Below are 244,696 nucleotides of genomic sequence, written 5' to 3'. Positions count from 1 at the left end.
TGTTTAGTTGATCCACGAAATTAAATGTTCATTGAAGTGCAATTTTTATTAACATTTTGTATTGATAGGGTCATTGGCCACGAATTTACGTATCCTTGAAACTGTGATTTTCACTTCATCCACGGAAATTGATGCCCTTGAAAATTAATGAAACCACAGTATGATAAATGCTTTTAGTTGAATCTTGTTTGGCACCTCGTAGAGCAAAATTAGAATTAGCTGGCAGCAATATCACGCCTAATGGCCTTGATTCAGATTACATGAATCTATTTATTTGTCAGGCATGTAAAATTGTCAATGCTGAGGTTTCATTAAAAACTTGTTGATATCAATTTTCATACATTTAAATATTACAATTCTTAATTTCAAAGATCTGTAATATTTTGGACAATAGACTTGCCAAACAAATTGTTGTCAGGTTTTGATTTCAATGTACATTTAAAATTTTTGATCAAGTTATGAAATCCCAGAAAATTGATGCTGAAGAAATCATGATGAAATCACATATAATTAAAATTCCTCCCATTTTCTTTCCAACTGTTTATTTGAAATTGGTACACATACTCAAAACACATCACATTTATAAGCCATTCAGTGTCTCAGTTATGACAATGAATTGACAAATTGTTCACAAATGAAACTTTTATCTTTGTTTGTAAGACATAAATTATTCATTGTACATGTAACATCACAGATGATGCTCATTTTACGTGTATCTTTTATAAAGGATTCAAAACTTGTCAATGTCTATCATTCCAGTGTTCTGTGTCTTGATTTTCTTGCTTTCTTTTATTTTTTTTTCTCTGTTGTTTTTGGTTTTATTTTTGTTTTGTTTGGTAAAGAATTTTGAGAATTTCTGCCTATATTATCACAGTTTTGTTAGCAAATTTAAAACAGCCTTTGCCATATGATGCTTTACCATCTGATTAATATAGAAACATACAACATATTCTCCTATCTTGCAATACACTGATAAACTCATTTATGAAATGCTTAAGTTGAACTTCTTGGAAAATTTTACATTTCTGAGTTTGCAATATTCAGACAATGTTCTTATTTCTGTTAATTATCAGGTATTTTACAATATACCTTTGAAATTGTCAAAGAAATAGTAAACATGTTTTGTTGATTTTTTTCCTTATGTTTAAATTTTAACAATGCATAGAATTATGTTGATGAAGAATAAATATTACTGAAAAAATTAAGAATTGTTTCTTAGATGATTTTTTAAGTCAAAATTTACTGTATGTACATGCATGTATCTATATCCTGTGCAGTTATATGTTATTTTTACGGAATATAACATTAAATTGTCCCTTCTTTTGGGTAATTTTGATTAGATAGTGTGGAAATCTGTCGATTGTACGTGTACTTTTAATATTTAGCAATCTGAAAAAGCAAGGGACGATTTATATAAATGAATATCATCCTAATTTTATTCTTAGTATAAGTCAAAAAAAGTTATGTTCTTTAGATATAAAAAAATAAAACCGTTTCTGCCAACGCTTCCAGCTCATTAAATTTGAACAACTCAAAACTTTACTATCGAATCAAGAAGACAGTTACCGTAACATGTCCAAAAGAAAACGCGCAGTGATTTACAGTGTAATTAGTTATATAAGAAAATCAACAATCTACTCATTACTTCGGGGGAAAAGTAATAAAGGACATGCCGTTAATTCATATAAACAATAACATGCGTACTTACGTGGTTTTTGCGGTTATGAAGACAACGAGCATTGCACGCGTGAGTTGTGTGGATTTTTTCTGCAGAGATTGCCACCTTTTATTACCCTACATGTATGAACCACCAAAGAAAAACATTCGATTGTTTATATTTACATATCTCTATTTAGGGGGTGGTCCTAAGAGTAATTTATCTTTTTCAGGGAGGGTGGGGAGGGCAGGTCTTTTTCGATAATTTTACAATGTGGTTTAATAAATTGGAGAATTTTTCAAAGGGAGCGGGGGGATTAACCCCCCCCCCCCCTAGATCCGCGCATGAAGTAAGTACATGTAGAAGTATTATTATTATTTACCGTCTATTTAGTATTTGTTGTATAGAAGAACGATCGATCTCCTCGGTTAGATGATGACCGATCTCCTCGGTTAGATGATGCTAATCTGATTCAAAATCAATGTAGCCAAGTTTCAATCGATCACAAAATGATACATGCATAGTAAACCTGAACAGTATAAAATAAGACACTGCTAGAGAGGATGTAACACAGGCGCTTGATTCTGTATAAAAGTTCACCCTATTGTATACTTTTAGATTAGATCAAAAATTAGAAATTTGGAAATTAAAAAGTATCTATATTTTGCACTAGTTTGTACTCTGGTCAATTTTACAAGATACCGGTATAAACAGAGTAATTTCATTTTCTGCAGATGACGGGCCGTTTTAAACGTAAAGTAGAATCACATCTTTAGCGTGGCTGCACCATGTTCAAATAATTAAAGGGCCTTTGGGTCATATTGCTAACCTGGGTAACGGCTATCCAAAGCATTTTCACAGTATCCCAGTATTTCTCATGATATTTTTTTTCAAAGTCGCGTTGTTCTCAAATTACATGGCCAAAGTCGTAACTTTGCAAACGGAATGTTTGTTCTCTCTCTCTCTCTCTCTCTCTCTCTCTCTCTCTCTCTCTCTCTCTCTCTCTCTCTCTCTCTCTCTCTCTCTCTCTCTCTCTCTCTCTCTCTCTCTCCAGCCCAATGGATACTCAACGCATACTCACCCGACAGTGGGTATGGTGGTCTTTAACTCTGACTTTTACTCGAATTTTACGAGCACTCCTGCTTTCTCTCACATCAATGGCTCTGTCACACTAACATCCGTTCCAAAAAATTATTAATATAATTTGTAGAACATGTTTATCAGTCATGAAATAAACAAAGTTAAGTCCCAAGTAAGTCTCTCTCTCTCTCTCTCTCTCTCTCTCTCTCTCTCTCTCTCTCTCTCTCTCTCTCTCTCTCTCTCTTTTACAGATGTATGTTTTTAATAATCGGTTCATATTCTATTAAAACATAACTTTTATTCTTGAAATAACTAATAATATTGATTTGAATGGCCAAATGTACTTTATTGAATTGAAAAAAAGAAATGCCTTCAAAATGTCACCACAGCCATGGAACCGATGTTCAATTGTTTACTGATCTCCATGAATCTGGAATATTTTAAAGAAAATAATAATAAAGCACAAGACCTGAAACGTTAGATAAGATCAGAGACGTAAATAGTGTTGAACATGTATATATGTCTCTGATTAGACCAGATGCCAATTACATTGGACTCGTTATACACCCTTTCATATCAATTTCGTTTTGGTATTTATTAAACCCGATCGTAAAAAAAGTTCAATGTTTTCCCGAATTCTCTCCCTTTCTACTTTGATGACATCCACATACTTAGACGACTGATAAACCTGAAAGAACTTAAAAATTACATGCTAAAATGGATGAACCTATGGAGGCAGAAGCAGACTCTACTCAGCCTGACTTAGCAGCGGACGATGGGGACCAAAGAGTTAAACATCACCCACTCCTGCGCCCAGGAAGCATGGGTTTGTATTTGTAACAACCCAGGGTTGTTCCAGTATTTTAGGATATTGTTTAAGCAATGCACAGTATGCATCTAGTAATTACACTCTCTTTGATATTAGTTTAATAGACTAAGGTCTATTGTTACAGTAATAATGTACAAAATTCATTGTAAATAAGTTTATACTGAAGAAAATAAAATGTCCAGAATTTATAGAAAGAGAAAGTACAGATGCAGGTTCATCTGGGCTGCATTCAAGATCATAGCGGCTATACTCATATACCTATGTCGTATACGTGTTGAACAGATTTTAAGACTTGTGAATTTAATTAATACTTGTTATTCAAATATTTGATACCAGATAATGTACAGATGTCTTCAAATTACTTTCATTTGAAATTTATATAAATTACCCTCGTCAACCATGTAAAGTGAATTTGTGTGGTTTGTTTGCATATAAAAAATGTTAACTATTGATGTACACATAAATTAAACAACTTCATTTGTGGAGGTCGGGTGAGCATGACTGATAGAAAGTCTGAGGCAAGAAATTTTATGATATTACTATCAAAATTAATGTTTGAAGAATTTTTTTGGTATAAAGTATATGGAAGTTTTAATCAGTAGTCGAAACCAGCGTGAGTTTTTGTGCACCATTAATTGCAAGTGTTTATATATAAGAAACTAGCTCTATGTCATGTCAATCCATATGAGCTACATGAGATCAGCAGTTAATGCCATTTTAACCTCCCATCTCGCTAGTTCCAAAGCCGAGAGAAATGTATAAAAACTGGTCAAAACAATTTTTTTGCAAGTTATTTTATTGTTCTATTTTTGTTGACAGTGATGATGACAATAACCATTGAGGATTATGAGACACAGTACTGGCCGAAACTAGAGGGAGCCATAGACCAACTGTTGAGCATGACCCCTGGCCAATACATACCCATCTCCTATGAACAAATGTATAGGTTTGTATCAATCTCATTTCATCAGAAACCATTTAATGCCATGGACACGTAACATTGGTATATGCAGTTTTCATTAAATTAAATGTCTGAGCATCAATTTTGAAATTAGGTTTCCATGGAGAAAACACTCAGATTCTAATTATTTAATTTTAATGATTAGAACTTTTGCTCTATACTTATGATTTATGGTCTATTAATATAAAGCAAAATGATATAATGACAGTCTAATGATATTCACTGTTTTATGAATCCATTCAATATCTAGAATTACATGTGTGAAAGTTTATACCCAAGTTTTTATACATGTACTTCAGTCCATAGTGTTATTAAATTTAGTGTGCTGATAATAAACCTCATTATATATCTGAATTTGCTGTGAAACATTTTTTTAAATCCTCTTTAACAGCCAATGAATGTGATAGTCCTGATCGATTTGAATGTTATTTTACAGCTGCGTTTACAAATGTGTCTGCAAGCAGTTCTCAGAAAAACTCTACGCAGATCTGATGAAGCATATGGCTCGGCATCTGAAGATTTTGAATGAACAACTCAAGTCGCTGGTAAGGAAAAATTAGACTGTGTCTGAATTAAAATACAATAAAACAGGGTTACAGGGAACAATCAACACACTTACAAGAGTTTTTGATTACAAGAGTTTTATTTCCATAAGTTTTAAAACATTTCAGTTTTGATTTTATTGAGTATATTAACAAGTAATATTGATAAATAATTGAAGTTGTTCATCCCTGGCATTTCACTATAAGCATGTTGAAATGTCTTCAAATTGAAGTAATATGGGTGGTCGAATTGGCTGGACAGACTTTGATAACTAAGTGTGGTCTCTGAGTGGTCTCAGGGTTCAATTCTCTTACTAGCTACATGCACATTTTTTTCCTCTAGCTACACGCTCAGCTGTATGATTTTATTTTCACTGGTAATTACGATGAGATGAAACATTGCATGCTCTTTGAAACTGAAACTGAAAATTTGAAAACTTGTGCGAAATATTTATTCTCTTTGTTTAATCTCCTTTGCACATTTTTTTTTCTTTTTAGAGACAGAGTGAAGATCCAAAGTCTTTCATAGAAAAGTTCTCCTTTATTTTAAACCAGTATTTACAAGCCTTAGGTGGCATTGTCCCAATTTTTAACTATATGGTAAGTACAGGTACCCATGAGTAGAAGTATTGGATTGTCAGACCAGTATTATGTTTTTATTCAAGAAATTTCAAATGACAGGACTCTGTAAAGCAACACACGGTCACTTGTTAACAAAGGAACTTGGACATATGTTATAAATGTTTTTATATTGACAAATAGACAATTATTGAAATAATGGGTTAAAATTGATAGATTTATTACAGTACATGTACATGTATCTGATTAACATTTTCCACTAGCATTCATAGAAAGTGTTTTTCAAAGTTACATTTCAATCTGCCCTTACAAATTTCATTGCATAACATTTCTTTCTTAAATGGTAACATTATTTTTTACAGAATAGGTTTTATGTTGAAACAAAACTGAAAACAGATTTAAATGAAGAGCTGAAGAAATTGTTTCAACAACACGTATTAGATCAACATATAGAATTTATTTTATGTAAGTCACAGATTTTCTTTGAATAGTATTTTAAATTTTAATACATGTACTTAAAATTGATACCGTTAAAAGTTTGAAATTTTGATGTTGATGAAACCACTCTCGAGTAATATTACTGGTAGAAATTGCATACTGAATATAACCATAGTAGTATTCTTAAGAATAGGGATCATCTAAATAACGTTGTAAAATTTAAAAAATCATATTATATTAGAGGTAAGTCTGTAAAGTATGTCTATATTAAAAGATATTTAAACTACACTTTATGTGCCGTAATTGGTTTTTAGATGAAACTTGATCTTTCAGAATGCCCCATTTTCATAAGTACGGTATACTGTTCAGCTATAAAGATATTTCTGACTTCTTGATTTGCAGCATTACTGGAAGAGGCCAACTCCAAACCATTCACCATTTCCCCGCCCACTATGGCTAACACTGTCAAGAACATACACTCTGTAAATACAGGTAAGGACCGTTATAGTGAAGGGAAGAATTCTCTTTGAACTGAATGTAAGATAGCTGCGAAAGTAACCTTTACCCTGATTTTTTACAGAAGATAGAAAAATGGATCCCAAAATACACTATTGTTTTGAAAAAAATATAAACGATAGATGATTCATAGTATTCATAAAAATAATGATGTGTTGTATGTTTTATGATTAAAATTTAAGAATTAAAAAAACTTCATGATTTTAAAATACAAATCACAATTGATTAAATTTTTCCTCCTTTGTTTTCAGACTATGCAAAGATGAAACCCAGTCTTTTTTCCCGTTATCTTCCAACTGTTCTTCCTTCCACCTCCGTTCATGACTTGGAGCAATATATTGCGGAGACAAGGCAAATGCAGGAAGATATGAAAATGATACCAGAATTCAGGGGGTATGATATACATGACACGAAAAAACATACCGTCTATCAAAACAGGAATCTTTTGTACATGTATTTTTCTTTGATAGAAGAAAGTTATAAAACCTGGTAAACTTGGATCTTCCAAATTCCCTTTGAGAACCCTGTATTATTTAACCCATTTACAGTATATATATTATTTTTCTCGAGTTGGGTACATGTATTGCTGTTGGCCCAAAATATTTCCTCTCTGTTTCCTCTATATTTAAAGACAGATGAAAAATTTATCCATCATGACTTTGCCTCTTCTGAGGTATAAAGGTCCGGCTTTAGTTTGGCTTTATGCAAACTTAAATATGACTGATCAGGTTTTGCCATAAAAATGTTACTGGTAATTAAAATTTTTCTGAATTATCTAGACTGAACACTTTTACTGGTGAATTTTTGTTTCAAATGTAAGGTACAGCATATTCACTTCAGATGTTTATTTCACTGTTGAATCATAAGAATAAAAGCATGTCTCTTCGGTGAATCACCGCTAAATACGTAACAGATTTAAGTCAAAACCAGAAGTAATAGTAAAAAGTAAACTGGACTATAACATGTCATACTATGATCACGGTAGACAGTACTTGGATGGATTTTGATATATTCAAGCTACACAGCAGCTTTTTTAGCTCAAAATCAGAGAAAAACCCGCAGTGGTTGTTGAAATTTGCTTGTAATGATTCAGAAGTTTGGGGGAGGGGGGTATTGGGAAGACAAATACGATTGCGGGAGAAATTTGTCTCCCGCGCGGGAGATAGGTTGCATGCGGGAGACAGTGATGTATATATTTTGTGTTTGTGCTGTGTACATGCTTCATGTACCTGTACATGTACATTACAAGAATCATGACTACACATTTGTTATCCTTTTGAAATCATTTTGCCCAATCAAAATATAGAGCTGTTTTTATTATCAGTTGAATTCAATTGAATTTGTTTATTTTCAGTTTACTTTCTTAATTATGACCTTAATTCTTTTGCTTCTTGTAGGTGCGACTTCAAAAGGAAAAGAGTAGAGGATGATGTGCCCGTGAAATGAATGGAATAGCACTTGATGGTACTCAGAATTACTGTACTTCCTGCATTATACCTAAGATCAATGTGTGTTTGGGGGGGGGAAGGGGGGGAGGGGGTTATAGCTGTCTGAACTGTATGTAAATTGTATATTTGGGTTAATACCTATAACAATTTAGTTTTGAATTGGTTTAATTTATGATGAGATAGCAACATAAACTGTATTATGTTGAGTTAAGGATGTTTAATGATGGAGAGTAATTGATCTGGGATAACACAATTGAGAGATTGGAAAAGTGATAGCGAAGGCTGTTACGTAGTTTATTTTTAACAGGATTCCTGATCATTCATAGCAGCACGGGGATTTTTTTTTCCTCAGACTAACTTCCAGAGTAACATTTTTGTAACTTTCTTTTTATTCTTTTTTTCAGCTTTGAGCTTATAAGAAGACTGTGATACTTTACTGAAAGCCATTGCTGTTGGGTTGGAATCTTTTATTCTGTTGCTATGGTGATCATTAATTTGGTAACCATGGTGATCACTTCCTCTTACCCCCTGTGATCTGTGGTGTGTGTCATACACTAGATTTTCTCCTGGGTATGTTTCTGTATGACCAGTATTACCTGTTTGAGCTGGATTTTCTATACCAAACTGACTCGAAGTGCTTAATATGGCTTACCACTACAGCTTGTCGAAAAGTAAAATTCACCATGTGATTTTGTACACAAAACTCTGAGGACACAACACAGACTGATGAGGACCTGCTTGTGCATTCTTTGTCATGTTAATGAACTGGTCTTTTATTTGACATGTATTGGAACTGATATAACCTGGTATATACATGTACATGTATATATTAGAAATCTGGATAAAATTGATGTAATATAATCTTCAATTAGTGTGGTGTTTGAAAGTGTCTGTGATCCACTGGAACTAGATGCCTCGTTTCAAATTCATTACCTCCTTTATAGGCATCAGACATTTTTATGGATTTAATAGAAAACAACTGTTTCAAGAATTCATAAATTTGTGGGCAATAATGGTTCTTCTCATGAAAATTGGTCTCGCATTTCTTGCTTCCATGAACTTTTGATTTTATTCATCAACTCAACAAGGAAATTCATGAAAACTTATAATTTATAACCAAGGAATGATATTGAAACCAGATTATGTTAGAAATTAAGTTAATGACACAAGAACTCTTACTGATTCTGTTGTTTTAGAATGCTGTAATATTTTTACTGTTCTTTTCATGAAATGATGGTGAAATGATAATGATCATGAGTACTTGTATTTATGTCATAAGATAAGCAACATTGAACATTTTATAAGTACCGCCTACTGGTAACACATTCAATGATAGCATGACATTAAAATGGAGAAAACTGATGGTAAATGCTTGAATAATTATGGATATATCTTGTGTGCAATCTAAGATAAGACATTGTGATGTTTATTTTGAATGCATTTACAGTATAATTGAGCCTAGTGTGTTTGTTGAATATGGTGAAATTCAGTATTTTTCCGAATATCCAAAACATATAAAATATTAAAAACAAGTAGAATCTTTTTCCTACTAAAGATACCTGCACAAGAAATGACTGAATTTGTAATTGCCTTGTTCACTGTTGTTTTTGATTTTGAACAGCAACACAGCTGGCTGGGTGTCACTGATGATGTAAGATGACTTTATGCACAACTTGTACTGCTATCTATTGTTGTCTTCGGTAATACAGTGTATGCTTACAGCTCATGTTGAACACAAGTGTTTTACAGACCATGTTGAACACAAATGATTTTCTGCATTGGTATTTTAGCTTAGCTCTGACTTGTAATTACATGTATTTCACTGGCATTAATGCTATTGTGTATGAAATTTAAATTGGGGAAGGGGGGGGGGGTATTTTTCCATTGTTATGAATGCATACATGTTATTTGATGATAAAAAGTTCAGCGAAATTGTTTCTGTTTTATTCTACAACAGTAGATCTATCCACAAGACCGAATGATCTGAACATTTTAGTATGTATTGTCAGCAATTGAAGTACGTAGCATCGGATGGGGGGGGGGGGACTTTTTCTCACAGGAAACATTTTATTTTAAATTTACACGTAAAAAAAAGTAAATTAACATGGAGTTGCCCCCTAACCCCCCCCCCCCCCCCCCCCTATTTTTAACCGGGTTTTCCAACGGAAAAATCCGGTTATTAAAATGGTGAGAATGGCGGATGGGCGGGCGGGCGGGAGGCTGCCAAAAGGGTACCCTCATTGTACGGATAACTCCTCCTATAGTTCTCAAGATAAGAAGTTGTTCTTTTGCAGATCAATTGTACATATATCAGAGGTGTGCATATTGCTAGGATTTTGATTTCCGATAATTGATCGAAAATATACCAGCTTTTGAACTTAGTCATTTTTTGGAAAAATGTTGCATATAGGGTACCCTCATTGTACGGATAACTCCTCCTCCAGTTCTCAAGATAGGAAGTTGTTCTTTTGCAGATCAATTGTACATATATCAGAGGTGTGCATATTGCTAGGATTTTGATTTCTGATAATTTATCGAAAAAATTCCAGCTTTTGAACTTAGTCATTTTTTGGCAAAATATTGCATATAGGGTACCCTCATTGTACGGATAACTCCTTCTACAGTTCTCAAGATAGGAAGTTGTTCTAAAATGAAATTGAAAGGGAGGAAATTAACTGATATTGATGTTATGTGAAGTTATATATACACTATGCTCTGCCACCCCCCCCCCCCCCCCCCCACCCCACACACACACACACACACGTTCCCCGGTGGATTTATATTTTCATGATTTTGAAAATGAGAGGGTTGTTTTTTTTTTATTGTTTGTCAAGATTTTTTGGATGAGTTTGCCACCCCCCCCCCCTTTCCAAAAACAATGCTACGTGCTTGTATGTAATGTGTACGAGACTACTGTAGTCACGTAAGCGAAGGGAAAAGGATGTAAGACTTGCTGTGGTGGTAGTGCCAATCACAATTTCACTGAATTATAATTATCACCATGCTTTCAGCTTTACTTGAGGAACTTGTTTTTAATTAAAATTACCTGCAACGTACATGTATGAGGTACATTTTATCGCAGAAACAAACGTCTGTAACAAATATCTTGAAAAATAGAATGTATATGGGCATTGCTGTTCTTCTTACACCAAAAATGACTCAGCAGATGGAGGCCACCCCCCCCCCCGCCCCCATTTCCCTCCTCCACTCCCACCCACACATAGACAGGGGCGTCAGAAGATGATTTATATTGGGGCGGCGAAATTGAAATGAAGATATTCCACGATATGTCTAATTATTCTTACAATTAATAAATTTTAATATTAATATTAATGTCACTTCTTTGATTGCACTATAAGAAACAAAGCAAAATTATTTGTTTATATACGTTTGAGGATCGATAGAAAATGTGGATGTAGATAACGGAACTCGCATATAATTGGAGAAGTTTATAATTATGCATTTGTAAGCATTATTTCTGATTTGACTTATCATCTCTGTTGCTCTTCAAAAACGTTCAAAAATGTATATCAGTCATGAGTGATTCGTTTGCAAAAAGGCAGTATCTCAATAAATGTACAGGATCAGATAATTTTAATCCCTTTTTGTGCCATGGTAAAACGTGCATTTCCGAAAATTCGTTTTGATAATAAGATCGTACAGTAGCCGAAAATTATGGTTTTCATGTAATGATATATCATTGACAAGTAAAAATGTACCGTAGCTATAACCATGGGTAGAACAAATCAGTTAAACTACGAAGGATTGAATGAATATTTTCATGCCGAGAGAACGATTTGGAAACTTTAAATAAACATGCAGAATGATTAATGCATGTCAATCCCTCCAGTTTTGAATTTGGGAACGCAGGAATATGTTAACGTTAATGATAGTCTAGTCATGTATCGTGTGTATCCTTTTATACCCCTAGCGGTGATTTGTGGAATATTTCTTTCAACTCCAATCATTTTTTAATATCTTACTTTTCTACTTTTAATATAGTCAACAGACACTCGTTAGGTATCAGGAGAAAACGTACCCAAGAGAAAACGTACCCAGGAGAAAACGTACCCAATCTCTAGGGTACGTTTTCTCCAGGGTACGTTTTCTCCAAGAGAAAACGTACCCTATGAAAATCATAAGTATACTACTTAATAGTTTTTAATACTTTTAAATACTATTTTGCATAATAAATATGCAGAAATGTAAGAGTTATATAGATATATGACAAGCATACACAATATAGAACAATTTTACTAAACTTGCAGATACTACATATATAGAAGTACATTATGTACAAAAGAGCGCGGGAAGTTGCTGAGCTTTTACCTCTTCGTTGCATACTTAATTGCCTTGATACTATGGACCTAATGTATGTGCTAGCCACTGGTCAGACTTCATCCTTGAGCAAGTTAATGATGCAACACGAAGTCACGTGGTTGTTTCGGCGCAGTCCAAGATTGCACATGGTCAGCTCGGCCATTACGATGGACTTCCAGATTGCACACTGCTGTAAGGGGTGATGTGGTATATTTAGGCTTGAGCATTTATAACTTGCAAAAGCAAGTGTCAGACTACAACACGAGGTATCGAAGAAGTTCAGTTCAGTTGAATTGGACGGAAAACTTGAAGCGTTTTGCAGAAGGATCGGAGAAAATACATGGATGTGGAAAGAACTGGCCAGAAGGTTTTAAAATATTGTAAGTGAGAGAATAGCAATGTATGAAACGTTATACATTCATGGAAGGAAATGAATGCGTAATATACTACCGGGGGGTTGCTAACCGTAGCTAACGGTTGCATAAGTCGCGAAAAATCATTGTTTCGAGTTGTACATAACTATTATAAGGGAAAGAAGATTCACGAGAGTTTTACTGCAAGGTAAATACATTTACCACTGTTTGTAGGAGTGATCCTCCATTCGAAAAAAAGGCCAATAATTAATTGATTGCTTTCATAGCTTTAGTTCGTAATTACTAAGCTAGTAACTTGTTTGTATTGTTCAGTGATTTGTATGAAGAAGTGTAGGCTGTGTTACACTTTGTTATTTTGTAAATTTTTAGAGTTGCCGCCCTTTGATTGATTTTGTAAAGTCGCATCGCATTGTATTTTTTTTTTACAGAGCTAATAGCGCTCCAAGTTATAGTATAAGTTGACTTTTTTAAGTTAACTTTTTAATTATTTGTCGATTTGTAAATTTTTGATATTCAAGTAGAAGAAAATATCGTATACAAACATATTAGAGCCTATAATAGCAGTTGATCAGTCATTATTCACATTGTGCACAGGATTTCAAAAGTAATAACCATGGTCGATGCATGATTATGTGTTCTAATTTTTATACATCTTCTGGTATGATATATGTGAAAAATGATCATGTCTTAAATACATTAAACTTAAATCATGTATAAGAATATTGTCCCTATTGATAATTGTCGACCCGAGTTGTTTACAAAACAGTACGCCCTCTACATCGTGCTGTAGTTATAAGGAAAAGATTACTGTGCGTATACTTTTTGAACCATTTTTGCTGTGTAGTGTATACTTTTCATTATTCTTGCAATAATATTAATCAAATTATGAAAAAAAATATTATCAGTATTAAAAGCGTTCAAAATATTATAAAATTTGTTCTTTCCTTTTAAATTTTACTGTAGATTGGTTCCATAAATGTATATTGAGATCTTAAGCAGTGTATACGGTGGGTTTTACTGAACGTATATAAGCCTTGATAATCCAGTGATCGGTATCGCTTCTCGGCCTTTTGGCTAAGATCAAAGTGTAGTATCTGTTCTTATCAGCTTAATATCTGATACGTTCCCTACATGGGAACTACGATATTAAACTGATTTTTGGTCAGAGGTGAGATGTCAGGGGCTTGCTCCGCTCTCGCCACGGGTTGGCCTGGTATTGCAGTACCTCCAGGATCGGCCCACTCCCCTCGGGGAGAAAAATAAATTAATGTTAGAAAAAAAACCCACACACACTACTATGGAAGGGAATTACCGCCAAAATTATATGTATCTTGCTTTTATTCTTATTATGCTTACTTCTTTATTCTTCATTACATTTACACTTGCATGTCACTTTATTGTTTTCATATTCATGCTTATCCAATTTCACTTTGATTCTCTTTGATCCTTCATTGTTTGCTTAATTCTATGTTGCAACATTCTCTTCTTATTCGTGTAAATTCTTTCTTCTATCTCTGTTACAAACGTGAATTCAAACACGCAAACCATAAAGCACTTTCAATAAAGACGAATACAAGTTGCATGAATTTAATGCTGCATTATGACGCCAGGCGGCAGTGTGCGCGCTACAATCGCTGCTCCCCGAAAAAAAAACCAACGTAGCTAGCTAAATGTGGGATGTTTCGCACCATGACATTTCGCTCCAATGTTTATATGTTCAGATCAAGAAATGGAGGGGAGGTTAATGTACTAAGGGATAATTTATAATTTTGTTTGCCGGGGAGGGGGGTAGGTCGAGTTCTATTTTCAGTAGGTTTACTTCATATGTGAAATTAAAAAAGTTTGAATATTCAAGGGTGGTGGGGTGACTGGACCCCCCTCCTAAAATAAAATAAAATTCTAAGTCTGCCCATCAGTTATATTTATGAGACGATATAATCTTACAGTTCTCATAATTAGCACCCGTATCATAATTATCATCATCGCAAGCTTGATATGGAAGTCGGTCAATTCAACTATTCATTTAATCAAGACGACATGTATGAGGTTCATGTCTCTAAGTTACATGTATCATACTAGCCTAAACACCTTCAAATCTAAACATGGACATTCAGTTACATGTACATGATTTATATTAAAATAAACAAACCTACAATAAGCATGGTTGTGAGTGATACATACACATTTTTATCACTTCAAAAATCTGTGTAAATAAGAAGCATACATTATTAATGTTTTGTATTTTGGAAGAAAAAAAATATTTTATTTAGAACTTTATATAAGAATTTTTATTTAGATTTGATTTAGATTTTAAACCAAAACGCATAAACAGTCATATCACATACCGTATTTTAATCTCTCTGTCTGGTTTGTTTTCATATACTCATTGTGTAATTAATTCACTGATAATTTAGATTCGTTAATTTTACCGCGTTTACTTCTGCGACTCCACCGTTCTGTGCCGAATCGCAAGAATATAAAATCGCGTGCACCAAACTTAGTTTTCATATCACAAGTTCAAAACTTTTAGAAAATAAAATAAGTGAGATTTTAAAACCTGCAGTTTTATGTTTTTTAACCCGGAATTTCACGCGGATATTAATTCATCGCATTTTATCAGGGATACACAGTACATTAGCCTAACGAGAGGTACATAGTGATTCATGCAAGTGATAATTTTCACACGTACTGGAGTACAAGAAAAGCTACTTCTAAATATTTCGTACCCCAGTCCTTTTATTGTTTTTCAAAAACATCTTTAAATTTGGTTTAAATTTATTTCTATTTCATCTACATATTCCGCGGGTACCTGTGGACAGAACCGTGCATCACCCAACCTCTTTTCACCTCAAATGAAAATAAAGTCCTGTCGACAAGTACTTGTGACATGTTCCTCTTCTAAAAATTAAGCGTTCCTGCAAATAATTTGCAAATAATTTGTTACTGCATATATATACGGTACATCATTGCATTGCGGATCTAGAATGAGATCAGATCCACACCCAATGGAAAATTCACCCTTATTTAATCAACCAATAAAAATGTTACATTAAAAGTTTAAAAATTTATCAATTTAAACTTAACTGTTATATAAACTGTTATAGTTAAGTTTAAATTGATAAATTATAAACTTTTAATGTAACAAAAACATTAATACAAAATTATCTCTCAGATACCCCCCCCCCCCCCTCTGATTTTTTTTAGAACCGCGCGGAGGCATTTTACATGTACACATAAAAAACTCCGTATCTTTTTAAGTCTGCGTATATCGTGGCTTGTTAAAAGTTAATTATATTAACATGTATTTCATATTCCTATACTAAGCCCTTAATTTGAGATGTTTTCACGAATTTATTAAATTTATGCCATTTGTTAGTTTCGTTTTAATAAATCTTCGGGAGCAGCAATTGTAGCGCACACACTGCCGCCTGGCGTCATAATGCAGCATTAAATTCATGCAACTTGTATTCGTCTTTATTGAAAGTGCTTTATGGTTTGCGTGTTTGAATTCACGTTTGTAACAGAGATAGAAGAAAGAATTTACACGAATAAGAAGAGAATGTTGCAACATAGAATTAAGCAAACAATGAAGGATCAAAGAGAATCAAAGTGAAATTGGATAAGCATGAATATGAAAACAATAAAGCGACATGCAAGTGAAAATGTAATGAAGAATAAAGAAGTAAGCATAATAAGAATAAAAGCAAGATACATAGAATTTTGGCGGCAATTCCCTTCCATACACTACTACTCCTGGTTCTCCTTCTGCATTCTTTACCACCCCTTCATTTATTAATTCGTATAACATTATAAAAAAAAAACCAAAAAAAACCCCTAAGATTTCTCCTATGAAAAGTCCCCTCTATTTTGCAGTTAGAAGAAATCGGTTGAAATAAAGTTTACGGAGATTTTGCATTGCAAACGAAATTAAAGTTCCCGGATGATAACGTTTACAAATTGTGCCCGGAGGTTCTGAGAATAAAGTAAACTTATTAGGTATTCCCATTGTAATCTTTGTATAAAAAAGGTGCTTGTACTCATTAGTTTCTCCGGATAGGAAAGGAATGACGTGTCAATGAAGCAATCTGGCATTTTCCCCTTTTATCGATTTCAATGGTACCTTTCTGTCATGTATGTATATTTTCTATAAAAATTAAAGGTGACGGACATAGTATATCAGAAATGTAGACTGACAAGCCAACTTTTAACTGATACTTTTACTTACTATGTATGTGCCAACATTACATATATGCACGTAATATTTATTGTACCGGGTATTTTTATACCCCCCGCAAACAAAGTTTCGGGGGGTATATAGGAATCACCTTGTCCGTCCGTCCGTCTGTCTGTCTGTCTGTCTGTCCATCTGTCTGTGCAATCGTGTCCGGTCCATATCTTTCTTATGGAGAAACATTGAAAGTTCTTACTTCACACAAAGATTGCTTATGACCCAAGGTCATTTGGGCAAGGTCAAGGTCACTGGCATAAAAAGAGCAAAATTCGTGTCAGGTCCATATCTTTCTTATGGAGAAACATTGGAAGTTCTTACTTCACACAAAGATTGCTTATGACCTAAGGGTGTGTCATGACCTTGACCCAAGGTCATTCGGGCAAGGTCAAGGCCACTGGCAGAAAAAGTGCAAAATTCGTGTCAGGTCCATATCTTTTTTATGGAGAAACATTGGAAGTTCTTACTTCACACAAAGATTGCTTATGGCCTAAGGGTGTGTCATGACCTTGACCCAAGGTCATTCGGGCAAGGTCAAGGTCACTGGCAGAAAAAGTGCAAAATTCGTGTCCGGTCCATATCTTTCTTATGGGGAAACATTGGAAGTTCTTACTTTACACAAAGATTGCTTATGACCTAAGGGTGTGTCATGACCTTGACCCAAGGTCATTTGGGCAAGGTCAAGGTCACTGGCAGAAAAAATGCAAAATTCGTGTCCTGTCCATATCTTTCTTATGGGGAAACATTGGAAGTTCTTACTTTACACAAAGATTGCTTATGATTAAAGGGTGTGTCATGACCTTGACTTAAGGTCAGTTGAGAAAGTTCAAGGTCATTGTTTCAAAAAAGCTAAATTCTGTCTGTGTCATGTCTTGTATTAATGGAAATATTAGAAGCTAAAAATTAACAGTTTTCAAAAATAAAGCAGTTGTTATTTATAGAAAATGGACAGTGAAATAGATTCATCCAATATTTTCTATAATAGCAAAAATACACGCGTTATGATTTTTTTCTTAGCGGGGGGTATCAATTGTGAGCTTGCTCACAGTACCTCTAGTTTTTCTAATGATACTATATTTACGAAAAGTATTGATCATTTGATACAGTTTAACGGCAGTGTCAGTGAATATCTTAAATTTTTTTTAATTCAACAATATATTATTCAGTACAATATATTGAATAGGATTAGACAGCAGACACAGCCTATTTTAGCCATTTACCTAAATGTCCTGGCTTATCAGTACAGAATTATATTAGCAGTGAGGGAATGGGTGTACTTTTGAAACATCTAGATGTGGGGAAGTACAAAATATTAAAAATGTCATATTGTTTATACACTGAGATACGACACGAAAGAACCCGGATGATAATTGTGAAAAAAGGTTGGGTCATCCAAAATTTCTGGATAAAATATCAGATGAAATAGTTGATCCCTGGGCAAAATGAGGGATGTATATGTGGAAAAAGAAATCTTTGGCTTATTTTTTGCATAACGATTTTGAGCCTATTATTCTCTGATAGTTGTTTATTTATTAAGAAAATATACAAATATCGCATGTCACAGAAACGTGACGTAGTGTGGCCTGGTATGTTAACAAATAAATTATACGTTCACGTGAAGTCATTTTGAGTTATCAGCATGCCTTTGATTGTATTTAAACAATAAAATGCTTTCTTTGGTGATTCATTCGGGATATGAAGGTAGTGACATTGCAGAAAAAATACATAACCCGCGTTAGCGGGTTATGTTATTTTTTTCTGCAATGATCGCTACCTTCATAACCCGAATGAATCATCAAAGAAAGCATTTAATTGTTTATATTAACTTTCTTTTAGCTAATTGATAAATTGATTATGAAAAGTAAGTAAAATTTACTAAATAACTGTTAATATACGTAAGTACGTTAGCTAAAAGAAACAGTGAAATCGTCTCCTGTGAGACCTTGATTTCGACATCGTCATGAATTGCAGAAAAAATACATACTTTGATCTGACATTGTCATGATTATTTCGTGCAGTTCGTGATTTTTCCTAGGTCGTTGTAGGTTTGGACCAATCGATAAACAGGGCGTGGCAATATCTGTCCTGTTATTTTCTCGTCAGTTTCAGCCGCTGTAGATTTCGACCAATCGATAAACGGGGCGTGTAGATTTCAGTCTGGCTGTTTCTATAGAGCTATGAATTAACTATAATTTTCCGTAAGAAATATAAGGAATAATACTTGTTGGATGTAAATATATCAATATGCATGCGTATTCACTCAATATTTGTTGACACAAAAGTATAAAAGTAGAAAATATGATAGAGTGTGATTGCCGCCATCTATGAATACTCAAATTATATTTTTTTTTTACGACAGCCCCTTTTTATGGTATGTCACTCGCTGTAATATTTGATATTAACTATTTATAATGTATTATTCTTCAATTGTACACAATCATAAATTAGTTTATGATTTTTTATTTGTACTGTATAAAACTTGATTGAGTTTGTATAATTTTCCATTTGTATTATATAATTTTCTATTTATACTGTATACATTTAATTATCATTTGTATTACTGTAGAAGTTTTGAGCATTCTTGCATAAAGACACGGTGTCATAAAGTATTGGTACATGTATTATTTATTGTTTGTATCCTTCTGTTGGAAATGATAGCAACCATTCTGTATATTTTGTTTTAAAGGATAAATATGTTCAAGGATTTATCTTTCTTCTTATATGCTTTTCTTTTTTGGATAAGTTACTTTCTTCTGTAAATCAATGCTGACTTCTATAACATTTTCTTTTTTATTCCTTTGTGTGACCCACAAGAGGACATTCGTATTATCAATTTCAATATCTCGGTCTATTTGCTGAAACATCCAAGCTTTTAATTGTCGTTTTGCAGTCCTTCTGCATTGGGTCATCAAAAGTCTGATATGTTATTACTGCTATTGCTATTGCTATTATTATACATTTATTAATTAAACTAGGTAACATATTTGTATGGAATCCGAAACTATTTGAATTGGGTCATAACTTATATTTCGAATCCTGATGGTTGATTTTACCATTTGCCTTATTAAAAACTAAATGTTTGTGATTTTCTTCTCGTAAACTAAATAACAATTTTTAATTGACAATGAGTCCATTACTAAAAGTTGTTTAAAAATTATTATTTAGTTAAATTTTGTTATATGCAAAGCAAGGACATAATACTGGACCATGAACTATCTGATGTCCTTTCATCTGCTCTGATCCACAGTTTTTTTTTTTTGCGGTCTTTACCTTTCATCCCCAAAAATAATTACTTCACATTTAATCCAAAAAATAATAATAACACAGACCCATCATTTTTTATTGAATTATTTAATTCATCAATAACAACTTTCTACTGATTGTTTGGAAAAATCCTTACAGAACAACTATACATTATACACATATTATCTGCTAAACAGCCTAGGCTCTACAAAAATTCAACCAGAAGCGGCTGCTAACAGGCTCCATTCACTAATACACAGATCAAACCCATGCATCGGTTCAGGTAAAGGTAAGTCATTACAACAAAATCTATGTCATACATAAATGGCATATGCTTTATATAATGTCTTCAAACAATACGAGAACCATATCACAATACATAATATAAGCTAACTTGATAACTGCATTTGGTACACGTAACGTCATTACAAATTGGTGGTATTGTGAGAGGAGTATCTAATCAATATATAGTCACATGTATTGCAATTCAGAACGATGTCTGATGTTGAATATGCATTGCATAACGCCCGAAATTTAAATAATTTATGTTAATCACCTTTGTCACAGGGTTAACAACGTAAACATATTCATAAACATACCTTCATTTGAAATTTTGCAATTCATTTACGATAAAAGCAGAACCTTAAACAATAAGTAACCATGCTCTCATTTAGATTAAAAAGAATTGTCTTTCTTTTACAAATAACAGAATAGGGCATAAATACAAAGTACTAGATAAACAGTGTTGGTAATTAAGTTTTAATGCACACAAGTCTTAAAGAAATCCCCAAAATTTACGCCATCTTAAGAAAAAAATATGTTAACATCGAACATAATTTACAAAATAACAATTTCACAACAAAACAAACTATAACAAACATGTCAAAAACAAACAAAACCATTTATTATGCTGTTACAATAGAATAACAATAAAATGTCATGAAAAAAATGAAAACAAAGAAAAAGTTTAAAACGTTTCATGAAAAAAAGCTTGTCCTGAGATCTATGGTCACAACATAAATTGGAACTTCTCAAGTCTTAATAAACGGAACGATTTCTACTCCTGACAAAACACGAACGACGTGTACATCAAAGATGTAAGGATTTTATTCCAGCAAATATGCCGTTTTTAAAGATACATTAGGATTTCTGTTAACTAATTCAGAGCCGATTTATAAATAAAAGTAATCTGACTCTATTTGCAATGAAAATTGGTCAAGTATTTTAATATTATACGGAATTTGAATATAAATATAATATGTGGACCAAGAAAAAAGAAGAAAAAATATTGGAATGTAGTGCAAACAATATCACATGTATAATCATCATAAACAAATTAAAATAAAAAATAATTGATTAAAAAAATAATAACAATACTTATAGTTAATGCCATGTTCAAAAAATGTTTGCAAAATGACAAAATTGTGAAAAAATCTGCACAATTAGAAGGAACAAACTTACCGAAAACAAAAGTAAATAGATGAAAAATCTGTTTAACAACGAATGGACAGAAAGGACCATTGCTGGTATCTAAAACAAGTTAATAGTCAAACGCAGAAAGTGCACCGCGATATACGTACAATGGGCGTTAGCGTTATTGTAAAAAAATAGTTTAAACTTAACAAATACTGCTTCTAAAATTTCTTTTATATCAATGTATAGTTTTTGCCCTTTGAGTTGTGCGCTCCTACATCTACTGTTTAAGACAACATATTTACAATCTGTATTGCATACTAAAGTACATTATATACACCTGACACACTATTAATATGGATTGCTCTGCCAAAGCATAATGCATATGATATACTGTCACACACGTGCTGCCGCCATATTGCGGAATTTCCCAATATGGAGTACTATGTCACACACGATCTTGGAAGAATCTGTATTAGAAAAAGCACAGGTGGGTTAAACAAAATTGAAGAACCTCTTTGTTCTAATGAATCGCCATTTTTATTTTGCTAGATCATTCCACAAAGACGGGCACAGCCATGCAAGGAAACGCTCCAGATATAAAATGGACGAAGTGCAACAATCCATACCATGTCTGCACCATATCAACTTAAAATTAAACATACTTCGATGTTGATATTTGCTGTAGATGTTTAATATTATATGAGTTGATAGATATTTGCCTCATTTACCAGTTTACAAGCCCACAGAACAGTTAAGGAATCACGCTAAAAAGGGAAGGAATCTTGTTGCCATAGATGCATGTTGAACAAGACGGTGTTTATAGAAAAATCCAGGCATCAACGTCGTAGCCTTAGAATACATTGTTAGAGAAATTCTTTACAGTACAAATCCATCCGATATAACAGCTAGTAAAAGGAACTTATTGTTAACCTTATTTCAATTTATGTTTGAATGTATTAAACAATACGACCAAGACAAAGAACAAGAGAAAACGGAATGCTCCCGTCCAAAAGAAATGGAAAGATGGCAAACAAAACGTGAATAATGGTGCGTGGTTCGTAACTATAGAAACCAACCAATGCAGCTACTCTACTTCTATGAACACATACTCCATGCATTAGGATTATATACACACAACATCTTCAAAACAAGCAATGTCTACAGAAAATAAACAAGTGATCCTATAGAACCAAACAGAGTGGATTCAGAATTTCAGTGCTTTAAGTGACCGCAACAACAGACCAACCAAATCATCAATATAACGTCATGTGACTTACATGAACCAATCAACAGTATTATTTACTGCAGAGAACACTTTTCAGTCACTTCACCAACACTTTGCGCCAGTTTTTGTGGAATGTCCTGCACTTTGTTTTTCAGTTCATCCATATTTTTTGGCACTGAAAGCAGAAGGAGATAGCTGATTTGACTTTCTATGAAAACGCACTAAAAAGAGCATTCGCTTGTGTTTCATGAAAAGGGACGTATATACGCCCCTGGAAAAACGGAATAAATGTATTTTGATTTCAGTGAAGTGATATGATTGTTTTTGTATCAAAAAGAAATCTGTGAAAAAATGACGGTTTTTGGCAATCAATCATCAGAATTCATGTATCGAAAATAAAGTTATGTTCGAAAAAATAAATCACAGAAATGAAAGGAGCACATATATGATGTTTTGAACATTCTAATTGCAAGTGTAATATCAACTGTCGAACAGAAAAGTGAGTTGAAGGTCGTTAAGTTGATTTCAATGATTGATTGAAACCAGCAGTGCATTTTCCACGCTGAGTTAAGGAATACATGTATTTAAAAAATCATGAACAGTATAATTTACACCAGTGCACAATAACACTGATTTGATCATATATTATACATACATGTTATATGGAATGACATTTAACATTTGTTTAAATATTGTGACAGCAACGCTAAACCTTACATTCTAGAAATGACATTTCATCAAGACATACCAGCAAATTACATAACGAAAAAATAAAACCTCCTTTAAATTGACATTAACACACCTTATATTAAGACTCGTCTATCGATACTAATAATAAAGTGTGATATAACAGGTATATAATCTTCAATGTGTTTTCATTTTCAATAATGAGCAATAACCTGGACCAAATCGTGCTACTGTAATATGATAAGAGTATATAGTATATATCTGGATTTCTTAAGAATAACAGTTCAATGGAACGTTGGCAGTACGATCGCGACTTAATTTCTTGAAATTGATTGTCAAAGAGTAAATACATAATATCATCTAACATTGCGTTTAACCTATTTCAAAAAGACAAACTCATCTTAAAACAAAAACAAAACAAATTCCATAAAACCGCTTCATACATTTACACCAAACCTCATGGCCACGCCATCTACACACACCCAGCGCTTTTTGTGTACAAAAAGAGCACCTGTTGCGTACATGCTGTGTCTCTTTATATGCACTAGAAAAAGTTCAAACAACAACAGACGGAGGAAAATTTACTTGTAAACTCGTCGTCGTCCGAGTCTGCGTTGGCCTCGGCCGCCAGTTCGGCCGGCGTCTTCTTCTTCCTCCCCACCCTTCCTCCGTCGTCATTGTTCATCATCATGTTCTCCTCCTCGGGGACTTTCTTCTTCAATCCATACTGGAAAAAATGAAATGAAGTTTGAGGATGAGAAAAGAATGTGAAGAGTCTAGTAGATTGATGCAAATAAGATAATAATAACTAAAAGACAAAAATTCTGCTTTGGATATTTTTAGATGTGGTTTTTCTGATAGACATGGATGATTATTTTATTTACTGGCATGTATTTTTTTTTTATTTCTAAAAAAATTAAATAACGGAAAACATATTTAAATGAGTTCTGTCGATATAGTTGAAAGCTCATTAAGGTGATGAATAGTATACGTAAATTATTTAAGTTAAAGAATTACTTCATTGCAAGCGTGGATTTTTCGACAAGGTCCAAACAAAAATTGTTCCCAGTGACTGCACAGAGGAGTTAAATATTAAAAGCTTCCTCAGAAGGAAGTTTTTGGGACATGATGTTTTTTAAACGACAAGTAATTCGCACCAAATGTGTTTAGTTACATGTTGTTACGTATAAGTGAAGGGGAAGAGGTTATTAATTAAGATAAAACAACAAGAGGCCAATTGGCCTTAACGGTCACCTGAGTAGCATATATCCCATACACAAACTTGTCATGGAGTCTCATATATGCATCTAATTAATTAGGTTTCATACTGGAGTAAAAAAATTATAAATTTGTAATGACGACCACATTTCAAAAAGAACTGTGAAACCTATTATTTGGTGAAAAACTAAAAGATCTGGTCTACAAAATCATGAATTCAGTTTTCCTTTCAGGTGTGTGGGAGTAAATAAAATAATTTTTTAGCGTTATATGCATTAACATCTATACATCCATTTTGGCCCTGCCCTAGAGTCAAAACCCATCCTTGAGGGGGACATGAAAATTTAAATTTCAGTAGAGGACTTCCTGGTTAACATAATTATTAGTCAGTTTTTTTATACAGATGTGTGAGAATAGAGAAGACAATTTTTAAACATTATATGCATTAACACTATATTGCTATATTGCCCCCCCCCCCTTTCATGTCCTGAACCCCTGACCCAGGGGCCATGAATTTCACAATTTAGGTAAAGGAGATTGTGAATATCATAACCATGTATTCAGTTTTTTGCCCACATGTGTGGGAGTAGAGAAGATTTTTTAAGATTTAATACATTTTTACTATATGGCCATATTGGCCCCACCCTAGAGCCTGAACACCTAATAAAGGGGTCATGAATTTCACAATTTTAGTAGAGGCCCTCATGAACATCATAACCAATTTTACCATGTATTCAGTTTTTTGCTCACATGTGTGGGAGTAGAGAAGAAGATTTTTTAAGATTTAAAAAAGTTTTACTATATGGCCATATTGGCCCCACCCTAAAGCCTGACCACCTAACAAAGGGGTCATGAATTTCACAATTTTGATAGAGGGTCTCATGGACATCATAACAATGCATTTAGTTTTTGACAAATATATATGGGAGTAGAGAAGAAGATTTTCTAAGATTTAATACATTTTTACTATTTGGCCATATTGGCCCCACCCTAGAGCCTGAACTCCTGACCCAGGGGTCATGAATTTCACAATTTTGATAGAGGGCCTCATGGACATCATAATCATGCATTTAGTTTTTAACAAATATATATGGGAGTAGAGAAGAAGATTTTCTAAGATTTAATACATTTGTACTATATGGCCATATTGGCCCCACCCTAGAGCCTGAACCCCTGACCAAGGGGTCATGAATATCACAAATTAGGTTGAGGGCTTCATGGACATCATTATAATGCATTTAGTTTTTGACAAATATATATGATAGAAGAGAAGAAGATTTTCTAAGATTTAATACATTTTTACTATTTGGCCACATTGGCCCCACCCTAGATCCTGAACCCCTGACTCAGGGGTCATAAATTTCACAATTTTGATAGAGGGCCTCATGGACATCATAATCATGTATTTAGTTTTTAACAAATATATATGGGAGTAGAGAAGAAGATTTTCTAAGATTTAATACATTTGTACTATATGGCCATATTGGCCCCACCCTAGAGCCTGAACCCATGACCAAGGGGTCATGAATTTCACAAATTAGGTTGAGGGCTTCATGGACATCATTATAATGCATTTAGTTTTTGACAAATATATATGATAGAAGAGAAGAAGATTTTCTAAGATTTAATACATTTTTACTATTTGGCCACATTGGCCCCACCTTTGATCCTGAACCCCTTACTCAGGGGTCATAAATTTCACAATTTTGGTAGAGGGCTTTATGGACATCATAATCATGTATTTAGTTTTTAAAAAATATATATGGTAGTAGAGAAGAAGATTTTCTAAGGTTTAATACATTTTTACTATATGGCCATATTGGCCCCACCCTAGAGCCAGAACACCTGATCCAGGGGCCATAAATTTCACAATTTTGGTAGAGGGCTTCATGGACAACATAACCATGCAACCAGTTTTTTCCTCACATGCGTGGGAGTAGAGAAGAAGATTTTTGAAAATTTGGCTTTTTTTTGCATATTTGGCCCCGCCCGTGGCACCCCAGGGGTGGTAGAGCCATGAATTTCACAATTTAGATTCTTCTTACCATAGAGATGCTTTACACCAAAAATGGTAACGATTGGCCTGGTAGTTTTCAAGAAGAAGTTAAAAATGTAAAATTGTTAACGCACGACGCACAGACGCACGACGACGGACGAAGACCAATTGCAATAGGTCACCTGAGTGACTCAGGTGACCTAAAACAAAAATAATATCTTCATATGCAAGCTCCTTCCAAACACGTTTTACAGTGAAGTTGTTTGGATTTAAGAACGTAATACGGTATATCCACAATATTCGGCAAGATCATTACTAGCATAAACGAATTGTGGTATTGCAGAATAATTTACAGTGGTATCCTTTGATGATTACGCAAAGCCTACATAGTAGAATTCCCCTAGAAATTCTTTTATTCAGCACAACACATTACCAATTTCCATTGGGGCTTTAAACTGACGCTTTAGTATCTGGAAATTTTGGTCAATATGCCACGAGGAACCTTGATTCTAAGCAGTGGCGTCGGAAGCAAACTGAGGGGGTGGGGATCTAGACTTATCAGAAGTCTTGACAAGCAAAAAAAAAAAGATTTTTGGTCATGGTTATGCATAACTTTGCAAAAAATGGGGGGGGGGGGGGTTACGCCCCCTAGCCCCTTCCCCCGGTTCCGACGCCTATGCTAAGTATCTTTTAGACTCATTTCCCTATTTTACTTTCGAACTATTGCATGTATAAGGACAAGCACTTACTATATTGACTACTAGGCATTCGAGGATTCATAAAATATTTCCGGGGGATATTTTAGTTTGCTGGGGGTGTTCGATGCATATTTTAGATAATTTTCTACGTAAATTTAATAAATTTGAATTTTTAGGGGGGTTCCTGGACCTCCCCCCCCCCCCCTTCTCTAGATCTGTGCATGCTACATGTACATGTAGTATTCACAATAAGGCACATTGTTAAATGTCATCAGTCAAAAATTTGACATAAAGCAGCTATTAAATAACAACAAAAAATACATGTAATTAAATCCACCTATTAACGTTAAAAAATTTCGCAATGAGTAACTTTTCCTCGGTCTAATTTCTCTAAATTGATCATTTTGACGCAGTTTTCTCTCCTCTTTTTAGCGGTCCAATATACAGTCAAGTAATTGACCAGAAGTCTTATGGGAGTCAATGATAAATGATAGCGTTCATGATTGCCAACGAGTCCCTCAACGATTCAATTCATAAATATTCCATGCCATTGCATAAATATAGCTTTAGTTAGTGCAGTAAACTAATAAAACCCATATGAACAGCAAACACATTTGCCTAAAGCGAAGAAAGAAAAAAAATATTTGCCAGTTAAAAGGAATTTTAAATTGCCAACTGCTAATGCAGATGACAAAAGATGGATCAATTTGAGTGGTCAATATGAAATTCTCTTTGAACAAATATCTAGCTCTGTCGCAGTTTAGTCGGTAGACGGCTCCCTTTGTCTGGGCAGTTAAGTGATGTAGTGATATCATCATTACTTTTACTTTGATTTTTCCTCAAGAATTGTTTACTAAAAGGAGAATTCAACGTGTCCGCTAACACCTACATGTAAAATTGGCAGTAAAGGATCTTGATTGTGCCCTTCGTGGTATGTTCGATTCTCATCGAATAGACGCGCATTTTTATTTCTAACGCCGAGCATTTGGCGAAAGGTGTGTTACCGCTAACTGGCGCTTAGGTTTTTTTTGCGATCTGGTTCAACGGCCGTTCGCTCAACCGTATCATATCCAAACGCCACTGGAGAGGAAAACCTGGCGTTCAAATCCAGTCTACTACAAAACGTAGTCGATATTTAATATGAGAGTAAATGGTTCCATTGAACATATGCTGAGCAGAATTGCGGGCCTTTTGAGGGAAAAAATGCAATTTCTGAGAGATTTTCTGTGGCAAGAGACGGCGAGAATTATTATTAATTCTTGGTCGTCAATGGCCATAACATGTCTGATCTTCAGATTAAGGTAAAAAAAAAATGTAGTCATGGAGACGTCTCCAAGAAAAATCAACAGGACTTCCATGTGATAAAAATGCATAACTTTAGCAGAAAGGTAAAAAATGAACTCCAGGAGACCTCGCCAAGAAAAAATCATCTTAATGGGCCAAAACAAAATTCATAATTTAAACATGGTCTTGACATTTTTCAGATATGGAAAAACTATCTATTATATCATGTTGATTATAATGTTGTTTCCTGAAAAGAACATACATTTTGGTTTACCGGGTACTCTTAGCGTCTTCTTGCTGGTCGATATTATAGTAAATTGTTTTCTTTTGCATCTCTACATTCTCTCCGAATATAATCTGTACAATAAAACCGTCAACACAGACCGGAATCAATCAATGATCGTTTCCTCCTAAATTAGCCAATCTTCAGCCAGGCACTCAATTCCTCCAACACATTCTATCAGTAACAATTTGTCACGTCTGTCGGAGACTAAATATCTATCATGCTGATGGCAATCCAATGTCCAATATCAAAAATACGAACGACAGCCCGGGCCCAAAGACCACATAAAAGCAGGACTAGACTTAACTTAAATATCGAATAAATATCACTCTTGGTAAAGGATAAAAATTCAGTTGTACATATGTATGGTTGAACATTTGGAATTTCAATGATTGAATTGAACACAGGGGTGAGGTTTTATTATTTATGATTCAAACGAAAAAGGATAATCAAAAATATAATTGTTGACATCAGTATTAAATTCTTAATTTATGGTCTTGGTGCCAGTTTGGAATTCTAACCACATCTAGCTATAATAGATTTCTTAGGACATTACATTCGACAAGAGAAGAGCTTTAAGTGTCACTTCATGAATTATAATAGCTCATGAACATACTCCATTATGTCTATACAGAAAATTTTTAGACAATAAACCATTTTATAATGATGATAATTATTTCCAAATGATATTCAAATACCTCGATGATAAAAGAATATCCTGGATTTTGTACCCTTTTTTAAAGCAAATAGTATTACATTAACATATCATGAATACAGAAGCAAAAACATTTCTGCTGTTTGTTTTCTGGCATAGCTATACAATCAAAATACAAAATAAAATGCTAATGCTGCAATACCTATACTAAAGAAGCCAAATCGTTAGTTACAGTATGTCTCAGACAGTCTGAAACCGTCCACAGACGGACATATTGCAATCCATGCAGCAATGATAACACTAACGGAACAAAATCAATATGGAGACTGTCCAGTCATGGTGATGATGTAATCACTGTAATTAATGCTTCATGTTTATCAATATTACATTAGTTGGGATTCAATGATTGATTAAAAAGTAACAGGAGCCCTACAAGCACAGTGTCTCCCTCTAAAAACTTGTATATAATATACCATATAGTGTTCAAAAGCTTCTCATAAATTTGAGATTCTTAGTTCGCCTGTAGGCAAGATCATTCTTTCATAGTAAAAATGTTATCCAATGAATATGACCGATTTGCAAAATGTTAAATTCAGCACCTCAAAATCAAATTAAAATAAATACTTTTGTTACTTTTGTAATTATTTGATAATATAAATTTCAAAAACGTAAATTTGGTCTTCTTTACCGATTTAGCAGTTTAGACAAAGGTTAAATCCATCAATTTTGCTAATGCATGCAATTATACTGCACATCTTGACCTCTGGAGAATTCAAGAGGTGATAGATTGTGAGAATGGCATACTGACTTTTTGCCAAGAATTGCATCAACTCCCCTGAGAGGACTCTGGAGGTCCTGCAGCAGTGATCATGCAATGGGATAATGACACACACTGTAAATTTCTCTTTACAGGCAACAAAAGGATGAAGGAAGAATTTTTCGAACGTAAACATAAAAAAAAAATTGCAATTGTTGACTGATGGTACAGTTCAAAGGAACCAATTTGTTGTAAGCCCTGGAGCACAGCTTTATGTGTATAGTCAATTAGTACACAGAAACTATCCAGCTATCCCCACTTCCTTTTCCCCTTTTCATTCTTGATTTTGAGGACATATTAACGTTTTCCTGAAGCAGACATCAAACAGGGAATGAATAACTGCATAAACAGATACTACGGTAGTTGCAATAAAAATCAACTTCTAAATTATTTTTACATTCATCAACCTGGTGCCTTTTTAGACAAGAGTAATTAACCATCCATTTATGACATAATTACTTTTCTTGCATCATATGGTTAAAAATGATGTCTTATTACAGTAATTTGTTCAAAAAGTTGCAAATTGATTTGTTTTACATACTGAGTTTTGCTTTCTATACTTTTTATCCATACATACACTTGTGATCTGTTACAAAGTAAGATTATATAACTTTTCACCCAGCTCTTGATCACTTCCTGCTTAATGGTCTTTTATTTTGAACGAGACTTAAACCAAAGGCACCACTAACTCATCTGCCACGATATAGTTTCCAGGGACGATCTTTCTATCACCCCTGTTATCTAAACCTACGAGTTTTATGGCTTACCTTATCTCGGATAGACGTTATCTAAACCTATGAGTTTTATGAGTTACCTTATCTCGGATAGACTGCCGTAGTTCTTCGCGTTCGGCCTCTGCCTTTTCGTGCTTCTCCTTGCGCTTCCTCTCGGCCTCTCTCCGCATTTCCTCCACCTCTGGATCCTCCCCTCCTCCCCCAGCATCTTCCTTGTTCTCCCCCTCCCCCTCCTTGTCCCCTCCACCTATGGCACCTGTAAATATCACAACTCCCGACTCAGTAACTTGTACACAGTAAAAATACAGTAAAACGGGGTATAGCGAACACGTTAATAATCAATTGACGGTTACAGTGAAATGAATTTCATTCCCTGTGATTTTATTACATGTTGTAAACTTGAAGAATATAACGAATTATGCTCATAGCAAAGCAAAATTGCCCGTCCCTAGCAATTCGTTATGAGCGTGTTTTACTGTACAATGATAAATCCTCTTCTTGAATGACTTAATGTCATGAAATACAAAACACAAAACATGGGTAGGAGAATCAAAAATGATTGCTGAAATTTATAAATTTTTCTGTCTCTATTAAGGTCCTCAGTGGAATATTGCAATACAAAGAATCACTTTTAAACAATGTAAAAATGTTAAATGCAGAACAACTATTGTACAGGTATTTTTTAAAGTTAAACAACAATTTTAAATTATTTTTACAAAAATTTCTTGGTGTCAAAACCAATTATATTCAAAGACACTACACTAGTACTAAAGAAGATATTTATTTGTTAGTTTATTGCTAGCAGTTATGATAACTAGAGAAACTAGCAAAACTAGCTACCAATTAATGGTTCATCCTTAAATAAAGAAAATTGTGAAAAATATTTTGGAAAACACAAAAAATGCATTCAAAAATTTAATGTTATTCTAATGTAATTTTATAATTATATTTCTAGTTTGAGATTTTTTTCTTTGTTAATTCATTCCTGGCATAAAGCTTATAACCAAGTGAACAGCAAAAACGAGTGTTTTCGGCCATTGATTTATTGAACTACAGTGCTATAAAGAGGCTACAATGAGCAGGCTCGGAATCCCTACAGTTAGTCAACGCTCACCAAGATTTATTGCATTCTAGTGTTTATAAGGCAAAAAGGACACAAAATGGAAGCTATAAAAGATACCATTCTTGTTACCAAATCAGAAACAGGCTCTTATCAAAGTTCATGGGAGGAAGTGTTTCTTTTTATTCAAATTTTATGCATCGATCTCCCTTTCTTTGTGTATATCTGACCAAGAGCATTTCATATTCCATTAATGCCAATATGAAGCAGAATTGAGAGTGTTTTATTAGTATATGTAATTATTAACTATTATAGACACCATGAGAAAGGCTATAAAGGTACTGGAATAAACCAGCTTTACTAAAGCCAATGTGATTGCAAAAGCATGTTGCATATAACTATAAAACATTCAATACATTGTGATAAAAATGTACTGTATATGATTTTCATTGCATATCATGACTTAAATATAAAAATATTAGTATGTTCAAAGTATCTCAACCATTCACCAATGTATGGGATATATAGGTTTGGTACTCTTTGTTAAAGCTGGATAATATGTTAAGTTTATACAAAGCAACTCATTTGAACTTACCACTGAGTTTATCTACAATTCATTTCATTTGACAATCAAATGACAGTGATTTTATCAATGATAAACTATTAAAATCTAAATAAATGCATATTTTATGATTAAATATGTTATAATGCATGACTACTGTAAATTCCTTATTAAACATGAGGAATAAATATCCACGTAAAATTGCGAGAAGCACACCTTGCAGATTGTAAAATGTCACTTCAATTAACTATTAGGAAATATGATAAAAAGTTGGCATTTGCTATTTAATATTCATGCGATTTGGCACAAAACAATAGACTTGCCAAATTTAAAAGTACTTGCTTAAGATAAGGAATCTACAGTATTTTGTGCATGATGAAATGTCTTTATACTGATTCAAATACAAATGTCACACCATGCAAAATGGCTGCTAAATATTCAAAGTAAAAATTGCTTTTAGAACAACACTGAATACAAATGTTAAAAAAATAAAGGTTCATGTGACAGTAAAAAAAGTAGATATAAATTTCATAGATCTTGTGCCACTAAAAAATGTCATAAAATAAAGCACATCTGCAAAATGCCAATAAAACATATCTATGTTTTAAATTGAGCTTAACAAACCTATCAACAAAAGAAAGTCAAATGGATTAGACTTAATATAAGTCATACTCTTGATATAATCAAATGATATAGAAAAATAAAAGAGTGTTGAGTGAGCTAGGTGATATTTTAAAACTGTCACTCATAACTATACTGAACAAAGGTGGAAACATGCTAGAAAACTGTAAGTTTCAAATCATTGTGAGCACATGAGTAAAATTACCAGTTACTTGGGACCACATATCTTTTTCTTGTTATGGCTCAAGTTGTTCAGTATAATTATGTAGTTCACAGAATTCTATCTTCTGGTAAAGCTGTTTTTGATGTGGCTTTTGAAACAATTGACTGAATTTTCCACTATAATTTTGATGGTATTTATTTTTTTGGTTGGTTCTCAAGTGTACAATCTCAGGCAAAGAAATTCACTGAAATACAAAATTGTTCAGTTATACTCTGAAAACTTTACAATTCATTTAATATTTAGAAAAAAAACTCACTTATTGTATTTCTCTAGAGAAGTCACACTTTAAGATATAATTTTCTACAATATTCAACACTTGATTGCTTCAATATGGGAAGGATACCACCAATGCAATCAATTTTTGATATTACACTGCAATTACATCATTTTTAGAATTTTATGCACAACTATTGAAATGTCAGACTAGGAGTTTTTGCATAAAAAAGAAAAAATGAATTACAGTTATGGATACAAAATTGACTAAAACCTGTGATTACTTCAATTGTTTAATTAATATAAGAATCTTCTCAGAGCTGTTCTCAATTTGTAATTTTAAGTTTGCTTTATTCATGCTAAGAAAGTATTTGCAAGTTTCCCTTTCAGTAATTAATACAGTCAAACTTCATTTTCTTGAACTAGATGGAACTGTTTAAGAACTTCAAGATATCAGAGTATTCGTCATATTGAGGATAAAATACTTAATCTTTGATATATCTAATGAAATCAAGATATTAGTGTTGGAGAATGTATTATCACAAACCAGTCCTACAAATGCTTCCAGAATATCTTTTAACATAGCTGACATAAATTGGGACAATCATAAATTCACTAACTATTTAACATTGGCAAATAGAGAAATATAGTTAATGCGTTTTAGTTGATATAATATCACAACGAGCTGTGTAATGATAATAAGTAAATGTATTTACATTTACTCTGATAACCTTCAGTTCATATAAAAAAATTTGAGAATCAGAAGCTTCTTTAAAATAGTTACGGTAATTTTAAAGAACACACATAAAATGTTCAGTATGAGTAATAAGACATTAACGCAAAACGTTTACAAGACAATAGACAAAAAATCACGGAGGCGATGCAAGGAGCTATAAACTGTAAACAAATTACAGAGTTGTCCACTGAGCACTGACTTGATTGGCCATCAATGACAAAACACATTAGCAACACATCCATATAGGAAGCGCTGATGTGAAAGTTAACAACACTGCAGACAAACATCAAATACATGTACTGCCAACAGCCTTATTTATGCATATTTGTACAAATTTCAACATACAATAACAGGCTACTTCACAAAGGGCACAACATAGGATCAATATTCAAAATAAAAACACAATTATTTGACTAGAATCTTGTCATTAATTTTTCTATAGGAAAATCAAGTTTTTGATTGGAAACGTATTAGCCACATGCCATAGAGCAGATCAGTTTAAGCAGGTTGTTGGCAGTTATTATCAAATCACCACAATTTAAGTCATCAAAATCCAGCTCATGTTTTGTATAGTGGAGCATTTTGAAATTGCCAATTTGAAAGCACCCAAAAAAAAAAGGAACTTAAAATAGTCAAGTTATATTACATCAATCCAAAGTATTTAATGCAAAAACAAATAACCTTTTATCCCACTAATTTATATACATACTACACTGTATATGCAAGAAAAAGTCTTAAGCCTCCATTGTAATGAAAGAATATTGAGTTTTGTTGCTGATAGTTTTAAACTACTGAGTCAATGATAGTACCGGTACATGTACTTGCATATTTTCTTAATCATGTTCGAAGGCAAAGCAATAATGGTTGACAAACAACACCTTTTAGTTACAAATGGCCTTTCTTAACCAGGAACTTTCTTACCTTTAACTGACTTTAACTGGTTGCCAACCATCTGCTTAGCAATAAATGCTGCCATTTTAGGTCCGTTGCTCTGCTCTTCTCTATGGCAACACGGCTACTCCTGTTGAATCTCCTTTGAACATCAGCAGCTAGCGAATCTCTGAAAGTGAATGAAACATGTTACAGGATGGTCGGTCATACATTCCCTTAAAGCCTCATTCCTGCAGACTTTGTTTGTCTTCTTGCAAGAAACAAACACAAAATGAAATCAATGAAGCTCTCTGGCTGAGTCGGTACTGTGTGGATGACTAGGACGATAAACAACTGTCCAGTACACGCTCGTGTTTAGCATTCACTGAATAAAATGTCAACAACTCTATCAATATATTTTCATTATCATATTCTGTACTGGATAACACTTTTGCTCAAACAACCATAGCTATACCATTACTGGCAAATGTCTTTGGGTATTCAATTTTTTACAGTAATGGAACACTCAAGCAAAACCTGCTAAACAGTTTGTCTCTCTCTCTCTCTGCAGTCCATCCAAAGAGAATGTACATATATTGACGTACATGGGTTTGATTAAACATGAAAGCATCTTTCATTACTACAGAAATATAATAAGCCTGAGCTCTGAAGGGTTTCCAGTCATTTTCTAATTCTTCGTTGCTCATGATATTGCTTCATAGACAACTACATATAGGCCCTTATTGTACTACCAGGTAATTAATCAAATTGAATTTTTTTTGGGCAAATTATTCCTACTTTACTGTGCTGTGACCTTTGTCAAATTATGTAATCCCATTGGTAGAATTTTTAAAATCATTATTTAGGATAATAATCTGTTCAATGGTCCTCATATTGAATCCTATCTACGCTTGGAGACAATTATGCTGTGGCTGCATACAAATGATAGGTTGGCCATCATAATTTTTGAAATTCAATGTGGAAACGTCAAAAAGAAAAAAAAAAGTAAAATAAGTGGAACTTGATATATCAAGTAGAAGCTGTTACAGTTTTTACACTGTGGTTCAATCAAAATTTACATCAATCACCCAACACTCATAACGTTATTAACAGTCAATTTACTAAAACATAAACTTTATGTAATCATATAAAACAAATACATATTAAGCTCTCTTCAGAAATGAGATTTTTGGTGGAGGATGCGAGATGAAACAAAGCTGCAATGTATTATCTCTTAAACATGATACATAAATTCAAACCATTACAGTGATTGAATAAATGATGAATTGTGTGATATTAAACAAGATCAATTCCCATGAGAATGAAACCCAAACCATTTTGGCCTAACTTTTTTCAGCGAAGCACAGACTTTCAAAAGATTTTATCAAAATGGCAAGAATTCTTGTGGGTAACAACGTAACAATTTGGTCTCCCGAGAGAGAACAGCCTACAACTTAATGGTATAACCAAGCTTCCATAATCAATTGATGGTTACGAGGGAAAGCTGTCAGGACATATAATGCATCCATAAGCCAGGACCCAGAGAGAACTCGATCAATAGAAAACATGCAGCGTCCATACCATTTCTTGAAACTAATTCAATTGAATGCCGTAATCAATACACATTGGACACTTAGAAACTGACAATAAGGAACCGCGTGACACATTCTGTTAAATTAATGGCATTACCAGTCACCATGTGTTAGAGATGAATTTCTGACTATTCCAACCATCGGTGGAAAAATAAAGAGAGGTGATTCGGCATCTCAAAATACCATATCAATTATAAATACCTGAAGTTATGGCTATCAGACACCAGAGATAGAGAATTACAATTTTTTATTCCTTTCTCACATATATTCACCAAGAAACATCAATTAAATGCTTCGGCTTTGTCTAGACAATGACGTCAAACTGTTTTCTGAATTCCAATCTGGAGATGTTGTTTAATTGCCCATTAATGACCAGATTTTACAAATCCCCTCCTTAAAAGCATCTGAGGATTCAGTTTAAGTTTTAATCTGCAATTTTTCTGCAATTAAGGAAACTTAAGTTTCGATTTCTTAACAGATATTCTTGCAATTTATACCCTTGATGAAAAGGACTGTTGTTTGTGTAAAATGACATGAAAAAGAAACACGTACATGCAGAATTTATATCTTAAAACTTATCGCTTTACAAATAAAAAAACTCCCAAAAACAGGAAGTACCAATAAGAGCATCTTTATACTATCATTATCTTTGGGGGAGGGAGGCCTTATCTATTTCCTTTTTTACTAAAAAGGTTTCTGCAACTTTGAAAAGTAAAGAAACCTGAGTGACCCACTTATATTTAAATATTGAGATGAGATCGCTATAACAGTAAACAGTAAGATTTTTAAGATGGCCTATCCAGTTTCTTAACAAATGTCAATTAATGAAACACAATTCTTCCTGGAATCATCTATAAATAATGTCCTCTTGTCTCTTCATTGATTTTGGTAACATTGTATCTACATAATTGCTGCCATTTTGATCACAAAATCCATATCTGTAGCAAGCTCCAAATTAGTTGGCTCTCAATATATTGAATTTTAATACAAATCTTTTCTAAAACTGAACAAAGAATCTGCCCTCTATTGTTATTCCAGCAATTAAGCTATATATAGCCTTTCAAATCTTTGCACTGTAGCCTTTCAAATCTTTAATTTACACTGCATTCTTGAGAGAAATGATAGCACCGCTGTACAAGAATGCATATATTCACCCACTAATGAAGGCGATACGGTTAGCTTATCATCACCAGAATGTACGTAAATGACTTTGGTATCCCCTGATCAATAATGCTAATCAAATTGTTTGCTTTTTTGTCGGCTTGTTTTGATAATGCTTCAGCAATATAGTACTTTGACATCGCAGCCTTTCGAATCCCTAATGTGATTTTCTTGTGTTTTGAATTTTGCTAAGGCTCTAGTTAATTACCTGGTAGTAGGATTACATGTTAGTAAATGTATGTAGAAATGCATTGGAAATGGTTCGAAAGCATGTGACAGGTTCTCATACACTATGTGCATAGCAAATCATAAATCCCTGTATTGTTTAATACATGCATCAACATTGAACTCTGACAATTGATGATGCCATTTCTCAGAATTCTAATATTAAGAACATAAAGTCATTAGGTTACACAATAAATGAGACATGTGTTCATTTTGTTATCAAAACTTTATAAACCTGGATTATGTGATCAAAGCAGAAATATCTGTTTGGGTTCAAAAGATTTAAAAATATTTTTCAATGATAATATATCATTTTAATTCCCTGGTTTAATTTGAATATGCCTTCAAAAGTTAAATGTTGGTATCTTTTATATTTACTTTTTTAATAACGAGAATAAATCCCATAAAACCGTCTTAGATCATCAATAAAATTTGATGCTGGCAAAAAATTTCAGCTTCTACAGTATGTGCTTGCTATTTAATTCTCACTTTATATTGTTTCTACTACTTAATACATCATTCTATGAGACTCTGCATGATGTGTGCCTTAAAAGGAAAAATTCACAGAAAATGACAAATTGGATGCCATTTTTTCTCCCTTTCTCTCATGCTCTTTATGCATCAGATTGCCTGCCTAGAGGCAATCAAATGATTTGCTAATTGTGGCAAAATCGATGCACCACAAAACACCCCTGTTGTCACCTGAATAAAAACATTGTCAACAATCATTTCAAAGACGTCTTTGATATCCTTCTGGCGCAGTTCATTTCACCACTCACAAATTACGCAGCAAGCTCTCGGTAATCTTGAAACAAAGTCTGATCATATTGGAATACCCTCTGTCATCTTCATTCATTCTTGATATCAAATCAGCAGGAGTATATGATACTTTCAGGTTATGTTTCACAACCACAAACCCATATATAGCAAGGCTTAGTTAATGAAGAAGAACCTCTCCCGTTAATCATTGTTCTAAGTCTTCAAATTAAATTACATATACTAGCTAGAATATCAGGGAGCCTGCTGTTCAATAAGACAAATTTTATCCCAGTTTTAGAGATAATATATAGAATATCTTACATGAGAATATTTATACACCTATTCAATTCTTACCAGGAGATTAATTAGATGGAGTTAGATGAAATAACCTTTATGGACCTCTTAATTAAACTGTATATTAACTATACCTCAAGTTGAAACCATCAAATTCTACTCTTATTAGTTATGTGATTCAATTCTAGGAATATCAAACCAAATAGTGACAAGTTCTACCACAAATAACAATTTTATTAAGGTTGATAACACTAGTTTTTTCATCAAGATACATTGTATTTCTATGCGAAAGCAATTTCCATCCATCTTATACAAAAACTCAATCTGTAATATGATATCATTTAAAAGTATTGTGGTATCTATATTTTCTATCATTAAAATGAAATACAATACTATTTATTATCAACCAAAGGTATGACTACACCCACATCAATTATATTTCTTACCCTAAAAAAAAAATAAACCACATACTTGCAAGTCAATAAATAAATAATCAAGTTGAACATTACAGAATGCACTCAAACATTCCAAGGCGAGAATTAGATTACATACATGTAATTTTACCTGAAATTTAAAGGTTGCACTCCTTTTTGAGACTTTGCTAATTACAGCCTCATCAGGGTCTCTCTGACTCTTGAATTTGACCAGCTGTCAGTCTGACTTCCATGTATCTGTCTGAGTTGACAGATGGGAAGATATTTTCACATTGATCTCTTTTAAATCAATACGACCAATATTCAGGAGTCCCTGTTAAGGGTGCCATCGACTTTCAACTATGAAAGCTTTAATTAATTATTCATCAGCAGATTTTTAGTTTGTGCCATTAAAAACTATCTATATTGAAAACATCACGGTGCATGCCTGCACTGAACGTGATGCATCCATGCAGATCTGGCCTTCATATAATTAAATGTGGCTAATTAAACAGTATTCTTTTAACGAATATTAAACTAAATTTAGCTGCTGCACCAAAACTGATGAAAAATAATATAAAAGAGTGCATATAACTGTATGCAAGAAGCCTCTTTTATTTATAATCAAGAACAAGTTTCTTTATGAAAATGGGAAATACAGGTCAATAAAATGGTTGCTTATTTGCATTAATTGCCACAGATGATACAATCTTTAAAATAAGCTAACCCCAAACTTCCTGTTAATATACTTCTCTGTAAACAATCATTTTGGCTTTTACATTATGAAATTCTCATCCTGGTCTCTTTCATATTACGTCAGCAGTTGTAATGTAACAATGGAGGAGGGATTGGGGCTGATGAAGTTTGGACAGCATTAAACATTAATATACCAGAAATTTCAAACCAACATTAAAAATCATATATGCATAATTTTTTTATCAAATTAAAAAATACTGACTGACAAACATTTGATTTAAAGATGCATGTACTTTCAGCGAATATTTTAAAAAAAATTCTCAAACTAACAAATTCCATACCTGCTACATGTAACTGCACCTAACTGGCTACTGTATCTACTATGCATACAAATTAACCACTGAAAACTCTACCAAAGGCCACAGATACAAAGGCAATTCACTTTAGAACAGTTTAAAAAGCATTTAAGAAACTTGCCAAGAAAAAAAAAACTTACTTGATTTTATATTGCTGTGATAATTCCCAAAAACATGAAACAAATTAGAACAGACTGCTCAAAGTGTGTAACTAATATGAAACCTAGTATTGTGATCAATACACAATATTGCAAATACACTCAGGGGGCTACCAATCAATAGGGCCTCTAACGGGAGCTTCTACTTGGGACATTGAAGGAGGCAGTTCTACACAATAGGAACCTCAACAGCAATCAATTCACTGGATACAGTAGTATTTTGTACTGCTTCATGGCTCAGAAACCAGACCATCTAATCGAAAATAAACATGAAGATCGAAAGTTAGCGGAACATGAATTTCTACTCAATTGGAGGCGCTCTTTCAAAATTGGGATCTATTACCAATTCCAACCTATGCCTCTATGAATTATGAGGAACAATTTATTTCACATCATATTCTATCTCCAGGAGGTTCAGAACAATGGACTTTATTGATGAAGGGTTGACTGGTGATGTTTCAAGCTATCTGAATAATTGACATACCAAATGAAAGATAAACTATTGCACAATGAGCAAACAATGTTAAATATTTAACGTTGTTCATGAAGGAATATCAATACACAGCCCACTGTCTAAATTCAAATTATATTATATCATGTAAAAGTATACTCAGTTACTGTAGAATCATTAAAATTCGTGGGGGCCAATTTTCGTGGACTGTTGGTTTTTTGCTTATTATGGGGATGTAATTTCATGGATGTGTTAGTTTTCAGTTTTAAAACTCTTTCAAAACTTATTTTCGTGGAGGACATAAATTCGTGGGGGAGGGCTACCCACGAAAACCATGAAAATTGGGCTACCATGAAATCTAATGATTCCACAGTATTAAAAATTATAATATGAAATATGAGAGAGAGAGAGAGAGAGAGAGAAAGAGAGAGAGTATGGAGGGGGGGTTAATACATTCATTAACCATACAGGCTGTAGTAAAAGAATTATGGGTTGCATTACAGAGAAGTCACGAATCTTCCAATATTCGTTATGTTTTATGTGCACTTTGCCACATCTGTCTCCTTCACATAATTTCATTAACAATTCAAGATTTGACAACTGTGCATAAAATATACATTTATTTTTATATTAATCAATAGTATCACACAATACATTGAATCAAATATTTGGAGCAGCCAATATAAGCTTACAAACTTTAGAGAAATTGAATACATTGATTGTTATAATGCTTTAGCACATCACCTGATCAGAAAAAAGGTGACAGATATGGAGAAGAACACATATATTTTTGATTGGGCACTCCAAAGAAAAGTCTGTAATAAATTATAAATAAAAATTACGATATTTTATAAGATGAAAAAGATTTATCTTTTAAACTTATTAATAATGATATTTTTAGTTTTTATCTATTTTATGACATCGTCTCTACTCAAACTTTCTCTGAGATATAAAAAATTGCAATGGGGTGGGGGTAGGGAAGTGGGGTGGGGGATAATTGAGGAAGAAATACAGTGATAAAACTCAACCTTCAAGACTACATTGGGAAAGATATTACTGACATGTGTTTACAGCTTGACCTGTGAAGATCAAATTTGTCTGTCAACTGTGTATGGAAGTGTTAAATGTGCTAGCTCTTGGGTGCTACAGAACTGAATATATGTACAACAAAACATCATCATACAATAATAAAGCTTTAAATCAATTTTTTGAAATCTCATTACTATACAAAGCAAATGGTATTGCCACTCTCTCTAAATAAAGAGAGCGGAGCAAGAAGATGTTAGACTGCATGCAGTCAATATACCAGTACTTTCTGTACATGTTTTAAATTCAATTCTATTAACAAACACCAATATATGAATTACACGTAATAAAGAAAATAAAATGCGAACTCATTCAAGATCTACACTATATTATATCCTAAAGGAAGCTGGCAATCGAGAGCTCGACATGAAATTTGCACCACTCTGAGACACAATGTAGGAAATCAAATTGTTGGGAAATGACATAACACAGGGTCTACTGCACACAACATTACAAATCAATCAGATGAGATTAAATGTCAATAAAGTCATAATGCCAGTTTGGCTTGGAAAAAAAGAAGAGGAATTAAGGCCTGGAATTACAATGGTAACTCGGATATACGCCATACCCACCTGCAGAATTCCAATAAAAAGCCATCTTATGTGTGGCTCCTGATCGCATTAGCCGTGTTCAGATACTCCTTGTACTAATTAGTCCATTGATTTTACTGGGAGAGAGGCAGTAAAAAATCCATTGCTCACAATCTTTCTATATCAAATTCTGCAGCCACAGCTTAATTCTCTTATTACATTTTGGTTGATACTAAAATTGACAGTATTCAAATTTTATAAGACAGTCCATTAAACCCTTATATGTATTTAACCTAACTCGATGCCATTTCTCGGCTACAAAAAATTGCTTTGTCATGGCAACCATATGTATTTTGCTTGAGAAAGAATGTATAGATACTGTAAATTATTCATCAAGTTTTTCTAGTATCAGATCAACATGAGAGAGTAAATTGTTCTTGTTTAGGTGTAACTGGCTCAACTGCAACATGAAGAAATACCCAGGATACCTCATTTCTTCACACTGTGGCGACTTCGTTTTTAATAATCTGTTAAACAGGATTATGTATTCTGTGGTAACCAAAATTATCTGATATTCCCAGGAGCAAAACAACATCATGAAATGAAAGGCAAACTAACAAATAATTACTGAAGAATGCCAGCAAAACACATTTCCTCAAACATCTCATACAGTTAAATCATGACACTTTTAACACCCAAGAAAAGAAGAACGTCTCATTTGGAGCCAAAAGGTTCTGGATGCCTGGAATGGTAAAACAATTATAGCACTATGCCTGGGGATTGTAGATCCACTCCTGGTCACCAGCCGTGTAATGATTCAACATGATTAGGAAAATAAATCATTCACAAGTAAATCTGATCAGCAGTCACACCAAGTTGAAATCCTTCTCTTTACTGGGGGGTAATAGCTAGTGCATATGAACTGGATTTCTATGAGGGCTTTTAGGTTTTTGACATACGCAATTTTTATATAGCTGTTTTACTTACTGAACATTTTACTGCTATGTGTGATTTTTCTACTCTCAAATGGTCTATATATTTTGTCTGAATTGCCTCTGTCAATAAGCACAGCGACAATGCAGAAGTTAAAAATTGGTCTGTTGAGTGTTAATTGCTCTTCAGAGGGATCTTGGCAAAGATTCTAAATATCACTAAATACGCCAAGTTTCAAGCTGGCTGCTGATTGCATTAAAGAGTTGTTTGCTACTATCTTCAATTTCTTTGGTGAATCTTTTCCCCAATAGCATGATAAGTCTTGTATTGATCACAAAAATTGTAGCCAAACCCTTAATGAGGCAATAATTTTAGAAATATCTATACACAAAAAACAACTGCATATCATAAATATTGGTATCAAACGCTGCCTCAGAAATTTAACATGGACAGAATTTAATCTCATTTAAATTGTATGGAGGCTAGCATTGTTTCAGTCTAAATCAATACTTTGCCAAAATACAATCAATTGAAAATTGCAGATTTGTGTACCATGGTCCAGAATAGAGAGATTTTTGTCTGGGTCTGAATTGACTTCCTCTAGACTATGCAGCCTTAGATATTTAAGGATGGAAGAAATTACCATTCTCTATAAACCATAAAAAAAGACTACCGTAATGCCTCTAACACATCCTGTGAACTGATAAAGCTATTCTTAAAAGACTCTTATAGAGCTTATATGCATTAATTTTGAAATCAAACAAAACAAAATATAATCATTCAAGGGCCTAAGTTTGTCCTTTATGAAAAAAAGACTTCTAACATAAAGAGATTGATTTTAATATACAGTACCGACCAGACGCATTACCTTACACCAAAGCAGACCCTAAAGCTGACCCCTGATCTGCTTTGGGTCAGGTCAGGTCTGGGGGTTTTTTATATTTGCACCTGCTCTGGGTCCACTTGGGGTCTTCTATGGGTTTACTAAGGATCTGCTCACTGAAATGGGAAGCAAGGCATGGTTCTATAATCAATAACTGCTTTCTGTGTCCGCTTTGGATCTGCTCTGCTATGGGTCAGCCTGGGGTCTTTTTGGGGTCAGCTCTGGGTCCATAGTAGATCTGAAGCATGCCCTGAGTGGACATAGAAAGCAGACCCCAGATTTGGTTGGGGTCTGTTTTCTGCAAAGTTTGGTCTGATCGATACTGTATATCCCAACCTTTTTAAAGATAGATTTTAAAATGTATAATTAAGCTCTGAAACTTTGCAGAGAATGTTTAAGTTTCAGAAACTATTTTTTTTCCATTTCTGTCCTTTTCCTTATGAATGTCAAGACAATCTTGATACTATAGGTACCATTACTAAGCCTTCAAGTTTTGCTATTTTAAAGGCATCAACTGAAATGACTTAGCAAAAATTGGAATATTAAAAAAAATGAAAATATAAAGCTACAGACTATGAAGATTCAACCTTGGTAGACCAAATGTGTCGGCTAGTATAATGTGAATATATCCAACAGTAGAAAAGAGCTAGTAAGAAGTCTCAACACCTATGGGGGAATTAAGCCTTGATAAACTAAATGTGTCAGTATAATGTGATGATGCAACAGTGGAAAAGTAAATTAGTACATGTACATGTATCAAGGGACTCTCAACACCTTTAGGGAAAGTTTAAAGTTTCTTCAATCACAACAAATGGGTTTTAACCTCCAAGGAATTGTAGTTTTAAATGTGAACAATTGAAGGAAAAAACCCAGAAATAATGAGTTTTGGATTTAAAAAAAAACAAAAAAAACTGATAAGTTTCAACAGGAGGCCAATTGGCCTTAATGGTCACCTGAGTAGCATATAACCCATACACAAACTAAATGTTGAGGAGTCTCATATATGCATTTAATTAATTGGGTTTCATTCTGGAGTAGAAAAATTACAAATTTGTAATGACGACCACCTCCCTGCCTGAAATTTTTCAAAAAGAACTGTGAAACCTATAATTTTAGTGAAAAACTTAAAGATCTGGTCTACAAAATCAGGAATTCAGTTTTCCTTTCAGGTGTGTGGGAGTAAAGAAGATATTTTTTTAACATTTTATGTATTAACACCTATAGTTCCATTTTGGCCCTGCCCTAGAGTAAAAACCCATACTCCAGGGAACATGAAAATTAAAATTTCAGTAGAGGACTTCCTGGTAAACATAATTATAAGTCAGTTTTTTATACAGATGTGTGAGAATAGAGAAGAAAATTTTTAAACATTATATGCATTAACACTATATTGCCCCCCCCCCCCTCTCATGTCCTGAACCCCTGACCCCAGGGGCCATGGATTTCACAATTTAGGTAGAGGAGTTAGTGGACATCATAACCATGTATTCAGTTTTTTGCCAACATGTGTGGGAGTAGAGAAGAATGATTTTTTAAGATTTAAAACATGTTTACTATATGGCCATGTTGGCCCCACCCTAGAGCCTGAACCCCTAACAAAGAGATCATGAATTTCACAATTTTGGTAGAGGGCTTCATGGACATCATAACCAGGCATTTAGATTTTAACAAATATATATGGGAGTAGAGAAGAAGATTTTCTAAGATTTAATACATTTTTACTATATGGCCATATTGGCCCCACCATTGAGCCTGAACCCCTAACAAAGAGATCATGAATTTCACAATTTTGGTAGAGGGCTTCATGGTAAACCAGGCATTTAGTTTTTAACAAATATATATGGGAGTAGAGAAGAAGATTTTTTAAGATTTAATACATTTTTACTATATGGCCATATTGGCTCCACCCTAGAGCCTGAACCCCTGATACAGGGGTCATGAATTTCACAATTTTGGTAGAGGGCCTCATGGACACCATAATCATGCATTTAGTTTTTAACAAATATATATGGGAGTAGAGAAGAAGATTTTCTAAGATTTAATACATTTTAACTATATGGCCATATTGGCCCCACCCTAGAGCCTGAACCTCTGACCTAGGGGTCATGAATTTCACAATTTAGGTAGAGGGCTTCATGGACATCATTATCATGCATTTAGTTTTTAACAAATATATATGGCAGTAGAGAAGAGGATTTTCTAAGATTTAATACATTTTTACTATATGGCCTTATTGGCCCCACCCTAGAGCCAGAACCCCTGACCCAGGGGCCATGAATTTCACAATTTTGGTAGAGGGCCTCATGGACATCATTACTATGCCTCCATTTTTTTCCTCACATGTGTGGGAGTAGAGAATTGGATTTTTGAAAATTTGGCTACTTTTGCATATTTGGCCCTACATGTGGCACCCCGGGGGTGGTAGAGCCATGAAATTTAACAATTTAGATTCCTCTTACCATATAGATACCTCACACCAAAAATGGTAACAATCAGCCTTGTAGTTTTTAGGAAGAAGTTAAAAATATAAAATTGTTCACGCACGTCGCAATACGGACGACAATGGACAAAAAATGATAGCAATATAGTAGGTCACCTGAGTTTACTTAAAACTCCAGTGCAATTTATATAGATAACGAGAGGTCCAGGGGCAACATCGCTCACCTGAGCAACAATACCCCTAACTCTAATCAATATTAGCATTACAGTATCAAAATCAAAATATCTTGAAAACTAAGTATAGTAGCTCCTGCTCAAAAATTTTTTTAAATTTTTTTTTCTATTTCTATATACCCCCCTCCCCCACCATTGTGGCCCAACTTTCTCTAAGGCATCTTGTTTTGATCAAAGTTTAATCTGCACAACCCATGCTTTCACACAAGTTACTGCTTTTTGGACTAAAAACTCTCCCAGAATATTTATAAAATTTTCTCTGTATATATTCCTATGTAAAAATACTCCCCCCCCCCCCCCCCAATTATTAGCCGCCCTTCCTCTGTGGACCATGATTTAAACAGACTTGAATCTACACTATTTGAGAATGCCTCCACAAAAGTTTGAGTTTTCCTGGCCGAATAGTTTTTAAGAAGAAGATTTTTAAAGATTTTCTCTATATATTCCTATGTAAAAAATCACCCCTCCCCCATTGTGGCCCCACCCTATCCCCGGGGACCATAACTTGAACAAACTTTAATCTACACTATCTGAGGATGCTTCCACTCCAATTTGACCTTTTCTGGCCTAATGGTTTTTAAGAAGAAGATTTTTAAAGATTTTCTCTATATATTCCTATGTGAAAATCCATCCCCCCATTGTGGCCCCATCCTACCCCTGGGGACCATGATTTGAACAAACTTGAATCTACACTATCTGAAGATGCTTCAACTCCAATTTGAGCTTTCTGGTCAAATAGTTTTTGAGAAGAAGATTTTTAAAGATTTTCCCTATATATTCCTATGCATAAATTCATTTCCCTATTGTGTGCCCAACCCTTCCCCCTGGGGGCCATGATTTGAACAAACCTGAATCTACACTATCTGAGGATGCTTTAACTCCAAATTGAGCTTTTCTGGTCAAATAACTTTTGAGAAGAAGATTTTTTAAAATTTTCTCTATACATTCTGATGTAAATATCCATTCCCCCATTGTGGCCTCACCCTACCCCAGGGGATCATGATTTCAAAAAACTTATATCTACACTACCTGAGGATGCTTCAGTACAAGTTACAGCTTTTCTGGCCTTATAGTTTTTGAGAAGAAGATTTTTGAAAAATACCAACAAATTTTCAATATATCTTTACTATATCCCCTTGAAAGAGGGTGTGCTCTTCATTTGAACAAACTTGAATCCCTGTCACCTAGTGATGCTTTGTGCCATGTTTGGTTGAAATCTGCCCAGTGGTTGTTGAGAAGAAGATGAAAATGTGAAAAGTTTACAACAATGCCAACAACAACACCAACGCCAACGCCGACAGACAACGGAATCTAAAACTTCAGGGTATATTCCAACAAGCTATGATCTGCAGGGCAGTGCCCTAATGCTTCAGTGTTGAATAAAAAAAACCTGGTGATATGAATAACTTATTAAGACACAAAATTTCCAAATCATAACAAACTGTAATTAAAAATGTAAGTCACAAGGTGTGGAAGATTCTTAAATTCTTCAAATATTTTACATTTTTCACAGTCAAGGGATATAACTCTTTCAAACCGCATATGGATCTTGATCAATACAACCAACAATGTTCCAAATTTAAGGGCCATACCCGGTAACTCCACTGCATAACATAAACCTCAAACGTATCTATGATCTATTATTACAAAAAAATTAAACCCAAAACAATTTTCTTTTACCCAACAAAAGTTATCTACAGAACTATAGCTCTGCATTCAGAAAATTTTTAGATGGGCAACCATAAATCATCCACATTTTTTCTGACTCGAGAGCTACAGTTCTGCAACTAACACATGTCTGCAGGCAAATTATTTAAAATGTATAATCAATTCTAAACAACCTCGGACATCCAGACATTATTTTTGTCATAAAACAAAAGTAATTACAATGTTTAAAGTATGTAGCAAAGAAAAGTTTGATGCCCTTGAACTTTATAGCTCCCCTGAACTCAGCCCAGTTTTTGAAATAAAATGGCTCATGGGCCACATCACTCACCTGAACACCAGTTCCTTGTATCATTCTTTTTTAGTTTTATAAAACATTTTCCCTGTATATTTCTTTGTTAATCCTCTTGGGGCCCCAGTATTAGTCCAGGAGTCACAATTTAACAAAATAGAATCTACACTATCTTTGGATGCTTGCATTAAAATCTCACAAATTGTAGCATTATAGTTCTTGATAAGAAGATTCTTAAACATATTCCCAACATATTTCTGTATCAAGCTTTGAACCCCTATTGGGGCCCTTGTATTAGTCAGGGGTCACAACTTTTATCAGTTTAGAATCTTCATTATATATTGCAGTGGTTCTAAGAAGATTTTCTAAGACACAACCCTATTTTTACAGTTTCACAGTTATCTCTCTTTTAAAAAGGATCTGGCCCTTTATTTAAACAATTTAGAACTCCAGTCCCATAAGAATGCTTTGTATCAGGTTTGGTTAAATTTGACCCAGTGGTTCTAAAGAAGAAGTTAAAAATGTGAAAAGTTTACAGACAGATGGATAGTAAACAGACAACAGGTTATCAGAAAGGCCCACTTGAACCTTCAGTTCAGGTGAGCTTAAAATAGTCTTCTTTATCACATTGTTTAGGAAAAATCTGAAAATCATCCAATCATAAGTTTACAGAAGACTGATAGGCAGTGAAAGCAGTAGAACACTGATAGAGAAAGCAGTAGAACACTGAAAGAGGAAGCAGTAGAACACTGATAGAGAAAGCAGTAAACCGCTGATAGAGAAAGCAGTAGAACACTGATAGAGAAAGCAGTAGAACACTGAAAGAGGAAGCAGTCGAACACTGATAGAGAAAGCAGTAAAACACTGATAGAGAAAGAAGTAGAACACTGATAGAGATAGCGGTAGAACACTGATAGAGAAAGCATTAGAACACTGATAGAGAAAAGGCAGTAAAACACTGATAAAGAAAATGCAGTAGAACACTAAGAGAGAAAGCAGTAGAACACTGATAGAGAAAGCAGTAGAACACTGAAAGAGGAAGCAGTCGAACACTGATAGAGAAAGCAGTAAAACACTGATAGAGAAAGCAGTAGAACACTGATAGAGAAAGCGATAGAACACTGATAGAGAAAGCATTAGAACACTGATAGAGAAAAGGCAGTAAAACACTGATAAAGAAAATGCAGTAGAACACTAAGAGAGAAAGCAGTAGAACACTGATAGAGAAAGCAGTAGAACACTGATAGAGAAAGCAGTAGAACACTGATAGAGGAAGCAGTAGAACACTATAGAGAAAGTAGTAGAAACTGATAAAGAAAAAGCAGTAAAACACTAAGAGAGAAAGCAGTAGAACACTGATAGAGAAAGCAGTAGAACACTGATAAAGAAAAAGCAGTAAAACACTGATAAAGAAAATGCAGTAGAACACTAAGAGAGAAAGCAGGAGAACACAAATAGAGAAAGCAGTAGAATGCTAAGAGAGAAAGCAGTAGAACACTGATAGAGAAAGCAGTAGAACATTGATAGAGAAAGCAGTAAAACACTGATAGAGAAAGCAGTAGAACATTGATAGAGAAAGCAGTAGAACACTGATAGAGAAAAGGCAGTAGAACATTGATAGCGAAAAATTGGAAAAATGTAAAGTTCCAAGTGATAAATCTTGGTTGAAATATGGCAAGGTAAGTTCATGAGAAGAATACTTCATCCGATCAAAAGTCAATATGAATACACTCAAAACTTATTACAGTGCATTCTTGCATTTTAACAAAGTAAAATCTGGGAACTATTCTGACAGCAAAAGAGGGCGATCATTCAGTATTTACTTATGCCAAAATATGGACAAACATTAAAAATATAATAGTGTTCACTTCTACCACAGAAAAAATGCCACACATGGTAACATTTTATATTGCAGTTGCATATCTACTTTCCTCCATGGCCAGTATTGATTATTTGAACCAATATACATGAAAGAATCTTTACTTTCATGTATATTGGTTCAAATAATCAATACTGGCCATGGAGGATAGCAAAAACTCTTTATTAGCTTTACTTTTTTTAAACAAAGTAATGGTAATGGTAATGCATTACTTTACTCATGTAATGGTAATGTAATGCATTACTTCAAGAAAATCAAGTAATGGTAATGGTAATTTAATGCCCAAATTCATGAAGTAATGGTAATGTAAAGCATTACTTTACAATGTAATTCGCCCCAAGCCTGTAAAGATTACTTTTAATATACATCGGTAGTAAATTACATTGCAGAATTGATGCAGATATAATGAAAATTTGAATTCATCTCTACCTGATTTTGGATTACAGCATCAAAACTTGGTACTTCATTTCATTATCTTTGATGTACATGTAATGGTGATCTCTGAAAATATTAAAATTTAATAATTAATGGTTTTTACATATTTTTATGGCATAAATTATTTAATGAAGAAATTGCTTTTATTGTAAAACAAAACCCACAAAGTAACATATAGTTTCAACCATATTGTTACAATATGTTTATCCTATCACATGATCAATTTTAAAGGTCATGTGCATATGAATGCCAGTTTGGTTTTTTTATTACTCTGTAGGTACATGTATGCTATGAAGTACATGTACTAAATAGTTTAGTAATCAATTCTAAATACACAGCTTCATATAAGATATATGCCCTGTATATAAAAATATTGAAATTGTTAGATGTTCTGTTCTCTATTTTCAATGTTGACTGACATAGCACATCAAAAAACTATTTTTGAGATAAATCAATTTTTAACAACATAAAAAACACAGAACAATGTTAGACTTGCAATTAATGAAGAAGTCTAATGGTTTGCTCATTCTTTGGCTCTTTCATCTATGTATCATAATGCTATATTGATTAATTCAATATTGTTTTATGTACTCTCCCTTACTTTCATTAGTATAAGATCTTATTATCTTGGGTTACAAAAGAAATGTAAATATTACCAATAACTATTTAGGAAAATCTTTCCTTGTTGTTTCATACTAGATATGACCATTGTGTTCATTACAGAAAAAATCACATAACCCAATGACATGGGTTTTGTATTTTTCCTACTACATGTATTTCCTCCAACCATCATACCCATATGAACCACAAAGGGAGCAATAAAATTTAATGTGATTATTTAATGCAGTAGCTTTTATCCTTAGTTATCAACCCCTTTTCCCCTACCAATGATGAAACATGAGGCCAATGGGACATATTGCTCATCTGAGCAACAATGTCAAACAGTTCAGTTGCCCACAATCTATCCTCCAAATAGTGACCTCTTTCTTACCCCAAGGGTTACAGTATAATCAAACTAAAACAATATTAAAACTTACCATGTACATTTGACTTTCACAAATTTAAGCCTATCATTTCTTAAGAGATTTCTTTTCAATTAATTGCCATTTTCTATTGTAAAAATTGATTACTGCATTCCCTCTTCCCTCTATATCTGGTTGTCTTCTGGCCCCTCCCTGACCCTCAGAGTATGGTGCAAAGAAATTCAAACTTTAAGTACTTGATGTGAAACTTTCTGTCGCATTTTAAAAATCGTTCTTTCCATATATGCTTGCAATTGCCCTATGGTGTTTTCTTTTAATATTTTTTATGTTCTTCATGTGTGTGTTTGTGTGTGTGTGTGTGTGTGTGTGTGTGTGTGTGTGTGTGAATATGTGATATTGAGCTCATTCTTTGATCTTGTTCAAAGGTATCACAATCCCTAGAGTTTGTAGATTTATTCTGATTATAAGGACCTCATCTATTATTGCCTTACAACTGATGAAATTTCTCCTCAACCACAGCCTGGCGATCCCTATTGCACAATTATTCTACCTGTCAGATGATGGCAATGTTATGGCAGCACCGTCTTGATCAAGATGATTGGAGTAAATTAGAGACTGTCATGCAAAGGAATAATTTATTGCTAATGATGTTGCACACTAATGGCATGGACTTAAAGCAAGACTTGGCCATTCTATATAATCAATACATAATCATTTAAGTCCTGTGTGCTTGATGGCCCTACATTACACTCTTGAGTCTTTATCAAGAAAGGTCAGGTTGCCTGAATCAATGTACAAGAATGGTCATCATAAATTTTGTCTCAACACCTACACATTAATTGATTGATTTTAAACCCCCCCTCTCTCTCTTCTCTCTCTCTCTCTTCTCTTCTCTCTCTCTCTCTCTCTCTCTCTCTCTCTCTCTCTCTCTCTCTCTCTCTCTCTCTCTCTCTCTCTATCACAAATATACATGTAATTTGATTGTGGGGGATCTATAGTTTTATAGCTATTAAACAATCTATAGAAAAAATAGTGGGGTGAGTAGGTTTAGATAGAGTTTCAGGTGACATAGAGATGTACACAAAGAGAGTAAGAGAACATATATAAGCCCAGATATATAAACATTTCTAAGGTAACACAACATCAAGTTTAATGTCTTTATTTAACATATTCATGGCAGAACATAGTGCCTGAAAATTACATGATAGTTTATATTTGAAGTTAGAGATATGATCTGAAAATTTTCACCTGATAATAGTACAATTCTAGAATATCAAGAATGTGACCCTCAGAGATCAAATAGCCATTCCCTCCCCCATCTCAACCAATTTATCATGCCTGTATAGCATTTTTGTTTTGAAATACAGGGTTCAGTTTGAAAAAAAAAACATGACTACATGTATCAAAACAGGGTTAAATTAAATAGTCTAACCCAACAAATATCTTCCTTTACAGGGATCATGAGAGAGGAAGCAAAATGGAAATCCCATGTTAAAAGTCTGTGTACTCAAATGCAATGATAAATTATTTAATAGACAAAACACCTAAATTTGCTTGCAATATATTTTATAAAATCCTGACTAGAAATAAAACTTGAATCAAGCTCAACTTAAATACATGCAATACGTGTATTTCAGTCAAAACAGTTATCCATGCATTTTAATCTCTCTTTCTTAAGGTTAACATCTAGTACAGGTACATGAGTGGATCGACCCTTAAGTTTCTGTTTAATATATGAATTCCTTAATTAATGATGTGTATTACCAAAGAATTGTCAACATCCTGGAAAAATGTTATAAACTGTCATCTTCAATGTAATATTCTGCTGCAGAAAACATAAAGGAAGGAGATAATTCAAATTAACTACCATGCAGGTATGATTACCACTCTTTAACTTATTTACTAGATTTTGACCATAATGTGATTTCCTTAAAAAGACACACCTACATGCATATCTAAAAATAAAAATGATGAAATTTTTATTTGTATTTTTGACTCTGATCCAAAACAAAATGGTATTTCTAAAAGTTAATACGTACTAAAAATGGAAATAAAGTGATTACCTAATATTTATCAAGAATGACTTTAATTAAAATAAAGATTTTTTTCCATGATTTTTGTTTAGTTACTTTTTATTGTATATCAAGGCCTTATGTAGTTACATGTAATATAAACTTTTATACATTCAATTTACTAGTACTTAAGGGCATTTTTAATTAAATCTAAAGTGAATAAAAAAAAGGGAAAAAGCCTTTCAAAGAGCATGCGAATTAATCTGTTTTACCACTACTGTAAAAGTGATTAAGTACGCTTTTTCTATGGTCAAACAACACATAAAACAAAACAAGTATTCAATTTCAAGTATTGGTAGAGATCGAATCAAAATGCTTTTTTTTATCGTCCAGTCCCCAAGACTATAGTGAGAGAATGAGATTAAGTGCAACCATTTAACTACAATACATTGTACTGGTAAATTATTAAACAATTTCATGCAGTAACAAATACCGGTAGCATGTTTATTAGAAACATATATTAAGCAGAAATTTCTGAGGGGACAAAATTTCATTCATTATTTCCAAATTCCACAGTATTTTGTCCCAAATTATGAGCAGCACTTTTATGTAAAATTTTCTGGAAAAATACTACCGTATGTAAAATTAAAAAATGCCTTTAATTTTCCTCACTTTTTACTTGATATAAAACAAAGCTATAGTCACAATTTAAGGAAGGAGTCTTTTATGGTTTTCGACTTGTCAAACGTAAAATTGATTAATTGTACATTAAATCAAGATGAAAGGAAATTATAATAGAATATTTTTCTTTCTTTTATATTATCGTACAACTTGGCATAGAAAAAGTAATCAAAGTTTAGAATCTAACAAGGACTATATTTTTGGCGTAATATTGGCGTAGGAAAATATCACATATTGCGCAATTCAGAATTGCTGCAGATTAATGAGTCTGGTTTAGCATTTTAAAAACAATAACATTAATGTTGGATTTTTTCACTAATGTAAACTAATGATATGATACTTGGGTTTCAGAATATGTTTTTAAAATATGATTTGCCTATCAAACTACATTTTTATAGGCTTTTTAAAGTGCCCTTCTATACGCCGATTTTTGTGAAAAAATCACTAAAATCAGTTTTTCCATCTTGTTAAATGGTCAATATATTAGCTTTTCTGTCAATTTATATCTTTTTATAAAGTCTTTATTATACATAAAAATCAGAAATATTTTATTATTGGAAGCATAAAAAAATAATAAAAATTCCCTCAAAATTTAAGAAAATTAGAGGAAATGCGGGCTAAGCAATATCAATTTTAGTATAAATAGTTATTCCAATTTAGTAGTATAAGCTGATAGACATTCTAATATTCTATCATTTCATTGAAGAATAGAATCTTCATATCTTAAATAAATGACTACATAACTACAAAGAGCTACACTTGTTTTTATCATCCTTTACGTTGAGGAAAAAGGTAGTGACCTTGACCTGCTCTTATGCGAATACAAAAAGGTCAAATTTAATAAAACTGATAGAATCATTTTGTAATATGATCCGTTTGACTCTGTCAAAATTTCATGAATTTCTTATAATTAGAAGTATGTTTGATAACAAGAAGACTCCTTCCTTAAGTGTAAAAGTACCATGTGAACATTGCCAGAATCCATGCAGTTTTTCTCTGTTTTTCTAAAACTCGTAATTATATAGGTTAACTTATTTCAAATACTGTAAAATTCTTAGGTTCTTTCCAAATATATGCAATTGCTTGATATTTGAGTAATAAGTAAGCATACATAGTTTTTTTTCAGATAAAAGATATATTTTCAAACCATCTTTACATTTAAAAGGAGAATTTGAGGAATTGTTTACTTTTTTGGAGGAGTTTATTCAGAAAAATACTTCTTCTAATGACAAGAAATATGACTTCAATACATATACTCACCACACTATGTAATTTTTGTTGTAAGAATACTTATTACTAATGGATGTCAAATTTGGTTGTTATATATATCATCATCATTGAGTTGCACAAGAGTCTGTTTCTTAAATGCAATTTAGATGCAAATGACATTTCTAGTTTTTCCCAATGTCAATAATTTGTCAATTGAATTTACCCAATTTTCTAAAAATGGGATTTCCCCAAAATATGCTTATAAATCCCTATTTGCATCTGTATAAAGTTAAAATTTGAAAACCATTTAAGTTTTCTTTACCTGTTGTTTTGGTGCATTGATGTAAATGACAGCAAAGAAAAATTAAACAGCTCGGATCAATCTGCAATAAATAAGAAATATATAAGTGCTATTATCCTCTTAGTCTATAATATAATTTTTCAGTAGGACAGTATATGCAAATACAATTATTCATCAACATCAAAACAAGCGTTTGTCCTGTCAGACCATGTACAGTATGCATGGTATTATCTGATTATGTCGTCATATGCTGTTACCTTGCATTTAGCATCATAATTGATTTACACTAAAAATTCTAAAAATGAAATGAATATACATTAATAGTTGTTAATTTGTCAAATTACCACGTTAATCATGCTAATAGGATGTGTTTTCAGACAAAATTTTGCTGTTTACAATTACAAACGCAAATGTAAATTTCCCAGCACAAAGTGGTCGTGATATCAGTCTCTTAATTAACACAAAAATTTCTTGAATTCCAAGAAACAGGGTGTTTTCTTTAATACGATACACAAATACACACTACAGTCACTGACATTAGTCGTTACTTACTAAATTTGAGATTCTAGAATCACACAGGAAATTCTACTGCGAAACTAAAAGAAGACTTGATTACGATAAGATGGAAAAAATTCGATCGATGACTACTTTATGTTCCTATCAAATCTATCGTATTACATGACATATTTTAAAATCCACTTTCTTTATTTATTAAATTTCTGTATTGCGATGTTTTCTCCGTTAAATATAACATTTTCTTTTTTAAAATAGACGTTGCGCCTTTATCTAAAAATAGACTTAATAGGAAAAGGGGAAATTCCGAAATGAAAAATAGGCCTTACACACAGGACAAATACAGTCAGCGGGATTTTTTTTTGTTATCAAGGACAGGAATAGCAATTAGGGTGGGTATTTTTATGTAAAAGTATAAAATGCGTTTGCAAAATTCATAATATTATATTCTTCGTTATCATGACCCGCAAAAGGTATTGTAGTGAGTCGTTCTATACATGCATAGACAGTAGCAATATTTATTATTTCCTTGCAAAAGTAGAAGAGTTACTTCCGTACACTTTCATTTCACAGTTTTAGCTACATTACATAGCTGATTACTATAAAATCGTATACAATGATAATCTTTTATGTCTGCAAAAGTGTCCATATTCATTAGATAATGATTATCTAAATTAATTAGACATTTTGCTTATTTTGATACTAAGCAGACCAACATCCAGGATTCAGAAAATGGCATTTCGGAAACCAGCAAACATAGCAGAAAATTTCGACAGCTTAGAAACTGATTGTTCAATTCAAACACGAGAACCCCGAGAAGATTCCGGTTTTTATTCTGGACCTTCAAGTTGCAAAGAAAGTCTTTGCAAAAAGGAAACAGATCTAATTTCTCCAACGAAAGACATAGGACTGCTGGAAGAAAACATGGAACGTGTTGACATCAACGGTCAGGCAGTTTCTAGATCTGCATCTTGTGAAAATCTTGTAAAAACTGTCCTTCGCATTATAGAGCAAGACTTCGATGGCGATACACTGATTCATGTTGCAATTATACAAAATGAGGAGTATATAGCAAAGTCTATGATTTCCATGGTTTCCATCCTCGACCCAGAGCTCCTTGATATTCCCAATTTTTTATTGCAAACTCCTTTACATTTGGCTGTCCTCGTCCGATCCGTGGAACTCGTGGAAATTCTTATCCAATCGGGAGCCGATTTGGGATGTCGTGATCTCCATGGGAACACACCTTTGCATATTGCCTCTTACCATGGTTTTGACAACATCGTAGTTTGTTTACTGAAATATGCAAGTGGTAAAAAACGAAAATCGACATTTATACAAGAAATAAATGACAGAAATTATGAAGGCCAATCATGTCTTCATCTTTCTACGTTTAACAATAGCCTTCCCGTAATTAACCTTCTGTCAAGATTTGGAGCAGACGTAAATGCACGTGACGGAAAGAGTGGTAAAACGATACTTCATTATGCAGCAGAAATGGGGAACACGATTCTAATGGATTATGTTTTACAGTTACCCGGAGTTGACGTCAATTCCCAAACGTACGCCGGCCAGACACCTAGCTCTCTGGCCAGGGGTCGAGGTTTTCTAGATATTTGGACAACCCTAAGGAAATTTGGCGGGAAAGACCGTGAAGAAATTGACGACACTTAATTTGCATTTTTATTTTATACGTAAAATGAACATCAATTGGTTTCGAATGTTCACTAATACGTACATGTGTGCGGTTGTGCAAACTTTTGTTTAATTCAAATGTAAACGGATAATATTATTTTTTATCCAATTCTATAAGTAAATATTTTAATATCAAACGATATAATTATCACGTGAATGTACATTTATGTAAATATATATTGTTCTCCTATTGTTAACTTTGATATTCTCAGGTTATTGATATATTAAATAGTTGATCTTGGATATTTGGATATGCTTTATTCTTTAACAAAAATAATGAATCCAATGCTTTCGATAATTTTTGTTTTAATTCCAAATCGCAGACCAAAGAATACTTATTAGAAATCCAAACACAAGCAATTCCAATCAGTGCCCTATCCCTATGCAGGTATATTATGTAGCAATCAGATTAATAGATGGCCGACTTGCTGGGTTTTTTGAAAGGGGGTTCTATATATTCATACGATAGTCACGCTTAAAGTCTTTTTCAATAAGGAATTGAAATAATTTAAATAAATAGGTTGCATCGGCTTTCGACTCGCTGTACCCATGTGTTAATTTTTTAAACTTCTTTTTACGGGTAAATTTTGGGTGTTTTTCTTACATACGGAATACAAAAATGCGGAAGATATATACCAATATAATGCTTTTGAAATATACAAGTACCTGTACGTGCATGAATACACATATATTTTTTTATACATAGTAAATGGGGAATTTATCGCTCCTAAACACACCAAACAGATAATATATTAAGCATAGATATTTCAACCGTGTCTCTTTTGAATATGATGATTAAGCATTTGGAGAAACCTAAATATATGCAATAATTTTTTATCTGTTGGTTGTTTTTTTTAATAGAGCAATAGGGAATTTATCGCTCCTAAACACACCAAACAGGTAAACATTTAATTTATTAAACATACCTATTTCAATCGTGTCTCTTTTGAATATGATGATTAAGCATTTGGAGAAACCTAAATACATGTATATGCAATAATTTTAATAATCTGTTGGTTGTTTTTTTGAATAGAGTAATATTAATAAGTCTGTTGACGTTTTATTTAGGGAAAAAACTAAAGAAAAAAAAAAACAACCACAAAAAAAACGTGCTAACCATATTAGGAAATTGAATTTTAAGAGGAACTTAAATTATTTACGGAAAAAACTAAAGAAAAAGAAACAACCAAAAAAAAAACGTGCTAACCATATAAGGAAATTTAATTTTAAGAGGAACTTAAACTATCTATACAGAATATTTAATCGATTAAGCATCACATCAATGTTTCGTATTAGACAAATCTGCATTTTTAATCCAATCACCATATTAAACGATTCTGTTTTTGTGAAAATATAGAGCATTGCGCCAAACATTGCTCTTGCAGATAAAGAACAATTCAGAGATAGACAGAAGAACATTTTGTTATTTATTTCATGACGGATTGAATGAAAGAAAATAAGTTCTCAAGAAAAAAATTCCCAAGTATGGTCAAAGGTCCTAAAATCAACAGGGTCCATTTTGACGGTGTTCGTCTTTTGTTTACGTCTCGTTCGTTTTCGCAGGAACAAGAGTAATTTTGTATGCATATGATACTGTGATAGACTAGTATGGCCCAGTATTTATTAAAATGCACTTCAAAAAAGTAAAACATTTATTTATGAATTTTTCTTAACAAAAACGTCAAATTTTGTTAATCCAGCATAACTTTGAATTTAGATCATCGTAATACAAAAATATAAACACTATGACGAAACACATGGTGTATCGTCTGCAAGGAAGATTCATTAATGAAAAACAAGTAATGTTGTGAGGATAAATTTCACTGACAAGATATGTAGAGCAATCGTCGAATTTAGGACCCAGTAATGGCGGCCCCCGGAATTTTGTTGATGAATTTATACTTTGTATATTGAAATAACAAATTTAAAAAGGTTAATCAACTTATGTTAAAACAGCAAGATATGATTGATATTCATGATAAATGTCTTAGCTTTCAAAATTACTGCTCATTTTATCTGAAAAGAAGACCAGTAGATTAAGACTGTCGAAATATGGGCACACAATGATGATTAAAAATCAAAATTTAGTGTTATGATTATCATAACACTAAATTTTAATTTTTAATTAACATTTGTGGGAAAAAAATACTTTTGAAAGACAATAGTTCTGATGAATGGTTTAGTATATACAAAACAAAGCGAAAGAGGTCAATAAGTCAACATAACTTCCAGCTCAAATTTTTCACTGTACGTTTCCTAGAAATACATACACAAATGTATTTCTACTACAGTCCTTGATTTAGTATAACGTCATAAGTAATGGTTTCCTGGATATACAGTGTTGTTGCTTATAAGTAAGAATGATTGGACGATTTTATCGCTGAACGAAAATATCAGACTAGATCCATCTGAATTGTGAAAGCAAAACCAATTGCCAGCATGGTTTAACTTCACAAACAATTCCTAGAATTCAAGATAAAAATTTGAAATAGAAACCGATAATTGATACGCCATTGAAGTGAGGATTATTATTATTTGTTCGTTTTTTGAAAACACAATACGTGAACATAAAGTAATTTTAGTCAAATTTCGCAAGCATAAAAAATTGGAATGCATTTTAATGAAAGATATTGAAACGCTTCGTAATGTGAAATTCGTTCACCTGCTTGCATTTTCACTCATGCTTCATTTAACTTAATATTATCTGAATAATTATATATATATATATATATATATATAATTATATAATTATGATATTTTATTCAGACAATATTTAGAAGTAAACTGATTGATATATGAGTTAAATAGATCATCCAAAAATAGCCTTATACTAGTATATTAATAAAGTCTTCAGCGAAAATTTCTTTTCTAGGTCACCAAACCAACCTATTTAAATATCTATTTATGTAGTATTTGAAATCACAGGGATTTTCAGTTGTACTACTGAAAGTGCATAAATAAGGGTGACATAAGTGATTTACTTAAAACACTGGTAACTGGCCATACAGTTAATATACACGTACATGTATGTTATTAAAGTTATCCAATAGAAATGTTAAACTTTTGTTTTAAAAAAAAACCGATGAATTTATAGCACTTTAAAGGGGCATGGTCACGATTTTGGTCAAATTCTATTTTTATGTTTTTATTATTTACAATGCTTTAGAAATGCATTTCTAATGATCAAAAAAAATTTGAGAGTTATTCGTTCAGTTATAAGCAAGATACATGGCTCACAATTCTTTGTCATGTAAACAAGGCTCGTGCCCTGTTTTGTTTTTTTTTACTTAGGTTCAATATACCAGTAAAAAAATCTTTTTCCAGCTTATTTGTCTATCGTTTTATTTGTTTTAAGCATAAATAAACAGTGCGCAACGTTTAACACATTCGTTTTAGGTTTAAATCTGAAAATTTTACTTCAACGTTCAAAATGTAAACAAACGCGCTTTGTTTATATAGCGAAGAATTTCAAGCTCTGTAACTCGCTTATAACTCAACAAATGACACTCAAATTTCGGTTGCCTATCAAAAATGCCTTTCTGAAGTATTGCAAATAATAAAATCGGAAAAATAAATTTTTACCAAAATTGTGACCATGCCCCTTTAAGACGAAATTCACTTTCTAATCTAACAGAACTTGGGACTTAAAAAGCTGAATAAAAACGATAACACTTCTACAGTACACATCAACTAGTTTATTTTTAAAGTAATCCCTGGAATTCTTTTTAAATCAATAATGTTCGCATGAATTTTGTTATTTCAAAGAGACCTCTTCTTAAAATCCCGAATATATGGATGAAGAAATCAGTTGTGTCTGATTAATTAATCGTATTCCCTGGACCAGGAAATAAAATTCACAGCATATTTTTTGTCCTGTATCTGGTGGTCTGGTATTATTAATTTAATTTAATTTTTTTAAGAAGTATTTTATTCAAGTATATAAATACATTGAAATGGATTGAACAGCAGGCACAATGCCTATTTATGTTCTCTCTTGTAGTCAAGGTATAATATGAGTAATTATATAATTTTATATAAGATATATATATACATATATATTGCAATAGAATTTTGTGTAATAGATTAATATTATAAATAACATTGGAAGGAGGTACAGTTTAAAAAAATAAACAAAACAAATAGCTTATGATAGGAAAATGAAAATAAAAAAAATAGAAAAATAATGGTTAATTACTAAGGTTGAAAAATAAAAAAGTATATGTAGTGTAGAGAAAAAATGAGAAAGAAAAGAAAAAACATGTAATAGAACAAAACAAAAATTAATAACAGAGTAGAAAAAAATGGAAATTTTGGGGGGATGGGGTGGGAGGGGGAGGGGGAGAACAAATAAGCAATACAAAATGAAAAGAAAGGAGTGTAAGGACAGTCAGTGGTACCCATTTTGATACATTTTTTATACAATGTGTACATTTTTACCTATACATTTACTTAAATCTGTTTGTACTTTTTCTGTAAAAATGAATTTTATCAAATAATAGTAAGTTATTTTGAAATGTTAGATTATCACTTCCAAAAAGTAGATTCTTAATTGTGATTGGTATGGAATTGTCGTTCATATAATCAAATAGAGATTTTCTTTGGGAGGCATATGATGGACAGTGTAAGAAATAATGTTTAGAGTCTTCCACTTCAAGAAGGCACTTCTGACATAGTGGAGAAGAAATAAGGTGGTGTGAGTAATATTTTTGAGGCTGTTCTTAAATGCTGAAACTGTAGTTATATTTTTTGCATTTTGAGTTAGATTGTTCCACAATATAATTGTAGATGGTATAAAACTTTTGAAGTAAGATGTTGTTCTTGCAACAGGAGTGCGATAGATGAAATTGTTTCGAAGATCGTAGGTATTATGTGGGGGGGAAACATTCACCAACAATATTAGATAAGTATTCAGGGGTATAATTGTTTATTATTTTGAACAATAATATTAATTTATAGTTATTTCTACGTTTCTTAAGTGTTTCCCAGCCTAATTCCTGATATAGGTATTGTTTAGATGAGTTTCGTCTAAGACCAGTAATTATTCGTGCCGCTTCAATCTGTATACTTTCCAATAAATTACTTTGTTCATCTGTACAATTGTCCCAGACTACATCACCATACTCTAACACAGGGCGAATAAATGCAACGTAAATTTTAATCAATGATTCCCTATTTATTTTATATTTAAGTATGCGTAGCATGTTCAATCTTTGGCATGCTTTTTCGTAGATATTTGATATATGATGTGACATCCCCCATTTAATTGCAAAGTAAGTCCTAAGTGACAATGATTAATTTTTGGATAATATTGTTTAAAGTGTTACCAAAAGAGACCTGGGGATGGGTTTTTTTCTTTCTGGAAAAGTTAACATTTATTGTTTTGTTTGGATTAAAATCCACCAGCCATTGATTAGACCACTGTTTGATTTTTTCAAGATCAGCTGTTAATGATTTAGCTGAATTATTATCATTATCATCAACTACTACAAAAAGTGATGTGTCATCTGCAAAGAGTCTTATTTGGTTGCATATATTTTCAACAATATCATTAATGTAAATAAGAAAGAGGAAGGGTCCTAACACTGACCCCTGGGGTACTATTCAATATTCAAATGAAAATCTTAATACATGTATGAACCTAATGACGAGCAAAAGACCCCATGAACATCCTTTTGCAGACTCAAAGATATGATATAAAACATTTTTTAAAAAATTTATTATAGTTATTTATTGCATTTAGTTATTAACTTATTCAGTTGGTTATTGTTAAAATATGCGTTTGAAAACATGTTTTCACAGTTCAAAGAATGCGCATATATTCATACTCGAACAAATAATTTTATACTGGTAAGACTGTTAGCTACATATATACTTGTATTACCACTGTCCTTTCTGATATATTTCATTTTATCAAATAAAATATACAACATGAGTTGTATATTTTATTTGATAAAATGAAATATATCAGAAAGGACACCACGACTGGGATTCTTAATATAAAAAAGAGAAACTACTCAATAGATCTAAACAAATATTCCAGTTTAGTATTATTCAAAGGATTCGCAATGTAAAATAAATCTTTTTATCATACAAAATAAACATATTCATTATTGGTAAATCAAACCGGAAGACTTTAAGATACTAAATCTTCTTCCTTCGTTTATTATTTTCAGAAATTCATCAAATTTTCACAAAGTCAAACATACATTGTAAACAAGTGATAGTATCTATTAAATTAAATTTGACCATCTTATTTTCGTAGAAAAGTTAGGTCAAGGTCGTTTTCTCTTTCCTCAACCTAAAGAATAAGAAAATTAATATATGGATTATTAATGGATTTTATCACGCCCGACCGTAAATGATCAGCGCATTATACAAAGAACGACTTTTCATCCTTAAATAAATTGGCAAAAATGCAAATATGTTGACAATAGATTAAGAGATGATTTTGATGATTTTTAAAATATATTTGCTTATAGATTGAATGTTTTCAATAGCTTGTAAGATGTAAATGTGTTTGGAAAATCATATTTTATCAACACTTTCAGTAATTCAAGTTTATTATTCATAGTTTAATAAGGTAAAAAAAATTGTGTGATTGAAGCAATTTAAACTACATATATGTTATTTAAATTAAAAACTCCACAGCGAGTTTGATTAAAAGTAAACTTCAATGTGATATTTTCCTACGCCACTGTTCTGTCAGACGTATAGTTTTTGTCAAATTGTGAACTTTGCTTACTATTTATGTCAGTTGGTACAATTTCAAGATTCAATCTTTTTTTTAACATATTAATATGAAGATGAAGGACGCTTATTCGAATATCCTTTGCATATATATAGATAATTAATTTAAAAAAAAAGTCGAAGAAAATCTTCCTGAAACAGAATATTGTACCTTGGCGACCTAGAAAAATTGCCGGTCGACCTGTATGATCAAAACTATATCCCTGCGACGTAAACCTGATAAAAAGAGAACTGATAAGATCAATTATATGTACCGAAATCCGTTTTGACTATGACATTGGCTTCTTTGAACATGTTCCTTTTTGCCTGTTTGGCGTTAGTAGCTACTGCAGTTGAAGAAAAACGAATACTTTTAAATGACCCGGACTTAATTCACTCTGAAATAACAGCGATGCAGCACCAAATCCAAGAAATGAATTCCAAGTTACAGGACCAACAGAACAAATTGCTTGCTCAGGAAAGACTTATTGCCGACATTCAAACAAAAACACAGTCCGGTAATAATGACCTTTTGTGTATTTTGGCGATTGAATTGAGGCACTGTTGCAGAAATTGCAGAATGAAAAGGAGCAGAGACAAATTGAAAAACAAAAATTATACAAATGTATATTAATGTACGATTTTTACAATTTTAGGCGGCGCCATTTTTGTTCGCTGGGGAAAACATGGCTGCCCCGATAACGACACCGAACTTGTGTATTCTGGTATGGACAAAATCTTATCGGTATTCAAGATTAAACTACACATAGTACATTGGATAAATCTTTTAAGGGGGTGGGCGGCCATCTTGTACATTTATCGTTTTTCATGTTTGCAGATTTCTATATCTTCAAAATAAGTCTGTAGCGGCGCATTTCCACAGCTGTTTTAAAGGGACTTGGATACGATTTGAGATCAAAATTTCATTTTTTATTTTTATGTATAAAATGGTTAACAATTCTAAAAATTATATGATTCCAAGCACTATTGATATTGAATCCCAGTTTCGTTCAACCAGACGCTCAGCTGTCTCCGTTAATCTCCGACAAGCAAGAGAGCCTCTCTGTTTGTCGGAGATTTACGGAGAGAGCCAAGCGTTTTGTTGAACGAGACTATATTAAACTCTGGCGTAGGAATACATGAGACTACAAAAATATCAAAATTGTTCGTCTGATATAAAATCTGACTATTTTTAAAGTGTTTATAGATAAGTTTCCTTGAAAAACAATGCTTCAGCATACATTACATCGAATTTTTCTATTATATTCAAGAACTAAGACTTGTCAGCGGTGATGATCTGTGCTTAGGTCCAAACACTGTTTCACTTTCGGTTTGCCAGAGTAACTGCATAGGAGAGTTGATTAAAATCAACTCCCAAAAATGGAAAAAATAAATTTTGAAAATTTTGAGCTCAAATCGTGTCCAAGTCCCTTTAGGTGTCCTGTTCTTGAATGCATAATTTGCTTATATAAAAACATGTAGAATCTCATATTTATTGTTTTTGTATCTTTTGGCAACAGGTTTAGTCAGTTTCGGGCAGAAACAAGCTAGTTCAAAAAATGTTTACTTTCTTATCCTCAAATGTTCAAGATGACCGCACATCCCCCTTAAATTATCATTGGAGTTCATTCCTTTTATGCAATGGTGATTATTACTCATATTAGGTAACTCATCATTGATCAATATGATATATTTTATTGTGTGAACATTTGCCAATACATGTACTGTTCAATGAGAATTGACTACCTAGATATATTTTGAATTATAATTATAAATGCCTTTTAAATCTTGTTTTTAAATTGTAGTCTTTAAGTCTACATGTTATTGTTTTGAAGGATTTGCTGGAGGGTCCTATTATGATCACCAAGGCGCGGCTGTCGATTACGTTTGCTTGACACGAGACCCAGTGTTCACCTCCAAACTCCATGACACCCAGTATGGTTATATGTATGGTGCGGAATACAATTCCAACGCTTTTGGACCCGCTGATGGCAACGATATTCCATGCGCTGTCTGCCGAAGTCTTTCCGCATCCAGTGTTCTTATGATTCCAGGAACTAACGTGTGCGTAACTGGATGGAAGCTGCAATACAAAGGTAATCTTGCAACGGGTTACTACGACTTCCGAGCAGCATCTCAGTACATTTGTTTGGACGAATCCCCCGAAACGGTCATCAACGGACGTGTCAATGACAACGGCAAACTAATTCACCCCGTAATTGCTGTCTGTGGGGCATTGGAGTGTCCGCCGTATGAAAATGGCAAAACTTTAACATGTGCCGTGTGTACCAAATAATAAAGAAGACTTTCTCTTAATTTATAAAATCAGGTGCCGTTGAAATTTTTGTTTAATTGTCCCAATTAAAAAAGATAATGACACTTGTTTAGAATCTGAAAGTTTACATATCGATACACAGATTAAAAAATGCATAGTGTTTTTAGCTCACCTGAGCTGAAAGCTCAAGTGAGCTATTCTGATCACATTTTGTCTGTCGTCCGTCTGTCTGTCGGTCTGTCTGTCTGTCCGTCTGTCCGTCCGTGTGTCTGTAAACTTTTCACATTTTCAACATCTACTCAAGAACCACTCGGCCTATTATAACCAAACTTGGCACAAAGCATCCTTAGCCTAAGGGAATTCAAATTTGTGAAAATTAAGGACCACGCCCTTTTGCAAAGGGAGATAATTAGGAATTTATGAAAATTTTCAAGAAATTTTCTAAAATCTTCTTCTCATGAACCATAAGACCAGGAAAGCTGAAACTTGTGTGAAAGCATCCATAGGTAGTGTAGATACAAAGTCGTAAAAATCATGACCCCCGGGGGTAGGGTGGGGGCCACAATGGGGGGTCGAAGTTTTACATAGGAATATATAGAGTAAATCTTTAAAAATCTTCTTCTCAGAAACTAATCAGCCAGGAAAGCTGACACTTGTGTGGAAGCATCCTCAGGTAGTGTAAATTCAAAGTTGTGAAAATCATGACCCCTGGGGGTAGGGTGGGGCCACAATGGGGGGTCGAAGTTTAACATATGAATATATAGAGGAAATCTTTAAAAATTTTCTTCTCAGAAACTAATCAGCCAGCAAAGCTGAAACTTGTGTGAAGGCATCCTCAGGTAGTGTAGATACAAAGTTGTGAAAATCATGATCCCCAGGGGTAGGGTGGGGCCACAATGGGGGTCAAAGTTTAACGAAGAATGTATAGGGTAAATCTTTAAAAATCTTCTTCTCAGAAACTAATCAGCCAGATGATTCTTTATAATTGTTAAGACTTTGGCCCCAGGACAATTCTTTGGCCTCACAAGAAGGTTAAGAGTTTGATGTAGGTTTATATACCATATATAAACTATTGTTAAGGATCTCTTTGAGAACTGCAATATTCAACATATGATATGACTATAAAATCATCCTATTAGAAGAGGGACTAATGATTATAAACATAAGAATATCCAGGGGGGAAATGGATTTTATTTATACAGGATCTACATGTATTATTGTACATTGTCCAGATAAAGTGTATTATGACTCCGTTAAGCTGATTTTATCATACCTATTGTTCCTCAGGTGAGCGATGTGGCCCATGGGCCTCTTGTTATAATAATAATGTTACTATATAATTAGGTTTGCAACTGACTGAGTACAGAAATACAATGTACACAGTATATGATACACCATGAGACTGAGGGATCAAACCAATACAGTATACCGGTATTTCTGTAGACAGTCAGTAACAAACCTTATAAATGTATGTGTTTTGTATTTCAAAGGACTATCAAGTGACACATTTATTTTAAACGAAGCTATGATCTTAAAAATCCAGGTATAAAAGTACATGTAGCTTACATCTATAATTTAAATGGTCGATCTCCTCGAAATTTCATTCTCACCGTTTCAATAGTCTTTGAAATCTTTGCTGCATCTTTATTCTTTTATAATATTTTGTTGCTTGTTAAATCTAAACGTTTTCCCCCTTTCTCCACAGAGGTATGAGCGACTTTTTATTCTGCTCCAGACACAACAGTGTGACGCCAATTCAAAGGGCAACTACTCTATAATTTTACAGTAATTTCAAAGGGCAACTTCTCTAAATATTTTGAGAAATTACAGGACGGGTTTTTTTTATTAAATGTCATGAAATGTTGAGATGTAGGCGAAACGTCGGCCATACTGCCGAATATTTATTCATAAACTAATGGAAGTGTGACATTTCAGTCCAAGGGAAAACAATGAACAGTTTGTATAATATATTATGCTAGTGTTTAAATGATTGGCAAAGGCCCAAATATAGTTGCTTATTGGCAAAACCGCTTCATTTTCCTCGAAAACCTTTCTTAATGACATAACACATGTCAAAATGATTGTGGTATTATAAAGTTATCACGAAAGTAGTGTTGTGAATTTCATTACGAGCTGAAAATTATTACTCATTAGTCATTTACTTTTTTAACACTGGTAACTTTTGAGGTCATACTTTTAATATAATTATGTACATATACGATATCGCAGTTATTCTAGAAATGTTAAAATTAAAATTTTGTCGTTAAAAAATCCGTGAATTTATAGCACTTTTAGATAAAATTCACTTTCCAATCTAACTGTAGATGAATAAAATGGTAACACTTGTATATAATTCATCTACTAGAATATTTTTTAGGTATCGCTGGAATTTTTTAATTGTGTTAAATTATGTCTATTATGTTAACGTTCATATCAATTTCGTTATTTATTTTAATCATACCCTTTTTTAATATCTCCTAAATATATGGGTGAAGAAATCAGTTTTGTTTTATAAATTGTATTCCCTGGACCGGAAAATAAAAACCTCAGTCGCACTGTCTGCAAATATTTTGGATGGAACAGGACACTGATCACGTGACTATCATTGTAATGATGGTTTGATGTAGGCCTACTAACTCTATTTTGACTTCATAATTGATTTGATTGTATGATGCTATGATGTCATTTATCCATTATGACGTCAAACATGATTTGATAGATTTCCCCCCGTACTTTACGGATATTAAGTAGTCATTTTCACAACATTAGTTTGGAAAAATTTAATATTTTCAATTTTTGAACTGTAAATGTACAAAATCATAAGCGGTTAATAAAATCAAATACATATTCTGATTATTATTCTGTTCGTGTTAAATAATAAATCTAAATAAATCATTACTTTTTTATGGTTCAAAACAGAAATTGTCACAAAAAGTTATAATTCCTAGAATAAAGGGTAGGGCTGATTTCTATTGTAGTATCTCCCTTGAATACCAAGAAATTGGCCATGAAAATTTTTTAAGTTAAAAAGCAAGTACAAAGGTTGGTATTCGATTTTTAAAAAAAAAATCATTGAGAATTTTTTATGCGCTATCGCATTTTGTTCCAATTTAGAATCAAAAAGTCCAAAATTTGAAGTGCCGATTTTAGCAATATTTTGACAAAATTATGATATTGATATGTAAAAAAGGCAATGATGTTAAAATTTCAAGGTAAGAAAGTGGTCATGAAAATTATATATGCTGCAGAGGACATCTTAATGTTAATGTGTTTAAAACAGCAAAAAAGTTCATTTACAAATAATTTTACACTGCAACGTTCTGTTCCCCCTTAGACGATCCTATTGATAAGCAAAGATGATCTTTAAGAAATATTTACATCTATCTAATATTTTTACTTCTATTTCTTACGACAATCGATTGTAATTCAGGCAAGCATGTCAAGATAGAAATCTACGGTATTCTGTGAAAATGACCTAGTTGTCAGCGTAAGAATATATGCATTCTGAACTGCTTTTAGGTGCATTGCTTCGCATTTTATATGACAACTTGAATTCTTGCAGCTAGCTAGTTAAATAATTTCTACATTGTTCATCATTACCTTCCTTGCACATTTGGCGTTTACTCCTTTTGATTACTTTTGATCCACCAAAACTAAATCTACATTGAAAGCACCGACTCTACGAAGTCTATATGGACTGTTTAAAGACACCCAAGTACCTGTAGTTATCAGGGTTCTCTTCAAATGTATGCAAAATTAGCTGTTTTTCGGGTGTATGACTTTAATCGACAATAATTATAATTCACGTACTTTTACTCACTCTATATGGGTAATAAATAAGATGATTAAAAAAATATAAACATTAACATGCTTCCTTTCTAAAAGGTATATATCATAGCCCGCATTTATTGCCTCTGACTTTCTTAAATTTTAAAGATATTTTTATTTTTCTGTGCTTCTAAGTTTGATTTTTTTTCCCACAAGCATTACAAAGACTTTGATATATTAATAGTACCAATTTTCACTTTTTAGTAAACACTATATAATCTTATTTTAAAAAGGTTGGACTCTTTTATGGGCGGCGAAAAGAAAAAATATGTGGAGAAACCTAAACATGTGCAATATTTTTTTCACTATAATATCCGTTGGTGGTTTTTTTATAGAAAAATATTAAGTATGTTGGCGTTTTTCTTAGGAAAAATATGTAATCGAACGTGCTAACCATAAAAGGAAATTATCTGTACAGAACAATTTATCGATTAAGCATCACATTAATGTTACTTATTATACAAATCTGCATTTTCAATCCAATTACCCTATTTTACGATTCTGGTTTTTTTAACATAAAGCATTGCGCTATACAATACGCTTGCAGATAAACAACAATTCAGAGACAGATAAAACATTTAGTTATTTCTTTTAAGATGGATTGAATGAGAGAAAAAGCTTTATCGAAAAAAAGCATTTCGCTTTTAATTAACATTTGTAGTAAGGTAATACTTCTGGAAGAGAATAGTTCTGATGAATGGTTTAGTATATAAAATACAATGCGAAAGAGGTCAATAATTCAACATAATTTTCGGCTCAAATTTTTCACTGTACGTTTCCTAGAAATACATGTACTTATGTATTTATACTTCAGTCCTTGTGTACTATAATGTCATAAGTAATAGTTTCCTGGAAATACAGTGGTGTCGCTGATAAACAAGAATGATTGCACGTTTTTATCGTTGAACGAAAATATCAGACTAGAGCCATCAAATTCCATCAACAATTCCTAGAATTCAAGATAAAAATTTGAAATTGAAACCGATCATTGATACGCCATTAAAGTGAGGGTTATTATTATTTGTTCATTTTTTGAAAACACAAAGCATGAACGTAAAGTATTGTCAGTGAATTTTTGCAATCATACAAAATTGAAATGCATTTTAATGATGGATATTGAAACGCTTCGTAATTTGAAATTCGTTCACCTGATGTTTTTTTTCACTCAAGCTTTTGAGTGTAATTATGATTTTTATTTAGACAATATTTAGAGGTAAACTTATTGATATATGAGTTAAATAGATCATCCAAAAATAGCCTTTTACTAGTATATTAATAAATTCTTCAGCGAAAATTTCTTTTCTAGGTCACTAAACCAACCTATTTAAATATCTCTTTATGTAGTATGTGAAATCACAGGGATTTTCAGTTGTACTACTGAAAGTGCATAAATAAGGGTGACATAAGTGATTTACTTAAAACACTGGTAACTGGCCATACAGTTAATATACACGTACATGTATGTTATTAAAGTTATTCAATAGAAATGTTAAACTTTTGTTTTAAAAAAAATCGATGAATTTATAGCACTTTAAAGGGGCATGGTCACGATTTTGGTCAAATTCTATTTTAATGTTTTTATTATTTACAATGCTTTAGAAATGCATCAAATAAAATTTAAGAGTCATTCGTAGAGTTATAAGCAAGATACAGGGCTCACAATTCTTTGTCATGTAAACAAGGCTCGTGCCCTGTTTTTATTTACATAGGTTCAATATACCAATAAAAAATCCTTTTCCAGCTTATTTGTCTATCTTTTTATTTATTTTAAGCATAGATAAACAGTTCGTTACGTTTAACACATTCGTTATAGGTTTAAAACTGAAAATTTGATACTTCAACGCTCAAAACGTAAACAAACGCGCTTTGTTTATATAGCGAAGAATTTCAAGCTCTGTAACTCGCTTTTGGGTTGCCTATTAAAAATGCCTTTCTAAAGTATTGTAAATATTAAAACGGGAAAATAAATTTTGACCAAAATCGTGACCATGCCCTTATAGACGAAATTTACTTTCTAATCTAACAGAACTTGGGACTTTAACCCTCAAAGATATAAGATAAAACATTTTGTTTTAAACCATACTATTTATTATAGTTATTTATTGCATTTATTTGATTAACTTATTCAGTTGATTATTGTTAAAATATGCTTTTGAAAATATGTTTTCACAGTTCAAAGAATGCACATATATTCATACTCGAACAAATAGTTTTATACTGGTAAGGCTGTTAATAGCTACATATATACTTGTATTACCACGACTGGGATTATTAATATAAAAAAGAGAAACTACTCAATAGATCTAAACATATATTCCAGAATAGTATTATTCAAAGGAATCGCAATGTAAAATAATTTTCACAAAGTCAAACATACATTGTAAACAAGGTTGTTATCTCTTTCCTCAACCTAAAGAATAAGAAAATTAATATATGGATTATTAATGGATTTTATCACGCCCGACCGTAAATGATCACCGCATTATACGAAGAACGACTCTTTCATCCTTTAATAAATTGGCAAAAAGGCAAATACATTGACATAAAATAAGAGAGAAAATACACATTTTGATGATTTTTTAAAATATATTTGCTTATAGATTTAATGTTGTCGATAGCTAGCAAGACCAATATGTGTTTGGAAAATCATATATTTTATCAGCACATCCAGTTATCCATTTTTATAATTCACAGTTTAATTAGGTCATCATTTTTGTGTCATTATAATAATTTGAACTACATGTGTGTTAATTAAATAAGTTACTCTACAGCGAGTTTGATTTTAAAAAAAAACTTGAATGTGATATTTTCCTAGTCCACTGTTCCATCAAGCGTATAGTCCTTGTAAGATTTTGAACTTTGTTTACTATTTACATGTATTTCTGTTGGCACAATTTTTAAAGATTCAATTTTTTAAAAGAAACGATCTCTTATTTTTTATATTTATATGTAGGACGCTTACTCAAATATCCTTTTGATATTTATAGATAATCCAAATAAAAAAGAAGAAGAAGGAGGGGGAGGAGGAGGAGGAGGAGGAAATCTTCCTAAAACAGAATAGTGTAGCCTAGAAACATCGACAGGTCGGCCTGTACGATCAAAATCATATCCCTACGACGTAAAACCTGATAAAAGGAGAACTGATAAGATCAATTATGTCATATATACCGAAATCCGTTTTGACTATGACATCGGCTTCTTTGAACATGATCCTTTTTGCCTGTTTGGCTTTAGTAGCTGCTGCAGTTGAAGAAAAACGAATACTTTTAAATGACCCAGACTTAATCCATTCCGAAATAGCGGCATTGCGGCACCAAATCCAAGAAATGAACGCCAAGCAGGAGAAATTTAATACCGAAATTCAAAAAAGAATACAGTCAGGTATTTTAAGCTTTTTGATATTTAACCAACGAAGTGATACTCAATCATGTTACAAAAAATGAATGACTTTTCATTATGACTTTAGGCGGTGCCATTTTTGTTCGTTGGGGAAAACATAGCTGCCCTGATAACGACACGGAACTTGTGTATTCTGGTAAGGACAAACTTATTTTATAAAGAGAGACACTACAGGCAACATAGCATGAAATGACAATTTCCCATGTTTTTCATAAATTTTACAATACTAGTAGCCCAATCTAGACACCATATACAAATTAAATTAAAAGGCTAGTAAACTATCTCAAACTATCTAGGGTATATATACTTTCGACTTGGTTTTTTTTTTAAAGAATTTTGTATCAGTAACACTTTCAATCGTCAATCAGCTCAACATTACTTAGAGATAAATTGGTACTTTAAAAACATTCTGTCTTCTAAACAATCATTGAAAACATTCATACCTGTACTTAATGTTTACGTGTGATCAAATCCAGTTTGATTATTAAAATCTTGTTCTCGAATGAAACAATAAACTTGAATCAAATTTATTTTATAGGATTTGCCGGAGGGTCCTATTTTGATCATCCAGGTGCAGCTGCCGAATACGTTTGCTTGACACGAAACCCAGTGTTGACATCAAAAGACCATGACACCCAGTATGGTTATATGTATGGCGCGGAATACAATTCGAATGCGTTTGGACCATCTAATGGCGACGATATACCATGTGCTGTCTGTCGAAGCCTTTCCGCATCCAGTGTGCTCATGATTCCAGGAACCAATGCGTGTGTTACTGGATGGAGGCGACAGTACAAAGGCTATCTTGCAGCTGGTTACTATGCCCACCCTGCAGCTTCACAGTACATTTGTTTGGACGAATCCCCCGAAACGGTCATCAACGGACGTGTCAACGACAACGGCAAGCTGGTTCACCCTGTGATGGCTGTCTGTGGGGCATTAGAGTGTCCACCGTATGAAAATGGCAAATATCTTACATGTGTCGTGTGTACAAAATAAAAAAAACTCTCTATTTACTTTCTTATTTTCCCCTTTTATGAGATTGTGGCATGAAATTTTACAAAGAACAATATACAAATATCATTACACACACACACACCCACCCACCTACCCACCCACAAGAAAAGAAAAACTATATTACCCTATTGCCACTTGGCATCGGAGAAAAAAAACAGAAAAGAGAGGGGGAAAAAGTCAAAGAAAATAAAAACAGAAACATATATACATGGGGATGTCCATTTGAGTATGACTTGATGTAACCTACAGCTATAACAATGTACACAGTGTAGAAAAGTATCTTGACTGTTGTACTGGTATTTTACGTCGTGTTTTGAATAGAACACAGGTATCGGTTGTACCATGCTGCGGTGTCCCCCAGGAAGCGGAAGTTGAGGATGTGCAAGGTGCGTAAATCAAAGTTAGCTGTAATGTTGTAATTAATCCCACCAAACTTCTCGAAATGCAGACGTCCCTGGACAAACGGTAGAGATGTGCTCAAAGGCGTTGATAAAATGGTTGCTGCACATAAGACAAATTTCCGATGAAATTTCAGGTAGTGTCCATAATTTAACAATAAATTTACAGAGTTCTATTTCGAAAACATTGGATGGGATTTTCCAGATAGCAGAAGGTGGTCTTCCTGAAGATAAATGTTTGTTGCAAATAGATAGTTACATGAAGTATGAAAGAGATAATTGGTTAGAACAAGCATTCAAACTTTGTTTGAAATACTTAAAATTTTCATCTGTCGTAAACATCCAAGTAATCAAATGAATTTATGTATCTGAAACTACTACCTCTGTAAAATGTCACATTAACAGTTATATTAACTGTGCAAGTCTAAATGGAGTATGGCCAATAATTAACCAACTCCAAGACCTTATCATAGTTTGAGTTGTTCTTACATTCCCAAGCATCTGGATTACCAATATATCTCAAGCTACATGTACCTCTGTTCTTCATATAGATGCATGATTCTAGTAAATCAGCAATGACAATTTGAACAGGATATGACCAGTATTTACCTATAGAGATATGTGACCTGGTCTAAAGATTTAACCCCATCAAGCATTCAATACCTAACTATGGCTTAAATTTAGCATCCAAGCCTGTCGAGTGGAAAAGTACAAGATGCATAATCCTTACAAGTTTGGATAAAATACCAATAAGAAAAACCAAAAATAACTTAAATGTTGCCATCACAGGGCACCATCTCTCATTATTTTTTAACCTCTTCAAAACGATAACCTCCTCCAGCAGTCAGAATATATGGTTCTGATAAGTTGCATGTCAACATAACTAAGTTACATGTCAAAATATGTTGCATGTCGACTATTATAGTCTGTCCCAAGATATTTTTGCAGCACATTTGGACGATTTTCAATAAAAATACACATACCCGTGAAAAAAGTGCAATTGAAATTGTTGAAAGGGCTAATTTCCAAGATAATTTTATTGACACATTATCATCTTTCACTCGGAAAAATTCACAGGAACGAAAACAGATTCCTTACGGAGATTTATAATGGGGGAATGTATACATCTTTACTCCGTTCGGTATACACTCGGAATACATCGTGTGATATTTCAACGTTATCATCCGGGCTTGCTGCAATACAAAATCCCCGTATACATGTACATCACATTTTTGGCATTGTATTGAAACCTGATAAGCTAACGGGGGCGTTTCGACCGAGATATCTTGAAAAATTTTCATACATTTGAATAAAAATCGTTTGAACCCTGAGGTATTTATAAATATCAAACAATTTATTAAGCAAAATGTGAATCGAGGACATCTTGGGACAGAGTATAGTACTTATCTTGCATGTTAATATTACTAAGTTTTTAGATAAGTTTTTAGGAAAAAAAATGAGAGACGCAAATTACATGTACATGTATGTCTGATGTAAAAGAATAAGAAAGCTTAATATATGAAATACATGTCAACTTTGTTCGCACTGAACCAGGCTGAAGCTAGCAGCCACTAACAGCAGCCACTAAGCCCGTAGAAGCTAGCAGCCAATAAGGAAATTCATCAAAGGACTGAGAGTACTCGAACAGAAAAATTATATTTCACCTAATTATCGACATATTTTAATTAATATCAAAATGATTAATGCTCAATAATTTGTACGAGCATTGCCGACTTCCAAAGCAGTAAAGCTCGCCTGGATAAGAGTTATAAATGCTTCTATGTTGGATAGAAATGAAATACGTCTATACGGGTCATAAGTTATGAAAATAATGTTATCCTAAGTGTAGACTTATTGATACAAATAGAAAAACTATAGGCATCGTATTGAGTGATATGCAAGCGTATTGTGATATAAAAGAAATGATAAATTAAAGTAAATTAAAAGGCATAAAACGATACAAATACAATAAAAACTCAAAGCCAACTCAGTGTGGCAAGATAATTTGTTTACATCGACATTGAACATGTGCGTGTTTAAAAATTTATCCTCAGGCTTTTTTACTCCCCCGGAAACAACATCAATCAAAAATTAAAAAGACATCGTATTATTACGAATATGAGACAGTAGAACACCCAGCATTGTTGTTTTATTCTCATGAGTAAATTATTATATGTCGCAGTCAAAAACAGCGAAAATCATCAGGTGAAATTGGGATAATTTTGTATCGGCCATGTTTTGACGTGAACCTTCGAATACAACATTGACAATGAAAAGGGTTCGGTTAGCTCACCCGAACTTTGTCATATTTTAGCATTTCACAATGATATAGGGGTTAAAAGTGGCCCATTATCTTCCTTATCTTTGAAGTGTGCATCAAACGAATAACAGGGTAGTGTAGGGGGCATATGGGGCTAATATTTCCCGGTCTCAGATTTGGGCTGTAGGGGTACCACCAAGTGGCTCCCAGGGGTTCTGGCTCATTTCAGGGATTTATATCTCACTTGATATTGGCCACAGGAACTTGCAAACACTTGGATTAAGTAGAGGACATCAGGAGGTATTCATAATAAGCGTTAGAGGACACCTATGACCCCTACAAGGGTTCGGTTAGCTCACCCGAACTTTGTCATATTTTAGCATTTCACAATGATATAGGGGTTAAAAGTGGCCCATTATCTTCCTTATCTTTGAAGTGTGCATCAAACGAATAACAGGGTAGTGTAGGGGGCATATGGGGCTAATATTCCCCGGTCTCAGATTTGGGCTGTAGGGGTACCACCAAGTGGCTCCCAGGGGTTCTGGCTCATTTCAGGGATTTATATCTCACTTGAGATTGGCCACAGGAACTTGCAAACACTTGGATTAAGTAGAGGACATCAGGAGGTATTCATAATAAGCGTTAGAGGGCACCTATGACCCCTACAAGGGTTCGGTTTAGCTCACCCGAACTTTGTCATATTTTAGCATTTCACAATGATATAGGGGTTAAAAGTGGCCCATTATCTTCCTTATCTTTGAAGTGTGCATCAAACGAATAACAGGGTAGTGTAGGGGGCATATGGGGCTAATATTCCCCGGTCTCAGATTTGGGCTGTAGGGGTACCACCAAGTGGCTCCCAGGGGTTCTGGCTCATTTCAGGGATTTATATCTCACTTGAGATTGGCCACAGGAACTTGCAAACACTTGGATTAAGTAGAGGACATCAGGAGGTATTCATAATAAGCGTTAGAGGGCACCTATGACCCCTACAAGGGTTCGGTTAGCTCACCCGAACTTTGTCATATTTTAGCATTTCACAATGATATAGGGGTTAAAAGTGGCCCATTATCTTCCTTATCTTTGAAGTGTGCATCAAACGAATAACAGGGTAGTGTAGGGGGCATATGGGGCTAATATTTCCCGGTCTCAGATTTGGGCTGTAGGGGTACCACCAAGTGGCTCCCAGGGGTTCTGGCTCATTTCAGGGATTTATATCTCACTTGATATTGGCCACAGGAACTTGCAAACACTTGGATTAAGTAGAGGACATCAGGAGGTATTCATAATAAGCGTTAGAGGACACCTATGACCCCTACAAGGGTTCGGTTAGCTCACCCGAACTTTGTCATATTTTAGCATTTCACAATGATATAGGGGTTAAAAGTGGCCCATTATCTTCCTTATCTTTGAAGTGTGCATCAAACGAATAACAGGGTAGTGTAGGGGGCATATGGGGCTAATATTCCCCGGTCTCAGATTTGGGCTGTAGGGGTACCACCAAGTGGCTCCCAGGGGTTCTAGCTCATTTCAGGGGTTTATATCTCACTTGAGATGGACCACAAGAACTTGATAACACTGGAATTAGATAGAGGGCCTTAATCCAGGTGTTTGCAAGTTCCTGTGGCCAATCTCAAGTGACATTTAAACCTCTGAAATGAGTCAGAACCCCTGGGAGCCACTTGGTGGTACCCCTACAGCCCCAATTTGAGACCGGGAAATAATAGCTCCATAGGTCCCCTACACTGCCCTGGTATCCGTTTAATGCACACTTCAAAGATAAAAGAGATAATGGTCCGCCTTTCACCCCTATATCATTGTGAAATGCTAAAATATGACAAAGTTCGCGTGAGCTAACTGAACCCTTGCAGCGGTCATAGGTACCCTCTAATGCTTATTATGAATACCTCTTGAGGTCCTCTACCTAATCTTAGTGTTTCCAAGTTCTTGTGGTCAATCTCAAGTGAGATATAGACCCCTGAAATGAGTCAGAACCCCTGGGAGCCACTTGGTGGTACCCCTACAGCCCCAATTTGAGACCGGGAAATAATAGCTCCATAGGTCCCCTACACTGCCCTGGTATCCGTTTAATGCACACTTCAAAGATAAAAGAGATAATGGTCCGCCTTTCACCCCTATATCATTGTGAAATGCTAAAATATGACAAAGTTCGCGTGAGCTAACTGAACCCTTGCAGGGGTCATAGGTACCCTCTAATGCTTATTATGAATACCTCTTGAGGTCCTCTACCTAATCTTAGTGTTTCCAAGTTCTTGTGGTCAATCTCAAGTGAGATATAGACCCCTGAAATGAGTCAGAACCCCTGGGAGCCACTTGGTGGTACCCCTACAGCCCCAATTTGAGACCGGGAAATAATAGCTCCATAGGTCCCCTACACTGCCCTGGTATCCGTTTAATGCACACTTCAAAGATAAAAGAGATAATGGTCCGCCTTTCACCCCTATATCATTGTGAAATGCTAAAATATGACAAAGTTCGCGTGAGCTAACTGAACCCTTGCAGGGGTCATAGGTACCCTCTAATGCTTATTATGAATACCTCTTGAGGTCCTCTACCTAATCTTAGTGTTTCCAAGTTCTTGTGGTCAATCTCAAGTGAGATATAGACCCCTGAAATGAGTCAGAACCCCTGGGAGCCACTTGGTGGTACCCCTACAGCCCCAATTTGAGACCGGGAAATAATAGCTCCATAGGTCCCCTACACTGCCCTGGTATCCGTTTAATGCACACTTCAAAGATAAAAGAGATAATGGTCCGCCTTTCACCCCTATATCATTGTGAAATGCTAAAATATGACAAAGTTCGCGTGAGCTAAACCGACCCTTTTCATTGTCATTGTTGTATTCTTAGAAGGTTCACGTCAAAACATGGCCGAGACAAAATAATCCCAATTTCACCTGATGATTTTCTCTGTTTTTGACTGTGACATGTGATAATTTTTTTATGGGAAGAAAATCACAATGTTGGGTGTTCTATTGTCTCATATTTGTAATAATACGATGTCTTTTTAATTTTCGATTGATGTTGTTCCTGGGGGAGTGAAAAGGCCAGAGCATAAAATTTTAAACACGCTTCGATGTAAACAAATTATCTTGCCACACTGGACTGGCTTGGGGTATTTATTGTATTTGTATCGTTTTATGCCTTTTAATTTACTTTAATTCGTCATGTCTTTTATATCATAATACGTTTGCATATCACTTTATACGATGCATATAGTTTTTCCTATTTGTATCAATAAGACTACACTTAGGATAACATTATTTTCATTACTTATGACCCGTATAGACGTATTTCATTTCTATCCAACAAAGACGCATTTTTAACTCTCTTATTCAGGTGAGCTTTACTGCTTCGGAAGTCGTCAATGCTCGTACAAATTATTGAGCATTAATCATTTTGATATTAATTAAAATATGTCGATAATTAAGTAAAATATAAATTTTTGTTCGAGTACTCTCAGTACTTTGATGAATTTCCTTATTGGCTGCTAGCTTCTACGGTCTTAGTGGCTGCTGTTAGTGGCTGCTAGCTTCAGCCTGGTTCGCACTGATCGTAAGTCGGACAACGTCTTATCAGCTAATTCCTTTATTCACTATAGCAATCTTTCGGTCAAAATACGGAGCACGCATTCTGAAAGAGAAAAAACATGATTGCTAACGCAGTATTTATGCCATTGTTTTTTTTTCGGAAATGTCAATTCTCAAGTTAGGGAAAAGCGGTTACTTATGACTGACCCGGCAGTGATCTACACTCATATTACTGAGCTGCAGCATAATATACAGGAACTGACGTCAAAGTTTAAGAGCAGGCAGCTGTTGTTCAATCCCAGCAGTCCAAACTTCTTTCACAGGAAGCAGCTCTGCAAACGCAACATACTCAGCTTGCCGCTCAAGAAAAGATCATAACGGAACTAAAAGCAACACAAGATGAAACACAGAAAGGTTCAAATAGAAGATTTTAGTTTTAAGTACATAATCAGTGGTCAAGCTTGTTATTTTAATGAAATATATGAACAATTCCAGGCGGTGCCATCTACGTTCGCTGGGGAAAACATGGATGTCCTGACAACGACACAGAACTTGTTTACTCGGGTAAGAACATGTAGATGCTTTGATATTTATTCTTTGGGTCCTTTTAACCTTTGGATGTCACGTATTGTGAAACGGTTATTTGCAAATAAATAAAACTGCTTGTTCATGGGTGAAAAGGTAGCAAGCAAGGTGGAAAAATATATAAAATTGCGCTTATTCTTTAAATGTTGCCTAGCTTGCAGAGAACACCAAATAAAATCTTTAAGTATCGTTAGTATTCAAATTTTTCTTGATGATTTCTTAAAGATATGTTATTTATCAGAAGAAATCGAACATTTTCTCTATATTTGGAAGTTACATATACTTAAACTTTTTAGAAGCTTTTCATTACGTGTTTTAAAATATACACATTGTAAACATCAATAGTATGGAATAAACAATTGATTCAGACATTATCAAAGTATATACCTTCTAAACTATGTCACCATTTAAATAATATTATATTATATAATGATATTACAGGTTTTGCAGGGGGCTCGTATTATGCACACACTGGGGCTGCAGCAGAGTATGTGTGCCTTTCGCCAAATCCAGTCTTTACAACACTACCCGTCGTTGTTCGTTATGCGTTCATGTACGGAGCCGAGTACGATTCGAACGCGTTCGGTCATGATAACGGGGACGATATACCATGCGCCGTGTGTCGTAGCCGGTCCGCAACCAGCTCCATCATGATACCTGGAACGAATAATTGTGTCTCTGGTTGGAGGACTCAGTATAAAGGTTACCTTGCAGCAGGCGCCTATAACGAGCAAGCGGCCTCACAGTATATATGTTTGGACGCGGCCTCGGAAACTGTTGTTAATGGTCACGACAACAATAACGGGAAGCTGGTCCAGCCCGTCAAAGCGGTCTGTGGGGCACTAGAATGTCCCCCGTACCACGACGGCAAGATTCTGACATGCGCTGTTTGCACGAAATAATTGAAACAGTCTTATTTCATGTACAATGTATATGAAAACATAATAAATACAATAAAGTTTATTGCAGATCATAAATACTAGTACATCGAAGTTCGAGCCATCGAGTGTCACCTGAATCTGATTTATGATAATTGGGAAATTATCACGATTAAAATGTGAAATATTTATATCAAGATGTTTAGGTATCACAAGATGCTCATATCATTTACGTAGAAATAGTGTACCCGAGAGAACATTAACAAAGTTGAAATCAATTGCACACACTTAGATACGCCAAAAAAAAAATTAAACTACTACATCGTTGAAAACTCACGAAAGGTCACGAGCTTTTTTGCCTTTTATTAGTTCAGCTTGGGATGTTAAATAAAGAGTACAATTTCCTACTTCTCAAACTTGTATCGTATTTAGTTTGTGAATTTATGAATTGTCTCTCCTTCACTGGGGTCCCAAACAAATAGTTTGAATAAGTCTGTTTCTCGAAGCTTTCCTAAATTTCTGAACCGCCATAACATTGTCCTATTTTTAGGATATCACTTACTTTGTCCTTAGTAAGACCATCCATGTTTGTTGTTGGTCACTGATTTATAGATCTATTTTTTTTTTACTTAGATGTTCTATTTTACTAAAATGACAAAAAAAATCATGGCTTTTAAATTTCTGTTAGCCATATTTTTGTGGAAAATGCCGTTAAGAAGCCTTATTTGTCTTCTAGATATCTGCCTAGTCGTCTTTTTTGTAGACTTTTTATTATTTTCAATTTCTTCTTTACAATCACTGAGCCAATTCCAACCAAATAATTTCACAGCACATTTTATTATCTAGGTCAAGGGAAAGCGAAATTCAAGTTATTTATATGAAGGGTCAACCCTCTTTCTAAAGAGAGATAATATAGACAGAGATGATGGGTATTTAATTGTCACTTCGGACTCTAGGTCCGTAATGTGATATCCAAAATGGTGCATCGTTTAAGGAAAGTTCTTAAAAACCTTCTTAATTGTGATTTTCAAGTTTATCAGCACATTTACTGTCATAATTTTTATTTTGAAATAGTTGAATCTTGTTTATCCCAAGACCCCGTGACAATGAAATAAGGGGTACAAGTATTTGGTAAGATTTGCTATGGTGATACAATTGATCAAACAATTACCATCGACCTAATAATGAAACTACAATAGCGGTGTAAATTTTTACGCGAAATCATTTTTCAGAACAACTACAGTTTTAAAGTATAAATATAAACATCCTGATTAGATGTTTGTTTGAACCGAGAACATTGCACGGAGTACAAATTACACCTACATTTAAACATTAGCAAAGTTCTACAAAACAATGTTATATATCGAAAAGGTTCCGTTAAAGAATATGGATAAAATGTGACAAAATATAAAAATATGCAAGCTGTTGAAGCTAGTTTAAAGGGATTGGGTTTATCTAAATCAATGTTTGATATCTTAGCTGAGAGTAGGTTGTTGAACCTTTAGATTTATTGTGAATACAGAAACAAAATATTGTCTGTGTATGTTGATTGATATATTAAATATCTATGTTGTATTTAGACCTAAATTTTCATAAATCTATCTTTTGACGAAGGAAAACTGAATCTTGTCAAAGTGTAGGCGGGGTATATTTGCACACCTTCAGAATAGATTTTAAGAATAATAAATTTTGTTAATAGACGTGGTTTAAATTATTTCTTTTAAGGAGGCTGGAGGGTCAACAAATTACCTATCATACACTATTACTTGATGAAGAAAGTTCCTATATTTTAATTATTTCATTTATCTTTATACAAAACCCTTCTTTGTTTCAGAAATAAATATATAGTGAGATGAGAACACAATTTAAAGTCCCGTAATACAAAAAAAAAATGTTATCTCATATAAAAAAAATACTTAAAATAGGATTGGTAACTGATAAAAAAAAAGTTGAATGTGTAATTTTTTATAATTTCAAATTAACTGAGTGGGTACCCATCTATTAAATTTACAAAATGACAACTATATAGGGCAAGCTGTTTTAATAAATATTAAATAAAAAATATTTTGTGTATGTATCCAAATAAAATAGACACCAATTGTCTTAAAATATATCGGGTATTTCATTTATAAAGAAATATATCCTTTATTACAAAGGAGGGTAAAACAACTTAACAAATATAGACGGTCCTTATAGACGAAATTGCCATATGACATGTAATTCGAAATAACAAGTCGTAAGACGTAGACAAAAGACAAACAATGCACTTGTGAATAGAATTTCTAAATTCAAGAAACGTTTATTTTTCTACAGTTCACATATCTAAATATTAACATCTAGTATAACGGTCATTTGTCGTTAAAAATGATAGCTTTTAATATTAAAAAACAAAACAAGCATTTCTACAACTTTTATGAAATAAGATGTTTTCTAGTATCAACATTTACATTTGCAAGATTCCCCAGTATATTTAAACTGTTATGTATAAATGCACTCATAGAATTAGATTAGAATTGTTGAAAAAATATTAAAGTTAAACTGGCGTACCTTTAAACAAAAGATACTATTAGAATATTTATCGCAAGCTGTCATAGCATATACAGGAGTTATATAAATTATACACATTGTCTGGCCTTCAGTGTCTTTCCCCTCTCCACACACTGCTTTTCTGCGGGACATTGCTTGAAAGCAATTGCCCACAGCGAGGAACAAATACACACACCTGTGGAACTTAAGCAATTCTGTTCCGTCAATGCAGACGTGATGTAACCTTTATCTTAATTTGGCACTCAAAACATGAATCAATTTTTCTATTCATAATTCGAATTCCGATTTAATCATTGTTTTTTATGAAACGGATTCAGCTGTTATATCTTATATTTTGTTAAATATTTTCTTACAATGTTGACCAACGCAAGTAAAGATAAGGTGCACGTGCATGCCTGACAATTAACCATGTTTTACCTAAATAAGACCTTTTTGAAATAATAAAATTCTTGTAATTTCGTTAACATAAATTTTCGATAAATTGCTCCAAGTGCCATTTGGGTCTGCTCAGTATAACTAGAATGTTTACAAATACATGTTGAGAGAATAAATAAAATTCTACAGACAGTTCGTTAAATATTGACGGACAAACGATTTAATATACAATTGTTTAACTTTCTTGATGTAAATATTATAGCAAATAAACATTTGGGGTTGTCCTGCCAATTCCAAGTCATATCAAAGGAACAAAAGATTTATTTTTACGGGGATGACGGCGAGCGACCTGGGCCAGCCATATCTCTCTCTGAAGAAGAAATCCACCCACACTTCGAATGCCTGGTTACAGGTCGGAATTTAAATCTGTCGGATCTTCAAAAGATAATCTATGAAATTTGGTAGCAACACTGTACCCCTTCAGCTAAAGCACCGAGTAAACGCAAGGGGGTGAGTGCCAAAAGAAATTCATTTTCTATAAATAATCTGGGTGGGGACAATTTGGCAGAACGTATTTAATATAAGAAAGCAATCAATCCCTGATACCTTAGGACCGTGAATTTCGGAGGTAGATACAACAGGTAAAGGCCCATGTAATTATTACACATATATTCATATCTATATGTCGTAAGTGTTTTACATAATATCTGATATGCAGAGTAAAAATACAGTTTTAAAGAAAAAAATTGATATTTTTTTTTAAATAAAAAAATTGTAAAACCAATATTTTTTTTGAAGATTAAGTGGGGTATATTGGCTGATATTTGTAACAAAAATATTTCATTAGCACTTTTGAAAATATTTCATAGAATCAAAGAATGTAAATGTAAATCATTAGCTTATATCAATTTCTTATTTATGAAATCTTATTTTTAAAAAAAAGATACTTTATAGATCCATCAAATGATATTGGTGTGTCGAGACACCTTAAAAGAAATGAAATATATATTACACCGGATTAACGAGAGAGAGAGAGAGAGAGAGAGAGAGAGAGAGAGAGAGAGAGAGAGAGAGAGAGAGATTCAGATTCTTGTGGATGTTGATTGATTCCCTCACCCCTTTGATTACAGGATGTCTTCCTCGTTTTTCGTGTTGCCGGTTCTGGCCTTGCTGTCCCATGGAACTTTTGCTGCTCTTCCAGACTCCGGTAAGTTATTATTAGATTATCTCTCAGGGATGTTTTTGTCGGGTTCAGTACAAAATCGAATATGATATTTCAGGATGTTCGACAAATTGAAACTCAAGTTACATCCAATAACATGGCTACATTTTTATTTTTATATGACAATGCTTTACCGAAATTACCAATTATGCTTTCTGAAAATTTGAAGATTTTCATCGTTTCTTTACTAATACAAAATCATTGTAATAGTTAGAATCGTATTCTGAATCCCTAAAAGCCAGTAGAAGTTTTTTGTTTTTTAAATAAACGAAAAGAAAAATCTGAATGAAAGTAGTTGGAAAACTTTTAGTTCATTTCGTGATAAGTATATGAATAACTGAATAACCCCCAAAAAACGACATTATTAATTTACGCACGTGGAGTCTTTTTTTTTTTATAGTAAGTACACTTGGGTAACTTCATGTGCAGTCTGACATTGATCTGCGTGATAAATAGAAGGCATTCGTATATCATAGATACTATATTACTTTTTAATTTTTAAACTTTTACTTTTTTCCATTCAGATAAAAAAGAATTTATAATAAATCTATAATAAACATATCAATAATACACTGCACTCAGTACTAGTAAAATGAAATCTATCGAATATTCATACAGCGCCAAATTGCGCTTTAAACGACATTGTTTTGTATTTTCTGGGGGGGTTTTGTGGTGTTTTTTGTTTTGTTTTGTTTTTTTAAGTTTTTTGAAAGAACAATTTTCAATAACAACCCGCCCACCCAAAACCCAACCAAACAAACAAACAAACACAACAACAAAATGCATACATCGTCAAACCTTAAATTCTTACATGGGGGGGGGGGGGGTTAATTATTACTGTCAAAAAATTAAGGGGATGGGATGGTTTTTGACTGCCTAAAAAAGATAAGACACGTCTGTAAGGTTATGATATTTTTGTTTTGTCATTGCTAGTAGTTGCAGCACAATCTGGTAATTATCTCTTTTTTGCAATTTCCTTTTAATAAAGGACAAAATAATTAAAAAAAATTATCAATTTTATTTGCTCCCGGAATAAAAAGGAATGCACTGCATCATATTACTTTCCGTAACGCCGAGATCATTTTTCGGTGTCTGATACACGAGAAAATTACCTACAAAGTAAATAGTGAGAGGTTGGTCCGGGCGAAGGTCCACCTACGTATACTTTGACGTGACACCCCAGAAATCCAATAACTCGATAAGAACAGCGAACAAAAAGGTTATAAATCTTACCAACATCGTCATTTGCTTATTTCACAAGATTCAGTGAATGCGTAATATCTATTCAAATTGTATGAACTATTATCAAAGTTCGCGACAACTCTGAAAACAGTCTAGCCCACCATATTAGTCCAAATTTCCTTACACAACCAGATAACTTTAACACATACAAACTGTTCCTATATCTTTAGCTTTTGTGTACCTAGTGTCAACATATATTAATTTTGGGTCGGAAAATGAAAATGACCTTTTCAACTTTTAATGTATCAATGTTTCCGTTTTGGGGATAACGCCGTTGCTAGGGACTGCATGCACGTGATTGTCTTGTCTGGATCCGAGACTTTTTTTTTTAATTTAAGAAAAAGGTGTTTTTTCAATGAAATGCATATTTTCGCGATTTATAGAGACTGTTGTAATTTTTGTAACGTTTGTTCTTTTATGTTTTATTTGGTAATTCTTTGTAACATTTTTTTAAAATCAATTTTTGATATGTTCGAAGTTTATATTGGAATACCAAAACTTACAATAAACGTTTGTCCATAATGTTTGGAAAACATTGGATTACATTTAATAACATGTTTATGCATTTATTATTTGATTTATTTCAAATTATGGATTCTATAAATTGCTGTTGGAAAAAGGAATAGTTTGGCTTTGCAAAACTCAAATAAATTAAACAATATATGCTACAGTGCTGTGCTATTTATAAAAAGGCATAAATGATACTGATTAAAATGGACACGTAACTGAATGTCTCAGATGCAGTCATAGATACATGTATACATCGTACCTAACGTGTCCTTGAAATATTTAAGAATAAGAACACTGTCTTTGAAATGTTTTCTAAAGCTCATAATCTCTGGAATCAATTAAATGTGTCCACTTATCACCACAGAGTTAACATGTCAAATCACGTCGTTTGTTGCTTTGCAACTCAAGAACTAATGGTGTTGGTTCAAATTCATTTAGAATAAAAATGATATCATTTACGGCTTAGGGAAAGGTTTAAAAACTTTTCTCCGCCCATGATGCCACTGTGTATCCCCACAAATGAATGTTACAGCCAGAAATGGGTTCGGGGGATAAAAGTCAAGTTTTAGGCCAACTTTGAATAATTGTTTATTTACCCTCTTCTGACTTAGTGTTTAAACTTTGAGTTGGAAGATAAGCAAATTAGTTTTATGTTTTCAAAATAGCGTAAAATTTGAATTTGATAAATATTTTTTTTAAATTGAAAATGGATCTGCGCATTACATTTGAAATTTAATATTGTGAAAGAAAAGCTCCGAAATGCTCTTAAATCTATTTCAAATTTTACTTAAATATGTTTTGTTTTGAACACGATTTATTGATTGCTCAAAAGGAGCAGAAACATGTTCTAACAACTTACTAGTTCTTGTCCTTAAATATAACAGTAATTGACACGCATATAGTTTTAGAACAAAACAAAATATATATTATGATATTTATATGCACAAAGGCAAATTATTAGAATCTCAAAGATTCGTTTATAAACGTATGCTTATATCTTAAGTTAAATCCTTTTTCATTGGTCGGCAAAACATACGAAAAATATCCTTAACGCTCATGCCATTTATCTAGTGAGGGTTGACATAAAGTTGTCATCTTCATCAAGCGGTCATACAAAAAACAGCAACAGCAACAACAACAACAACAAAGAAACAACCCCCAAAACAACAACAACAAAAAGCAGTAGAGACGAAGGGAAAAAATATCTATGTATTTCAGATTTGTTTGTAAAAGAGCGCATTGCAATAAAGTGGATTCAATATAATTGGATCACTGTTTACAGAAAAAAATATTCAAACACGTATATTAATTTTAAAGAAGGTGATTTTAAAAAAAAAATGTCTTTTGATTTTCGAACAAATGAAAATTTTAACAATATGCACTGAAGTATCTCTTTTCTTTTGACTGGGAAATGTTATTTGGACAATAAGAGTCAATTAGTTATATGAATGGGGCACCAATTTGTTGTCATTCCAGTTTCTTTATATGTTTGTCTGAATGTTAATCCGTCCTTCCATATCGTTACATCCATACAATGTTAAAAATGAACACAGCACACATTGTACATGTTCAAGGGAAAAAGGGAGTTTTATATGAGATATGAATGTTACAATTTAATTTATTATCTTATATTTCTTTCTGAACCATAGCGTATTCAGTGTAATTTTTGATTTTTCGAAACAATATACTTATTTTTAAAGAAAGATGTACATTCTCACATCTCCCCTAAACCGAGTGCTTTTAGTATAAGCTTTAATATTTTGCACTATTCAGAAACTATTTTGTGATTTATTACAATAGTAATCATTGAATTTAGATACATAAAAAATAACCAAAAGCAGAAAAAACCCAAGAATTGAGGCATCACAGTTTATTTTTCTTTTATAATCAGCTTTAAACTTTCGTGTACCATCTACCTTTCCGTGTTACAGTGTGCAAGACATCTCTATGGAATGACATCACCGAGTCCATGATCAAAACTTCGAACCCGTCAGCTAGACACGTAATGAACGCGCGACTGGATTGTTGTCCAGGTAATTCCAAGTCTTTTTCTTGAGATTACATTTTGGCTAGAGGTTAAACAATTTTGTTCAAGCTTTTTTGTAAATGAAAAAAATAAACATTTTGGTCATTGATAACCAACAAATAATCGTAAAACTTATCGCAACTGATATTCGGATTCATTAAAACTAGATTTTTTTATTTTCCTAATATTAACTTGTATGCTGTTCAAGCATTAAAAATGGATTCATTTCGTGTATTCTGTAACAGTTAAAAAAGACAAGGGCGGGTGGTGTGGAGACACGCATGGTTCACTGGATCACTGGATCGAGGTGGACTTCAATCAGGGGGCGGGGATACGGGGTCTCGTCATTCAGAAGCCCCAGGATGGACATGGGGAATACGTAAAGACTATATCTGTACAGTTCATGCTGGTCGGAACGTCGCAGTGGCAGTATCTTTCTTCTGACCCAACTAAACCTCAGGTATCAGAACGATATTAAAATATGAAGAAAACAACATTCAGTACCTTTTGTTGCATGTAGCTTTCACTTGGCTGCAATGAAACACATTTTAACTTACAAAAAACCGTCTCCATTTCTTTTTTTTCAATTTATTTTCCAAGATTTTAATTTAGGAAATGATAAGATGAAATAATATAAACGGTAATTTTACTTTTAGATATACTAGTATGCCCGATTTGCTACGACTTTGTGTTTCTTTTAGGAACTAAATGCTCTAAGTGGCACAACAGACACCGCAACAATTACAATTACTCCTGGAGTAGCAGTCTCCAAATTCAAAATCAATATTCTATCATTCAACAGGAGTCCTTGCTTACGCTTTGATCTTCTGGGATGTTCCAATTACAAGGGTAAATTCAATAGAAATAAAATGAAGAATATTTTTTTGAAAACAATCAAAAACCAGCTGACGCCGAGTTGAATTAAACTTTAATTTGAAATACTTATAAACGCGCTTGAAAGTATTTCTTTTAAAGTAGGACATTACAATCTTAAAAATCTTTACAGATTTGTGTCCTAATACCTGTTTAAACGGAGGCCAGTGTATTGCAGAGAACCAATGCTCGTGTCCCGGCAACTACAATGGACATAGATGCGAAAATCTAAGTACGACCTATACAGCACAACACACAGATGACCATAGAATAGAACAATTCTTTTAACAATACTAGCCAGAGTTTTATAAATAATAAAATACCCTAACATATTTCTTAAATTTTACTTCATCTTTTTTATAATAGCAATGATAAATAATTTGGTTATTTCAAATTGTTATCTCTTTTTTCTTTTTTCATTTGCAGTTTCAAATGCAGGTGAGTAAGCTAACCATTCTTACTGTACTATAACGTACATGCAAGTTAAATAAATTTGGTCTTTAAAAAAATTTGCCGATTGGCTATATCTCCATGCTTACAAGTGACACTGGATATAATTATCTAACCTAAAAATGAAACATTGAAATGAAATTCAAATGCCTCCCATTTTCTGCGTAGTCTGTGAAAATCCACTAGGAATGCAGAGCGGGGCCATTTTGGACGATATGATAACCGTTTCCTCGTCGGCTCATGGAAAAAACAAGGAAAAAGTCCGATATAATTGCTGCTCGGGTATGTAAATCGGTTCTGGTGTAAATATTTAATAAGGATCAAATAAATGTTCATTCAAATTTTAAATTCTAAACTATTTTTTAAAAAAGTCTGAAGTTCGCCTTTACAATTTTTCTTCAATATCCTTCTGATAATTTCATTCATGATGTCCACTTATTAAGAAATAATAAGAATGAGATTGCGGTTTGTAACTTTACTTTGACTGTTCAGGCGAGGAAAATGGTGGGTGGTGCCCAGCATCTAGTGATCAGACCTCCTGGCTAGAAGTCCGGCTCTCTAAACCAACGGCTCTCTCAGGCCTGCATTTTCAGCACCCTAGTCAGAAAGACACGCTTACATATCCGAACATGTTCATGAAGACATTTCAGCTTAAATTCATTTCGGCGCTGGATCCTTTGAAAGAATGGAGAAGTTTTAATGAGGTACAGACTGTGGTGATATATATTTATATTTACATCTACCAAGTATTATTTACTCTATTTCTTACGTAAAGGACTATATATGATAAGGGCCTAAAATGGCCCCCTAAAATGATCATCATCATTTTACTATCATTCTTTGTTTTCTTAATACAACAATGTATGTGATGTGTTTACATAATATTCATTTTGGTTCAAGTGCCCACAATTTAGAAATATGACATTGTAAAGACAACCTTTTCCCGCCATTTTTGCATTTTTCGCGTAAAACAGCTTGTTTTCAAGCAGTTTTTCCTTCCGAAAACATAGAGCGCATTCTTGAACAATTGAAATATTTTAATCAGAGATGTATCTAGGCAAGACTAATAAGTGACAAAAAAAATTTCCTTGTTCAAGCATGCGCTCTATATTTCCCATTCGTAAATATATAAGAAAAATGTCAATTTTTGGCCGATTTTGATTGAATTATAGAAATGGCGTCACTTCTGACGTCATATACTGCCAGTGAGTGCAAATAAATCAAATAAGTAGATGAAAAATATATTTTATATCAACTCTTCTAAAAAATTAGTTAACATTTTATTGTACCCGAAACACTTAAAAAATGGCGAATTATGGGGGCCAAATTTAACTCTTATCATATATAGTTCTTTATAGTTAATTCATAGCTGTATAGAAACAGACAGACGGAAATCTACACGTCCCGTTTATCGATTGGTCGAAACCTACAGCGGCTAAAACTGACAAGAAATTGACAGGACTGAAATTGACATGCTCTGTTTATCGATTGGTCGAAGCCAGCAGCGACCTAAGAAAGATCATGCACGGACTACACGAAATACTAGTAATCATGATGATGTCAGACTCAAAGTCTCACAAGAGATGATTTGACTGTTTCTTTTAATTAACGTACTTGTGTACGTTAACAGTAATTTAGTAAATATTATTAACTTTTCATAATCAATTTGTTAATTAGTCAAATGAGAGATGTTAATAAAAATGCTTTCTTTGATAATTCATACGGGTTATGAAGGTAGCGATCATTGCAGAAAAATTTACATAATCCGCTAACGCGGGTTATGTATTTTTTCTGCAATGTCGCTACCTTCATATCCCGAATGAATCACCACAGGAAGCATTATATTGTTTAAATATACTCATTTGACAACAACATTATGTGGCTTAAGACTCTTTATTTTGATAGTACTGATTTTTTAATAACATATACCGGGTATCAACGAATTTATATTATTTTGACAGTCGGAGCGTTTAAAATAGTTTTGGGGGGAAAACGCATATCAAATTTAGTATTGTTATTCATATAAAATTCATTAAATAAGAAAAGACTTTATTGATAGTTTTATTCATCAAAACAAATATTTGAATACTTATTTTCATTAAAGCGGAAATAACATAATATTTTGTTGAAATACCACACTGAATAATAGTAAACAAATAGCAAATCCCCATCTATTTCAGCATATTCCATCCATTCACAACTCAACCTTATACTACAACATTGGCCTGCAGCCTTATATTGTAACAGACGCTGTAAGAATTTATCCGGAAACCTTTGAGTCTGCGGCCTGCTTCAGGGTGGAACTCGTTGGATGTGACCCAGCAGGTAGGTGGGATGGATTGTCCACAGGATATCAGTTGTTTAGATTATGATTGATATACATTGTCGTCTTTTATGGGATATACTTTAGAGATTATCTATGGAAAAGTACAGTTATTTTTCTTGCTGTTGTTAATGGCAATACCTGTATAATTGCATGGAATTTGAAATTTGTATTGTGATTCTTTTGTTTTCAAGCCCTCTGTCCTAAAGATTTTTGTAAGAATGGGGGAACTTGTATGGGAACAAACGTCTGTAAATGTGTATCCGGCTTCTATGGTGACAGTTGCGACCAGTCAGGTATATTGCATTCCTTATTCAATTCAAATTGAATACAAACAACATTTTTAGGAAAAAATCCTTTCATCACTTTTCTTAATTAAACAGCTTCGCAGATGGTACACCTCAATTTTGGCTTCACTCAAATCATTCAGCATATAATCCAAACAACCATTAATATCAACTTGAACACTCATGGAAACGTGAGTATCGTTAGCACTCCCACTGGAAACGGCGTCCAACTGACCGGAAATAGTTACGTCACGGTCAACAACACGGGATTCAACGCCTGTCTTAAGGACATCACCTCATGCACGTCAGGTTTCACCTTGACAATCAACGTCAACTTGCAACATCAACTTGCAAATAACGCCTACATAATTTCCAGCGGAGGAGATTTGCCAAACCATTCCGGAATAGCTCTTTACAATGTTAACAACCAGTTGCATTTCGTTGTTACCACATCCTCCAACCAGTGGATTGTTATAGTCCCAAACACTCTGACAGTAAATGTATGGCACAAGATTGAACTGTCTTGGAGCATGACCTCTGGAGCATCATTAGTCATTGATGGTCACCTGGCTGGTTCTGTCATCCAGGCACAGCCCACACCCGCAGCCACCCAGGTCAAGCCCATCAGCATAGGGTTCGGCTACCACCAGCAGATTTCCATTTCCATGACTTTCAGTGGACTTCAAACGTTTGATTCTCACCGAGAAAACCTTATTGTGAATGGACTGGTATCAAGCACAAGTTAGTAATAGAATAACTTCTTTTAATTTGCATGTTTTTAATTAATGTCATGTGTTTCTGTAGTAAATGGAATGATTTATTTGTTACAGCAGTGGCTCCCACAACTCAAAAGCCAGCAACAACAACAACAACAACGGCACAACCTAGTAAGTTATTAGTATTCCTGTCAAACTTTAACAACGAAAATAAATTTGTTTTTAGATATAGTTGAAATAATTTTTTGTTTATAGCAACGACCACAATAAAAACAACACAGGCTCCTTCGACCACAACTACACCAATAAGTAAGTTGAATATCTGCATGCTATCCTACCAAATAATTCTCAACGGCATACATGTATCTAAAATCTATGTCGGTTTCATATCTCAATCATTCTTACGAAAACAGGTCAAACTACAACACCTTCATGCGATCAGCAAACCTTGGATTTCAGTTTCAATAAAATTCAAGACAACGTCCTTATCACACCTTCGTACAATTTTACTGTTTTTGGTAAACCTAATCTGACCCCTGAACAAAACGGCAAAGCTATACTGGAGCTGCATAAAGATGGGCAGTTTGTAGAATTGCCAAACCATGGATTAGAATGCATTCAGGACATGACTAAATGCGAACATGGATTCACACTGAGTGCTGAAATCAAACTGATGGACCTGAATTCCACAGACAAAAGATACATATTCTCCAGCGGAGGAGATCAGGTTGGGGCAAGCGGACTGGCATTGTATCTTTGGCATGGGGAACTGTATTGTTCTACGAAGAAAGATAATTCTATGTGGACTGCAAAGCAAAAACTGAATGTCAAAGTAGGTGAATGGCACACATATCAAGTTTCTTGGAACAAAAAAGATGGCTTTATCGTCTATCTTGATGGAAAAGAATTCATGTCACATTCAATAAAACTGCCAAATCCAGATCAACCAACTGTGTACCCTTTGTATATAGCGAGCGCACCAAACCATACGTTCAGCTCCACTGCAATGGAAGTCAAAAACCTGTTCACGTGGTCCGCATCACGTGACTCTCTGATTGGACAAGGATGCATAACAGGTAATGCTCGTGCACACTTGAAAAATGATTTTGTTCAAATCATGGTGATGAATTAATTATTGACATTTATTGTTTAACAGAATACAGCACAGTTGCACAACAGACAACAGTCTCCACAGTAGCAACAACAACAACCCAAACAACAACAACTCAGCAGCCATCAACATCAACAATACAACCAACAACTCAGCAACCATCATCACCAACAACCACGGTACAACCAACAACAACCACAACAGCTGCTACAAGCACGGCAGCTGCCACCACAGTGCATGTGCAAACAACAACAGAGGACAAGAGTAAGTCAAGTTTTAACACCATTTCATCACTATGAATACCATATCTTGCAATATCAAAATAAATACTGTGGAATCATTTTATCCCGAGGTTGAGAGACGTTTGAGAGCGGTCAAAAATGACTGTTTTGAGTAAAAGTATTTTTAAGGCAACAATTCAAATAAAAAAAGAATAGACGATCGGTACTGAGTTGGTAGGGTGGGTATATTCCTAAATGTTGACCATGATATCTACAACGAACATCAGTGATTCCACAGTATACATGAAATTTTTAAACGCTAGTGGTAAGCTCTAGTTAAAAGCTTTGCGTGGAAATGCATTAAGATGTTTTAAAGCGAGCGTGGTTGCTGCATGCAACTTGCAATGCATTGATTGCGGCTGTAAAGATTAATAGAATCATTCATTATTACGAGTGTGGGATAGTGAAATTCCACCGAGGGGACAAGATTCACTGTCTAGGACGAGGCTTTGCCGAGTCCTAGACCGTGAATCTTGGCCCCGAGGTGGAATTTCACTATCCCACACGAGTTTATAATGAATGATTATTTTTCTCGCATTATATTAGCTTAAAAAATGATGTTTGACAACTTTCTGTTGTGTCGTTCAAAAGATTACTTTCGGTTTATCCCTCCGCGTGCTTCAAATAGTGCAAGTTATAAATGAAAGCATATGACAGTTCTTTCAATTAAAATATGAAAAATTGTAATTAATTATGCAACACAATTACTTAATGGATAATCTCAATGCATTGTTTTGCATTTCCCTACAGCAGACAACGTTTGTTTACGTTTTAAAACGGCGTAGTAATACACAGTGTAAGACAGAAAAATCTCACACTGCTGTCTCACACCGGACAAACCGATCTCACACCGGTGATAATGCGAGAAAAAATATGTGTTACCCATATACAAGTTTTGAGACAAAAATGAAATCTAAAGGAATTTTTTTTAATTTGCATTGCATTGACAAATTTATAAATTTGATATGATCTTAAAATGACAATTTTATATTAAATTATAACAGGTATACAAAAAGAAATAACATTAAACTACAGTTTTCTCAGCATTACCGGAAATATTCTTCAGACACCTGCGCTGAACTTTACTGTTCATGGGCACCCGCTGATTGTGCAAGATGGCGGCGACAAAGTTTTAGTATTGAATAAAACTGGACAATATATTGAGTTCCAGAGCTCCAATACAACTACTTGTATCAATAACATAGCAAACTGCTCCTCGGGATTCAACTTTGATATCAAAGTAAAATTTATTGAAATTTCAACAAATAAACTGTTCATTCTCTCAAGCCTGAAGGAAGAACATTCTGGTATAGAAATGTACTACTTAAACGGATCATACTTCGTTAAAATTGTTTCTAGTAAGCACTCTTGGAGCCTGGTAGCTTCATTTGAAACCAAAGTAAATGTTTGGTACACGTACCGCATTGAGTGGAGTCTAATCTCTGGGCTTCTTCTGCACGTCAATAATGTCCTGGTTGGAAACGCCTTTGCCACACAGACGAATGTGAATCTACAGGCACAATCCTTAGTGATTGGAAGCTCACATTTAATTGACTTTTCCTACTCGTCACATGTGCTCATAACTGGAATGAAAGAGATAATAAAACCCAAAAATGGTAATCAATCATCGATTTTTAATTCTTATTAAAAAAAAAAAGGCACTAACAATCTTTATGTGACTGTAAGATCAGCATTTAATTTTTTAAAACTTTAAGAAGTTGAATGTTAGGTTAACTTTAAACTTTAAGTTACTCTAGGTTTTAACTTATTTTTTTTCTTGCAATTGTTGACAGATTCCAATGCGCATGCGCACATTGCTGTGGAGCTGAACTACAACTTTATTAGCATAGAGGGCAATCTATTGCATACCCCAGCGCACAACTTCACCGTGCATGGACATCCGCTACTTATACAAAGCGCGAGCTTAAACAAAACAGCAGTAGTGCTAAACAAAACAGCACAGTATATCGAATATTCAAGTCATACAAACTTGCATAGCTGCATAGGGAATATCTTGCACTGCACGGCGGGATTTACTTTCACATTCGATCTGCAATTTTTGCATGCGCCATCGCTTACTTCAAAAACGTATATTTTGTCCAGTTCTGGGCCGCTGAATCCTGGAATAGAAATGTACTATTTCAACCATACTTTTTATCTTAGCGTCATGACTACACAAGTTTGGGTGCTTGAATTTCCATACGGTTTCAGTGTAGAAACCTGGCATAAGTATCGCATTGTTTGGAGTGAAATGAGTGGACTGACCTTGCATATTGATGGAATGAACGTCAATTCTAAAATTCCCGTATCAAATGTATCGGTGATACTGCAGCCACTTAGTCTTTTTATTGGTTCTCCTCATAATCATCAGGCTAATTACATACCAAATATTATGATTTCTGGGGTGACGGAAATTGTGTACATAACGGGTAAGAGAATGTATATCTTCCTTTCTGTTAAATATGTAATATATATTACGTTTGGTAGAGGTTTAATTTTGCTACCTTACTTTACCTTCAAAAATATGATGTTTCAGAATCAACGATAATTAAACCAAACACCATCCCTCAGTACCATTTTGAATTGACTGCTATATCGACCAATACAACGACGGTAACATCCAACAGCATCAACATGAACCTTGTCGGAACCCCTTCCATTGATTCCAGGAACAACTCCACCTGTTCATTGCACATTTCCAATACCAGCCAATACCTCGACCTCGGAGAACACCGGGACCTTTGTTTTGGAAACATTGGACTTTGTTTTAATGGACTGACGATCCAAATCATTGTCAAATTCAGGGTCCTGGACGAGGGAACGGTTGTTTTATCGAGCAGTGGAAGCAACATCTTGGGCACCGGAATGGAAATCGTATATCAATATGGTCGTCTTCAGTTCGCTGTTTCAAATGCAGCTAACTCCTGGTTTGCAAGCGTTGGGCGAGATAAGATCCAATTAAATACATACGTAAAGATCATATTTTCTTGGTCTCCAAAGGAAGGCGTCAAGATTGTAATTGACAACCATGTTGTCGCGACCTCCGTAACTTCTATTCCACACCCGACCGTAAGCACCACGAACGAGCACATTTACGTAGGAAATTCTCCTTCCACGACGTCAGCGTCTGTCAACCTGTGTATAAAATCCGTCATCATATACCATGCTTGGATAGGAGACTGTGTATCAGGTGGCATCATACCCCCTCCTATTGAAAGTAAGAACATAGCTATTATTCATATAATCATTGTATTGTTATGCAATTTCTTGCCCAATACGGGATGTATTACATTTGAGAGTTTTTGTGTGTGTAGTGACAACACCGGCTCCAGTGCAGACAACCCCGGCCCAGACTCGACCACCAACAACAGATTTCTGTCCCTCTGGACAATATGTTTGCAAGGGTAAGCTGACAAACAAGGTTTGGCAAGAGGAAAAAATATGTATTATAGTAGTTTCTAATTTTCAATTTCACATTATATCATTGGATTATTTTTCAATTTGATGTTTTATGAATAAATTTTACTTTGGAGTGATATTTTTGTTTCAGACTTATCAACAACGCCATTGCAAACAACTGCGCGCTCAACAGCTAAAGCAACAACTGTTCAGCAAACCACAACAGAAAAACCAACGACTAACCAACCGGCGTCAACCGCCCGACCTACGACTACAGCTAGACCTACTACTACAGCTAAGCCTACTACTACAGCTAGGCCTACGACTACCGCAAGACCTACGACTACAGCTAAGCCTACAACAACCGCACGACCTACGACTACCGCACGACCAACAACAACTACCACCACCCCAACTACTACGACCACGCCTACGACGACTACAAGACCAAGACCGACCGTTCCCTCATACACAAATCAACCTAATCTGAAGCCGTCCGTTGATGGCAAATGTGCAGCATATTTGACCTGCTCTTTCCAGAAAGCTATTGAAGATAATGTAGAGTTTATAGTTTGTTTGAACATTGGCAACCGTAATTGTGTACTGAGAAACATCGTCCCTGGTCGAACAAGTGAATACAAGTTTCCAGTGACTCAAATCAACGAAAACTTGTACAAACAGAAGGTGTGTTGACATTATTTGTGATAAGCTTCACAATAACACAGTACTGCCTGGGTACTTGTGTTATATGGCGTAATGGTCTTCATGTTCTTTTTCAAATTCATTATATTTTTATGTATTAACACATATACAAGATAAAAACCAAAATGGTTATATTTTCTTGAAATGATTGTATATGTTAAAGGTTGGTAATTTGCTTTCAGATAACGTGTTCCATCCAAGCAAAATTCAAGGATCAAAATGCGCTTACCCCAGTATTTACAAGTAACATTGTCGAGCCTAACATACAGGTAAATGTTTCGATTAACATAGGAAAAAAGAACGATTAGTCTTTCGCAAACTTTTTGTAATTCTTATTCTTTTGGGTTTGTTTTTACTTTTTTTCAGATAACCTCCGGAAATAATATGCAAATTACTGAAGGAACAGTCTTTCCAATCCCACACATTCTTATCAGCGTAACAGCACCACCCCAGTTCTTTTGTTGCACCGGATGTAGAGGGCGCTGTGAATTCAAAGTAACTGCAATGTTAGACTTCCGCCGCATCATCAGGTCTTGTCCAGGTGGACGATCAGTTGTCCCGCAAGCTCTGATTGGTTGGGCCGGTGAAAAGCAATCGAACACTCCCGAGGCCTGCGGTGTTGTGGTTAATTGTCATAACTGGGAAAACCCTATAAGTATACCGGTGTATGCTACGGTGGATGGGAAATATGATCGCGATCAGACGGTCAATTACAATGTCCATGCTAACATACTCAACGTACAATCTGGGTCAGTGACCGCCACACCCCAAACGATGAACATAGGAAAAGTTTCAGTGAGTTTTCTTGCTAAATTGTTATACAGTTGTAATAAAGTTGGGAAAATTACGATGTATTTCGTTATTTGTTGCTATTTAACATTCATATTTCACATACAAATATTTTCCCCATTTTTCAGGTCACAACGAAAGACAATGACCACAAGTCAGTCTGTAGCTCTGTGAACGATCCTCATATGACCACATTCGATGGCCGGTAGGCTCAGCTGCATTTTATACACCATAATACATATAAAAAATGTTACTAGTACTTTAACATTCAAGTTAATGCTCATTATATGAAATGAATAATGGTTTCTCTTTTTTACTTTCTAGGCGGTACAACAATTTCCTCACTGGCGACTTCATTTTATATCAACATACCACTTTACCATTTGAGGTATGTCATTCATCCCACCCCTCGCTTAAAGCTGAACAGCGCTCGTAAATAGGCACTGTCCGCCATATTTCTCTTTAATCACTGCTGTCCCTACAACCCTTATATAAGGGACAGACCTCTAAACAGTTCAAAGTACTTCGCTGTAGAGGTCTCACCTGTGTGGACGTACATTGTGCCTCGCCGTGTTACCCGGTCGCGATGATATTATCAAATTTTACGCACTTTTTGAAGCCAGGAGAATACTAACATCAAATAAATTGGTCAATGCATTATTTACGATCAGAAAATGAACATAAGATAAGAAAAAAATGCATAAAATCTAAAGACCACGAAAGGAATACTACATGTCGGCCACGAGGTTCAGGTGTGCAATCGGGTGTAACGAAATCGAAGGGTTTATATACCAGGTATCTGTGTGACGGTGCCTATTTACGAGCGGTGTTCAGCTTTAATGAAAAAGAAACACCCTAGAATTTTGAGTTATATATGTGTTTTGCTAAGAAGAAACAGTCTGCTCAAGACTACAATTCATCCCATTCAGGTACATGCAAGATACGCCAAGTGTAGTTCCTCCTCGCGCGCTACATGTAACTGTGCCGTCGCCATAAAGTCGGGCGATGACGTAATTACCTTCACTGGATGCAATGGCGGCGGTTCGACGGGGACGACACACGGTCACAACATCTTTGACCTTTTATTCCATCGCCATCATGATCACCATCATCACAGCTCTAGCCACACGGCACCTATTGCGGTGGCATTGTACAAGAATGGGCAGCTTACCCCCGGTACATATATCAGGAGATACGGCTGTGGTCAGAAGTACGAGGTAAGACAACAATAGGTAAACTAGTACTATAAAACAAACGTGATTAGTATATCAAGAATATCGATTCACCATAGTTTGTCTTGATATTTCTTATTACACGTGTATGATGTTCTTTGTATTATTAGGTGCTTCTACCGACCGGTACCATTATAACAATACAGACCAGCACCAGAGGTTTCATCAACATCTGGATCAAGCCATCCAGTGTGGATCGCAACAAAGTATCAGGTAGAACATTTGCATATCTATAAAAGATTTTTTTTTTGTGGTTTACCTACAGTCGAATTTTGGTTGATAGCTTTGGTGTTCCCGTTTAGCGAATCAGCAATCGAAGGTTAGTGAATGGTTATAATACTAAAGTTTTGATGTTATTATATTTTCTAAATCAGGTCTCTGTGGAAACTATGATGGTCACTCTGGAAACGATGTCCCTGGGTCAGACCGTTATCCTAACGGATTCTGTAATAGTCACAGGTATTTACTTAACCAAATCTCTTGGAAATGTTAGGAATTGTAATATTGATGCAAGGGGAACGATAAACGCAATTTTCTTTCACTTTTTCAGACCAGCAGAAGGAATATTTACCGGAGTCAAGCCGGGAACTTTGCCTGGAATAACGACCTGGTGTAGCTGTGTGCAGTCCAGAACCCCATACTGTTCTCCCGGATACGGCATCTTTGTTTGTGAAAAGAACAGTAAGTTAAATAAAAAGCATATTTTTGCTGTATAATTTAATCGAAATACGCAACATTTGAATGTCCCCTGCGTGCCTGACATTTTTATTACTTGGCCTCTTTTGCATTATCCCCTTTTGCAAAGGTGTCGTTTTTTATCCGTTCACTGTTCCCTTTGAAAGAACGTAAAAAGCTTATAGAAAAAAGGATGGGTATACTGGTCAACTCCAGTTTCTCTTTATACTCGGTATATCATGAATTATCTATTAAACAGGATATGACATCACATCCACCATTGTTAACCAAGCGTTGGTTCCACGACCATCCACTCATAGAATGCGACGACAGGCAGAGATTGAGAATAGTATTCCAGACCTCGAGGAAGTATGCTAATTCATCTTTTCCATATTTATTGTATAAAGCCTTTACTGTAAGTTTTGCAAAATATGTACCGCATTTGTGCAATCCTTTTTTTGTATAACAATAACATATAAAATATAACCCAGCTGAATTTGTCATTTTAGGATGGTACATATACAAAAGATCAAGCGATAAGTTATTGCGAAGAATTCATCTCAAACAACACAGCCTCAAAGCACTGCATGGCTGTTTTGAACTCCAAAAACTACACCAGTCAAATTGAAAGCTGTGCCGAGGATTTAAGGGTATGCTGAATAATTGAAATTACTTTGAATTCGTAAAATAAAGACCAATACCTTCTAGTATAAAGTTTTATTGTTGTGGGGTTTTGTAGCTGACGGGAGACCCTGGTTGGGCCCAGGATCACATAAGTGACATTATTGACAACTGCCTGAGCGAGGTCAACAAACAGCAACCGGCGGAGAATGATACCATTGCGCCAACATATAACGCCACGGAAATCACCTCTAACCTTTGTCAGCTGGATTGTGGGAATTATGGACACTGTGCAGAAGGTATGACACAAAAGCATATCTTTAAATTATCAAAATTCATAATACGAATGTTCCATTGCTTTCTTCATTATTTCAATTACTGTGTAAACCCTTTCTGGAGCTCAGATTTATTGGTATTTTCAAAATTTTCATAATTGAAAGTAAATTAAATCTATAGGAGGAGTTTTTGGTTTTTAAATAGGCGTATGTCGATGCGATGACGGTTGGTCGGGCACACAGTGTGACATCCACAAGTCTACCAGACCGTTCGTCATGGAGACCCTGTTTAATGGAACTAGCTGCGACACGTGTGGCTGTGACACGCAACAGACTGAAGACTGCAGCACGGCCACCATTTACGGAGCCAACTTTGTGGATTCGTCAACACTGACCTGTCACTACAAATTTGTCAAGGTCAGGTCCTACGTCCTGTTGTTCTAGAAACTTGTGGAATTCGTTTCTCTGTTTTCTGAAAGAAACTGTCACCAAAACTTGACTGAAATAATGAGCAAATGAACGGAGCAACAATTTCAACGATTTAGATCGGGAATTTTTGATACTAAAGCCTTTTATAGGTAGTTAATGCTCTAAAAAAAAAAAAGAACATGCTCATTGATGAAATTTAATGTTATACGTGGATGCATTTTTTAGATTGAGGAAAATGTGGTTACGACCACAGAAATGAGAACTGTCGTCGGCGATTTCATCAACATGAACCAGATATCGTGCAAACTCCCGGAATCTCGAGGTGGTGCCTTGATCCAAGTTAGTAATGATGGACAGACCATGAGTGAAAGCAGCTACCTCCATCTTGTCTACGACTCAAGATGTTTTGATTGCTCGATCACAGATGACGTCATGAATTCCAAATGTACACTAAGAGTAAGCACTTCAAGAAACTCCTGGAAACAAATTCTTCTAATGTAACAATAGGTCATTTTGTATTCTAACTGTGTATTTACTATGTATTTTTTTTGCAGGACAACACATGTCTTATAAATGGAGAATGTCATTCATTGAATGAGAAGAAAGGTTCAAACCATTGCAAGCTCTGTGATCCATCTGTGAGCACATCTTCATGGACAAACAGTGACAGTAAGTCTCCATATACCAAAAAAAAATTTACAAAACGATAGGTTTTAATGCTTTGACTGAGTCTCTTGAAACTATTTAAATGTGCGTTGTTGTATAAATAAATCATATCAAATGATGACTTATTTTGAATTCTCGTAGCTGAGCAGTGCCGACAAGAGTTCGCAGCCATTCAGGTGTCTAAGCCGGACTCGGAGAAAGGCTACAGCAGTGAGCTGGTCACCATCCTAGCCGTGGCGTGCGGCTTCATCGGCTTTATCCTTCTGTTGACTCTGTTCTACATATGTAAACAAAAGTACGTTTTAATTGACTGGTTGCTTTAACAAATTATTATAAACATATGCTCTCCCATCTTAGTTAATTACACACTGGTGCTGAAAAATTAGAATAAAGTTGTAAATTAAGGTGAAATACCAATAAATCGTCGGAAACACCGAACTTACATGCGCTTATCGAACCTGGCCCAAATGCTTATTCTCTTTCCTTTTTTGAGTCATTCATGCCCTATTCTGATTTGCACTTTTACGCTATTGTGAAGAAAATCTCCCCCATCGCATTGATTACAACAGCACATTTCCCTTTATACATGTATCTCCAAAAACTAGACTTTTTGAAATTTAATTCTTTCCGATTGGTGGAAAAAAATGTCCATTAAAACTAAATCTGGTTGCGCTAAATCTGCAATTTGATTTCTTTTAATTTATCAGTGGTATTATAAAATGATTCCTTATTTTCCATAGAGAGAGAATGCAAAAGCGCAAAGAGAGCGGACTGTACAGAATTCAAGACGACACACCCGAGGTTCCCCACCATTCAATGCTAACGGACCACGGAGAGGGAGGCGCAATTCACAACCCAGCTTATGCCGAGGATAAGAGCAGACTGTGATTGAATGAATTAAAAAAACACCTTAATTTCGAATGCATTCTAACGTATACATGTACGAGTATATATGCAATATTCATACTAGTGAACCGGTCCTGCGGGCAGGGGGAATATATTTTATATAAAAAAAAAATCAACTGCTTATTCCATTCATGAATTTGATTCTTTGATCAATGACCATTAAAAAAATAAAATGGCATAATTTTTTATCATTTTTGTTTTAATGCAAAAATGTGTGTACTTGATTGCAGGATATTTACATGTATTTAAAATGTACAAATGCCTACCTACTGATATTATACCGATCACGTGACGTTTATTTTGATAATTTTTCATTAATACTTGTTTTGATACCATTACTTCATATGTATATAATTGCAGTTCTACTGTATTGCTTGTAACAGATTTTTTTTTATTGCAAATAAAGATGGAAGTTTATTGGGTTTTTTCAATAGCAATACCTGGTACTCTCGCACACACTGAGGCGACTGAATGAAAATTTAAAACAAATGATATGAGAGAGAGAGAGAGAGAGAGAGAGGAGGCGGCACAGTATACCCTATACAAAAGGGGATTGTTACAGGGTTAGTTCCACATTATCTTCCAAGCTTCGTATGAAAAAAGTGCCTTGACCCCATCCCGTGCAAGACGTTAAAATAACAGTCCAGTATCTTCAAATCCAATATACGTGGAAAGGATGGAAAATGTTCAATACAACATTAAAAATTAAAGACATGATAAAAATTGATTAAATTGTTCCATTCTGCTTCTGATTAATAAATTCAAAAAGATGCATTGAATATTTCCTAAAAGGCTAAAAATCCGCATTCTGATTTTACAAACATACGCTACAGTATTAAAAAAGGTTAATACATCTTCGATGCATGATATATTTAATGATAGATGCTAGCGGATTAGTTTCATACTTGCATTGACCACCATGCAAGGAAAGAATTTTTATTGTAGAGTAGTGTGACATGCAAGATCTGCAAATATGCAACATAGTTATAACGAAGTCGAAATAAGGCAACAGAGAACGTTCATGGATTGGAAGTTGAAGAAGTATATTGTTATTTGTATTCCTTTCTAATTTGACCGTAAAATAATAATTTTCGGCAGCTAGAAAATCCAGTGTCCTTGCAAGATTACGTGAAAATTCGACAATATATTTACATTCACTGTATGTTCTCCTATTTTGTTTAAGCAGACCGATAGTAGTTCACAGCGCAAGAGAAACTGACAGGATTAAAATTTACACGGTCGATTTCTAACCAGTTCATATAATTATGCAGTTTATCGATCGGTTGGTCGAAAGTTTCAGCAACCTAAGAAAAATCACGGACTACACGAAATAATTATGATGATGCTAGACGAAAATTCTCATATATGAAGACTTGGTAATTTCTTTTATCTCACGTACTAATGTACATGTACATATATATCAACAATAATTTATTAAGGTCTTCCGTTTCCAACGGAAGACCTTTCTATTATTGTGCGGGTTAAGATTATTAAGGTCTTCCGTTTCCAACGGAAGACCTTATTGTTTTCGTTCGGTTTCTTTTTCCCTATTATTATTATTTTTCTTTTTTAGGGTTTTCCGTTTTTCAACGGAAAACCCTTCTGTTATTCTACTGTTTCTTATTATTATTTTTTTTTTTTCCCGCAAATTTTGTGCACGAGATTTCTCGAACATTTTTTGTCTGATTGCTATGAAACTTTCAGGGTATGTAGATGATATTAATATCTCTAGACGTTTTTTTCAAATTTTTAAAATTCACTTCCGGTTATGAGTTATTGCCCTTTAATTGAAAATTGGGGGGTCTTTTGTCCAGAGTTGATCTCGGGAACTACAGATGATAGATGCATGAAATTTGGCGAAATTGTCGGTAACATTTTATAATTTTGCTGGCATGAAAATTTTGGTAATTTCTTTGTTAGTTTTTGAGCTATTTGTCGCCAAAGTTTAAGATTTTTTCGGGGCTGAAATTTTGTTGCTTTTTGTATTATAACCTTTAAACTAAAAATATTTTGTTAATACATATAGAACAAAAGTTGTTTAGAATAACGAGAGCTTTTATTTAAAATTAAGAAAAAAGGGCTGGCCCCTATAATTAGGGGTCAGCAGCTCATACACGTATTTTTCTGATAGCAAAAATCGTTATCATTTTATGAAAAAAAATTAATTTAGTTATTGTTAATATATAAAATAATGTCATTTGGTATCAAATTAAACAAGTTCTGTCCTATATTTTTTTTCAAATTTCATAAAACAAATATGTGAGAATCGTACATGAACGAGTTAATATGTCTACATAGACACACAAGCGAACAAATGCCACATAAGGCCCAGGCATTTACTGCATTACGTTGTGTTGCGTCTTAGATAAATTGTTGTGATTCAATTTCATTTTTTTCATCTATATCATTTATGAATTCAATGAACACACATTATTTAAACGTTCTATGTGCAACTATTTGTCGGGGCGCCCCTGTTTGTGACCCCCGCGCGCGCGCGCCGAATGTAAACAGTAACGAACGGCATTGTAGAAAAGAGAGAGCCGTAATGCAGAAGAGAAGTTGTGTATTCTTTCGGTGTACACATGCATTTTCAATTTGCTGTGAAACATATGAACATGCACAGGGAACAATACTACATATTTGTTTAAGGAGGATATTTTTCTCGTGTGAATCGTTTACGAGGAAATTCTGACAGCCACACTTCTGTCGACGATCAGCCGTTGATAAGCTACGAGTAATAAAGGAGAAAAGATGGACATTAAAGTGTGTGATTTATGTGGATGTTACTGAAGAAGGTGAGGCTTTTACTCCTTTTAAAGTTTCTTGTTAACTGGTTAAAATTTAGTATATAGTATAGATGTACTAGTAAGTACGTGCACACTGTTAGATGTTTTTGTTATGGTGTGGGTGTTTGTTTACTAACGTGTAATTTTTACATGTTTCATGGGTGTTTAGACTCGCTCGAGGTTCATGGGGGACTGGAAAGGGTAACTGAATTTATCTATTTAAAAAAATAACAGATGGTGAATTTTCAACTCAAAATTCAAAGCAGGGTCTAATTAGAAACATATCATATATTCTTGTGCAGAGGACTCCAAATGTAGTCATGAATACCCTGTAGACATAACTTCAAGTAAATAAAATTGTATACTTCAGACTTCAGAGTTAAAACATGACTTTAATATGTTTATGATGCCGATCATTGTATCATAAAAGAGGTATAGCAGACCAACGGGTACCCGGTACATGTACTTGTACATGTAGGTTACAAGTTAGAACTATGCCTACCATTCTACCAGTTCACATAATTTTTCTTGTTTAGCAGTTATGATGTGTACTTAAATTGTCCTTGTTAATGTTTTAAATGTAATTTTTTATTCTCTTTTTTTAATCTGACTACTGGCAGTACTGGCGTGCGAGCAGTTCTCGCCGAGGACCATTTCTCGCTGGTGCACTGTTACATCATATTTTCGTATATAATTTTATGTGTTGATAAAATGACGTAACAATGCACTGGTGAGAAATGGTACTCGGCGAGAACTGATCGCACGCCAATATTGATTAATTACAGACAAAAACTGAAGGTTGCGAGTGTTATTTTTAATCAGTTAATTGAACAACATTGTTTAAAATAATTCTTTATATATGTGACGATCAGACCGGTTTGAATACCAGTGCCAGATAGCTCAGTTGGTAGAGCACCTGACTAGAGATTCAGGGGGCCCAGGTTCAAATCCCTTCATTATTTCTCCCATCCTGTTACAATATTGGTGTTGTGACCAACCCCTGGAACTAACAGGTTAACTCGATCCTGCCAGGGATGATCTTCGAGGGTGAAGATCATTTAAGGGGGAGGAATGTGACGGTCAGACTGGTTTGAATACCGGTGCCAGATACATGTAGCTCAGTTGGTAGAGCACTTGACTAGAGATTCAGAGGGCCAGGTTCGAATCCCACTTTGTTCCGTCGTTATTTCTCCCATCTTTTACATATACATGTATATCAGATATATGACAGATGATTAAGGTCATCACATGTTTTGCAAGATGCAATAAGTGTTAAAAACCTTTACTTTACAACAGAATACATTTAAGTGAATATTTATGTTTCTTGTTATTATTTGGTGTGGTTTTCTTGACAGTGTCGCCTAAACAATTTACCCGCTCCTAAAACACAAACTTTCTTTTTGTGGATTCAGCTTACCGCTGATTGGCTGCTGTTGCAGCAGACAAATAAGATATGCACGCACAAAACACAATGAACTTATCAGAGAATGAGTTGAGTTTATTTAAACTGTTGGAATTTGGGTATTTTTTTTAAAAATGTATACTTGTGACATAACATATATGTGGTACATACAGCTGTAGCTTTATGAAGAAAATTTTTGTTAGACCATATATACCTATCATGCAAGTAAATGATATTTACAAAAAACTTGCAATTTATGGCGCACGAAATATACGCTAGTTTTATAAAGATTGACATACATGTAATGTACCACATTCTTTGAAAAATAATCTATTAAAAATTCTTCATTAAGTTTACTCATACATGTTTTATGCTTATTACACGTAGTATTGTTTTTAAAACATGTAATTTATAAGAAAATAAACAAAAACCCTCGCTAAATTTATTTGCAAACAAAAAATACACAGTAGAATTGATAAAAAATGGTATACCAGAAGCTAATACCAGTACATGTACTTTGACGCTGTTCAGTGGGTAATATTCGTTTGTAATTTACGAATTGAAATATTGACTGTTGCACTACAAGTATGGTAATAAACTCTCTCTCTCTCAAACTCTCTCTCTTTCTCAATTTGATAAGTGTTTATACCTATGAAAAATTTTTAATATTATATTATGACTTGTTGTGCAAATTTTTGATCTTGTACTGCCTAAATGTTATGTCATGTATTGGGATATGTCATACTTATTACACTGCATGGTCAGTGTATTTTTTACAGAAATACTATGCATATGTTAATGTAAACACAGCTATTACTAGTACATGTATGTAAACACAGCTAATTATTTTTTTTATTTATTTCAGCTCAAAACAGACTCTTGTTACCACATGGCTTTTACCGGTACCTGTTGATTCTTGTGGGTCAGCTCCTGAGATTAACCTGTCACCTCTATCCACATGCATATTCCTTGTGTTCTACAGACTATTTACTGGTAATTCAAATTAAATCCGATAATGCATGAACAATAATGGAACGTGAAGAAAGCATCATGCCATGTTGTGGTTTGTGTTTGATAAGAAATTATGAAAACAAAACTAAGGCTGTTTAAAGAAATTCATAATTGCTGTGAAAATTTGTTTTTCAATAAAAGTATACAATTATGTTTCCTTTATTTTTTATTTCATAAAGATATTTAGATGTGTTTACATAATTGAAACCCCCCCCCCCCCCCCCTCTATTTAATTGTCTGCATTAAGATTACATGTAGGATATGTAAATGTACATTTGACTTTGAAATAACATCTGCTATGATAATTACTTTTGAAATGAACAAGAAACAACCTATTTCTACCTTTCTAAGGTATATATGCATAAAAAAGTAGAAAAACATGTCAAATTTGAACATTTTTCATTGAAATCAACTCTGTCTCCAGCTACCTGGGTGTGTTTGAATTTAATTCTAATTTAAGGCAGATGTCTAACTTGTAGGTTGTAACTTACTGTTTTAGCATGGGTAGAAGAAGACTAGAAATCAGAATAGATTAGATATTCACTAAATATGATTGTTAGCTTACTTTTTTCATGAAAACAAGAAATCACAAGCAGGACAGCTGTCTATTTGTTAATTAAAATGGTACAAATCATACAATAAACAAATAAAGATCACATTTTAGAATCATTGATGATTGTTTTCAAATATGTGTGAGAAATGACTCAAGGAAATTGCCACATGTTTCATAAAATTAGGTAAAACATTTCAAACCATGACTTTTTATGAAAATCAAAAGATTGGGGGGTGGGGGGTATACATGTAAGGGTATTTCTAAGTGATGTGAAGCTTTTATCATGATTATATCATGTAGGCATATGTTGTATTGAATAAGGTTTCTTTTTAAAGGTGGTTGAACAAAAGTTGACCTCTAAAAGGTCAGATAAAGATGTTTTACTATGGAGAACCCTGTAAATCTGTGTTTACTAAAGGAAATTGGAAATGGTGGGTTCACTTAAATGGCCATATTTTTATTAAACCTCAATGGAATTGGCAATATGTGGTATTCTTTTTCTCAGAATTGCATTAGCTTTCTTATTCTAAGACAAACCGTCTTTTCATAAAAATGTTAGTGTACTAAGTTAAAGATACAAGGAACAGTTTCGGATAAAGTACTGTCAATATCTTTGTAAAATTGAGAGTGACTGTACTTGAAGGTTTATCATTGTTGCGTAGATTCATGAAATGAATTTTAATGATTACCAATAGTTAGAGGGATGTCTCTTGTTGGAATTGGTAAGCAATATTAAGGCCCCTAATTTTAAGTACATGAGAAGCAGAAATAAATTGTGAAACTTGCGGCTATGACAGATATGTTGACTTTACAGTGAAATTGAAGGTTACAAACGGGAGGTTATATAACATGAAATGTAGGTGGATGGGATATTATATGCCTATTTAGTATTTACTGGGTATGAGGACAATAGCAAGTTTATTGTCCCCCAAGACAGCAAATATTTAATGAGGCAAAGCCAAGGGAAATAGTAGCTGTTGAATGGGACAATAAACTTGCTATTGTCCGAATAGTCAGTTAATTGGTATTTCATTATACAGAAGAAAACTTTATTTGTCAGCGATGCAGAATTTCTTGATGATAAACAAATTAGAGTTAAATCAAACTTTGTATTTAATGCGGCGATCTTATTAGGTCAGAGGTGTTCCGAGTTTAAGGTGATATGGGACACTTCCATGTTGTGACGTATTGTTTATCGAAATAAACAATAAAATAAAGTGTAATTATATAAGTACATGTAGTTTCTTCTCAAAAATGGTCACCTAACTCCTTAGCACAGTGGGTTAGAGGGTTTACTAGGAACCTGTAAGTCATGAGTTCGAATCCCGCTGGGGTTTTTACAATTTTTACCTTTTCAAATATTTTTAAAAGCTATTTTTTGGTTAAATATTGTAAAATTTGAAAATTCTAAACCGGTGAAAAGTTTTCAATTATATAGTACTTTAATCCACATTAATATCGACAGATGTCCCATACCACCTTAAAAAGGAGGGAAATCAAATTCTGCTAATGAATGGTTTTGATGACTATTCACCATGGGCAGATAGCATGGATACTATTTTAGATAAAAAGGCATGTTTATGCGGGCGCCTTCTAGTGATCAATTTGTCGGTCTGTCCATCCGAGATGGCTTGACAGGAGCATAGCTTCTCTCCCCTTGGCCCAATCTGGCTCATACCTCATCCACAGGGTTCCTTTGGTTGAAGGATGTGCAGTGACCTTGAACCATGTTTTTAGGTATAAGGTTAAGGTCATAGCAGAATTATATATATAAAATCCTTGTCTGGGGCATATCTTTTTTCCCTTTGGTCCAATCTGGCTAATACTCACAGAGTGTCTCTATGGTTAAACGATGTGCAGTGACCTTGCATGAAATTTCTAGGTAACGGGTGAAGATCATATCGGATCTTGCAAAAATCCTTTTTTGAGAGCATATATAATTTCTACTAACCCCTATTTGGCTCAGACTTCACATAAGCAGAGCTTTTGAGTAAAGGGTGAAAGGGTGTGTAGTGACCTTGAACCTATTTTCAGTGAAAAGAAATTGTGAAGGTCATATCAGAATTATATTTTTAAAAATCCTTGTCCGGAGTATATCTTCTCTCCCTTTGCTCCATTCAGCCTCATACTTTACCCACATGATGCCTTTGTTCAAAATATATGCAATGACCTCGAATGATATTTGTAGATGAAGAGTCAAGGTCATATCAGATCACACAAAAATCCATATTTTAAGAGCATAGATATACTCTCCTTTTAGCCCCTATTTGGCTAATATTTTACCTTTACAGAGTTTATTGGTTAATGGCGTGCAGTGACCTTGAACCAAGTCTGTCAATGTGAAGGTCATAGCAGATCTTTTTAAAATTAGTTTTAAATAGTAGATTATTTTCCAAATATGCTTAATCTTGGTCAGATTGAACAAAAATGCATGTATGTTAGGGGGAATGAAATTGAATTAAAAGTTCTATGCTAGCTGGAAAAATTTCAAGTTATAGGTCAAGGTCAAAGCAGAATTCTCTGAAATAACATAAGCGGGGCCCTTTGAAATGTTCACCATTTCAATGTTGTCTGGTTCATAGTAATTTTACATAGAAAATATTCACAGAAGTACAGTAAAGTAAACTTTACATCGATAAGTTTCTGACAATTAATGACGCAACGAGCACACAGTACGAAAGGTCAACCTTTTGAAAAGCAGTGAAGAGGAAAAGTTGCTCAGAATTATGTTTTAAACAAAATTGATTTCTTACATAAATTTTAATTTTGCATTCTGGGTTAAGAAAAAAGATGTTAGTTCAAGGTAAAGTAAACTTGTACCTAAAACGAAGTCAAATTTGTTAAGTCGTACTTAAACACATTGGTTTTTTTTGTTAAGTCGTTTTTGAAATGGTTAAGGGTTTTTGGTTAAGTCGTACTTAAAAACATTCGGATCATGTTAAGTTGTACCAAGAATCATTCGATTTTTTTTTATTTTTTTGTACTTAGGTTTCTTTGTTACTAGATTAAGAACTCTGCTTCTTAGACGTACTTCTAGCGTTGCTTTCGACATTAGCGGAAAACCCACTCGTTGCTTTGCAACGAGCTTTGCTCTAGTTTTTCTTACAATTTTTGTGCACGCGATTTCTCAGAAACGGCTCGACCGATTTACATGAAACTTTCAGATCTGATAGATAGTGATCTGAACCTTATAGGTTTTTGATTTTATTGATGACGTCACTTCCGTTTTGGAGAAACTGACGTTTTAGCGATTTTCAGAGGGTAGGCTTGTCCCTCTAAGTTCTCCTAAACTATAAAAGATATTGAGTTCAAACTTTCAGGGAAAGTAGACGAAAGATTGTAGATTTGCAATTTTATTTTCATTTTGATCTGGCTTATAAGGCACCGAAGCTCGCCTGGACCCGCAAATTGAAATGAAAAAAAGTCTTAATTTTTTGTGGTTTTCTTTAATTATCTCTTTTCTGAAAAATATTTTGTTAAAACATGTAATGTAAAAAAAGGTTCTATTTACAAGACCTTTTCTTTGAAATCAAGGAAAAGGGGCTGGCCCCTTAAATTAGGGAATCAAAGGGCTCTAAAGTCTTTTATCTATAGCAGTTTACCGAGGCATATTTTGTAAAATGTTATAGAAGCAAATATGTTCATCTCACAGTTATGTATCTAAGCAATGTAATGATTTTTCCATGTGTTACGTAATTAAGGGTTTTTAGGGGCCAAAAGTCCAAAATTTCGATCACCCATATCTCAGAAAGGAAAAATATTTTGAAATGCAGTACAGAAGAAAAGGTGTTCAAAATGATGTTGTTAACAATATGCAAACTTCAAAATTTCGTTTAACGGCCCCTTCAAGGAGATAAGGGATCAGCCCCTAAAACTTTCTTTCCCATATATCTCCAGAACGGTAACAAATTTCTAAACACTTGTTGAACAAAATGTGTTTAGAATTAAGTGACCTTTTATTTGATATCAAGAAAAAGGGGCTGGCCCCTTAAATTAGGGAACCAAAGGGCTCTAAAGTCTTTTATCTATAGCCCTTTACTGAGGGATATTTTGTGAAATGGTATAGAAGAAAATATGTTCATCTCACAGTTATGTATCCAGGCAATGTAATAATTTTATCATGTGTTATGTAATTAGGGGATTTTAGGGGCCAAAAGTCCAAAACTTTGATCATTGATATCTCTGAAAGGAAAATTATTTTGAAATGTAGTAAAGAAGAAAAGTTGTTCAAAATGATGTTGTTAACAATATGCAAACTTCAAAATTTCGTTAAACGGTCCCTATGAGGAGATAAGGGATCGGCCCCTAAAACCTTCTTTCTCATATATCTCCAGAACGGTAACAAATTTCTAAACACTTGTTGAACAAAATGTGTTTAGAATTAAGTGACCTTTTATTTGATATCAAGAAAAAGGGGCTGGCCCCTTAAATTAGGTAACCAAAGGGCTCCAAAGTCTTTTATCTATAGCCCTTTACTGAGGGATATTTTGTAAAATGTTATAGAAGCAAATATGTTTATCTTACAGTTATGTATCCAAGCAATGTAATGATTTTATCATGTATTATGTAATTAGGGGTCTTTAGGGGCCAAAAGTCCAAAATTTTGATCACCCATATTTCAGAAAGGAAAAATATTTTGAAATGCAGTACAGAAGAAAAGGTGTTCAAAATGATGTTCTTAACCTTATGCAACCCACAAAATTTCGTTCAACGGCCCCTATAAGGAGATAAGGGATTGGCCCCTAAAACCTTCTTTCCCATATATCTCAAGAACGGTAACGAAATTCCAAACATTTGTCGACAAAATGTGTTCAGAATTAAATGACCTTCCATTTGATTTCAAGAAAAAAGGACTGGCCCCTTAAATTAGGGGATCAAAGGGCTCTAAAGTCCTTAATCTATAGCGTTTTACTAAGAGCTATTTTGTGAAAGGTTATTTAAGCTGAATTAGGTATAATACGTTTATATATCCTAATAATATAATGATTTTCAATCATAGTTGATGATGTCATATTTTCTTCTAAAAATCGGACGGAAGACCTCCTCGTTGCTCGCAACGAGATCGTATCTAGTTCTTATTTTTCTTTTTTTTTTTTTCTTCCTAGACGCGAACTTTGAGGCTTCATATCTTGCTCATTTCTGAACGGATTTTGCTCAAATTTTCAGGGCTAATGGACTTTACAAAACACTATCTTCATCAATTCATAAAAGTTAGAATTCCCTTTCCGTTAACGAGTTATTCCCCTTTTAAATTTTTTTAGGGCCTTTGGTTTCCAGACAAAGGCTCCGAGACTATGATAGCAGGGAATGGGAATCCAACGAATTTAAATAACAAAGACATTGAAGTTGTATACATCGGTTTTTGTTTTTGGATTACGTTCCTTATTTAGGAAAAGGTAGGGGGTCAAAAAACAGGATTCCAAAAAGTGCAAAAATTTAGACATATTTTCCTTTATATCTTTTTAACGAAAAATATTTTGTTAAGACATGTAGAATAAAAGTTGTGCAGAATATCAAGGGCTTTCATTTGACACCAATAAAAAGGAGCTGTCCCCTTAAATTAAGGGCCAATAGCCCCTAAAAGTTTTTGCTTAATAACTCAAAAACGGTTTGGATTTTGATATGGATGTCGCTGGAAAAGTTGTTTGTTGGGATCTCATAAAGGTCGTAACAATATTTTTTTGTAAGTGATTTGTGTAGTATGAGTGTAAAAAGCTTTACATGTTGACATGTACCTGTTTTCATTTGACAAGTTAACGAAAGTCTTTGTGCGTACAACTGGCATAAAGCTGCCGCAGAAAGTATGCTGGTTTATACAGGAGGCATTAATTTATAAGAATTCTTTTTTTTGTTGGAGTACATGCTTTTTTTTTAGGAGATTAAGTCATTGTTGTTAAGTTCTTATAGTGCACAATCATTAAAAATGGCAATTGGAAAACAAAACATTCTTTTTCTTTTCTTTTTAACCACAAAATATGGAATTAAAAAGCTCTATGCATTACATTTTATTTATTAACTCCATGCATTTAAAATCTACCTTGAATCAAAGCTGTGTGTGTGTGTACCATTACGTAAGCTCTCCCTCGCCCGCGGCCGAGAAAATCGGTCACCATGCTCGCGGCTACCTAGCGGTCAGCGGTTATCTAATACACGAGAGTTGCGTCTCTCATATATGAGTTTATTTAGCCGCGAACTCAAGAATTGTTTTAGTTTTGATTACACAAAATCTTTTGTGGATTAAACGATTGGATGTCAAGTAAGAAATAGTTCATTTAATTAATAAAAGCAATGTCATTCTCTAAAGCAATAATAGACAAACAGCGGCGTAGCGTGACCCAAATATAAGTGTAGGCAAACATTGAAGACAAAGGCTTCACTGACGCGCGAAGCGCGGAAGGGGGTAGGTGCGGGAGGGGGTACCCCCCTCCCGCAAGGGGGGATTAGGGGGCCTCCCCCTAGAAATTTTTATAAAAAAGGACGCAAAAATACCACTTTTGAGAGTAAAAAATTGTTAGTTTCAACAAATTAGTTATGAGTGTTTTTATGGAACATTATGTAAATTTAAAATTTTATTTCCTATTCTCAGTCACTACATTCATTTCGAAATAAAAGCAAACCAAACTTATATGTTTCGTTATTGAAATATACACCGTATCATTAACCATACTCTGCATGTTTTTGTAAACAAAACCAACAACCGTACTATTTTTATATCAACTTCCTTATAAGTAATAACTGATACGCGACATGTACATATATTACTAGGAGTAATAAGTTTTTAGTGATAAGTAAACTTCTTGTTTAGCTTTTCGTGGGTTCCAGACACAGTTTACAGCAATCGCATGCATGCAAAAAAAACGTCGATTGATATTACATATGTTTACTGTAATATCATTCGGCGCTTTTTAGTGTCAATGAAGGTTCTGATGGCTTCGTCGTAATCAAAATTGAAAGATTTGTGGACATGCATCAGCGCAAGGCCAGAAAACCTCTCCTGTCCCATAGTGGCCCGTAAATACAAATTTTAAATTTCGCTTTACAAAATTATGTGTAGGCAATTGCCTTTTTGCCTTATAGTACGCTACGCCACTGACAAAGATCAATTGTGGGGTTTAAGTTTAAAATATATAACTTCTATTTGATAGAGTAAGGTCATTATATTGCAAACTTTTCAAATCTTCCTTGGTTGTGAGCTGTGCGTTTCTGTGCGTTGTACCTTTACGAAATATATTCTTTGCCCACGGCCGAGGAGATCAGCGACGGCTGCATTACCTAGCGGTAAGCGGTTATTTAATACACAAGATTCGCACACCGCGACTTACACTTACATGCATATGATCGAACGTGTTTGAGTTAATATAGCCGTATATACAAGAACTGTTTTAATTTTATGTTATAAAAGTTTGTCCTACTTGTATATATTTAATTAAATATTTGAGTGTAAATGAATATTAATGAACGATATTACTCCAAATCGGAAAAATCGTTAGACATAAACTAATGGTTGGTTTGTTTATGTAAACTACTTTAAAAACTGTACAATTAATGTTTTAAATCAACACCCCCCCCCTCAAATATTAAACATTTAAATGATGATAATCCCTCGCACATGGCTGAGGAGATCCGGCGCGAGTGGATAAGATATCCGCGGTCGGTTCGTGTTCTTCTACATGTACCTTATGACGCGTTTATGTTTCATATTTTGCACGGACACAACTATATTTTATTATGTTTTCAACTATTATATTGGTTTAAGATGAAAAGATAAATTTATTTTACTTGTACAGTTGATTAAGCATTGATTTATACGATAGCGTATAAGGTAGTTTAAAAATCAAATCAAATTATAATCAAAGTTCCATGTTACATGTTTGCGGTAGGTGCTAGCACGATAAAGGAATGCCCTGAATTGAGGCATTCGATGATTATTTTAAAAAATATTCACATGAGTTTAAACAACTTTAGATTAGATTCTATCGGTCACATATTAATCACTACTGTAGTTTCATTGTGGAAGCGAACTCATTGCTGCCCCCCCCCCCCCCTCCTCCCGCCCCGCTGACTGGTGCTCGCGCTGGATTTTTTTTTTAATTGGAGAAAAGATAGCAAGATCTGTCGAAAATCATTTTTGGTGGTTTCTTATGTTTTACATTTTGTTTCACTTTCCCACCCCTTTGTTTATTCGGCCAGTCTGTGTTAATTCAATCGCCGCATGCGACCGAGAATCTTGTGTCGCTTCAGCGCACACAGCTCAGAACATTTATAGCCCCAGGTCATCAATTGTTATGTAATTGAGTAACAGTTGGAAGGGTGATTTTACTACATAAAATAATAAAATCATAATATAATCTATTTGAATTGAGTACCATGCGTATAGATTCCCATAATAATTAATTTTTTTATTACCTTTCTATGTTTACATTTAATTTTGTTCAAATAATTAATAAATTTTCTATCATTTAAATTGTGTGCTTCATCAAATACGTATTCTGATTACCTTGAAGTCATTAATTTTCCATTGGCTTTTGACAAAAGAGAGACGCCTGACCATCCAATGAAAACAAATACACAGAGTTTGATTGACAGGTTTAGCCAAGTGCAGGTCTCACCCGATGTCCGAGGTTATGTGTGCTGCTTGTACACAGCCGAATGGTCTCAGTAAGAGTTATCGATGTAAATAAATAATAAAAATACATGCTTATCAAAACATGATCGTGCAAGTTAAAGTTGATTTAGGTTTGTTCCAATAGAAATCATGTTTCACTAACTGTATTTAATATTTTTTATGTATAGCGAATTTTAATATTGTTTCAGTACTGAAACATCGCATGAAAACGTTAAATATACATGTAATTATCTGTTACTAGTCGTCTTTTAATATATATACCTTTCTTTTGTTTGTTAAAAATTCGCTCAATTTTGTTAAAGTAATGTAAAACACGGGCGCCATTTTGAAACAATTAACTTGTCAGAGAGTTCCGAATGAAATCTGATGAACGTTTCGCACGGTTCTCGCACGCTTTGCTCGAAACGATTTACACGCTTTGCCCGAAACGCTAAACGGTTTACATGAAACTCTAAAAGGTTTACACGAAACGTTTCTCGCACGTAGGCCGCACGCTTTTTTGGTGTAGTAGTACGTTTTAGGGTCTGTAAATTTTGGCAGCACGCAATTCTAAACTTGCACATAGTCTTCAAAAATTTAGAAATATTTTAATATAGAAGTTATCTTTGAGAGAGGTTTACGTGTTTTGTAGGCGGGTTCAGTTTAAAAAAGAAATACAATTCCTGACATGAATCATGAGTACATACTGTTTATAACAATGCTTGCTACCCTTGAAAATTTAACTCGCCATTAAACATCTCACTTTTTAAAGAATGTTTGAAACGATTACATAAACTCTGCTCGACAAATAGTTTTCCTAAAATATTTTCTTCCTTTCTTTGTTTCAAAACACGTTTTATATACAGGCTTTCAATCACAACACGTTTTTATAACAAAAGCAGAACTTAAAGTATAGTCATTATAATCGTTTGACACCATATAACATATATTTTCAACTCGCAGCAACAACGGAAGACCTACTCGGGGCTTTGCCACGAGCTCTGCTCTAGTTTTTACCTACTATTTATCATTGATTCGATAATTTATTACAAGAAAGATGCAAATATAAACAATTAAATGCTGTCTTTGATTAGAAATGCGAACTTTACGCGGGTTATACTAGTGTATGCAATTATGCTACCTTCATACCCCGCATGAATCACCAAAGAAAGCATTTTATTGCAGTGACGTGTACATGTATATACATATTGTACTAACTAAATAACTAACTATTGTGCTAACTCCAGTTAGTATATACGTCCCTGTTTATTGTTATAAAATATAAAAATCATCGGCCAAATACACATTGTGAAATTCATTGAAAACACGTATGACAAAAGTATTCATTAAAAAAAGAAGACTTTTCTTACATCCCCCCTTCCAAAATAGCCTGCAATTTTCCCGCGCTAATTTACTTTTCCTTCGATGTGGATGATAAGTCCCGAGAACGACTTTCCGTCACTCAGGGCACCTGCTGTAAACAAATATGGCCGCCGATAGAAAGTGAATTTAGTCCGATAAGATCTAACTTCTAAAAAAGTTACCAGTAGCCATGAAATATGTAATTTATTCGTATTTATGAATCGGAAAGTTAATATTTTTTAAAGATGTCAAGCGGAGATAAAGGTCAAGTCGGTACGGAGTCACCGCGTCCTCTGAGAAAACGACGAACTCGCATGGCGAACGACAAACGAATAGCGGATGATGAGTTTATGGCAGCCGCCATAGGAGATGTAGAATGGCTAAGACAGAGTCTAAGGGAACAAAAAGGAAAAATAAATTTCGATAAAAACGTAAGTATATCCTTACAGGGGGATAAAAAAGGTACGATTCCTTGGATGTTTACTACACGAATTTCCTCTGTCTTTTACGTATAGTCGGTTGGTTACCGCGATTCCTATCTTTTTTAAACTCGGTTCTTTTCTAATTTAGGACAATTGTAACTTTTGCGAAAATGTATGGTTAATTAACACACGATGTTATATAGACTAGTTGACAACAAAAATGCAAAACAAATTAACTTGAAAGAATCGACATTTGATAATCAACCAAATTATATATCATGCTAAAACTATCAATTGATGATAATGTATATTTCAAAACTTAAGTGCTTTCATCGCTTTCATCCAATAATACATTGAAATGCATGTACGTATCTTAAAATTTCAAAATATTCATTATATTGGTATTAAATATTGATCTTCTTTTAATAATGTAGGCATTTAATGGTTCATTGAGAAGTGTTATCTTATCATCTCTAAGCTTTTAAAAATGTAACCTTTGGTTATTTAAAATTCTTTGTGTGTACCCTTTGTTTATCATTATTGCGACAAAACATTTCATGCAACATTTAAATGATTATTGTTTGCCACATGGAGGCCTAAACACTGAACAGCAAGCAGTTAGCAACTAATAATCAAGTGTTTAATTATCTGCAAGTATCATTTATCATGATAGTAATCTAATATAAAATGTACAGTATATATATTATGAACTTCCACTCAGATGTGAATCATGTGATTCAGAATAGATTTTTAAAAAAGTATGTCAGCATTTAACCCAAGTATTGGGAGAGAAAGAAAAAGGGAAAGAGGGTGAGTGAGAGAAACAGGCAGATAGATATAGGGACAGAGACACAGAGAAATGAGGGAAAGAGAAAGATCAAGAGCAAAAAATGTTAGCCCAGTTGTCAATCAATAGTATAAGAAGACTCATTGATTTGACAACTCTGATTTTGTAAAAGCCAAACACATTGTTTAAAAAAATAAAAAATGATTTGTAAAATCCTATATACAGGTATACTAAAATATAGTAAAACTTGGTTATAGGGAAGTCCTAGAGACCAATGGATTTACTTCTTTATATCCGTGATTCGTTATATCCGTATAACGAATTTGTAGTTATAACTATAGCGAATTCACTATCAACATGTTTTCTTTCACCAGACTATAATTTTTGCTAATTAAGGCTTTAAATGAAAAAAAGAAAGAAATTACTATGATACTTTAAATAATCGGATTGTGAATTGAAAAATTTATGAAAATTAATCATTCAAACTATTATGTTAAATGGTAGTGTGAACTTTTTACTTTGTAAAGAAATTCATTATAAAAGTGTTAAATTTCGTTATTATTTACCTCTACGGGACTTAAAATCACTTAGCTATATCCGTAAATTCTTTATATCCAAATTCGTTATAACCGTAAAATTTTGAAAAGATTTGATTTTTACCGGGACCTAAAAAAACTTCGCTATATTGGATAATTCGCTCTATCTGTGTTCGTACTAAACCAGTTTTACTGTATAACATGGTACAAATGAATTACTAAACCTGTTGTATATGAGGTTTGTGGCACATTTGGAATATTATTACAGGGTTTGTCGGCGATTCACCTGGCGGCCATCCATGGCAGACTGGACTGCCTGAAGCTGCTGATCGAGAAGTATAAGGTGAATATTAATCTGTCCAGTACCACGGGGTGGAGAGCCATACACCTGTGTATCAGTAACCAGACGGGCAAGCGGGCCCTGCAGTGTCTACAATACCTCCTCAACAAGCACGCAGACCCATCCATGTAAGAATTAATCCTGTTCTATAAGGGCTAGCTGTTTGGAAATTATTTAAACACTCCTATTTAATTTCCTCTTCTTACTGACAGATTTTAGTTAAAATCAGTTCACACATTGATAAACCATAAGCTTTCTATTCATCTTTTTATTGATGTATTTATATATATTCTATTTTTCAATCAATTTTCAATGTATTGACAAATTTATATAAAAGTATTATATTCAATAAATTTTTTTTCTAATTTCATATGATTATGGGGTTAATTTGTTAAAGCATGTATATCTTGAACTTTAGACCTAACAATGACGGTATAACACCAGTCCATCAAGCAGCCTCAGAGGGACACGTGCAATGTCTCAAACTTTTGATCGAGATCGGGGCAAAAATAGACGGACAGGACATAAGAGGCCACACCCCTCTAGATTTGGCGAAACTGTGGGGACACAAGAAGTGTGCCAGGTAAGAAGAACCAGAAAAGATAAACTAAAATGCCATCTCAATGCAAGGCTGTTATGAATTAGATTTTGTTTGCCATTTTTAGATGCATGGTCACTTCTTTCTAAAACAGATTATTTTTTGTTTCACAATATTCTTCTCCCTCAAAAATACACCCCTACAGAGATGAGAGACTAGTTAATACTACTTGGTCAATACCTGTGGTAATTAAATTACAACAAGTTCACTAACCTAATATTGTACATGCATTTTATCTGTCATGTATGTTTACTCTTCTACTGTTAAAATTTTACCTTAAAATATAGCAGTACACATAAACAAAATAAGGAATCTACTGTATGTGTTTCCATGTCACATTGTAGAATACTGGCTGCAGAACTGTGGCACCAAGACAAGAACAACGTCGCCAAGGAGCTGGGACAGTTACGTAAGCTGAAGATGCAGCAGGTGCTGAAGGAGATGGAGGAACAGGATGAGTTCAAGGCGGCCCAGGAGTACTACGGCGAGAAGGCCTATCAGGAGTGGATACAGGTAATTATACAGAACACCTGTCACAGGTGAAATTTAACACCTTCCATCCTCACTCATAATATTGTGTGTAAGGTTTGTGTAAGAACTTTTAAAAAGAATGTTGGCATGCTGTCAAATAATATTTTTGAAAAATTATATTACAGTTATTTTGGAAAAACAGAGATCAGGATTATTGCCTTTAACAGTTTTTTTTATTAAATCTTAAGCCCTCTCTCCATTACATATTTCTAATGAATTCATTAAGCATGGATATCTATTACTCTACATACTATTTAGAAATATATACCAACAGATTAATGTATATTACAAATTTCACACTTGGCAGGACCTGTTCACAATTTTAATGGTATGGGTAATTTACAAGGTAACATTGGTATTATATTGGTTATGTATTAAGTTATATGTAACATAGGTATTATAGATATTGGTCATGTGGTGCCCCTACCCTTTTTATAGTCTAGATGCTTGCATTGGGAATGGTAAAACTACAAAATCCTTCTACAGCATCATTTAGAGCTTCATATGATAAACTTTCTTAAGAACAGCTCTGATTTTTTTCACAAATTGCAAATGATGTTGGAACGAACAATCAGTAGAATTTTATTTGTTCAGTATTGAACATATATACTTTTCTTTTAGATGCAGATATAGATATGATTTTAACTTGTAAAACATTCATTCTTTTCTTCTAACAATAATAAGTAGGGGCAAGTAACCCGCCTGCCTTTGCTTTCTTTGTTTCAATTAACCTGAAAACCATAAAATGTATATTTGAAAATAATTCTGTATTTTGTGGTTTACAGAAAAAGGGTCTGAATGGGAAATCGCCAACTGAAGAAAATAAGGAAGATTTGTCAAAATCTGATCAGCCTAAGAAAGGAAAACCAGTTGATTCATTAATGAAGCCTAACAGCAAAGCCCCACCCCCCAGTGGTAAAAAAAGCATTCCAGATAGGAGCAATATTCACGTGGCTTTTCGAGATGACAGAACTCCCTCTCCACAAAGTGGAAGAAGGCCAGCTGATGGTTCGGAAGAACAAGGAAATGAGGATGGCGATAAAGAAAATCAGTTAACATCATCCAGGGAGAAATCATCCACCCCTGTTTATGTTAACCCTGAACCCTGGAGGCTGGCACTTCATCCCCCAAAACCGGAGTATATAACCAATCTCACAGACGAATATCCAAGGGATGAGTTCACCATGATGCCAAGAACCAAATCTGCCCACAAGTATTTTGACGGAAAGTTTGCCAGTAGGGAACACACTGACGGGGATTTGAGAAGCAAGAAGTTGAAAAAAGATATACGCCAGCCAAATTTACCAAAAGATGTCATCAAGCAAGGGCTGTCCAAGGATCCAACAGCGGAACAACGACCAGTCCTGTTTAAACCCATACACATGTATGATGTCACAATGAAGAAGAAATACGGGGATTCTGTGAAGGGAAAGAGCGAGGTCTCTTTGCATCTATGTGACGACTTTTCGTCGTTTGTATATCAGAACAGTCTACAGAGAGCCAGCACTATTGACGTTTTGTCCCCAAAGTCCGTCACCTCAGATTGGCTCAGTTCCAGATATCCCAGGGACAAAGTGATAAATACCATCAAAAATATGAAAAATCCCACCATGTTCCCCAATATACGAGGAGAGGAGTATGACATTAATTATGGAGACATCGCCACCTTTAATTGAATTCCGACTTAATTTTCATTTCCAGCTTGATGACCTGATGAACTTCTGATCTCTGCTGGCCTTGGTTATATCTGAATATGACTGTGTTGCTGCTGAATAAATGTGGGCTTCTTTTCCATCCCTTCCATGTTTAAATAATAAAATTTTATAGGGTTTATTTTTTATTCTTGTTACTGCAGTGTACATGTATTATACACATGTAGCCTTGTTTGTTGAAAAATATTCAGAAGTTACTGCTTATCATCATATGTGTTTTTAAATGTTATTTGTTTGTTGTGGTGCCTTAAATCTTTGTACTGCTGATCTTAAGTGTATCATTGTCAAAGCCAACAGACACAAGCTTGAGCTGTGTCATGCATTATTGCTGGTGTGTACAAGTTACCACAAATATATTTTTTTGATTTATTTATATAAAATCTGAAGAAAAAATTGAAATGATTATACATGTACAATATTTTTTTTTATAAAATATGTCTTTTTTACAAAACTATTTTATGGAGAGTATTTTTTTTTTAGTCATAATTTTATTTATACAAGAAATCTGCATGTGATTTGAAGTACATGATCCTGCATTCATTTGTAGCAGTGTACACACAGACTTGTAAAATTAGGTACAAGTCTAAACAAGTAAATAAGCTTCATAAGTACATGATGAATGTACATCTATTTTTTAATTTGTATGTATATATATGTTAACTGCTGAAATCTTTCTACATGTGTATGACGTTAATCTATGAATCAATGTCGATAGTATATAAACGCTTCATTTTTCTCTTTCATAAGTGCAATTGTAATAAATCATAAACTGCTTTATTTTGTTCAAATTCTTTACATTTACATTACATTAAGGTAGGCAATGTTGATACAGTATTACATAAGTAGTACACATTCCATCTCATCCACAGGTTCATTACATTGGTTCCCAAATATCTCCCATCATTTACATGTAATTGTTGCTGTCCAAACTTTTAATGCACATGCTTATTGAACTCACGCCAGAATTAAATGGGGTTAAATATATAATTAAACTTGTATACATCGCAAAGGCTTACACAATGAACTATAACAACATGAATGAGGATTACTTGGAACTTGTAAATGTCCCATTGAGTGTGCCATCATCTCTGTCTATTTTGTAAGTTGTGGAGGAGTCGTAATGTTTAAGACAGCAGTTGCACATACTTCGAAATTCCCGCTGAAATTTTGTGTTAAAGAACCCGTATATAACCGGATTCTGGCTGGTATTTGCTGAGGCTAGGATGATGGTGACCGTGAATTGGGTCGAGGTTATTTGTTTAAGGTACACTGCCAAGAAACTAACGATAAAAAACGGTAACCACATTACAACAAATATGCACACAATAGCTACAAACATTTTGGTGAGTCGTTCTTGTTTTTCTGCGCGTTTATCTGCGCGAACACTCTTGGTACGGGTGGACGATGATCTCATGACTCTGAAAATTTTGACGTAGTTGTATGATATGATGATTAGAGGTAAAACGAAAAATAAACACACCATGCTACCTAGATAAACATTTACGTGAAAAGAATCGGGCCACGACAAACCACAAAATGTAAATGTAATGTTGCTGAAAGTGAGAGAAGTCTCCGTCTGAGCGATGGCCACGGGTATTGGAAAAGCCAGAGAGAAGATCCAGATGACGAGGATTAGGAACACGGAAATATTTAGCGTGATTCTCTTGTCGGGGCGAGCACAGACATAGTTATGGCGCTCTATGCTGATCATCATCATAGTTAGTATGGAGCTGGTTCCACTCACGAACTGGACATACGTCACAAGTTTACAGATTGCGTGACCAAACACCCAATGTTGAGTTATGCGAGTTATGAAAATGAATGGGATCCAGGCTGCGAACAGCAAATCGGCCACGGCGAGATTCACAATGAAGTAATTGGTTGGCCTTCTCATCTTCTTGTTTCTAAAGACCGCCATCACAACCTGCGGGAATAAGAAACGTGTTCGATGTAGCTTTCTCGTGAGACCATATGATCTTGTAGTTAATAATATAATACAATTGTACATGAACTGATAATATTACCATTGTGTTCCCTGCTATTGCCATGATGAGAATGATGATGAGGATTGTCACTTCTATTCCCGACTGACCTGAACAAAATAATAATGGAAAGTTGAAGGATTTGGCGGATCACATTGTTGCATGGTATACTAGTATTTGTTACTAGTATGTTTCCTTTGGTCCTGTCTAAAAGAATATTGATCAAATTTGCGTCTTTTGCAACAGACATACCGTCAACAGATCTAAAATTTCCATTTCAAAGCATTTCGATATGAATCCCAACGTTAAAAAATAGTTTTGATATACAAGTACTATTGTGAAGTTAATAAATTGATTGTAACCACGTGTAACCTGCGTAACACAGCACTTTTTGCATAAATAGAATTATTCTTTATATTAATATCATAGCATTTTTAAAGTTCACATAGCCTTGTGTGATAATATAAAATATATTTTCAATGTGTTTTGCCAAAGCCCACCGGTTACCAAAACAGGGTAGTTTTTGTTGTTTCTTCTTTTTTATTAAATTGTAATTTTTGCTTGAGGGGGGAGGTGTTCTTGGTGTATATTGTAAGACACAACAACTGCATGTTGTGATAACCATAGCTCCATTATATATATCTGACAAAATCGTGGTGTGCAATCTTTTCTCCTTTGTAGATCTAGTTGCTGAAACTAATCCTATTAGACTTAGTATATTTAAACCCGAGTGGTTTTAGTAAGGTGAAAATGAGCAGATAAGCAAAACTTGCTCACGAACAGTAAACAAAACACTGAATGATGAAACGGGGTATAGAGAATAAAGCCAGCACCTCTCTCTCTCTCTCTCTCTCTCTCTCTCTCTCTCTCCCCCCTCTCTCTCTCTCAGCCCCGGAGCATGAAAAATGCCAGCATGAAAAAAGCCAGCACCCTCTCGCTCTCTCTCTCTCTCTCTCTCAGCCCCGGAGCATGAAAAATATCAAGTCTGTATAATCTGTGTGCGGTTCTCCCTTCGAGATTTCTTTACTCATATCAAGCAAAAACATCAAAGAATCCACTGTCCATATGATAAACATACAAAGTGCGTGTATACACTGTTAATCGTTATTTGTGTATTTAAATTGATTTTGTTCTGAGAACAATACAACATACTTATGAATCTGATTCATCTTGGACAATTTCAAGATGGTATATTAATTTTATATCCTCGCGGTGATTTAACACTCGATCGTTGTTTGCTAGTGCTATATGCTATAGATCAGGCATCATGTCAAATACCCGTTGATTGGTCAAGATTTTTATGGAACCTCATAAAATTTGAAGTTGTGAGTCGGCAGATGATATTGGGGTAATATGGTGCTAATTTTGACTCATTTGTAATATGCTAGCAGTCTGTCATTCGACAATAAACTGATTAAGATATTTGTACATGCATGTATAGAGAGAAATTACATGTGGAATTACGATAGCTTTACTAGTTTATAGGCTATCATAGAACCATGTGAAATACATTTTTCATAATTTAACAGTTGCAAGATATGTGCATTTAACATTTATCATAAAATATATCATTAGAAATAATGAAAAACATTATAAATAACAAACATATCGACTTTGTATAACCACAAATAGTAAAACATTGATGACTTTAAGTACTGGTGATAATACGGTTTATTTTGTTGATTTATTTATGCATAAGAAAGGTAAATATTGCTCAAGATTAAATAACTTTAAAGAATTCCTGTATATATATTTACAATTTGCAATGAACAAAATGATTTCAATGTTTATAAAACTGTAACTTAAAAAACCAGAATATGGAATTTTAAAAATCCTTAAATAAACTAAGAAAAACTACTCACCCGGCCATGTTTGATTGAACTCCGAAAAGAATGTAAAGACAGATTCATTGGTGTTTGGGTCCATTAACGAATACCCCATGATTGCACTGTTTTTCACTTGCATCAATTTTCACAAAATTCTCTTTTTTCCCCTTTTAGCTGAAGGAATCATCTACATATATTATAGTTATAACAAGGTTTAGCTCTCCGTGTTATTTCTACGACTGCTCCTCTCGTCATGGCGAGAGAATCGGAACTACGCGCTTTACGAGTGGATACTAATCACATTTCGTCAAATAACCTATATTGATTTTAGACCGCGAACTGTCGTATAAATATTGTCCGAAGGCTTTGTCATTTGAGCTAATAAAAATAGAAATATATTGGCATATGACTTCACTAAGTATTTAGATATAATAATATATTTGTATATCGAGTTCAAACGTGCATAGGCACTGAGAATTTTTACTTTTACGTGTGTATAAATGTCTAGGGTTTTTTTTTAGCGTTTGCAAAAATAATCCTTCTTTTTTCTTGTCAGAAAATAATATTTTGTAGGACAAGTGAAGTATTTTTCATGAAAAAAGAACGAATATCAACACTTGAAAAATATAGGTGTTTCCCCTCAAAATCAAATTCCAAAACAATAATCAATACTTTTTTTAGGGCATAAAAATTGTACGTCATATCATTTACAGTGTGTAAGTATGTTGGTCACCTCTGGGGTTTGGGAAATTGTAATTAAAGTAAGGTAAAATTTAAACGAAAAAATCAAAAAAAACAACCCAGTAAAATGTATCGAGATTTGATACCGAAGTGTACTAATTCATTCATTTATTGATGTAATACCTGTTTAAATGTATGAACATTTTGACGAGAAATTAAAATATTGCTGCATGTAAAAGCTGTCCATCGCCTGTCCAGGTTTTGCCTTAATTGGCCAGATTGGTTCGGTCAATAGTTAGTCAATTGTTTTCAATAAAGCACACACAATCTGTATTTCACGGGTACTACTATAAACATATTCTGTGACACAGTTTTGAGTTTCCAATACCAATATTTGAGTTAGTTCATTTATTTGTAATTACCATTTGATTACCTGTACGATATAAACTGGCACAAGAGATCGGCAAATAGCTGACCCCGAGATTCCGTGGACAAAAATCGGTATATTAGTATTGCAGGCTGAATAATCTCTACGATTCACACAAATGCGAATTAGAATATCTATTAAATGCATGATAACTCTGAAAATAGTTGACAGTTTGTTTAATTATGTTACTCTCTCTCTCTCTCTCTCTCTCTCTCTCTCTCTCTCTCTCTCTCTCTCTCTCTCTCTCTTTCTCTCTCTCTGACAAAATCGTGGTGTACAATCTTTTCTCCTTTGTAGATCTAGTCCGCGAGTTGCTGAAACAAATCCTATTAGACTTAATATATATAAACCCGATTCGTGGTTTTCGTAAGGTGAAAATGAACAGATAAGCAAAACTTGCTCACGAACATTAAACAAAACACCGAATGATGGAATATGGTATAGAGAATAAAGCCAGCACCCCCCCCCCCTCTCTCTCTCTCTCTCTCTCTCTCTCTCTCTCTCTCTCTCTCTCTAATGCGAATCCATGTAAATCCCTAAACAAATTCTTTATCAACTAACAGCAAAAAATTACCAAATACAGAGTGACTTGAAAATATTATAGATGTTAACATAAAACTTAGTTTTTCACAGGTTATTTCCGAAATAATTGAATGTGAAATTATGAATGATTTAAATATATTAATAAAACACATATTGTTTTCCTAGATTTACTAGATACAGTAAAACTCGTTTAGTACGTACACGAATATAGCGAATTCTCAAATATTACGGAGTATTGTGGATTCTCCGGCAAAATTCTTAACAAATATTTGCAAACTTTTACGGTTATAACGAATTCAGTTACGACGAATTAATAGAGATATGGAAAAATTCCTGTAGAGGTGAAAAATAGCATAATTAAAATCTTTTACAACGAAGTTTGTTATAATTTAAAAAATTGAAACAATTGTTTGAATGCTTTTGTTTTCACATTAATCCCTCAGTTAACGACCTAATTGTTTTAGGTTTCTAAAGAATGGATTTTGATTTATGCCACAATAAGCACAAATGGCAGTCATATGAAAGAAAACATGTACTAGTATACTGCAAATTCGTTATGATAATTATTACGAATTCTTTTTACGAATTACGGATATAGCTAAGTAATTCCACTGGTACCTGGGACTTCGATATAACTGAGTTTCACTGTATCATATTACAAATACCGTGTTGTTATACGTATTTAAGCTTATTTTTTGAAAGTGAAAGGAGAGAAAGTAGTCCCTCCACTTGATACCTTTCCTCTTTCTATGATTTGACATTGGCATTATAGACTATGTTTACTATATCGTGGCGCCACTGTACATAATAAAATGCTGATTTTTTAAATTTAATTTTCATTTACTTTAAAACAACAACTTTGAGTTCTTAGTGTTGTAGACTACACCAACACCATTAGTAAAGCATTAGTTAAGCATGCAAACTGTTCACATTATAAGCATGCATCAATGTTATCACATTGTTTAAAAAAGTATCGTACGGATCGTGCAAGAAGCATACCGCACCGTCCATAGTTTACACTAGATCGTACCATATACATGTAGTACGGGTAACAGTGTATGTAACTCGATATAACGATTGTAATATTTTACTTTTTATCTCTTTGTAAAAATAGTTCATTGGATCCATACAGGAAAAATACATATGTAACGCTTTAGCTGCAGGTCTGTAGCTCCCGGTCTGAAAAAATTCGGATGGAGGACCTGGGAGTCCATCCGAATTTTTCAGACCGGGAGCTTCAGACCTAACCTAAAATCGAAGATTGATTAATTAAGTGGCATAGTAAAATTATTCAATCATTTCATCCATCATCAAACTGTCCATCAGGTTAACACTGTGTTCTCACAGCGACAGGTGCGAGTCTTTGATGCCAGTCGGCTCCGCTCTTGCCCCACGCTCTCACCCCAGGTTCCGGATTTGCTCTCTTGGAAAGTAAACAACTTATAGTAGCCCCATTTCCAACACATCAATTCTGACCGTTGTAATGTTACACATGTCGACTAATTATGATGTCTTCAAGAGTCTCGAAACTTTTCGTAACGAAGATAAATTGTACTATATAATCCTGATATAGAATCAAGTAGCGTAAGATCCAATACAGTAATGTATTCAGTGATTGCTAGTTAATCTGAGTAATACTCCATCATTTTGGACAGTAATGTCTTTATTAAATAACTATGTCGTAATAAGAAAAAATAAAAATATCAGAATCTTATCACAAAGGCACGTACATGAGGTTATATAAGTATAAGTTTCTCATCATAAAATAATATACCTTCTACCTAATACCGGTAATACAATGAATGTATAAACAGGTCGGCATAATTGTTTTATTATGAGAAAAAAACATATAACTCTAGTTCCCTTTGTTTGACTGTTAAAAGGTATGATTTTAAATCTTATAAAAATTGTTGAAAAGCACGTAGCATCAGGGGGGGGGGGGGGGGGCCACTTTTTTGGGCAGCAAAGATTTTTTCTTAAAATTTACATACAAAAAATTGAATTAAGATGGAGTTTTTAAAAATTTGAATTGAAAAGAAGTTCACTGAACACTGAAGTTAAAAGTAAGTAACTTTATCCCCCCCCCCCCCCCGATTTAGGATTTTCAGGATTTTGGAAAGTAACTTTTTCCTTTTTTTTTTTTTTGCTTGTCAAGATTTTTTGGATGAGTCTGCCCCCCCCCCCCACTTTCAAAAACGATGCTACGTGCCTGTGTCGCATTTATAAAATAAAAGAGTAGACTTTTACACAGAATACTGAGCAGACAAGCACATGTTGGATCCGGAGATAATTGCACTAAGTGTGCAACACCCTGTATTTACTATTATCTATGTCAGAGAATGACCCTTTACCTTCGACCTTATGGCCTTGAAATCAATCAATGGGCTTTGTCTACCTTCAATGCATTGGTAAAGCACAGCTATCAGGTGATTTGAGGTTTAATACTAGTACATAGAGTTTTTCCACTATATATGTCATAGTCATTTAATTACAAGTAAAGTAATCTATAGCTTGTAAAGTTGGCATGATTTGATCATTTGGATCCGCCATCGAAAATACTGGAGTTCCCGGTAAAACATACTATGTGGTTTCTACATTACACCAAATTTTACCATGACCCTATAACAAAATGAAATTTCTAAACTAAAAAAAAACTTTTCGCCAAGCAAGGAACAAGCCGTGAGGAGGTGGGGGGGGGGGGGGGGGGGGGGGTTAGAGATATAGAAGTTGTATATACATGTATTTCAATCCTTATTTGGCAATTTCGGAACAAGACAAAGCAGAAAGCAGGTTAGTTTTGGTAAGATTCGTTATTTAATTATGCATATATGAGTATGTAAATTAATCAGTTGATAAAAATAATACAGAGTTCGTGTGCGGGACCGGACCCAGAAATTTTCAGAGAGGGGGGGGGGGTAACATTGTTTTCCGGGGGGAGGGATTAATTTCGAGTTCCGAGGCCTAATTTTGGTATTTCAACTATCTAAATTTCATAAGATTGAAAAATCCAGGGATGGGGGCGCCGACCCTCTTTCGATCCGCGAATAGAGTAACTATGAAAATCTCTAATGTCACTTTCAGAATACAGTATGAAATCAAACAATACGAAAGATAACTCTTGTCTTCTACAGATATTAGATTCAAACACATGAGTTATCCTTTCCAAATATAATAATTTTAGTTTCAGTAACATTTCCTCTTCCCAATTATCAGCTATTTCTTGCCCTTCATTTGTTTGTAATGTGTTTTACGGTGCTACCGTTGTGGCGAGCGAAGCAAGAATTACACATACCTTGCATCATTGTGAACTTAGTGTTATTTAGTTATTAACTAACATCAAAGAATTCTAGATAGAGAGAGGGAATTTCTCTTTCTTTTATTTGCATATACCGTATATGCTCTAGAGAAGATATGCTCCGGACAAGGATGTAGTAGATACCCCTCACCTCGGATTAAAGCGTTTTGGCGTAGTACTTTTTCCCGTTTGTCATTTTTTTTTGGGGGGGGGGGGGGTCAGTGACCTCCCCCACATGCTACGTACATGGGAAAAACAGTAACAAGTTGATGGTTAAAGCATTTTAATCATAGAATTTCAATCCACATCCAAGCAAAATACTAGTATAGAAACTTTTTCACTCCTACCAGCTATAAGGTTAGAGATCCACTCTAGTTATCATACTAGTATAATACAAGGCCACAACAGTTCGTTGCCCAACGAATTGCAAAGAACCTAAAGCATATTGACTTTGTGTATAAGGCCCATGTGTTGGTGACTTATTTAGTAAACTTGGTATGCTTTTATAACGTTTAAATGCAAAACATACGGGGGGGGGGGGGGACTTCTTGCAGGGTCTGTTCTACCCACCTTTCCTTGTAATTGGAAGTGAATAAGTGGAATTACGATTTAAATCAAAGTTATACCAACATACTAATGCTACGAGTTTACACCATCATCGGTTCAACTCAAATTGTTTATTGTATATTTTTTTTTATCAAAATACTGGCTGATCCAAGAAAACTCCCAAACGTTGGATTATTAAACACTGGTTTCGGATCATTCCATTTACTGGTACACGATTTTTTATCGGATGAATATTGCGATCTATAAACGCTTTCCTCAACAACTATACTTTCCAAATAATTGAACTTATACTATAGGTAGCCTGTCTACGGACTATTTTTAGTTGTTAATGTGTAAGGGTAGGTTCACTTGTTCTACCTGATAAAACATATAACAAATTGCTACACTTCTTTATGATTTATTCAAATATGTACATGTGAATATTCATGTATCATTGTATTTATATGTATACATTTTTAAAAAGTTTAAACACAATGTACATATATCTAGGAAGGAAAAAAATAAATCTTGATACCAGAAATATCCAAAAACAGACGTTGAAATGGACTTAACAAAGACAATTTTTCTCCTGAGGAAAATGTTATTACAAGTATGTATGTAATCTTTAACAATGTAATACCACTTCTAGGCAGCTACTGTAAGCTGCCTTAACAAGTCATTCTATATATTGAGATTCATGAATCTTTGGTTTGAAAAATTACAGCAGAAGATGTAGGTCATTAGAAATCTAATCTGTCTTTACCTTCCACACCTGTTGATTACCTTATCACGCACCTTTACAGGTTAACTTAATACACATTATATGTTACCAGAACCCAAGATTTACAACATATGTAAAGAAAAATACTGTAGCAAAAATTATATCTGACACAAACTAAAAAATAATAAACATGAAATGGTTCCACGACAAATGAATTTGTTGTATCAGATTTTGGCACTATAAAAATGCATGTACATGTATTTATAATGTGTATCTTCAATTATTTTTCATACTGTCACATTGAATATATGTAGTTTCACCCTTGTTGCTCTTTTAAAATGCTGACAAATTAAAAAGCTCCATTTTTCTTACATATATATACAATTGGAAAGGGAAAATGCATTCAATTAGGATTACTGGTATAATAACCCTCTCCTAATAATATATCTTTTAAAAAATGACTACCATGTTTCAGAAATGGTATAGAACTAAAGATGGTTGCAGTAGAATTTTAAGTTGAATAGCCGTAACATCAGAGGTAGATAAAAAGAGACAGTTCAAGACAGAGTTAATGTATGAACAAATACTTCATCAGTTTTATTATCTACAACCCTTCAGCTCTACAATATCTTTAATTTTGTGTGTATTATAATTTGACAGTCTCTAAAATGTTATAACTAATCCTAGGTTTCTTGAATCAGCAAATATTGTTACTACAAGGTATTCTGTGTAGTATGAACAATAAATTTCGGATCATGGGCCAGTGGTATAGCCAATGTATATACATGTACATGATAATTGCCAAACAATATTTTCACCCCCTAAAAAATCATCTTTAAAAAATTTACAACACACAAGTTATTAACCTTTTCAACTTTATGAAATAATTCCCAATGCACAAAATTAATAAAAAAAAAATTAAACATCAGACTTTCAGTTCTAATTAGTTTTCTAATTGAGTACATACTCTTTTCTTTTCTTTGAAATTTTGAAGCTTTTAATCCAAGTTTATCCCCTCTCTCAAAATTCTTTTCATAAAACTGTAACATGCATAGATACCCCCATATTCTTCATTTTTGAACAAAAATTTAATAGTTTCTCGGGCCCTTGATTTTTTAAGAGTTATCTCTCTTTTGCTAGTTGTCACAGAACTTTTGTTGAGAAGGGGAGTTATTGAATTTAACCTTATCCCCCCCCCCCAAATAAATGTGTTAGCGGTATCAGAGTGGGAGCATAAGACTTACATTGAGGAAGTGCCAGAGAAACTAACTTTTGTTTTAAAATGATATGCCTAAAAATGCAAAATAAGACAACAAAAATTACCAATTTAAATTGAAGTCAATAAAAATAAATTACATAAACAGGAAAAAATAATAAATTTCAAAAAATAAATGGGTCCGACACGTGATCAAAATCCTCCTGGTGCCCACGCATTGACATCCTTGTTTGTCATCTTCATCGTGGAGGAAGTACCCCACTTTTGTATTTTCTGAAATAAAGATTCACTGTCATGGGAGTTTGTATTTCTGTTTGAATGTCCCACATTAGCTTCCATAAATTTGGTAGCTTCTTTCAGAACACCACGTTTCTGACTGTCTGCGGACACCATCTCACGACTAGAGCGCCTGATTAAAGCATTGTCATCGTTAGTATTCTGAAATGTAGGATTCGCTTCCCTTTTCTCGTCTTTCACATGTGCTGTAAGAGCAGCAGCATTGTCATCAGATAGCTGAAAAGTCCTTTCGTCCCTCATCTTCTCTGAAGCTTTCTCTAGAACTTGTAGAGTGGAAACAGATGAAGATTTACGCAATTGTTTTGGAGAGCCACCCGGGGTGGGTGGAAGGGATGTAGACGAAGAGGAAGAATTTTTCCTTTCACGGAAAGGCTCTTGGCACAGATCAAGATCAGAAAACGAATTGGATTTTCTTAGTGTGAAATCTTGTGTTGGATTTGTTTCGAAATATTTGGACACTTCACCAGACTTGATCAGCTGAGAGATGTTTGAATACTGAGCACCAGTCAACTGTTGCCTGGTTACCTCTGCCGAGAGGCTGCTTCCTGGTTTAACTTTTGGTTTGACTCCTGATGATGGAAGTTGTGGGTTCGTTTCTACTTTGAGCACTGGAGGAGTAGGTGGACGGGGTACGACTGAACCTACAACAGAAAGAAAAGGGTTTAGGTGTATCACAAAGGTGCTTAGTACTAATTACAGATAAAAAAATTTGCATTTTATATCTTTCTATGACAGTTTCCTGTGTTAACCTATGTGCAATAATGAAACCTTTTCATTTTGGTTTTTTGTTTTTGTTATGGGAGTAGGAGGGAAGGGGTTAGTTTTGTGCAGAAAATGTAAGTTTTAATTAATTCAATAGATTTTCTACAAACATCAGAGTATACCTGTGAAATAATGCATCCAAATTCAATTAAATTACATTCGCCAATATCATTTTTTCATTATTTGATGTCTGTAGAAGTAGATGCTATATCAATTTTCATCAATACTCAATTATGATAAAGTTTGTTTAAAAACCTAGCCAAAATGAAAACAAAAGAAAATGTTTAGGTTTTATGTGTTTCAATGGATTTATTTATATCTTAACTCCCTAAGGACCATTATCTTGGCATCCATTCAAAACGTGCAAAGAACTGGTATGAACTGGCCATTTTTACACAGAGATCTGGCAATTGCAAATGTTACTTGTATCTGCAATTAGTCTCAATATATGCATGAGTCAGAAAATGTTAACATAAAATTGACATAATATGCTAATCAATTAAATAAAAGGCCCATGGGCAGCATTATCAAGATAACTGTCACCTGAGAATACAGATCTCCAGAAACTTATTTTGAAAATTAAACTATTGTCCTAGCTTTTCGTCATTGATTTGATTTATTTTTTTTTTTGCATTGATATCTAGCAAGAGTTTCATATCCAAATAGTATCCAGAATTTTGTAAACTTGAAACTTTTGCTGATGGAGGTGAAGGGATAGGGTTGGGGGTTGTTTTTTTTTTAAATTTAGAAAGAAAAGAAGGGGTAAGAAGTCATATATAAATGATCGATGATTGGATTAAACAGACAAATGATGTAAGTTTCAAATCTTGTTGCATTTATAGTACAGGAATGCAGATTATTTTATACACTTAAACTATATGTATTAAACAATGATCATAATTGATCATGATTGATAAGCAAGTTCTACAACTATAACATCAATATCTCTCATTGCACAGTTATTGGTGTGAGAGGGTGATCAAAGACTTTTGGAGGAAGTCGCTGGACCCACAGAGAACCCAAACATCCAAGTGGGTGACCGCCAAACCCTCTCACATAAAGCCTCAATACATGTACACTACAACAACCATTGCCGATCATGGGATCAACTTTGGTCGCAGTGGTGAGAAGTGGATGCGCTATGCACCTCCCTACATGTACACCAGCCTTCGTTCTTTTATAATAATAATTAAATGATTAAGATGGAAAGCGCCTTTGGGTTCCTCTGACATAACTTTTTGAGGACATTTCCTGTTCAAATAAATATTGATAAATGTAACTATAGATATTTTCATGCGATAAAAGTTTGAATAACTGTGTTTTAACTGAATGCCAATAAAAGTTAAAAAATATATATTACATTCTGATTATACCATCCCTCTGCTCCTAACACTTATCAGTCATCTTCACAGGACCTCTTAATTTGCATACATTATCTAAATATACCCCAACCAATCATAGACATGCTTTTATCTGTTTTAACAGTGGTGCAAATCTCAGTACTATAGTTTACATAGAGAAATCTAACAGATTTTCCAAAGCAATGAAAGCTCTTTCCTGATTGGCCAGAAGTAAAGGTTGTGTGAAAATGACTTCTTATCAACACATGTCACGCCCTGAACGTGTAAGAGAAGAAGGGGGTGTAATCAGGCTTCTTATATCATAAATGTAGCTTTTTTTCTTCAAAAATATGACAAAGATTTAATCAATTTTGTTCTCTTAGAATTGATACCATCAGTAATAAAATCTGTAAGTTGCTGATAAAGCAACTATTACATGTTAGAATTTGAAAGAATCTAAAATAATATATATATGAATATATAAACATATATATTGTAAAAATTTGTAAATGACACTTTTGTCAGAACAGAGTACTTTTGTAAAGTTAATTTAGTATTAAGCTTCTTTTGAATCATTTTAAAAAATGATCAAAACTAACAAACACATTTCAATATTTAATGCATCCAACAATTAAGTGTGATTTCCTAGCTGTATTTTAAAGAAATTTGATTGTTATTCATAGCTCTGTAGAAACAGACAGGACCAGTTTATTGATCAATTGGTCAAAACCCATCCCTACATGAATAGCCCTAAGAAAAACCACAGACTGCACAAAATAATCATGATGATGTCGGACTCAAATTCTCATTTAAAATGACCTATTTCTTTTATTTAACATACTGATGAACATTTATAATCATTCAGCTAATTTTACTTACTCTCTATGATCAATTCTTTAATGTTTTAAAAGAAATATGTAAATATTAACAATGAAAATGCTTTCTTTGAATATTCATGCGGGTTAACGATCATTGCAGAAAAATTTACATAGTTAGCAGGTTATGTATTTTTCCTGCAATGTCGCCACCTTCATATCCTGCATGAATCACCAAATTAAGCATTTTATTGTTTAATTAAGTAAAATAATTATCAATACACATTGAGATATATTGATTACAATTTTCAAGCCATTAATTAATGTTGAAAATTGTATTCAAATATATTCAACAATAATTCATCATGCTTGTTCATCAAAATAATTAATCTTCATAATTTTACCTTCAACTGTATGGTGAACATTTGATATTAGCCATTTTGAATCAAATTTTTTCCAACTTCTTTATTACTCAGACTTCCAACTGCAGTAATATAATGTTACTGCCAACGTTTTCCATTCCTATATACAAACAACCATCAAATGATAGACGTAGTTGTGTTTGTTTATATCATTCCACTTTATTGAGCCTAATCAGAGTCAGGTAAATGACATGAACATCCCAGTGAGTGCTCAATAGGAAAATGGCGAGTTATCCAATATTGCGTAGTAGTATAGATGCGGGACAATGTCAAGGTGACATTCAAGCTAAAAATAGATTTAAAGTCTTCCTATGTGCACTATCAGCACCTATGGAATATTTTTTGTGTGTGCCAAATTCCACACAAATTAACATAATGTAGGAGAAATGAAATGAAAATCATACATTGTAATACATTGGAAGATTCAAAATTGAAAAACTGACTTTATTGCACTGTTTTTTAAAATTTGTTTGTGATCTAGAAATAGGTCATAAGATTAGGGGCCTTTCTAGAGGGTTCATGAAAATTTAAATTACTACCTGACATCCTATTGCACTGACACATACAGTAAATATGTAAACAAAAATATAATAAATTGAATAATTTGTGATTTCATCACCAATGACATACTGCAGTACTTATTACTGGTAAATATGGCATCAAGATAACTCCTCCCCTAGCTTCCAAACTGTTGTAATTAAAGTATAAATCCTGAGAAACTTAATAATGGCAACAATATTAAAAGCCACATACGTGTACATGTAAGTTATAGAGATATCAATATATTAAGTTCTCTGATTACTAAAATGTTTAGAGCCAATTCTGAGTTATGTATAAACTGTCCAAAAATGAGTTCAGTCATGCATTTATCCAAGGTGGAGATACTTGCGTAGTTTTTTGGTGAGCAATTTTTTTTGGTTTCTGTTGATTCCAAACTGTACTTTTCTTGGTATGAAATTATTCTTTATTATCCTATCTAATGCCCAGAACAAGGAATATTTCAATATTGAAATTATATTCTTGTTTCCACATTGTGTACAGCTGAGCTTGAAAATGGAAAAGGGGGGGGGGGGGATAAATGAAATGTTTATTCATGAGAGCTCATTATTAAACATCCAATCAGAAACCAAAGACTGTATGAAAAAATGCTGCAATGAACTGCAAGAGTCATGAATATTTAGGCTCATAAATTGCTTGGATTAAGTAATCAATAAACATTACCCCGAATGACTTTTCAAAAGTACTTATATATGGGTGTACATTTAGGTTTTTCAGCAAACAAATGAAACCAAAAACCAATGGTGAACATAATCGCATTCTATTCATATATTACATGAATATTGAATACCTGTACCTGATGAACTTCAAGTCAAGCAAAGACACACAATGAGACTTCAAACTCATAAAACTACATTCATATTGTTGTGAATGTCAATTAACACAATAAAACTATGTACAATATGCTTTGATGAAAAAACAAAAACAAGATAAGTAATTGAAGTGTTTAACTCACCATTCGGACTAGTTCTGTCTTCGTCTTCATTTGTCTCTGGAATGCTCGGAGAATTGTAGAAATTAAAAAAGTTCCAGTGGTACTTGTTCCGTTTGGACGACTCACTGGATTTTTGGTCTGATGAAGTTGTAGTAAGTGGAGTTTGTGTGATGGATGTGGCAGGAGATTGCGACAATTTCAGGAAATCGGTCGTGGAATTGTCCATAAAGTGACCATCATGGTCCAGACACAGAGGGTCGGCCATATTGTGGGGGTTCTTGTGCTTGCTTTTTTTTTTTTAAAAGTCTGTCTTTTTTGGTAAAAAAAAAAGTTCCAATCCCTACAAAAATATGGTAATATATTATAATATCAGTAATCTGAAGGAATATGTACTTAAACTTGACACATATCAATAAACCATAACGTTAGTGGTCAACAAAAACTGTGCTGAATAAGCTAAATAAAAAAAAAATTGGCATAAACAGATGAAGTGTTACCGACCCAGATCTTATGTGAAATACACAAATTATTCAAGAAAAAATAGGAGAAAAAAACCCAATTCAACTTGCGCAAAGCTCAATTAGGGAAAATCACTGTAACCTCTCATGTTAGCCTCTAGCGTAAACCTGACCTTTCCGGTCGAGCTTACCTATTATATTCCAACCGCCATTCGATCAATAAATACTGCTGGTGGAAAAACAAAAAGAAATTGACTATCGGCCTTTTATATATTTAATATTTGTAGAAAAAAAGTCAGGATCTACACTGTGTGCCGTAGTAAAAGATCCATGTTACTTTTCAACAGCTGATCCACTGTACCGGTAAAATCTGGTCTTTCTTTGGGGCTGAATAAGGGGTATGACTATGAGAAATTACACCGAGAAGATATCATTACCGTCGAAAAATCGCCACTATAGACATCCCTTCATAATGCTCATTTGACTACCACCTGATCGTCTCAGAAAGGCTTCATGTATCCGCTTTGAGTAAACTAAAAACTCAAAACGATCAAAATACTTACCCCGTATAGGCCTAATCCTCTCTAACAAAACAAGTTGAAGGTCGAGTCAGTGGGTTTATTTGCTGTTTATCGAATATACTCCACCTCTAAATCGCACAGTCTGGGTTCAATTAATCCTTTTTTCAGCGTTTACAGATAGCCACTGGACATCAATGCCTTTCAAATATCCATGCCATGTCCAAACAGGCTAAGTTTCATTTAACTTTTTAACGAGAGACCAATTTTATAAATATTTCATCATCGCGACGAGAAAACGCGCGTCATCATGAATCATGTGGTAGCGCTAAATACAGCAAGTTCCTTGGTGCATAGGAAATTGAACTCATGCATGTTAAGGTGGCTCTATACACCCACAGTTTATTCCAATTTTCAATAGAAGACCACAAAACATATACTTATCAAATATTAAAATGACGATAGGGATACTATAGGTATTTTTAAAGAATTTTTTAATGTTTTTTCGTGTTTTTGTAAAATGTTTTTGTAAAATATTTTTTTAAAAAGACAGCTATCAACAAATTGAGAGAAATTATTTTGTCATATGATGGATATTTCCTTCGGACACATAAAAAAAAATATAACACTTCTTAACATTCAAAAATGTTATTATTGCAATTTTTTTTTATATCTCCCCAAAACATATTTTTTCATATTTTCTTACTCTGTTGACAAATCATCTGAAAAAGTTGCTTGATGTTATAAGAAAATGTGTTTTAATAAATGTGAAATAAAAAATTGAATGAAAACAATTGCAAATAAACACAAAAAATATTTTAAATTTTATTTGGTATGAAAGTTCCTCATGTAAGGGTTATCGTTCCTAAGTCCCAAGGCCCAAACACCTTTGGGACTTTTCATTTCTGAGTTGAAGAAAATTTCCTAAATATAATGTTGGAATGATAAATACATGCATATTTCATTATAGACTTTACCCTGTATAAGTGAATATATTCGCTTTAGTGCAAAACTAAGTCAAATAAATAAAGGGGAACATTGACTAGGCTAATAGGATTTATGTATCCCAACCTGAGAGAAATTCAAAGCAACCCTCTCATCCCCGTTAGGTGTCGATATTAATGTGCATTAAAGTATATTATAATTGAAATATTTTCACCTGTTTAGAATTTTCTTTCACGGTATTCAACCAAAAAATACGTTTTAGAAATTTTTGGAAAGTTAAAAAAGTTATTGTTCTCAACGGGAATCGAACTCATGACCTACTGGTTTGTAGTGAACCCACTAACCCACTGCGCTACGGCGTAACATATCGATTATGCTAAAGAAACTCCTTAAAAATTTATACTTGATTTTATTGTTTATTTCGATAAATAATACCACACAACGTGAAGGTGTCACTAGTAATGAATTTTCCAATTATCAAATTAAATCTATCCATTTAACAAATTTTTCAAAATAGCGGTTCCCATACAATTCACCTCAGTTTAAATCAGCCAGTACCGGAAATGCATGTTTCCAGATTTACTTTTTTGCGTACTGCGTCATCAAAAAGTGGTGTGTAAAGCCACCTTAAAACAGCGTATCGGTCAATGCCTTTACGATTAACGACTAATTACTACCTTAGGACACACCAATATAATTTTTTGTTCGTCGGACATTCAGTGAAAAAGGGTACGAGCGGGGGAGGGATTAAAAAATAAATCATTATTTTTAGTTGTCAAAATTATTAGTCAGTACGGAAATAAATTTTAGCGGACAGTTATATTTCTTCTACTTGTTTCTGATTTAAAAATTAAAACTATTTAAAATATGAAAAATATAGCGGAAATAGAACAGAAAAGCGCACAATTTCCTGGATGCAGAAAATTAATTATAATATTATGTGTATATTTAAGGTAATGGTCCATACCCCACTAGATAAATAAAATGCGTACAGAATTTTTTCATATTTTTCAAACGTGTATCTTAGGATATGTTCTTATCAAATTTTACCCTGTTTGCTGGTCCATCGGTATTATAAAAGCTAGGGCCGTTGCTAAAAATAGAACCGATTGCGGAAAATGGCGTTTTCCTCATACATAAAGAATATAAGCCTAAGCCTGAAATTTGATTTTCAAAAAATCATTTTTTGACTTATATCCTATGTAAAATAAAGTAATTATTCTTTCAAAACAAAAGTTTTTATGTTACACTTGCTTATTTATTTAAAAAAATGATAAATCTGCATACAAATTAGATAAAATGAATATTTTTTCAAAGAGAATTAAGCTCTTACAATTTTATTTACGTACAGAATTCTCTAAAATTTTGACATTACTTACACCTTAACGCTCTTAATCAATTAGAAATAAAATTACCTAAGGGACCGGCCTTTTCAGGATCACAATTGGCATATTTTTGGTAAAATCATTAAAATATATATTTTGAAAAAAGGTCCTTAAAAATAAAACTGTGCATAGGTTTATTATTTCATAACTCTAAAATATATGTTTTGATTATTGTTAAATAGAAAACATGATTTTAAAAAAAACTGTTGATTAATCTGTATTATTTAAATCGCAAAAGATGGTTTCTTTGGATATCGGTAAGTATTATGGATCGAGATCGGTATTTAGAAATTGCAGTCACATGCGTGGATAATGCTAACTACCAGATATATGCCTTCAAAACAAAACCTCTATTTAAACTTTATTCAAACTTTTTTTTACTGGTTTTAAAGACTGTTCTTATAATGATACAACTTCTCTTCAGCGCATGATTTTAATTCTAAAAACATTTTTTGTGGAAAATAAATCTATGCTCGTTGCTAAGCGAATAGGATAAAGATGATATAGGTCAAATTATTTCCCCTTGTGTTTTTATCTCCCTTATGCACTTGAATATAGATCTCGGTCAGGATTTTAATTTGGATGTTTATAGACTTTCAGGGATTAATGTTCAAAGAATGGGATTAAATTCAACCTTATAATGGATTGATGTTTATGCAGGACAAAAGTAAGCGGTCTATATTTTCAAAACGAGTACGCAATCGAAACAACCCAGTCATGTTATTTCGCTGATTAATACCCCGGTAGGCCTAATTGATTGCAGTTGTCATGATTTTTGATATATTTGTTTTGAATCAATTTCTATGTCAGCTTGATATTTTTGTTTTGAAATACACCTTTTAACGTTAGGTCTTAATTAGATCGGGCACGGATAAGACGTAATAACGCGTGAATTACGTCAGACGTTGTTTTGTGACGTATGGACAATTACCTTAAGTATTGAATCCTTATTTTTTGAAAGATATAGTCTCATAACTGCAACGGTGTGTGCATACAAATTGAATAACGCGCGTTAGCGCGTTATGAAAATTTGTTTGCACACACCGTTGCAGTTATGAGACTATATCTTTCAAAAAATAAGGATTCAATACTTATATTTACATTTTTTTACCTTCTTGTCTTGTACGCAAATGCGAATTATACCTCAAAATTACTGTACTATCCTATGGGTAAGTTTAAATTAATGGAAGAGCCACTGTAACAGCCACGAGCGTGATCTTTGATTTTCGCTTGTGACGTTGTATTTATCAGCGTTCAACGTTTGTGACGTCACAATTAAAACTCGTCATTAAACCTTTTAGTACCATGTCTGTGTTATGGTGCTATATCTGCAGTATCTTTACATGCAAAATATACGTGGAATGTAAATAAATATATATATTTCCTATTCAAATATTGGTTTTTTATTTTTCAATCATATGATAAACTATTTCAAATTTGTATGTGCATTTGTATCTTGACATATTTATGTATGGTGTTTAACATAAATATATAGAAGACACTATATTGAATGTATGGAAACATACATAATTATACATATATATATATACATATATACTATTTATATACTATGTCATAGTTCTTTAAATCATCCAGCTCTTTCCCTCTTGTATATGTTTATTGAATGTTTTATATTCATTGGATGTTGTATGTCAACAGTCTTCATGTTGCCCCTTGAGGGCCCTTAATTGGTTAATAAAGAAATTGAAATTGAAATTGAATATAGTTTTAGTGAAATACGAGCGCGCTCGGTCCGACGAACAGGAAATTATTTTGTGGTGGCCTTATGCAGTATCTACATTGTAAATATTCAGGTCATATACCCTGTATTCATATTTAAACTATCGCACTTTTTGGGGGGTTGGGGGTTGGTGGGGTGGCCGGGTTAGAATACTTTTTCACAAATGTTACTATGATGTCCCTGCATGGTTGCTACAAGAGCTTAAAACACTTTTTGGTGTTTTTTTGTTTGTCTTTTTTTTTAAAAGAAATAATACATTACAAACAGAAAAGAAAACTCACCATTAAAGACGTAGCATGTGTTCGAAATGAAAATCACAAGAAAAAATTAAATTGGGGGTGTATCAACTTTTAATTTTTTTTTTACATTATTATATTCATAAAAGTCCCTGCGGATTTGAACTCTGGACCTGAGGGTCGGTAAATCGAAGCTACACCCATTGTGCCACAGAGATAACCAAAGTTAGACCCATTTTTTCACAAAACTATTTTCTCGAACTGCCCCCCCCCCTTTTTGGGAATATGTAAAATATTCATAGGTCTATGGAAACTCAACATATATGCATCTCAAAATGATAATTTAAAGATAAGACCCCCCCCCATTCGAATTTTTTAAGATTTGCAAGTTTTGTTGTTGTTTTTTTTTGTTGTTTTTGTTTTTTTTTTGGGGGGGGTTATGAAAATGTTGGCTTTACTCCCCCTCTCTTTCAAAAACGATGCTATATATACATGTACCTGTCTGAAATCAATTAAAGTACTACCTAATTAAGTGGTTATATATATATATATCAATATTAGGACCATCTATTTTAACTTAAAATAAAAGTAGAGCAGAGCGTTAGAATTATATATCGTCTTGAGTATTTGTCCTTGGCTTGAGTACCTGACTGTCCATGCACAGCGTCCTTGCGTGGTGGACAGGACAGGACCGGACCCTGCTGGCATTTAAATGTTCACACAACAGCTATCTACTGGAGGTCACGCTAACAAACAGCGCAACCTTGATTTCCGACAAACACACGATGTGAAAATATTCTATTCACAAAATATTGATTAATGGAGTTCAAGATACGTGTACATTTAATATGAAGAGGTTATACAAGGATTCCGAGTTTGATCGGCGATCTTTACTTGGGATACTCATCTGTCGAAAAAAAAATCGTAAAGTTTACATGAAAAAGACTTCTTAGAACTGGCACAAGTCTCCAAGGCTATATTTTATTTATAAAATATATAAACTTTTCTTCACTTTATAGTTTAGGGCAGAACAATTCATATCTAAACATTTTAAGAAGATCTGACGGTTAATTTGTCAGTTGACCATCAAGCCTACTTATGAAACAATTAGACAGATACATAACTAATAAATTGCCAACAAAAACAAACAAATAAACAAACAAACGATCGAACACCCCCCCCCCCTTTAAAACCCCACCCGATTACAGTGTACAAATCCAAAACTGTAATCCGACTTTTATTCGCGTGTGATAAATTTTCGCGAGGTTCGCGAGAGCATCATCGTTGCGAATATTTCTCACCACAAACCAGTTCTTGTCATAATTATTATAACAAAACGGGTCTAGATAATGTTTTGTCGCTAATATCAGTCGTCGCGAAGCAGATTATCGGAAGTAAATCGCGAAATAAAGTGGCGAATAAAAGCTCGGTAACAGTATACAAATATTGACTGGGGTTGAGGGCAACATTGATTATATTAGCCCCCGAGGGACGAAATATTGCCCGACGCGAAGCGGAGGGCAATATTTTCGTCCCAAGGGGGCTAATATAATCAATGTTGCCCGAAAACACAGTCAGTATTTGTTTTGTTATATGAAGAAACAAATCAAAATTGAAAAAAGTAATTGAAAACAGATCGCCGTAATTTTCTCAGCTCAACAAAGAATTCACGAATTCAATTTTGTGCAAAGTTCATTTTCAAAATATCCTCCGCATCAAACGGTGATTAGTGATATTCCGCCGATTGTAAGAATTAACATACAGGTGTTCTACCTGATTTTCCTTCTCAGAAATTCGCAAATCCGTTATGATAGCAAACCGTTGCATTGCGCGTCCGTTGTTTACTTGCCTTGACTGACTCTCTATTATGACGTCACCTTGTTTTGGAGTCGCTAAAGGTTATTTACGTCATCGTTTACAAATCAACAAATCAGAGGCGATTATCTGAAACAGAGGGAATGTTCATTAGATATTATTCCTAGCCGGTCAATATCAAAAAAATATTGACCGGTCAATATTTTTCGGACGAGCTAATATTACAATTAATGACTATTCGTCTATATAGAGTTATATAGTGAGAATATTCTACTGAATATAACAATATTGAATATTTCTTATATTAGGCACCTACATGTAACTGATATACTGGTTCCACCTAATATTTTTCTCTTTGCTTTTCAAGACTTGAATCAAGTCTTCCTCCACTTTGGAAACGATGTTTAACACATACACAAAATAAAATATAATGAAATATTTACACCTTAAATATTTATGCAAGCTTTGAGAATTTGTGTACTGTATGGAAAAATGACAATTATAGTCTGTCCCAAGATATTTTTGCTGCATATTTGAACGATTTTTAATAAAAATACACATACCTGTGACTGAAGTGCAATTAAAATCGATGGAAGGGAAAATTCCCAAGATAACTTCATTCACACATTATCATTTTTCCCTCGTAAAAATTCACAGGAACGAAAACAGATTTCCTACGGAGATTTATAATGGGGAATGTTGACATCTTTTCTCCATTCGGAAATACTCGGGACCCCTCGCGCAATTTTTCAACGTTATCATCCGGGCGTCTTCATCTCCTTAGCAATGGAAAAACCTCGTAGACTTTTTATTTTTAGCCGTGTACTGATACCCGACAAGCTAGAGGGGGCGTTTCAAAGGGGAAATCTTGGGATTTTTTCATACTATTGAATGAACATCGTCTGAACCATGAGGTATTTATAAATATTGAATAAATTAAGAAAATATGCGGCAAAAATATCTTGGGACAGACTATAAATACATATATAACATTTTTGAATAAGTTTTCTCGTTATGTCACAATGAGATAATTTTATTACTATGCCCTGAAAATTGCTGAATCACACCGGAAACAGTTATATTGCCCTCCCGGAAACAGTTATATTTCACAGGAAATAGTTATATTGCCCTCCCGAAACTGTAATATCACCATCGCGTGCAAGAATTCTGCATATTAATTACGTCGGGTTCGAAATTCAACCCAAGCAAACGTAAACAGATCCGCGAATTTTAAACATGTCAGGCCAACATCTGCGGTTTGTTCATCTTAATTCAGATGATCTCGATAGTTTAATTGATGGAAAAAAAATTCGACAAAAGTGATAAACTCAAGCGTGAGTGTTTTAAAAACATTTGCCTCTGCCTTGTGAATTAAATAAATATGTTGATAACCCGAGTTTGATTTGTTTAAAAATGTTATATAACATATATTACATGTCTTCTCGGACGACAATACCAGAATATTTGTCCCTCGGTGACAGGAAAGCCCTGGAGTGTTATGTCGCCCTCTGCCTTCGGCATCGGGCGACATAACACTCCAGGGCTTTCCTGTCACCTCGGGGCAAATATTCTGGTATGTCGCCAATCTAATTAAAATTAGATCCTTCACGCTCTCGTATTTGATATGTCGCTGTGAGGATCTAACAACATCCCATACGGGGTCATCTCAGATTGAACTTTCTATTAGCCAATGATATTGCCGATTCCGTGCTCATGGCTGAAAGTTCGGAACGTATAAGACTTACCCACGGCTTACGTAAATATCCGAGGTGTCACAAACGAAAGTATTGCCTGGTTCCCTGTTAGAGTGAGAACCAGGCAACTAAACCTAAACAAAAATGGCGGAGTCCATTACGCCAAGAAAACATTTTTTTCTTGGCGATATGTGCATTGTTTGTGGGTTTTCATTTGTTCTAATTGAAAAAACATCCGACGGAAAGGAGAACATTAACAAATTTTACAACAACAAATTAAGATTGAATAAGGACAGAGTGAGTTGTATCAAAAAGGTAACTGAAACATCAATCGACGTCGACAATTGTTCCAATGCAGGTGTGTGTCGTAAGTGTTACAGAACGATCGAAACTATCTTAAAAACGGACGAAAAAAACAATGATGCGAAACAAAAAATTAAGGACAGCGTTGATCGCGTATACAGGACCCAGATCTTATCCCTGCCATCCCCCAGACGGAAAATCATCACCAAAAGATTGCTCCGAAGCCCTGAAAATGTCAGTCGCCCCGCAAAATCTCTTGCCACAGTATCTTATGTATCGCCTGTCAAAATAGCTCCATTCCGTGAGTTGGGGAATAAAAGTATCAAACAACAGTGCGAGGTAACTTTTTAAAAATGATATTATACAATTGTTCCTGTCTTGTATTATTTACAGTTGTTCCAGACTTGTATCATTTAATTCTTAGTACTCTGACATTACTGATGAGTTTACACAATCCATACTATATTTGTCATTGAATTACTTACATCCACAGATACCCAGTGTCATCAACATCAAAAATGAAAATGAGATGATTGGTATGTATGTTTTGATTTTGAAAACAAACAAATGAAATCAAGGAACAAAATTATAATTTAGTATATAGATGCATTTAGAAACACCAGGTTAAAACAGATATTTGCTGCTATTGTACAGCCCTGTCTGCAAATGTTGAAGAAAAGCCTAAACTATCATCAAAGAGATCACTTAACTTCAGTTCAGTGAAGCCGACAGATGGATCTGTTGAGGTTGATAAAATTAAAACTATATCCTTTACAATTCAAGTTGATGAGTTCTGTTCCAGTTCAGCTTATCTTAGTGATGTTTATAGTAGTGCAAATGTAGACAAAGACTGTTGATACTAACCCTGTTGATACTAACTTTTTCTGCTAGACTTTAAAAAAACTGTAATGCAAGTTGTAAATTTGAAGTATTTATACAATGGTTCGAATTGTAAAATTCTTTTGTTTTTACTAACTGTTGATTTCAGTGCTTTTATATTTGCTTCTTTTTTTCATTATATCCAAGCTCTGATTACTCTATCTTTACAAACTCTATGAAATTTTATGAGAAATAAGGAAAGAGATAAATTAAATCAGAATTACCAGATCCAGAAATAAACTCATTTTGGAATCATTTTTTTGAAAGAATCAACACACATTTGAAGAATTGACATTACAGTCATTAATAAATGTTCTAAGAAATAATGTACATTTTTACATAATCCATATATAGAGTAATGCAGTTTGGTTATTGTATAGTTGAATTGACTAACATTATTCAGATGTTTATTCAAAAATTTACTGCATGTCAACTTTTTTCTCTAGGGTATCATATATTTTGTTGAGACTCTGAAGAAAAACATACCTGGATGATCAGATGTAAGGCTTAATCTTTTATACATAACACAAGAAGTGTTTAATTCTATCAAATTATAATTTTGGGTCATAATGGTATATTTACCAAACTTTCATTTAAATTTAGAATGATTAGTTTATGCACTGTCATTTGATGATGTGATCCTGTAAGGACAATTTAAAATTTGAGTTACACTATTATGAAATATTTAATCATCATCCAAATAGTAGAGAATTTCTGTTAATATGTTAGTATTTTTTTATAGGTTAACATTTATTATGCAAGTGGAAAGAAATCTGCCACAATTGTACTTGAGGAGTACAAAAGTATCTGCAAGGCCTTTGTGGATCACAGTCCTAATACAGACCAGATAATTGTTGAAAATATTGCAAAGCGAGATAAAGTAGTTTTGATAAATGCTGCAAACAAGCTGGTTAAAGAAGAATGCAGGAAAATTTGCAAAAGAGGATCTGGGTCTATTCTGCAGAAAAAGGAACATCATGACTTTTTAAGGTTTTCTTGGGAAAATTACTACTATGAACTTCAAAGTTCCTGTCCTCTCTTATTATCAACAGTGTCTGCTATTGTCTGTGACATACCACCTGCCCTTCCAAGCAAGCATTTCATGCATATCATGATAACAGCAGCCATAGGACTCCATAGCAGAAGCCAGGAGTTATCAGTTGTACAGTACTTAATTGGAATGGTTTTAACCCATGGAGGCTGTACGCAAAAGGTATTTCACATACAGCATTTTGTGCACCTTTTAGGTTCCCCAAGCTGAAGCTTAAATCAGTTCTTTTTATCACCTGTTTGTCTTTCCTGAAAGCTTTTAACATTTTCATTGCTTTTTGATAACCTATAAAATATTTTTTTCTGTTAAATGCCTAATACCTTTATATATAAGATGATCAAATTTGAGGGGAAAAAAAGAAATGTATTTTTTTGTTCAAATTCTTGTGTGTATGGTACATGTGGTAAATTACACAGTATGATACTTTTTAATAATAAAAAAAAGGACATACAGTGCCTATCCACCTTGGGTCTTGCTGTGCACCCGCAAACCCTGCACAGGAAGCTGGCTACCTGGGAGTCAACTCTTAGTGAAAATCTACTTCAAATCAAGGAAGCATGGGCAAATGGAGGTGAAACAAAGTATCAACTTGTAGGAGATAACTGGGATAAAAACATTCTTCCTTCATATAGGTAAATGTCGCAGATTCTTCTGTTAAAAGTGCATTACAATGTAATGAAGGAAAGATGTGAAATATTTTTTGTGAATTCAAATGTGCAAATGCAATGATAATTAATAGTACTAGTACTGGTAATCATTAAAAATTAACAATTTAAAATTTATTATAGGACAACGGAAAGAGGAACACTTTCTTTGCACCTTTTCAATGTGTATGCAGTAGTGGATAGAGTTATTCCCACATCTAAGTCTCCTGATGTCGGCGTGCACACTCAAGTTGACCTATCTCTGCTAACTTTTATCCCCTCGATTGATGAACAAGACATTCTCCTTAAAGAGCTTACATTTCAGTTTGCATCCTCTGTAATTGAACATCATCCAAAACTGAAACAAAATTTTCAGCACATATACCCAATTCACCTCAAGCACAAATACAGCCAGTTTGCCGGACTTAAAACAACTCAGGTATTGCTCATCTTTTCTTTTATGCTATGTATGGATACAATTTAAACTTTCTGCTGAAGCTTGGCTAAAGCATTTAAATGCAAGAATTTTTTTTATCAGCAACACTGGTACTTAGATGCAATTATAAATATTGAATATTTTTAAAATTTTAGTACCCTCTAGGACTGTTCGATTGCAATGAGAACAAAACACAAGAAATTATACAACTGATGAAAACATTGTCTGACTTATTTGTTCCAATTAAAGATGGAGATATGGTTGAACCAGTGTTTTTTGGAGGTATTCACCAATATCTTTTTGAGTCTGATGTTGATGATGGGATTTAATGTAGTCTGTTTTCTTTGTTTTGCTTTTCCTCGCACTGTTCATGATTATTTTTGTTCATTTTTTAGGTGACAGACTCACAGATGAACGAGTAAATGGTGCCCAATGTGCAATGAAAAATGAAAATTCACCTACAGAGAGATTAGAAGGCTTCATCTCTAAAATTGAGGATTTCCACCGCCTTATGAACTTTTTAGAGGTATGCAAGGTTTTTGTTACGTTTTATGTTGGTCATTATTATGATGTATCATGGTAATGCCTACTTCAGGTTCTTGTATAAAAATTTATTTTCTGAAGGGCTAATGTCAAAGATACAATTAAGGGTTTGATATACATGTATAATCATCATTACTATATTCTAATTTGCAAATTCTAAGGATACATTACTTGGTATTTCAGGCTATCCACAAACTGACCTACGACACAGGAAGTGGGCGTGATCCTTGCACCATGTATTACTATAGAAACCTTCTGAATGCAAGAAATGTGAAGGGACATGTGAAGAATTCTTACAGGCCTTACAAGCAGCTCTTTTATACAGTCCTTGATGCTTTGTGCATTGTACATTTTTTACATCATTTTCATCTTGCTGATCTGGATTCAGAAATTCCATTCCCAGACAATTTTATGCAAATGACCAATGAAGACAAAATAGACTGGTTGAATGAAACCTGCAGAACAATATTGAAAGGTGAATTCTTTGATAATGAAGACGACATTTTCTCCTCCTTGAGAAAAATACTGGAAGATCCAAATCATGAAGAAAACTACTGGGTATCTTGCCGCCAGAATCAGAGATTTCATTGTCATTTCTGTGACAGAAATTATGCTTGTGTAGGATCTCTAAAAGCACACGAAGAGAGAGTTCACAACTATATTGCTAGGGTGCAGAAAAAAACACAGAGCAAAGAACAAAGAAAACTAAAGGACTACATCAGTATGCTGTTCAAATTAATTTTGATTCACAGAAACCTGGATGAGGCCGTAGACATGGGAGACGGAGAACGTTCTACAAGATCTGCGAAATATGAACTTCCCATTTACCACAAAACGGGGAAAACGAAATACACAATTGGATCTATACACCTCACTGCACTTGTTTCAGGGCTGCTTTCACCTCAGCAAACTGAGCGTCTTATTGCAAACCGTTTTGTGAATGTGCAAGGAGGTGCCAATAACAATATTGCTCTTGATGAATATCTTGAGATGCTCAATAGAGACAGCAAAATTGCGTGCAGGGGCCACCAAACAAAGGAAAGTATCCTCAAGCATTCAAAGGAATACCCTCTTCTTGTAGAAATGACCAAACATGTGGAAAAAATCAGCAGTGCAAGTGTACGAAAAGGTTTTCACCATTTGCCATCATACACAGCTGATGTGCAACTTGTCCTGAAAGACCTGCTGGAAAGAAATGCTGTTCAGAGTGAAGAGGAAATCAAATGTAAAAACTTAATTGCAGAACGAAACCCATTTGACAAATGTGCAAGTAAACTATCAACAATGATTCAAAGGCATAACCCAACATCCCCATATTGCAGACTGAAAGACCCTCATGTTTAAATGACTATGTATGTACATAGTAATTCACTTCTTAATTTTTCTGATAGAATGCAGTTGTTCATAATTAAAAATCTTATTACCAAATCTGCAATAGACTGACTGAATTTTAAATGCAAGTTGACATTTGTTTACTTCATAAGTTAATTACCAAGATGTGACTATTTGATCTTTACAAGTACCTAATATCACTGTTTATTTGCAGAATGTGCAGAACATTGATTATACTGTAATTCAAAATACTGCTCAGACTGTCAAGTACATGTAGATACTAAATGTTGAAATTAACCATTGTGTAAATGCATAAGCATGTGAACTGTATGTTAAAATCATGCCCACGTAAAGACTCATTAAGTACATGTAAAAATAAAGAAGTAAAACATAAGCTAATTATCTTTATTAACATGAGCAAAAGATGTAAAAATAAAAGATTACAAGGATGAGTTTTTAGTATTTTAATCTTTTGAGACAGTATGATAGGTGTGTTTAATGTCATAATTCATCAAAATCACCTGAACTTTCAAAATCTGTCACCTCAGATTCAGAATCTGACACATTTTCATCAGTTTCAATAGAACTACTTTTCAAAAGTCTTTCCAATTGTAACTGTGAACAATCACCACATTTACATTCATCTTCACATATGTCACAACAGGTGTGTTTTTCCATGTCGCTATGAATTCCCTGCAGTTCTGAGTCCTTTAGAAAAGATTTCATAATGGATACTCTTCTGCAACTGGGATCACGAATAACACATTTCACATCAGTATCAATGTTACGCACGTTGTATGAATTGTGCAGCAATACAGCACAGGATGGATTACCATCTCTACCAATACGACCGATACCTTGGATAAGGTCTACTGCTGTTAGTGGAGGTCCATAGAGAACAAGTGAATGAAATCCTTGAATATCCACTCCCATGCCAAGAGCACTTGTGGCAATAATTATCCGTAAGTCACTCTGTGGATTTCCCAAATCAGAAATTATTTTGTCTTTGGTCTTTTCTGCAGACTCTGAATGAAACATTGCTACACAGCTAATCAAATTTGGACATTCTGATAAAATATATTGATAAATAATGGAAGCATCCTTTATAGAATTGCAATACACTAAAGACTTTGGGAATTCTTCCTTTAGTGACTCAAGTCCATCAACAAGCCACAATAATGCCATCTCGACTGAATTGTGCACTTTTTTAACAACAAGTTTAATGTTTGATTTATTTGGTGATAGTGTAATTTCGGCGGGATCCTTCAGATTCAAAAGTGTTAATGTTTTCTTTCTTATTTTTAAAGAGCATGTTGCACTAAGGGCCAAAAGTGGGGCATCTGGATAAAATGAACGTAATTCTCCTAATTGGGCAAACCAGCCTCTAAATGCTTCTTTTCCTTTGTCTGACTGTAGACCCCTGATAAGAAAATCAATAAGTTTTATATAACTAGGTTATTGGTAAAATATCAGTTTGCTCTGTTTATATTGAAGTGTAACAAGTAAACAGTAGTATTGGGACGGGTAGTAAATAATTTGAAACTTCACAAAATCTAACATTATTTTTCAGTGCATCTGTAGGAGGAAGGAGATATTCCAGGGGCCTTTCATTCTCATTTATTATCTGCCAAATATTTTGAAAAGCTTCATATTGTGGAAAAGTTAAACCTTTTAAACAGATATTTAATTGGAATGAATGTTCAGTTTTACAATTATATTGCAAAAACCTCTTGAGGAACATGCTGTCTTCTATTATATTTGTACCAAGTAAGTATTATCTTTTAAAAGCATGAGATGCAAAGATATTTTTTAATTATTAAATCTGAAGGATAATAAATATGTCCCTTGAATGGCCTGAAGAATTGATAGTTTTATATGGGCAATGTTGTGGCAGTAATTTTAAACTAATGATAAGATTGTATTGCATATCAACAAACATTTCATACCATTCATAAAACATACCATGTATATATTGTGTGAAATTCATCCACCACTATAAGGGTAACATTTAGCCCCTGGAAAGCTGTTCTCCATTCTGGTTCTCCAACCAATGTCTCTGGTGATGCATAAATCAAATCAATGTCTCCTTGTTTGATTTTTTCATCCATATGTACACTTTCACCTGACAATTTGATATCAATGACATTTACATATCACTAAGTACAAATACAACCGTACAATATACAGGCGCGGACCCCCCCCCCCCCCCTCGTTCAATTGACGTTTAGAGATATACATTTAAGTCATGATTTTGTAACAATACCTTTGTAGCCCACGTTTAAATGGCTGATGCGGGACATTTTTTTGGTCTGGTCCTTCATCAAAGCTATCAAAGGAGAGCACACTAAAACGTGGACTGAACCGGGCCCCTGGTTCATTCGCTTCTGAGCGGCTGCGTATAGTTGAAAAGGCAAAGACTTTCCAAATCCTGTTGGCAGGACAGCTATACAATCCTTCTTTTCTGCTGCGTGTTTTATTATCTCTTTCTGTTCAGGTTTAAGTACACTTACGCCAAAATCTGGTAAGATTTCCAAAACAATACTTTCCAAACTGAGCGCCGCCATTTTTACGATACAACCGAGAAGTAGTTTGAAACCGATTATATGATTGGCTATCTTTCTAAAATTTGATTGGCTGCTATTTTTTTCGCAAAGTTCAATCTGAGATGACCCCGTATGGGATGTTGTTAGATCCTCACAGCGACATATCAAATACGAGAGCGTGAAGGATCTAATTTTAATTAGATTGGTATGTCGCCCTCGAAGCCATGTAATATATGTATAATATTTTATTGGAATAAACAATATACATGTATGTATATTTATTTATTTTAAAAACTGCCCTCATATGCATATATTTAGAACAACTGAAAAAAAGGAATTCATCTTCTGTTGCTCCAGTGTTTCAATAATTACAAAGTCTTTCATGCATTGGAATAGATAAGTACCTACCCTTTTCTATGGAAAGATTGGTGCAATTTATTTTAAATTTCTAAAAACAGTGACAAATTAAGATAAGATTACCGACCCTAACCCCACCCACCCCTCCATAAAAATGGTGGGGGGGGGGGGTTTGAGATCAATGAACTGACAACTAATAAAGCATACAAAATATGGTTAAATTCATCAAATTAAGTAATTGTTAATAAGCTAAATGTATTGTGCAATGTTTTATTTTGACATGTGTTTTTTTCATTATATAGGACATCCTTTACGCCTTTTAGAGGAATCGAGGCACCTTTCATGACTTCCGGTTTTAGGTGGGAAATTTAATTTTTACCTTTGCAAGTTTGCTGTTTTCATTCACGTGTTCCAGTCAAATGCGATTTTATATGCGAATATCAAAGTATCCGGGTGTTTGATATTTTTAATGAAAACGTATATAATTGATGTAAATCTTTTCCAGAGCGTATCCTATGCTTGTAAATACCAGTTGACACGACCTTAGACCTTCGTGATGAGGAAGCAAAAACGACATTGAACATCAGCTGTTGATTTCTTCAGAGTGATGGATGGAAAGTATTCATTACTCGGGGTCATCTTAAAAGGAGATAATTCAGCAAAGGATGATGGTAGATGTTTGGGAGCGATTAAGCTGTTCAATTCACAAATTCGTGAATTTACTTTGGAGAAGTTTAGAGATGTTATGAAGAAACAGCTGATATGTTTTGTGGAAAATCTTCAATTTTGTACAAAAGAAGGGTAATTTGCAAAGAAGGAAAACATGCAAATTAAAACTGCATTATCCAAAACAGAGACATAAATAACATAAATGCTATTTATGTCTTTGATCCAAAACAATTATACTATAGAACACTTTCCCCCCTCTAATTATAAATTTGAATACCAATTATCAAGAATTTCGTCATCAAGATGATTCACGTGTAAATAGACAATCATCGAGGTTCAAATTCTGAAAACACATTCTACTGATTAGATGATTTTCCAGGAATTGAATTCTCGCATCTTTAAAAATCCTTAAAAAATTGATGCCCACAAACATTGATGAAACCATGTAAGTACTGTATAGTTAAATAACAGTAATATTTCCAAAAATTATGTTCCCTGATGGTCTATCAACTTGCCAAGCTAATGAGCAGTAACTGCAATTGTGAATAATGTAATGCAGTTTTTTTTGTTACCTTCATATCCTGCATGAATCACGAAAGCATTTTATTGTGTAAGTGAACTTGCATGTATAGAAAAATGTTTATTTCGCTGTGTACTATTTTGACGATGTCTTAGTGAACAGTGCACCTGTGATCAGTGCACCTGGTTATTGTTTGACTGTTGCATTACTGTAAACATAAAAACATGGTTATGTTAATAATTCTGAATGAGTTGCATGTAGATGTAATAAGTAATGAATCTGTATAGTAAAGTCTTCATTATAGGTGGGGAATCCGTTCTGGATTGGAAAATATCCTGAAAGTTGGGGACATTTTATCAGAAGAAAAAACTATACACGTCCAACAGAATCAATGTACGTACAACAATTAAAGCTAATAAACCCTTGCCCCATTTATTCCATCTTCATGCACTAGGCAGTAAAGGATTTTTTATCCACTCCTTTTCTTTCCAACTCTTGGCTAATTTAGCCTATAATTTTTCAGAGAACTAGTAGTGCCATTGAGTAATTTATAGAGTTGTCAGAAAATCGTCTTTTTCAGCAAAGTGTTGGAGAGTATCAGAGATGCAAGATTATTATACTCAGCATTTAATGTTCTTTTCTTTCTTTGGTTATGACATACTTTAAGTTCTTGCTCCTGAAAGAAAATATAATATAAACATTATTAATTTAATACTAAATATGTTGTCAGTCTGATATTCAATATTGGCTAGATGCTGCACATTATAAAAGTTTAAAGATGAGTGTAGAAGTCTTGATCCCACCACACAATACCAGGGGTTATACCTGTGTGTGTTCATCATAAAATACCTGTATAAGTTGATAAAATACATGTTTGTTAATTTGATAACTGTTGTACAGTATTTTATTACAAAAACCCACCAGCTCATATACTTATCATGTATGGTACATTTTCAAGAGATTAAAAGCGAAACAAGTGGTATGTATAGATATAAGCGTGATGTTTGAAATAATTATTTGTCGTTGTAATACAGGAATTCAACTAACTTGCACATGTTAGCCCTGGTGATGGAAATTTTTTGTGTACATTTTCAAATAAAGCTAGAAGTTTGAAGCAAGATAAGGCATGTTTAATAAAGGATGGGGTATCGATATGTGTTTTAAGAGCAATATCTTTAACAGAACAATTGTATGGTCTTGCATGTTGTATTAAAAATTGCTACAAGTACATGTACAATGTCAATTAATACAACCAGTTCATTGATATAACATATATAAATAGGTTTTCTATTCATTTGCCAAATGCATATGTAAATGATAATTTATAATTTTCATAAACAAAAATTGATATGGAGATAGATGTTTTAATTGATCTGTATGATGTATCTTAATTGTATGTCTACAACTTCATTGGCATCATCGCCGGTTCAAGTCAGTGAATAATTCAATTATTTAAAGTCTGAAATGATACTTTAAAGAAATAGTAGTCTTGGGAGACTTGGTATGAAAATTTAGGGTTTGAATAATTTCAGGTGAACCAAAGATTGCTGTACGGACCGCTAGTGGTGTGGTAATAGGTTTTGTGTTTTGCGGTTTACAGTCCAAACTCAGAGTTCTGAGATCTCTGATTACTGACCAGGTAATCATGTTTACTGTATAATCATTGAAATTCATGAAAGCTTATTCCATTGGATATTTTTCGGAATAAATTATTGCCACATATTGTTGGCTGACGTTTATAATAGAGTTAAATGTAATTGATTACAAGAGTTACTGCCCTTGTCACACTGGTTTCTGTTACATACTGGTACATTCATATAGTCATGTTTTTTTTTTTCAATGAAACTTGCCCATATCAAATTTTGTAAGACATTATTAAATTAATATTTTTCCAGATTTATGATGAAGGCAGAGCATCCACGCAAGAATTCCACTTTGTTGAACAGAATGGCTGGCCCGTCAGTGCTAAGCAAGAGAACAGTCTTTCTGTTTTGGATGTGTGTAACGGAAGCCATGTCACCATCAGTACAGAGCGAGTCCTGTTGACACAGACCAGAGTCTCTCCAGAGACTGACAACTTACCCTTCAACGCCAGCACTGCCAATAAGTACCAGTCAGTTTCTCTCATCTTTACACTGTTTAATGATACAGCATAATAAACCTTTGCAAGGAGTACATGTTGTAATTGAAATCGATCTGTTAAATCCGTATGTCACTACATTTAGTACCTAATGTGCTCAAGAATTTATTTTCTCACAAGACTGAAGTATTCATACAAGTACATTTCTTCTGTTCCGTATGATATAATAGATCTACAGTAACAACAATATCCAGAAAGAGACATCTATCGTTCCGGTCTAGTAAAGACTTGGAGAGGATATCCCCAGCAGACTCCAGCGTGGGGGACGTGACAGGGTCAGTCAAGCAGATACTCATCAGCTATGTGAGGGCAGAGGCAGCACAGCATGCACTGAGGCTCAAACAGGAGTTATCTGCCCTTGGATTCACTGTGTATTTAGTGAGTTATTAATATCAGATTGATTGGGTTTTGTCTCATGGCCAATTCAAGTGCATTCTCTGGAACTACCTGGTGAGGAGTACACACAAAAGGATGAGATACAGAACATACAGATTGTATGTACACCGTAATGATGCAGATTTGCAGTATAATTCCATTGTTGTAGGATGTGCATGAGATTCGGTCCGGACTGGACTGGCAGGATTCTCTGAACTATGCTGTCAGTAACTGTGAGTTCTTTGTTCCTCTGGTCACACCAAAGTATGGAGAGACTCAGTGGACCAACAGAGAGGCAAGTGTTACTATTGTCAGTAAAGATGTGTGAACCAGTCATAAACCTGAGATACAGTCAGCCTAGTTTATAATGTTTATTGTAATGTCTCCCCAAAATAAATTCTAAGTTGACGAAATTCCTGATGATTCAATTAATCTATGAATGATTGTAATGAGAACATTTGAATGTTTTACTCTGATACATTTAAGGAGAATTTACACTTAAGCATGAAACTTCGATTGACCTTAACACATTCAGCAATAATCTCATTGTAAATTTTTTTGCAACAGGTAAAGCTGGCAGATGTCCTTGGAAAGTTCATTATCCCAGTCAACTTTCTGGAGAACTGGCCACCTAAATGCTTGGCAATACAGTTTGCTACTACCCAGTACATTGATTGGAAAACCCAGACTCAAATCAATGCTGGTACATGTATCTTTTCAAATACAGAATTACGCATAGAATATTCACCCAAATAACCAGCTTCAAATTTTGTATAAAGTGGTGTACCAACAAACTCCTCCCAAATCTGTAGATTCTTTATTTTACACGAGTACAGACTTAATCTGAGATTCTGCCGTTTTGTGCCAAATCATGAAAATATACAATTGTGAGCACCAAATTTTTAGTATAAACCTATGTAAGTTCACAACTGCCAGAAAAATGAAAGTGAGATTTTCAGAAATCTTCGACGGATGCCTCTCATGATTTAATGCGAATATTTATTCTTCATGTTTAATTAGGAATCTCAGGGTTGTCTCTAAAAATTGAAGTAGATGGAAGAAATAAAAAAGTAAAAGGGGGGTCTAGGGGTCTTGCTTATAGCTACATTGTGTTGAAATGCAATAATAGCCAGGTAATTAAGGCATAATAGGCGGGGGAATTCCCCACCTCCCGGGTCTTAGAGACAACCCTGATTTATCTAAAGTAAACTTTAAACTTGTTAACTGTTGCAATCGTTTTTTAATTACATGTATATTGGCAGTCCCTAAATATCATATCTTTGGGAAGAATATTACCATATGTTGCTTGCATGTACATTTACATTTTGTTTATGAATGTAAAACTCTGATATATTTTTGTTTTCTAACAGAACTATCTGAAGGCTCAAACACAGCGACAGATATCAAAGTCTGGGACCAGCGACACATCAGATTGGTAGCCTGTAAAATCAAAGAGCTTCTCAACAAAGCCAGGGAAAAGGCTCAGCTCAAGAAGATGTCATTAGTGAAAAGAGTATGTTGTTGTGAAGCTTTTCAAAATACATTCACCTTACCATTTACCTGAACTTTTGAATGCAAATACTGCACTTGTGTAAAATAGTTATAGATTTCTTGCCCAATTCAAATTTCATTGATTCATGAACTTGAAATGAGTGCAATTGAAGTTTTGTTTGTCTTTTTCTTTCAGTTCGATTAAGTCTTTTGTCTCAAACTTTAACCATTCTCCTAACTTTGAAACGGTATAAGATACAGGTAGACTTCATACATCACAGTCAATATCATCAGAAAATGATGATTAAAGCTGCATGGTCCAATTTTTTTGCTATTACAGTATCGAATAATTTTCCATACAAACCAAATATCTTGGAAAGTTGTAGACTTTTGCCTAATTACACCAGCAGAATCGGTCTCCTTTCAAAGTTAGAAATATTCAAAGTAAATAAATTAATTTCTCTTTGGGCAAACAAAAAAACAAACAAATCAGCATCATTGTAACATTTAGAAAAGGTAACAGATTGGTTTCGCTCCCCGAACAATTAGGTTGTTATGCATCGATTGTAAATAAAACAAACTTCCGAATTATTAGAAAATAAAATGTATGCAGGTTTATTTTTGATTGTCAAAACAGTATGACCTTTACTTATAGCGATGCCAGAGTCATTATACCATATATCTGCCTTGATGCCAGGGGCTAATTAATAATGAGGCGAAATAACGTGGTACCCTCTTGTGTCGTTTGTTTTAAAAACAAATCTTGTGCATCATTTTTAGCTCACCGAGACGAAGTCAAGGAGAGCTTATGCTATACCCTCGGCGTCGGCGTCCGGACCTGGTTAAAGTTTTTGTTGCAGGTCCTGTATCTAAGCTATTACTTGTCCTATCTTCACCAAACTTGCATGGATGATGCATCTGGACCTACTTATGGACTTGAAAGACTTGGATGCTGAATCTGGGTCCTAAATTTCAGATGCTGGAGGAGGTTAAGGTTGTTGGACCAGGTTAAAGTTTTTGTTGCAGGTGCCCTTTGATAGCAATATCTTAGTTACTGCTGGTCCGTACTTCACCAAACTTGCATGGATGGTGTGCCTTATGATACTGATGCACCAGACAGGCTTGAGTGCTGAATCTGAGCTATAAGTTTCGGATGCTGGAGGAGGTTAAGGTTTTTGGAGCAGGTTAAAGTTTTTGTTGCAGGTGCCCATTGATAGCAATATCTAAGTTACTACTGGTCCTAACTTCACCAAACTTGTATGGATGATGTGTCTTATGATACTGATGCACCTGACAAGCTTGAATGCTGAATCTGAGCAATAGGTTTCGGATGCTGGAAGAGGTTAAGGTTTTTAGAGCTGGTTAAAGTTTTTGTTGCAGGTGCCCTCTGATGATTATATCTTATTTACTACTGGTCCTAACTTCACCAAACTTGTATGGATGGTGCGTCTTATGATTCTGATGCACCTGACAAGCTTGAATGCTGAATCTGAGCAATAGGTTTCGGATGCTGGAGGAGGTTAAGGTTTTAAGAGCTGGTTAAATAAAGTTTTTGAAACAGGTGCCCTCTGATGATGATATCTTAGTTATTACTTGTCCTTACTTCACCAGACTTCCATGGATGGTGTGTCTTATGATACTGATGCACCTGATAGGCTTGAATGCTGAGTCTGGTTTCGGATGCTGGATAAAGTTAAGTTTTTTGGAACAGGTCACATGTTTAATAGATGATAGTACTATTTCAAACTTGCATAGTTGATTTAACTGTAATATGAATGAATCGCAGAGGTAGCTTCAGATGCAGAGCTTGATCTCCATTATCAAGGATGCTAAAAAATAAATCTTAGTTATTACAGGTCCTAACTTCACCAAACTTGAATGGATGGTGTGTCTTATGATACAGATGCACATGACAGGCATGGATGCTGAATCTGAGCCATAGGTTGCGGATGCTGGAGGAAGTTAAGGTTTTAATTGCTAGTGCCCTCTGATGATGATATCTTAGTTATTACTGGTCCAAACTTCACCAAACTTGCATGGATGATGCGTTTTATGATACCAATGCACCTGATGGGCTTGAATGCTGAATCTGAGCCATAGGTTTTGGATGCTGGATGAGGTTTAGTTTTTTGGAACAGGTCACATGTTTTTTAGATGATAGCTTGCATAGTTGATTTAACTTTATTATAAATGAAACGCAGAGGTTGCTTCAGATGCAGAGCCTGATCTCCATTATCAAGGATGCTAAAGAAATCTCCTACCTCACTCAAACCAGCTCGATAGATACATGTGTTTGTTGATAAATGATATAACATGATTCCTATGATATAGTATTGTATGATATGAAACAATATTGTTTGATATGATACAATATGATATCATATGTTATACTATAAAAAGTTATACGATACGATATGATATTGTATCAATTTTTTTGATATTTTATGATATGATATTGTATCATGATATTGTTATGTATAGTATTGTATAATATTATATTGTATTTTTAATTTATTATTTTTTCACATGATACAATTACATAAGATATTGCAAAATATTATATTGTATCCTATGATACAATATTGTATATTCTATTATATTGTATCATACAATATTGTATAATATGATATTGGTTTCAGTAATATAGAATTATATCACATGAAATTGTATTATATGATATTGTAATATTATATAATATTGTATCATATGATATTGTATGATATGATATTGGTTTATATGATATATTATCATATCACATGAAATTGCATGATATGATATTGTACTATTTATAATTGTGTCATATGATACAATATACATGTATAATATAATAATATATTTTATAATATTTTACTTTATCACATAATATGGTATCATTTGATAAGATACAATGTTGGAATCAAATTATATTGTATTATATGATATAATATCATATAATGTATCAAATATGTTTCAATGTCATTCAATACAATATCATACTATATTATACAATATAATATCATGTTTCAATGTTATGATGTATTAATTTATGTAATATGATATTGTAATATAATACTATATTGTATTATATTTTATGATATTGTATTATGTGATCAAATACAATATGGTATAACACAATACAATGTCATATCATACGTAACAATCTCATATCTCATTATTGTTTATTACGGTATTTTATTGTATTATATGATATATATTAAAAATATGACATGATGCAATATTTAATTTTATATCATTGTATTGATTAACATATGAACATATGATTATCATAAAAAAATTTATCAGATGATATACGATATTTTGTCAAAACAGAATCCATGAATATCCAAGATCATAAAGTATGATTTTCATATAAAATGATAAAGGTGGTCTTATGAAGGTGATGTCTCTTAAGGGTGATGCTCCGCCTCGGTGAGCTTAGTAATCTGTGATTACCTATGTTTTTCATTGAAAAATGGCTTAATTGACCGGAAAAACTACTACAATACATTTTATTTTACACATACTTTGCATAGCCATCGTTTAAAAGCGTTCACAAAGTTTGATATAAAATCGGACCAAGCAGCTTTAAGTTAAAGATATACACATAATGATCCAGTTCAAAATTAAATTGATCTCATCATCAGAAAATCTACAGTCACCGTGGTTGTTATTTAATTAGTCAAAATACTGAGGAACAAAACTGTTTGAAAAACATTAAGGTTTAAAGTATAGATCGATGCCTTTTCTATCTAATTTTTGTAGAAAACAGTGGTAAAAAGCTGTACTCTGGTTGAGGAGAATAACGAGCAGGCTTCCCAGTGTAACCGTGATGGATGTCCATTGGTGGTCATTTGTGTTCACATAAACCAGAAGGAACTGGTGAGTCAGTTGTGTCCTACAGTCCAATAGTTTAACATATAAAATACTTTAAAACTTTAAAAATAAATGACTCACAGATTTAACAATTGAAGTAAATGAAAATGATGGATGTGTTGGATATCACAAGTACCGGTATAATCAATAATGAAAAATGAAGTGAACCTATAACTATACATGTAGGTTAAAGGTCCATACTTACATTTCGTACATGTATATGCTGTCAATAATTTCTGAATTTCAGGGTGTTGAGTTTGCTGAATTCATCAGGGGTATGGGTTATGAAGTATGGTGTACAAACACTGGAAACTCAGAGCACAGGCTCGGTAAGGCAATAGATTGAAATTATCAGGACTTTAAAAAAAATTGCTTCCCAAAACTATGAAAGGAAATTAACAATATATCATAAAAATATTGCTTCATAAGGCATGTAATTGAAATTACTGGTATCAGGATATTAAAATTGAGTTTTAAGTTGTATGATGAAACAAGTTCCCCAGATACCCCAGCAGTACTTGCTCCCAGTGTGTGCTTTGGTCATTATCCTCTAAACAGGATAAACATGTGAATTTGTAGCCTAGACGTCCAATGCTGGTACTCATCAGACACACCCTGAGTTCCCCTATATTACAGTACTGACAAACTTTGTGTTGTAGACTGCGGTGGGTGGGGTGTGGAGGAGAGGGAGACCTTTCAGGAGAAGGCAGATGATGCTGGTGTCATTATCGCTGTGTTATCGCCCGACTTCATTCACTCCAGGACCTGCCAACAACAGGTAATACAGAACACTCTGAAACATTGTGAAAAATATCAAAACAGCCAGTAACTATTATAGTTTTTGAATGTTTCAGAACTATTTTAGTATTTAGCATATTAAGATTTTCTCTGGAATTGTGTCAAAAATGTAAAAAAAAAAATCGTATTTTTAAATAGTACTTTACATACAATGTTTATTGATGTGTGAAAGCAATAGAGTTACATTTTAGTTTTATCGCATGGTGACCTTAAGATTACCGTAAATCTATTTGTATTATTACAGTTATATTACTGTGAGCAGAGGAAGAAGGTAGTCCCTCTCCTGATGGAGAACGTACAGATTCCCAGCTGGCTGGAGCTGATGCTGCACTCCAACACTTACACTGTGGGTGTCATTGTTAATTACATCTACTTAGGCCAAGAAAATTAAATTAATTGGTTCTCAGGCTAAACTATTGTGGTATGGGGATAAATAACATGACATATAAAAAAAACATTTTAACCAAATGACAAGAGCAAACACTTTAATTTCTTGGGCCTTAGTCATTCAATTTTTTTTTAAGACCGCTTTTTTTGGTTACGACATTAGATGTTGAATGATGTCCCTTTTATCTACTTTTCAGTGTGTTGACAAGGGAGATTATCAGGACCATTTGCCCACACTTCTACAAAAGTTGTTGGACCCCAAAGCAAGACAGAGCCCGAATGCAGAATTGGATGAAGCAAGGATATCATATGCAGTAAGACCATATACATGCATCTAATGATAATCTAATGTTACTTGATAATTGACCTTTAAACATCGAAATATATATTCAAACGTCAGAACATGTTAAAAGTATTTCAGTGCATTAAACATACATGTAAACTGATTGTTTTAGGTCAAGCAGCTGAAGAAACTCCTGAGGAGCAGTTTATGTATCTATATCTGTGGACCCACTGTGTGTGATAGCATTAACACAAATACCATCAAGTATGTATCTACATAATATCATACTGTAGATAATTTTATTCTTTATTTTTAGATAACAATGATGAAAGATTAATACTAGTACTGATAAATTTGTAATTTATGAAAACAATTTATTAACAAGACAGTAGACACACATCTTAACTTTAAATTGAGAACTTCATGGTTTGAAGCAATAGGTTATACATGATACATGTATTGAACTGTAGTATGCAAGTTTATGCTTTAGGCATGATTATCTGCATTTACATGCACTTGCCTGTATAGTTAAGGAATAAAAGTTCAATATATTCAGCAAAATTGCTGTATTAAACTTTTTTTAATAAATAAAATTATCATAAAATACATATTTACTTTTAACTTGCTACATGTACATGCACATGTTTATGATAAAACATTTTCTTCTAAACAGAGCTCTTGGACAGGTGCTCTGTAAGTTTGATGATGTCACCGTGGTAACGGGGGGAGGATACAACACAGAGTATCTGGTCAGTCACGCTTTTCTGCTGGAGACTCAGAAGTCACTGAAATCCCACAGGGTGTGGCATGTCCTCCCTGAAAGAGATAGAAAGGTAGAGAGATAGAAGTAGAGATAGAAAGAGAGGTAGAGATTGAAAGATAGGTAGTGAGACAAAAAAGAATCACAAGCTCTTTGGATCTGCTTGTCCCAATACTTCTTCATATACCTGGTAGTCAAAATTATAAGAATATGATCTGCTTACTGTAAGTCATTTTAATTGCACTGTTTCTTGATTTTTCAAGAAGTACCAAACGCGATGGTTTTGATTTATTGCTTCAATAAATGATGCAGTGATCAAAGTAGATGTATAAGCATTGAAACATTTTGGAAAACTAATCATATTTTGTACATTGGTGACCATTTTGTAGGACAGAACCAAAGATTACCCCCAGAACAGTGATGGAACATTCCAGGTGATATCCTTTGGACAGACCTATTTCTGTGGGAACAGTCTGGAGGAGAGGGATCAGATTGTCTCCAAGGCCCTCGACATTTGTCTTCTGGTCATTGGTAAGCTGTTGTAAAAGTGATTAATTACACTGATGGTTAAGTACACATTTTCTATGGTCAAGCAATACGCCTTGGTATTAAATATGTGTATGTATGATATACCACACTAAAGTTCGTTTTTTTCTTACCATATGTGTGGGGGTATTTTACGCAGTTTTAAGTTTACTGCATAACTAGTGTAAATTTCCACCCTGCATAAATATTTAATAATCGTTTTTACAGTAATCAGCAAAAAATTGAGAAGGATGTAAATATTGGGGTACCTTGCTACAACATATCTAGAAATGATACCTAACGTGTCATAAGCTGCAATAAAAGTCACAGATATCATTTTTCCACCAAAACTATTGTAGTGGATAGTAGAGATCCCATTAGCATTTAAAAGCATGATGAATCGCTGCTCTGCATATAAGTGCTAGTTATTTATCAATGCAATCAACAAAAAATATTTATAGGATTGCATAGGGAAGTAACTTGGACTATTTGCAAATTTTTATTAAAAATACATGTTTGTGCTTTGTCACTAGTGGAGTGAGTGGATAGTCATGTTATGTACATATCAATACATGAATGTTTGTCTTTTACAGGAGATGCAGACTTGAAATCTGTTAAACTTGCACAGAAATTCTCATGGAATGACCACTACGTAATACCATTTGTTGTTAATAAAAATGTGGATTCATCTTTCACTTGGCAGGTATTGTTTTCATTTGCACTTACATAATTTAGAAAATACAGTTTATTTAAAAATGTAATTACATGTGGACTTAATAATTTCAGCATTTTAAAAGTGGCATAAAAACATCAACAATAAAAGTATGTACAAACGCACTGTATGTCAAAATACTGTAAACCAACTTTTATTCGCATTAAAGAAATATTTACAAAGTTTGTGTTAGCCTGGTCGTTACGAATATTTCTTGCCATGAACCAGTCTTTGCTGTATGAGTGTAAAACAGATCATGGGTGAATAAATGAATAAATCTTGATTGCAAAAAAATAGTTGTTGCATACAGTTAATCTCTGTTAAAGGGGCATGGTCACGATTTTGGTCAAAAATAATTTTTTCGATTTTAATATTTACAATGCTTCAGTAACGCATTTTTAATAGGTTACCAGAATTTCGGTGTCATTCGTTATATGCGAGTTACAGAGCTTGCAATTCTTTGCAATGTAAACAAAGCTTTTGTTTACAAAGCTTTTGTTTACATTTTGAACATTGAAGTGAAAATGTCAGTTTTACACCTAAAATGAATAAGTTACCTGTTAAAACGAATAGAAAGCTTAAAAATCAGCTTGAAAAAGATTTTTATTGGTATATGAACCTTTGTAAACAAAAAAGGGCACGAGCCTTGTTTACATGACAAAGAATTGTGAGCCCTGTATCTTGCTTTTAACTCAACGACTGGCCCTCAAATTTCATTTGATTACCGGTATGCATTCCTAGAGCGTTGTAAATAATAAAAACAGAAAAATAGAATTTGACCAAAATCGTGACCATGTCCCTTTAAATTGCAAAATAAGGTGTTGCCAATAAAAGTTGGTTTACAGTAATGCCATAACGTAAGCTCTTCATTCAATATTCATGTACATTTACAATATCTCTATTTTTTGCCAGCTTTCGCAGGGGATTTCTACAGAAGATTGCCAGGCCTTGAACGACACAGAAAAAACGGTAGAAGCGAGGGCATCAGTGCTCCGTGATGTTCTGATCCGGGTACAGGACAATCTTGAGTTGGAGCACAGAGAGGAAGCTAGTCAGGAAGTTGAAATGTCACCCCCCAAGAAAGTTCCACGTGAATCACCCTCAAAATGTGGGGGTACCAGCTCCAAAAAGACAACACTGAAAACTGTAAACACCATTATACTGTAATGCATGTAATGTGTTTTGGAGATGCATATATCATGTTATGGTGCTAATATTACATGTACCGGTAATTTTGATGCAGCAATTATCTATGCATTTATTACACTTTTAGTGTTTGTTTACATTTTTTTTGGTCATTGATATGGTAACAAAAAGCCATCTTTGGTATATGTACAGTACATTTACTCTGAAGGTTATTTTTACATACAATTTTATCCATAAAAGTTGGCAAATTACAACTTAAAAACATTCCATGAACATTGAAATTTTACAAGAACATATTATTCGGTGGGGTTTTTTTATATTGTAAATGTACATGAATATGCATTACATCATCTTTTTTGTCTTTATGCAAGTATGTACATTGTATTATCCTTTATTCAACAATAAATTCTGACACACAAAGGAGTCTGTTTATTGTTTACAACAAATGATTTGGACTTAAATTTGTCGTAAACATTAAAATCAAGTAATTTTTCACCCGAAAATGTTCGCTTACAGGGTGTACAATGTATAAAGCTCCAAAATTTTTATAAACTTTGTAGTTTGATTCCCACGTTACAATTTGTAGACTAAATAAGAATCTTTTAAAATCCAAACTTTAAATATTTGCCATAATTCTGGTAATGTACATGTATACAAGGTTACTATTTCGCCTTTGTTCACTTGCAAAGAGTTTTGCCCTGTCTTGAATTCGTCTAGACAAAGTTGTATTTAAAATAATTTGAATCGTTCGAATTCGTCCAGTCTTAAACTCACCCACAGACAATGATTGCAAAAAGGGCAAAAAAAAACGGAGGCAAATATTTTCCTGTATACAGTAATGACATTAAAATTATGGACATTTCCTTTGGCATATCCTCTTTGGATTAACACGATGTGTACTTTTGATAAAGATTCATGCAGTGTGTACATGCATAAATGATTGTGCCTTTCTGCTATTGTGCATATAAATGCATTACAATGTTTTAATATAAGAGACCCAAAGGCATGAACAACCACTTGAGTACTGTAGAGGAATCATTTAAATTTGCGGGGGCCAATTTTCGTGGTTTATGGGATTTTTGCTTATTTGAGGGGATGTTATTTTGTAGATGTGCCAGTTTTCAATTATAGTAAGAAAACAAACTTAATAAAAATTTGTTTTTGTTGTGGATGTAAATTTGTGGAGGCTACCCACAAAAGCCACAAAAATTAAGCCACCAAATTTTACTGATTACACAGTATTCAATATAATCCCTGTATAATTATCCAAAGAAAGCAAAATAGATTGTAAAAGGGAAACAAGGTTAACAAATATGGACCTACATATGTAGTATGCCTATGAACTAAATGAATATGTACCTACGGTACCGTACATGTCCTACCATACATGTTTCTGCATTGTCAGGAATCTGAGACAAGCCCCACACATACTTACTAGCAGACATACTGGTATGCAACAGTGAAAATATGTTTTTTAAGTATTAAAAGAAGTGATTAAAAATGAAGTATCTTATTAAAACACGAAATATACTTTTAGGATCATGCTAGATGAAGCTACTTTCTGCCAAAAATGCTAAATAGAACACACAGCCGTTTACAGTATATGTTATTTTATTTCAATTTACACTGAAAAAAAATTTAAAATCCAACTTTCTTTCTTAACACTTTACTTCAAAACAACAATGGTTATACATGTATATTGAATGGAGACACTATGTTTGATTTGCGACATCTTGCAAAAATTCTCTGCGGTTTGTCTGTAATGTGTCATCTTCACCAAACATGGAGATCTGAAACCTCACCAGCTCTGACTGTAAAACTTCCACTGAACACTGAATTACTTCTGCACAAATTTGTATCAGCCACTGAAGAGAAGCGCTCTGGTTGGTAGAGGCATTCATTGGATCGACCAGTGGAAAGTTCTTATGCACACTTAGGACAATATCTGAAATCTCTAAGAGTTTTTTCTTATCAAACTTTTCATTTCCCGATTGGTTTAAATCAACTATTCTGGACAGTTTTTCTCTCACTCTCGTCTTCTTCTCTTTCTTGTTTCTTCTCCTGCTACTTGACAACTGGTGAAAATCCTCATCATTTTCGTCACATTTTTCATTGTCACTTTCTTTATTATCATCTTCATCTGAACTTTCTAAGCAGGAACTGTAGATGGTGCTCTCATCTAATCCACAGTTCTCCAACTCCTGGACAAACGACCTGGGTTGTGTGATGTACTTCAGGCTGCATGGTTTAAATGAAATGGTCTCTGGTTCACTTTCAGCCATTAATTTCTCATCATACTCCCCCATGAAATACCCCATTGGATCCTTCTCTAACAGTTCTACAAGTTCAAGAATCAAAGTTTATGTTATGAAAATGAATGGTCTGTATTTCTAATGTGGTCTAACTGAATCCTTACAAAACAAAATGGATAAAAATCTCCAGAAGTTGCAAGAAACGATGCTCTCATGTATTTAGTGATGGCTTATTTTTCATGGGTTTTGTGCATATGCCCTTAACTTAACTATAAATTTACATCCTCAATATATAAAAGACACAATCTTTTTTCAGTAATGTTTTCAAATTCCAATGAAGCTGTAAAAACCTATCATATACAAAATTGGCTGCAATAAATTTATATGCTTAATTTATACTTCTGTTATGTATATAAGAAAATACATATACTGTGGAATCAGTGAGTACCTCTCATCCACGAATTAATATCCCCCAAGAATTAATAAATTAGGATAATAACGACATATTTCCTCTGTAGGTTTAAGAGGATACACGAAATTACGTCCCCACGAACCAGTAAAATATAAGCAATCCACGAAAATTAATGATTCCACAGTAGTCCTTGCCAATATCTCCTCTCCCATTTGAAATCTATCAAATATCACTGACTCTATCAAAACTTCAGCGTCGTGAAATGACGTCCGCCATTTTTCTGCGAATACTTTTGGCACGTTGTAGCACCATGACATTACTGCATATTGGCACTCTTAAAACCATGCTAGTTAAATAAACTGTTTTAAAAATGAAAAATTCAGTTCGGTAAAACAATCTCACCAGCTGCCATGGACTCCCTCCCACTGCCAGGCTTGGGATGTCTTTTCTCCTTCTCTTTCACTTTCTCCAAAAGTAGATTAATTGGTCTTTTAATAGCAGATATGGTTTCCTCTCTCACTAGTCTATTTTCACATCTCTCTAGAAAGATTTAAGAGCCCAATACAAAATTTTTATTTACTATACTTAAAACTGAAACATACGGTAAATCACAAGTACATGTACACAAGTAAAATTCATAAGCAACTTCTGCGTCCAGATACATGTAGTATTTATTGCAAATACATGTGTATTAAATAGATATGCATATGCATTCTAGTGTATCCTGTAGGATAATGAAGAATCTGATGAAAAAAATTTACAAACACAAATACAAGTCAAAACCACTGATTGTGTAATGTAGATGGAGACTTTACTTCTACAATTGTCGTTCATCTTTCTGACATTTTTCTTCAGGGATTTCAATTCCTCCACATATCTGTCTATATCTTTGACTGATCTAGGATCACTAGAATTAAAGGAAAAGAAAAGAAATCATACTGATAAAATAACAACAATTATTATAATTCAAATGAGTAAGAAAGCGACTAAAAATTTTCTAGGTTTGGATCCAGATCAATTTTCCACAGGAGAGGGTCCTGGTCATCTATATAGTATTTTAAAATATAATATTTTGTTAAAATGGTGCAAATTATTATAATATATCTTAACTCTGCTTTTACTGTACAAAGAACCCTGTATGTTAATAATAAACCAATCTTGGATTTTTTTTGTTCTTTGTACCAAAATGCTAGTTGTATTTGACTGCAACACAAATACTGTAGATTCCTAAGTAAACACGAAGAATTACAGGTAATATTCGCATAAAATCACGAGAAGTACATCTCACAGATTTTAAAATCTCGCTTTTATTTTGCTGACAGATATTAACTAACTAAATAAAACTACGATAAAAAATTTAGCAATTATGATTTTATATTCTTGCGATTTGATGTAAAACAATAGAATTGCATAATTAAGTACTCGCATAAATTAAAGAATCTACAGTACTTTATACTGTGACAGAGATGTAAACAGTACTTGTATTGAGTGTGGGCTGTCTAGTAGTGACTTACAACTGTGCGGTCAGGACACAGGAGTAGGTACCACTCAGTTTATGGTCGGTGGTGTAGGACACCCACTGGTCCCAGCAAAACAGGCGGTGCTCTGAAAGTGTACAATGCAAGCTATCCTTTAACAACATAACTTTAATGGCTTTTTTGAAAACTGTTCAAAAATGAATGTAAAAAATATTTTTAACATTTTCAACTAAAACAAAAGCTACCTTCCACAACATAGCTATAAGAATTGCAGAGAACATAAATCACAAATGCCTTATACATAATACATGTACTTTATGTACCAGTTTGCAATATTTTAAAAAAAAATTTTACCACACAAAAACTAACAGTAATTTTCAATACCATTACAGTAGCTGTTTTTAATATTGATATGGATATTCACTTGATAACTTTCAGTGAGCATTCACATGGACATACCAAAGCCAGGAATCTCCATTATCTGTTTAGCACATTTGGAAAGCTCCCTGTGAAAGTGATTTAGCAAAAACTAAAAAAAAGTCTCAATCACATATATCAATATACAGTATTCATTAATGAATTTATGAAAACTAAATGCAGCATTTTATTTTTAAAATGGTTTCAAAATTATGGATCACTCTGTACTGTTCTATATTTTCCTCAAAAACAGTAAGGTATGAAAAAAATATTAGACAGTCTCAGCCCTAATGTAATGTGTCCCATATAACTGTCTGATTATTCTATCACACAGAACTTTGCCCAGGTAAAATTATCTAACAATCATTAAGAATATATGCACAGGTACATGTGTAAACATATTGAGTCTTTGCCATGTAATCGAGATTCTGAACTTGCAATTGGTTACAACAACACCGACATACATATTTGTGACATAAATGGATGAACCAATGTTAAGAGAAACTAGAACCTTACCATTCCATTCTATCGTTCAGGCCCAGCATCAGCTGTAGCGTTGTAATGATGCACATCATGGCCAGGACTTCGTTGCTCTCACAGATCTCTATCCCCTCTTGTTCTTTGATTTTCTCCACTCTCATCATGTGCAATCTCTGGCAGAAACCATGCAACTCCGCTGTCAATTCAAAAAGAAAAAGTATGGATGGAATGCTGGATAAAATGAGATCAGAAAAATGAACTTTAGCTAAACATGAAACTGCAAGAGACCTTAAGATGAATTGTATTGCATTCATTGCTAATAGTAAACCCTTATTAGTATGGACTATTTTACAGTACTTTCGTACCTGGCAGATTTAGAAGAACAATAAACTTGCTAATCAGAACAGGTGTTGGTACTTGAATTTGGACATCCCTCAGTTCAAGATAATCAAGTAGTTTCTGTGTGGTTTTGTACATTTTATCCACACGTGGCACCTTGAAAAGGATAAATATAAACTACGTATTAAGATAATAAATACTTGGTAGCAGTGCAAAGTTTTCATCTAAATTAATGAAGGTACTGCTACAATCAAAATACTGTTTACAAGAAAATATTCGCACCAGTTATATTTTTGCCCCTTTGCCCTCGTTGTCTGCAGGCAATTTTTTGACTGGGCAAATGGCAATGGCTCAAATTATCTCTCTTTATAAAACACAACTTTATCTGGTCAAATTCAAGAAGGGGCAAAACCGTTTGCAAGTTAAGAAAGGCAAAAATAACCCTGTATATAGATTTTTTGGGGGTAGATTGTCTTCCAAAATTTACTTACTTTTGTTTGAAAGGCATTGTTGTCAAGAAAACAAAACTTCATATTGGCTGGCAGTGTTGTTGACACCTGCATATAGGGAAGGAGACCTTGTTTCACCCACCTGGAGTCAAAGAAATGAGAATTTAAATAATGTAGATTCCTTATCAAAAGCAATGAATTAATCTATACATTAAATTGCAAGGTGTGAATTACCTGGTATATGAAACATTGTGAATTTTTTTAATGTAATATCATGCAGAATGTTACAATTTTTTATGCAATCCATTACAATGTCAACAATTTTTTTTATATATTAGTGTACCGGTAAACTTTTTTCCACACAGGCACTTGACATTATATAGTTTTCTCATATTAAAAAACATATACCCTCTATACTAATAATTAGGTATAGGTTTTTGATTTTTTATTATGTGTGAAAACTATATATCATCAGGTGCCTGTAATACTGAATAAAATACATGTACAAGTGCCTAACAATGCTAGATCCATTGAATTTTAAAACACCTCAACTTCATACGTGTACGTAAGAAACAGACATCATTTTATACTAAGACTTCATACCTTACAATATCTGAAGCTGTGACTAGGCATTTTAGGATCCTCATTCCAAGAAGACAGAAGCACAGAGTTTTAAACATAGACATCCATTGTGTCCTCACCATTATGGTCACTTCTTTCTATGATATAAAAGTCAAATAACACATTTATCAAAAAACACATAGAAATACACAAGAAGCACAATCACCTAAAAACACTCTCCTGATAAAAAGTAACCATCACAGGTCACTGTGACCTAATTTTGGTATTCTGAGGAACTAAGATGCATCAATTTTTAAAGTTTGATGACTCCTAGCCTCTTAGTCTCAAAAATATAAAGATTTAATGAATATTAATTTAAAATTAGGTCACCTTAACCTGATGTTCTAACTTTGCATCATCTGGACCTCATGGTATCAATTTAAGAGAATTGTCTTAGACAATGAAAAAATAATTAGGTGCAAAAATTATGTCAGGAAGACCTACTGTTTTCGTAAACTTATCTTGAAGACCCATGAATGCATCAACTAACCTAGGCCTCTTGGCATCAAAGATATATTAGTATGGATTTGACAAACTGGCTAAATAATGTGAAAACATTATAATGCTTACCCTTTCAACAATACAGTTTTCCTCTGACCCCAGGAAGTCCTCATCGCTCTCTGAATCTCCATTGATTGACAACTCCTCCAGTGGGTTGTCTCCCTCGTAAAACTCTTTACCCTTCAGGGTTTCCATCATCACTTGTTGCTCCTGGTACAGAAATAGGACAACTTTTAGTGTTATGAATATGCTTTTAAAAAGTCATTGATGTACATGTATCATATTAAATGATAGTTGGTTACTAGTTTGCTAAACCTGTAGCTCAATCATTGAAAATTCAAGCAACCATGAATAACATTCTTACTCAGAATTAAAGTTTCGCCGTAAGCTTGAAACCGCGCATAAAATACCCCTGCATGTATGCATGGTAAAAATATCAAAACTTAAGAGTGAGTGGTATATCACACATCCGCACATTTAATACCCAAGTGTATTGTTTGACCATAAAAGGCATGTACTTAACCACCAGCGTAAATAACACTTTTACAGTAGTACTACTTGTACTTTTGTGCCATTTTCCTCACAAAATGTGTTTAATTATCTACCTGCAGCCTTCTGATCTTGGAGACCGACAGTCCAAATTTTTGTAGACGTTTCTTCTTGGACCTGACCAAAGGAACAACTGGATTCTCTATGGTAGGTGGGTATACTTCTCTACAATATCAGGGGTCAAGCACATCAAACACACAAACACATGTATCTTTAAAACAATATTTCACTTTCACTTTTTCAATACACCCATACCGGTATGGATTTAAACAAAAAGGCTGGAGTCTGATTTCGACGAGTTGGTAGTTTTGAAAGGGTTTCAGGAGATGTTCAAAATAAATAGGGACTTGGCGGGGACATTTTTAAAAATGTTGAGGGGATGCTTGATTTCAAGGACATCAGTGTTAAAAAGTATTAATGTATTGGTAGTTTGATATTACATATTGTATTAAAAACTGGCATTTAGTGTCAGGAGCTCAAATTACTGACTTCTTCATCTACTTAAATATAAAGGTAGTCAAATCTAAATTGAATCCAAAATAATTTAAAACAGGATCAGGCTATCAAATACTCCTGCTATATTATTGGTAAGTTTACATAGTAAGGTATTTCTGTTGCCTCTCAGTAAAAAAATATACATACCTATTTCTTTGGAATCCTGAGAATACAGTTTTTTGTTTGGCTTGATCCTCTGGGAATGCTATCCCAGTGAGGGAGAGATATTTACACCAGATCCTGAAAACTACATCCTGTAAATTGAATAAAAACATTAATTGAAAAAAAATATTGACTGACTGAAACAGAATATTGATCATAGTTAACAGTTATTAAAGAGTACATAAGATATCAAAAGTACTGTATATACTATAAAAGCAGAAATATTCATTTGTAATTTGATTTTATTTATTTTGTTGTTAACATTTATAGCATAAAATTCAATTCCGAGCTTATAAAATGTTTCAATTATTTAAAGTTAAGTATGATTCCTTTCAGCTTATTTTTATTCAAATCACAAAACAATAAAAAATTTTATGGTATCCTATGAAAACTTTTACAGTTTAAGCTGCATGTCTTTAGCTCCCAGTCTTAAAAAATTCGAGGGAGCTACAGTATGTGTTAAAAAGTTGCAATTTATGATGCATAAAAAATTGTGCTAGTTTTTGGACTGATTAACCTTATTTCCACACATTCTGAGTTAGTACCATTATATTATTCAGGAAATTTACTTTCATTAGTGACATTGTCACTTAACTGACCTCAAAAAATGAATCGGATCAATGGTTGCCATTTTTACATGTAAACCAACTGCACCACTTCACTTTATGGGGCTGGTGATGGTGTTTAAAAGAATATAAAGGCAAGCAAAGTGATGGTTTCTGTTGTAAAATGTTTGAAGAATTTTTTAGAATGAAAATTTTGTACAGAATGTGTTCATCAATAAGATTAATCAGTGCATTACTATTTGTTCAAATAATTTACAATTTCGAGTTAAACGTACATGTACTTGATACCTTTAAAGCAGGGTCTGCTCCCATTGCAATAAGAGTTTTCACTTGCTTTTTGATAACTTTTTGGTAAGCTTCATATGTGTGCCATGGTCGACCAAACTCTTTCTCTAAAACAAACCAGTTACCATCATAGAGATATCATGGAAAAGTTGATATAAAGAAAACAATGATGATTCAATACCTTATTTTGTAGATATAATGCACTGAACTAGTTTTAAGCATTGACAATTTTAATCAGAATAAATTTCTATTCACCTATGTCTGTCAGTTGCCGAGTTGACTTTGTCTTGACCGTTTTTGCTTTGAGCCGCAATGACCTTGACGGTTGGGTATTAAAGTCATCCTCCAACTCTTCTACACGAAAAGCCTGAGAAAGAAATAATCATCACCAAACTCAATATTTAAAAATATATAATTTACATGAGTTGAATTTAGGCCAAGTTGACTCAAAAATGTATCATTCATGTAATACCTCTGTCCCATTTGTCTATTTCTTTCACTTTTTAACAATGTAAGTTAAACCAGAGACATGTTATTTATGTCTCTGGTAACAGGAAAAAACTTTAAGGCATATTAAAGAATATGGAAAATCGGACATTGATTAGCATTATGCAATTCCAAAAATTTGAATAAAATATTTCCAAGGTCACGTGTCCGTCTTGTGTACAGCTCACCTGAGATTGTGTTTGACACGTTGTGCAATAAAAGAAACCATCAATTTCTTCATAGTCCTCGCCTTCGCATGTTTCACAGACTGGCATGCCGAAAGTTAAAAATATCAAAGTACCGGAAGATTATAGAGAGAAACTAAATTTAGAATAGTAACTGAAACATCCGAAATAGTGAAAAACGAAAGTAAAATAAACATGTCGAAAAATGTTATTCTTTCAAAATTTAAAGGCGCCTTGGTTGGTGCTGTGTTGGGCGATTGCATCGGTTCAGAGTTTGAGGGTTTATGGGCAAAAAGTATTGGAGTGGAAAAAGTCTTAAAAAGTATCGGTAAATTGGAGTCGGAATATGATCCTGCAACAGGTATTGCATGATTATACACATTCATATGTAGTACATACATACGTGTATTATAAATATATGCCAGATATACCGGTATATTGGCAAAGGAATTGCATATACTTTTATAGAACTGCTCATGACAATTCATTGTTCCTCTTCCTGTTAATTTTTCACAGAATTAATTTTTTTAATTGTTGATATAGACCTATATTTGTAGGCCTACGTTACTTCTTAATTTCATCCGGATTATTTTTGAAAAATTTTATATAAAAAATACACAATCAATTTACTGGTCAAAGATGTGCTGTTATTGAAATGAAGGGGTAAAATCATTTTTCATTGACATGCCATCTCTTTTATACCAACACTGAGAAATTCCCAGGTTCTTGCATAGATTTATAATGAGAAAATCTGACATCTTTTTCCATTAATTTGTAATTCACTAATAGAACACCTCTCATAATATTTGAACATTATCATCCAGGGCTGCGTTCAAGAGCGTAGCTGCTACATATGGCTACGTAATTGAACGGTAAGCTAGCCCTATGCTGCTACGTAGATATTCGTAGCCTAAATATTTTATGCTAAGCATCAAATTCAAGATGGCCACCTTAGTTACCACTTTGTAACAAACATGAAATCTATTTTTTTTAGTGATATTTTGTTCATCCCTTAAGTTATTATGAATTTTAACATGTATATTTCCACTTGAAATTAAAAAATTTTGTCGATGTAATAAGTCTTTAGTTGAACATTTTAAACTTCAAATCTGAGACCTAGCGGTCCATTCAATAGACCTAGATATCTACGACCTAGCGGCTAGGCTAGCTGCTACGATCTTGAACGCAGCCCAGGTTACTTTCTTGTTGTTTGCAATGATATAGCAGAGGTTGACTTTTGATTTTTTAGATCTGTCTTTCAACATGTGTTCAACTTGTAAAAATATAGGGTGCATTTCAAATGATAAATTTTTGGATGTTAATTATTCCTTCTTGTGGAATTATATCATTTAAATCCTGCAGTATTGATGAAAATTGAATAATTTAAGAAAATGTGCTACATAAATAGTACATGCATCTTGGGAAGAGTATAAAGTTATCATGCTGAGCATCACATTTCCTTCCATTACTGCTGCATGTAGCTAGGACATTCTTTGATTAATTTCCTTATTCCTTATTTTTAAAAGGAGTTAATTGTTTAACAAGGCTTGCAAAGTGTTCCTGAAAATAGACAAATCTTATAATCTCCTTGCTAACCACTGAGTTTTATATATAAATTCCAGATGGCAGAGAGGCTGACAAACAAGACAAGCTATTACGGGATTACACAGATGATACAGCTATGGCCAGGAGTGTAGCCCAGTCTCTGATTGAAAATAAAGGCTTTGATGCAAAACACATGGCAAAAATGTACTTTGCATTTTTATTCACAATTTTTTTTTTATTGAATATTCTAAATGAACAATGATTGCTGGTAGGAGTTTGTCTAATTTATATGTAGATGTAACGAAACATTGTTAAAAGGATGTGGTCTTAATTTAACTGAGAATTTTCAAATTTTAATTTTTCACAATTTAGATTTTTAAATTTTGAAAATTTAATTGTAATTGTAATTTTAGGTAGCAAGGGATAGTTTGGATAATATTTTTGTAAAATTGAGGGTTGCTGTACTTGAAGGCTTATGAGTGTTGCTAAAATTCATAAAATGATTTTTAACCATTGTTTTTAGTTAGAGGGATGTTGTTGAAATTGGTATGCAATTTGTATATGCCTCTAATGCTATTAAGTATGTCACCGGGTTCACAGGTGTGTGACTGTCAGTCAATATATCGGGTCTCAATTGCTTAGTGGTTAGAGCGCTGGGACGGTACGCCAGAGGCCCTGGGTTCGAGTCCCGGTTGAGACTTGACTTTTCACCACCTGTGACATTTGGCGCCCAACGTACAAAACCCACGTTCACTCCCTAGGAACATGTTTCACAACATTTCCTTAACTCGTGTTTCCTTAACTCGTAGAGTTCTACTCGTAAATTCGAGGACGAATTTCTACAAAGAGGGGGAGTATGTCACCGGGTTCACAGGTGTGTGACTGTCAGTCAATATATCGGGTCTCAATAGCTTAGTGGTTAGAGCGCTGGCACGGTACGCCAGAGGCCCTGGGTTCGAGTCCCGGTTGAGACTTGACTTTTCACCACCTGTGACAAGTACATGCGTGGAATCAGAAGTAAAAAACAAAACTTCCGGCTATGACTGTTGTATTGACTTTACATAGTGAAATTGCAAGTTATAGATGGGAGGTAAAATAACACGAAAAGTTAATTGGTGGATGGGACATAGTAAACTATACATTGATAAGTTTCAGACATTATCACATATAATGGTGCAACATGCCCATGATTTATGTCAACCTTTTGTAGGGAATTAGCTGGAGGAGGTATAAAAAGCTGAAAAATGGGCAAAATATGAAATGGGTCTAAATCTCAGAAAAACCAGTATGTAGAAAATTTTACACGTTTTGACCATTAATTTTCCAGGTTGATAATGAATGAAAAAGATTTTTTTATTGTTGTAAGGTTTTCTGAAGAATATTTTAAGGACCCGTACCGAGGTTATGGGGGTAGTATCATCACTGTGTTCTCCAAGCTGAAGGATGCAGAATTCACAGATCCATATAAGCCAGCAGCAGAACAGTTTGACGGGGAAGGTTCGTACGGAAATGGAGGGGCTATGAGGATCGTTCCAGCCCCACTGTTTGCCTACAGACAAAATGATGTTCAGCATTTGACAGTCAGTATACATTGCACATTTTTCAACAGTGTAGAATTTCTTCATATTTGTACAACAGAATTTTAATTTAGATTTGAGTATTATGGCACACAGTCACACTGAATAAAAACATGAATTTTGTGGTAAAATTTCTGATTTTAAGGAAGGAGTCTTTTCTGGTTTTCGACTTGTCAAACGTAAATTTGATTAATTGTTCTTTAAATCAAGATGAAAGGAAATTAAAATAGTATATTTTTCTTTCTTTTTTACTATCATACAACTTGGCATAGAAAAATGTAATTAATGTTTAGAATTGAACAAGGACTATATTTTTGGCGTAATATTGGCGTAGGAAAATATCACATGTTGCGCAATTCAGAATTGTTGCAGATTATATATATATAATGAGTCTGTTTTAGCATTTTAAAAACAATAACAATAATGTTGGATTTTTTTTTACTAATGTGAACTAATAATATGATACTTGGGTTTCAGAATATGTTTTTAAAATATGATTTGCCTATCAAATAACATTTTTATAAGCTTTTTAAAGCGCCCATTCTATACATTGATTTTTGTGAAAAAATCACGAAAATCAGTTTTTCTCTCTTATGAAACGGTCAATATATTAGCTTTTCTGTCAATTTATATCTTTATATAAAGTCTTCATAATACATGAAAAATTAGAAATATTTAATTATTGGAAGCATAAAAAAATAATCAAAATTTCTTCAAAATTTAAGAAAATTAGAGGAAATGCGGGCTAAGCAATATCAATTTTAGTATAAATATTTATTCCAATTTAGTAGTATAAGCTGATAGACACTCTCATGGTCTATCATTGTATTGAAGATTTGAATCTTCAAATCTTAAACAAATGTCTACAGAACTATAAAGAGCTACACTTATTTTTATCACTCTTTATGTTGAGGAAAAAGGTAGTGACCTTGACCTGACCTTTATCCGAAAACAAAAAGGTCAAATTTAATTAAACTGATAGAATCATTAAGTAATATGATCCGTTTGACTGTGTCAAAATTTCATGCATTTCTTATTATAAGAAGTATGTTTGATAATAAAAAGACTCCTTCCTTAAGCTCATTGAGGCAAAGTCGAAGAGGTTAGTCATACTAATTACCTCATCATTGGCTCGGGACCTGGTTAAAGTTTTTGAAGCAGGTCCTGTCTCTTGGTTACTACTGGTCCTATCTTCTTTAAACTTGCATGGATGGTTCGTCTTATGATACTTATATGCTTGAATGCTGAATCTAAGCCATAGGTTTTGGATGCTGGATGAGGATAAGGTTCTTTTAGCAGCTTAAAGTTTTTGGAGCAGGTGCCCTTTGATGATTGACTGCATCTTAGATACTAGTGTTACTGGTCCTAACTGTGAACACCATTCTTGCGTGGCTGGTGTATTTTATGTAACTGATGCAATTGAAAGGCTTGAATGCTGAATTTGAGCCATAGGTTTTGGATGCTGGATGCAGTTAATGTTTTTGGAGCTGGTTCAAGTTTTTGGAACAGGTGCCCTTTGATATACAAATCCTAGTAAATTATCATTGGTTCAACCTTAAACCAATTTGGATAGATGATGCATCTTGTGATACTGATGCACTCCACAGCATTTGATGCTGAATCTAAGCCAAAGGCTTCAGATGCTGGAGGAGGATAAGGTTTTTGGGGACCTGTTTATGTAATAAAGTTAGAATGCTACACCAACATTTTATTGTACAGTATATGTCACTGGGTTAACAGGTGTGTGACTGTTCATCAACATATCAGGTCTCAATAGCTCAGTGGTTAGAACTTTGGCAGGGTGCGCCAGAGGCTCTGGATTCTAGTCTTGGCTGAGACTTTACTTTTCACCACCTTTTACAATTTAAGTGCCCAACGTACAAATCCCACGTTCACCCCCTTGGAACATGTTTCACAACATTTCCTTAACTGGTATAATTCTACTCGTAAATTTTAGGACGAAAATTTCCCGTTCACAGTATATCTTATTTTCATTATTACATGTATTTATTAGGAATTAGTTGAACAAATAACTAAGATAACACACTCCCACCCCTCAGCAATAAATGGTGCAATATTCCAAAGCTTTGCGGTAGATCTGGCATTAAGAGGATCAAAGGAGGTGGATACAGGAGCATTCTGTGACGAACTGCAGAAGAGAATAATGGAAAGAGAAAAAAAAGTCACCGAGAAGATCAAAAAAAGGAAACTAGAGGAGGTTGAAGCAGAGGAGGACAAGTATGTACACATACATGTATTTAACTGTTACTAGGATTGTATGCATTGTGTGTGTCCCTTCAAAAATGTGTTTTATAAAGGGTATACTTTTAATGATCATTGTGTATTACCTTGTTTTGATCTTTAAAGCCCAATATAAAAAAAAAGTGTTTTTAATGCGCCTCCGCTTATATACTCATTTAGTGGTAGCTGATCTAAAATATCAGTTTTAATTAGATTGATTTAGAGCCTGCTCTGTAGGCGCCCTATAGTGATCCGTCTGTCCATCCATCCAGCTCTCCATCTTTCATCTGACATCAAGATCAAATGTTATGATCATATCAAATCCATAACTGTGTAAAATCCATCTTGACCACTTAATTTCTTCCTTTGGCATTTATATGGTCCAATTTTCATACACAGAAAGGGTATACATGTAGTATTGCAGTGACCTTCAATCAAATTTAAATTTCAAAGGTCAAGGATATTGGACCTGTGAAAAATCCTTATTCAGACTATATATTCTCCAATTTGCTTCATCTGGCTCATACTTACTTAACATAAAGAGTGCTTTAGGATACAGGGTGTGCAGTCTACCTGAACCAAGTTTCTAGGTCAGAGGTGAAGGTCAAAGCATATCTCTTAGAAATCCAAATTTAGACCATGATTTCTTTCCTCTTGGCCTAATTTTGCCAAAAGATTGCTTACAGGAAAAGGATCTTAAATCAGAGGTTAAGGACAAACCAAATCACTTTCATCCTTCATTAAGGTAGCTCACTTTATAAAGGTTTATACATGAACTTTATATCGAACAATCCTATAGAATATTCCCACTTTGATATTGCTTATTTTTTCCCTGTATGGCTTGTCTATTTCTTGACTTGCGCATCATGCTGTCTTTCATTATCAAGTCACTTTCTTGATTTAAGCAATTAAGGTACACATGTATAATGATCCACCTTAAAGTGGGGCCTATTTAAATGGTAACCATCTCATTGATGTCTAGTTGTGTATTGAACTAAAAAGATCAGTGTTTTATCCCACAAGGATATAATGTATTAAACAAATTGCATTGTATTGTGATTTTCAAAGCAATATTAAATATAGTAATATGCACGTAGTCATTTTAATACAGCACAATAGTAATATAAACAAGAGGCCCAGGGGCCACATCACTCACCTGAGCAACAATTGCCTTTATTCTTATCAAATTAGCATTACAGTATCAAAATATCTTGACAACTAAGTACAGTAGATCTTGCTAAAAAAAATTGAAAATCTGCCAATTTTTATCCGCCTCTTTTTTTGGGGTAAATACCAAGCCCCTTTTGTTGTTGTACCTGTAAGAAGATTTTTCACTATTCCTATATACCACCCCCCCCCCCCCCCCCATTTCGTGGCCCACTTTTCTATAGGGAATCATGGTTTCATCAAACTTAAATCTGCATAACCTGTGCTTTCACACTAAGTACTGAGTTTTGAACCGAAAACTCTCCCAGAATATTTTTAAAGATTTTCTCTATATATTCCTATGTAAAAATTCAAACTGCCATCACGGCCCCGCCCTACCACTAGGGACTGTGATTTCGCAAACTTGAATTGACACTACCCGAGGATGCCTCTACACAAGTTTAAGCTTTTCTGGCCAAATAGTCTTTGAAAAGAAGATTTTTAAAGATTTTCTCTGTATATTCCTATGTAAAAATTCATCCCCATTGTAGCCTCACCCTACCCCTGGACTATTATTTAAACAAACTTAAATCTATACGATCTTGGGATGCTTCTACTCAAATGTGGGCTTTCCTTGCCTAATAGTTTTGAGAAGAAGATTTATAAAGATTTTCTCTATATATAAAAATTTATCCCCCATTGTGGCACAGCCCTACCCCCCAGGGACCATGATTTGAACAAACTTGTATCTACATTATCTGAGGATGGTGATACGCCAATTTGAGCTTTCTAGGCCAAATAGTTTTTAAAAGAAATTTTTTTAAAAGATTTTCTTCATATATTCCTGTATAAAAATTTATCCCCCAATTGTGGCCCCACCCTACCCACGGGGACCATGATTTGAACAAACTTGAATCTACACTATCTTAGGATGCTTCCACTCAAATTTGAGCTTTCCTGGTCTAAAAGCTTTTGAGAAGAAGATTTTTAAAGATTATCTCTATATATTCCTATGTAAAACTTGATCCCCAAATTGTGGCCCCCCTACCCCCAGGGACCATGATTTGAACAAACTTGAATATACACTATTTGAGGATGCTTCCACTCAATTTTGAGCTTTCCTGGCCGAATAGTTTTTGAGAAGATTTTTAAAGATTTTCTCTACATATTCCTATGTAAAACTTCGGCTCAGGTGAGCAAAAAATAAATAAATACTTGTAATGGTACATGGAATATAAGGTATATAATAATGTAGTCCTTTTTTTCATCTGACAAAAAAGGGAGATCGAGGGCTGCATTATTGCAATTAATGGATTATGACTGTGCTGTTTTTTGTATGTTTCTTGTATATTTAGGGAAGCAACACATTTTGATTTTCCCTATGCAAGCATCACAGACGACATAAGGAAATATGCCTTACAAGAGGACTTACCTTCCACGGAGGAAATCACAGGGAACTTGGGTAGTCCTGTTTTTTTGGTCAAAATTTTTATCCTCTTGATTTTCAAGTTTATATAATTTACATTCACATAGACATAATGAAAAATTCATTTTCTTTTTAAAACTATTGAGAGTTGAAATTTTGTGTCAGTGTACATACATGTATACTGTACTTGTATTTACGCTCTCAGTTGATAGTCCTTGGGCCTGAAGTGATCAATGTAAGTTTCAGTCACAAGTAAAATCACTTGTCAGTTGATATAGTATATAGCCCTGTGTCTATTTGATGATAGATGAAGACAATTTTTTTTACTTTCTTCTTCAGGAACTGATATTTCAGCCTACAGATCGGTTCCAACAGCTGTTTATTCATTTCTGAGAGCATCAAAACACATTGACAAACTGGAGGTAAAATAACATAGTACAGTAATTTGTTTCTCTTACAATCTAAATGTAAAATTTTATATTTCAGTAAATGTAATGGTCTCATTCCCGAAAGATTTCACATGTTGGACTACAAAAGGTGCATTATTTTTAATTAAAAAAAAAAAAAAGTTATGAAACAAAATAGATGGGTATTGAGACTAGGGTAAAATAGCTAATGATAGATACTAAAAAATTTAAAAAAATGTTTGCTAATGAAACTACATGCACTAGTATATACCTAAATTACAAGGCTAGTTCAAACATAAATGGAAAGTGTATCAGTGTTTATACTATCAAGAAGGAGGAATTTATTCCAAATTTTGTTAAATTTTATTTAGGACAGAAACTCGTTTGAAAAGACCATCATTTATGCCATTACCCTGGGAGGTGACACAGACACCATAGCAACAATGGCAGGTGCTATAGCAGGTGCTTGCTATGGCATAGAGGCTATTCCAAAATCCTGGCAAGCTAGCTGTGAATCTGTGGAGGATGCCCTGAAGTTTGCAGAACAGCTTTATGACCTGTCCTCAACCAGTGAATGATTTATTGCTGTAGTATTCACGAACCCATCTAACCAATGAATGAGGATAATTTCAATGCTACATACAATTTAATACTGTAAACTGTAAGTTTGCATTGTGGAAATTTTCATGACTTTTACATTGAAAATTTGTAAATGTCTTTACCAATTTGAACAGTTCAGAAATTTGGTACTTGAACTGGTAAAAGAATTGCAGTGACTGTAACTTTTCTTGCATTTCTTCTGCAATGTGCAGCTACTATATACCGGTAGTGATATTTAATACTGGTCTTTGAAATTCACCCAAATAAAACTGTGCATACAGCATTATTGATTCAGTGGATGCCAGGTATTCTGCTCCACTGTCATCATTAGTGTCCATACTACATGTACATGTATTTGCAAGTGGAGTGGACACTATTTCCTTGCTTGCAACAATCCTCCTTTCTTTATTGACATTACCTCATATATTTGGACATTTACAGTGTACATTATTTTATTAAAAAGTAGTTGTTATTTTCCTTTTTTTATATTGCTTACTTATTAGTTACACTTTCTGTTTAGCAAAAAACCTCTGATAGTGTGACGTACTAAGGCTGTCAAAAGTTTTATAATTCTTTGAGATCAGGAAGAATTGCTGCTTTGAAAAAAACCCACCAACATCCCATACTTCAAAATTATGATTTTTTTTTTACTACTTTAATTTACAATTCATAAGAACTTGTGACATTTGTGGTTATTTATGGAATACCTGGTATATTCAAGATACTTGAAAGACCATTACTAAAATTATTAGCCACCTGTAACTTGAATATTCAATATTTGCGGTATTTTGAATCACAGTTATTAGTTAAAATCATGTTTGAAATTTTTCTTTTGTTTCTCCATCTCTCTTAAATTTAAACAGCTTAACTCATTACATGTATTTATATTAGATGACATTTATAAACAACAAAAAACACAATTTACTTGTATATCATGGTGGTATTCTTATACAACTGCTTTATAATAATTCACTCTTTATATATGAAGCAGAGGACATTTCATTGACTGTGATAATTCTACATAGATGAATATTAAAAATAAAATGTATTCATTAAAATTGCTGTCTTCCTCTTTCATTGTTACATATTAAAAATGGTACTGTATGGATACTACAAAAAAACACATGTACATGTACACATCACTTCACTTCATCCTCTGTGTCAATGTACTAATTGTTGTTTGACTATAAAATGTAATTCTGTGCACTGTTTAGCATTATGCATATAAAATGGCTGTCAATCAGTGGGCCTTGATGGAAATTGTCTCAGGCAATGAAGTCTAAAGGTCTGTTGAAGCCACCTCTTCTGTTCATGTACTGTCTGCAAGTATAAAAGGATTCCTGATAAATAACCCAATTTATTAAAGCAGGATTTTTTATTAAGTCAAAAATTCAATTGATTTGCAATAGGGTTGGAACTGGGTTGGGTTGGAACTGGGAGTGGTGGTGGGCGCTAAACTTTGGTGCAAAAATTCTCCCCACTTTCAATTTGCTTCTGATGCCACTGATTTGTAATTGGTTTAATAAATACGATTTTCTCTAGAATTTAATTTTAATTATAATGTTAATTAATGTTAATATTCATAAGATTTAGCACGTATTGTTTAGGTAATTTAAAGGTTTCAAAAAAGACAAGCATAACAGTACATGTGAATTTAGGTTTAAAAGGGCTTACCTGTATCTTCGCTTCTTTGGTATATTTGCAACATAAATATCATTTCCTTTAACTTTTTTACCCTACAAAGTAAGACATTTAATTCACATAAGGAATTCTGATTTTCATGTATTCAAAATAAGAATATTAAATCAATTTAAATTTTAACATATTTTATTGAAAAAATTCAATAGAATTGGACAATAGGCATTGCCTATGTAAATCTTCTCCTTGAAATAAGAATATATGAAGAACATGTAAACTACTGTAAGTCTGAAAGTATCAACTTTATAAAATGAGAGCATGCAGATATTATTACCTTGGATGAATCAAAGTTTCCAAAGCCCATAATTTTCATCATATCTGCTTCATCCTGAGGCAATCCTTTTAAATCTTCCTCTAAAGAAATTTAATATCTTTAAAATGCTGATACACATATTTTCCATTTTAGAAAGAATAATTTTGGCTTGCAAATTGATGCATTCAAAACCACATTGTCAAAGGGAAAATGCAAATTTCCTGAAAGTTTTCATTCTATTGCCATTGAATAAAATAAAGAAAGTCCAAAAATTCTTTCATAATCTAATACTGGTTACTGTATTAAGGTGGTATGGGACATCTGTTGATATTAATATGGATAAACGTACATTTCATCAAAATACTTTCACAATTTAAGAATTTCTAAATTTTACAATAATTGACCAAAATGAGAATTTTATATTTTTTTTGAAAGGCAAAAACTATATAAGACCCAGCTGGATTTGAACTTATGACTTACAGATTCGTATTTAACGCTCTAAAACCATTATGCTACGCTGTTAAGAAACAAATTTAGGAAAGAAAAAATTTACAAAATTTTATTGTTTATTTTGATAGGAGGTATGTCACAAAATTGATGTGTCCCATACTATCTTTAATGTGAATATTCACTCCATGAATTTTCTTACCATACCTGATATTTCTGGCTTTTGTAAAACTACTTTCTCTGCCTGCTTTGGTTCTCTTTCCCTCTCTTTTTCTTTTCTTTCCCTGTAAATGACATTTTGATTTTAGTCATCATTAATCATTCGCTGTTTGTCTATGACGTCACCTAAATGACCCTATTCCCGCAATTTTGCAAAACAATTAAAATATTGTCATTTTTTCTTTATATTCTGCATTCAGAAGTATAGAGTGCAGGTCTGCTCAAGTACGATTTTAACATATGTTTTTAGTCCTATAATTAAACACATCATACTAAAAAAAGGGACTTGAGCAAGCCTGCGCTCAATATCTCCCAGTCAAAAAACCATCGGAAAATACCCACATTTTGCTACAAAACATCAATTATTCAAAAAACGACAATTTTCATGACGTCATTTCTACATTATGACATCACTGTGGTGATAACCTTTTACACACTTCTTTTCAATATGATTTCAACTATATATGCCACCTTATTTTTAAAGCTCTTTTAAAAACTAAAATTTTGGGGGCAAAAAATGCATAATACCACACACAGTCTTTTATAAATTCTTCTCTTTCTTTGAAGACTGGCATAATATTAAAATTGAAGTCATTTTTTTACTCGACAATTTGATTACAAGTCCGTTTGGGTATGAGTCACTTTGGTTATGAGTTGATTGTGGGTTTATTAGGTACTTTTGTACATAAAACTTTTATCGGTATAATTCAGCTTACTTGTGCCTTGGTGACCTTGATCTGTGTTCCCTGGTTCTGTGAGGTGACCTAGATTTCCTTTTGGGGGACCTGGAACGACTGCGTTTGTGTCCTGAAAAATAACCATGTTTTAACATTACACCACACACATATGCAGTAAACCAAGTACATTTATAATAGCAATATGCTTTAAAGGGGCATGGTCACGATTTTGGTCAAATTTTATTTTTCTGTTTTTATTATTTGCAATGCTTTAGGAATGCATTTCTAATGATCAAATTAAATTTGGGTGCCAGTCGTTGAGTTTTAAGCAAGATACAGGGCTTACAATTCTTCGTCGTGTAAACAAGGCTCGTGCCCTGTTTTTGTTTACATAGGTTCAATATACCAGTAAAAAATCTTTTTAAAGCTGGTTTGTCTATCTTTTTATTCATTTTAAGCATAAATAAACAGTTCCTAACGATTGACACATTCATTTTAGGTCTAAAACTGGAATTTTCACTTCAAGATTCAAAATGTAAATAAACGCTTTGTTTACATTGCAGAGAATTGTGAGCTCCGTAACTCGCTTATGACTGATCAAATGACACTCAAATTTTGGTTGCCTATTAGAAATGCCTTACTAAAGCATTGTAAACATTAAATTCGAGAAAATAAAATTTGACCAAAATCGTGACCATGCCCCTTTATGTATCTGCAAGATTTTGTTGGAACCTTTGCTGGGTTATATCTTAAAAACTGTCGTAGACCAGTGTTTTTTACACAAACTAAGAGAAACAACTCTAAGTTGAAAGAAATAATAAGAAATATGTTGTTGAACATTGTCGAATATCACTTCCAAATCTCCTGTTCATTTGTTTTAAAAGAAACCGCATATGTTCAAAGCCAAAAAAAGGAGAGGAGAAAAAATAACCAGTGTTCAATTTTTGCTGCATTTATCATTTTTATGAATGAAGTCAGTCGTGAAAATGAAAAAAAATAGGTATTTACTTCTTCTTTCTCTTTCCCTCGAGGGTCTTCTTTCTGCAAAAAGATTGTAAAGAAATAAGTTAAAAGATTCATTGAAACATACACCAACAAATTTATTTCATTTTTCAATGAATGAAAATACAATGAAATAATTTAATTGATTCATCTGTTCACAGATAAGCTTTGCATTTAACTGTTTAATGATCGATGATGATCAGATGATACAGGCTAAAGAACATTTAAATATAAGTATTTACACAATAACGGACTATCACTGTTATGAGGACGAATATATACATCCCTGATTAAAACATTACTATTTCAATACCTCTTCTTGGAGACCTGGACCGAGATCTTGATCGTCTCGGCATATTATTTTGTTCTTTCTGACTTGGAGCTTTCGTTCGAAAATCGTACAGGAAATAAATAGTGAAGCAAAAATTGCAAAAACCGTCACGAGAAAATTTTTCCGGAAAACTATCACCCCCCCCCCCTAAAAAAATCTATTTTAAACTAATTAATCTTGTAATCTAATAACGTTACATTTTTCATTCCAAATGACTGTAATATAGAAGCGAATTTCGTAAAACCGGGAATCTGAGTTAAAACGTTTAGATAACTACCCCCTTCCAAAATATATTTTTTTTATTCTCGCAGATAGGAAAGTACAACAAGCCCAAATCAACAAAAAATCACGCAATTTCTAGCTATATAATTTTTGGTATATAAAAATGGGAACTTTGAGCGTCAAATACTATCACATGCCTTTTATTATGACGTCGTACATGTCGTGTTACCTTATAAGCAAATTTTAACGTTTCAATCAGTGAAAGTGAAGATGTGTCAGAAAGTCATCTGTCCAAAATGCAACAAGCCAACTTGGCAAGGTTAGTGAACTAATATTTAGAAAATTTAAACAATTTCTTGACATTCTACGTTAAATCATAAGAAAAGTAATCCCGATACCTATTTTCAATTTTTAGATATATTTTATTTGTCAAAAACAGACGAAACTCCGTTTGTTCCTTATTTCCTTCATGTTTCATTGAAAATGACAGTTTAAAACATGATTTTTCATTGTGTTTACCAAAATTTTTAGCCCCGGTACAGCATGTCAAACAAAGCTATTGTTATGATCTTGATCTTGACCTTAAAATACACATATCTGAAATCTATTCATTTATTTTCTGGATAATCTATAATCTCTAGGAGGTTGGCACCTAGCTGAAATACTAGTAACTAGATTTTGACCCGTGCGTGCACGGGTTGACATAACATATGATATCGGACATTTAGGCCAGCATTTTTTTATTTTTAGATTTACGAAATATTTTTCAAATTATTTGGTGAGGAGGAAGGAAAAAAAATAAAAATAAAATTGAAAAATTTGTCCGTCAAGAAAAAAAATGAAAATAAAACAATTTTTCAACAATATTTTTTTTATTTTTAAAATAAGAACATGTGTCTAGGAGCTGCCTTTTTTTTTAAAAATATCTAAGTAATTTTGGTTGTTGGTGATGTTCTTATTATAACATATTTTATCCATGGGCACTGAAAATTTGTGTTGATATATTGTACATGCATGTATAAAAACGAAGGTTTTTTTTTTTATAAATACAAGTACATACTGTACATATACATTAAGACCAAAAAAAAAAATAAGGGAGTTTTCACTTCTTCCTTGCAGAAAAATAGGAAGAAGTTTGAGAAATAATTTATTTGATTAAATTAACAATGCTATTCACAAAATCAAAATTTAATAAATATTGTTACTGAAAATAAATTGGATTAGAAGCATGTCCATAAATGTCAGTAAAAAATCAAACAAGTTTTTTTATTTAAAAAAGACTAAATAACTTTTAAAATTTTATTTATTTATGTAACTATACCTTTAATAAAGGAAATGTTTCGTTATTTTGTTAGCTTTAACCTTAATGACAAATAAAATTATTCTCTTTCCTTCAGTCATAAGACCTGTGTTCAGTGTGTTTAGGGTTATTAGTCCAACCCTATGACCCACTTACAACCGTTATGTAGAGGATCTATTTCCAAACGGTTAAATTATGATTATTCTAGAATTTATTTTGCAAAAATATTTTTTTTTTAAAGTAACTTATCATTTTCTTGTCAATGAGGTGTTTTTTTTTAATTTACAGAATTGTGATAGAAAAAGACTTCAACTTCTCTTTATTGAGGAAATTCTGGCTAAGTTGCCGATCACAAAACTTAATAGGGTCGTAAATTGTAGGGTTGGACGAAAGCAAACAGGAGTAGGCCCTTTGGTGGTTTTTTGTGACTTCTAGTGCCTGTGACTTGATCGGAAAGAACTTGGTCTTTTTATTAAATCAATGCATGAACAACAATAATTCAGACTACACATACGTGATTGCATCAACATTTATTTTTATTTTTACCAGAAAGAAAACTTCGGGTCGGAGGAAAAAATAAAATAAATAGCTAGTTCAGGTCCTTTTATTTTTATTTGAATTTTTAAAAAATAGGGTCGGCGGGTTTGTAAATCGAAATTTTAAAAAATGCTGGCCTTACGAAATAGATACATTGACACATCGTATATTGTTGACATTTGCATTACCAAGCTTTAAGCCTACAATAATGATATTAATTTCACTACATTCTGCTGAGTTGGAATAATATAATCTGTGACTGCCTCCCATGATATACCCGTAATGTAGCAGAAAATCGCATAATCGCTCCAAAACGATCTTGGAGAAAATTAATAAAGTTGCATTGATAATAACAGTCAAATTGTTCATAACAAACCACGTTGAAGCTGTAAATACCTTTCTTCGAAAAGTTTAATTTTATAATTGCAGAATTCAACATTTCTTCAACAACGTTTTTTACACACCATGTTGACAATCAAAACTCCCGGGATTTTTTTTTATGGTAAATGCACTGTGTTGGAGTTATTTTCTTTGATGTACAGACAAAAAAATTCTAATGAAAACTTATACGCATTTGTTTTATCGTGTCTGAGTTTATCCATGCAAAGGTGATATTGTGGAAACATAAAATAAAGAGCCTCCCGTGATTTACCGTGAATGTAATGCGCATGCGCAAAATTGTAAAATCCAAAAAATTCAGATGATTTCCGGAATTTTTTTAGGAATTTTCGTTGATTATTAATTAGCGAAGCTTGATTGAGAAAAAATAAAAACAAATTGGTAATCTTCAAGAACCAATGATGTTTAGAATATATAAAACAAAAGACAGTACTCTTCCGATTAATTGGTATTAAAGCTAAAAAATTCGAGTCTATTATTTTAATATAGTAGTATAGATGTCAATCATCTGAAAACCTTCCGCCACAAAACTAGTCCCTTAAATTACTAACCTCTGTAAACGTTTATCACACGGGTAATATACACCACACGTATGAGATAAATAGAATTACTAGATCTTGTTACGAGTAACGAGTAGGTCTTCCGTCCGATTTGTTTTATATGATACGATGAAACATCGATATATACTAGATTAAACACCCAAGAAATTCTGTTAAACTTGTTAAAAACATGAATTGTTTGAACCCTTCCGGGGAGTACTAGAAGTGACGTGTCTCAATCACGTACAGTAACTAAAATCTCGCAGATATCAAATTTGTAAAAAGGAAAGCTACCTAAGATATTTCATATCTCACCGGAAGTAGAATTGTTTGCTTATTAACATTGTTAACATATATTCATATAAGATCGTATACTGATATATTCATTCCATGTAAAATAGATACAATAAGGAAAATATTAATTTTTAAGTGCTTCTCGTGACGTCCGGAAGTGACGACGATTCAAACAAAATAATGTAAACACAGATACATAGATAGGACTATCATCCCATAAAGTTTGGTTGTTCAATTCATCACCGTTTTTGAGATCTCGTGGACAGGAAACGGACAAACGGGTGTGATAAGTGAAAATAAAAGTTAGGATTTCTTTAACACTGGATAACTGTACATCATGTTTATCAATTTTTAGTAAAATTGTCGAACAAAAACAGTACAAAATTTCAAACAACTTGATCTGTTTGAACCCTTCCAGTGAGGACCGGAAGTGACGATTGACAAAATGAAAGCGGTTAAAAAATGTCTATCATCAATGTAAGTTTCGGGTCATAATGACTTGCACTTTCTGAAATCTTGCGGGTAAGACATTAGTCTATAAAAGGCTCTCTGAGATATTTGAGATATCTCAACGAAAGTAGAATTTTTTGTTTATTTTACATCGGATAGATGAATATGGAAGGATTATTATTAATATTTCAATTCAATTCTATGTGAAAATAAATTAAATTCGTAAACAATTAATTTTTGAAGTGCTTCCGGTGACGATCGAAAGTTATGACGAACAAACCAAAATAGTTTAAAGACATTTACAACTACAGGTCTATCATCCTACAAAGTCTGAATGCTCAAGTCCTCATCATTTTTGAGATCTCAATGTCACAATCTTTTTGTCGTGGGTCAGGAAATGGACTTTTGAAAAATGAAAAAAAAAATCCTCGAGATATAATTTTTTCTATCACTCCTGAAAATTTCAAGAAAATCTATTGAGCAATCTCTGAGAAAATCTTGTGGACAAAAAAGGGGGATACAATTTGTTCCGAATTTTCGAGCCATAGCGAGCTCTTAAGAATGGCGCCACTGGCGTAAAACAAAAACAATAGGCCCAACTTCAGACAAACAAAGCTTTTGTTTACATTTTGAATGTTGAAGTGAAAATTCCAGTTGTAGACCTGAAACGATTGTGTTAAACGTTAGCAACTGTTTATTTATGCTTAAAATGAAAAAGAAGATAGACAAATCAGCTTGAAAAAGATTTTTCACTGGCTAATAGAACCTACGTAAACAAAAACAGATCGCGAGCCTTGTTTTCATGGCAAGGAATTGTGAGCCTTGGATCTGGCTCAAAACTCTACGTCTGACTCTCAAATTTCAAATGATCATTAGAAATACATTCTTAAAGCATTATAAATAATAATCAAAGTACCGAAGAACTGACGGGAGTTGATTTTGTCGATGTTTGTTTATTTTAAAATCAATGATATTTTATTTTGCATGACAAGTGCATGTATTTTCTAATTTAAATTACGCACATTTTTATAATTTTTGGACTTTTTCGACAAGAATGTCGAGAAACCCCCATATGAATATTGTTTAATAATATTTAAAGATAAAATTAATTCAATCAAACTATGTATCAGTGATAGAAATATTTCTCGAAAATTGTATGGATCCAAGCAATATTGAACTCTAGTCTCGTTCAACCAAACGCTCGGCTGACACCGTAAATCGCCGACAAGGATTTACGGAAACAGCAGAGCGTCGAGTTGAACGAGACTATAATATTTAACTCTGGCGTAGGAATACATACAACTACAAAAAATATTTAAATTTATCGTACCATTAAAAACCTGACTATTTTCAAGGTATTTATAAATAAGTTTCCTTGAAAAACAATGCTTTAGCATACATTACATCGAATTCATCAATTATTTTCAAGAACTAAGTCTTGTCAGCAGCAATGATTTGTGCTGAGGTCCAAACACTGTTTCACTTTCGGTTTGTCTGAGTAACTGCATAGAAGAGTTGATTAAAATCACCCCCCCCCCAAAAAAAAAAAAAACAAGAAAAAATTGAATTTGACCAAAATCGTAACCATGCCCCTTTAATGAATCATATCGTCATTCAATTTAAGTTTTAATACATGTTTTTTTTTGACGGAGGGGGGGGGGGGGGGGTGTATGCATACATGCATGTATAATAAAAAAGGACCAATACGAAAAACCAAATGAAGAAAAAACAAAGTGTGTAGATACTAGTATATGTATATCTTAAGTGGTAACTATTTAATCGGTAGTCTTTTGTATATTTTGTCTCAGTATTCCTAGAATTACCTCACAGAACAATTGAATTCGGTGACATTGTAACTTGGTGCTTTCTAGAACCTCGTCTTCGGGTATCATTCTGATATACTCGTTTGCAAAAGTAAAAACATTTAAGTACGGGAGGAAGAAGGATTCAAGTTTTTCTGCTTTAGCACAGTTTTGCAGTTTTTCAAAAAGTTTAATGGTAATATCTAATTGACTGATATTTTTGTCAGCGCTTTTCAAGTCGTTTGCAACATAGAATAGGCAGTTCTTAAGCATATAACTGGAGATAGTATCGCACCCGTCGATAATTACGCATCCTTCCCAAGACAAGTCTTCAACAGCATTGTCTTCCTCAAAAGCGCTTGAGGAAGTCTGCGTCAATATGTCCCGATCCATTTTAAAGAAGTACTGTTTTGAAGACTGATTTGAAAAACTATCCATATAATCACTATTCCTACAATCTTCATCATGATCATTGTCCTTTAAGTTGGAGTCATTATCTGAAGTTTTCTCTATTGATGGAAAAGTACGTTTTGTCAAACTTTTTGTTACCACGCTGTCTACAGTTTCGTCTTCAGACACATTTAAGGTAGGGCCAATCAGTATCCACCGACTAGTATCAATTTGGAAAGATTGGACGATGCTGCATTTTCCAGCAATTAGTTCACTCTTTTCATTGTAAAATGACGAAGGTTTTCGTTGCTGGCTGGTTTTTGGAGTTAATAATCTTGTAAATCTGAAAGTTTCATCGAGTTCAATAAAACAGCATGAAAGATCACAAGCCCTGCCATTTTTGTACAAAAGAGCTCCCTCAATAAGCCCAGAACACGATTCGCTATCCGGAAGGGCTTCAGTTATCTCCACAATGTAAGTCCAACTGTTTTTTGATTTTTCAATCTTGTCTTTGTTTGACCTGCTTGATTTGTCAGATGAATCATCAAATATTTCACAGAAGTTAAATTGTTCAGAAAATAAAAGCCTGGGACAGAATTTGCTGTTCATAATTATTTTGGCTGCTGCATAACTTTCCAAATAAACACCAGGAAGACTTTTTAGATATTTCAGCTCGCTTGAAAACTGCGATATTCTAAGGTATTTCCTGTTTTGTTTAACTCGTTCTACTGGGGACTGAAACAAGAGGAAACATTCATTTTTGATAAATTCTCTCTGAGGAGCGACGTCCGGATTTCTATTTTCCATTTCCTTTGGCAACCATCTGCTGAAGCGAACTGCAGGCACCACATCGATGCTAATATAAATACTTTTCATCTCTGGTCCACACCATTCGACCTCCATATTAAGAGAGGGTTTGTCCATTGGACAATTCAACATACCGTCGAAGTAAAAGATGTTTTCTTTCCATGTATCAGGGTTATAAACTACTTCTGTAAAGAGATCTTTAAAAGTGTCTCCCACAAGGTACGACTCAAGGACAAGTCCATCTGCTAGATACTTAGCCAATGGATGAGATTCGTGGAACGACTTCAGTTTTAATTCTGCGAAACCAGTGTTCATCATCTCTTCTTTTTGGTACGGCATGCATTCCTCTGAAAAATAATCAAGGCAAAATACAAAATCAAACTCGTCTACATCCCCAATTTTGCTTCCATCTTCCGAACTACCTGATGGATAAACTGTACATCTAAAGGCAGGATCGGTTGTGCTGATCAAAATGGCAATTTTGTTCATCAACTTTAAAACTTCCTTTTTGACTTCATGGGCCTCAGACTCTTTAAACACAATGCCCATTCCTGGAGAACTAATAAGATTCTTCAGCATTTCTGCAGGGTTCTCTTGAAAGTCGACAATTTCATGTAAGATTTCGTTAATGTTTGTAACGTCTTTGTGAAATACCAGTAAGTTATTATAGTGTCTTTTAACCGGGTCTTTAAACTCAGCTTCATTTGGTTTGTCAGATAGAAAGTTACACAGTTTATAATTTCCTACTCTCCAAGCTAGGTCTACTGGAGTGATGCCGTTGTTATCTGTGACGTTTCGAGGGACGCCTTGTTTAATAAGAGCCTTTGCCATTCCTTGATTACCATGCCACGCAGCATAGTGAAGAAGAGAGGAACCAAACTTGTCTTTTTCATGTACACTGACTCCGTTCTCTAAAAATAGTTTGTACACTGGTTGACGTTGTGATGCAAAATCTTTTATGAACACTATATTTTGTGGAGAGTCCTCGGGGGAATACAGGTCCATATTAGTGATTGGTGATCGGCCAAAAATGTCATGGACCGTAAAATCTGCCCCGTGTTGTTTCAGTAAGTCAAAACAGTCAGTAGTAAGCACTCTAAAAAGTGCTGTTTGACCAAATATGTCTCTGATGTTGACATCTGCACCCGCCTGCAGCAATATATCAACTAATGAAGCATCTTCATGTGACACAGCATTCATTAAAGGTGTCACGCCAATGGCCGATTGGGTGTTGACATCGGCTCCCATCTTAACCATTTTTTGGATTGTTTCTTCTCTAAAACCATGGTGACTGGTATAAAGGTGAAAAGCGGAGCATCCGTTTATATCTTTAGTGTTAAGTAAGCGTTTAACCGGACAATATTGAATTATTTTTCCTTCCAAGAGATCACTTATGAAGGATTCTGTTTCTTTTACTACTATCTGGTGGTAAACGTCATTTTCTCCAAAGCTTTCATGAAACCCAGTCATAAATTTGTTTAATAGGTCTTCTCCGATCTCAAAATGTCCGTTATTTAGTAATAATAGGTCATTTAGTAAATACCGTATTATCAATGGTGTAAATGCGTCATAGTTGAAGAAAACTTCATGCAATGGTGTATTTTGGAACTTGTCTTTAATATTTAGATCAGCACCATTACTCAGAAGAATAGACATCGCACTCAACAGATTGGTCATGTCATCAATCTCGTTCTTCTCACACAAGCAATGCAAGGGTGTTTTGCCTCGGAAATCCTGCGCGTTAACATCATAGCCACCCGTAGACAACAGTTCTTCCATTTTGTCCACATCACTCTCCTCCGCCGCCAGATGAAGATGAGTCTTGCCCACACTATTACAAACCACACCCTTTGTGTTCTCGACACTCATTATGTAGCCTTATTCAGAAGATCTTCCGGATTTGAACTACCTTTCCAACTTCTTGTACTTTCGATTTGCTTTAAAACCAAATATTTCAAAATCCCACTATTAGATCATTCATGCACACTCGGCATATCTCGGCCGATTCGTATCTCATCTAATGTAGGTTACGGAATCGGCCGAGGTTTGCCGAATGCATTCATGCAGTGGAATGAAAATATAAACACTAGAGGGACGTTTTGGGGGGTTTTGTTAGGGTTTTGTAAGGTGTAAGAGAAAAATTATCCCAGTCAATAGTGTACTAGATTTGTGCATCAATTATACTCTAGCTAGGACTTTAGATCAATTTTCAGTAGTCCAAACACCTTAAATGTGGCAGTTTTTGGGGACGCTGTCATTTAAGAAGCGTTTTAAAAAGATTCTAATGTAAAATGAAGCTGAAAAATTATTTGTTCAATTTAGTTTGAAAATTTGTATCCATTTTCGATATGTTTTACATGTAGGTTGCCAAGCAGACAATACTTGATAAATTGCTCGTACAGTTAAAGCAATGTACACACGTAATATTTATGGTAAAGATCGAAATCGATATAACGTGATGCACATTGGTATACAACAGGCATGACTTGGCTACAATTTATCTGACTTGATTACATGAGTCGAATCCCCTTGAAGGAATGATTTTACAAATTGCACGAGTTGAATTTGAAATTCGAGGGATATATTAATTTATCCACAGAAATCTTCATTTTGAAATTTAAATGAAATAAGAAAAAAATATTTCGTATTAATCTGTTAATTGGGCATTTTTAAAGACTACAGCACGCTTTTTAATAGTTAATAAATATATGTTCATCACATTATACAAATATGAAATGCTTGAAATTCGAATAACGGTTAGATCATCGCACGACGTGCCCTTGTCTTAGTCACACGCTTGTATAAAATGTATCAGTTATCTAGGAAGATCATAGGAAATTGAAGCCTCCTCCCAAAAACTTCACATCAACAAAATCTGAGGGTGCTACAATATTGCAGCTATAAACAAAATTATATAGTATATGTGTATAGTAAATCATCGTTCAAGAACGAGCTTTCATTACCCACGTTTATCTCCCGGTCATAATTCCCATACACCTATATAAAGTAGAATAGGCGTGTACTCTAATTTCCATCAAGTACATTTCGACGGAATTATAATCTATGCTGGAAGGAGGAGAAACCGAAACCACCTCTAAAACAAGGAGCAATTGATAGCTCCATAATCCACCATGTAGAAGCCTGTCTAAACTAAAGAGAAATTTCTAGGAAACAAGCTAAATGTAAAAATACTGCATCGGTAAATGTACCGTATTGCTGGTTATTTTGGCGGGAATATAATTTTGGCATATTTTGGCGATTTTTGAAATTGTCAATTTCTTTGACAGAAAATATGATACAGACTATAGCAATTTAGCAATAATATTATCTCGCCTGGTCATATTCCCGTTTCGCACACATTTTTTCGATCGCTCATTTTCAAATGTGTGCAAAATTGGAACAAACCAACCAGCACCAGGGATGTTACTTGTAACTTTGTTGTTTTAGGAGACATATCAGATCCATTATTAATTCAGATGCAGATAATTGTTTGATTAACGGTTTCTTAGCTAACTTTGAAATTGAAATTGGTTGTTAATAAGGTAAACTTTTTTCATGCCTTTATTAAGTACTACTTATTTAGTATTTAGGAATTCTGTTGAAAATATATAAGTGTGTAAAGCTAGGGTCTGAAAATAAAAAATAAATAAATAAATTTTACCATCATGCAATGGTGCCATATAAGATTTTTGTTTCAGTAAATTAACTTCTCGGCTACATATATTGAAAATTAACTGACAGTAGATTTTTCATAAAGGGTAAAGGATTCATTAAAATTATATCAGCCAATATAAATGGTATACAGGCCCAAATCCGCCAAATTTGTGTCCCTCCAAAAAATACAAAATATATGTATAATTTTACATAACACTTAGTATGTATTTTATGTTCATGTACATTATTCTTCTATATGTATTTATCTATATTCATTAATGAAGACTATTTGCCAATAAACTAAAAATTGCCCGCACCAAAGTAACTGCTCACGCCTTTGGCATTTAACACGGGTAAAATGATGTCTGTAAACTATAGCTGAATTTTAACTGATAAGTAATTATTGTAAAATTAAACAAAAAACGTACATGTTCTTTTATTTTTGATAAGCCAGCTCGAAATAGCAAAAATAAGAGTAAGGTAATGGACACGCATTGGCGGATCCAAGTCAGTAGTATTAAGCATCAAAATATATACATGCAATGAAATAATATTGAATGATTACGAAAAGAGTGAATATATTTACTGAGAACTTACTTGGAGTATACATAGAAGTTCAGATTAAACAAATGTTGAATAAATACGATACAGACAATTCGTTTCTTGAATGCGCGAATTAAGATTTGACAGGTAGAACACTTACGAATTTGAAGCGCGACCTCTGGTGAGAAAATGGAATAGAACTTTCCAGAACGGGGTAACAAAGAACGCATGTTGACTAATTAAGGTCATGAGGAATATGTAAGATTTGCCAAATTTTTAGTAAACTAACATTAAAACATCAGAAGTATAGTCTTGGCAATATTTTGAGCTATCAGCTGAGGTCAAATCTGAATATTGACCCTTCACGTGTTAGCATTACCCACTATCAATTATTTTTTTTAAATATACGAATCTTAAATCTACTCATTTATTTTCTGGATTAACCATCATCTCTTAACATCATGTTTCAATGAATCATTTTGTTATCCAATTTAAATTTTAACTTTTTTCGCCGGAAAAGGGGGGGGGGGGGGGTTATGCATACATGCATGTGTGTCAACATTATAAAATAAGCCTAATACGGAAAATCAAGTGAAGAAAAAAGAAAGTCTATATATACATGTATATGTATATTTCATGAATGTATCTATGTCATATGTACACAAGTGAATTGTCACATTTTAATCGGTAGTGTTTTGTATATTTTGTCTCAGTATTCCTAGAATTACCTCACAGAACAATTGAATTCGGTGACATTGTAACTTGGTGCTTTCAATAACCTTGTCTTCGGGTATCATTTTGATATACTCGTTTGCAAAAGTAAAAACATTCAAGTACGGAAGGAAGAAGGATTCAAGTTTTTTTGCTTTAGCACAGCTCTGCAGTTTTTCAAAAAGTTTAATGGTAATATCTAAAAGACTGATATTTTTGTCAGTGTCTTTCAAGTCGTTTGCAACATAGAATAGACAGTTCTTCAGCATATAACTGGAGATAGTATCGTAACCATCTTTAATTTCACCCCCTTCCCAAGACACGCCTTTATCCTCTGCGGTAAATTCCTTTAATCTAGCATTTGGTGATGTCCCCATCATACTGTCCTGACCTATTTCCAAGCAGTTATCAGTTTCCATGTTCTGGATCTTGGGCTGTTCTGGAAGGCAATATTTGTCCTTATCATCACGAACTCTGCAATTTCCATTCTGATCATTGGCCTCTAAGACGGATTCATTATCTGAAGCTTTCTTGGTTGATGGAAAAGTACGTTCCAGCCACTCAGCGACTGTCAGGTTCTGGTTTTCTTGGCTGGTTAAACTTTTTGTTATTACTTTGTCTAAAGATTCGTGTTCACGCACGTTTAAGGTAGGACCCAACTGTATCCACCGGCTGGTATCCTTTTGGATAGATCGAACAATACTGCATTTTCTGGCACGCAGTTCACCATTTTCTATGTAAAAGGAAAGATTTGAAATTTCTACTCGCTGGTTTTCTTTTGGAGTAAATAATCTCGTACACCGCAACGTTTCATCGATTTCAATAACGCAACGTGAGAGATCACAGACGCCGCCATTTTTGTACAATATTGTTCCCTCAATGAGACCGGAACACGACTCGCCATCTTGGGAACATTCGCTTTTTGAATCCTCTGACATTTCTGATTCAACCACTTGATTTTCCAAATTATCATTTTCTTCAACAATTTCCACATTTTTAGTCCAACTGTTATCTGATTTTTCACTCTGGTCTTCGTCTGAACTACTTGCTGTGTCAGATGAATTAACAAAAATTTCGTCGATGTTAATTTCTTCAGAGAACAATAACCTTGGACAGAATCGGTCGCTTATAAGTATCTTTGCCGCTGCATAACTTTCCAAATATACACCAGGAAGACTTTTCAGATATTGCAGCTCGCTGGAAAATCGTGATATTCTTAAGTATTTCCGTCTTTCTTTGTTACGTAGTTCTGGCGGCTGAAACAAGAGAAAACATCCATCTTGGACTGATTCTCTCTGAATAGCGAGGTCCTGATTTCTAGTTTCCATTTCCCTTGGCATCCATCTTGGAAAGCACACTGCAGGAACCACATCGATGCTGATAATGATCTCCTTCATTATTGGTCCACACCAATGAATCTCCATATTGAGAATGGGTTTGTCCGTTGGAAATTTCAACAGACCGTCAAAGTAAAAAACATTTTCTTTCCATGTATCAGGGTTATTAACGGCGTTTGTGAAGAGATCTTGAAAAGTGTCTCGAACAATAAACGACTCAATGACATGTTCATCTGATAAATACTGCAACAACGGGTGAGATTGATGAAACGGCTTCAGTTTTAATGTTGCGAAACCAGTGTTCATCATATCTTCATCTTGATAGGGCATACATTCTTCTGAAAAGTAATTGAGACAAAATGTAAAATCAAATTCGTCTGCTTCCCCAATTTTGCTTCCATCTTCAGAACTGCCTGTTGGATAAACCGTACATCTAAAGGTAGGATCAGTTGTGCTGATCAGTATGGCAATTTTGTTCATCAACTTTAAAACTCCCTTTTTGATTTCATAGGCCTCAGACTCTTTGAACACAATGCCCGTTTTTGGAGAGCATATAAGATTATTCAGCAGTTCTGAAGGGTTTTCTGGAAAGTCTTCCACTTCGGGTAAAATCTCATTTATGCTTTTAACGTCTTCATGATATACCAACAAGTTAATATAATGTCTTTTAACTGGGTCTTTAAAATCAGATTCATTTGGTTGGTCAGATAGAAAGTTACCCAGTTCATAATTCCCAACTCTCCAAGCTAGTTCAGCTGGAGTAATGCCGTTGTTGTCTGTGACGTTTCGAGGGACGCCATGTTTAATAAGAGCCTCGGCCATTTCTTGAGCACCATACCACGCAGCATAATGAAGAAGAGAGGAACCGAACTTGTCTTTTGCATGTACACTGACTCCATTCTCTAAAAACAGTTTATACACAGGCTGACGTTGCGATGCAAAATCTGAGATGATCACTCCACTTCTTGGGGAGTCCTCAGGGGAATAGAGGTACACGTAGGTGATTGGTGGACGGCCAAAGATGTCACAGATCGTAAAATCTGCCCCGTGTTGTTTCAGCAAGTTAAAACAGTCAGTAGTAAGCACTCTAAAAAGTGCTGTTTGACTAAATATGTCTCTGATGTTGACATCTGCACCTGCCTGCAGTAATATCTCGGCTAATGGAGTTTTCCTATCTAACACAGCATCCATCAAAGGTGTCACACCAATGGCCGATTGGGTGTTGACATCGGCTCCCATCTTAATCATTTTCTTTATTGTTTCTTCTCTGTAATCAAGCTGATTGATATACAGTTTAAAAGCGGAACAACCGTAGTTGTCTTTCGTGTTAAGTAGACGTCTGACCGGACAAGGTTGAATTATTTTGCCGTCCAAGAAATCGTTGATAAATGACTCTGTATCCACTACTATCTGTTGGAAATCGTCCTCCTCTCTCAAACTGGCACGAAACCCAGTCATAAACCTGTAGAATATGTTATACCCGACATTGTTGCGAGACTCTATATCGAATTTTCCGATAGAGTTTTTCAGTAAATACCGTATAATCATTGGTGTAAATGCGTCATAGCAGTAGAAAACTTCATGCAATGGTGTATCTTGGAACTTGTCTTTAATATTTAGATCAGCACCATTCCTCAGGAGAATAGACATCGCACTCTCCAGATTGGTCATGTCATCAATCTCGTTCTTGTCAAACAAGCAATGCAAGGGTGTTTTGCCTCGGAAATCCTGCGCGTTAACATCATAGCCACCCGTAGACAACAGTTCTTCCATTTTGTCCACATCACTCTCCTCTGCCGCCATATGAAGAGGAGTCTTACCTAAACTATTACAAATCACACCCTCTGTGCTCTCGACACTCATCATGTAGCCTTATTCAGATCTTCCGGATTTGAACTACCCATTCTAACTTCATGTACTTTCGATTTGCGTTAAACCTCCCACAATGGGCGCGCTTGATTTTACCAAAAGGTGTACACCGTGTACACTTTTGTAAATCAAGTGTAAAGGTGTAGCGTTTAGGTGTACACCGGCTGTACTTTTCTACACCGAGTCAGGGGCATGTGTTGTTGAGTGTAGCACTGAAACCAATATGGCGGACGAATGTTATGATAGAAACTTGGAAAATGATTTTAAGTAATGAACGGATTAGAAGTCGCATAAAAGTTGTCGTTTGTGTGAAAGACATTAAATTTGAACAATCGCAGCTTCTTGGGCCTTTCTGGCAAGCTCGGAAATATACCTCGAATGTCTTACCTAGGCGTCCATGACAATCCCCCTTTTTATAAAACATGATATAAATACAACACATTTTACGATCTGTTAAGATGTGTGATATACTTCATTAAAGTCAACGATATACCCTAAAATAGAACACAGAAGCGACATACGAGGCTGTCTAGCCGATACTTATTTTAATGGGAAATGACTCCATTTTGTATAAAATTCTAATTAATACATTCGAGGTGTTTTTCTGAGCTTGCCGGAAAGGCCCGAGAAGTTGCGATTGCAAATTTGAAATGTGTGTTTATTTTATTACATTTATATCACCCAAAAAAAAAAAACTATTAATTGTCGCAGAACAGCAGATTCTTTGTTAAAACTGCACCCTTTTCCGTCATATTCATTCTTAACTTCCCTACACCATGTACACTACACCATTGAAGTGGTCCCAAAGATAAACAAGTCCACTTATAGGTTCTTCATTTATTCAGATACATTGATTTAAGGATTAAACCATGTAATATAATTAATAGATATCAGCATAAAAATGATCAATGTTTACAATAAGTTTCAGGATAAAAATATACAATCATACTCAAATATATATTCATGAAATATATTAATGCTCAGAGTTTACTAATCAAACTATTTGTAAAGAAGGATAACTCTGATTATAATGCATCATTTTTTCAGTGTCAAAAAGAGTTATTGCCCTTAAACACAATTTACAAAAATATAGAAATATGTTCTATATCTTTATCAATATCAATATTTAATTAAATAAAAACAAACTTTCAATGTAGCTCCTTTGTAGATCACATTATATCAAGATACATATAATAAACATAAAAATATAACTTTGCAACGATCACCTGTTTATGGAACAAGGTTTCACAATCCTGAATACTCTGACAAAGGTACTCTCTAACTACAAGTATTAAATATGGTAACAATAACTAACCTTTCAACTATTAGAAATGATATACTATAGCTTAGATATCAAAACTATTAATTACTGGGATAATTTATAAAATACTTTCTTTCATAAATAAGGTATTATAACCTCAAAAAGTAGAATTAGCCAAATGTACCAATAAACAGAAAATACAGTCATTACTTCGGGTAAAATCTCATTTATGCTTTTAACGTCTTCATGATATACCAACAAGTTAATATAATGTCTTTTAACTGGGTCTTTAAAATCAGATTCATTTGGTTGGTCAGATAGAAAGTTACCCAGTTCATAATTCCCAACTCTCCAAGCTAGTTCAGCTGGAGTAATGCCGTTGTTGTCTGTGACGTTTCGAGGGACGCCATGTTTAATAAGAGCCTCGGCCATTTCTTGAGCACCATACCACGCAGCATAGTGAAGAAGAGAGGAACCGAACTTGTCTTTTGCATGTACACTGACTCCATTCTCTAAAAACAGTTTATACACAGGCTGACGTTGCGATGCAAAATCTGAGATGATCACTCCACTTCTTGGGGAGTCCTCAGGGGAATAGAGGTACACGTAGGTGATTGGTGGACGGCCAAAGATGTCACAGATCGTAAAATCTGCCCCGTGTTGTTTCAGCAAGTTAAAACAGTCAGTAGTAAGCACTCTAAAAAGTGCTGTTTGACTAAATATGTCTCTGATGTTGACATCTGCACCTGCCTGCAGTAATATCTCGGCTAATGGAGTTTTCCTATCTAACACAGCATCCATCAAAGGTGTCACGCCAATGGCCGATTGGGTGTTGACATCGGCTCCCATCTTAATCATTTTCTTTATTGTTTCTTCTCTGTAATCAAGCTGATTGATATACAGTTGAAATGCGGAACAACCGTAGTTGTCTTTCGTGTTAAGTAGACGTTTGACCGGACAAGGTTGAATTATTTTGCCGTCCAAGAAATCGTTGATAAATGATTCTGTATCCTCTACTATCTGTTGGAAATCGTCCTCCTCTCTCAAACTGGCACGAAACCCAGTCATAAACCTGTAGAATATGTTATATCCGACATTGTTGCGAGACTCTACATCGAATTTTCCGTTGGAGTTTTTCAGTAAATACCGTATAATCATTGGTGTAAATGCGTCATAGCAGTAGAAAACTTCATGCAATGGTGTATCTTGGAACTTGTCTTTAATATTTAGATCAGCACCATTCCTTAGGAGAATAGACATCGCACTCTCCAGATTGGTCATGTCATCAATCTCGTTCTTGTCAAACAAGCAATGCAAGGGTGTTTTGCCTCGGAAATCCTGCGCGTTAACATCATAGCCACCCGTAGACAACAGTTCTTCCATTTTGTCCACATCACTCTCCTCCTCCGCCGCCATATGAAGAGGAGTCTTGCCCAAACTATTACAAATCACACCCCTTGTGTTCTCTACACTCATCATGTATCCTTATTCAGAAGATCTTCCGGATTTGAACTACCATTCTAACTTCTTGTACTTTCGATTTGCGTTAAAACCAAATATTTCAAAATCCCACTATAAGAATCATTCATGCAGTGAAATGAAAATATAAACACTAGAGGGAATGGCAAGCAAATACATTTGTACGGTGTAAGAAAAAAATAATCCCAATCAACAATGAGCCAGATTGGTTCATCGTTGATACTCTAGCAAGGACTTTTAATAGATCTATTTTAGTAGTCCAAATACCTTAAGTATGGCAGCATTTGGATACGCTGTTATTTAAGTAGCGTTTTAAAAATGATTCTATTAGAAAATGAATATGAAAAGGTATTATCTTAATTAAGTTTGAATATTTGTATCAATTTTTACATTTATTTTACATGTATATTGCCAAGGAGACAATACTTGATAATTATTCCTTACAGTAAAAGCAATGCACCGGTATGTAGTGTTGTTAGATTTATGGTATAAAAATCGATATAGCGTGATGCATATTTGTATACAACAATCATGACTTGGCTAAAATTTATCTGAATTGATTACATGTACATCACTGCTTGGGTCTAATTTCCATGAAGGAATGAGTTTACAAATTTTGACAAGCAATATTTATAAAGAAAAGAAAAAAAGGACAACTACTGAGTATCTAAAACCTTCAATTTTTTTTTTTTGGGGGGGGGGGGCTAGCGTGGTATGAATATCACTTCAAAATTTCTTTCTTAATTTCCTTATTTTCATTTCAATTTTTTTTCCAAACTCTCATAAAGGTGAAGGGGGGGGGGTGGCAATTCCAGAGTAATTCAATTTTTTAATCTATAAATTAAAGAAAAATGTTTGCTGCGAGAAAAAGTGGGGTGGGGGCAGGACGATGATAATTCACATACACCTTTATAAAGTAGAATAGACGTGTACTCTAATTTCCATGAAGTACATTTCGTTGAAATTATAATTTACGACAGAAGGAGACGAAACCGAAACCAACTCTATATGATGATGTGTGATTTAGAAAAATTCAAGGAGCAATCGATAGCTCCGTAAACCACGGAGAAGCATGTCTATACAAAATAGTACATTTGAGAAAGAAGCTAAATGTAAAATACTAAATGTATACCAAAATATGTATTTTTTTATGTACATGTATAATATGTATACATTTTACCTAACACATATTTTATGTACATGTCCTTTATACTTGTATATATATATATGTATTTAATAACTATAAATCTACTTATAGAATTTCATTAAAAAAAATAAAAATAAATATTTTTGATATTGACTCTTTCAATAACTCATTACTGAATCCGTTAATATATATACGAATATTTTCTAATCATTTCCCCGTATTAGCACACCACACCATAAATCGCGCAATTTAAAATGGGGGGGGGGGAGGTTACTAATATTATGATTGCATAGATTGAATACAATACATCCAAGAACATAAAAATACGAATGACATATTTCAAAAACCATTTTGTCATTGGACTGATTAAATGACATTACAAGTCATTGTTCATTTAAAACAGAGAACCTCGCACAGGATTATAAAGCGAATTCTGAACCAAGTTCAAGGTCAATGGCATGCATTCCGCTGTGAGCGGCTGTCACGTTTGTTTCCCGCTCTGACTATTATTATCGTGAACAGTGTGCACACAGTCGGGTGTTAGAGTAGGTACGTTCAGTGCGCCTCACTAATTTATAATAGATTGGATTGAGAACTGCGAGAAGAGTATATAAAATACCATTTAACGTGAGGCGGACAGCATCACATATTACATCAATAATAATGTGCTTCAAGACCAAATGCGGAGGCTGCGGCAAAGCAACATGGGCCGGTAATTTTTTTTTATTATAATTTGATTATATTTATTTCAAACTTTACGTGATATTCAGTTATACAGTTGACGGTAATTTAATTTAGAATATAAAAAATCCGATTGATCGAGATATGAAATCACTGTTAGCATGTATGCCATTGTGGATAGTTATTATATCTTGTGTACATATATATATCTATGTAGGCTTCTTTAGATATAAAATGTATTTTGTACGGATATTTGAACATATCAGTATATTATCATGTTTATGCATTGAGATTATTTATGATCTGCAATAGCGTGGTGTTGCGTCGAGATATATCCGCGTAATACTCAGATATCGGAGCTTAATGTGTCATTTCTAACACAGACACATACATGTATATCCGTGCCATTGTACCAACTCCTTCGTGATTTATAACCAACGAATATAAATATACATGTACTCTGCAGGAAAGCGCCAGTTATAATTCAAAATAGTTAAACAATATCAGAAAATAGAACCGCTGAGTCATACCAAGAAATCATTTAGGCAGAAATTGTTTTGTCAATGACAAAGATGTAGCGACTATACTCCAAACAGACATAATTTGATTGTTAGTTTTGTGAAGAATTCTGTGATTTTCAGACTTTTAATGTAACGTCATTTTATGAACTAGCCGTATGTTGTTTTACTGTCCATTTTGGTGTTGAGTTGCGTGTCCTCTGTGGCAATTCCATAATTAAGCATGTTAATGTTACGAATAGAATTTGTGCCCTTCCATATTCCAGTACGACTAATGAAAGAGAAAAGTCAGTAAATGGCTTGATGTCGATCCGATTTAATCCAGTGTCATCCGATATTACAGGTGACAATGAGAAATAAACGTACCATAACAATACTTTGGTGATGTGATGAAAATATCTCAACCCATTTATCATCTTGACAGATTGTATTACATTAGTAAACTAAATGTATTAAAAATGTAATATTTTTTATGAAATTTGGGAGAAATCATTCTCGAACGAGTCATTTATTTTCATTAAAAAAACCGTCGTAGCAACATCAAAGAAAAAATGTGTGAGATCACGACACAGCTACTGGACGTTAAAATACCCCAACCTATACAAAGTGCATATTTCTCCATGAAGAAGTTGAATTTTGTCTTGCTTGCTTTGCACAATATAGTATTCTTTCTCAACAATTATCTATTTTTTTAAACTTCGTCATATTTTAATGTTAAAAAATTGAAGGAACATAGAAGGAACATGCCTGGATTTTTATTCCTTAACCAGTATTAAAGCTTATGTCACATGAAAGATTCTCTAGAGGAAAATAAATAGCAAATCCGTGATGGCTTTTACTACTGACAATTAGTACAGAAACAGCATCACTTTAAATGCTGTTTTCTAAAAATAAAAATAAAAATAAAAACAAGTTTATGAACTCAAAACGTATGAAAGATTGCTAGGTGATAAGCATTAGGTCAGTTTCTCTCTATATAAAACAATAAATCACAGTTTATTGACATAGAATGACACAGTGTTGTAACATATCACATGTGTAACGCACCCCACTCATATCCGGCTCATGTGTGTCTTCGAAATATTATTCGATATCAGTTGCAAAATAATTAATATGTGTGAATAAAATCCGTGATTCTGCATCATCATGGTACTAAATTGTTTATCAAAAACCTTACGGTCAATGTCACTTTTAAGACACTTGAATCAAAACGTAAAGTTTTTATTTAAATTATTTTCAGTAGTATTTTAGTAAAGCTATTGGTTATAAATAGTTATACAGCAATATAAAGGTAATGGGGGCAACAAGTTGATTTGCTCAGGTGAGCAATATGGCCAAAAAGCCTCTTGTTTTTATTTCACATTTATTCCATTTCTTTTTTTTACGTTGTATTATAAATGTATTGTGCACATGTACTTTATTGTGCGCGAACTATCTGAAAAGAGGGATGAACTATTGAATGAATGAACGAACGAATGACAAGAACTTTCCAAATATTTTCAGATTTGCAAACCTTGTTTTTTATGATAATTATACAAGATGCACCCTAAGCGCATCGTTATATGTAAATTGCACAGAATTACTCTTAATTGGGCATGATATACTTTGAACGAAGCACTGTTGTTAAAAATTGGTCCATATTTTTTATTGCAAGAAATAGTTTTAAAATTTCAGAATAACAATAAAACTTTGATCGGTACTCATGCTGTCTCTATTTTACCCACACGGCGAATCTTAACTAGCTTTTACCTGGAAATCCTTATTTTATCAAGAATCTTGTGGCCATTAATAAGTTTTGATCGATAAAACGCGTCTTAAACTGTTTATGCATGAATTTGTCACTGAAAGAATTGTACAGAAAAATCTTGATCTACCAAGTTACATCGTTATTTACGAATTTGAATGTGAACATTTACTTTGATGTGAGAGTTTAAATATTTTACCTGAATTTAATTTCCAAAAATATAACGCATAAATTTTATTCAGCTAGATAACCGTTGGGATTTATGATGGATTAGAACATCCGACTGATTGTAAATTAAATGCATTTATTCAGCATAAATCATTTGCAGCTGCTTAGTATTAAACCACTGCATGGTGGGAAAAAAAGCAGAATTATGATACATGTAATGTTAATTGAAGGAGCAAATGGAATGGACCTTATAAAATATTCCCTTCAAATTTCACTTGTCACTGTTCAAATAAAATAACAATAGCAAACAAGGCACAATAATTAAAATTCTATATTATATCTAAGATTTATTTTGGTCGAGATTTATATAGTTTTCGTGGTATCAACCTATATGATAAAAATTACATTTGTAAAATCGTTCCTCTTTCGATACGCTATTGACGTATCGAAGAGGTGTGTGTGGTTTTTTTTTTTCTTAATAGCTGTAAATATTTCAGTTATTTGTGCAATCGGTTATCATCTTTTTGGGGATGCAGTTTTTTTTTATACAGGAGTTTTCCTTTGTTGGGAATGATTATATTCTGTAACGATGACGTAGTGTTATCTATTTTTAGGCTGTGGGAATCACATCGAGAGCGCCCTGAAGGACGTTCCCGTCAATGAACGTTGTAAATGTCCGCGGGACTCGAAGAAGTAAGCTTCCAGGTATATTCACTGCTATTCCGGCCAAGTGAAAAGGTTCCATATTATTAACCAAGCACTTCGAGACACACACACACTCTCTCTCTCTCTCTCTCTCTCTCTCTCTCTCTCTCTCTCTCTCTCTCATATTAATCTTAATGCACAACTGCGTCTCTTTCTTGTTCTCTCAGCTACTAGAACTAAAAACAAATTGAAGTGCATAGCAATATCTATATGACTTGTTTTGAAATGACACTTACTTAACTTAATCATATAAGAGCCACTCTGCCTATCTTTGTCTGCTGTAGTTTCATCAATATTAGTTGATCACAATTTTTCGTGGATTTTAGCTTTGACTTGCTTTACGAATACAAATATGTATCGGAGTAAAATATAATAGAGTGTTCAGATATTGTTGATCAAACCTTTGTCCGCAAATTTGTAACGTGTCCCCCAAACACTGTTTTAAAATTAAAATAGTGATGTCTATACATGAATATTATTGAAACCAATTAATTTAAGTTTCTTCTGTTTGTCTCTCATTTCTTTCTTTTTTCTTATCTCCCAGAAGTTTAATATACTTGATGTTTATTTATACTTTTCAGGTGCTCGATAATGTGACAATGGACCAGGAAATCCTCACAGTTTTTTTTTATTTCATTTTGATTTTGAATGTGTTTGTACATATGAACATTCCTTATTGTCTCATGATGTGTGTATATACCGGTAATTGCGATTTCTACAGTATTGTTTAATTTTTTTCAGTTAATAAAAAACAAAGCATCACGCAGAATTTTTTTCAATAATTTAATTTTCTGGTTGTAACGCGGCATTTGATTGGACAGAAAAATTTATTTAATTTGTATAACCTGGTTTGAACGTCATAATACACGTCACAAAAACGTACTTATCCGCGAAGCGGATTATAAAGCGTAAACTGCCCCAACCCAGGTTATACTCGTATAGAGTTCTTTGGTATACATTGATGCAACATACTATTTCACGTAGCTCTTGATTTAGGCGAAAAATATGGTTGACAGTTTTTTATTGTCATTTTTTCATGCATACCCATCTGGTCGGTATCAATAGTCGATTTCCGAGATATCGATTCGTTTAACAAAATCTATTAAAAATGTTTCACAAGTCACGTGACTACGGACAATGTGACGTTTCAGCGGTATATCGGAACGATTTCACTGAATAAAATGGGTAACAGAGCTCGAAAGTGGCCTTGATGTTGAGGTACTGGCCGACATCTTCGCAATATCTTGCTCGAGTATAAGCCGCATATTTATAATAACCTGGGTGATTTGTTACAACTAGAACTCAAGTTTTTAATTCAATGGCTGACCAGAGATCAAATTCGTCTGAAACTACCTATAAAGTCTTCAAGTGCTTTCCGAGAACTAGAGCTGTAATTGACTGCATCGAGTTTTTTTATTCAACGACCAAGCCTACCATCTAGACAGCGTGTCACTGTGACATGGAGTTCATACAAACACCATAGCACTGTTAAACTATGGGTTTCTAATTCCCCATTAGGCCCATTTACATTTTTTTCAAAACTTTGGGCTGGTTCTGCATCTGATAAAAAGATAGTTAAAGAATATGAATAACTTAGAGTATCGTATAACATACGTCAAAATTAATTCACTCCTTAAATAACTCAAAAATATTTAATCATTATAATATCTTTATATCACAAACCAACTTAACCATCCATGATTCGAAATTATGAAAGAAAAGTGAGACAGTAACATAGGAAGTCAAACAATCACGACGTTATTGCTATTGAAAAGTCAAACAATTTTTAGAAGTCAACGTATTTTGTATAATCATATATTGTTTGGTTTAATAAAACGTTTATTGCATTAATGCTCAGGGAATATAGAGATTTATTCCCCCAGAAAAAAAATAAATATGATTTTTCTTGAAGAAATTAATCTTCATATCTCACCATCATGCAATAAATGTATATTTTCAATTGTGGTCTGAAACAGAGATGCTTATACGGGGTATATATATATACTAGTGGCAAAGCACGGCATATTGAGGCTGATAAGTCGTGCAATGAAAGTAAAACGTTGCAAGATTACATGAAACATGTTGAGCAACAGTCTCGTGGTCGCAAAACACACGCATATACAGCAGCCACTCATTTTACGACCTTTAAAAATCGTGCATCACTCTTGCGAGTACACAAAACGTTGTAAAACGTTCGCACTAATGTTCGTGCGTTGCACTGCGATAATTTGGACCACATTCGGTCGCGTCTGATTAATGTGCATGGCAAATATTTTGAGGAGACTTGATGCGAGCTCTAAAACGCATGCAACGAATGCGAGAACTCGTGCACCGTTTGAGAGAGCTCATGCACCGTATGAGAGGGCTCGTGCGAATCTAAAAAATTTCGATCGCAAAGTGTTGTAAAGTGCTCGTGCGCCAATTGTGAAAGGGGCTTTACTTACATGTTGGTTATCTGTTGCATGGTAAGGAGATCAGGGACGGAATAGCAAATTCGCTATATTTTATTTTGCACCCCCGCCCCCCCCCCCCCCCCCTTTTAAAAAATATCTGAAAAATCTGTATTGTAAAAACATCAATATCTAAATAAAGTTATTTATTGAATCATGCATTAAGTAGATCACATATCTATGAAATATGAAATAGTTATGAAAAAACACACCCTTTCAGGAGGATACAAACTCGGTTTAGTCGGTTTAAAAAGTCGATGTGATACGATAGTAGTACTAAACTGATGTCTGAATTAAATTGATGTCATCGAAAACTACAGCCAATATGTGCAAATCCTCTCCCATACGGAGATAAGGTATTGGAAGGCGCACTGTGGACCGTGGCTTGAGACGATTTTAATGTAAGGACTGTTAGCACATGTTTAACATGCTTATGATATCGGTATGATTATACATGTATGCATTCTTTCTTATTACGCGAAAATAATATCAGTAGTTGTTTGGTCATGGTGTATGGAGCCATTCAGAAGAAGCAGGGTAAAAGACAAACTATCACTATACAATTCGAATAATTTCAGCGTTTTATAATAAAACATGATTAATTGAAAATAAACATGGATAAAAATATTTTGTAGATTGTAAATAAAATGCAATTTATCAGTGCATCTCTAGAAAAGCGATTTATTTGTATTTACAGGGAATAAGCTGGCTGATAGGTCATTAACAAGGGTACCTACATGACGTTATAGTCATAAAAATATAAACAATGTCATGTATTTACATTGAAGGAATAAACAGCAAGCTGACAAGTTCACCAGAATATGAACTTGGTTGGTCACGTGATCAAATCCTGTGAATATTTAAGCTCGAAGAGAAGGTCAAGAGTTTGTTTAATGCCGTTTTTGGAAGAGACTGTAGGCATTCTAGATATATTTCATTAGTCAAAAATGGACAAAACTCCGAGATTTGTTACCTATATCCTTCATATTTCACCAAAAAAAATTTTGTTTAAAACATTAATTTTTTTATCATGTTTATCAAAAATTTAGGCCCCGGTACACCCTATGAAACAAAGATGTGTAATGAAGCATCATTTCAAGAATTTATATCTTGAATTTCATAAACCTGTAGGCACCTTTCATTTATAATCTTGGCCTTAAGAGTTAAGTATAGTTTATAAAATATGTCCTTTTTAACTCATATCACGACAAAGTACATGTATGTATGTCTCTGACGATTTGTAATTCTATATTTATGTTCCTCCTGCACCAAATTACTTGGTTTGAGCGAATAAACTGAATTGAACTTGAACTTGCTGTGCTTGGTAATTGTGACGTCAGGATAAGTTTCAGTGATGTCAGTCCACAATTCATTACTCCTACGATGATTGTGATGTCAAGTATCGGTAGATCAAAGCCGATGAATTCATTAAGACAGTTTTTATTTTTACATCTAAAAAGAAACATTTACCGAAAATTAATTACTTACTTTTTATCTACTCAGTCAATATCCCTAATTCTATCCCCAAACTATTCTGATAGAAACAATATTTTAGATCAACATAAAATTGGATTATCGACAAGGGTGTCTCGAAATATCGAAATTCCATAACCCGAACGTGAATATGAAAAACAACCTGAGTGACTGACAGACTGTAAAGTGACAAAGAAAGATTACTCGCAACATTACGTGTGAATCTTAATTCAGAAAAATAAGATTTATCTCCCTTTGATATTCAGCGTCGTTGACAACAGTGAATTAATCGGCGTAGAGATATATTAAATTTATATGAAGGGTATCCACGTAATACTTCTGTCAAATAAAAAAGGTTTCTGCATTGACGTTTAAAAAAAAACATTTTGGTCCATGCATAACTTAAAAAAAATATTCAGAAGTCACCATGGGACTATTTTCAAACGCGCATCATGAAATCTTTCTATTATGACGTTGTGGCTATTGTCGCATTGTATATTGCCTGATAAGAGACGGGGGTTTTAAATTGTTAAAACTTTTAAAACATTCTAAAGTGCTTTTCACTTAAGCGTCGACGTGTAGTTTCTTATCAAACAGGAAAATGTAACCGTACTGTGTCCGTACTTTTTAGAAAACTATTCTTTTGAAATAAATCTAGAACTTCGGAAATACAGATTAGATGGGAAGAGGAAGACAGTTCGCCCCCTCCCCCGCCTCAGATGGTACATGGGTAAGTTGCTGCACTTATTTCCAATTAAAAATTGCTGTGATTTTTTTCAGATATTAGTTCTAGCTGGAGATAATATTACCTCACATAGTCTGGAGTTATACTTATTTTTTATCATTTTTAGAGTTGTTTTTTTTTTATTTATTTGTTCAGTAATATGATGGTGTAGCATATTTTTGTTGGATTTTTAACCACTTCTATTTCAAATTGTTACTTATATTTAGAAGATTTTCGGCTGTATACCGTTACTATGTAATGGATATCTAAACTATTAATCGCAGGCTTTAATATCTGCATACACTTACGTGTGCCTTAAATCCTCGATAAACTAGATTATATTTCCGCTCTATTTCGGACAACAATTTAGAATTACAAATAATCTGTACCCATGGTTTCACTATTTTGAAGTAGTTCTTCACGTAGTACGAAAAATAAATAGACATGCTTGATTAAAAGGTATGCAACCTTAGAAATTTGTCACTACATTTTAATAAATTTAGTCAGTTAAATTCCATGACCCATGTCGATATCTACTGTTTCGTGTTTAAAATATGTGATTAATTATTGCATATGATCCGTTGCTTTGAATAGCCTTGGCAGGGATAAACCCGAGGGTTTAATCTTGTGGTGGATATATTGAACACCGCGTCAAATCTTTTTATAATGCACCCAGCAAGAGCCTTTTTAAAACCCAAAATTAAAATTAAATTGGAGCTTGAATAGAACAATTTTTAAAAAACACCCACTAGTGTATGTAAATAAAGACACTATTGACTGAAAATTGAAATTTAATTTTCTATGGCATGCATTTGACTGTAAAAACATATGTACATGAAATTAACATGAATTTGAACTAGACAGTTTATAAAAGATTCGGACAGACGATGTGAAGGAAGGAGTCCCACTAACTACATGTATAGTGATTTAAAATGTATGATAGTTCAATTTTAACACGTGGTTATGTGAATCCTTTTTTAAATTAATATAATTACATTAACGTCAGAAACACCAGTTTCAGTTTAGATGAATTTGGCTCTCTCTCTCTCTCTCTCTCTCTCTCTCTCTCTCTCTCTCTCTCTCTCTCTCTCTCTCTCTCTCTCTCTGAGACTAATCAAGCAATAGCAGAGAGTGTTAAAAGTTTTATTATGGAATCTATTACAGAGTAGAATTTAATAAGTGTTGTCCATTGACCGGTATACACGATAATCCCTCTTCTTATCTCTCCCAGCAAGCATTTTCAATACCAATATCAATAAGTGAGGAGATTATCGAAAGATTAGCCCGCTTTTTCGTCAAAATTGAATCTCTTCAAAAGACAGACTACCTGTGAATATTTAAAACGTCAGATAAGTCTACATTCATTGAGTGTCATTATCATATGTCCGGGTATTTCCATATCTGGTCCATTAAATGGCACTGTAAAAAATGTCTATCATATAATTTTGTCGTTGTTATAAACATCAAAACCTCTCAATGGTATTACAAGTATACCTGTTGTATTGGTAAATAACATTCATTTACACTGTCAAGAAAAGTCGCTTTTTTCCCCTATCTGCTTTCTGCATCTGTATTTGTCACTTTCTAGATTTTTTAAATTATTTCCTTTCACTTTCATTCTATTTTATCATTTCAGTCACAGACTGATATAAATTTACTTTTTGATTTTTTTCCTCATCGAAAGTTAATCGATAGAATTCCTATCGACTGTAGCAACCTCCAATGCCGAAAACGTTGTTCAGAAAATCCCATTTCAAAGTATAATCTTGTTTTCTTTTGGGAGATTTAATAAAATCTGCGAGGACCCGACGGAGGATCAATATTTAGGCTTTGTACATACTGTAGTTTGCCTTAACCGCGGTTGTAGCAGTTAAAACATATCAACTAAGTGTAAATTTGTGTACTTTCTGGTACTCTACCCATTTTTCAGTTGGCAGAGAAAACACATCGTATTTAAAAGATTTGCTAAGAAGCCTAATTGTTACTTACTCTGTAGTCGATAGTACTTTATGTCCATAAATCAAGTCTTGGTGAACATATTCTATATCAATAGGTAAAGGAAATTCTAATTTATAACTAAGACTACTAATAAAGTTATAATTTCCTGGGGTGGGGTGGGGTCTTTGTTTTTTGGCAGTATGCAAGTACCCACGTATTTTAGAATAGAAGGATTCTTTTTTTTCGTGTGAAATAGTTCTAACATCTATTCTGAAAGTAATAAAGTGTATAGGGGCATAACAAACTGAACAGTTAAGTTTGCCACGGGAAGTCCAAGGTTTATTTCCAGTAAATTTACTGTGTAAATTCAGCACGTTTAAAATTTTCCAGAGGAGGCGGGGTAAGGATCACCGACTCCCCCCCCCCCCCTTCTTGACCCACAAATGTAATTTCCCCTTTTTTTAAAGGATGTAAATTATCTACAAGTAAAAATATTTATTGCTGGAAAAAGAATATGCTTCAATACTTGCTTTATCATTTCTCTGTCTTTACTGTAGTTCGTCCATCGAGGCGCTGAGAGTGCGCATGGAGAGCGCAGGACCAACACCAGCACCGGCGTCATGCTCGCAGCACCTTTTGCACCGGAAGCGGAAAGTAGGCCAGCGCCGCCTCCACAGCCCTTCCGGTCCAAAACAGAGGTATATAGCTAAACCATCAATTTATCTTTCTCCAATCTTTTGGGATATTTTGTAGCATCTACTAGTAGTTTTCAATCAAATGATCAACTGATTTTTAACTTACAATTTCTTTGCAAAACAAAACGACGTTCAGTCGTAGTTGACTACACATTTTAAGCACATGCAGCGTAAACTGTAGATTTTAGTGTTTATATATCCAAGCAATTGATTTAAGCAACAGTGTACTCTATATTACAGAGCAGTTACAACTTGATAGTCTGATGTCAAGGAATTTAATAGGATTTAATGTGTTCATACATTAAAACAAATATTTACGCTCTTATCGTGGGGGCCTGGTTTTAATATGACCGTATATAAAGTACTTGATTTGGTTCCCCCAACTTTTATAAAAAGAACGTAATGTTAGATTTCAAGGACCTCTTAAAAAACGAAGATAAAATTACCTCAGCCAATTGTGCTGAGCTGATAGTTTGCATGATCAATAGACGCATGTAAGACTACTTTAATTCCTACAGTAAGAGTGAAATGAATTGAAAGTACCATGTGTTTTTACCAGTAAACGAATGCTATCAATGATTCAAGCCTAGCGACAATGAAGGACATTGATTTTGATAAATAAATCACTGGATTCAATAATTTTTAAACATTTCGTTTTCGTTGTCAAGAACTACATGTACATATAATATAAAATTCTATCGACTTTTTTTAATTGCCTCCTGCTCGGTATATAAGATATCACCGGTTATAGCATTGCAACTAATTGGTTACATGACAATACGCTGAAAACGAGCATACCTTTACAAGTCAAATGTAAACAACGTGAAATGATGCTTATTCTCAGTCTTGGTCTGACTTAGTAGGTTATTAGTATGTGCTTTTAACACCCACACCCACACCCCCCCCCCCCCAAAAAAAAGGTGGGTGTGTGTGTGTGGGGGGGGGGTGTTAAGTTTCTATTCAGAGTAAATAAAATATAATTCTTTGATCAGCAATTTTCAAATTTCATTATTCGTCTCATTTGCATATTTTTGCTTCTTTTGCACCACAAACAAACCTTACCGCGAGATTATTATAATATCTACATGCATAAGGCAACATATAGTTATATTTTTTATTGCTATATCCTATATATGTAATATTCTGACTCGAATAATGTTTATATACATGTACAGAATAAAGACGGGGTAAAGTTTGGGGTGGGGTGGGGGTATGTTAGGGTCATAGAGATTTGTCGAATGTTTAATTCGGATGTCAGTTCCTGTACAATGTAGTTCTCATCAGGACGTTTGTTAAATCAGCAGAGTTATTATTATTCTAATAATTCATATAGATCTAATCAGATTTAATTGCTCAGTACAGTCAGACAAGACAGCTCTCTGGCAAATGCTCCGTCGGCGATTTTTGAATGAATGTTAACCGTGAACCCTCTGTTACAAAAATCAGCAACTCGTTCATAACAAAATGTCGGAAAGCATTTCCCCGAAACTAACGGAATTTAACCTTTAGTTTAAAGATTAGGTTTTAAAGATGTTTTTGTATAAAATGGCAATATTAATTTTCCTTTTTTAAAAAAAGCGACCTTTGTTGTTGTTTTGGGCTCTTTATAAAAATTGTTAATTGAAAAAGTTTGGAACGCAATATCGAAATTACCGTTGAGATTCATAAATAACGAGAACGTTCTTTATTTCACAGTTTTAACTTTCCTCTGGCTTAATCATCTTTTGAACATTGTATCATTTCATTTGGGTCAATGTAAGTGATTTTTTACCCGTTTATCATTCAGCCCGTGTCAATTACCCCCCCCCCCCCCTTTCCCATTTTAGGAAAGGGGGGGGGGGCAGCGCATCCCCTTTAGGAACTTTATATAATGTTACAATTCTATTGGAACGCCTTTTATTTTGTTATTGTGTGCATTCATTGCATACTGTGCCGTTCAATATGTGTGGCATTGTCAAGTTATTGTAGGATGTGCGGAAAGTGAACTTGCTTAATTTTAAATAATTAAAAAAAGGCCATAAACAGCTGTTTACTAGTACGTTGTGATTTTTAGGAAAATTAATTATTCATACCCTTTTCGTTCATTTTTTAATAAAAAAATAAATTAATTCTAGTATGCATCCGTTGGCACGTTTTGCTTGTCAAATAAAGGCCATAACTTCTATATATAAGCCTATTGGAACTTCAAAGTAGAAGTGTTTGGGCTGATTTATCTACCGAATGTAGACTTGTAAAGCCCGTATCGAAGCAATAGGGATTTACTTGGATCCCTCAACAATCTGATAAGAGGAGGGGTGAATTGTGGACCAAAACACAAACTTGTCACTCTAGTCTGTGAAGTGAAAAAAAGGAGAGCTATGGGTCTGATAGCATATAAACCCCTAATTGATTACGGTTTTCTTCATTGAACGACCCCTTCACGGTTTAATCAAGGGATGAATATTTAAACTCGCCACAGTTGAGGAACTTTTTGTATATGCCTAGTAACATAGCGGGCGGGTATCGCTTCCTATAGAGCACCTGCCGTGCTGATTAGTTGAAATGTGCTAATTAGAAAGGACGTTCGATACGACTTTTTTTTTAACAATATCTGTGCATATAAATGGAGTTTGTGCAAGGATAAATTGATTTGAAATTCTTCTGACCATGGCATATTTCTGGAATCAAAGACCCTGTAACAGACAAAGCTGTAACAGTGCTTCTTTGCCGGGAATTCATGAAGTATGCCTATATATCAGGTTACAATTAATTGTCGTGTTTATTAATCAACTAAAAAGTTTGGATTTGAATTAATTCACTAATTTCTTTTTTCCAGATAAACTACAGAACTGCCAATAGATTTTCAGAGCATGATAATCGCCATGCATTTCAAGACCACGGCGTGTATTTTGGCAATGTAAGTATATCTTAGATATGTTTACAACGAGAGAAAAATATCGATCATGCAAATTAGAGAAAGCAAGAAAGCAATTAATATTTATCGATTTTTAAATAAGCTGACCGAATCAAATGGTTTCATCCAAGTGAGGTAACGGGTATCAATTTTGCTATGAAAGAAAATTCAAGACTTGGCGATTTATTATTTGAATTCAGCGAACCATACTAGAGGGTTAAAAAACAATCCAGGTAGTTGATCCTGTTATGTAAAAAAACAAAATTGTCAACGAAGTGTATACCTGTGAATGGACTGTTGAAGACATTTAAACTACTGACAATTGTAACGTCCGTCTTGTGTGAAGTTTGAACAGCCGTAAATGATTTCTAAAACATTTGTTTTACATTTCAAGAAACATTCAGTCTTTTGTGTGTATTGGTATAAAGCCTCGGTCAGTCTATGTACCGAAAGAATTAATGTTTTGGACTCGTTTTGTAAATATCTTTTACCAATATTGCTAGTACTAAAATTTAATTGCCTATCGCGATAAAACTTATCACAAGTCTGACCTTTTGGTAAATTTCGATAGATGTTTGGTTTTTATTTTGTTTGGGTTTTTGGTTTTTGTTTGTTTGGTTTGCTTTTGAATAAATATGTTTTTGTTTCTCATTTACTGATTTCATCTTTTAGGGTAAGGAGGAAAGAAGTCTGGGAAGAAAAATCACCTTACCAGATCTTCGTCTTCACCACACAGAAAAGTCTTTCTTAAAGCACCACTCCAGAAACCCCGTAGATGCCGATTTAAACACAAACTATAGGGTAGCCTACCTGGGCCAGCCCGCCGAAAAACCACCCGTTCATCGGCGCTTTCCCCGGAAGTACCGGGCCCCAGAACCCGGAAGTTTCAAATTACAAACCTCCACAACCAATTGGTACCAAGCCCCGGATGTTCCCTTCAGAACACCGACCCACGTCCTGGCCGTGTCACAGGAACCGTTTCCGAAGCATAATCCGTGGAAATACTCCAATCATGGGATGAGAGACATATACCCGCCCTACGAGCGGAACGCCAAGCAACTAGTGGATAACCAGTTTAACAAATATGGCGCCGCTTTTGCGACAGCTAGTGAATGAAATCCTTATTCGATAACCTTAGGAGATTTTAAGATATATTTATACAAACACAAATATACCATCATATATATATGTGATCATTTTCTTTAAGCACCTTCTGTGATATTTTTTTCGGAGATGGTTGAACCAACAGTTTTAACAAAGAGGACACGGTCTAAATAATTGTCCGTATATATATGCATTATTTTCTACAAATTCAAAAAAAGTGTGTCATTTTATGTTACAATTTATTGTTGAATATATAAAATATACAATCTATGCTTTTTAATGCCTTGTCTTTCAATATCTTCGATACACGAGATTAACAGACAGAAGGGCCTTTGTTAGCCGTTGCATTGCAGTTAAGAGTGCGGTATCTTGATTATATAGAATGTTTCTGAGGAGCACTTAACCGAATTTTGATTAAGTTAGAAAGATCTGACATGCCCTTATCATAAATACATGTTTGGAATGTGCAAGCCTCACCTAATTAATGATGAATTAAGTCCTTTCTCTGTTGAAAATTTAATGTCATAGTATAATGTACTTCAATAAAATTCTTTTAAAATAGTACACAAGTTAATTGTAGAGAACGTGTTTTTACATCGACATTTTTATTGAGTGGTAATATATTTAACCCCTCCCCCGCAAAAAACCCCAAAACAAAACAAAACAAAACATTGAACATGTCAAGACATTTAGAATCAACATATAAATCATGGTTTTTGTCGAAAGCCATAAAAATATAAATAGGCGGGCAACAACACATCTGCAAAATAAATGTATACACGTAGGCTCCTTAGTCTCACAAATTCTTTTTTCTCCACCTGCACCACATTCCCACTTACCCAACAAAGATCTATCTGCATTTTTTCAAAATGTTGGCTAAGTGGGAAGACACTCATGTATATATGGGACGATGGCATGTATGTTTTTGAAATAATTTCGGGTGATGTAAGTACGAATAATATCAACATTAAGATGCCATCGATAGGAGCAGTATTGTCTCCGAGGATCATATAGATGCCAGTGTACATGTAGCTAAAAGACTATTCCTCAGGGTGAATGCACCATTTACATTTCAAAAATATTTATGGTTGTCAGATATTTAAAATTCTCTCAGTTGTGATGTATGTCTCAGTATGTCTCAGTATGTGATATTCAAGTATATTTGATAAGAAAATTCTGACGGGTTTAATATTTTCATTACCCGTATGAATCACTGTGTAATGTCGTACCGCAGGACTCATGGCCTGTAATTGTAAACACTTTAAATCAGCTTTGACCCCCCCCCCCCAAACTTTCCATTATTATAACACAATCTATATCTTTGGGAATCAGATTAAGAAATTATTCCGACCAAACAATGTATTTTTTTAAACCAAAACAAACACATTTTTTTTTTAGAAAGGACATTTTATTTACAAGAAAGACAGGCATATAATATCTTACATTTATAACCAACAAACAACTAATAAACAACATTTGTATAAAAACAACGACAACTAATTCCTGTCGATGAGTTTTTGAATTTCTGCTTGCCTTTTTTCTAATTCTGCGATCTTTGCATTGTTCTGTTCCAAGCGACTCTCTAGGGATTGTATTAATGGTCCGTGCATGACTTCCATGATATGGCACAAAGATTTTGTAAACACTGCAACAAATAAGATATATTGCAAGAATTAAATACCATCAAATAAAATAATTACCAGTAGCAGTATACAACGTATAAATGTACACAGACAGTCAGACAGAAAGCAACATTTTGGAGTCAAAGCCAAAGAGAGATAACTCTCTTGCCTAAAACAATGTTAACATTCATATCTTGATAACTTTTAAGAGGACAAGAGATGCTTATTTCAACCCCCCAAAATATTCATAGGTAATTATTAATATATTTAAAAAATGTAATTGGAGCAATCTATTCTATGATATATCCCATGACAAGATTCACACCAACATATGATATTCTATTTTTCTTAAACTTTATGTGAATAACAGTCACTTTACAGTATCTAAGGAATAAGGAATCATTCTTTGAGTATTATGAGGTGATAATTTCGGTCGGGGCGTGATCAAATCCAATAAAGCCCGAAGGGCTTTATGATAGATTTGATCACGCCCTGACCGAAATTATCACCTCATAATATTCAAAGAATGATTCCTTATTACTTATATTTATATAATCTTAAGCCATTTGTACGATTGAATATTTAAATATAAATAAGCAAACCCCGCTGGCGCCCCAATGAGATGTTATGGGTTTTATAGTACAAAATCGATACGTAGTGTTATCACAGGCAAAGACACTGGAAAATGTAAATATAATCTTATAAGGTGAAAATAATTTGGTAACTGGAGATCAGCAGAATGGTTAAGAAAACTCCTACTTCAAAGTGTTTTCTCTAGGGACAAACTGTCACAGGTGCTTGAGGACAATGCCACTTACCCAACCACTGATTTTATATACAGGAAGGGGAGAGTCAAATACCCTTGGTCAATGAGACTCAAGGAGAGGGGTAAGTTTCCTGACCTCAAGCACCTGTGACATACAAAACAAACTGTGGAGGATACCTGAGGAGTTCTGGAGTTTGGTGATCAGATCTAGTTCAGGGTCGGCCGTCGCCTTCTTGTACTCTTCCTCTTCCTCCTGACAGAGGATCTTGGGAAGTTCAATCAGAGATTCCAAACACGCTTTTCCTAATCCTGAGCTGGGGACAATGTGGAGAGGGACTTCGACTCGAGCGTACCTGTAAAACAGACAGGATACATTTATAGACTGTAGAACACACAGAATATATTCACACACTGTAAACAAACAAAATACAAATACATTCACTTTCTGTAGAACGAACAGCTAGAATACAATTTAAAATATATACATTCAACCAAATATTCAACATTTGAAGTATAATTACTTGAGGCCAAAGATATATAAGAGTAATATTTGAAATTTAAGGTTTGTCTTTTTTTCTCAATAAAATGCTGAGTCATAAAAATCATCATTTATGTTTTTAAAGAGATTTGCTCCTTAGGTTTTAGGTAGCCATTTTGGGTCACCTCAAGCCTGAAAATTCTGCATCACTTATAAATTCTAGTAATATATTTATCTTTTACAATGCCAAATGAACTTTATGGAATAAAATTGTTTTTAAAAAAAGTCATATTTTTACAGTGTTTAGTAAGGGACTATATTTTGTGGTGGAAGGTTTTCAAGAAGAAAATGAACAATTTCATAACTCCCTAGTTTTAGAGTACTGTTATTTTAGCTTCCTTATTTTCAGCGCAGACAAAACTTCTAGATAGTTTGTGTGTTACGATATATTCATGATGTTCTAAAAAACATATTTAAACACTATTTTGATATTTCTATCGATATATTTTGGCATATTTAGCTTATATTTCATAGAATTTAAGAAAAAAATAACTCCAGTTTTGGCCTAAAATTAGCTCATTTCATGCTATATCTCAAATTTTTGAGATGTGACCCCTACTTGTTTTACTTTTAAATGAGACATTAAATGTACATGTATGTCTATTTGTATGCAAAGTTTTGGAAAGATGACATTACTATATTTTATTTTACTTGCATAATAATTTGATTACTCTAAAATTTTGTAACATATGTTGTAGTGTTTATTATGTACTGGCCTTTAATGCCACCAGTAAAACAAGAATTATTAAACTTTGACTTAGATTTTACTTTTATAGTCACTACATGTGTTCAACTTCATACTGTATTAAAATCAAAGCTAAATAATAGTTCAAACTACAGTGTATTATAGCATTGATTCATGATTTTTTGAAGTATACAGTCTCATAACTGCAGCGGTGTGTGCATACAAATTGAGTAACGCATGTTAGCACGTTATGAAAATTTGTATGCACACATCGCTGCAGTTATGAGACTGTATACTTCAAAAAATCATGATTTAATGCTTATATTTACATTTTTTCAACTTCTTGCCTTGTCTGCAAATGTGATTTATACCTTAAAATTCCTATCTTATCCTAAGGGTAAGTTCCTCTTAATGGAAGAGCCACAGTAACAACCACAAGGGTGACCTTTGATTTTCGCTTGTGACGTTGCAGTTTACAGCGTTCAACGTTTGTGACGTCATAATAAATTTCTTCATTTTAACCTTTGAGTACCCTGTGTACATTACAGTGTCATAACTGCCGTAGCTTTCAACACACTTTACAAGCAAAAAATATGTGGAATGTAAATATAAATATGAATTTATTTATTAATTTATAAATCAATTTCCATGTCAAATTTAAGCAAAAATTTCAGGAATATTATCATTTTTGTTTGGGGCCCTATATTTTCAAACAAGAGGCCCATGGGGCCACATTGCTCACCTGAGCAACAATGGGCGTTCAAAAGATATTGTGCCATATGGTCCCTTGGTAGAATAACAAAAAATAAATATTGTCAAGTATTCAAATTTTTCACTTATTTTTGCATACACGTAATAATCTTTGACATTGTACCTTCTCAAAATACTATTTTTTACCAGAATAAGAAAATCCTACGCAAGATATAAAACTAAACATTTGGTAGGGGTACACTGTTAAGTTGTCATCTTCCAATTCCCTATATTTTCGTTCTGCCCCCCCCCCACCACTTTGTAAAGCGATCAAAATGTATGAGAGCATATAGGTACATTTTTTTCATCAACTACTTACTAGTTATTGTATTTTTAAAAAGAAATATAATAGTTATTGTATTTTATTTAAAAAATCCTACATGTATAGATGTGAAGAAGAAAATTGTACCTCAATGTGCTCAATTCTTCAAATTAAAAACATTATTACATTCAGCTTAAGATTTTTAACTTGGTATTTCCTATTCAGCATTTAAAATGGAAAAAAGAATGGCCTAAGATTTTCAATTCTTCTATTCACTCAAGACCAGTTCACTGGTATTTGAGGTTCAAAATCAGTTCATACAAATGTACACAAACACAGTCAAGGATCACATGTACAGTAGGAGTAATAATGACGAAAAAAGGTTAAGTTTACAATACAAAAAGTTGCTAAAGTTGGTTTCTGTAAGAACAGACTTTGAAAATTTATATTAAATAAAAAATAAATATTGACAAATTTTTTACTTTTTTAATTTTTAGTTTTTAAGATCTGTGTACAAACATAGAATTGTGAGCAAATCTCTGTATCTTGCTTATAATTCGAAGCTTAACACTCAAATATGGTTAGTAAATAGAAATTGTAAACAATTAAACACAAGAAACATATGCACTATAACAAATAAAGAACCACAATTTATTTTTTCGAAACGAATCATATATATACATGTATATACCTACATATTTCCATCAGCGATATCAAACTCTATTTAAACTGAATAAACTCGAGGAAATGCTGAGCATCTCAACAAAACCTATTGCATTAATCTACCATTATGCAAAAGATAATGCCGAATTACTGATAGAATGAATTGTATTTCAGTACTTTTTTGATACATCAGATTTTGCTTAATTTGCGCAGGTAAACAGTTAACTGTTTGATTTAACGAAGTCTCTGTTTGATTTGATACGTAAAAATCACGAAATACAGACGATAGTTCCCAGGTTACAAAGCATAAATAATGAAAACGATACGAAAATCAGAACAAGCTAACACCAACGTCATGTGTGAAAACTGTCAACGCATTGAAATATTTAATTAGCCTCAATTTACTTTACAAAATCGGCACCAATATATTTTGCATGTTTCAAAAATTTCCCTTCATACGCGAACTGTTGCATAACAAGCAAATTCATCATAGTCAGATTGACCCTTTTTTCGTATAATGTCATGGCTGCTTTAAACAAAAAACCTCATTTTAGAAGTATGGAATACGAGTCTTGGTAAAATGGGTATGCAAACCAGGGCTGTGGCAAAATAAAAGCCGGGGCAGATCGGCAATCGTCAATTCCAAATACGCATTATTTTGCAGCAATATTTACAGCGAATACAAATATATTGGTCCATCAAATATCCTGAAATTTTAATGAGATTAGCAGATAAATAACTGCCAATCTTTTGTTTTGCCCAGGCCAAACTTGCCTACCCATTTAACCAGATGCCGAACCCGAAGCTGAAACACCCCTTTCCTTTATTATTATTTTTGTAATAACTCAGATTTGAAACAGAATTAGCCCTTAATTTTTGCAATTTATATTTTCCTTCCCATAAGGATAATTGATGCTAAACTACTTTGAATTGGACTCAGTAGTTCTTGAGAAGAAGATTTTTAAAAATGCACCCCCCTTTTTCTACAGTTTCAAGGTTTTCTCCGCTTTGAATACAGATTGGACTTTTATTTCTGCAATTTATATTCGCCCTCCTATAAGGATGCTTTGTGCCAAATTTGGTTAAAATTGGATAAGCGGTTTTAGAGAAGAAGAGTTTACAGACAGACGGACAGACAGATGACGGACAAAATGTGATCAGAATAGCTCACTTGAGCTTTCAGCTCAGGTGAGCTAAAAATGGCATGTGACATGGGTTTAAAATAAATGAACATTTTAGGTCTCCATCTTTATATCCAAGTGGTTTTCGGATGATTGACATTACTATTATTTCAGTTGCCAACTTCCTTAAAACACATATTTAATATCCATGATACATGTATTTCTACTTAGAATTACAAGAACACACTTTATATATGAATTTGAATATGGTTTGGTACTTGATTAAAAAGTTGTTACACGTACTTATATTAGTACTAGTAGATGATGTATGTAATGCGTAATTCTGGTAACATATAATAAACCATTTATCAAATGAATGTTTGAAATACAAATCGATTTATTTTTTGGGAGTTGATTTTAATCAACTCTCCTATGCACTTACTCAGGCAAAGCGAAAGTGAAACAGTGTTTGGACCTATGCACAAATCAATACCGCTGACAACACTTAGTTCTTGAAAATAATCAATAAATTCGATGCTATGTATTCTGAAGCATTGTTTTTCAAGAGAACTTATTTATTAATACCATGAAAATAATAAGATTTCAAATTGTACAAACAGTTTAGATATTTTTTAAAGTCATATGTATTCCTACGCTAGAGTTCAATGTAGTCTCGTTCAACCAGACGCTTGGCTGTCTCCGTTATTATCCGACAAAACAGAGTCTCTCTTGCTTGTCGGAGACAAACGGAGACAGCTGAGCGTTTGGTTGAACAAGAAAAGAGTTCAATCTTGCCTGGATCCATACAGATTCTCAGAAATATTTCGATTACTGATACTACTTGTTATGCAAAATCACATATCGTTGATTTTGAATAAATGAAAATCGATAAATCAACTCCCGTCAGAACTTCAGTACTTTGTTTTTACAATGTCACAAACATAACTGTTTAATACATGTATAAATTCATATGCTTATGATATACAATGTATGTTTATATGGAAAGATCAGGTCAAGACATATAACTTAAAACCTCCTGTTGTGATTCTTAGGGATCATGAATTTACAAGGAAACACAAAATTTCTTAGCTAACAAGAATCACATTTTTGATTTATGGAAGGTCACATACAAAGTGTATTTTCAAATTAAAGTTAAAAAAAACCAAAAACATGTTGTCTCAATAAAAAAGCTGGTTTTGGTGGCTCGCCTCCTACACTTACATGCGTATACAGCATGAAGTATTATTTTGGGCAATAGTAAATGGATATTTTCACAACCCATAGAAAATATCCTGAGGTGACAGGGTACAAAAGGAAAAAGATTTCTGCAGAGTGTGCTCATTGAATCTATTTAAATGTTTCATTATACATGTATATTGATACAATAAAGTACTAGAGTAACCTAGAAATCTATTTCCACTAAACATTTTATACAAAAAGTATGTTTTTATATTGATGTTTTTTCAATAACAAAGAGGATCATCTTCTCAGATGTAATTTGTATGTGTGATTGAGGAATTGCTAGGAAGTGGTTGTATGGGTGTCATAACACTGCTGGGTGAGGGACCAGGGTGTGTTTGCATGGATAACACTGCTGGGTAAAGGACCGGGAAGGGGGGGGGGGGGTGGTTGTCTAATAACACTGATGGGTAAAGGACAGGGGGTGTGGATGTCCGGGTGATAGAACTGCTGGGTGAGGGACCTGGGAATGTGGTTGTCTGGGCTGCGTTTTACAAAAGAACTTACGACTTACGACCAAATTAATGAATGCTAATTAATCACCAACTAATCAATGATCTATTTTAATGGCTCAAAAATATAATTATGGGAATTGAAATATTTTTAAATAAATTGTTTTATGTCAATTTTGTTCATTAAAGATCATTTTACAAGGTTGTAAATATTTACGACTTTGTCGTAAGTTCTTTTGTAAAACCCAGCCCTGGATAGCACTGATAGGTGAGGGACTGGGGGTGTGGTTGTATGGGTGATAGATAACACTGCTGGGGGAGGGACCGGGGGTGAATTCAACTTACTGTGGTGGGTAGCCATCCATTGCTTGATTGATGGACTGGAAACAGGTCAACTGGTGTCTGTAACTCTGTGTATAAATAGATATTGATTTAACAATCAAGTCTGTATTTATATATAAACATTTATTATATCTGTGTGTAAATAAATAGACAATAAAACGCACTTTTTCAAAGCAAGAAATGAATGCCTGACACAATATACATTATATATTGCAGAAAGTGTGAATTAGATGTCCACTTTTATCTCCAGAATAGTGTTGGTCAGTGCATACACAGCTCAGCTTCTGTCACACTGACAGAGAAGGTAATATATCTGTACTAAACTACACAGCTGTTGGCTTTATGGTTCATAACAATTATAAATTCATTTACCATTTGATAATAAAATGGAGTTTGAAGGCATTTAAATCCTTGTTACATTTACTTTTTGTGCAATATATAATAACATGGATATTTTAAAGTTCTATTAAATTTATGTCAAATTATAAGATCTGCTTGTTTGTTCTAATTTCATAGCTTGGTGGATAAACTATCAAACTGAGAGTATTGATCCAAATACTAGTATCCCAATCTTAAACACCAAGGAATTTTGTTTTATGAATTGAAATGGGTTTTTTTTCTATTCTCAAGTTGCTATCTGTTCTTTCTTTATGAAATCTAAACACATGCAAAAACATCAGATCCTTAATGATTAAACAATTTTGTGTTAATTTAAGAGTTTTTTTTTCAAATGTGTTGAGGACTCTCAAGTTACAATTTCAGTCAGGTTTGTCCACTGACTATCATCAACTGACCTTTGTAGATTTGTCTTCATTGAAAACAGAGAAGATAAGCCCAATGAATCCTTCATCCATCATCTGATACATGGCCTGAGTCCTAACATCTGCAATAATATTGTAACCTCATTTAGGCAACAACCAAGAATTACAATATTTTAATACAGTAAATAATAAATAAAAATTGAATTGACTGGTTAGAGATTTTAAATCATGAATCCAATCATTGTATAAAAAATGAGCCATTACAAACTCTTATGATTCTCCAGTTACCTCCATAATTTGATTTTCATCAGTTATATGATGAAATAAAATGAAATAATCCAGGATAGAGATAATCATACTGGAGATCAACAACAGAGTATGGCGTGTAGATAAATGACTCTGAGCAGCAATTCTGACTACCTGATTAGTACATACCAACATGTGATGGCCAGACTGTGATGTGGGGGTGAGAGTGATACCAGCCTAGGACTCTCAAAGGTCGGTTATACTGCTGGGCTAGTCTCTAAAACATTATGAACATGCATTCAAGTCTTATTATCTTGAATTCCATGGGAACAAGTTTAAAGTACAAGAAACCAGTGGATTACAGATACTGGAGTTAGAATACACATCTTGCTTGGAACCTCCAACACATCTTTGGTTTTTCAGACCAATGTTACATGAAATGTCATCAAAGTTAAATAATACATGTACTTGTCTTTAGTCAAAATTATTCGCTTGAAAATTTGTTACTCTTTCAGCAAAAGCAAAATTAATTGGTATTTACCACTTTGATTAGCATGATATGTTATTCACAAAGGAACACAAAGGAAAGGCTTGCAAAAAATGCATGGTTTAGTACAATTCATCACTTGCAGATTTTCTAACACAAAAAAAACTTGTGAAAGTCTCAATTTATTGTAGAGGTGATTCATCTATTTCTACAGTAATTCTATGAAATTGTTGACTAACACAGTTTTTGTACTCAGAGAGTACAGTGAAAAGGACTTTGACAACAATGTAGGCCTACATTCCATTAAGATTATAATCACCTCAGCCTTGCTCGAGGCATCAGAGAGTTGTTCAGGAGAGATCTCCACTCTGTCTGGCTGTTTGTCCGATCTTCTTAACATAATCACAGAGAAGATGTGTAGAACTCTATTTTCATCCACCTGAAAGCATATCAAACATATTGATTCATCAGAAACATGGATACTGTACTTATCAAGTTTATATACATTATAATCTTATGTCATCCCTTTTGCTTTTTAACAGCGCAGTTTGGCAAAATGAAAATGTTGTCAAAATGTGTTCAAAATTGGCTTTTCACTTCGAAATTCACAAATTCGGGAAAATTTAAGAATTCAAATCGCTGAAATATTATATATTTTTTACGCATGACCGGTTTCCAGCTGATCAGCTGAGACACAGACAAAGTAGGTCACAACGCCATTTCCTTTTATTACCTCTCCTATGAGTAGCCCCATCACCTCCTCTCTTTCCGTAGATAGTGCATGTGTTAAACACACCATATAGGCATCAGCCTCCAAATGCACGCTCTCTACAACCATTCTGATCGGTACAACTAGCAGTGCCTAGGCAGTCCCTTGCACCGACAGACCGGAAATCTCCCCGAGAGAGAGAGGGAAGAATTTACCTCCACGTAAAAGAGTTCACATTATTTGAATATGTGTCGTAGGACTACAAGGCTAGCCTGTGTCTTTCTCTCTGCCCAAAAATGAACGTATAACATGTACATGTACATTAAGTTTGAATGAAGATAACAATTCATTTTTCTTATTTGCATGTTTTCCTTTTATTTACTCATATTCAGTTTGATCATATAATCCAAGTGATTTAAAATTACGGTTTAAGGTACTCACTACACCTAACTTATACTTTTTAAGACACTACGTCATAAGATGGCGATTTTGAATGTTTTGTTAAACAGTTTATATTGTTCGATTGGGTTGTATATTGCGGTAGCTCAGTGGTTAAAGAATTGGGCTTCTGAACCGCAGATCATGAGTTCGAATCCACCTGGAGATTCTGTTCATGTTAACTTAATTAAATTTTTGAAAATGTAATTTTTCATCCAAAATTGCACATTTTTTGCATATTAGGCTCCAATACTTCTTATCCATTATGGTATACATAATAATCAAGTAAATTTCTGATGATTTGAGAAAATAGTTCACGGTGTAGTGCTGTAAACACGTTTTGTTACATGTAGTAACTTATCATGCACTTTGGGAATAATTTTTTTTTGATTTTTACAAAAAATGATGCCTCTGCATTTCTAAGAGAAGTATGATCAGAATGATGTATGAAAAATATTTTGCTTTGAAATCGGGCAAGGACATGTGTACACGTAAATGCATATAAATCAGGACTCAACAAAAAAAAATTATACACGTACCTTTAATATAGTTTTCGTTGGAAATTGAAAAAAATATTCATGAAGTATACTCATAGTACTTATAAAATGTAGTGTATTTTAATATTCTATTGCTAATTTTTTTTCAGACATGCTTTTTTTTTTAAAGCTGCGTTTTTTATACAACCGTGGTGCCAATTCAATCTAGTTAAAAGTAGATCTTCCATCCGCTCCATCAAAAACCGGGGAGCAATTGACAATTTTTTTATTCTCTGAACTGCATAAATTACAGTGTTGAGTGCAGATGGAAGTTCTAATTTTAGTTAGACTGAATTGGCACCACGATTTTTAATTAGATTGGGTGCCAATTTTACTTGATGAGTGACGATTGGCGGGTTTGTCAACGTATACCGATACTGACTCTTGTGAAAAAGAAATTGGTTATCGATAGTGCAGCTGAGCACTATGTTTTATAACGTAAGTTATGTAATATTACATGTGTAATAAATATGTACACCACAGACATCCA

The 244,696-nt window shown here is 33.9% G+C and overlaps 20 protein-coding genes, 3 long non-coding RNA genes and 2 other non-coding genes across 46 annotated transcripts; 17 read left to right on the top strand and 8 right to left on the bottom strand.

Annotated features, from left to right (window-relative positions):
* Positions 1 to 3,349: 3,349 nt before the first annotated feature.
* Positions 3,350 to 9,971, top strand: LOC105321180 (CDK2-associated and cullin domain-containing protein 1). The gene is made up of 9 exons (XM_011419414.4): positions 3,350 to 3,563; positions 4,386 to 4,512; positions 4,964 to 5,072; positions 5,568 to 5,669; positions 6,011 to 6,113; positions 6,489 to 6,578; positions 6,854 to 6,995; positions 8,000 to 8,066; positions 8,455 to 9,971. Exons 1-8 carry the CDS (start codon positions 3,455 to 3,457, stop codon positions 8,046 to 8,048), a joined length of 831 nt encoding a protein of 276 aa, XP_011417716.2. The 5' UTR covers positions 3,350 to 3,454; the 3' UTR covers positions 8,049 to 8,066; positions 8,455 to 9,971.
* A 3,827-nt stretch (positions 9,972 to 13,798) lies between these two features.
* Positions 13,799 to 13,991, top strand: LOC117690578 (U2 spliceosomal RNA). The gene has a single exon (XR_004602541.2). It is a non-coding gene; the product is annotated as a U2 spliceosomal RNA (small nuclear RNA).
* Positions 13,992 to 20,304: 6,313 nt separating this feature from the next.
* LOC105321179 (complexin) lies at positions 20,305 to 57,811 on the bottom strand. 13 transcript variants are annotated; one of them, XM_011419402.4, is made up of 8 exons: positions 57,733 to 57,811; positions 57,202 to 57,262; positions 51,989 to 52,060; positions 35,565 to 35,703; positions 32,884 to 32,895; positions 31,309 to 31,484; positions 24,129 to 24,270; positions 20,305 to 23,031 (listed from the first exon to the last, which is right to left on the bottom strand). In XM_011419402.4, the coding sequence occupies exons 4-8, from the start codon at positions 35,617 to 35,619 to the stop codon at positions 22,931 to 22,933; spliced, it is 486 nt and encodes a 161-aa protein (XP_011417704.2). In that variant the 5' UTR covers positions 35,620 to 35,703; positions 51,989 to 52,060; positions 57,202 to 57,262; positions 57,733 to 57,811; the 3' UTR covers positions 20,305 to 22,930. The 13 variants fall into 13 exon arrangements, with proteins under 13 accessions (XP_011417704.2, XP_065923938.1, XP_065923937.1 ...); XM_066067866.1 differs by lacking the exon at positions 57,733 to 57,811 and adding an exon at positions 57,525 to 57,540; XM_066067865.1 differs by lacking the exons at positions 51,989 to 52,060; positions 57,202 to 57,262; positions 57,733 to 57,811 and adding an exon at positions 41,150 to 41,372 and having other exon boundaries at positions 20,305 to 22,098; positions 22,909 to 23,031.
* Positions 57,812 to 57,930: 119 nt separating this feature from the next.
* Positions 57,931 to 59,631, top strand: LOC105321178 (NF-kappa-B inhibitor alpha). 2 transcript variants are annotated; one of them, XM_066067864.1, is made up of 2 exons: positions 57,931 to 58,085; positions 58,404 to 59,631. In XM_066067864.1, the coding sequence occupies exon 2, from the start codon at positions 58,426 to 58,428 to the stop codon at positions 59,365 to 59,367; it is 942 nt and encodes a 313-aa protein (XP_065923936.1). In that variant the 5' UTR covers positions 57,931 to 58,085; positions 58,404 to 58,425; the 3' UTR covers positions 59,368 to 59,631. The 2 variants fall into 2 exon arrangements, with proteins under 2 accessions (XP_065923936.1, XP_011417702.3); XM_011419400.4 differs by lacking the exon at positions 57,931 to 58,085 and adding an exon at positions 58,121 to 58,166.
* A 6,730-nt stretch (positions 59,632 to 66,361) lies between these two features.
* Positions 66,362 to 68,496, top strand: LOC105322186 (uncharacterized). Its single transcript, XM_034472759.2, has 3 exons — positions 66,362 to 66,632; positions 66,771 to 66,839; positions 67,950 to 68,496. The coding sequence occupies exons 1-3, from the start codon at positions 66,407 to 66,409 to the stop codon at positions 68,408 to 68,410; spliced, it is 756 nt and encodes a 251-aa protein (XP_034328650.2). The 5' UTR covers positions 66,362 to 66,406; the 3' UTR covers positions 68,411 to 68,496.
* Positions 68,497 to 75,372: 6,876 nt separating this feature from the next.
* Positions 75,373 to 76,620, top strand: LOC136270823 (uncharacterized). Its single transcript, XM_066069587.1, has 3 exons — positions 75,373 to 75,598; positions 75,684 to 75,752; positions 76,155 to 76,620. Exons 1-3 carry the CDS (start codon positions 75,373 to 75,375, stop codon positions 76,613 to 76,615), a joined length of 756 nt encoding a protein of 251 aa, XP_065925659.1. The 3' UTR covers positions 76,616 to 76,620.
* Positions 76,621 to 83,117: 6,497 nt separating this feature from the next.
* Positions 83,118 to 84,363, top strand: LOC117690014 (uncharacterized). Its single transcript, XM_066068252.1, has 3 exons — positions 83,118 to 83,255; positions 83,337 to 83,405; positions 83,868 to 84,363. Exon 3 carries the CDS (start codon positions 83,978 to 83,980, stop codon positions 84,326 to 84,328), a length of 351 nt encoding a protein of 116 aa, XP_065924324.1. The 5' UTR covers positions 83,118 to 83,255; positions 83,337 to 83,405; positions 83,868 to 83,977; the 3' UTR covers positions 84,329 to 84,363.
* A 3,364-nt stretch (positions 84,364 to 87,727) lies between these two features.
* LOC136270669 (uncharacterized) lies at positions 87,728 to 93,387 on the top strand. Its single transcript, XM_066069026.1, has 6 exons — positions 87,728 to 87,867; positions 88,357 to 88,433; positions 92,132 to 92,233; positions 92,472 to 92,686; positions 92,928 to 93,075; positions 93,233 to 93,387. Exons 2-6 carry the CDS (start codon positions 88,358 to 88,360, stop codon positions 93,385 to 93,387), a joined length of 696 nt encoding a protein of 231 aa, XP_065925098.1. The 5' UTR covers positions 87,728 to 87,867; position 88,357.
* Positions 93,388 to 93,697: 310 nt separating this feature from the next.
* Positions 93,698 to 108,378, top strand: LOC105322182 (uncharacterized). 4 transcript variants are annotated; one of them, XM_066069014.1, is made up of 30 exons: positions 93,698 to 93,831; positions 94,042 to 94,253; positions 95,730 to 95,874; positions 96,067 to 96,168; positions 96,256 to 96,900; positions 96,993 to 97,046; positions 97,131 to 97,184; positions 97,289 to 97,951; positions 98,032 to 98,250; positions 99,272 to 99,883; positions 100,061 to 100,696; positions 100,804 to 101,484; positions 101,582 to 101,671; positions 101,818 to 102,350; positions 102,551 to 102,637; positions 102,735 to 103,163; positions 103,286 to 103,362; positions 103,482 to 103,545; positions 104,087 to 104,374; positions 104,500 to 104,602; positions 104,764 to 104,848; positions 104,940 to 105,070; positions 105,324 to 105,433; positions 105,574 to 105,714; positions 105,804 to 105,984; positions 106,166 to 106,377; positions 106,615 to 106,845; positions 106,944 to 107,058; positions 107,197 to 107,350; positions 107,796 to 108,378. In XM_066069014.1, exons 1-30 carry the CDS (start codon positions 93,738 to 93,740, stop codon positions 107,941 to 107,943), a joined length of 7,296 nt encoding a protein of 2,431 aa, XP_065925086.1. In that variant the 5' UTR covers positions 93,698 to 93,737; the 3' UTR covers positions 107,944 to 108,378. The 4 variants fall into 4 exon arrangements, with proteins under 4 accessions (XP_065925086.1, XP_065925085.1, XP_065925087.1 ...); XM_066069013.1 differs by having other exon boundaries at positions 96,990 to 97,046; XM_066069015.1 differs by lacking the exon at positions 97,131 to 97,184 and having other exon boundaries at positions 96,990 to 97,046.
* Positions 108,379 to 110,294: 1,916 nt separating this feature from the next.
* On the top strand, positions 110,295 to 113,311 carry LOC136270911 (uncharacterized). Its single transcript, XR_010708778.1, has 2 exons — positions 110,295 to 110,756; positions 113,015 to 113,311. It is a non-coding gene; the product is annotated as an uncharacterized lncRNA (long non-coding RNA).
* A 10,464-nt stretch (positions 113,312 to 123,775) lies between these two features.
* Positions 123,776 to 129,383, top strand: LOC105322181 (ankyrin repeat domain-containing protein 53). Its single transcript, XM_011420739.4, has 5 exons — positions 123,776 to 124,111; positions 125,694 to 125,893; positions 126,184 to 126,348; positions 126,708 to 126,876; positions 127,680 to 129,383. The coding sequence occupies exons 1-5, from the start codon at positions 123,926 to 123,928 to the stop codon at positions 128,568 to 128,570; spliced, it is 1,611 nt and encodes a 536-aa protein (XP_011419041.3). The 5' UTR covers positions 123,776 to 123,925; the 3' UTR covers positions 128,571 to 129,383.
* LOC105322184 (neuropeptide Y receptor type 1) lies at positions 128,679 to 132,709 on the bottom strand. The gene is made up of 3 exons (XM_034472760.2): positions 132,451 to 132,709; positions 130,631 to 130,698; positions 128,679 to 130,530 (listed from the first exon to the last, which is right to left on the bottom strand). The coding sequence occupies exons 1-3, from the start codon at positions 132,551 to 132,553 to the stop codon at positions 129,652 to 129,654; spliced, it is 1,050 nt and encodes a 349-aa protein (XP_034328651.2). The 5' UTR covers positions 132,554 to 132,709; the 3' UTR covers positions 128,679 to 129,651.
* A 5,599-nt stretch (positions 132,710 to 138,308) lies between these two features.
* On the bottom strand, positions 138,309 to 146,275 carry LOC105335854 (uncharacterized). Of its 3 annotated transcripts, none has more exons than XM_034472762.2 (3): positions 145,993 to 146,275; positions 144,993 to 145,311; positions 138,309 to 140,781 (listed from the first exon to the last, which is right to left on the bottom strand). In XM_034472762.2, the coding sequence occupies exons 2-3, from the start codon at positions 145,234 to 145,236 to the stop codon at positions 140,036 to 140,038; spliced, it is 990 nt and encodes a 329-aa protein (XP_034328653.2). In that variant the 5' UTR covers positions 145,237 to 145,311; positions 145,993 to 146,275; the 3' UTR covers positions 138,309 to 140,035. The 3 variants fall into 3 exon arrangements, 2 of the variants coding, with proteins under 2 accessions (XP_034328653.2, XP_019926019.3); XM_020070460.3 differs by lacking the exon at positions 145,993 to 146,275 and adding an exon at positions 145,621 to 145,785; XR_004602155.2 differs by lacking the exons at positions 144,993 to 145,311; positions 145,993 to 146,275 and adding an exon at positions 143,462 to 144,986 and having other exon boundaries at positions 140,640 to 140,781.
* Positions 146,276 to 153,658: 7,383 nt separating this feature from the next.
* LOC105321485 (uncharacterized) lies at positions 153,659 to 159,345 on the top strand. Its single transcript, XM_034453371.2, has 9 exons — positions 153,659 to 154,405; positions 154,560 to 154,602; positions 155,392 to 155,445; positions 155,688 to 156,158; positions 156,441 to 156,628; positions 156,785 to 157,079; positions 157,232 to 157,358; positions 157,472 to 157,602; positions 157,803 to 159,345. The coding sequence occupies exons 4-9, from the start codon at positions 156,048 to 156,050 to the stop codon at positions 158,961 to 158,963; spliced, it is 2,013 nt and encodes a 670-aa protein (XP_034309262.2). The 5' UTR covers positions 153,659 to 154,405; positions 154,560 to 154,602; positions 155,392 to 155,445; positions 155,688 to 156,047; the 3' UTR covers positions 158,964 to 159,345.
* Positions 159,343 to 161,695, bottom strand: LOC109617800 (ATP-dependent DNA helicase RecQ). Its single transcript, XM_034464912.2, has 3 exons — positions 161,215 to 161,695; positions 160,914 to 161,073; positions 159,343 to 160,371 (listed from the first exon to the last, which is right to left on the bottom strand). The coding sequence occupies exons 1-3, from the start codon at positions 161,513 to 161,515 to the stop codon at positions 159,453 to 159,455; spliced, it is 1,380 nt and encodes a 459-aa protein (XP_034320803.2). The 5' UTR covers positions 161,516 to 161,695; the 3' UTR covers positions 159,343 to 159,452.
* Positions 161,696 to 162,123: 428 nt separating this feature from the next.
* LOC105335855 (uncharacterized) lies at positions 162,124 to 175,919 on the top strand. 2 transcript variants are annotated; one of them, XM_011439985.4, is made up of 19 exons: positions 162,124 to 162,210; positions 162,357 to 162,652; positions 163,345 to 163,433; positions 164,573 to 164,679; positions 164,936 to 165,153; positions 165,351 to 165,558; positions 165,725 to 165,850; positions 166,123 to 166,258; positions 166,926 to 167,068; positions 170,788 to 170,904; positions 171,146 to 171,227; positions 171,558 to 171,676; positions 171,941 to 172,042; positions 172,281 to 172,397; positions 172,539 to 172,630; positions 173,040 to 173,199; positions 173,516 to 173,657; positions 174,245 to 174,354; positions 175,276 to 175,919. In XM_011439985.4, the coding sequence occupies exons 2-19, from the start codon at positions 162,459 to 162,461 to the stop codon at positions 175,528 to 175,530; spliced, it is 2,517 nt and encodes an 838-aa protein (XP_011438287.3). In that variant the 5' UTR covers positions 162,124 to 162,210; positions 162,357 to 162,458; the 3' UTR covers positions 175,531 to 175,919. The 2 variants fall into 2 exon arrangements, with proteins under 2 accessions (XP_011438287.3, XP_019926021.3); XM_020070462.3 differs by lacking the exon at positions 162,124 to 162,210 and having other exon boundaries at positions 162,246 to 162,652; positions 164,936 to 165,147.
* A 1,300-nt stretch (positions 175,920 to 177,219) lies between these two features.
* Positions 177,220 to 185,327, bottom strand: LOC105335258 (TATA box-binding protein-associated factor RNA polymerase I subunit B). The gene is made up of 15 exons (XM_011439068.4): positions 185,190 to 185,327; positions 184,771 to 184,882; positions 184,519 to 184,622; positions 183,650 to 183,756; positions 183,064 to 183,172; positions 182,528 to 182,668; positions 181,940 to 182,055; positions 181,379 to 181,478; positions 180,914 to 181,043; positions 180,585 to 180,744; positions 180,111 to 180,157; positions 179,688 to 179,778; positions 178,989 to 179,080; positions 178,576 to 178,713; positions 177,220 to 177,847 (listed from the first exon to the last, which is right to left on the bottom strand). Exons 1-15 carry the CDS (start codon positions 185,274 to 185,276, stop codon positions 177,222 to 177,224), a joined length of 2,160 nt encoding a protein of 719 aa, XP_011437370.3. The 5' UTR covers positions 185,277 to 185,327; the 3' UTR covers positions 177,220 to 177,221.
* An 8-nt stretch (positions 185,328 to 185,335) lies between these two features.
* LOC105335260 (ADP-ribosylhydrolase ARH3) lies at positions 185,336 to 194,956 on the top strand. Its single transcript, XM_011439069.4, has 7 exons — positions 185,336 to 185,547; positions 186,809 to 186,935; positions 188,098 to 188,311; positions 190,323 to 190,546; positions 193,051 to 193,157; positions 193,461 to 193,543; positions 193,900 to 194,956. The coding sequence occupies exons 1-7, from the start codon at positions 185,382 to 185,384 to the stop codon at positions 194,104 to 194,106; spliced, it is 1,128 nt and encodes a 375-aa protein (XP_011437371.3). The 5' UTR covers positions 185,336 to 185,381; the 3' UTR covers positions 194,107 to 194,956.
* Positions 187,633 to 187,705, top strand: Trnat-ggu (transfer RNA threonine (anticodon GGU)). The gene has a single exon. It is a non-coding gene; the product is annotated as a tRNA-Thr (tRNA).
* A 92-nt stretch (positions 194,957 to 195,048) lies between the features above and the next one.
* LOC105335261 (U4/U6.U5 small nuclear ribonucleoprotein 27 kDa protein) lies at positions 195,049 to 198,862 on the bottom strand. The gene is made up of 7 exons (XM_011439070.4): positions 198,738 to 198,862; positions 198,431 to 198,463; positions 197,462 to 197,552; positions 196,734 to 196,810; positions 196,101 to 196,180; positions 195,803 to 195,864; positions 195,049 to 195,448 (listed from the first exon to the last, which is right to left on the bottom strand). Exons 1-7 carry the CDS (start codon positions 198,778 to 198,780, stop codon positions 195,394 to 195,396), a joined length of 441 nt encoding a protein of 146 aa, XP_011437372.3. The 5' UTR covers positions 198,781 to 198,862; the 3' UTR covers positions 195,049 to 195,393.
* Positions 198,863 to 199,149: 287 nt separating this feature from the next.
* On the top strand, positions 199,150 to 222,074 carry LOC105335262 (uncharacterized). 2 transcript variants are annotated; one of them, XR_010708851.1, is made up of 3 exons: positions 199,150 to 199,296; positions 221,222 to 221,312; positions 221,894 to 222,074. It is a non-coding gene; the product is annotated as an uncharacterized lncRNA (long non-coding RNA). The 2 variants fall into 2 exon arrangements; XR_901271.4 differs by lacking the exon at positions 199,150 to 199,296 and adding an exon at positions 217,962 to 218,208.
* LOC117683647 (uncharacterized) lies at positions 200,183 to 200,872 on the top strand. The gene is made up of 2 exons (XR_004597630.2): positions 200,183 to 200,464; positions 200,566 to 200,872. It is a non-coding gene; the product is annotated as an uncharacterized lncRNA (long non-coding RNA).
* On the bottom strand, positions 204,233 to 207,412 carry LOC136270481 (uncharacterized). Its single transcript, XM_066067899.1, has one exon. The coding sequence runs from the start codon at positions 207,362 to 207,364 to the stop codon at positions 204,272 to 204,274; it is 3,093 nt and encodes a 1,030-aa protein (XP_065923971.1). The 5' UTR covers positions 207,365 to 207,412; the 3' UTR covers positions 204,233 to 204,271.
* A 3,642-nt stretch (positions 222,075 to 225,716) lies between the features above and the next one.
* On the top strand, positions 225,717 to 232,869 carry LOC105335264 (uncharacterized). Of its 2 annotated transcripts, XM_011439075.4 has the most exons (4): positions 225,717 to 225,965; positions 228,455 to 228,595; positions 231,408 to 231,488; positions 232,158 to 232,869. In XM_011439075.4, exons 1-4 carry the CDS (start codon positions 225,915 to 225,917, stop codon positions 232,599 to 232,601), a joined length of 717 nt encoding a protein of 238 aa, XP_011437377.3. In that variant the 5' UTR covers positions 225,717 to 225,914; the 3' UTR covers positions 232,602 to 232,869. The 2 variants fall into 2 exon arrangements, with proteins under 2 accessions (XP_011437377.3, XP_011437378.2); XM_011439076.4 differs by lacking the exons at positions 225,717 to 225,965; positions 228,455 to 228,595 and adding an exon at positions 230,923 to 231,313.
* A 1,106-nt stretch (positions 232,870 to 233,975) lies between these two features.
* Positions 233,976 to 243,447, bottom strand: LOC105335265 (lys-63-specific deubiquitinase BRCC36). Its single transcript, XM_011439077.4, has 7 exons — positions 243,257 to 243,447; positions 242,843 to 242,962; positions 242,226 to 242,313; positions 241,824 to 241,912; positions 241,033 to 241,097; positions 235,155 to 235,330; positions 233,976 to 234,234 (listed from the first exon to the last, which is right to left on the bottom strand). Exons 1-7 carry the CDS (start codon positions 243,359 to 243,361, stop codon positions 234,086 to 234,088), a joined length of 792 nt encoding a protein of 263 aa, XP_011437379.2. The 5' UTR covers positions 243,362 to 243,447; the 3' UTR covers positions 233,976 to 234,085.
* Between the last annotated feature and the right edge of the window lie 1,249 nt (positions 243,448 to 244,696).

This window comes from Magallana gigas, chromosome 8, assembly GCF_963853765.1.
Source record: "Magallana gigas chromosome 8, xbMagGiga1.1, whole genome shotgun sequence".
Classification (NCBI taxonomy): domain Eukaryota; kingdom Metazoa; phylum Mollusca; class Bivalvia; order Ostreida; family Ostreidae; genus Magallana; species Magallana gigas.
This window is presented reverse-complemented; position numbering and strand designations above follow the sequence as displayed.

Coding starts and splice junctions, on each gene's coding strand:
- LOC105321180 (XM_011419414.4), top strand. CDS start 3,455: ATGGATGAACCTATGGAGGCAGAAGCAGACTCTACTCAGCCTGACTTA. Junction 5,670..6,010: donor TCCCAATTTTTAACTATATG/GTAAGTACAGGT, acceptor TATTTTTTACAG/AATAGGTTTTATGTTGAAAC. Junction 6,579..6,853: donor CATACACTCTGTAAATACAG/GTAAGGACCGTT, acceptor CTTTGTTTTCAG/ACTATGCAAAGATGAAACCC.
- LOC105321179 (XM_011419402.4), bottom strand. CDS start 35,619: ATGGCAGCATTTATTGCTAAGCAGATGGTTGGCAACCAGTTAAAGTCA. Junction 24,271..31,308: donor GGCAGTCTATCCGAGATAAG/GTAACTCATAAA, acceptor CATTTTTTCCAG/TATGGATTGAAGAAGAAAGT. Junction 23,032..24,128: donor GGACGACGACGAGTTTACAA/GTAAATTTTCCT, acceptor TTCTGCTTTCAG/TGCCAAAAAATATGGATGAA.
- LOC105322186 (XM_034472759.2), top strand. CDS start 66,407: ATGACATTGGCTTCTTTGAACATGTTCCTTTTTGCCTGTTTGGCGTTA. Junction 66,633..66,770: donor TCAAACAAAAACACAGTCCG/GTAATAATGACC, acceptor TTACAATTTTAG/GCGGCGCCATTTTTGTTCGC. Junction 66,840..67,949: donor CACCGAACTTGTGTATTCTG/GTATGGACAAAA, acceptor ATTGTTTTGAAG/GATTTGCTGGAGGGTCCTAT.
- LOC136270823 (XM_066069587.1), top strand. CDS start 75,373: ATGTCATATATACCGAAATCCGTTTTGACTATGACATCGGCTTCTTTG. Junction 75,599..75,683: donor TCAAAAAAGAATACAGTCAG/GTATTTTAAGCT, acceptor TTATGACTTTAG/GCGGTGCCATTTTTGTTCGT. Junction 75,753..76,154: donor CACGGAACTTGTGTATTCTG/GTAAGGACAAAC, acceptor TTTATTTTATAG/GATTTGCCGGAGGGTCCTAT.
- LOC117690014 (XM_066068252.1), top strand. CDS start 83,978: ATGTACGGAGCCGAGTACGATTCGAACGCGTTCGGTCATGATAACGGG.
- LOC136270669 (XM_066069026.1), top strand. CDS start 88,358: ATGTCTTCCTCGTTTTTCGTGTTGCCGGTTCTGGCCTTGCTGTCCCAT. Junction 92,234..92,471: donor GCGACTGGATTGTTGTCCAG/GTAATTCCAAGT, acceptor ATTCTGTAACAG/TTAAAAAAGACAAGGGCGGG. Junction 93,076..93,232: donor GGGATGTTCCAATTACAAGG/GTAAATTCAATA, acceptor AAATCTTTACAG/ATTTGTGTCCTAATACCTGT.
- LOC105322182 (XM_066069013.1), top strand. CDS start 93,738: ATGCAGAGCGGGGCCATTTTGGACGATATGATAACCGTTTCCTCGTCG. Junction 101,485..101,581: donor CATACCCCCTCCTATTGAAA/GTAAGAACATAG, acceptor TTGTGTGTGTAG/TGACAACACCGGCTCCAGTG. Junction 105,434..105,573: donor GTATTCCAGACCTCGAGGAA/GTATGCTAATTC, acceptor TTGTCATTTTAG/GATGGTACATATACAAAAGA.
- LOC105322181 (XM_011420739.4), top strand. CDS start 123,926: ATGTCAAGCGGAGATAAAGGTCAAGTCGGTACGGAGTCACCGCGTCCT. Junction 124,112..125,693: donor AAATAAATTTCGATAAAAAC/GTAAGTATATCC, acceptor ATATTATTACAG/GGTTTGTCGGCGATTCACCT. Junction 126,349..126,707: donor GGACACAAGAAGTGTGCCAG/GTAAGAAGAACC, acceptor GTCACATTGTAG/AATACTGGCTGCAGAACTGT.
- LOC105322184 (XM_034472760.2), bottom strand. CDS start 132,553: ATGCAAGTGAAAAACAGTGCAATCATGGGGTATTCGTTAATGGACCCA. Junction 130,699..132,450: donor GTTCAATCAAACATGGCCGG/GTGAGTAGTTTT, acceptor TATTTTGTTCAG/GTCAGTCGGGAATAGAAGTG. Junction 130,531..130,630: donor CAATAGCAGGGAACACAATG/GTAATATTATCA, acceptor TTATTCCCGCAG/GTTGTGATGGCGGTCTTTAG.
- LOC105335854 (XM_034472762.2), bottom strand. CDS start 145,236: ATGGCCGACCCTCTGTGTCTGGACCATGATGGTCACTTTATGGACAAT. Junction 140,782..144,992: donor AGACAGAACTAGTCCGAATG/GTGAGTTAAACA, acceptor TTTCTGTTGTAG/GTTCAGTCGTACCCCGTCCA.
- LOC105321485 (XM_034453371.2), top strand. CDS start 156,048: ATGCATATCATGATAACAGCAGCCATAGGACTCCATAGCAGAAGCCAG. Junction 157,359..157,471: donor TGAACCAGTGTTTTTTGGAG/GTATTCACCAAT, acceptor TTCATTTTTTAG/GTGACAGACTCACAGATGAA. Junction 157,603..157,802: donor GCCTTATGAACTTTTTAGAG/GTATGCAAGGTT, acceptor TTGGTATTTCAG/GCTATCCACAAACTGACCTA.
- LOC109617800 (XM_034464912.2), bottom strand. CDS start 161,515: ATGGCGGCGCTCAGTTTGGAAAGTATTGTTTTGGAAATCTTACCAGAT. Junction 161,074..161,214: donor TTTAAACGTGGGCTACAAAG/GTATTGTTACAA, acceptor TCAAATTGTCAG/GTGAAAGTGTACATATGGAT. Junction 160,372..160,913: donor TTTCACACAATATATACATG/GTATGTTTTATG, acceptor TTTTCTTATCAG/GGGTCTACAGTCAGACAAAG.
- LOC105335855 (XM_011439985.4), top strand. CDS start 162,459: ATGGATGGAAAGTATTCATTACTCGGGGTCATCTTAAAAGGAGATAAT. Junction 164,680..164,935: donor GATCTCTGATTACTGACCAG/GTAATCATGTTT, acceptor ATATTTTTCCAG/ATTTATGATGAAGGCAGAGC. Junction 174,355..175,275: donor ATTCATCTTTCACTTGGCAG/GTATTGTTTTCA, acceptor ATTTTTTGCCAG/CTTTCGCAGGGGATTTCTAC.
- LOC105335258 (XM_011439068.4), bottom strand. CDS start 185,276: ATGCCAGTCTGTGAAACATGCGAAGGCGAGGACTATGAAGAAATTGAT. Junction 182,669..183,063: donor CCAAGATCAGAAGGCTGCAG/GTAGATAATTAA, acceptor TTTCTGTACCAG/GAGCAACAAGTGATGATGGA. Junction 178,714..178,988: donor GATGAACGACAATTGTAGAA/GTAAAGTCTCCA, acceptor AAATCTTTCTAG/AGAGATGTGAAAATAGACTA.
- LOC105335260 (XM_011439069.4), top strand. CDS start 185,382: ATGTCGAAAAATGTTATTCTTTCAAAATTTAAAGGCGCCTTGGTTGGT. Junction 188,312..190,322: donor ATGATGTTCAGCATTTGACA/GTCAGTATACAT, acceptor TGTATTTATTAG/GAATTAGTTGAACAAATAAC. Junction 193,158..193,460: donor GGAAATCACAGGGAACTTGG/GTAGTCCTGTTT, acceptor TTTCTTCTTCAG/GAACTGATATTTCAGCCTAC.
- LOC105335261 (XM_011439070.4), bottom strand. CDS start 198,780: ATGCCGAGACGATCAAGATCTCGGTCCAGGTCTCCAAGAAGAG. Junction 196,811..197,461: donor TCAAGGTCACCAAGGCACAA/GTAAGCTGAATT, acceptor TGTCATTTACAG/GGAAAGAAAAGAAAAAGAGA. Junction 196,181..196,733: donor ACAAAAGCCAGAAATATCAG/GTATGGTAAGAA, acceptor AAATTTCTTTAG/AGGAAGATTTAAAAGGATTG.
- LOC136270481 (XM_066067899.1), bottom strand. CDS start 207,364: ATGAGTGTCGAGAACACAAAGGGTGTGGTTTGTAATAGTGTGGGCAAG.
- LOC105335264 (XM_011439075.4), top strand. CDS start 225,915: ATGGGAAGAGGAAGACAGTTCGCCCCCTCCCCCGCCTCAGATGGTACA. Junction 228,596..231,407: donor CCTTCCGGTCCAAAACAGAG/GTATATAGCTAA, acceptor TCTTTTTTCCAG/ATAAACTACAGAACTGCCAA. Junction 231,489..232,157: donor ACGGCGTGTATTTTGGCAAT/GTAAGTATATCT, acceptor TTCATCTTTTAG/GGTAAGGAGGAAAGAAGTCT.
- LOC105335265 (XM_011439077.4), bottom strand. CDS start 243,361: ATGGTTGTAGAGAGCGTGCATTTGGAGGCTGATGCCTATATGGTGTGT. Junction 242,314..242,842: donor ATGCCTCGAGCAAGGCTGAG/GTGATTATAATC, acceptor ATAATGTTTTAG/AGACTAGCCCAGCAGTATAA. Junction 241,098..241,823: donor ATGAAGACAAATCTACAAAG/GTCAGTTGATGA, acceptor ATTTATACACAG/AGTTACAGACACCAGTTGAC.